Source organism: Lepisosteus oculatus, chromosome 4 (genome assembly GCF_040954835.1).
Source record: "Lepisosteus oculatus isolate fLepOcu1 chromosome 4, fLepOcu1.hap2, whole genome shotgun sequence".
NCBI lineage: Eukaryota > Metazoa > Chordata > Actinopteri > Semionotiformes > Lepisosteidae > Lepisosteus > Lepisosteus oculatus.
Window position 1 is genome coordinate 12,335,850 of NC_090699.1, and position 263,767 is coordinate 12,599,616.

A 263,767-nucleotide genomic window follows, 5' to 3' on the forward strand; every position below is an offset into this window, starting at 1 on the left:
ACAGCCTGAACACAGACACTGGACACAGACAGACCTGGCTGTCCAGAGAGGACAGGCTCAGTGACCACAGCCTGGACACAGAAACTGGACACAGACATAATAATCCTCATCATCATAGAGCTGTGATCACTGTCACAGCCTGAAGAACAGCTCGGTCCAGCTCTGAGTGTGAGTCAGTGAGTGACAACATCAGTCAGAAGGGGCAGGACAGAAGACTTCAGAGGTTGTGGGTTCGAACTGGCGTGGGATGTTTCTGTAGTGCCCTTAAACAATTGTTAACATCGATACATTGTTAACAATGTTTCAGCTAATGTTGTCTTTGTTTCATTAGATTTATAAGAATTCGCAGTTTAGAGCTGGAATATATGATTCTCAAAGATCTCTCTACTGGCCCTGTACAATCTCTTTCATCAGGAATGTGTCTCTTCTCAGACCCCAGCTTGCTCTCCAGGAGACACACAGACAGGGAGAGAAGCTGGGGGTCAGAGCGCAGGGTCAGACATTTATACAGCACCCCTGGAGCAGCTGGGGTTCAGGGCCTCGCTCAGGGGCCCAGCGGAGTAGGATTCCTCTGCCGGCTGCGGGATTCGAACCGGCAACCTCCCAGCCACAGGCAAAGGCACAGCTCCTGAGCCCCAGAGCCACTGCTCCGCCCCAGTGATCTGCTGCACTACAAGTCAGGATCAAGACAGGGAGGAACTGACTGGAAGGTGCAGGACACATGGGAGAGGACAGGGTCCTCGAACCCAGGGGCACTCCACACCGACAGCCTCTCTGACAGCTGACAGAGTCAAGACTCCGCACGCAGGACGCTCCGAATATAAAACAGGGTTTATTTGCTGGGCGGGTGGCTTTGCTGCAATGCCGAGGGGGATACAGCAGAGGGCGCTGTCATGTTCCTCCTCCGTGGCCTCTCTGTGATGATCATGGTGTTGTTGTTCCCAATCTGGACCCCTTGGACATGGGAAGAGTAAATGCTGATCCCACCTACAGAGAGAAAGAGGGGTTCATACAGACACACTGACTGACTGGACACTCCAGTACATTAACACTGCACTGAGAGAGAGGGGTTCATACAGACACACTGACTGACTGGACACTCCAGTACATTAACACTGCACTGAGAGAGAGGGGTTCATACAGACACACTGACTGACTGGACACTCCAGTACATTAACACTGCACTGAGAGAGAGGGGTTCATACAGACACACTGACTGACTGGACACTCCAGTACATGAACACTGCACTGAGAGAGAGGGGTTCATACAGACACACTGACTGACTGGACACTCCAGTACATTAACACTGCACTGAGAGAGAGGGGTTCATACAGACACTGACTGACTGGACACTCCAGTACATTAACACTGCACTGAGAGAGAGGGGTTCATACAGACACACTGACTGGACACTCCAGTACATTAACACTGCACTGAGAGAGAGGGGTTCATACAGACACACTGACTGGACACTCCAGTACATTAACACTGCACTGAGAGAGAGGGGTTCATACAGACACACTGACTGGACACTCCAGTACATTAACACTGCACTGAGAGAGAGGGGTTCATACAGACACACTGACTGACTGGACACTCCAGTACATTAACACTGCACTGAGAGAGAGGGGTTCATACAGACACACTGACTGACTGGACACTCCAGTACATTAACACTGCACTGAGAGAGAGGGGTTCATACAGACACCCTGACTGACTGGACACTCCAGTACATTAACACTGCACTGAGAGAGAGGGGTTCATACAGACACACTGACTGACTGGACACTCCAGTACATTAACACTGCACTGAGAGAGAGGGGTTCATACAGACACACTGACTGGACACTCCAGTACATTAACACTGCACTGAGAGAGAGGGGTTCATACAGACACACTGACTGGACACTCCAGTACATTAACACTGCACTGAGAGAGAGGGGTTCATACAGACACACTGACTGACTGGACACTCCAGTACATGAACACTGCACTGAGAGAGAGGGGTTCATACAGACACACTGACTGACTGGACACTCCAGTACATTAACACTGCACTGAGAGAGAGGGGTTCATACAGACACACTGACTGACTGGACACTCCAGTACATTAACACTGCCCTGAGAGAGAGGGGTTCATACAGACACACTGACTGACTGGACACTCCAGTACATTAACACTGCACTGAGAGAGAGGGGTTCATACAGACACACTGACTGACTGGACACTCCAGTACATTAACACTGCACTGAGAGAGAGGGGTTCATACAGACACACTGACTGACTGGACACTCCAGTACATTAACACTGCACTGAGAGAGAGGGGTTCATACAGACACACTGGGGGGTTCATGAAAGGGGAGAAGTCTAGTTATTACCTGGGGAGAACTGAGGGCCAAGGAAGTTTCCAGGCAGAAACCGCGGAGATCCCCTCCCGCCCTGGAGAAACACACAGGTCAGTTTGAGTTTGTGCACCAGTCTGTTCACAGGAAAGACAATATTAATTATCTTTAATATTAATTCTAATTGTCAGCACCGGACCAGCTGACCCTGGGAAAACAAGAGCTGAACCTTGACCACTGACTACCCAAGTGCCCAGTCCTTGTGATCAGTTGCTGGCACTGTCGTTACTGCATAAGGAATGACTGGACAGTCATCTCACTGCACTCCGAGCCCGTTCCTCACAACCTGGAGGCACAGAAACCTGCCTGTCTGGGAAGCCAGTGCCCCACTTCCTTGCCACCTGAAAACATCCCTCTCAAGCCCCACCTGCTGGTTCCAGTTGGTATAAGGGATATACGCAGGTATCTGATTGGCTGATGGGGAGTGTGCCTCAACAGAGAACGCCCTCATTGGCTGAGGTGGAACACTTCCTGGAAAGGGACACAAATGAAGTAGATTACAGCACTGAGAGATGTCTGGCACACACCCTGACTCTCTCCCTGTCTGTCTCTCTCTCTCACACACCCTGACTCTCTCCCTGTCCGTCTCTCTCTCTCACACACACTGACTCTCTCCCTGTCTGTCTCTCTCACACACACACTGACTCTCTCCCTGTCTGTCTCTCTCACACACACACTGACTCTCTCCCTCTCTGTCTCTCTCTCTCACACACACACTGACTCTCTCCCTGTCTGTCTCTCTCACACACACACTGACTCTCTCCCTGTATGTCTCTCTCACACACACACTGACTCTCTCCCTCTCTGTCTCTCTCTCTCACACACACACTGACTCTCTCCCTCTCTGTCTCTCTCTCACACACACCCTGACTCTCTCCCTCTCTGTCTCTCTCTCACACACACCCTGACTCTCTCCCTGTCTGTCTCTCTCTCACACACACACTGACTCTCTCCCAGTCTCTCTCTCACACACACAGTGTCTCTCTCCCCGTCTGTCTCTCTCTCACACACACAGTGTCTCTCTCCCCGTCTGTCTCTCTCTCACACACACAGTGTCTCTCTCCCCGTCTGTCTCTCTCTCACACACACAGTGTCTCTCTCCCCGTCTGTCTCTCACACACACACACAGTGTCTCTCTCCCCGTCTGTCTCTCTCACACACACACAGTCTCTCTCTCCCCGTCTGTCTCTCTCTCACACACAGTGTCTCTCTCCCCGTCTGTCTCTCTCTCACACAGTGTCTCTCTCCCCGTCTGTCTCTCTCTCACACAGTGTCTCTCTCCCCGTCTGTCTCTCTCAAACACACACACAGTGTCTCTCTCCCCGTCTGTCTCTCTCTCACACACACAGAGTCTCTCTCCCCGTCTGTCTCTCTCACACACACAGTGTCTCTCTCCCCGTCTGTCTCTCTCAAACACACACACAGTGTCTCTCTCCCCGTCTCTCTCTCTCACACACACAGTGTCTCTCTCCCCGACTGTCTCTTTCACACACACACAGTATCTCTCTCCCCGTCTGTCTCTCTCACACACACAGTATCTCTCTCCCCGTCTGTCTCTCTCACACACACAGTATCTCTCTCCCCGTCTGTCTCTCTCCCCGTCTGTCTCTTTCACACACACACAGTATCTCTCTCCCTGTCTGTCTCTCTCTCACACACAGTGTCTCTCTCCCTGTCTGTCTCTCTCACACACAGACTCTCTCCCTGTCTGTCTCTCTCACACACTGACTCTCTCCCAGTCTGTCTCTCTCACACACTGACTCTCTCCCAGTCTGTCTCTCTCTCACACACCGACTCTCTCCCTGTCTGTCTCTCTCTCTCACACACCGACTCTCTCCCTGTCTGTCTCTCTCTCTCACACACCGACTCTCTCCCTGTCTGTCTCTCTCTCTCACACACCGACTCTCTCCCTGTCTGTCTCTCCCTCTCACACACCGACTCTCTCCCTGTCTCTCTCACTGATTCTGTCTTGAGTGTGTGTGCGTCTGTCTCTCATTGTATAGATGGTAAATTATTAATACATTTTTACCTTTATCCGTTCTATTCACAACTGGTTGCTCTGATGTTTTCTAAAAAAAACAACAAAGTTCAGAATTAGCAGTCATTTTCTTCATGTTCAACATTCTTCATTTCACAGAGATTTCACATTTCACAATGAGCTCCGTGGAGCTGCCCTCTACAAGCAGCCCAGCCAAGGAAACGCATCAGAAGCAGCGTCTGAGCTGCTATTGTTCCCGAGATATAGCGCCTTTCTTTCAGGGCCGCAGGTGAGCCTGGGTGCCATTGTAGGGGGGCTGAGAGACGTCACACCCTGAATAAAGGTGGAGCTACCTCTCACCGATGAAGGCAGCTCAGACGCCACTTTCAAGAGAGCAAACCAGCACAGACAGAGCACTATCTAAGGCGCTGGGTTACACTGTCTGTGCTGCGTGCAGGGGGGCCAGCTTCACGGAGCTTCACCATGTCAGTGTGACGAGAAAATCCATCGGTATAGTCGTACAGAGATATAAAAAAAGGCACAGCAGGGGTAGTGCAGCTCAGGCTGGTAATGCTGACATGAGAAACAGCGCCCCCTCTCTCTGTACAGGCACAGCAGGGGAACTGCAGCTCAGCCTGGTAGTGCAGAAAGGAGAAATAGCGCCCCCTCTCTCTGTACAGTCACAGCAGGAGAACTGTAGCTCAGAGTCATCATGCCCACATGAGTAACAGCGCCCCCTCATCCTTGCAGGTCTAATGGAAGAACTGCAGCTCAGAGTCATCATACTGACAACAAACAGCAAGCCCTCCCTCTGTGCAGGCCCAGCTGGGAAACTGCAGCTCTTAAAAATAACAGAAACAATTCCTTTTGCTACCACATACGACAGATGAGAGCTCGTACCTCTCGGGGGGGCGGCCTGGTCTGTATCACTGGTGTTGCTTTGACATGATCCTGAGGTCCAGCTGATGAAGAGACAAACACAGTGACTACGAGCACAGCAGTTATTACACACACTGACTCGCTCCCTGTCTGTCTCTCTCTCACACTGACTCGCTCCCTGTCTGTCTCTCTCACACACACACACTGAGTCTCTCCCTGTCTGTCTCTCTCTCACACACACTGAGTCTCTCCCTGTCTGTCTCTCTCTCTCACACACACTGAGTCTCTCCCTGTCTGTCTCTCTCTCTCACACACACTGATTCTCTCCCTGTCTGTCTCTCTCTCTCACACACACTGATTCTCTCCCTGACTGATTCTGTCTGAGTGTGTCTGCGTCTGTCTCTCATTGTATGGATGGTAAATTATTAATACATTTTTACCTTTATCCGTTCTATTCACAACTGGTTGCTCTGATGTTTTCTAAAAAAAACAACAAAGTTTAGAATTAGCAGTCATTTTCTTCATGTTCAACATTCTTCATTTCACAGAGATTTCACATTTCACAATGAGCTCCGTGGAGCTGCCCTCTACAAGCAGCCCAGCCAAGGAAACGCATCAGTAGCAGCGTCTGAGCTGCTATTGTTCTCGAGATATAGCGCCTTTCTTTCAGGGCCGCAGGTGAGCCTGGGTGCCATTGTAGGGGGGCTGAGAGACGTCACACCCTGAATAAAGGTGGAGCTGCCTCTCACCGATGAAGGCAGCTCAGACGCCACTTTCAAGAGAGCAAACCAGCACAGACAGAGCACTATCAAAGGTGCTGGGTTACACTGTCTGCGCTGCTTGCAGGGGGGACAGCTTCACGGAGCTTCACCATGTCAGTGTGACGAGAAAATCCATCGGTATAGTCGTACAGAGATATAAAAAACTGAGAGAGCGCCCCCTCACAGTGTGCAGGCACAGATGGGGTACTACAGCTTAGGTGGTAATGCTGACATCAGAAACAGCGCCCCCTCTCTGTGTGCAGGCACAGCAGCAGAACTGCAGTTCAGGCTGGTAGTGCTGACATGAGAAACAGCGCCCCCTCTCTCTGTACAGGCACAACAGCAGAACTGCAGTTCAGCCTGGTAGTGTAGAAAGGAGAAATAGCGCCCCCTCTCTCTGTACAGTCACAGCAGGAGAACTGTAGCTCAGAGTCACCATGCCGACATGAGTAACAGCGCCCCCTCATCCTTGCAGGTCCAATGGAGGAACTGCAGCTCAGAGTCATCATACTGACAACAAACAGCAAGCCCTCCCTCTGTGCAGGCCCAGCTGGGAAACTGCAGCTCTTAAAAATAACAGAAACAATTCCTTTTGCTACCACATCCGACAGATGAGAGCTCGTACCTCTCGGGGGGGCGGCCTGGTCTGTATCACTGGTGTTGCTTTGACATGATCCTGAGGTCCAGCTGATGCAGAGAAAAACACAGTGACTGCGAGCACAGCAGTTATTACACACACTGACTCGCTCCCTGTCTGTCTCACACACACACACAGACTCTCTCCCTGTCTGTCTCTCTCACACTGACTCTCTCCCTGTCTGTCTCTCTCACACTGACTCTCTCCCTGTCTGTCTTTCTCTCACACACACACACACTGTCCCCACCTGTCTCTCTCTAACACACACCAACTCTCTCCCTGTCTGTCTCTCTCACACTGACTCGCTCCCTGTCTGTCTCTCTCACACACCAACTCTCTCTCTGTCTGTCTCTCTCACACACACACCGACTCTCTCCCTGTCTGTCTCTCTCTCTCACACACCGACTCTCTCCCTGTCTCTCTCACTGATTCTGTCTGAGTGTGTCTGCGTCTGTCTCTCATTGTATGGATGGTAAATTATTAATACATTTTTACCTTTATCCGTTCTATTCACAACTGGTTGCTCTGATGTTTTCTAAAAAAAACAACAAAGTTCAGAATTAGCAGTCATTTTCTTCATGTTCAACATTCTTCATTTCACAGAGATCTCACATTTCACAATGAGCTCCGTGGAGCTGCCCTCTACAAGCAGCCCAGCCAAGGAAACGCATCAGAAGCAGCGTCTGAGCTGCTATTGTTCCCGAGATATAGCGCCTTTCTTTCAGGGCTGCAGGTGAGCCTGGGTGCCATTGTAGGGGGGCTGAGAGACGTCACACCCTGAATAAAGGTGGAGCTGCCTCTCACCGATGAAGGCAGCTCAGACGCCACTTTCAAGAGAGCAAACCAGCACAGACAGAGCACTATCAAAGGCGCTGGGTTACACTGTCTGCGCTGCTTGCAGGGGGACCAGCTTCACGGAGCTTCACCATGTCAGTGTGACGAGAAAATCCATCGGTATAGTCGTACAGAGATATAAAAAACTGAGAGAGCGCCCCCTCACAGTGTGCAGGCACAGATGGGGTACTACAGCTTAGGGGGTAATGCTGACATCAGAAACAGCGCCCCCTCTCTGTGTGCAGGCACAGCAGCAGAACTGCAGCTCAGAGTCATAGTGCAGAAAGGAGAAACAGCGCCCAAACCCTCTGCCCAAACAGGCACAGCAGGGGTACTGCAGCTCAGGCTAGAAATGCTGACGTGAGAAACAGCGCCCCCTCTCTCTGGGCAGGCACACCAGGGGTACTGCAGCTCAGGCTGGTAGTGCAGAAAGGAGAAATAGCGCCCCCTCTCTCTGTACAGTCACAGCAGGAGAACTGTAGCTCAGAGTCACCATGCCGACATGAGTAACAGCGCCCCCTCATCCTTGCAGGTCCAATGGAGGAACTGCAGCTCAGAGTCATCATACTGACAACAAACAGCAAGCCCTCCCTCTGTGCAGGCCCAGCTGGGAAACTGCAGCTCTTAAAAATAACAGAAACAATTCCTTTTGCTACCACATACGACAGATGAGAGCTCGTACCTCTCGGGGGGGCGGCCTGGTCTGTATCACTGGTGTTGCTTTGACATGATCCTGAGGTCCAGCTGATGCAGAGAAAAACACAGTGACTGCGAGCACAGCAGTGATTACAGTAGCTACACAATCCATCCATCCACATTCTTTCCATTTCTGGACAGGACACACTCTCTCACACACACACACACACACACACACACACACACACACACACACACCCTGGACAGGACACCAGCCCCTCACAGGACACACACACACACCCTGGACAGGACACCAGCCCCTCACAGGACACACACACACACACACACACCCTGGACAGGACACCACCCCCTCACAGGACACACACACACACACCCTGGACAGGACACCAGCCCCTCACAGGACACACTCTCACACACACCCTGGACAGGACAGCAACCCCTCACAGGACACACTCTCACACACACCCTGGACAGGACACCAGCCCATCACAGGACACACACACACACACACTCACACCCTGGACAGGACACCAGCCAATCACAGGACACACTCACACACACACACACACCCTGGACAGGACACCAGCCCATCACAGGACACACTCACACACACACACACACACACACACACACACCCACCCTGGACAGGACACCAGCCCATCACAGGACACACTCACACACACACACACACACACACACACACACACACACACACACACACACACCCTGGACAGGACACCAGCCCATCACAGGACACACACACACACTGGACAGGACACCAGCCCCTCACAGGACACACAGCAGTCCTACCTGACAGAGTGTGTGGAGAGGAGGAGAGGTGCAGAGACGCCACCTGGCTGTGTAGTTTTTCCCCGCTCGGCTCCAAGAGTCGCCGACACTGCAGGGGGACAGGCAGGCAGTGAGGGGCAGGCAGGACCAGGCTATCCAGGAGTGTGGAGCCCAGGTGAGGGGAGAGGGTGAGGGTGTGTGCCAGTGTAGACAGTCAGTGTGCCAGTGCACTGTGTGTGCCAGTGTAGACAGTCAGTGTGCCAGTGTACTGTATGCGCCAGTGTAGACGGTCAGTGTGCCAGTGCACTGTGTGTGCCAGTGTAGACAGTCAGTGTGCCAGTGTACTGTATGCGCCAGTGTAGACAGTCAGTGTGCCAGTGCAGACAGTCAGTGTGCCACTGCAGTGTGTGTGCCAGTGTGCCAGTGCACTGTGTGTGCCAGTGTACAGTCAGTGTGCCAGTGTAGACAGTCAGTGTGCCACTGCAGTGTGTGCCAGTGTAGACAGTCAGTGTGCCAGTGTACTGTGTGTGCCAGTGTAGACAGTCAGTGTACCACTGCAGTGTGCCAGTGTAGACAGTCAGTGTGCCAGTGCACTGTGTGCACCAGTATAGACAGTCAGTGTGCCAGTGCAATGTGTGCCACTTCAGTGAGTCAGTGTGCTTTTGCAGTTGTGCCAGTGCAGTGAGTCAGTGTGCCAGTGCAGTGTGCGCCAGTGTAGACAGTCAGTGTGCCAGTGCAGTGTCTGTGCCAGTATAGACAGTCCGTGTGCCAGTGCAGTGTCTGTGCCAGTATAGACAGTCCGTGTGCCAGTGCAGTGTGTGTGCCAGTGTAGACAGTCAGTGTGCCAGTGTAGTGTGCGCCAGTGTAGACAGTCAGTGTGCCAGTGTAGTGTGTGCCAGTGTAGACAGTCAGTGTGCCAGTGCAGTGTCTGCGCCAGTATAGACAGTCACTGTGCCAGTGCAGTGTGTGCCAGTGTAGACAGTCAGTGTGCCAGTGTAGTGTGTGCCAGTGTAGACAGTCAGTGTGCCAGTGCACTGTGTGTGCCAGTGTAGACAGTCAGTGTGCCAGTGTAGTGTGTGCCAGTGTAGACAGTCAGTGTGCCAGTGTAGTGTGTGTCAGTGTAGACAGTCAGTGTGCCAGTGCACTGTGTGAGCCAGTGTAGACAGTCAGTGTGCCAGTGTAGTGTGTGCCAGTGTAGACAGTCAGTGTGCCAGTGTAGTGTGCCCCAGTATAGACAGTCAGTGTCCCGGTGTAGTGTGTGCCAGTGTAGACAGTCAGTGTGCCAGTGTAGTGTGTGCCAGTGTAGACAGTCAGTGTGCCAGTGCACTGTGTGTGCCAGTGTAGACAGTCAGTGTGCCAGTGTAGTGTGCGCCAGTGTAGACAGTCAGTGTGCCAGTGCAGTGTCTGTGCCAGTATAGACAGTCCGTGTGCCAGTGCAGTGTCTGTGCCAGTGTAGACAGTCAGTGTGCCAGTGTAGTGTGTGCCAGTGTAGACAGTCCGTGTGCCAGTGTAGTGTGTGCCAGTGTAGACAGTCAGTGTGCCAGTGCACTGTGTGTGCCAGTGTAGACAGTCAGTGTGCCAGTGTAGTGTGTGCCAGTGTAGACAGTCAGTGTGCCAGTGCAGTGTGTGCCAGTGTAGACAGTCAGTGTGCCAGTGCAGTGTCTGTGCCAGTATAGACAGTCCGTGTGCCAGTGCAGTGTCTGTGCCAGTGTAGACAGTCAGTGTGCCAGTGTAGTGTGTGCCAGTGTAGACAGTCCGTGTGCCAGTGTAGTGTGTGCCAGTGTAGACAGTCCGTGTGCCAGTGCAGTGTCTGTGCCAGTATAGACAGTCAGTGTGCCAGTGTAGTGTGCGCCAGTGTAGACAGTCAGTGTGCCAGTGTACTGTGTGCCAGTGTAGACAGTCAGTGTGCCAGTGTAGTGTGCGCCAGTGTAGACAGTCAGTGTGCCAGTGCAGTGTGTGCCAGTGTAGACAGTCAGTGTGCCAATGCACACACCATAATGCCACACTGTACTGGCACACTGACAGTGGCGTCTCAGTACCAGTTCAGTCTGCACACGGTGGGTGGCATCTGCTATTGTGGCCTTGTGGAGGTTAAACACTCGTTCCGTCACTGGCAGGCAGTCTGCAACGATGGCAGGGAAAACGAACAGAGAAACGGGTGAGAAACTGCTGCTCAGACAGGGGGCACAGCCAGTCCCCACTACCGCCACCTCACCATGGAAGGAGGGCCTCTCTCTGCTCTCTGGACTCCAGCACCGTGTCATCAGCCCCACCAGCTCCGGCAGACCCTCCGCCTGGCCCTGGTCCACTTTCGACAGGTCGGGCCTGTCTCCCAGCGGGATTCGGAAACGGATGAGACTAGAAATAGCATCTAAAAGACAGAGGGGTTCATACAGACACACTGACTGACTGGACACTCCAGTACATTAACACTGCACTGAGAGAGAGGGGTTCATACAGACACACTGACTGGACACTCCAGTACATTAACACTGCACTGAGAGAGAGGGGTTCATACAGACACACTGACTGACTGGACACTCCAGTACATTAACACTGCACTGAGAGAGTGGGGTTCATACAGACACACTGACTGACTGGACACTCCAGTACATTAACACTGCACTGAGAGAGAGGGGTTCATACAGACACACTGACTGACTGGACACTCCAGTACATTAACACTGCACTGAGAGAGAGGGGTTCATACAGACACACTGACTGACTGGACACTCCAGTACATTAACACTGCACTGAGAGAGAGGGGTTCATACAGACACACTGACTGGACACTCCAGTACATTAACACTACACTGAGAGAGAGGGGTTCATACAGACACACTGACTGACTGGGCACTCCAGTACATTAACACTGCACTGAGAGAGAGGAGTTCATACAGACACACTGACTGGACACTCCAGTACATTAACACTGCACTGAGAGAGAGGGGTTCATACAGACACACTGACTGGACACTCCAGTACATTAACACTGCACTGAGAGAGAGGGGTTCATACAGACACACTGACTGGACACTCCAGTCCATTAACACTGCACTGAGAGAGAGGGGTTCATACAGACACACTGACTGGACACTCCAGTACATTAACACTGCACTGAGAGAGAGGGGTTCATACAGACACACTGACTGACTGGACACTCCAGTACATTAACACTGCACTGAGAGAGAGGGGTTCATACAGACACACTGACTGACTGGACACTCCAGTACATGAACACTGCACTGAGAGAGAGGGGTTCATACAGACACACTGACTGACTGGACACTCCAGTACATTAACACTGCACTGAGAGAGAGTATTTTTATCTCGCACATCTTTCCCTCTTTACCTGAAGATGGTGACTTACTTGGATAGGGCTGCTCCCCAGTAATAATCGACCACAGGAGAACTCCAAAGCTGGAGAGAAAAGGACACCGGTGTCAACACAGTCAGTGTGTCAGTCAGGGGGTGAGGGGGTCAGTCAGTGTGTCAGTCAGGGGGTGAGGGGGTCAGTCAGGGGGTGAGGGGGGGTCAGTCAGTGTGTCAGTCAGGGGATGAGGGTGTCTGTCAGTGTGTCAGTCAGGGGGTGAGGGGGGTCAGTCAGGGGGTGAGGGGGGTCAGTCAGTGTGTCAGTCAGGGTGTCAGTCAGGGGGTGAGGGGGGTCAGTCAGGGGCTCAGTCAGGGGGTGAGGGTGAGGGTCAGGGGGTGAGGGGGGTCAGTCAGTGTGTCAGTCAGGGGGTGAGGGGGGTCAGTCATGGGCTCAGTCAGGGGGTGAGGGGGGTCAGTCAGGGGCTCAGTCAGGGAGTGAGGGGTGTCACTCAGGGGGTCAGTCAGGGGGTCAGTCAGGGGTGAGGGTGTGGGTCAGGGGCTCAGTCAGGAGATGAGGGTGTCAGTCAGGGGGTGAGGGGGGTCAGTCAGGGGGTGAGTCAGGAGGTGAGGGTGTCAGTCAGGGGGTGAGGGGTGTCACTCAGGGTGTCAGTCAGGGGGTGAGGGGGTCAGTCAGTGTGTCAGTCAGGGGGTGAGGGGGGTCAGTCAGTGTGTCAGTCAGGGGGTGAGGGGGGGTCAGTCAGGGGCTCAGTCAGGGGGTGAGGGGCTCAGTCAGGGGGTGAGGGTGAGGGTCAGGGGGTGAGGCTGAGAGAGGGACAGTCACAGTGTCTGACCTGTACACGTCAGAGGCTTTAGTAGGACTGTAGCTCAGTGAGGTGAGGGCCTCAGGAGGCATGTAGGTAATCGTACCCCCAGCCTCCTCGTGGGCGCCTCTGGAAACACTGTGGGCTCGTTTAGACAGACCGAAGTCTGTGATCTACAGGGAAAGAGAGAGGTTAATACAGACACTCTGACTGGAGACTACAGTACATTAACACACAGGCGTTAATGTGTGTCTGTGTGTGTGTTGTGTGTGCGCTTGTGCCTGTGCATGGTGTGTGCGCCTGGTGTGTGCGTGTGCGTGCCTGTGCCTGTGTGTTTGACTGCGCCTGGTGTGTGTGACTGTGCCTGTGCATGCGTCTGTGGGTGGTGTGTGCGCCTGGTATGTGCGCCTGGTATGTGCGCCTGGTATGTGCGTGTGTGTGCGTCTGGTGCGTGTGCCTGTGCCTGTGCCTGTGCGCCTGATGTTTGTGTGTGTGCATCGGTGTGTGTGTGTGTGTGTGTGTGTGTGTGTGTGTGTGTGTGTGTGTGTCCTTGAACCAACAGAGCTGCTGGGAAATGGAAGCAGGGAAGACAGCCCATAGCCTCCTCATGGATGTTGCCCTGACAACACTGTATGTCACCTGTCACGGTAATAAAGATCGCGAATCAGACAGTCGTCCTGCATGAGGCCTAGCGCCCCTTCCCCCAGCTCCCGGGACCAGGGACTCGCCTGCGCGTTGAGGCTGCTGTCCAGCAGCACGTTGCTGGGCTTGAGGTCCAGGTGCAGCAGGGGGGGGCTGTGGCAGTGCAGGAAGTTCATGCCGAGGGCGATCTGGTGGGCCAGCCTGAAGGCCAGCGGCCAGGGCGGGGGGCCGCCCCTGTGCTCCAGGAGGGACGCCAGGGAGCCGTTCTCCATGAACTCCATCACCAGCCCCACGCTGGCCTGGGGCTGGCCGGGAACGTCGCCGCGGTACACCCCCAGCACACGCAGCACGAACGGGCTGCCACCCTCCCTCATCAGGTCGGCCTCCTTCAGGAGGGAGGAGCAGTCACTGAGGGAGAGAGTCACAACAGACAGTGAGCCTGTCCCTCAATAATAATAATACAGTGTGTGATCTCCTGTCACAGCCTGAGGAACAGACAGTGAGCCTGTCTCTCAATAATAATAATATAGTGTGTGATCTCCTGTCACAGCCTGAGGAACAGACAGTGAGCCTGTCTCTCAATAATAATAATATAGTGTGTGATCTCCTGTCACAGCCTGAGGAACAGACAGTGAGTCTGTCTCTCAATAATAATAATATAATGTGTGATCTCCTGTCACAGCCTGAGGAACAGTGAGCCTGTCTCTCAATAATAATAATACAGTGTGTGATCTCCTGTCACAGCCTGAGGAACAGACAATGAGCCCGTCTGTCAATAATAATAATACAGTGTGTGATCTCCTGTCACAGCCTGAGGAACAGACAGTGAGCCTGTCTCTCAATAATAATAATACAGTGTGTGATCTCCTGTCACAGCCTGAGGAACAGACAGTGAGCCTGTCTCTCAATAATAATAATACAGTGTGTGATCTCCTGTCACAGCCTGAGGAACAGACAGTGAGCCTGTCTCTCAATAATAATAATACAGTGTGTGATCTCCTGTCACAGTCTGAGGAACAGACAGTGAGTCTGTCTCTCAATAATAATAATACAGTGTGTGATCTCCTGTCACAGCCTGAGGAACAATGAGCCTGTCTCTCAATAATAATAATAATACAGTTGCATGTTAATGTCCAATAACTTACTATTAACTATTAATGCTGTTTATTGTATCAGCTTTTGCAACATTGTAAATCATCGATCCCACCAATAGTGCTCCTGGATTTTGTGTGGAGAGGAGAGAGGAGCAGCTGAAACACTGACTTACCCGCTGTGTGCGTGGAGAAGCTTGACGGCCACGTCCATCCCCCAGATCTTGTGCCGGGCTCGGTGGATCACCCCAAACCCACCCTGGCCAATCGGGGTCCATGACTCCAAATTGGAGTCGCTGATAATGACTGGCGGGGTGCAGCTGACCAATTCCATCACACCAGTCACCACTCACTGAGAGAGAGGGGTTCATACAGACACACTGACTGACTGGACACTCCAGTACATTAACACTGCACTGAGAGAGAGGGGTTCATACAGACACACTGACTGACTGGACACTCCAGTACATTAACACTGCACTGAGAGAGAGGGGTTCATACAGACACACTGACTGACTTGACACTCCAGTACATGAACACTGCACTGAGAGAGAGGGGTTCATACAGACACACTGACTGACTGGACACTCCAGTACATTAACACTGCACTGAGAGAGAGGGGTTCATACAGACACACTGACTGACTGGACACTCCAGTACATTAACACTGCACTGAGAGAGAGGGGTTCATACAGACACACTGACTGACTGGACACTCCGGTACATTAACACTGCACTGAGAGAGAGGGGTTCATACAGACACACTGACTGACTGGACACTCCAGTACATTAACACTGCACTGAGAGAGAGGGGTTCATACAGACACACTGACTGGACACTCCAGTACATTAACACTGCACTGAGAGAGAGGGGTTCATACAGACACACTGACTGGACACTCCAGTACATTAACACTGCACTGAGAGAGAGGGGTTCATACAGACACACTGACTGGACACTCCAGTACATTAACACTGCACTGAGAGAGAGGGGTTCATACAGACACACTGACTGACTGGACACTCCAGTACATTAACACTGCACTGAGAGAGAGGGGTTCATACAGACACACTGACTGACTGGACACTCCAGTACATGAACACTGCACTGAGAGAGAGGGGTTCATACAGACACACTGACTGACTGGACACTCCAGTACATTAACACTGCACTGAGAGAGAGGGGTTCATACAGACACACTGACTGACTGGACACTCCAGGACATTAACACTGCACTGAGAGAGAGGGGTTCATACAGACACACTGACTGGACACTCCAGGACATTAACACTGCACTGAGAGAGAGGGGTTCATACAGACACACTGACTGACTGGACACTCCAGTCCATTAACACTGCACTGAGAGAGAGGGGTTCATACAGACACCCTGACTGACTGGACACTCCAGTACATTAACACTGCACTAAGAGAGAGGGGTTCATACAGACACACTGACTGGACACTCCAGTACATTAACACTGCACTGAGAGAGAGGGGTTCATACAGACACACTGACTGACTGGACACTCCAGTCCATTAACACTGCACTGAGAGAGAGGGGTTCATACAGACACACTGACTGACTGGACACTCCAGTACATTAACACTGCACTGAGAGAGAGGGGTTCATACAGACACACTGACTGACTGGACACTCCAGTACATTAACACTGCACTGAGAGAGAGGGGTTCATACAGACACACTGACTGACTGGACACTCCAGTCCATTAACACTGCACTGAGAGAGAGGGGTTCATACAGACACACTGACTGACTGGACACTCCAGTCCATTAACACTGCACTGAGAGAGAGGGGTTCATACAGACACCCTGACTGACTGGACACTCCAGTACATTAACACTGCACTGAGAGAGAGGGGTTCATACAGACACACTGACTGACTGGACACTCCAGTACATTAACACTGCGCTGAGAGAGAGGGGTTCATACAGACACACTGACTGACTGGACACTCCAGTACATTAACACTGCACTGAGAGAGAGGGGTTCATACAGACACACTGACTGGACACTCCAGTCCATTAACACTGCACTGAGAGAGAGGGGTTCATACAGACACACTGACTGACTGGACACTCCAGTACATTAACACTGCACTGAGAGAGAGGGGTTCATACAGACACACTGACTGACTGGACACTCCAGTACATGAACACTGCACTGAGAGAGAGGGGTTCATACAGACACACTGACTGACTGGACACTCCAGTACATTAACACTGCACTGAGAGAGAGGGGTCCCTGGCATAAACAGAAATAAGGAACAAGAGAGAATACAGAAGTATAAAACACAGTAATTTCGTTCCGTGTTTCTCTTCTCTGCCCATTCTAGCTTCCTCTCCGCCGTCGGCAGAGAAGCCAGCGAAGTTGTCTTTTAAAAGCGACAGGAAGTTAGATCGCGACTCACCTCTGTCCCCCCCAGCGTCCGAGACAGGAGAAATGTTTTATATTTCCAAGTACCAAGTAGAAGAAAGAAACACGGAAATAAAACTCCGAGAGAGGGGTACTCTCGAGTCTGAGAGACGATCCCTCCCTCTGCCCGTCATATCCGTAGCCTATGCGGGCGCGACTTCCACTTCTCTGAACCCGACGCTCCGGCCGGGAGGAGGAGACTGGGGGAGAGAGAGACACCGCGCCGTGCGCCTCGTGTTTCATTGTGACCGGCTTCGGCAGCTCCGTCTGTCGTCGGCCGTGCTCAGCCACGGCTCTCTTCTTGAGTGTGAACCCGGGGCGGAGAGAGCCCAGGCTCGGAGACGCCAGGGGCGGGGCGGGGCGGGGCACGGCCGGTCTGTCCGCCGAGCTTGGAGACCCCCGTGTCGCCTGGACGCGAGTGACCGGCCCCCCTCAGCGCTTCTGGCGGGCGGAACCGAGCCCCCCCCACCCGTGTTCACGGGTTCAGTCCCCTGCTGAGAAGTGGGTCATCGTTACCGAGAGACACGGTGAAGCCCAGAGGACTTCTCCCCTTTCCGACTTCCTGCTGTTACCCCACTTTAGAATGAATCATTACAACATTAATATCCTCCGCTGGGCTGCTATCTGTGAGTTCAGACATTCTGGAAATACAGACTTCCACTGGAGACACTGGACACACACACACCCCTGTACAGACTCTTACTGGACACACTGGACACACACACACCCCTGTACAGACTCTTACTGGACACACTGTATACACACACACACACCCCTGTACAGACCCTTACTGGACACACTGTATAGACACACACACCTGTACAGACTCTTACTGGACACACTGTACACACACACACACCCCTGTACAGACTCTTACTGGACACACTGTATACACACACACACCCCTGTACAGACTCTTACTGGACACACTGTACACACACACACACACCTGTACAGACTCTTACTGGACACACTGTATACACACACACACACACCTGTACAGACTCTTACTGGACACACTGTACACACACACACACACCTGTACAGACTCTTACTGGACACACTGTATACACACACACACCTGTACAGACTCTTACTGGACACACTGTATACACACACACACACCCCTGTACAGACTCTTACTGGACACACTGTATACACACACACACCCCTGTACAGACTCTTACTGGACACACACACACACCCCTGTACAGACTCTTACTGGACACACTGTATACACACACACACACCCCTGTACAGACTCTTACTGGACACACTGTATACACACACACACACACCTGTACAGACTCTTAGTGGACACACTGTACACACACACACCTGTACAGACTCTTACTGGACACACTGTATACACACACACACCTGTACAGACTCTTAGTGGACACACTGTACACACACACACACACCCCTGTACAGACTCTTACTGGACACACTGTACACACAGTATATATTGTGCATATGGTCAATAGTCAAATGTGAGATAAAAACAAATCAGTTTAAATTCTTTTTAATAAAACATCAGATTTTAAACCCAATTTCAATTAGAAATGAAATCTGTCAATAAATATGTACTTCCACACCAGTGCAATCGGCAATCACTGCTCGACAAAAAAACTGCCCCCCACTTTTAAACACAGGCAGCCTGAACACGCCGATTCACAGAGACGAACCCCGCAAGACAAGGTCAGCCACTACAGCTGTAAGCGTTGGCCCCCATTCTCGATGTCGGCCTGGTTTACAAAATGTATTTGAAATCCTGAATCGGTGGGGAGCAGGACGTGTTCCGAGCGCAGGGCTGGGCTGGAAACGTCAGACATCAGTAAGACCTGAAGAGCAGGTACAGAGGAGAGGGACCATCCTGCCATCCCACCTGTTTGTCCATTATCAATTATGTGATTCCCTGGATTCCATCCAGCTGGGTCTGGAGAGAAGCAACAACTTCATCTTGCTCCCCACCCCCACCACCCTCTGTGTAAAGAGCCTCCTGTCCTGACTGGGGGGGTCTCACCCAGCTGCGTCTGGAGAGAAGCCAGGGTATCGGCTTCAACAACATGGCTGGGCGGCTTGTTCCCCACCCCCACCACCCTCTGTGTAAAGAAGGGCCTCCTGTCCTGACTGGAGGAGCTCACCCAGCTGTGTCTGGAGAGAAGCCAGGGTATCGGCTTCAACAACATGGCTGGGCGGCTTGTTCCCCACCTCCACCACCCTCTGTGTAAAGAAAAGAGTCCTGTTCCCAGTTTTCAAACGCAGCTCCCGATAGATTTCACTTGCTCCCCCGGGTCCACGCCTGCTTTTACATACTCGAATGGCGCCCCCCTGTGGCTCTCCTCTGCGTTAAGACGAAAGAGTTTCGAGGTCCTTTGGCCCGTCAGCGTGGGCCAGGCCTTCCAGCCCACAATGCATCTGGCTGCTGGTGTCTGGACAGCTTCCAGAGCGGAGGTGTCTTCTGTCTGGGGGTGTCTCACGCATAGTGCTTTAACACCCCGACCACCACCCCCTCCCCCCCGCGCGCTACTCCCCCGCCTGCAGGCCGAGGATGACGTACGACAGATCGTTGACGTCTCGCAACGTGGGGTTAAAGTTCAGGGCCAGCTGCACGGCGCTGTCCTGCTCGGGGAAGACCTCCAGCAGCCGGAGCCTCAGCCTGTCGGTCTCCGCCGCGCTCCTGTCCCGGCCCGGCTCGCCGGCGGCCCCCGGGGGCCGCTCCCGGGCCTGCGCGGCGGCGGCAGAGGCGCCCCCTGGGGCTCGGTCGCGGTACTGCAGCACCTCGGACTGGCTGCGCGGCGGGGGGCTGTGGGAGGAGGAGGCTCCTGTCGCCGCCAGTGGGCCTGCGAAGGTGTGGCTGCCGGTGACAGGAGGCCTGAGAGAGACGGGGAGAGAGAGAGGAGCAGGTGACCCCACCAGCACAGGGCCCCAGGGTGCTCATGGGATTGAAGGGGATTCGACATGAACGCGACAGCAGTCGAGTGTGCTGGGGTGTCTCTGTGTGTGTGGTTTGGGGGTGTCTCTGTGTGTTGGGGATTCCCTGTGTGTGTGGTTTGGGGGTGTCTCTGTGTGTGTATGGTATGGGGGTGTCTCTGTACGGGGGATTTTGTTGTGTGTGGTTTGGGGGTGTCTCTGTGTGTGTATGGTATAGGGGTGTCTCTGTACTGGGGATTTTGTTGTGTGTGGTTTGGGAGTGTCTGTGTGTTGGGGATTCCCTGTGTGTGTGGTTTGGGGGTGTCTCTGTGTGTGTGGTTTGGGGGTGTCTGTGTGTGTGTATGGTATGGGGCTGTCTCTGTACTGGGGATTTTGTTGTGTGTAGTTTGGGGGTGTCTCTGTGTGTGTATGGTATAGGGGTGTCTCTGTACTGGGGATTTTGTTGTGTGTGGTTTGGGGGTGTCTGTGTGTGTATGGTATAGGGGTGTCTCTGTACTGGGGATTTTGTTGTGTGTAGTTTGGGGGTGTCTCTGTGTGTGTATGGTATAGGGGTGTCTCTGTACTGGGGATTTTGTTGTGTGTGGTTTGGGGGTGTCTGTGTGTGTATGGTTTGGGCGTGTCTCTGTGTGTGTATGGTTTGGGGGTATTTCTGTACTGGGGATTCCCTATGTGTGTGGTTTGGGGGTGTCTCTGTATTGGGGATTCCCTGTGTGTGTGGTTTGGGGGTGTCTCTGTGTGTGGTTTGGGGGTGTCTCTGTGTGTGTATGGTGTGGGGGTGTCTCTGTACTGGGGATTTTGTTGTGTGTGGTTTGGGGGTGTCTCTGTGTGTTGGGGATTCCCTGTGTGTGTATGGTTTGGGGGTATCTCTGTACTGGGGATTCCCTTTGTGTGTGGTTTGGGGGTGTCTCGGTGTGCTTGGTTTGGGTGTGTCTCTGTCTTTTGGGGATTCTCTGTGTGCTGATTGGAGGTATCTCTGTGTGTTAGTTGGGGGTGTCTCTGTGTGTCGGGAATCGTTGGGGATCCTTGTGTATATTTTAGGGTGTCTGCGTTTGCTACAAAGGTCTTCCATGTGTCTGGGTTACCTGTGCTCAAAGGAGAGGAAGACATCCAAGTGGGGTCCCCCTCGTCCCAAGGGGTCATCAGGAACCATGAAGTGATCCCCAGCAAATGTGTACTGGAGCAACCTGGAGGAGAGGGGTTCATAAGACACACTGACTGACTGGACACTCCAGTACATTAACACTGCACTGAGAGAGAGGGGTTCATACAGACACACTGACTGACTGGACACTCCAGTACATTAACACTGCACTGAGAGAGAGGGGTTCATACAGACACACTGACTGACTGGACACTCCAGTACATTAACACTGCGCTGAGAGAGAGGGGTTCATACAGACACACTGACTGACTGGACACTCCAGTACATTAACACTGCACTGTGAGAGAGGGGTTCATACAGACACACTGGCTGACTGGACACTCCAGTACATTAACACTGCACTGAGAGAGAGGGGTTCATATAGACACACTGACTGACTGGACACTCCAGTACATTAACACTGCACTGTGAGAGAGGGGTTCATACAGACACACTGACTGACTGGACACTCCAGTACATTAACACTGCACTGAGAGAGAGGGGTTCATACAGACACACTGACTGACTGGACACTCCAGTACATGAACACTGTGCTGAGAGAGAGGGGTTCATACAGACACACTGACTGACTGGACACTCCAGTACATGAACACTGCACTGAGAGAGAGGGGTTCATACAGACACACTGACTGACTGGACACTCCAGTACATTAACACTGCGCTGAGAGAGAGGGGTTCATACAGACACACTGACTGACTGGACACTCCAGTACATTAACACTGCACTGAGAGAGAGGGGTTCATACAGACACACTGACTGACTGGACACTCCAGTACATTAACACTGCACTGAGAGAGAGGGGTTCATACAGACACACTGACTGACTGGACACTCCAGTACATTAACACTGCACTGAGAGAGAGGGGTTCATACAGACACACTGACTGACTGGACACTCCAGTACATTAACACTGCCCTGAGAGAGAGGGGTTCATACAGACAAGATGTTGAGTTCTTTTTCACTTTACCTCTTCTTGATTATGTTCCTAAATGCAGGAGACTCATCTACCAGGTCTCTGAGGTTGTCGTTTGTCACAACCACTCCATCAGTCTGCTGGGCCAGCTGGAGCATGAACCTGAGGCACAGAGAGAAGCACAGGGGTTTCGTAATCACCGAACTGTGTCTGGTCATGAGCCCCTCTGGTCAGAGCAGGGCACTACGGTCATTTACACTCAGACCAGACAAGAGGAGTGGTCTCTGATGGGTGGGAGAGACAAGAGGAGTGGTCTCTGATGGGTGGGTGTGACTGAAGAGGAGTGGTCTCTGATGGGTGGGTGTGACAGAAGAGGAGTGGTCTCTGACGGGTGGGAGAGACAGAAGAGGAGTGGTCTCTGATGGGTGGGAGAGACAGAAGAGGAGTGGTCTCTGATGGGTGGGTGTGACAGAAGAGGAGTGGTCTCTGATGGGTGGGTGTGACAGAAGAGGAGTGGTCTCTGACGGGTGGGAGAGACAGAAGAGGAGTGGTCTCTGATGGGTGGGTGTGACAGAAGAGGAGTGGTCTCTGATGGGTGGGTGTGACAGAAGAGGAGGGGTCTCTGATGGGTGGGAGAGACAGAAGAGGAGTGGTCTCTGATGGGTGGGAGAGACAGAAGAGGAGTGGTCTCTGATGGGTGGGTGTGACAGAAGAGGAGTGGTCTCTGATGGGTGGGTGTGACAGAAGAGGAGGGGTCTCTGATGGGTGGGAGAGACAGAAGAGGAGGGGTCTCTGATGGGTGGGAGAGACAGAAGAGGAGTGGTCTCTGATGGGTGGGAGAGACAGAAGAGGAGTGGTCTCTGATGGGTGGGAGAGACAGTAGAGGAGTGGTCTCTGATGGGTGGGTGTGACAGAAGAGGAGTGGTCTCTGATGGGTGGGTGTTACAGAAGACAAGGGGTCTCTGATGGGTGGGAGAGACAGAAGAGGAGTGGTCTCTGACGGGTGGGAGAGACAGAAGAGGAGTGGTCTCTGATGGGTGGGTGTGACAGAAGAGGAGTGGTCTCTGATGGGTGGGAGAGACAGAAGAGGAGGGGTCTCTGATGGGTGGGAGAGACAGAAGAGGAGTGGTCTCTGATGGGTGGGAGAGACAGAAGAGGAGTGGTCTCTGATGGGTGTTTGTGACAGAAGAGGAGTGGTCTCTGATGGGTGGGAGAGACAGAAGAGGAGGGGTCTCTGATGGGTGGGTGTGACAGAAGAGGAGTGGTCTCTGACAGGTGGGAGAGACAGAAGAGGAGTGGTCTCTGATAGGTGGGTGTGACAGAAGAGGAGTGGTCTCTGACGGGTGGGTGTGACAGAAGAGGAGTGGTCTCTGATGGGTGGGAGAGACAGAAGAGGAGTGGTCTCTGATGGGTGGGTGTGACAGAAGAGGAGTGGTCTCTGATGGGTGGGAGAGACAGAAGAGGAGTGGTCTCTGATGGGTGGGAGAGACAGAAGAGGAGTGGTCTCTGATGGGTGGGAGAGACAGAAGAGGAGTGGTCTCTGATGGGTGGGAGAGACAGAAGAGGAGGGGTCTCTGATGGATGGGAGAGACAGAAGAGGAGGGGTCTCTGATGGGTGGGAGAGACAGAAGAGGAGTGGTCTCTGATGGGTGGGTGTGACAGAAGAGGAGTGGTCTCTGATGGGTGGGAGAGACAGAAGAGGAGTGGTCTCTGATGGGTGGGAGAGACAGAAGAGGAGTGGTCTCTGATGGGTGGGAGAGACAGAAGAGGAGTGGTCTCTGATGGGTGGGTGTGACAGAAGAGGAGGGGTCTCTGATGGGTGGGAGAGACAGAAGAGGAGGGGTCTCTGATGGGTGGGAGAGACAGAAGAGGAGTGGTCTCTGATGGGTGGGTGTGACAGAAGAGGAGTGGTCTCTGATGGGTGGGTGTGACAGAAGAGGAGTGGTCTCTGACGGGTGGGAGAGACAGAAGAGGAGTGGTCTCTGATGGGTGGGTGTGACAGAAGAGGAGTGGTCTCTGACGGGTGGGAGAGACAGAAGAGGAGTGGTCTCTGATGGGTGGGAGAGACAGAAGAGGAGTGGTCTCTGATGGGTGGGAGAGACAGAAGAGGAGTGGTCTCTGATGGGTGGGTGTGACAGAAGAGGAGGGGTCTCTGATGGGTGGGAGAGACAGAAGAGGAGTGGTCTCTGATGGGTGTGTGCGTGAGAGGAGGGGCAGACGGAGTCCGGACAGGACTGAGCAGGCCCCCTCTCTCTCCCCAGGCGGAATGGGAAGACCACAGCCATCACGCTGCGCTGATCAACAGCTAGAGAATTACAAATTGGGAACAAGCAGGAAAGAATGTGTCTAAAATAACTGGAGATCCTATATGCAAAAAACAGCAGCCGACCCACCTGTCGTCATAGCTGCTGATCCTCTTCCCCATGATCTCCCGGGAGGGGGTGAGGGACAGCAGGCCCAGGTTCTGCAGCTCCGTCAGGTAGTGTTGCTCTGGACAGGTGGGCAGATGGACAAAGACCACAGGACAGGTTTACAAGCAGCCACAGCAGCTTCCCTGACACTGCAGGATCCCACCCGAGGGCAGCGGTCTGAGACAGCGGGGTGAAACCAAGCGCAAAGACAGGCAGACAGGCAGACAGGCTGAAGAAGGCAGACAGGCAGACAGGCAGACAGGCAGGTTGAAGAAAGCTGACAGGTAGGCAGGCAGACAGGCAGACAGACAGGTTGAAGAAAGCTGACAGGCAGGCAGGCAGACAGGCAGACAGACTGAAGAAGGCAGACAGGCAGACAGGCAGACAGGCAGACAGGCAGGTTGAAGAAAGCTGACAGGCAGGCAGGCAGACAGGCAGACAGGCAGACAGACTGAAGAAGGCAGACAGGCAGGCAGACAGGTTGAAGAAAGCTGACAGGCAGGCAGGCAGACAGGCAGACAGACTGAAGAAGGCAGACAGGCAGACAGACAGGTTGAAGAAAGCTGACAGGCAGGCAGGCAGACAGACTGAAGAAGGCAGACAGGCAGACAGGCAGACAGACTGAAGAAGGCAGACAGACTGAAGAAGGCAGACAGGCAGACAGGCAGGTTGAAGAAAGCTGACAGACAGGCAGACAGACTGACAGACTGACAGACTGAAGAAGGCAGACAGGCAGACAGACAGGTTGAAGAAAGGTGACAGGCAGGCAGGCAGGCAGAGACACGGGGTGGCATGGGACAGCGTGAGTCCAGGGGGACGGCCCCACCCCCCGCCCAACGACACCCTGACTTCACACCGCTCCGGGGCGTCTTACCTTTGACCTTCGGGTCCTTCTTCAGCCTCCACTGCGGGACAAAGGTCGTGATCTTGCGGTGACCCCGGTTCCAGAAGTACTGGACAGCCAGAGCAATCCCCCGGCAGGAGAAGAAATGACCCAGACCATGACTGAGAGAGAGAGAGGGGTTAATACAGACACACTGACTGACTGGACACTCCAGTATATTAACACTGCACTGAGAGAGAGGGGTTCATACAGACACACTGACTGACTGGACACTCCAGTACATTAACACTGCACTGAGAGAGAGGGGTTCATACAGACACACTGACTGACTGGACACTCCAGTACATTAACACTGCACTGAGAGAGAGGGGTTCATACAGACACACTGACTGGACACTCCAGTACATTAACACTGCACTGAGAGAGAGGGGTTCATACAGACACACTGAGTGACTGGACACTCCAGTACATGAACACTGCACTGAGAGAGAGGGGTTCATACAGACACACTGACTGGACACTCCAGTACATTAACACTGCACTGAGAGAGAGGGGTTCATACAGACACACTGAGTGACTGGACACTCCAGTACATTAACACTGCACTGAGAGAGAGGGGTTCATACAGACACAGTGACTGACTGGACACTCCAGTACATTAACACTGCACTGAGAGAGAGGGGTTCATACAGACACACTGACTGACTGGACACTCCAGTACATTAACACTGCACTGAGAGAGAGGGGTTCATACAGACACACTGACTGGACACTCCAGTACATTAACACTGCACTGAGAGAGGGGGGTTCATACAGACACACTGACTGACTGGACACTCCAGTACATTAACACTGCACTGAGAGAGAGGGGTTCATACAGACACACTGACTGACTGGACACTCCAGTACATTAACACTGCACTGAGAGAGGGGGGTTCATACAGACACACTGACTGACTGGACACTCCAGTACATTAACACTGCACTGAGAGAGAGGGGTTCATACAGACACACTGACTGACTGGACACTCCAGTACATTAACACTGCACTGAGAGAGGGGGGTTCATACAGACACACTGACTGACTGGACACTCCAGTACATTAACACTGCACTGAGAGAGAGGGGTTCATACAGACACACTGACTGACTGGACACTCCAGTCCATTAACACTGCACTGAGAGAGAGGGGTTCATACAGACACACTGACTGACTGGACACTCCAGTACATTAACACTGCACTGAGAGAGAGGGGTTCATACAGACACACTGACTGACTGGACACTCCAGTACATTAACACTGCACTGAGAGAGAGGGGTTCATACAGACACACTGACTGGACACTCCAGTACATTAACACTGCACTGAGAGAGAGGGGTTCATACAGACACACTGACTGACTGGACACTCCAGTACATTAACACTGCACTGAGAGAGAGGGGTTCATACAGACACACTGACTGACTGGACACTCCAGTACATTAACACTGCACTGAGAGAGAGGGGTTCATACAGACACACTGACTGACTGGACACTCCAGTACATTAACACTGCACTGAGAGAGAGGGGTTCATACAGACACACTGACTGGACACTCCAGTACATTAACACTGCACTGAGAGAGAGGGGTTCATACAGACACACTGACTGACTGGACACTCCAGTACATTAACACTGCACTGAAAGAGAGGGGTTCATACAGACACACTGACTGACTGGACACTCCAGTACATTAACACTGCCCTGAGAGAGAGGGGTTCATACAGACACACTGACTGACTGGACACTCCAGTACATGAACACTGCACTGAGAGAGAGGGGTTCATACAGACACACTGACTGACTGGACACTCCAGTACATTAACACTGCACTGAGAGAGAGGGGTTCATACAGACACACTGACTGACTGGACACTCCAGTCCATTAACACTGCACTGAGAGAGAGGGGTTCATACAGACACACTGACTGGACACTCCAGTACATTAACACTGCACTGAGAGAGAGGGGTTCATACAGACACACTGACTGACTGGACACTCCAGTACATTAACACTGCACTGAGAGAGAGGGGTTCATACAGACACACTGACTGGACACTCCAGTACATTAACACTGCACTGAGAGAGAGGGGTTCATACAGACACACTGACTGACTGGACACTCCAGTACATTAACACTGCACTGAGAGAGAGGGGTTCATACAGACACACTGACTGACTGGACACTCCAGTACATTAACACTGCACTGAGAGAGAGGGGTTCATACAGACACACTGACTGACTGGACACTCCAGTACATTAACACTGCACTGAGAGAGAGGGGTTCATACAGACACACTGACTGGACACTCCAGTACATTAACACTGCACTGAGAGAGAGGGGTTCATACAGACACACTGACTGACTGGACACTCCAGTACATTAACACTGCACTGAAAGAGAGGGGTTCATACAGACACACTGACTGACTGGACACTCCAGTACATTAACACTGCCCTGAGAGAGAGGGGTTCATACAGACACACTGACTGATTGGACACTCCAGTACATGAACACTGCACTGAGAGAGAGGGGTTCATACAGACACACTGACTGACTGGACACTCCAGTACATTAACACTGCACTGAGAGAGAGGGGTTCATACAGACACACTGACTGACTGGACACTCCAGTACATTAACACTGCACTGAGAGAGAGGGGTTCATACAGACACACTGACTGGACACTCCAGTACATTAACACTGCACTGAGAGAGAGGGGTTCATACAGACACACTGACTGACTGGACACTCCAGTACATTAACACTGCACTGAGAGAGAGGGGTTCATACAGACACACTGACTGACTGGACACTCCAGTACATTAACACTGCACTGAGAGAGAGGGGTTCATACAGACACACTGACTGACTGGACACTCCAGTACATTAACACTGCACTGAGAGAGAGGGGTTCATACAGACACACTGACTGACTGGACACTCCAGTACATTAACACTGCACTGAGAGAGAGGGGTTCATACAGATGCTTTCTCACCTCATGGCCACGTTGCTGCCGTCGATGATGATCTGACGCAGGTTGGGGTTACCGGGGGCATCCGTCAGCCGGAGGTCAAAGGGGGTCTGCAGTACTTCCTGGTAACGCTGGGGCCCCGTGACAGCGGTCTTCATGGCCCCCCCCCGCCTCCTTCCCCTCCCCGCAGGAGCAGCCTGGGTCTCCGGGGGCAGGGGGGCTGGGAGGAGGGGGTCGGGGCTCTGGGCGGGAGAGAGGTCCTGGAGGGATTTGGGGTAGGTGCGCCGTGGGGGGCCCTTCACCGCGGGGGCAGCCGAGCGACTGGCCCTCCTCCTGGGAGACCTCGCGTCTCCCCTGAGGCCGGACCCGCCGGTCCGCAGGCCCGAGTCTGGTGGGGAGACCCCCGGAGGAATCGGGGTCCCGCGCGGTGGCTCCGGGGCCTGGCTGGCCGAGCGTTCAGGCCGGGGGCAGTCCCGGCGGTCAGGAATGTCCGGCGGGTACTCGCGGCCCCCTCCTCCTCCTCCTCCTCCCCACTCCGGCTGTCCCGCGTCAAACCCCGGTCGGCCGCGGCTCGTGGAACCGAAGCCCTCCGGATCAACACCTCTCCTGCGATCTCGCTCTCTCCCCCTCTCCTCGCCCAGCTCCCCGAGCCTCGCCCGCTGCCCCCTCTCCTCGCCCAGCTCCCCGAGCCCCGCCCACTGCCCCCTCTCCTCGCCCAGCCCGGCCCCCGCCCGCCTCTCCCCGCCCACTCCAAGCCCCGCCCACTTCCCCATCTCACCACCCACATTGTTGAGCCCCGCCCACTCCCTCTTCTCCCCGCCCCCCACCTCCTCAAGCCCCGCCCGCTGCCCCCTCTCCTCGCCTGCCTCACCCAGCCCGGCCCCCATCCGCCTCTCCCCGCCCACTTCAAGCCCCGCCCACTTCCCCACCTCGCTGCCCGCATCGCCGAGCCCCGCCCACTCCCTCCTCTCCCCGCCCCCCACCTCCTCGAGCCCCGCCCGCTGCCCCCTCTCCTCACCCAGCCCGGCCCCCGTCCGCCTCTCCCCGCCCACCCCAAGCCCCGCCCACTTCCCCACCTCGCTGCCTGCATCGCCGAGCCCCGCCCACTCCCTCCTCTCCCCGCCCCCCTCCCCGGGCCCCGCCTCTCTCCCGGCCCCTCCCTGCGCCTCGGCCTCGGCCTGGAGCTGCAGCAGGAGCTGCCCGGCGGAGAGCCCGCCGCCCGAGCCCGGCATGGCGCTGCACGCCCGCAGGACGTCCTCCTCCGCGTAGCCGCAGCTGGCCGCCGCCGAGCGCAGGATGCCCATCACGAAGTCGCCCGCCTCCCCGCCCCCGCCCAGCTCCTCCGGGGGGGGGTCCCCGTCCTGCTCCTGCTGGACCAGGTCCAGGATCTGGGAGGCCTCCCGGGGCCCGGTTCTGGCCAGGACCCGCTGCACCACGCCCTCGCCGTAGCCCATGGCGGTGAAGAACGTGAGCAGCAGGCCGAACTCCTCCTGCGAGCCGGACGAGAGGAGGGCGCCCTCCTCCCCAGCGCCCGGCGCCTCCTCCTCCTCCTCGCCCAGCGAGGGGTCCGTCGACTCTTCCGCCACCCGCGCTCCGGGGATCCCCCCTCTCCCGTCCCACCCGGGCCCCGGCCCGGAAGGAGGGGCCCCCTCCAGGCCCGGCCGGGCCCCCCCGGCCCCTCCCGCCGGCCCTGCCGAGCGGCAGGACCCCCCGAGCAGCTCCAGCAGGACCTCCTTGGCCGGCCCCGGCAGCAGGAGGAGGTCCATGGAGTGCCGGTCCTCGTGCGCCTCCACCAGCGCCCGGAAGGCCCTGCGCACGTCCTGGGGGTCGCCGGCCGCGGCCCCCCGGGGGTCGGGGGCCTGGCTCTGGGTGCCCTGGTACTTGTCCACCAGGTCCAGGACCAGCGTGTAGGCCTGCATCACCGGCTCCATCAGCCCCGACACCAGCAGGCACCCCGGGGAACCGACCTGGGGGAGACAGGGAGAGGGGCAGGGAGAGGAGAAGGGAGAGGGGCAGGGAGAGGGAGAGGAGCAGGGAGGGGGGCAGGGAGGGGGGCAGGGAGAGGGGCAGGGAGAGGGGCAGGGAGAGGAGCAGGGAGAGGGAGAGGGGCAGGGAGAGGGAGAGGGGCAGGGAGAGGGGCAGGGAGAGGAGCAGGGAGAGGGAGAGGGGCAGGGAGAGGAGCAGGGAGAGGGGCAGGGAGAGGAGCAGGGAGAGGGAGAGGGGCAGGGAGAGGGAGAGGAGCAGGGAGAGGGAGAGGGGCAGGGAGAGGGGCAGGGAGAGGAGCAGGGAGAGGGAGAGGAGCAGGGAGAGGGGCAGGGAGAGGAGCAGGGAGAGGGGCAGGGAGAGGGAGAGGGAGAGGGGCAGGGAGAGGAGCAGGGAGAGGGGCAGGGAGAGGAGCAGGGAGAGGAGCAGGGAGAGGGGCAGGGAGAGGGGCAGGGAGAGGGGCAGGGAGAGGGAGAGGAGCAGGGAGAGGGAGAGGGGCAGGGAGAGGGAGAGGAGCAGGGAGAGGGAGAGGGGCAGGGAGAGGGGCAGGGAGAGGAGCAGGGAGAGGGAGAGGGGCAGGGAGAGGAGCAGGGAGAGGGGCAGGGAGAGGGGCAGGGAGAGGGAGAGGGGCAGGGAGAGGGAGAGGAGCAGGGAGAGGGAGAGGGGCAGGGAGAGGGGCAGGGAGAGGAGCAGGGAGAGGGAGAGGGGCAGGGAGAGGAGCAGGGAGAGGAGCAGGGAGAGGGGCAGGGAGAGGAGCAGGGAGAGGGGCAGGGAGAGGGAGAGGGAGAGGGAGAGGGAGAGGGGCAGGGAGAGGAGCAGGGAGAGGGGCAGGGAGAGGAGCAGGGAGAGGAGCAGGGAGAGGGGCAGGGAGAGGAGCAGGGAGAGGGGCAGGGAGAGGAGCAGGGAGAGGGGCAGGGAGAGGGGCAGGGAGAGGGAGAGGGAGAGGGGCAGGGAGAGGAGCAGGGAGAGGGGCAGGGAGAGGAGCAGGGAGAGGGGCAGGGAGAGGGGCAGGGAGAGGGGCAGGGAGAGGGGCAGGGAGAGGAGCAGGGAGAGGAGCAGGGAGAGGGGCAGGGAGAGGAGCAGGGAGAGGGGCAGGGAGAGGAGCAGGGAGAGGGGCAGGGAGAGGGGCAGGGAGAGGGGCAGGGAGAGGGAGAGGGAGAGGGGCAGGGAGAGGGAGAGGGACAGGGAGAGGAGCAGGGAGAGGAGGGAAAAAGGAGAAAGGAGAGAGGGAGTCAAGAGGGGAAAAAGATGGAAAGAGACACAGTAAGCCAGGGGAGAGAGGAGAGAAGTAGAAAGGTTAGGGAGACAGATTTATGTAGCTTTAAAGTGTCTACTACATCTCCAACACCTGTCCAGTCCTGGCATGGTCATGTCACTCACCACGACGTAGGCAGAGGTGTTTCTGATCAGGCAGTCCAGGAACAGCCCCCGGGCCCCAACAAACACACAGTGAAGGCCCTGAGGATATGTCACTTCCTGCTGATCTTCCACACTCACCACCCCTTTAATAAACACCTGAGGAAGAACAGGAGGGAGAGAGGGGTTCATACAGACACACTGACTGGACACTCCAGTACATTAACACTGCACTGAGAGAGAGGGGTTCATACAGACACACTGACTGACTGGACACTCCAGTACATTAACACTGCACTGAGAGAGAGGGGTTCATACAGACACACTGACTGACTGGACACTCCAGTACATTAACACTGCACTGAGAGAGAGGGGTTCATACAGACACACTGACTGACTGGACACTCCTTTACATTAACACTGCACTGAGAGAGAGGGGTTCATACAGACTCACTGACTGACTGGACACTCCAGTACATTAACACTGCACTGAGAGAGAGGGGTTCATACAGACACACTGACTGGACACTCCAGTACATTAACACTGCACTGAGAGAGAGGGGTTCATACAGACACACCGACTGACTGGACACTCCAGTACATTAACACTGCACTGAGAGAGAGGGGTTCATACAGACACACTGACTGGACACTCCAGTACATTAACACTGCACTGAGAGAGAGGGGTTCATACAGACACACTGACTGACTGGACACTCCAGTACATTAACACTGCACTGAGAGAGAGGGGTTCATACAGACACACTGACTGACTGGACACTCCAGTACATTAACACTGCACTGAGAGAGAGGGGTTCATACAGACACACTGATTGACTGGACACTCCAGTACATTAACACTGCACTGAGAGAGAGGGGTTCATACAGACACACTGACTGACTGGACACTCCAGTACATTAACACTGCACTGAGAGAGAGGGGTTCATACAGACACACTGACTGACTGGACACTCCAGTACATTAACACTGCACTGAGAGAGAGGGGTTCATACAGACACACTGACTGGACACTCCAGTACATTAACACTGCACTGAGAGAGAGGGGTTCATACAGACACACTGACTGACTGGACACTCCAGTACATTAACACTGCACTGAGAGAGAGGGGTTCATACAGACACACTGACTGGACACTCCAGTACATTAACACTGCACTGAGAGAGAGGGGTTCATACAGACACACTGACTGACTGGACACTCCAGTACATTAACACTGCACTGAGAGAGAGGGGTTCATACAGACACACTGACTGGACACTCCAGTACATTAACACTGCACTGAGAGAGAGGGGTTAATCTAATAAATCACACTTCCTGACCTTGGCTGACCCCACGCCTCTTCTCTGGCCCTGCAGCTGGAGCCACATCTGGGTGTCGCTGCAGGCAGACCCTCCTGCCAGCTCTGCCGGGCCCCCCACCTCATCGAAGCACAGTGACACCCCAAAAACCCGCAGCAGGGTGGGCCTGAGCGAGGTCAGGGTGGCCCGCACGACCGCAGGCACGGTGAACTCGTCCAGCACCTCCTCTTCCTCCTCCTCCTCCTCTTCCTCCATGCCCTCTCCTCTGGCGGGGTGCCTCCCATCTCCCCGAGATCCCCCTTGGGTCACCCCTGCGTTCCGGTCAGCGTCCTGGAGCCCGGGCCCACGGGACAGGAGGAACATCGCCATGTGGTCCGTGTGGGCGTGGCAGGAAGTGCAGTCATAGAGGACGAAGCGGATTGGCTGCAGGGGGAGAGGAGGGCGCAGAAGACAGGAAATAGGTCAAACTCTCTGCTCAGCCCCTCCCACATCCTCTGGAGCTCTGCGGCAAGCACCACTTCAAGTCCGCTGCTGACAAGCCCAGCCCAGGCTCAGACCCTGAACCCAGAGCATCTCACCGCTGAGCACAGGGCAGTCTGACCCCTGAACCCAGAGCGTCTCACCGCTGAGCACAAGAGAGTCTGACCCCTGAACCCAGAGCGTCTCACCGCTGAGCACAGAGCAGTCTGACCCCTGAACCCAGAGCGTCTCACCGCTGAGCACAGGGCAGTCTGACCCCTGAACCCAGAGCGTCTCACCGCTGAGCACAGGGCAGTCTGACCCCTGAACCCAGAGCGTCTCACCGCTGAGCACAGGGCAGTCTGACCCCTGAATCCAGAGCGTCTCACCGCTGAGCACAGGGCAGTCTGACCCCTGAACCCAGAGCGTCTCACCACTGAGCACAGGGCAGTCTGACCCCTGAACCCAGAGCGTCTCACCGCTGAGCACAGGGCAGTCTGACCCCTGAACCCAGAGCGTCTCACCGCTGAGCACAAGGGAGTCTGACCCCTGAACCCAGAGCGTCTCACCGCTGAGCACAAGAGAGTCTGACCCCTGAACCCAGAGCGTCTCACCGCTGAGCACAGAGTAGTCTGACCCCTGAACCCAGAGCGTCTCACCGCTGAGCACGGGGCAGTCTGACCCCTGACCCCAGAGAGTCTCACCGCTGAGCACGGGGCAGTCTGACCCCTGACCCCAGAGAGTCTCACCGCTGAGCACAGGGGAGTCTGACCCCTGAACCCAGAGCGTCTCACCGCTGAGCACAGGGCAGTCTGACCCCTGAACCCAGAGCGTCTCACCGCTGAGCACAGGGCAGTCTGACCCCTGAACCCAGAGCGTCTCACCGCTGAGCACAGGACAGTCTGACCCCTGAACCCAGAGCGTCTCACCGCTGAGCACAGGGCAGTCTGACCCCTGAACCCAGAGCGTCTCACCGCTGAGCACAGGGCAGTCTGACCCCTGAACCCAGAGCGTCTCACCGCTGAGCACAGGGCAGTCTGACCCCTGAACCCAGAGCGTCTCACCGCTGAGCACAAGGGAGTCTGACCCCTGAACCCAGAGCGTCTCACCGCTGAGCACAGGGCAGTCTGACCCCTGAACCCAGAGCGTCTCACCGCTGAGCACAGGGGAGTCTGACCCCTGAACCCAGAGCGTCTCACCGCTGAGCACAGGGGAGTCTGACCCCTGAACCCAGAGCGTCTCACCGCTGAGCACAGGGCAGTCTGACCCCTGAACCCAGAGCGTCTCACCACTGAGCACAGGGCAGTCTGACCCCTGAACCCAGAGCGTCTCACCGCTGAGCACAGGGGAGTCTGACCCCTGAACCCAGAGCGTCTCACCGCTGAGCACAGGGCAGTCTGACCCCTGAACCCAGAGCGTCTCACCGCTGAGCACAGGGCAGTCTGACCCCTGAACCCAGAGCGTCTCACCGCTGAGCACAGGGGAGTCTGACCCCCGAACCCAGAGCGTCTCACCGCTGAGCACAGGGGAGTCTGACCCCTGAACCCAGAGCGTCTCACCTCTGAGCAGTCTCATACCAGCTGGATCAGTGAAGTCACTACTCCAGTGACTCTCATACCAGCTGGATCTACTAGTACAGTAGTACAGTAGTACTACCGCTACTATAGCCTACAGCATGACTGTAGCTGCTGCTACAACACTGTCTCTATGTCGCTACTCTAACAGAGCCGCTGCTACAAGCGCTTCTGCGTGGCGCTCCTGCGCCCTCCCCACGGCTGCCGCCGAACTAGTGAACCTCCCCTTTCAAAAGACTCGCGTGTGGCCCTTAAAAGTCCCCGATCGGGAAACCCAAACCGAAAGCGACGCGCCAGGCACTGCGATCGAGAAAGTCGCAGTTTTCAGATGTGTAGATTTCATGACGAGGCCGTTTCCAGCTCCACGGCTCGCTCTCTGGCTCAAGCCCCCTCACTGCGTCACCAGCCCGACCTGCGTGGGTACAGTACGTGCCCATCGCCCGGCGCTGGTAGAGGCGCCACTCTGTTTTAATCGTCCGGATTAAAAGCCCTCGTCTTCCCTCTCACCTCGCTGTAACGGGTCTGCCGACCCGAGGCTGGTCTCTCGCTTCCTGTCGGGACTTTCGGTTATCGCTCGCTTGCTCGTCTGTCTCTCTCTCTCTCTTCCGCAACTTTCCGAGACAACTCCACGACCCGTCCGTGGCGCCGCCGGCCCCGCAGCGCGCCCGCGCGCGCGCGCTCGCTCGCGTGTCACAGTCCACGCATCCCCTCCTCACCCGGACCCCGAGGTGGACCGCGACGAGACCACCCGCCTGGAAATAGAGACCCCGGTCCGCCGAGCTCGTCGGACGACGGCGGCGGCGGCTGCTGCTACTGCTGCTGTTGTTGTGAAAAACGAAACCTAGGAGAGGGCGTGACTTCGCACTGCTAGTTTGCAGAGTGGGCGCGTCCCGAAGCTCTTATCAACGCGTGTCACAACTTCGCCGTGTGTGTGTGTGTCTGTCTGTCTCTGTCTCTGTCTCTGTCTCACAACTTCACCGTGTGTGTGTGTGTCTGTCTCTGTCTCACAACTTCACCGTGTGTGTGTGTGTGTCTGTCTGTCTGTGTCTCACAACTTCACCGTGTGTGTGTGTCTGTCTGTGTCTCACAACTTCACCGTGTGTGTGTGTCTGTCTGTCTCTGTCTCACAACTTCACTGTCTGTCTGTCTGTCTCTGTCTCACAACTTCACTGTGTGTGTGTGTCTGTCTGTCTCTGTCTCACAACTTCACCGTGTGTGTGTGTCTGTCTCACAACTTCACCGTGTGTCTGTCTGTCTCTGTCTCACAACTTCACTGTCTGTCTGTCTCTGTCTCACAACTTCACCGTGTGTGTGTGTCTGTCTGTCTCTGTCTCACAACTTCACTGTGTGTCTGTCTGTCTCTGTCTCACAACTTCACCGTGTGTGTGTGTCTGTCTGTCTCTGTCTCACAACTTCACCGTGTGTCTGTCTGTCTCTGTCTCACAACTTCACCGTGTGTGTGTCTGTCTGTCTCTGTCTCACAACTTCACTGTGTGTCTGTCTGTCTCTGTCTCACAACTTCACCGTGTGTGTGTGTCTGTCTGTCTCTGTCTCACAACTTCACTGTGTGTCTGTCTCTGTCTCACAACTTCACCGTGTGTGTGTCTGTCTGTCTCTGTCTCACAACTTCACTGTGTGTCTGTCTGTCTCTGTCTCACAACTTCACCGTGTGTGTGTGTCTGTCTGTCTCTGTCTCACAACTTCACCGTGTGTCTGTCTGTCTCTGTCTCACAACTTCACCGTGTGTGTGTCTGTCTGTCTCTGTCTCACAACTTCACTGTGTGTCTGTCTGTCTCTGTCTCACAACTTCACCGTGTGTGTGTGTCTGTCTGTCTCTGTCTCACAACTTCACTGTGTGTCTGTCTCTGTCTCACAACTTCACCGTGTGTGTGTGTCTGACTGTGTCTCACAACTTCACTGTGTGTCTGTCTGTCTCTGTCTCACAACTTCACCGTGTGTGTGTGTCTGTCTGTCTCTGTCTCACAACTTTACTGTGTGTGTGTGTCTGTCTGTGTCTCACAACTTCACTGTGTGTCTGTGTCACAACTTCACTGTGTGTGTCACAGATCAGGGTGTTTGTGTGTGTCACAACGTCACCGTGTGTCTGTGTCACAGCTTCAGTGTGTGTGTGTTTTTGTCACAACTTCACTGTGTGTGTCTGTGTGTCACAACTTCACTGTGTGTGTCACAAATCAGTGTGTTTGTGTCTGTCACAACCTCAGTGTTTTTCTGTCACAGTTTCAGTGTGTGTCTGCGTCACAGCTTCAGTGTGTGTGTCTGTCACAACTTCAGTGTGTATTTCTGTGAACATCAATGTTTGTGTCTCTATGATGCAACATCAGTGTGTCACACTTCAGTGTGTATCACACTTCAGTGTCTTTCTCCTTTACTGTGTTTTTAAGTTCCTGTCTGTGAAATACTGTATACTATTGACACTGTCAATGTCTCTGTGTAACATCAGTGTCTGAGTCTGTGTGTCTGTCAATGTCTCTGTAACATCACTGTGTCTCTTGAGTCTGTATGTCTGTCAGTGTGTCTGTGTAACATCAGTGTGTCTCTGAGTCGTTTTGTGTGTCTGACAGTGTCTCTGTAACGTCACTGTGTCTGAGTCTGTATGTGTGTCTGTCAGTTTGTGTAACATCAGTGTCTGTCTGAGTCTGTGTGTCTGACTGTCTCTGTAGCATCAGTGTGTCTCTGAGCCGTTTTGTGTGTCTGTGTAACATCAGTGTCTGAGTCTGTATGTGTCTGTCAGTGTCTGTAAAATCAGTGTGTCTCTCAGTCTGTATGTGTGTCTGACAGTGTCTCTGAGTCTGTATCTGTCTGTCAGTATTTGTTTCTGAGAGTATTGTTTTCATCAGTGTGTATATCTGTATATCAGTGTGTGAGATTGTGTGTCAGTGTGTATTTGTACATCTGTGCATGTCATTGTTTGTATCTGTACATGAATGTGCAGTTGTGTATATCTGTACATCAGTGTGTGAAGTTGTGTTCTCAGCGTGTGTATCTGTACATCAGTTTGATAGTGTCAACGTGTATATGTACATGTGCAGTGTGTAACAATGTAGTATGTCAGTATTAGTGTAACTGTGTGTCTGTGTACATCAGGGTGTGTCTGTGTACATCAGTGTGTGAAGGTGTATATTAGTGTGTGTAGCTGTGTGTCTGTGTACATCAGTGTGTGAAGGTGTATATTAGTGTGTGAAGCTGTGTGTCTGTGTACATCAGTGTGTGAAGGTGTATATTAGTGTGTGTAGCTGTGTGTCTGTGTACATCAGTGTGTGAAGGTGTATATTAGTGTGTGAAGCTGTGTGTCTGTGTACATCAGTGTGTGAAGGTGTATATTATAATTAATAATAATAATAATAATAATAATAATTGCTTACACTTATATAGCGCTTTTTTCTGGACACTCCACTCAAAGCGCTTTACAGGTAATGGGGATCCCCTCCACCACCACCAGTGTGCAGCCCCACCTGGATGATGCGACGGCAGCCATAGTGGGGAGGAGAGCAGAGTGATGTAGCCAATTCACACCTGCTCTCAGTGGGGAGGAGAGCAGAGTGATGTAGCCAATTCACAGAGGGGGATTGTTAGGAGGCCATGATTGATAACAGCCGATGGGGAAATTTGGCCAGGATGCCGGGGTTACACCCCTACTCTTTTCGAGAAACACCCTGGGATTTTTAATGACCACAGAGAGTCAGGACCTCGGTTTTACGTCTCATCCGAAGGACGGCGCCTGTTTACAGTCTAGTGTCCCCGTCACTATACTGGGGCATTAGGACCCACACAGACCGCAGGGTGAGCGCCCCCTGCTGGCGCCACTAACACCTCTTCCAGCAGCAACCTTAGTTTTTCCCAGGAGTCTCCCATCCAGGTACTGACCAGGCTCACACCTGCTTAGCTTCAGTGGGTTGCCAGTTGTGAGTTGCAGGGTGATATGGTTACTGGCGTAACACACCTTCACACACTGATGTACACAGACACACAGCTACATCAGTGTGTGAAGGTGTATATTAGTGTGTGTAGCTGTGTGTCTGTGTACATCAGTGTGTGAAGGTGTATATTAGTGTGTGTAGCTGTGTGTCTGTGTACATCAGTGTGTGAAGGTGTATATTAGTGTGTGTAGCTGTGTGTCTGTGTACATCAGTGTGTGAAGGTGTATATTAGTGTGTGTAGCTGTGTGTCTGTGTACATCAGTGTGTGAAGGTGTATATTAGTGTGTGAAGCTGTGTGTCTGTGTACATCAGTGTGTGAAGGTGTATATTAGTGTGTGTAGCTGTGTGTCTGTGTCCATCAGTGTGTGAAGGTGTATATTAGTGTGTGTAGCTGTGTGTCTGTGTCCATCAGTGTGTGAAGGTGTATATTAGTGTGTGTAGCTGTGTGTCTGTGTACATCAGTGTGTGAAGGTGTATATTAGTGTGTGAAGCTGTGTGTCTGTGTACATCAGTGTGTGAAGGTGTATATTAGTGTGTGTAGCTGTGTGTCTGTGTACATCAGTGTCTGAAGGTGTATATTAGTGTGTGTAGCTGTGTGTCTGTGTACATCAGTGTGTGAAGGTGTATATTAGTGTGTGTAGCTGTGTGTCTGTGTACATCAGTGTGTGAAGGTGTATATTAGTGTGTGAAGCTGTGTGTCTGTGTACATCAGTGTGTGAAGGTGTATATTAGTGTGTGAAGCTGTGTGTCTGTGTACATCAGTGTGTGAAGGTGTATATTAGTGTGTGTAGCTGTGTGTCTGTGTACATCAGTGTGTGAAGGTGTATATTAGTGTGTGTAGCTGTGTGTCTGTGTACATCAGTGTGTGAAGGTGTATATTAGTGTGTGTAGCTGTGTGTGTGTGTACATCAGTGTGTGAAGGTGTATATTAGTGTGTGTAGCTGTGTGTCTGTGTACATCAGTGTGTGAAGGTGTATATTAGTGTGTGTAGCTGTGTGTCTGTGTACATCAGTGTGTGAAGGTGTATATTAGTGTGTGTAGCTGTGTGTCTGTGTACATCAGTGTGTGAAGGTGTATATTAGTGTGTGAAGCTGTGTGTCTGTGTACATCAGTGTGTGAAGGTGTATATTAGTGTGTGTAGCTGTGTGTCTGTGTACATCAGTGTGTGAAGGTGTATATTAGTGTGTGTAACTGTGTGTCTGTGTACATCAGTGTGTGAAGGTGTATATTAGTGTGTGTAGCTGTGTGTACCTGTACATCAGTGTGTGAAGGTGTATATTAGTGTGTGAAGCTGTGTGTCTGTGTACATCAGTGTGTGAAGGTGTATATTAGTGTGTGAAGCTGTGTGTACCTGTACATCAGTGTGTGAAGGTGTATATTAGTGTGTGAAGCTGTGTGTCTGTGTACATCAGTGTGTGAAGGTGTATATTAGTGTGTGAAGCTGTGTGTGTGTGTACATCAGTGTGTGAAGGTGTATATTAGTGTGTGTAGCTGTGTGTCTGTGTACATCAGTGTGTGAAGGTGTATATTAGTGTGTGTAGCTGTGTGTCTGTGTACATCAGTGTGTGAAGGTGTATATTAGTGTGTGTAGCTGTGTGTGTGTGTACATCAGTGTGTGAAGGTGTATATTAGTGTGTGTAGCTGTGTGTCTGTGTACATCAGTGTGTGAAGGTGTATATTAGTGTGTGTAGCTGTGTGTCTGTGTACATCAGTGTGTGAAGGTGTATATTAGTGTGTGAAGCTGTGTGTCTGTGTACATCAGTGTGTGAAGGTGTATATTAGTGTGTGTAGCTGTGTGTCTGTGTACATCAGTGTGTGAAGGTGTATATTAGTGTGTGTAACTGTGTGTCTGTGTACATCAGTGTGTGAAGGTGTATATTAGTGTGTGTAGCTGTGTGTACCTGTACATCAGTGTGTGAAGGTGTATATTAGTGTGTGAAGCTGTGTGTCTGTGTACATCAGTGTGTGAAGGTGTATATTAGTGTGTGAAGCTGTGTGTACCTGTACATCAGTGTGTGAAGGTGTATATTAGTGTGTGAAGCTGTGTGTCTGTGTACATCAGTGTGTGAAGGTGTATATTAGTGTGTGAAGCTGTGTGTCTGTGTACATCAGTGTGTGAAGGTGTATATTAGTGTGTGTAGCTGTGTGTCTGTGTACATCAGTGTGTGAAGGTGTATATTAGTGTGTGTAGCTGTGTGTCTGTGTACATCAGTGTGTGAAGGTGTATATTAGTGTGTGTAGCTGTGTGTCTGTGTACATCAGTGTGTGAAGGTGTATATTAGTGTGTGTAGCTGTGTGTCTGTGTACATCAGTGTGTGAAGGTGTATATTAGTGTGTGAAGCTGTGTGTCTGTGTACATCAGTGTGTGAAGGTGTATATTAGTGTGTGTAGCTGTGTGTCTGTGTACATCAGTGTGAGAAGGTGTATATTAGTGTGTGTAGCTGTGTGTCTGTGTACATCAGTGTGTGAAGGTGTATATTAGTGTGTGTAGCTGTGTGTCTGTGTACATCAGTGTGTGAAGGTGTGACACGGGCTGGACGCGCTCCCGGGCCGAGGGGAACTCCGATGACGTCACTCTCCGCGACAGGGCCCACCTGCGGGCACGAGCGGCGCTTCACGGCCCCCGAATCCCCCCTCCCGCCTGGCGCGCGTGTCTCTTTCCTTCCGCTCTCCGGCTTCGGCGTCTCTCCCCGCGGCCGCCGCGAGGGGGCGCCCCCCGCCCAGCGAGAGAGAGAGAGAACCAGACCAGCCGGCTTCTGTATCTCCGGGAAGGCCGGGCGATTGTTCTTCCTGCTCTCCGGCTGCGGGGCGCGGCCTCCTCCTCCTCCTCCCCGCCGCCCCCGGGCGCCGCGCTGAAGCACATTCCAGGCGGCCCTGACCTTTGAAACAGCCGCCCCGCCCCGCCCCGGGCGCCGGGGACCGCGTCTGCCTCGTCCCGCCCGTGTCTCCCGGGCCGGTTTCAACAGCCGGGCGCCGGGCGGAGCTGCTCGGTGCCGGTCGGGTCCGGTCCGGTCCGGTCCGGTCCGGTCGGGTTTATTGTCGTGTGCGCGAGGAGCGATGACGTGCCCGGAGACGGGAGCGTTCACCCTGAGCTCGTGTGAGGCACTGTGGGACCCCCCGGAGACGGGAGCGTTCACCCTGAGCTCGTGTGAGGCACTGTGGGACCCCCCGGAGACGGGAGCGTTCACCCTGAGCTCGTGTGAAGCACCCTAGTCGCTCACCGGTGGACTCTGTTCAACAGACAATGTGACTTCTGAAGACAGCTGAACTGACTTTGTGGTTCCAGCGGAGCCTATTTAGGTGCGTCACAATAAAGGGGGTGAATACTTGTGCAATCACTCGTTTTCTCTTTTATATTTATAATTAATATAGGAGGATCTGCAGAATTTATTTCCACTGTGACATGATAAGAGTGTCTGGTGTCGATCGGTCCCATGTACTGTAAATACGTTGTGGTTCTACAGTATATAGTAACACGGTAAGATGTCGGAAAGGTCCAAGGGGGTGAATACTTTTGATAGCCCCTGTATGTTGTGTCTGTTTGTCAAGGGCTTTCTGTTATAATCTGTCTCTCTGTGTCATATATCCCTTCTTTACCCACACAAAGGGAGGCCAGCTGGTCTGGTGGTCAAGGTGCTGACCCTGTTGTACCGGGAGGCCAGCTGGTCTGGCGGTCAAGGTGCTGACCCTGTTGTACCAGGAGGCCAGCTGGTCTGGTGGTCAAGGTGCTGACCCTGTTGTACCGGGAGGCCAGCTGGTCTAGAGGTCAAGGTGCTGACCCTGTTGTACCGGGAGGCCAGCTGGTCTGGTGGTCAAGGTGCTGACCCTGTTGTACCGGGAGAACAGCTGGTCTAGAGGTCAAGGTGCTGACCCTGTTGTACCGGGAGGCCAGCTGGTCTGGTGGTCAAGGTGCTGACCCTGTTGTACCGGGAGGCCAGCTGGTCTGGCGGTCAAGGTGCTGACCCTGTTGTACCGGGAGAACAGCTGGTCTAGAGGTCAAGGTGCTGACCCTGTTGTACCGGGAGGCCAGCTGGTCTGGTGGTCAAGACCCATACCAACACCCACACAGACAGATCCACACACATAAACTCACACGCATACTGTACATACACAAACATACACTTGGACAGATGACACACACTAACAGACACTCTCACACACAGACACATTCAGGCATACTCATGCAGACTCATACACACTCACACAGACAAACTCACACATACCCACACAAACACACACTCACACACACAGACACATTCAGGCATACTCATGCAGACTCATACACACTTCAACACCCACACACATACACACACTCACACAAACACACACAGACAGACCCACACACGTACACAAACCCACACAGTCCTGCTCTGACATTAAGAAAGCAGAGTGGAGGGAGGGGGAGGGGGAGGTGGTCTGTGGTGACGAAGGGCTAAATTATTGATAAATGCTGAGGCAGAAAAGGACACATATCCATCACAATGGACCACCTTTCAATTACTGTGTATAATGTCAAAGACTGGGAGAGAGGGAGAGAGACAGGGGGAGAGGAGAGAGAGAGAGGGAGAGACAGAGAGACAGGAGGAGGGGAGGGGAGAGAGAGACAGGGGGACAGAGACAGGAGGAGAGGGAGGAAAGAGAGGAGATAGAGACAGGAGAGAGAGAGGAAAGAGGAGATAGAGACAGAGAGACAGGAGGAGGGGAGAGAGGGAAGAGAGGAGATAGAGGGAAGAGAGGAGATAGAGCCAGAGGAGGAGGGGAAATAGAGGAGTGAGACAGGATGAGAGTGAGACAGGAGGAGAGAGAGAGAGGAGAGGAGATAGAGACAGAGACAGGAGGAGGGGATGGGAGAGAGACAGGGGCACAGAGAGAGAAGAGGAGAGGGAGAGAAACGGGGACAGAGAGACAGGAGAGCATATGAAATGGATAATGGAAGAGAGAGAGGGGAGAGGACCAAGGGAGAAAGGAGGAGGCAGAGAAAGACCTGGAGAATGGAGAGAGAGACCAGAGAGTGAAGGAGAGGAGAGGGTTTAAGATCATCCTTCCTCTCTTGCCTCCTCTCTCCCGGCGGGAGACTTCTGTTCCATTCCTGGGGCTCTTCAGCTCATCAAGGCATTAATTAACCCCCCACTGCTAACGAGGAAACGGAATTCACCCTCTCAGAGGGATCATGGAGGATTTGGGTGATATTCAATGCACTCGCACAGGACTGTGAAACAGAGAAGGACAGGAGAGGGAGAGGCCCTCTCCCCTCTCCTCCTCTCTCCCTTTCTCCCCTCTCCTCCCCTCCTCCTTGTCCTCTCTCCCCTCTCCTCCTCCCTATCCTCTCTCCTCCCCTCCTCCTTATCCTCTCTCCCCTCTCCTCTCTCCTACTCGCTCTCCTCTCTCCCTCTCTCCCTCACACTCCTCTCCTCTCTCCCTCACTCTCCTCTCTTCCCCTGAGGAAGAGATTGTGTGAGGCTCTGTGGGTTTGTTGTCTGTGTGTGTCTGTGCACTTGTGTATTCCTGTGTGTAAGTCACTGTGTGAGGCTCTGTGGGTTTGTTGTCTGTGTGTGTCTGTGCACTTGTGTATCCCTGTGTGTAAGTCACTGTGTGAGGCTCTGTGGGTTTGTTGTCAGTGTGTGTCTGTGCACTTGTGTATCCCTGTGTGTAAGTCACTGTGTGAGGCTCTGTGGTTTTGTTGTCAGTGTCTGTGCACTTGTGTATTCCTGTGTGTAAGTCACTGTGTGAGGCTCTGTGGGTTTGTTGTCAGTGTGTGTCTGTGCACTTGTGTATCCCTGTGTGTAAGTCACTGTGTGAGGCTCTGTGGGTTTGTTGTCAGTGTGTGTCTGTGCACTTGTGTATCCCTGTGTGTAAGTCACTGTGTGAGGCTCTGTGGTTTTGTTGTCAGTGTCTGTACACTTGTGTATTCCTGTGTGTAAGTCACTGTGTGAGGCTCTGTGGGTTTGTTGTCAGTGTGTGTCTGTGCACTTGTGTATCCCTGCGTGTAAGTCATTGTGTGAGGCTCTGTGTGTTTGGTGTCAGTGTGTATCTTTGTGTGTGTCTGTGTTTGAGTCACTGAGAGGATCTGAGTTTGTCAGTGTGTGTCTGTGTGAGTGTGTCACTGTGTGAGGCTCTGTAGGATTGTCAGTGTGTATCTGTGTGTGTGTGCACTTGTGTCAGTGTGTTTCAATGTGTTTCAGCGTGTCTCTGCGTGGCTCCTCTGTCATCCCTGTGGAAATGAAAGTCGACACTTGTGAATTGTGGGGAAAATAAAGAATCCGGATGAAAAAGCAGCAGCCCGCCCGAGCGTCTGTTACCACCTCCGGAGAGAAACTCTTCTGGAGCATTCCTCCAAAATGTCACCGGTACAACGGGTTTAGCGAGTCCAGCCCTAGAAATCCGAACAATTTCACACAAGGAAACACACCGCGCACAAACACACACAAACACGAGGGGGTTTTAACACCTGGAGGAACGGCACCTCGTCTGCCGCGCACAACACCCAAGACGACAAGCGCTGAGGAGACAACTCTCAGAGCGAGAGTCCTCGGATATTCACGTCCTTAGCCGGGACGGTTTCGAGCACAGACTCCGGAGCCTGAATCCGGACGGGCTCCGAGTCCAGCCGGAGCGCGCGCGCTCACGCGCGAGGAGTCAACGAGCCCCGCGAACCCCCCGCGAGCCGCCCTGACGCCGGGAAGCGGGGCGCGCGAGGACAGGGGGGAGCCCCGAGCGAGAGACTCAGATCTGGGAGGAAAGATGAGGTGCAGGGATGGGGGGGGGACCTGACCCTTGAACCGGCAGTGAAAGAAAACAGGTAAAAACGTAATTATTATTACAAAAAACTACAATAGGAATCTTCTCCGCTCAGAAGAACACAAAACAGCCACGCTTTTCATTTAAATTCAGACTTAAAAAGGTCCACTAGAACACGACTGCTCTACTGTTCTCCTGTACTGGGACTGTAGCTCCTATTGTAACAGACTGTTCTCCTGTACTGGACTGTAGCTCCTATTGTAACAGACTGTTCTCCTGTACTGGACTGTAGCTCCTATTGTAACAGACTGTTCTCCTGTACTGGGACTGTAGCCCCTATTGTAACAGGACTGTTCTCCTGTACTGGACTGTAGCTCCTATTGTAACAGACTGTTCTCCTGTACTGGGACTGTAGCTCCTATTGTAACAGACTGTTCTCCTGTACTGGACTGTAGCTCCTATTGTAATGGACTGTTCTCCTGTACTGGACTGTAGCTCCTATTGTAACAGGACAGTTCTGCTGTACTGGACTGTAGCTCCTATTGTAACTGGACTGTTCTACTGTACTGGACTGTAGCTCCTATTGTAACAGACTGTTCTACTGTACTGGACTGTAGCTCCTATTGTAATGGACTGTTCTCCTGTACTGGACTGTAGCTCCTATTGTAACAGGACAGTTCTGCTGTACTGGGCTGTAGTTCCTATTGTAACTGGACTGTTCTCCTGTACTGGACTGTAGCTCCTATTGTAACAGACTGGTCTACTGTACTGGACTGTAGCTCCTATTGTAATGGACTGTTCTCCTGTACTGGACTGTAGCTCCTATTGTAACAGACTGTTCTACTGTACTGGACTGTAGCTCCTATTGTAATGGACTGTTCTCCTGTACTGGGACTGTAGCTCCTATTGTAACAGGACTGTTCTCCTGTACTGGACTGTAGCCCCTATTGTAACAGGACTGTTCTCCTGTACTGGACTGTAGCTCCTATTGTAACAGGACTGTTCTCCTGTACTGGGACTGTAGCTCCTTGTCACGCCCTCTGCAGCCAGAGGGCGCTCCTTCTCTGTCCTGTCCCTAGTTTCCGGTCTGCTGTCCTTCCTGTCCCTCTCTTTCCCTTGGGCTATATATTTCCGGGTCTTGCACTCTGTCCTCGCTCAGCATTGATGTTCGGATGTCCTGAGACCCGCCTAGCACCAGGGCGCCCCATGTCCGCTCCCTGAGGGCATAGGTTTCTATACGGCATTCCTGAACTCTTTGCACTATGAGCCCGGGCCTTTTTCCCGTCTCGCCGCTACGCATATGGGTCTTTTTCCGCTCTCCTGCTCCCCACGGTTTGTCTCTTTGGACGTCCGTGACACTCCTATTGTAACAGACTGTTCTCCTGTACTGGACTGTAGCTCCTATTGTAACAGACTGTTCTCCTGTACTGGACTGTAGCTCCTATTGTAACAGACTGTTCTCCTGTACTGGGACTGTAGCTCCTATTGTAACTGGACTGTTCTCCTGTACTGGACTGTAGCTCCTATTGTAACTGGACCGTTCTCCTGTACTGGACTGTAGCTCCTATTGTAACAGACTGTTCTCCTGTACTGGACTGTAGCTCCTATTGTAACAGACTGTTCTCCTGTACTGGACTGTAGCTCCTATTGTAACAGGACTGTTCTCCTGTACTGGACTGTAGCTCCTATTGTAACGGGACTGTTCTCCTGTACTGGACTGTAGCCCCTATTGTAACAGACTGGTCTCCTGTACTGGACTGTAGCACCTATTGTAACAGACTGTTCTCCTGTACTGGGACTGTAGCCCCTATTGTAACAGGACTGTTCTCCTGTACTGGGACTGTAGCTCCTATTGTAACAGGACTGTTCTCCTGTACTGGACTGTAGCTCCTATTGTAACGGGACTGTTCTCCTGTACTGGGACTGTAGCCCCTACTCTAACGGGACTGTTCTCCTGTACTGGGACTGTAGCCCCTATTGTAACAGGACTGTTCTCCTGTACTGGACTGTAGCTCCTATTGTAACAGACTGTTCTCCTGTACTGGACTGTAGCTCCTATTGTAACTGGACTGTTCTCCTGTACTGGGACTGTAGCTCCTATTGTAACTGGACTGTTCTCCTGTACTGGACTGTAGCCCCTATTGTAACAGGACTGTTCTCCTGTACTGGACTGTAGCTCCTATTGTAACAGACTGTTCTCCTGTACTGGACTGTAGCTCCTATTGTAACAGACTGTTCTCCTGTACTGGACTGTAGCTCCTATTGTAACTGGACTGTTCTCCTGTACTGGACTGTAGCTCCTATTGTAACTGGACTGTTCTCCTGTACTGGACTGTAGCTCCTATTGTAACAGACTGTTCTCCTGTACTGGACTGTAGCCCCTATTGTAACAGGACTGTTCTCCTGTACTGGGACTGTAGCTCCTATTGTAACAGACTGTTCTCCTGTACTGGACTGTAGCTCCTATTGTAACAGGACTGTTCTCCTGTACTGGGACTGTAGCTCCTATTGTAACAGACTGTTCTACTGTACTGGACTGTAGCTCCTATTGTAACAGACTGTTCTACTGTACTGGACTGTAGCTCCTATTGTAACAGACTGTTCTACTGTACTGGACTGTAGCTCCTATTGTAACAGGACTGTTCTACTGTACTGGACTGTAGCTCCTGTTGTAACAGGACTGTTCTACTGTACTGGACTGTAGCTCCTGTTGTAACAGGACTGTTCTCCTGTACTGGACTGTAGCTCCTATTGTAACAGGACTGTTCTCCTGTACTGGACTGTAGCTCCTATTGTAACAGACTGTTCTCCTGTACTGGACTGTAGCTCCTATTGTAACAGGACTGTTCTCCTGTACTGGACTGTAGCTCCTATTGTAACAGGACTGTTCTCCTGTACTGGACTGTAGCTCCTATTGTAACAGACTGTTCTCCTGTACTGGACTGTAGCTCCTATTGTAACAGACTGTTCTCCTGTACTGGGACTGTAGCTCCTATTGTAACAGACTGTTCTCCTGTACTGGACTGTAGCTCCTATTGTAACAGGACTGTTCTCCTGTACTGGACTGTAGCCCCTATTGTAACAGACTGTTCTCCTGTACTGGGACTGTAGCTCCTATTGTAACAGGACTGTTCTCCTGTACTGGGACTGTAGCTCCTATTGTAACAGGACTGTTCTCCTGTACTGGGACTGTAGCTCCTATTGTAACAGACTGTTCTCCTGTACTGGGACTGTAGCCCCTATTGTAACTGGACTGTTCTCCTGTACTGGACTGTAGCCCCTATTGTAACAGACTGTTCTCCTGTACTGGACTGTAGCTCCTATTGTAACAGGACTGTTCTACTGTACTGGACTGTAGCTCCTGTTGTAACAGGACTGTTCTACTGTACTGGGACTGTAGCTCCTATTGTAACAGGACTGTTCTCCTGTACTGGACTGTAGTTCCTATTGTAACAGGACTGTTCTCCTGTACTGGACTGTAGCTCCTATTGTAACTGGACTGTTCTACTGTACTGGACTGTAGCTCCTATTGTAACTGGACTGTTCTCCTGTACTGGACTGTAGCCCCTATTGTAACAGACTGTTCTCCTGTACTGGACTGTAGCTCCTATTGTAACAGGACTGTTCTCCTGTACTGGACTGTAGCTCCTATTGTAACAGGACTGTTCTCCTGTACTGGGACTGTAGCTCCTATTGTAACAGACTGGTCTACTGTACTGGACTGTAGCTCCTATTGTAACAGGACTGTTCTCCTGTACTGGGACTGTAGCTCCTATTGTAACAGGACTGTTCTCCTGTACTGGACTGTAGCTCCTATTGTAACAGGACTGTTCTCCTGTACTGGGACTGTAGCTCCTATTGTAACAGACTGTTCTCCTGTACTGGACTGTAGCTCCTATTGTAACAGGACTGTTCTCCTGTACTGGACTGTAGCTCCTATTGTAACAGGACTGTTCTCCTGTACTGGGACTGTAGCTCCTATTGTAACAGACTGGTCTACTGTACTGGACTGTAGCTCCTATTGTAACAGACTGGTCTACTGTACTGGACTGTAGCTCCTATTGTAACAGGACTGTTCTCCTGTACTGGGACTGTAGCTCCTATTGTAACAGGACTGTTCTCCTGTACTGGACTGTAGCTCCTATTGTAACAGGACTGTTCTCCTGTACTGGGACTGTAGCTCCTATTGTAACAGACTGTTCTCCTGTACTGGACTGTAGCTCCTATTGTAACAGACTGTTCTCCTGTACTGGACTGTAGCTCCTATTGTAACAGGACTGTTCTCCTGTACTGGACTGTAGCTCCTATTGTAACAGGACTGTTCTCCTGTACTGGGACTGTAGCTCCTATTGTAACAGGACTGTTCTCCTGTACTGGACTGTAGCTCCTATTGTAACAGACTGTTCTACTGTACTGGACTGTAGCTCCTATTGTAACAGGACTGTTCTCCTGTACTGGACTGTAGCCCCTATTGTAACTGGACTGTTCTCCTGTACTGGACTGTAGCTCCTATTGTAACAGGACTGTTCTCCTGTACTGGACTGTAGCTCCTATTGTAACTGGACTGTTCTCCTGTACTGGGACTGTAGCCCCTATTGTAACTGGACTGTTACAGGGAGGGGGTGGCCGGAGGGCCCTGCCCTGTGCTGATTTGCCTATCAGGTTGCGGTCGGAAGGTCTGTTTAGAGGGGAGACAACGGGCTGGGTTGTGAGATCCTCTCTGTATGGAAATCAGCCCCCTGTCAGTAACTGGGCGGCTTCTGTTCTTCTTGTTCACCTGAGGCCAGTGAGCTTCTGTCCTGGAATTCAAGCAGCGAATTCGTTTAACATCTGAAACAACACAGAACAGTACAGCCCAGTGAGATTGTGGAAAAAACGCAGTCCAGCGCAGTACAGCCCAGTGAGATTGTGGACAGAACAAAAGAAAAAGATACAGCAGTGACACTAGTAGTGTCTACTGTACAGTCAGGTGTGACAGTGTGTGTGTGTTGGTGAGTTCAGGGTGAGTGTGAGAGGAGGGACAGCAGTGACACTAGTAGTGTCTACAGTACAGTCAGGTGTGACAGTGTGTGTGTGTGCTGGTGAGTTCAGGGTGAGTGTGAGAGGAGAGGGACAGCAGTGACACTAGTAGTGTCTACTGTACAGTCAGGTGTGACAGTGTGTGTGTGTTGGTGAGTTCAGGGAGAGTGTGAGAGGAGAGGGACAGCAGTGACACTAGTAGTGTCTACTGTACAGTCAGGTGTGACAGTGTGACAGTGTGTGTGTGCTGGAGAGTTCAGGGTGAGTGTGAGAGGAGAGGGACAGCAGTGACACTAGTAGTGTCTACAGTACACTCAGGTGTGACAGTGTGTGTGTGCTGGTGAGTTCAGGGTGAGTGTGAGAGGAGAGGAACAGCAGTGACACTAGTAGTGTCTCCAGCACAGTCAGGTGTGACAGTGTGTGTGCTGGAGAGTTCAGGGTGAGTGTGAGAGGAGAGAGACAGCAGTGACACTAGTGACAGTACATATTGTGCCAGAGTTATAATGGGAGAGGGAGGAGTTAATCTGCCACAGTGCTACTGACTGAGAGGAGGGAGTGAACTGTAGGGAGGAGAGACTTCATCACCTGAAATAGCCTCAGTGCTGCTTGAAATGTCACGAGGACTCTGATCACAGATACAGTGCACTCTGGCACAGGTGAGGGATCTTCTTCACTAATGGACATGTCTCTTACTGGTGTCAGTCATAGATAGTCTTTGTTAAAGGATTTTATAAACTGACGGCAGAAGGATTTGATTGTGAGTATATCTCTTCCTGTTCAATAGCTTTTAATTACAGTTCATAAGCTTTTAATGCACATATTTTATAGTTTTTTTCTGTTACCTAGCGATGAAAATAAAAAGCAAAATAAAGTTTCTCTATTTGTAGATAGTATAATACAGACACACTGACTGGACACTCCAGTACATTAACACTGCACTGAGAGAGAGGGGTTAATACAGACACACTGACTGACTGGACACTCCAGTACATTAACACTGCACTGAGAGAGAGGGGTTCATACAGACAAACTGACTGACTGGACACTCCAGTACATTAACACTGCACTGAGAGAGAGGGGTTCATACAGACACACTGACTGACTGGACACTCCAGTACATTAACACTGCACTGAGAGAGAGGGGTTCATACAGACACACTGACTGGACACTCCAGTACATTAACACTGCACTGAGAGAGAGGGGTTCATACAGACACACTGACTGACTGGACACTCCAGTACATTAACACTGCACTGAGAGAGAGGGGTTCATACAGACACACTGACTGACTGGACACTCCAGTACATTAACACTGCACTGAGAGAGAGGGGTTCATACAGACACACTGACTGAACACTCCAGTACATTAACACTGCACTGAGAGAGAGGGGTTCATACAGACACACTGACTGACTGGACACTCCAGTACATTAACACTGCACTGAGAGAGAGGGGTTCATACAGACACACTGACTGAACACTCCAGTACATTAACACTGCACTGAGAGAGAGGGGTTCATACAGACACACTGACTGACTGGACACTCCAGTACATTAACACTGCACTGAGAGAGAGGGGTTCATACAGACACATTGACTGACTGGACACTCCAGTACATTAACACTGCACTGAGAGAGAGGGGTTCATACAGACACATTGACACTGACATTTTGGTGAAGATATTTGAATGTGTCTTCAAGCTGTAGTGAAGTCATTTCCTGTTTGTTTCCAACAGGCGAATCAGTGTCAGGTTTTGCTGAAGAACCCGTGGACATCCGCCCAGCTGCAGCACGAGTCACAGTCTCCACTGTGACTGCAGCACAGGGCTCCTGATGGTGGCCCCCTCCGCTGTTGCACAGGAAGTGTGGTTTGTGCGTCACTGATTACGGTCCACCCACCCATGTGGCACAGTGGGGAGGTAGGGGGACAGGAGAAGAAGGGGCAAAATTCAGGGGCACTTTGCCCGTCTTTCTGTTTTGCGAGAAGGAGATCGAATGTCAGCTGGTGAAAAAAAACTACAAAACGTTTCCGTCCTGCAACAGTGTCCCCCTGCCTGGTCCGTCCCTGTGTCCTGCCGTTCTTTGGTTCCTCCCCTTTGCCCCCGTCTCCGTCGAGCAGCTTTTCCCTGATGGAAGCAGTTTGCTCCTCATCTTCTGTGTTTGAAGACCTCGTCAGTGTGGAGAACAAGAAGAAGGGTTAGTTCCCAGGCGCTGGTTTTTCCTCAGTAAGAAACACAACTGCACTGCCTTCGCCTCATCTTCAAGAGAACAGGTGGCTGGACTCCACCCAGTATTTTAAGGTTTTACAGAGTGAGGACTAAGGCACACAGATCTGAGGCACACAGATCTGAGGCACACAGGACTGAGGCAGACAGGACTTAGGCAGAGGACTGAGGCACACAGATCTGAGGCAGACAGGACTGAAGTACCCAGATCTGAGACAGACAGGACGGAGGCAGAGGACTGAGACAGACAGGACTAAGGCACACAGCACTGAGACAGACAGATCTGAGACAGACTGAGGCACACAGGACTGAGGCAGAGGACTGAGGCGCACAGATCTGAGGCACACAGGACTGAGGCACACAGATCTGAGGCAGACAGGACTGAGGTCCCCACAGATCTGAGGCAGAGGACTGAGGCAGACAGATCTGAGGCAGACAGATCTGAGGCACACAGATCTGAGGCACACAGGACTGAGGCAGACAAGACTGAGGCACACAGGACTGAGGCACACAGGACTGAGGCACACAGGACTGAGGCACACAGGACTGAAGCACACAGACCTGAGGCAGACAGGACTGAGGCAGGACTGAGGCAGAGCAACTAAACCTACTGACAACGTTGTAATGCCAGCAGAACCCCATGATGGGCAGAGGGAGGGGGCCCCCCAAATTGGGGTAGACCCCAAAACTGTAGAACACAACTCGGATCCCAGAGACAAACCTGGTGGTCACCCCAACACCCCTGGCTCCAACAGCCTGGACCCTCCCGCTGTGCCAGGGGACATCCAAGGGGTGCAGGGTGACAGTGGTGCCCCCCAAAACGAAGACAGTTCTGCAGGTCAAGCAGAGAAAAGGGACCTCGAAATCTCCAGGGTCATGGGGTCACAGGGGGGTCCCGTGGAGCAATTTGAACTCGGGCACCTCAGTAATTCTGAGAATGTTGGGGCGCAGGCACCCCACCACACCGAAAGGACACCCTCCCTATCCCCTGTCCCCCGGAGCAGCAGGGACACGGCGCTGCAGGCCGGGGGGGCACCCCGGGCCTGGGGTCGGGGTCGGGGTGCGGGGGGCCCGGGGGGCAGGGGGTTCTGCGGGCGCTGTGGCGTTTTCAGGGTGCTGTCCCGAGGGTGTCTTCGCTGCGTGGGGGAGACCCCCATGATGGTGTCCGGACTGGTGCTGACCATCGGGTTCTGCATCATCATCATCCTCATCTTCGTCTGCACGCAGAGGGTGAGGCAGAGTGTCGCTGCTGGTCATTGTGTCTGGACTGGTCAGTGTACAGTGTGTGTGTGTGTGTCAGAGTGTCGCTGCTGGTCATTGTGTCTGGACTGGTCAGTGTACAGTGTGTGTGTGTGTCAGAGTGTCGCCGCTGGTCATTGTGTCTGGACTGGTCAGTGTACAGTGTGTGTGTGTGTGTCAGAGCGTCGCCGCTGGTCATTGTGTCTGGACTGGTCAGTGTACAGTGTGTGTGTGTGTGTGTCAGAGCGTTGCCGCTGGTCATTGTGTCTGGACTGGTCAGTGTACAGTGTGTGTGTGTGTCAGAGCGTCGCCGCTGGTCATTGTGTCTGGACTGGTCAGTGTACAGTGTGTGTGTGTGTGTGTGTCAGAGCGTCGCCGCTGGTCATTGTGTCTGGACTGGTCAGTGTACAGTGTGTGTGTGTGTGTGTTTCAGAGCGTCGCCGCTGGTCATTGTGTCTGGACTGGTCAGTGTACAGTGTGTGTGTGTGTGTCAGAGCGTCGCCGCTGGTCATTGTGTCTGGACTGGTCAGTGTACAGTGTGTGTGTGTGTGTGTGTGTCAGAGCGTCACCGCTGGTCATTGTGTCTGGACTGGTCAGTGTACAGTGTGTGTGTGTGTGTGTGTGTGTCAGAGCGTCGCCGCTGGTCATTGTGTCTGGACTGGTCAGTGTACAGTGTGTGTGTGTGTGTGTGTGTGTGTCAGAGCGTCGCCGCTGGTCATTGTGTCTGGACTGGTCAGTGTACAGTGTGTGTGTGTGTCAGAGCGTCGCCGCTGGTCATTGTGTCTGGACTGGTCAGTGTACAGTGTGTGTGTGTGTGTGTGTGTCAGAGCGTCACCGCTGGTCATTGTGTCTGGACTGGTCAGTGTACAGTGTGTGTGTGTGTGTGTGTGTGTGTGTCAGAGCGTCGCCGCTGGTCATTGTGTCTGGACTGGTCAGTGTACAGTGTGTGTGTGTGTGTGTGTGTGTGTGTCAGAGCGTCGCCGCTGGTCATTGTGTCTGGACTGGTCAGTGTACAGTGAGTGTGTGTGTGTGTGTGTGTGTGTGTGTGTGTCAGAGTGTCGCCGCTGGTCATTGTGTCTGGACTGGTCAGTGTACAGTGTGTGTGTGTGTGTCAGAGCGTCGCCGCTGGTCATTGTGTCTGGACTGGTCAGTGTACAGTGTGTGTGTGTGTGTGTGTGTCAGAGCGTCACCGCTGGTCATTGTGTCTGGACTGGTCAGTGTACAGTGTGTGTGTGTGTGTGTGTGTGTGTCAGAGCGTCGCCGCTGGTCATTGTGTCTGGACTGGTCAGTGTACAGTGTGTGTGTGTGTGTCAGAGCGTCGCCGCTGGTCATTGTGTCTGGACTGGTCAGTGTACAGTGTGTGTGTGTGTGTGTGTGTGTGTGTGTGTCAGAGCGTCGCCGCTGGTCATTGTGTCTGGACTGGTCAGTGTACAGTGTGTGTGTGTGTGTGTGTGTGTGTGTCAGAGCGTCGCCGCTGGTCATTGTGTCTGGACTGGTCAGTGTACAGTGTGTGTGTGTGTGGCAGAGTGTCGCTGCTGGTCATTGTGTCTGGACTGGTCAGTGTACAGTGAGTGTGTGTGTGTGTGTGTGTGTGTGTGTGTGTGTCAGAGTGTCGCCGCTGGTCATTGTGTCTGGACTGGTCAGTGTACAGTGTGTGTGTGTGTGTGTCAGAGCGTCGCCGCTGGTCATTGTGTCTGGACTGGTCAGTGTACAGTGTGTGTGTGTGTGTGTCAGAGCGTCGCCGCTGGTCATTGTGTCTGGACTGGTCAGTGTACAGTGTGTGTGTGTGTCAGAGCGTCGTCGCTGGTCATTGTGTCTGGACTGGTCAGTGTACAGTGTGTGTGTGTGTTCTTTTCAGTGTGTGTGTATTCTGGTGAGTGTGTGTGTCTGAGTGTGTCTGATCAGACTGTCAGTCTTCCCTTTGTCTGTATTAACCCCTCTGTCTCTGTGTGTGTGTGTGTGTCAGAGCGTCAGTGACCATGTGGGGGCGCTGGCGGTGGTGTGTGTGTGTCTGTGTCTCAGTGTGGCCCTGCTGCTGGCTCTGCCCTGGCTTCCTGTGGTGCGGCGCTGTGGCGGGGGGCTGGCGCTGTCCGTCTGGATCTGCCTGTACGTCATCGGCATCGTCTTCACCTTCACAGGAGGTCCTGTCTCCGCCTGGGATCAGGTCTGTACAGCTCTCCTGCCTCTCTGTGTGTCTGTCTCTCTGTCTGTTTCTGTCTGTCTGTCTGTCTGTCTGTCTGTCTGTCTGTCTGTCTGTGTCTCTCCCTGTCTCTCTCTTTCTCTTTCCCTGTCCATCTATCTCCTTGCCTCTCTCTCTGTTTCTCTCCCTGTCTCTCTCTTTCAGGTCTTTGTCCCTGTCTCTTTCTCTCTGTCTCTCTCTCCCAGTCTCTGTCTCTCTCCATCTCTCTCCCAGTCTCTCCCCTAGTCTCTCTCCCAGTCAATTCAATTCAATTCAATTTTATTGGCATGAGCGATGCCAAAGCAAAACAATTACAATTAACATCAAACAAAAATCCACAGACATTTACAATATAGTCATTATTGAGAGACAGGCTCACTGTCTGTTCCTCAGGCTGTGACAGGAGATCACACACTGTATTATTATTATTGAGGGACAGGCTCACTGTCTGTTCCTCAGGCTGTGACAGGAGATCACACACTGTATTATTATTATTGAGAGACAGGCTCACTGTCTGTTCCTCAGGCTGTGACAGGAGATCACACACTGTATTATTATTATTGAGAGACAGGCTCACTGTCTGTTCCTCAGGCTGTGACAGGAGATCACACACTGTATTATTATTATTGAGAGACAGGCTCACTGTCTGTTCCTCAGGCTGTGACAGGAGATCACACACTGTATTATTATTATTGAGAGACAGGCTCACTGTTCCTCAGGCTGTGACAGGAGATCACATACTGTATTATTATTATTGAGAGACAGGCTCACTGTCTGTTCCTCAGGCTGTGACAGGAGATCACACACTGTGCTGCCAGTTCAACTGAGTTCCTTCCTTCCCCTCCCAGTAGGATTGAGACTTCTTGTTATTCTGGCAGGTGTGGGAATTCTGGGATTAGATTTCTGAATTAGGGGAAGAATGTTTCTCTAATCCCAGAGTATCAGTCACAGTGCAGTAGGAAGTGCACCTCTGTCTCTATTTCTCCCCGCTGGCAGTGGGAGCACAGCCTGTCCTCTCTGGGCAGCCAGGTCTGCCTGTGTCCAGTTTCTATGGCCAGGCTGTGGTCACTGAGCCTGTACTTCGTCAGGGTCTGTTTCTTTTTGCTGTTATTTATCTTGGTTCTGTAGCGTTCCAGTTGATGTTGTGTGTGTGTGTGTGTGTGTGTGTGTGTGTGTGTGTGTGTGTATCCCAGTGTGTGAGATATGGCTGTGTGATCTGTGATGTGCTTGATTCTAGCAGTGCTGTCCTGAGGCTGGCTGGTGTCGGTGTGGCTCAGGTCAGTGAGCCTCAGGACCAGCTGGCTCAGGGGGCTCTTCTCTGTGTGTTTGTGTGTCCCAGTGGGTGAGGTAGTGTGAGTGTGAGTGGGTCAGGCAGTGCTGTGTGTATGTGTTGTCTGGTGGGTGTCAGTGAGCCTCAGGACCAGCTGGCTCAGGGGGCCCTTCTCTGGGCTCAGCTCTTGGCTCAGCAGGGCCTTGTGGTGGCAGGAATTTTGGTCGCTGTTTTTAGGTGCAGCCAATACTTTAATACTCTCTCTCTCTCTCTCCCTCTGTCTGTCTCTCTGTCTCTCTCCGAGTCTCTGTGACACTTCGGAGGTGCTCTGTGGGTGAGACTCTCATGAGCAGCACCCCCAGTGAAACTCTCCCCCTGTCGCCTGCAGGTGGCGCTCTTCACATTCCTGTCCCTGTCCCTCTACACCGTGCTGCCCCTGTCTCTCTCCTGGGCCCTGCTGTTCGGCGTCGGCACCTCGCTCTCCCACGTGCTCATCATCAGCGTGTTCGTGCCCGTCCGCAGCCCCAAGACTCCGGACCTCGCTGTGCAGGTACTGGGCCCATCCAGCTCCACAGCTCCACAGCCCCACAGCTCCCAGCTCCACAGGTCCACAGCTCCCAGCTCCCCGAATCAGGGGCAATAAGTAAATCATTCACTACCCTGACGAGCAGTCTGAGTGCTGTGAAACATGTCATTAAATGTCATACGTGCCTGTAGCCAATGTGCACCCACACGTCCTAAAACCTTCGATAGACATGGTAAAGTAGAGATTGGTCTGTAGCTCAGGCCAATTAGACTTGTAGGTGTTCGTTATACCCCTGAATGTGCACCACTAGGCCGGATTTTTGTGCTCCAGCTAGTTTCAGATTGCGAAGTTCGGGGGTGTACCATGGAGGGGAGCACTGTTAGTGCATTTACGTCTCGCTGAAGAAAGAGGGACACAGACATCAATGAATACAGCTTTGTGATCAGAAATGTATAGGTCAATGATTTGTACATCTCTGTGTGTCTCAGGGTTTTGACTAGTTATGTCTGTGTTTGTGTCTCTGAGTATTTGACTGGTTATGTCTGTGTGTGCTTCTCAGTTTGGTTGACTTGTTTGACTGGTTATATCTGTGTGCATCTCAGTGTGTTTGATTAGTTATGTCTGTGTTGTGTCTCACTGTGTTTAATTGGTTATGTCTTTGTGTGTGCCAGTGTGTTTGATGGGTTGTATTTGTCTGTGTGTCAGTTTGTTCCACTAGGTATTTCTGTTTGTGTCTCAGTATGTTTGACTGGTTATGTCTATGTGTGTCGGTGTGTTTGACGGGTTATATATGTGTGTGTCTCAGTGTGTTCGACTGGTTACATTTTTGTATGTGTCAGTGTTTGACTAGTTATGTCTACATGTGTAGACAGTAGACTACGTGACAGTATGTCTACGTGTGTATCAGTGTGTTTGGCTAGTTATGTCTGTGTTTGTCTTAGTGTGTTTGATTAGTAACGTCTGTGTTAGTGTCTCACTGTGTTTAATTGGTTATGTCTTTGTGTGTGCCAGTGTGTTTGATGGGTTATATTTGTCTGTGTCTCAGTTTGTTCCACTAGGTATTTCTGTTTGTGTCTCAGTATGTTTGACTGGTTATGTCTATGTGTGTCGGTGTGTTTGACGGGTTATATATGTGTGTGTCTCAGTATGTTTGACTAGTTATGTCTACGTGTGTAGACAGTAGACTACGTGTCAGTATGTCTACGTGTGTATCAGTGTGTTTGGCTAGTTATGTCTGTGTTTGGCTTAGTGTGTTTGTCTGGTTATGTCTGTGTCTGTGTTTGACTTGGCTATATCTGTTTGTGTTAGTGTTTGACTGGTTGTGTTTCTGTCTGTCAGAGTGTGTTTGATTGTGTCTGTATGTGTCAGTGTGCTTGACTAGTTACATCTTTGTGTTACTGCATTTGACTGGTTAGCATCAGTGGTGTGATGGCTTAAGTGATTGACTTATAACCCTGAGGTCAGGTGTTCAAATCCAGCTGTCTCCATGAGTTTTCTTTGGGGCGGAGCGCTGGCTCGCGGGCTCAGGATCTGCGCCTGTGGCTGGGAGGTTGCCGGTTTGAATCCCGCGGCCGGCAGAGGAATCCTACTCCGCTGGGCCCCTGAGCGAGGCCCTGAACCCCAGCTGCTCCAGGGGTGCTGTATAAATGGCTGACCCTGCGCTGTGACCCCCAGCTTCTCTCCCTGTCTGTGTGTCTCATGGAGAGCAAGCTGGGGTCTGTGAAAAGACACATTCCTGATGCAAGAGATTGTAAAGGGACAGTGAAGTGATGTTGTTGTTGTTGTTTATATCTTTCGTTTGTCTCAGTGCATTTTACTTCCCTCTGTATGTTTTGTGATTACTGGAATTTGTAAAACATTGAAAGGTTAAATGCAAATAATCTGCAAATTAGAGAGAAGGATCTTTATGAAATAGACATTGTTCCTGCAGGGAAATGAGCTGTTCCTTTATTTATCTCTGATTATAAAACAAGTAATAATGTAGCTAATGACTACAGTGCTTTGTTTCTCTCAGTGCAGTGTTATTGTACTGAAGTGTCCAGTCAGTGTGTCTGTATGAACCCCTCTCTCTCAGTGCAGTGTTAATGTACTGGAGTGTCCAGTCAGTCAGTGTGTCTGTATGAACCCCTCTCTCTCAGTCCAGTGTTAATGTACTGGAGTGTCCAGTCAGTCAGTGTGTCTGTATGAACCCTCTCTCTCAGTGCAGTGTTAATGTACTGGAGTGTCCAGTCAGTGTGTCTGTATTAACCCCTCTCTCTCAGTGCAGTGTTAATGTACTGGAGTGTCCAGTCAGTGTGTCTGTATGAACCCCTCTCTCTCAGTGCAGTGTTAATGTACTGGAGTGTCCAGTCAGTCAGTGTGTCTGTATGAACCCCTCTCTCTCAGTGCAGTGTTAATGTACTGGAGTGTCCAGTCAGTCAGTGTGTCTGTATGAACCCCTCTCTCTCAGTGCAGTGTTAATGTACTGGAGTGTCCAGTCAGTCTGTCTCTCTGTGTCTCTCAGCTGGTAGCCAATGCAGTGGTATTCCTCTGTGCCAATCTGGTTGGAGGTTTTCACCTGGCACTGACAGAGAAGGCGCGTCGGAAATCGAAGAGGGAAGCAGAGAGGTTTGATGAGGTTCGCCTTCAGCTGGTGTACGAGAAGCGCCAGCAGGTAAAACACATGCAAGTGACACACACACACTGAGTACACACTGACACACTAGTGACACATTCACACTGCGTATACAGTGGCACTCTTGTGATACACAAACTGAGTGCACAGTGAAACACTAGTGACACACACTGAGTACACAGTGACATTATAGTGACACACACACTGTGTACACACTGACACGCTGGTGACACACACACTGAGGACACACTGACACGCTAGTGACACACACACTGAATACACACTGACACACTAGTGACACACACTGAATACACACTGACACGCTAGTGACACACACACTGAGTATACAGAGGCACTCTTGTGATACACACACTGAGTGCATAGTGAAACGCTAGTGAGTACACAGTGACACATTAGTGAGACACACACACTGAGTACACAGTGACGCACTGGTAATGCACACTGAGTATGCAGTGACACGTTAGTGACAAACACACTGAGTACACAGTGACACACTAGTACACAGGTACACAGGGATATTGTAACGACACACAGACATGCTAACATCACATGCGTTCTTATTGTCGTTTTTTTGTTTCCTTGGTGACTCTCCCAGGAACACCTCCTCCTCTCCGTGTTGCCGCGGTATATCGCAATGGAGATGAAGTCGGAGATTATCCGTCGTCTGAGGGAGAGCCAGAATGACAAAGAGAGCCCCAACCACTTCCACAGCCTGTACATCCGGCAGCACAAGGATGTCAGGTACCCTACTGGGGCCCCCTGACACCCCAGAGTCCCAAAGATACCCACTGTCACCCTGATAGCTACAGACACACTGATACCCCTGATTCCCACAGATACCCACAGACACACTGATACCCACAGATGCACTTATACCCACTGACACCCTGATATCTACAGACACACTGATACCCCTGATTCTCACAGATACCCACAGACACACTGATACCCCTAAGTCCCACAAATACCCACAGACACACTGATACCCCTGATTCCCACAGATATCCACTGACACCCTGACACCCCTGATTCCCACAGATACCCACTGATACCCTCATACCCACAGATACCCTGATTCCCACTGACACACTGATACCCACTGAAACCCTAATACCCACAAACACCCTGATACCCCTGATACCCACAGATACACTGATAAACACTGATACCCCCTGGGACACCTTGGGACACCCTGAGAGACCCTGAGACACACTGAGTCATACTGAGTAACAGTGATACACACTGATACACAATGGGACACCCTGAGACACCTTGAGACACCCCGAGACACAGTGTGACACTGATTCAGACTGAGACACTGATTCACATTGATTCACACTGAGACACTGATTCACACTTATGCACACTGATTCACATTTATGCACACTGAGACACACTGATTCACACCAACACACTGAAACACTCTGATTCACAGTGAGACACTAATGCACACTTATGCACGCTGAGACACTGATTCACACTGATGCACACTGAGACACTGATTCACACTTATGCACACCGAGACACTGATTCACACTGGTTCACATTTGTGCACACTGAGACACTGATTCACACTTATGCACACTTAGACACAGATTCACACTGAGACACTGATTCAAACTGATTCACATTTATGCACACTGAGACACTGATTCACACTGAGACACTGATTCACATTTATGAACAATGACACACTGATCTACACTTATGCACACTGAAACACTGATTCACACTTATGCACACTTAGACACAGATTCACACTGAAACACTGATTCACATTTATGCACAACGAGAAACTGCTTCACACTTATGCACACTGAGACACTGATTCACATGTATGCACACTTAGACACAGATTCACACTGAGACACCGATTCACACTCTGCACACTGAGACACTGATTCACACTTATGCACATTTAGACACTGATTCACACTGAGACACTGATTCACACTTATGCACACTTTGACACTGATTCACATTTATGCACAATGAGACACCCATTCACACTGATTCACACTTATGCACCCTGAGACACTGATTCACACTGAGACACCCATTCACACTGATTCACACTGAGACACCCATTCACACTGATTCACACTTATGCATGCTGAGACACTGATTCACACTGAGACACTGATTCACACTTATGCACATTGAGACACCGATTCACACTTATGCACACTGAGACACTGATTCACACAGAGACACATTGAGACACTGATTTACACTGATTTGCACTTATGCACATTGAGACACACTGATTCACACCGAGACACACTGATTCACCCTGAGACACTGTTTCACTTTTATGCACACTGATTCACACTGAAATGCTGTTACACTACACTAATACCACAAAACTGTAGTGCTCCTGTGGGCTTCAGGGTCTGTATTAACCCCTCTCTGTCTCAGTATTCTCTATGCTGACATCGTTGGTTTCACCAGCCTGGCCAGCACCTGTACGCCACAGGAGCTTGTGGCCGTGCTCAACAAGCTGTTTGGGAAATTTGATGACATTGCTAAGGTGAGAACACTTCACTGTTAAAAAATTAAAACATAACTGTCCCCTCTGTCCCCTCTCGCTCTCACCGTGTTTCCTGCTAGGGTGTTTTTATTTGCAATGTCCACTCAGTCAGTGTGTCTGTATGAACCCCTCTCTCTCAGTGCAGTGTTAATGTACTGGAGTGTCCAGTCAGTGTGTCTGTATGAACCCCTCTCTCTCAGTGCAGTGTTAATGTACTGGAGTGTCCAGTCAGTGTGTCTGTATGAACCCCTCTCTCTCAGTGCAGTGTTAATGTACTGGAGTGTCCAGTCAGTCAGTGTGTCTGTATGAACCCCTCTCTCTCAGTGCAGTGTTAATGTACTGGAGTGTCCAGTCAGTCAGTGTGTCTGTATGAACCCCTCTCTCTCAGTGCAGTGTTAATGTACTGGAGTGTCCAGTCAGTGTGTCTGTATGAACCCCTCTCTCTCAGTGCAGTGTTAATGTACTGGAGTGTCCAGTCAGTGTGTCTGTATGAACCCCTCTCTCTCAGTGCAGTGTTAATGTACTGGAGTGTCCAGTCAGTGTGTCTGTATGAACCCCTCTCTCTCAGTGCAGTGTTAATGTACTGGAGTGTCCAGTCAGTCAGTTTGTATTAATGCCGCTCTCTCCTGGCAGAAAAATGAATGTCTGCGAATTAAGATTCTGGGAGATTGTTATTACTGTGTGTCTGGACTGCCGGACCCCATCCCTGGCCATGCCCAGAACTGTGTTCAGATGGGCCTGGACATGTGTACTGCTATCAGGTCAGTGCCCCTGCTGTTCATCCAGTCTCACATACAAGCACACACTGACAGGGTCAAAGATTGTCATACACACCACAATACACACATTTATCCACTGGGAGTCACTGAAACAGTCCGAGGTATCAACATCCTCTCAGTGCTGTCAGTGTGTCTGTATGAACCCCTCTCTCTTAGTGCGGTGTTAATGTACTGAAGTGTCCAGTCAGTGTGTCTGTATGAACCCCTCTCTCTCAGTGCAGTGTTCATGTACTGGAGTGTCCAGTCAGTCAGTGTGTCTGTATGAACCCCTCTCTCTCAGGGCAGTGTTAATGTACTGGAGTGTCCAGTCAGTCAGTGTGTCTGTATGAACCCCTCTCTCTCAGTGCAGTGTTAATGTACTGGAGTGTCCAGTCAGTCAGTGTGTCTGTATGAACCCCTCTCTCTCAGTGCAGTGTTAATGTACTGGAGTGTCCAGTCAGTCAGTGTGTCTGTATGAACCCCTCTCTCTCAGTGCAGTGTTAATGTACTGGAGTGTCCAGTCAGTGTGTCTGTATGAACCCCTCTCTCTCAGTGCAGTGTTAATGTACTGGAGTGTCCAGTCAGTCAGTGTGTCTGTATGAACCCCTCTCTCTCAGTGCAGTGTTAATGTACTGGAGTGTCCAGTCAGTCAGTGTGTCTGTATGAACCCCTCTCTCTCAGTGCAGTGTTAATGTACTGGAGTGTCCAGTCAGTCAGTGTGTCTGTATTGACCCCTCTCTCTCAGTGCAGTGTTAATGTACTGGAGTGTCCAGTCAGTGTGTCTGTATTGTGTCTCTCAGTAAGCTACGTGAGGCCACAGGAGTGGACATCAACATGCGAGTGGGAGTGCACTCAGGCAACGTGCTCTGTGGTGTAATCGGTCTACAAAAGTGGCAGTACGACGTCTGGTCACATGACGTCACCCTGGCCAATCACATGGAGTCTGGGGGCCTGCCTGGGTGAGTGTGCCCTCCTCCTGTGTCTCTGGCGCGCAAGTGCCACACACACGCCACACACAGGGCACGCAAGCGCCACACACGGGCCACACACACGCCACACACAGGGCACGCAAGCGCCACACACGGGCCACACACGGGCCACACATGGGCCACACACATGCCATGCACATCACACACGGAACATACACTGCACACACCACACACCCCATATACACACAACACACACACACACCACCAAACCTGCCCTCCAGCTGCTTTGCCCCGGGGGGGACAGGCACCCCAGAACGAGATATCACAGAGGTGCAGGAAGGGGCACTCCGGCTCTGGGGTGCTAGCTTGAATCACAGTGGATGTCACCCCAACAACAAGTCACCCCTGCGCACCCGTTATCTGCCTAGGGGGACCTGTGGTGTGCTCCTCCTGTCAGCACGTCCCTGGGGAATCACAGTCAGCTCAGTACAGCACGAAGCAGGGGAGTGACATGAATGTCTACTGTATGGGTCTGTGTCCCTTACATGATATTATATCCATCTTCAGTGTACGGATCGTGTGTTTTGTACGTTTCTGTGTGTGTATGTAAACCATAGTCATAATAATAATTGCTTACACTTACAGTATATAGCTCTTTTCTAGACACTCCACTCAAAGCACTTTACAGGTAATGGGGATCCCCTCCACCCACCCCCAGTGTCCAGCCCCACCTGGATGATGCGACGGCAGCCATAGTGCGCCAGAGCGCTCCCCACACACCTGCTCTCAGTGGGGAGGAGAGCAGAGTGATGAGGCCAGTTCAGAGAGGGGGGTGATCAGGAGGCCATGACTGGTAAAGACCAGGGGGAGTCTGTCCAGGACACTGGGGTCACACCCCTACTCTTTCTGAGAGACACCCTGGGGTCTTGACTGACCACAGAGAGTCAGGACCTCAGTTTTACATCTTATCCGAAGGACAGCGCCTGTTTACAGTCTAGTGTCCCCATCACTGTACTGGGGCATTAGGACCCACACAGACCGCAGGGTGAGCGCCCCCTACTGGTCCACTAACACCTCTCCCAGGAGTCTCCCACCCAGGTACTGGCCAGAATAACACTGAGCCCCAGTGGGCTGTTGGTGAGCTGCAGGGTGATATGTGATGTGGCTGCTTGCTAATCACTGCTGCTAAATTACTACACAGCTACTACATATCTGCTGCACACTGACACTGTTACCTCACTGCAGCTCCTGAACACCTGCTCACACTACCCCTGCTAAACACCTGCTCAAACTACCCCTGTTGAACACCTGCTCAAACTACCCCTGCTGAGCACTTGACACCCCAGGAGATGCAGATGTACTGGGCACCTTACTACACAACTACTATACCAGTACTACACAAATACTACACACATACTACATCAGTACCACACAACTTCTTCGCCAGTACTCCCCATTAGTACTCCACAGCTACTACATCAGTACTCCACCACTACTACATTACATCTACACAGCTACTACATCAGTACTGCACAGCTTCCACATCAGTACTCCACAACTACTGGACAACTACTCCAATAAATAACTCTACAGCACTCACTGTCCGAACTCAGCAATACTAACATAAAGAGTTTTCAATTAGCAACTGATTAAGATATAGAAACACTCTTCAAACTTAAGTATGTCTCTCTCCAGGAGGGTGACAGTGTCTGTACTCAGCCTGTCTGTCTGTCTCTCTCTCCAGGAGGGTGACAGTGTCTGTACTCAGCCTGTCTGTCTCTCTCTCCAGGAGGGTGACAGTGTCTGTACTCAGCCTGTCTGTCTCTCTCTCCAGGAGGGTGACAGTGTCTGTACTCAGCCTGTCTGTCTCTCTCTCCAGGAGGGTGACAGTGTCTGTACTCAGCCTGTCTGTCTGTCTCTCTCTCCAGGAGGGTGAGAGTGTCTGTACTCAGCCTGTCTGTCTGTCTCTCTCTCCAGGAGGGTGACAGTGTCTGTACTCAGCCTGTCTGTCTGTCTCTCTCTCCAGGAGGGTGACAGTGTCTGTACTCAGCCTGTCTGTCTCTCTCTCCAGGAGGGTGACAGTGTCTGTACTCAGCCTGCCTGTCTGTCTCTCTCTCCAGGAGGGTGACAGTGTCTGTACTCAGCCTGCCTGTCTGTCTCTCTCCAGGAGGGTGAGAGTGTCTGTACTCAGCCTGTCTGTCTGTCTCTCTCTCCAGGAGGGGACACAGTGTCTGTACTCAGCCTGTCTGTCTGTCTCTCTCTCCAGGAGGGTGACAGTGTCTGTACTCAGCCTGCCTGTCTGTATCTCTCTCCAGGAGGGTGACAGTGTCTGTACTCAGCCTGCCTGTCTCTCTCTCTCTCTCCAGGAGGGTGCACATTACAGAGGAGACTCTCTCTCACCTGCAGGAGAGGTTTGAGGTGGAGGAGGGTCATGGGGCAAGTAGAGACCCCTATCTGCAGGGCAGACACACCTTCCTTGTCATCGATCCCCAGAGAGACAGGGAGTCACTGAAACAGTCCGAGGTATCAACATCCTCTCAGTGCTGTCAGTGTGTCTGTATGAACCCCTCTCTCTCAGTGCAGTGTTAATGTACTGGAGTGTCCAGTCAGTCAGTGCGTCTGTATGAACCCCTCTCTCTCAGTGCAGTGTTAATGTACTGGAGTGTCCAGTCAGTCAGTGTGTCTGTATGAACCCCTCTCTCTCAGTGCAGTGTTAATGTACTGGAGTGTCCAGTCAGTCAGTGTGTCTGTATGAACCCCTCTCTCTCAGTGCAGTGTTAATGTACTGGAGTGTCCAGTCAGTCAGTGTGTCTGTATGAACCCCTCTCTCTCAGTGCAGTGTTAATGTACTGGAGTGTCCAGTCAGTCAGTGTGTCTGTATGAACCCCTCTCTCTCAGTGCAGTGTTAATGTACTGGAGTGTCCAGTCAGTGTGTCTGTATGAACCCCTCTCTCTCAGTGCAGTGTTCATGTACTGGAGTGTCCAGTCAGTCAGTGTGTCTGTATGAACCCCTCTCTCTCAGTGCAGTGTTAATGTACTGGAGTGTCCAGTCAGTGTGTCTGTATGAACCCCTCTCTCTCAGTGCAGTGTTAATGTACTGGAGTGTCCACTCAGTGTGTCTGTATGAACCCCTCTCTCTGAGTGCAGTGTTAATGTACTGGAGTGTCCAGTCAGTCAGTGTGTCTGTATGAACCCCTCTCTCTCAGAGCAGTGTTAATGTACTGGAGTGTCCAGTCAGTCAGTGTGTCTGTATGAACCCCTCTCTCTCAGTGCAGTGTTATTGTACTGGAGTGTCCAGTCAGTGTGTCTGTATGAACCTCTCTCTCTCAGTGCAGTGTTAATGTACTGGAGTGTCCAGTCAGTGTGTCTGTATTAACCCCTCTCTCTCTCTCAGAAGCAGGATCAGAACTCACTGAGAGTCCAAACCGATGGTTTTGCTCACGGTGGGAAGAATCTCAGAGCCTCTTTTCGCATGTCCCAGTACCTGAAGTCCTGGGAGACCATCAAGCCCTTCGAGCACTTCAGCGATTCTCACAGCAGCCCCAGCATGGTCAGTCTGAGACACAGCCTCTTCACTGTCTGTCTGTATCACTGTCTGTGTGTGTTTCACTGCTGACTCACTGCACAGGTGCGTTTCCAACAGTGAAGGAGACACACGAGGTGTGTTTCCAACAGTGAAGAAGACACACGAGGTGCGTTTCCCACACTGAAGGAGACACACCAGGTGTGTTTACCACACTGAAGGAGACACACGAGGTGCGTTTCCAACAGTGAAGGAGACACACGAGGTGCGTTTCCCACACTGAAGGAGACACACGAGGTGCGTTTCTCACAGTGAAGGAGACACACAAGAAGTATTTCCCACAGTGTCCTGAGCTCCATCAGTATCAGTGTCCGGTCTCAGTGTGTCAGTGTCTCATATTACCTGATGTAGTGTCAGTGTCTGGTCTCAGTGTGTCAGTGTCTGATATTACCTGATGTAGTGTCAGTGTCTGGTCTCAGTGTGTCAGTGTCTCATATTACCTGATGTAGTGTCAGTGTCTGGTCTCAGTGTGTCAGTGTCTCATATTACCTGATGTAGTGTCAGTGTCTGGTCTCAGTGTGTCAGTGTCTGATATTACCTGATGTAGTGTCAGTGTCTGGTCTCAGTGTGTCAGTGTCTGGTCTCAGTGTGTCAGTGTCTGATATTACCTGATGTAGTGTCAGTGTCTGGTCTCAGTGTGTCAGTGTCTGATATTACCTGATGTAGTGTCAGTGTCTGGTCTCAGTGTGTCAGTGTCTGATATTACCTGATGTAGTGTCAGTGTCTGGTCTCAGTGTGTCAGTGTCTGATATTACCTGATGTAGTGTCAGTGTCTGGTCTCAGTGTGTCAGTGTCTGATATTACCTGATGTAGTGTCAGTGTCTGGTCTCAGTGTGTCAGTGTCTGATATTACCTGATGTAGTGTCAGTGTCTGGTCTCAGTGTGTCAGTGTCTGATATTACCTGATGTAGTGTCAGTGTCTGGTCTCAGTGTGTCAGTGTCTGGTCTCAGTGTGTCAGTGTCTGATATTACCTGATGTAGTGTCAGTGTCTGGTCTCAGTGTGTCAGTGTCTCATATTACCTGATGTAGTGTCAGTGTCTGGTCTCAGTGTGTCAGTGTCTCATATTACCTGATGTAGTGTCAGTGTCTGGTCTCAGTGTGTCAGTGTCTCATATTACCTGATGTAGTGTCAGTGTCTGGTCTCAGTGTGTCAGTGTCTGATATTACCTACTATAACCTGTTTGTCTTCACTGTCTGATGTCAGTGTGGCCCTGTGTCTCCTACAGGATGCTCTGACTCGGCCCCGAGCTGTGGACAGGTAAGAGGCTCTCCACTCCTGCTTGAGGCAGATGGGAATGTGACTCAGGTGAGAGTGACTGTCTCCCGCGAGCAGGACCGTCCCATCGGCCTTCTGACTCCACCTGTCTGTCTCTGCTGATCCAGTAAGACAGGTGACCACAGGCAGCAGGGTCTCCTCTGGTCGGACACCTGGGCACAGCACAGCAGCATCATGGCCAGTCAGAGACAGGCAAGCCGAGACAGACAGACAGGCAGGTAGAGACAGACAGACAAGCAGAGACAGACAGGCACAGACAGACAGACAAGCAGACACAGACAAGCAGAGACAGACTGGTAGACAGAGAGAAACAGACAGGCATGTGAGCAGATGGAGAAAATAACGAGAGAGACAGGCATAGAGATAGAGACAGAGAAATAAAGAGAGACAGACAGACAGAGCCAGAGAGAAAGAGGGGACAGAGACTGACGGGCAGGCAGACAGATGGAGAATTAATAAGACAGGTAGGCAGCAGGTGTGTTAACTATAGTTTGTTTTGTCCTCTCAGAACTCAGTCCCAGGTCTTGGAGGCTGGAGTGCTGGAACAGGTGGAGAGTCTGGATCCCAAAGAGTGTGTTAATCTTTATAATTCATTAATTATACTGTGTCTGTATGAACCCCTCTCTCTTAGTGCAGTGTTAATGTACTGGAGTGTCCAGTCAGTGTGTCTGTATGAACCCCTCTCTCTCAGTGCAGTGTTAATGTACTGGAGTGTCCAGTCAGTCAGTGTGTCTGTATGAACCCCTCTCTCTCAGTGCAGTGTTAATGTACTGGAGTGTCCAGTCAGTCAGTGTGTCTGTATGAACCCCTCTCTCTCAGTGCAGTGTTAATGTACTGGAGTGTCCAGTCAGTCAGTGTGTCTGTATGAACCCCTCTCTCTCAGTGCAGTGTTAATGTACTGGAGTGTCCAGTCACTCAGTGTGTCTGTATGAACCCCTCTCTCTCAGTGCAGTGTTAATGAACTGGAGTGTCCAGTCAGTGTGTCTGTATGAACCCCTCTCTGTCAGTGCAGTGTTAATGTACTGGAGTGTCCAGTCAGTCAGTGTGTCTGTATGAACCCCTCTCTCTCAGTGCAGTGTTCATGTACTGGAGTGTCCAGTCAGTCAGTGTGTCTGTATGAACCCCTCTCTCTCAGTGCAGTGTTAATGTACTGGAGTGTCCAGTCAGTCAGTGTGTCTGTATGAACCCCTCTCTCTCAGTGCAGTGTTAATGTACTGGAGTGTCCAGTCAGTCAGTGTGTCTGTATGAACCCCTCTCTCTCAGTGCAGTGTTAATGTACTGGAGTGTCCAGTCAGTCAGTGTGTCTGTATGAACCCCTCTCTCTCAGTGCAGTGTTAATGTACTGGAGTGTCCAGTCAGTGTGTCTGTATGAACCCCTCTCTCTCAGTGCAGTGTTAATGTACTGGAGTGTCCAGTCAGTCAGTGTGTCTGTATGAACCCCTCTCTCTCAGTGCAGTGTTAATGTACCAGAGTGTCCAGTCAGTCAGTGTGTCTGTATGAACCCCTCTCTCTCAGTGCAGTGTTATTGTACTGGAGTGTCCAGTCAGTCAGTGTGTCTGTATGAACCCCTCTCTCTCAGTGCAGTGTTAATGTACTGGAGTGTCCAGTCAGTGTGTCTGTATGAACCCCTCTCTCTCAGGGCAGTGTTAATGTACTGGAGTGTCCAGTCAGTCAGTGTGTCTGTATGAACCCCTCTCTCTCAGTGCAGTGTTAATGTACTGGAGTGTCCAGTCAGTCAGTGTGTCTGTATGAACCTCTCTCTCTCAGTGCAGTGTTAATGTACTGGAGTGTCCAGTCAGTCAGTGTGTCTGTATGAACCCCTCTCTCTCAGTGCAGTGTTCATGTACTGGAGTGTCCAGTCAGTCAGTGTGTCTGTATGAACCCCTCTCTCTTTCTCTCTCTCAGGGAAATGGGTCGCTCACAGACAATCAGTGTGGTCACTCTGTTCTTCAATGATCTGAATATGGAGAAGGAGGTGAGAATTCAACTTCCCTCTCAACTGTTGTGTTGTGTAGTGGTTTAGTTCAGCTGCTCAGTGTGTTGTGTAGTTTTGTAGCTGACGAGTTGTCTTGTTCCTGTCTAGTACCGCTTCTCCAAGATGAAGAACCTGTTCGTCTCCTTGATCTGCACCATCCTCATCTTCACAGCCGTCTTCATCATCCAGATGCTGGTGTCCGACAAGTGAGCAGAGACCCCTCTGGAGGGATCAGACAGGGAGAGAGAGGGGGAGAGGGAGAGAGGGATCAGACAGGGAGAGAGGGATCAGAGAGAGAGAGTTGTCAGAGAGGGAGAGTGGGATCAGACAGGGAGAAAGGGATCAGAGAGAGAGAGTTGTCATTGAGGGGGAGAGGGAGAGAGGGATCAGAGAGGGAGAGAAGGAGAGAGGGATCAGAGAGGGAGAGAAGGAGAGAGGGAACAGAGAGGGAGAGAAGGAGAGAGGGGATCGGAGAGAGAGAGGAGACTGGAGGTGGAAAGAAGCAGGAGGATACAGAGGGGCAGGGAGGAGGAATTGTGGGATAGAGGGAGCTGTGTGTCCTCGTCAGCCTGTCTCTCTCTCAGGAATGCGGCTCTGGGTGTGTCGTATGGAGTCACGTTCTTTGTCCTGGCTCTGATACTGCTAGTCTGCTGCACCGGACTGCTGGAGGTAGGTGCTCTTCTTACTGCTGTTATTACTACTGCTCTTATTACTACTGTTATTAATACTGTTATTACCACTGCTCTTATTACTACTGCTCTTATTACTACTGCTCTTATTACTACTGTTATTAATACTGTTATTACTACTGCTCTTATTACTACTGCTCTTATTACTACTGTTATTAATACTGTTATTACTACTGCTCTTATTACTACTGCTCTTATTACTACTGTTATTAATACTGTTATTACTACTGCTCTTATTACTACTGCTCTTATTACTACTGCTCTTATTACTGTTATTACCACTGCTCTTATTACCACTGCTCTTATTACCACTGCTCTTATTACTACTGTTATTACTACTGTTATTACCACTGCTCTTATTACTACTGCTCTTATTACTACTGTTATTACTACTGTTATTACCACTGCTCTTATTACCACTGCTCTTATTACTACTGTTATTACTACTGTTATTACCACTGCTCTTATTACTACTGCAGTTATTATTGCTCTTGTTACTGCCGCAGGTATAATTGTTGTGATTACTACTGTTATTAATACTGCTGTTATCACTACTGTTATAACTTCTGCTCATATTTTTACTGACTGACTACAGTCAGTCAGTGTGTCTGTATTAAGTCTGTGTGCTCTGATGGCATGCTCTGACAGTGTGCTCAGGAGGTGTGATCTGATAGTGTGCTCAGGAGGTGTGCTCTGACAGTGTGCTCTGATGGCCTGCTCTCATAGTGTGCTCAGGAGGTGTGATCTGACAGTGTGCTCTGATGGCCTGCTCTCATAGTGTGCTCAGGAGGTGTGATCTGACAGTGTGCTCTGATGGCCTGCTCTCATAGTGTGCTCAGGAGGTGTGATCTGACAGTGTGCTCAGGAGGTGTGCTCTGATGGCCTGCTCAGGAGGTGTGCTCAGGAGGTGTGCTCTGACGCCATGCTCTGATGGTGTGCTCAGGAGGGGTGCTCAGGAGGCGTGATCTGATGGCGTGCTCAGGAGGGGTGCTCAGGAGGCGTGATCTGATGGCGTGCTCAGGAGGGGTGCTCTGATGGTGTGCTCAGGAGGCGTGCTCTGATGATGTGCTCAGGAGGCGTGCTCAGGAGGCATGATCTGATGGCGTGCTCAGGAGCTGTGCTCTGATGGTGTGCTCTGATGGTGTGCTGTGTGTCTGTGTCTCAGCGCTGGCGCTACAAGCTGCCTCTGTCCCTGCGGTGGGTGTCCTCAGTGTCCCAGGCTGTGGCCAGGCACCCTGCCCTGCGCCTGCCCCTCATCACCTTGTGCCTGCTGATCGTGCTGCTCATGGGCATCCTCAACTTTGTGAGTCTGATTGACACTGTGCTGCGTCACTGCGATGGGTCTGTCTCCCTGTGACTGTGCTGTCTCACTCTCCCTGTCATTGTGCTGTCCCTCTGTGCTGTCTCACTCTCCCTGTCACTGTGCTGTCTCACTCTCCCTGTCACTGTGCTGTCCCTCTGTGCTGTCTCACTCTCACTGTCACTGTGCTGTCCCTCTGTGCTGTCTCACTCTCCCTGTCACTGTGCTGTCTCACTCTCTCTGTCACTGTGCTGTCCCTCTGTGCTGTCTCACTCTCCCTGTCACTGTGCTGTCTCACTCTCCCTGTCACTGTGCTGTCCCTCTGTGCTGTCTCACTCTCACTGTCACTGTGCTGTCTCACTCTCTCTGTCACTGTGCTGTCCCTCTGTGCTGTCTCACTCTCACTGTCACTGTGCTGTCCCTCTGTGCTGTCTCACTCTCCCTGTCACTGTGATGTCCCTCTGTGCTGTCTCACTCTCACTGTCACTGTGCTGTCTCACTCTCTCTGTCACTGTGCTGTCCCTCTGTGCTGTCTCACTCTCCCTGTCACTGTGCTGTCTCACTCTCCCTGTCACTGTGCTGTCCCTCTGTGCTGTCTCACTCTCACTGTCACTGTGCTGTCTCACTCTCTCTGTCACTGTGCTGTCCCTCTGTGCTGTCTCACTCTCCCTGTCACTGTGCTGTCTCACTCTCCCTGTCATTGTGCTGTCCCTCTGTGCTGTCTCACTCTCCCTGTCACTGTGCTGTCCCTCTGTGCTGTCTCACTCTCACTGTCACTGTGCTGTCTCACTCTCCCTGTCACTGTGGTGTCCCTCTGTGCTGTCTCACTCTCCCTGTCACTGTGATGTCCCTCTGTGCTGTCTCACTCTCCCTGTCACTGTGCTGTCTCACTCTCCCTGTCACTGTGATGTCCCTCTGTGCTGTCTCACTCTCCCTGTCACTGTGCTGTCCCTCTGTGCTGTCTCACTCTCCCTGTCACTGTGCTGTCTCACTCTCCCTGTCACTGTGATGTCCCTCTGTGCTGTCTCACTCTCCCTGTCACTGTGCTGTCCCTCTGTGCTGTCTCACTCTCACTGTCACTGTGCTGTCTCACTCTCCCTGTCACTGTGCTGTCTCACTCTCCCTGTCACTGTGATGCCCCTCTGTGCTGTCTCACTCTGTGACTGCTCTTTCCTCAGATACTGTTTAATTGTGTTCAATTTTTTTTCCAACAGGTCTTTCTGCAAGAACCCTCCTGCAGTTTTGCATCTCCCAATGCAACATTGTTGGAGCCCTACAGACTGTACACTGTCCCTGTAAGAGCCTCACACACTGACACACAGTACACTGTCCCTGTAAGAGCCTCACACACTGACACACAGTACACTGTCCCTGTAAGAGCCTCACACACTGACACACAGTACACTGTCCCTGTAAGAGCCTCACACACTGACACACAGTACACTGTCCCTGTAAGAGCCTCACACACTGACACACAGTACACTGTCCCTGTAAGAGCCTCACACACTGACACACAGTACACTGTCCCTGTAAGAGCCTCACACACTGACACACAGTACACTGTCCCTGTAAGAGCCTCACACACTGACACACAGTACGCTGTCCCTGTAAGAGCCTCACACACTGACACACAGTACACTGTCCCTGTAAGAGCCTCACACACTGACACACAGTACACTGTCCCTGTAAGAGCCTCACACACTGACACACAGTACACTGTCCCTGTAAGAGGCTCACACACTGACACACAGTACGCTGTCCCTGTAAGAGCCTCACACACTGACACACAGTACACTGTCCCTGTAAGAGCCTCACACACTGACACACAGTACGCTGTCCCTGTAAGAGGCACACACACTGACACACAGTACACTGTCCCTGTAAGAGCCTCACACACTGACACACAGTACACTGTCCCTGTAAGAGCCTCACACACTGACACACAGTACACTGTCCCTGTAAGAGCCTCACACACTGACACACAGTACACTGTCCCTGTAAGAGCCTCACACACTGACACACAGTACACTGTCCCTGTAAGAGCCTCACACACTGACACACAGTACGCTGTCCCTGTAAGAGCCTCACACACTGACACACAGTACACTGTCCCTGTAAGAGCCTCACACACTGACACACAGTACACTGTCCCTGTAAGAGCCTCACACACTGACACACAGTACACTGTCCCTGTAAGAGCCTCACACACTGACACACAGTACACTGTCCCTGTAAGAGCCTCACACACTGACACACAGTACACTGTCCCTGTAAGAGCCTCACACACTGACACACAGTACACTGTCCCTGTAAGAGCCTCACACACTGACACACAGTACACTGTCCCTGTAAGAGGCGCACTGTGTCTTTCACACATTGAAACAAAATCTCAGACATCTTCCTTTATGTCGTCATCTCTCTCCTCTCTCAGTACTACCTGTATTGCTGTTTACTGAGCATGCTCTCCTGCGTGGTGTTCTTGCGAGTCAACTTGGAACTCAGGCTGCTCCTGCTGACCCTGGCCCTGGTGGTGTATGAGGTCATCTTCCTGCACGTCTTCGCCAACCGCTCAGACTGTTATGTCATACAGCTCTATGGCAACCACAGCAGGTCAGAAAGCACCACACGTATGGCGCAGGTTGAGCACTGTGGTCCACTGCAGGTTTGAGCCTGGAACTAGCAGACTGGGACTGGGATTTCCCAAGTTAGAGCACCACAGGTGTCCGTAGTGGGATTAATTGCCCTGCTAGTGCAGGTTCCAGTCTGGACCATGCCACTAATAGACTGGGACTGGGATGTCCCAATGTATGGTGCCACAGGTGACAAAGTGGTACCAATTGCTCAGATGGCATAGGTTCAAACCTGGATCGTATCGCTAACAGATTGGGGGAGGTGGGATTAATTTCCGGGGGTCCCCCTCTCCCACCTCGCCTAAAACCGTCACGCCAGCGACCTCCCTGAAGCCGGCGGGTTTGCGGCGTGGTAGGATGCAGACGCTCACCCAAGACTGCACTGCACGCGCTCTGTAAGGAGATTTACTGTATACTTTCTCACAAATCGCGCTCACCCTGGGTGTAGGTGTTTGCCGTACAGCACTGTGTAGAAACACTGAAGGAGCCCCACGCTTGGCGATTGTAGATCTTTCTACGAAACAAGCCTTTTGATTTTTTCTCCTGAGCGCTTATGAGATCCCATCACTGTCATTTGCTCATGTTTCTGAACAAACCCATGGTAACTCATGTATCTCTGCCCTGTCTGTGTGCCTGTGTGTGTTTGACTCTGTGTGCATGTCTGTGTGTCCCCCTGTGTTTGATGTGTCTGTGTGTCTGCACGTCTATGTGTGTGTGCATGCGTTTTGTGTGTACATCTATGTGTGTCTACATGTCTGTGTGTACATGTGTTTTGTGTGTGCGTGTGTGTTTGTGTGTGCATGTCTGTGTGTGTGCATGTCTGTGTGTGTACTTGTCTATGTGTGTGTACATGTGTGTGCATTTATATGTGTGTACATGTGTGCATGTCTATGTGCGTGTACGTGTATGTGCATGTCTATTGTGCGTGTGTCTATTTCTGTGTATGTGTGCATGTCTATGTGTGTGTGCATGTGTTTTGTGTGTATGTCGGTGTGTCTACATCTGTGTGTATGTGTGTTTTGTGTGTGCATGTCTATGTGTGTGTACATGTGTGTACATGTCTATGTGTACATGTGATGTGTGTGCATGTCTATGTGTGTGCATGTGTGTGCATGTCTATGTTTGTGTATGTGTGTGCATGTCTATGTGTGTATGTCTCTGTGTACATGTGTGTGTGCATGTCTATGTCTGTGTACATGTGTGCATTTCTATGTGTGTATGTCTCTGTGTACATGTGTGTGTGCATGTCTATGTTTGTGTATGTGTGTGCATTTCTATGTGTGTATGTCTCTGTGTACATGTGTGTGTGCATGTCTATGTCTGTGTACATGTGTGTGAATTTCTATATGTGTGTGTGTACATGTGTGTGCAGACCTGGGGTGCTGAAGGAGCCCAAGATCATGGCTGGAGTCTGGCTCTTCATCTTCTACTTCCTGGCGCTGATCCTGGCAAGACAGGTATCACTTCTCTTATTGTACTGATTATATCACCCCTCTCTCAGTGTTCATGTACTGGAGTGTCCAGTCAGTGTGTCTGTATGAACCCCTCTCTCTCAGTGCAGTGTTAATGTACTGGAGTGTCCAGTCAGTCAGTGTGTCTGTATGAACCCCTCTCTCTCAGTGCAGTGTTAATGTACTGGAGTGTCCAGTCAGTCAGTGTGTCTGTATGAACCCCTCTCTCTCAGTGCAGTGTTAATGTACTGGAGTGTCCAGTCAGTCAGTGTGTCTGTATGAACCCCTCTCTCTCAGTGCAGTGTTAATGTACTGGAGTGTCCAGTCAGTCAGTGTGTCTGTATGAACCCCTCTCTCTCAGTGCAGTGTTAATGTACTGGAGTGTCCAGTCAGTCAGTGTGTCTGTATGAACCCCTCTCTCTCAGTGCAGTGTTAATGTACTGGAGTGTCCAGTCAGTGTGTCTGTATGAACCCCTCTCTCCCAGTGCAGTGTTAATGTACTGGAGTGTCCAGTCAGTCAGTGTGTCTGTATGAACCCCTCTCTCTCAGTGCAGTGTTAATGTACTGGAGTGTCCAGTCAGTCAGTGTGTCTGTATGAACCCCTCTCTCTCAGTGCAGTGTTAATGTACTGGAGTGTCCAGTCAGTCAGTGTGTCTGTATGAACCCCTCTCTCTCAGTGCAGTGTTAATGTACTGGAGTGTCCAGTCAGTGTGTCTGTATGAACCCCTCTCTCTCAGTGCAGTGTTAATGTACTGGAGTGTCCAGTCAGTCAGTGTGTCTGTATGAACCCCTCTCTCTCAGTGCAGTGTTAATGTACTGGAGTGTCCAGTCAGTGTGTCTGTATGAACCCCTCTCTCTCAGTGCAGTGTTAATGTACTGGAGTGTCCAGTCAGTCAGTGTGTCTGTATGAACCCCTCTCTCTCAGTGCAGTGTTAATGTACTGGAGTGTCCAGTCAGTGTGTCTGTATGAACCCCTCTCTCTCTGTGCAGTGTTAATGTACTGGAGTGTCCAGTCAGTCAGTGTGTCTGTATGAACCCCTCTCTCTCAGTGCAGTGTTCATGTACTGGAGTGTCCAGTCAGTCAGTGTGTCTGTATTAACCCCTCTCTCTCAGTGCAGTGTTAATGTACTGGAGTGTCCAGTCAGTGTGTCTGTATGAACCCCTCTCTCTCAGTGCAGTGTTAATGTACTGGAGTGTCCAGTCAGTGTGTCTGTATGAACCCCTCTCTCCCAGTGCAGTGTTAATGTACTGGAGTGTCCAGTCAGTCAGTGTGTCTGTATGAACCCCTCTCTCTCAGTGCAGTGTTAATGTACTGGAGTGTCCAGTCAGTCAGTGTGTCTGTATGAACCCCTCTCTCTCAGTGCAGTGTTAATGTACTGGAGTGTCCAGTCAGTCAGTGTGTCTGTATGAACCCCTCTCTCTCAGTGCAGTGTTAATGTACTGGAGTGTCCAGTCAGTGTGTCTGTATGAACCCCTCTCTCTCAGTGCAGTGTTAATGTACTGGAGTGTCCAGTCAGTCAGTGTGTCTGTATGAACCCCTCTCTCTCAGTGCAGTGTTAATGTACTGGAGTGTCCAGTCAGTCAGTGTGTCTGTATGAACCCCTCTCTCTCAGGGCAGTGTTAATGTACTGGAGTGTCCAGTCAGTGTGTCTGTATGAACCCCTCTCTCTCAGTGCAGTGTTAATGTACTGGAGTGTCCAGTCAGTGTGTCTGTATGAACCCCTCTCTCTCAGTGCAGTGTTAATGTACTGGAGTGTCCAGTCAGTCAGTGTGTCTGTATGAACCCCTCTCTCTCAGTGCAGTGTTAATGTACTGGAGTGTCCAGTCAGTCAGTGTGTCTGTATGAACCCCTCTCTCTCAGTGCAGTGTTAATGTACTGGAGTGTCCAGTCAGTCAGTGTGTCTGTATGAACCTCTCTCTCTCAGTGCAGTGTTAATGTACTGGAGTGTCCAGTCAGTCAGTGTGTCTGTATGAACCCCTCTCTCTCAGTGCAGTGTTAATGTACTGGAGTGTCCAGTCAGTCAGTGTGTCTGTATGAACCCCTCTCTCTCAGTGCAGTGTTAATGTACTGGAGTGTCCAGTCAGTGTGTCTGTATGAACCCCTCTCTCTCAGTGCAGTGTTAATGTACTGGAGTGTCCAGTCAGTCAGTGTGTCTGTATGAACCCCTCTCTCTCAGGGCAGTGTTAATGTACTGGAGTGTCCAGTCAGTGTGTCTGTATGAACCCCTCTCTCTCAGTGCAGTGTTAATGTACTGGAGTGTCCAGTCAGTCAGTGTGTCTGTATGAACCCCTCTCTCTCAGTGCAGTGTTAATGTACTGGAGTGTCCAGTCAGTCAGTGTGTCTGTATGAACCCCTCTCTCTCAGTGCAGTGTTAATGTACTGGAGTGTCCAGTCAGTCAGTGTGTCTGTATGAACCCCTCTCTCTCAGTGCAGTGTTAATGTACTGGAGTGTCCAGTCAGTCAGTGTGTCTGTATGAACCCCTCTCTCTCAGTGCAGTGTTAATGTACTGGAGTGTCCAGTCAGTCAGTGTGTGTATGAACCCCTCTCTCTCAGTGCAGTGTTAATGTACTGGAGTGTCCAGTCAGTCAGTGTGTCTGTATGAACCCCTCTCTCTCAGTGCAGTGTTAATGTACTGGAGTGTCCAGTCAGTCAGTGTGTCTGTATGAACCCCTCTCTCTCAGTGCAGTGTTAATGTACTGGAGTGTCCAGTCAGTCAGTGTGTGTATGAACCCCTCTCTCTCAGTGCAGTGTTAATGTACTGGAGTGTCCAGTCAGTCAGTGTGTCTGTATGAACCCCTCTCTCTCAGTGCAGTGTTAATGTACTGGAGTGTCCAGTCAGTCAGTGTGTCTGTATGAACCCCTCTCTCTCAGTGCAGTGTTAATGTACTGGAGTGTCCAGTCAGTCAGTGTGTCTGTATGAACCCCTCTCTCTCAGTGCAGTGTTAATGTACTGGAGTGTCCAGTCAGTCAGTGTGTCTGTATGAACCCCTCTCTCTCAGTGCAGTGTTAATGTACTGGAGTGTCCAGTCAGTCAGTGTGTCTGTATGAACCCCTCTCTCTCAGTGCAGTGTTAATGTACTGGAGTGTCCAGTCAGTGTGTCTGTATGAACCCCTCTCTCTCAGTGCAGTGTTAATATACTGGAGTGTCCAGTCAGTCAGTGTGTCTGTATGAACCCCTCTCTCTCAGTGCAGTGTTAATGTACTGGAGTGTCCAGTCAGTCAGTGTGTCTGTATGAACCCCTCTCTCTCAGTGCAGTGTTAATGTACTGGAGTGTCCAGTCAGTCAGTGTGTCTGTATGAACCCCTCTCTCTCAGTGCAGTGTTAATGTACTGGAGTGTCCAGTCAGTGTGTCTGTATGAACCCCTCTCTCTCAGTGCAGTGTTAATGTACTGGAGTGTCCAGTCAGTCAGTGTGTCTGTATGAACCCCTCTCTCTCAGTGCAGTGTTAATGTACTGGAGTGTCCAGTCAGTGTGTCTGTATGAACCCCTCTCTCTCAGTGCAGTGTTAATGTACTGGAGTGTCCAGTCAGTCAGTGTGTCTGTATGAACCCTCTCTCTCAGGACGAGCTGTCAGGCCGTGTACAGTTCCAGCTGAAACAGTGTTTTCTGCGGGAGCGAGAGCAGATATTGACCATGGAGAATCTGAACAAGCTGCTTCTGGAGAACGTGCTGCCGACACACGTCGCCACAGAGTTCATGGGCAAGAGGCACTGCAACCAGGTCTGATCCCGCTGACTCACGACTCCCTGACACCCTGACACCCTGACTGACCGACACACTGACACCCTCACACCCTGACTGACCAACCCCCTGACACCCTGACACCCTGACTGACCGACCCCCTGACTCACGACTCTCTGACACCCTGACACCCTGACTGACCGACCCCCTGACTCACGACTCTCTGACACCCTGACACCCTGACTGACCGACCCCCTGACTCACCGACTCCCTGACACCCTGACTGACCGACCCCCTGACTCACGACTCCCTGACACCCTGACTGACCGACACACTGACACCCTCACACCCTGACTGACCGACCCCCTGACTCACCGTCTCCCTGACACCCTGACTGACCGACCCCCTGACTCACCGACTCCCTGACACCCTGACTGACCGACCCCCTGACTCACGACTCCCTGACACCCTGACTGACCGACACACTGACACCCTCACACCCTGACTGACCGACCCCCTGACTCACCGACTCCCTGACACCCTGACTGACCGACACACTGACACCCTGACACCCTGACACCCTGACACCCTGACACCCTGACTGACCGACCCCCTGACTCACCGACTCCCTGACACCCTGACACCCTGACTAACCGACCCCCTGACTCACCGACTCCCTGACACCCTGACTGACCGACCCCCTGACTGACCGACCCCCTGACTCACCGACTCCCTGACACCCTGACTGATCCCCCTGACTCACGACTCCCTGACACCCTGACACCCTGACTGACCGACCCCCTGACTCACGACTCCCTGACACCCTGACACCCTGACTGACCGACACACTGACACCCTGACTGACCGACCCCCTGACACCCTCACACCCTGACTGACCGACTCCCTGACACCCTGACTGACCGACCCCCTGACTCACGACTCCCTGACACCCTGACACCCTGACTGACCGACACACTGACACCCTCACACCCTGACTGACCGACACCCTGACACCCTGACTGACCGACCCCCTGACTCACCGACACCCTGACACCCTGACTGACCGACCCCCTGACACCCTCACACCCTGACTGACCGACACCCTGACACCCTGACTGACCGACCCCCTGACACCCTCACACCCTGACTGACCGACTACTTGACACCGATACACCGACACCCTGTTCCTGCAGGAGCTGTGCCAACACACCTTTGTGTGTGAGTGCTGTGTGTCACTGTGTTGTGTTCTCTCAGGACCTGTACAGCCTGTCCTACTCCTGTGTGTGCGAGTGCTGTGTGTCACTGTGCTGTGTTGTGTTGTGTTGTCTCAGGACCTGTACAGCCAGTCCTACTCCTGTGTGTGCGAGTGCTGTGTGTCACTGTGCTGTGTTGTGTTGTGTTGTCTCGGGACTTGTACAGCCTGTCCTACTCCTGTGTGTGCGAGTGCTGTGTGTCACTGTGCTGTGTTGTGTTGTGTTGTCTCAGGACCTCTACAGCCAGTCCTACTCCTGTGTGTGCGAGTGCTGTGTGTCACTGTGCTGTGTTGTGTTGTGTTGTGTTGTGTTGTCTCAGGACCTGTACAGCCAGTCCTACTCCTGTGTGTGCGAGTGCTTTGTGTCACTGTGTTGTGTTGTCTCAGGACCTGTACAGCCTGTCCTACTCCTGTGTGTGCGAGTACTGTTTGTCACTGTGCTGTGTTGTGTTGTGTTGTGTTGTCTCAGGACCTGTACAGCCTGTCCTACTCCTGTGTGTGAGAGTGCTGTGTGTCACTGTGCTGTGTTGTGTTGTGTTGTGTTGTCTCAGGACCTGTATAGCCAGTCCTACTCCTGTGTGTGCGAGTGCTGTGTGTCACTGTGTTGTGTTGTGTTGTGTTGTGTTGTCTCAGGACCTGTACAGCCAGTCCTACTCCTGTGTGTGCGTCATGTTCGCCTCCATCCCTGAGTTCAAGGAGTTCTACTCGGAGAGCAGTGTGAACCGAGATGGGCTGGAGTGTCTCCGGCTGCTCAACGAGATCATCGCGGACTTCGACGAGGTGAGGCGACCTGCCCGCCTCTCGCCCGCGCCGGTGTCGCCGAGCCGCGGGAACTGCTGCCTGGGGCTGCACCCCTCTGCCGTTCGGGGCTCTGGGCTGGGTCACACTGTGGAGGGGTGGGTGTCACAGGGGTTCCTTCTGAAGGCACAGAAAGCCTCATCCTTCAGCGCCGTCACTGCCAGGTCGAACCTCCCGGATATACTGATAGTCGGGCCAAGGTAGGTGTCGTTGGTTGTGTGTTCCAGTGTGTTGTTGTTGTTGTTGCTCGGTGTGGATTTGTACCTGTTTCCCTGAGGTCTGGCTTTCTTCTGGAAAACCATAACTCTGGTCTTGTCCAGATTGACTGTCAGTGCCCTGGTGTGACAGTCCTGCTCCAGCAGTGCCCAGGTGTGACAGTCCTGCTCCAGCAGTGCCCTGGTGTGACAGTCCTGCTCCAGCAGTGCCCAGGTCTGACATCACTGCTCCAGCAGTGCCCAGGTGTGACAGTCCTGCTCCAGCAGTGCCCAGGTCTGACATCACTGCTCCAGCAGTGCCCAGGTCTGACAGTCCTGCTCCAGCAGTGCCCAGGTCTGACATCACTGCTCCAGCAGTGCCCAGGTGTGACAGTCCTGCTCCAGCAGTGCCCAGGTGTGACATCACTGCTCCAGCAGTGCCCAGGTGTGACAGTCCTGCTCCATCAGTGCCCAGGTCTGACATCACTGCTCCAGCAGTGCCCTGGTGTGACATCACTGCTCCAGCAGTGCCCAGGTGTGACAGTCCTGCTCCAGCAGTGCCCAGGTGTGACATCACTGCTCCTGCAGTGCCCAGGTGTGACAGTCCTGCTCCTGCAGTGCCCAGGTCTGACATCACTGCTCCTGCAGTGCCCAGGTGTGACAGTCCTGCTCCAGCAGTGCCCAGGTGTGACAGTCCTGCTCCTGCAGTGCCCAGGTGTGACAGTCTTGTTCCAGCAGTGCCCAGGTGTGACAGTCCTGCTCCATCAGTGCCAGGTTCTGCTTCAGCCCCTGTTCTGGGTCCAGATGGGCTTGATCAGTGTTGGGCCAGGAGCGCATTGATAGAGATATTGATCAGTGTTGGACCAGAGGCTCATTGATAGAGATATTGATCAGTGTTGGGCCAGGAGCGCATTGATAGAGATATTGATCAGTGTTGGGCCAGGAGCTCATTGATAGAGATATTGATCAGTATTGGACCAGAGGCTCATTGATAGAGATATTGATCAGTGTTGGGCCAGGAGCTCGTTGATGGAGATATTGATCAGTGTTGGACCAGAGGCTCGTTGATAGAGATATTGATCAGTGTTGGACCAGAGGCTCATTGATGGAGATATTGATCACTGTTGGGCCAGGAGCTCTTTGATAGAGATATTGATCAGTGTTGGGCCAGAGGCTCGTTGATGGAGATATTGATCAGTGTTGGGCCAGGAGCGCATTGATAGAGATATTGATCAGTGTTATAATAATAATAATAATTGCTTACACTTATATAGCGCTTTTTCTGGATACTCCACTCAAAGCGCTTTACAGGTAATGGGGTCTCCCCTCCACCACCACCAATGTGCAGCATCCACCTGGATGATGCGACGGCAGCCATAGTGCGCCAGAACGCTCCCCACACATCAGCTCTCAGTGGGGAGGAGAGCAGAGTAATGTAGCCAATTCATAGAGGGGGATTATTAGGAGGCCATGATGGGGTAAAGGCCAGGGGGGAAATTTGGCCAGGACACCGGGGTTACACCCCTACTCTTTTCGAGAAGCGCCCTGGGATTTTTAATGACCACAGAGAGTCAGGACCTCGGTTTTACGTCTCATCCGAAGGACGGCGCCTGTTTACAGTATAGTGTCCCCGTCACTATACTGGGGCATTAGGACCCACACAGACCGCCGGGTGAGCGCCCCCTGCTGGCCCCACTAACACCTCTTCCAGCAGCAACCTTAGTTTTTCCCAGGAGGTCTCCCATCCAGGTACTGACCAGGCTCACACCTGCTTAGCTTCAGTGGGTTGCCAGTTGTGAGTTGCAGGGTGATATGGCTGCTGGTCAGTGTTGGGCCGGGAACTCAGGCTGCTGTCCCTCTGCCCCTCTCAGCTCCTCTCCAAGCCTAAGTTCAGCGGAGTGGAGAAGATTAAGACCATCTGCAGCACCTACATGGCAGCAAGCGGACTGACCACCATCACCGAGGCTGAGGACAAGAAGGTGAGTTCGCAGAGGGCAGGAGTGAGAGAGGCATGAGTTCTGGGTGGGTGGAGGAGTGAGTTCAGAAAGCAGTGAGAGAGGAGAGAGAGAAATGGGTTTGTAGACATGGTTAGCAATTTTTAATGTGGTTTACATTTTGCAGAAACCACAGAGCACTGGTGAGAGAATTAGACAGACAGAGAGGAGACACGTGTTTAGGTGTCTCAGCTGTGTGCTGTGTGCCCTGGGCACTATGTTGTGGGTTGTGTGCCGTGCACTGTGTGTGCTGTATGCTGTGAGCTATGTGCTTTGTGCTGTGAGTTTGGGTTTGTGTTGCTTGCTGTACTGTATGTGTGCTCTGTGTGCTATAGGTTGTGCTCTCTGCACTGTAAGCTATGTGCTGTGTACTGTATGTGTGCTCTGTGTGCTGTAGATTGTGCTGTGGGTGCTGTAAGCTAAACTTTACTGTATGTGTGCTGTAGATTGGGGGCGGAGCGGTGGCTCTGTGGCTAAGGATCTGTGCCTGTGACTGGAAGGTTGCCGGTTCAAATCCCGCGGCCGGCAGAGAAATCCTACTCCGTTGGGCCCCTAAGCAAGGCCCTTAACCCCAGCTGCTCCAGGGGCGCCGTACAATGGCAGACCCTGCGCTCTGACCCCAAGCTTCTCTCCCTGTCTGTGTCTCCATGGAGAAAAGCTGGGGTATGCAAAAAGACAAATTCCTAATGCAAGAAATTGTATAGGGCTAATAAAGAAACATTATATTATTATATTACATTAGATTGTGCTCTCTGCACTGTAAGCTATGTGCTGTGTACTGTAGGTGTGCTCTTTGTGCTGTAGATTGTGCTCTCTGCACTGTAAGCTATGTGCTGTGTGCTGTAGATTGTGCTCTCTGCACTGTAAGCTATGTGCTGTGTGCTGTAGGTGTGCCCTGTGTGGTGTGTACTGTGTGTATTCTATGTGCTGTATGTGTGCTCTGCATGTTGTATGTGTGCTCTGTGTGCTGTATGCACTACCCTGTGTGCACCACTTTCCTGGCCCAGGATGCTGCCTCAGGGCTGCTCTCTTCTGCCCCCGCAGGAGAGCCCTGGTAACTACAGCCACATGCGCTGCATGGTGGAGTTCGCCATGGCTCTGATGGGGAAGCTGGACTGCATCAACACCCACTCCTTCAACGACTTCAAGCTGAGGATCGGTCAGTGTCTCTCAGGGCCCTGTGACACTGTGTGCTGGCAAGGCACTGAAGGAGAACTGCTCACCCTGTGTATATACAGACACTTCTACCCTGATATTCACAGACTCCTTACTCCTCTCTCTCAGTGCAGTGTTAATGTACTGGAGTGTCCAGTCAGTCAGTGTGTCTGTATGAACCCCTCTCTCTCAGTGCAGTGTTAATGTACTGGAGTGTCCAGTCAGTCAGTGTGTCTGTATGAACCCCTCTCTCTCAGTGCAGTGTTAATGTACTGGAGTGTCCAGTCAGTCAGTGTGTCTGTATGAACCCCTCTCTCTCAGTGCAGTGTTAATGTACTGGAGTGTCCAGTCAGTCAGTGTGTCTGTATGAACCCCTCTCTCTCAGTGCAGTGTTAATGTACTGGAGTGTCCAGTCAGTCAGTGTGTCTGTATGAACCCCTCTCTCTCAGTGCAGTGTTAATGTACTGGAGTGTCCAGTCAGTCAGTGTGTCTGTATGAACCCCTCTCTCTCAGTGCAGTGTTAATGTACTGGAGTGTCCAGTCAGTCAGTGTGTCTGTATTAACCCCCTCTCTCAGTGCAGTGTTAATGTACTGGAGTGTCCAGTCAGTCAGTGTGTCTGTATGAACCCCTCTCTCTCAGTGCAGTGTTAATGTACTGGAGTGTCCAGTCAGTGTGTCTGTATTAACCCCTCTCTCTGTCAGGTATAAACCATGGTCCAGTGATCGCAGGGGTGATTGGTGCCCACAAGCCGCAGTACGATATCTGGGGAAATACCGTCAATGTGGCCAGTCGCATGGACAGTACCGGTGTCCTGGGCAAGATACAGGTGTGTCTGTCCGTCTCTCTCTTGATGTGTGGGCACAGAGTGGCTGGGCACTTCGTCCAGCAGGTTGTCAAACAGAGGACTTGTTTGAGACAGCATGGAGTCAACCAGGAGCTGCCCATGGTCAGCTGGAGCAGATCCCACCAGAGGGCCCACCAGGGGGCGATCCAATCCGCATCTGCTTGCAGACCAGTCCACCAGTTCTGGTGTCCACTGCTATCAACACGTGGCTGTTTAATCAAGGGAACTGTCTTTAAAGTGTGCAGTACTGTAGAGTCCACTTAATGCAAAGTTAACGTACTGTACTGGAGTGTCCAGTCAGTGTGTCTGTATGAACCCCTCTCTCTCAGTGCAGTGTTAATGTACTGGAGTGTCCAGTCAGTCAGTGTGTCTGTATGAACCCCTTTCTCTCAGTGCAGTGTTAATGTACTGGAGTGTCCAGTCAGTGTGTCTGTATGAACCCCTCTCTCTCAGTGCAGTGTTAATGTACTGGAGTGTCCAGTCAGTCAGTGTGTCTGTATGAACCCCTCTCTCTCAGTGCAGTGTTAATGTACTGGAGTGTCCAGTCAGTCAGTGTGTCTGTATGAACCCCTCTCTCTCAGTGCAGTGTTAATGTACTGGAGTGTCCAGTCAGTCAGTGTGTCTGTATGAACCCCTCTCTCTCAGTGCAGTGTTAATGTACTGGAGTGTCCAGTCAGTCAGTGTGTCTGTATGAACCCCTCTCTCTCAGTGCAGTGTTAATGTACTGGAGTGTCCAGTCAGTCAGTGTGTCTGTATGAACCCCTCTCTCTCAGTGCAGTGTTAATGTACTGGAGTGTCCAGTCAGTGTGTCTGTATGAACCCCTCTCTCTCAGTGCAGTGTTAATGTACTGGAGTGTCCAGTCAGTCAGTGTGTCTGTATGAACCCCTCTCTCTCAGTGCAGTGTTAATGTACTGGAGTGTCCAGTCAGTCAGTGTGTCTGTATGAACCCCTCTCTCTCAGTGCAGTGTTAATGTACTGGAGTGTCCAGTCAGTCAGTGTGTCTGTATGAACCCCTCTCTCTCAGTGCAGTGTTAATGTACTGGAGTGTCCAGTCAGTCAGTGTGTCTGTATGAACCCCTCTCTCTCAGTGCAGTGTTAATGTACTGGAGTGTCCAGTCAGTCAGTGTGTCTGTATGAACCCCTCTCTCTCAGTGCAGTGTTCATGTACTGGAGTGTCCAGTCAGTCAGTGTGTCTGTATGAACCCCTCTCTCTCAGTGCTGTGTTAATGTACTGGAGTGTCCAGTCAGTCAGTGTGTCTGTATGAACCCCTCTCTCTCAGTGCAGTGTAAATGTACTGGAGTGTCCAGTCAGTCAGTGTGTCTGTATGAACCCCTCTCTCTCAGTGCAGTGTTAATGTACTGGAGTGTCCAGTCAGTCAGTGTGTCTGTATGAACCCCTCTCTCTCAGTGCAGTGTTAATGTACTGGAGTGTCCAGTCAGTCAGTGTGTCTGTATGAACCCCTCTCTCTCAGTGTAGTGTTAATGTACTGGAGTGTCCAGTCAGTCAGTGTGTCTGTATGAACCCCTCTCTCTCAGTGCAGTGTTAATGTACTGGAGTGTCCAGTCAGTGTGTCTGTATGAACCCCTCTCTCTCAGTGCAGTGTTAATGTACTGGAGTGTCCAGTCAGTCAGTGTGTCTGTATGAACCCCTCTCTCTCAGTGCAGTGTTAATGTACTGGAGTGTCCAGTCAGTCAGTGTGTCTGTATGAACCCCTCTCTCTCAGTGCAGTGTTAATATACTGGAGTGTCCAGTCAGTCAGTGTGTCTGTATGAACCCCTCTCTCTCAGTGCAGTGTAAATGTACTGGAGTGTCCAGTCAGTCAGTGTGTCTGTATGAACCCCTCTCTCTCAGTGCAGTGTTAATGTACTGGAGTGTCCAGTCAGTCAGTGTGTCTGTATGAACCCCTCTCTCTCAGTGTAGTGTTAATGTACTGGAGTGTCCAGTCAGTCAGTGTGTCTGTATGAACCCCTCTCTCTCAGTGCAGTGTAAATGTACTGGAGTGTCCAGTCAGTCAGTGTGTCTGTATGAACCCCTCTCTCTCAGTGCAGTGTTAATGTACTGGAGTGTCCAGTCAGTCAGTGTGTCTGTATGAACCCCTCTCTCTCAGTGCAGTGTTCATGTACTGGAGTGTCCAGTCAGTCAGTGTGTCTGTATTAACCTCTCTTTCAGGTGACAGAGGAGACAGCGCTAGTGGTGGAGTCTGTGGGGTTCAGTGTGACTCTGCGTGGGCTGATCTCAGTGAAAGGAAAGGGGGAGCTCAGAACCTACTTCATCAACACTGACAGGGAGTGAGGGAGTGAGACCCAAACAACAACACGCTCTGAGCACCAGCTGACACTTGTCAGTGATCAGTACTGACTGACATAAACAACCCAGCAGCAATTTTCTCATCCAGGACAGCAGCCTATCACTGATTGATACTACTACTAATAATAAATCCTCACACCTCTACAGCTCTTTCCACTCCACTCCTCTCCCAGTGCTGTCCAGTGTTGGGGATCCCCTCCACCCCCCCAGTGTGATGATGCTCCAGTCCGCTCACACTCTCCAGCTCTCAGTGGGGAGGAGAGCAGAGTGATGAGGCCAGTTCAGAGAGGGGGGTGATCAGGAGGCCATGACTGGTAAAGACCAGGGGGAGTCTGTCCAGGACACTGGGGTCACACCCCTACTCTTTCTGAGAGACACCCTGGGGTCTTGACTGACCACAGAGAGGTAGGACCTCAGTTTCACGTCTCATCTGAAGGACGGCACCTTGTTTACAGTCTAGTGTCCCCGTCACTGTCCTGGGGCATTAGGACCCACACAGACCACAGGGTGAGCGCCCCCTGCTGGCCCCACGAACACCTCTCCCAGCAGCAGCCTCAGCTTTCCCAGGAGTCTCCCATCCAGGTACTGACCAGGCTCACACCTGCTGAGCTCCAGTGGGCAGCCAGGTATGACTTGCACTGTGATAGAGCTGCTGGCAATACTGCTTCATCAGAGAAACCCCAGTAATTAATACCCATCCAGGACACCTGCCTGCCACTGATCAATACTGCCTCATCACAGCAGCCCAGCAGTGATTAATACTCAAGTCAGGATCGTGTGTGTCTGTTAGTCAGTGTGTCAGTCAGGCAGTGTGTCTGTCAGTGTGTCAGGTAGTGTGTCAGTCAGGCAGTGTGTCAGTGTGTCAGTCAGGTAGTCTGTCTGTCAGTGTGTCAGTCAGGTAGTGTGTCAGTGTGTCAGTCAGGCAGTGTGTCTGTCAGTGTATCAGGTGCTGTGTCCTTCACTGTGTCACTTAGGAAGTTAATTCCGTTAATTGAAAAGCCAGCAAGATCTGTGTTCAAGTGCGACAGACAGGGACAGACAGCGATACTAGTGCAATAGAAAAAATTCAATTCTGCCACAGCAGTCTCGTCTAACGGGTAGATTAATCATGACTGATGTGATAATTGCAGATATTTTTGTAACTTTTTGTCATTTTTACTCCTGTCTGTAAGTGCAATTAAAACTTAAGTCAATTAATGTAATATTATCTCTTATGGAATCTCATTAAAGAGAATTTAGTTCAATATAAACAGTGGTTCTGTCATTTCTTGTTCTTCCGGATATCCATGAGTCCGTGTTGTTTGTGTAGGTACAGAGCCTGCTGTCAGAGTTCGCACATGTCCCGAATCGATCACTCAATGGCACGCGTGGGTTTATTTGCCCAGGCTATTTTGTGTCGGCTCAACCCTCGCACTGCGCCCTCTAAGAAGGGTCTTCCCCCTCGAGTTCCTCGCGGAGCCGAGGAAATTCCCGCACGGGGCTGGCACGGCCTATCGGCCGCCCTCTGATTGGGCGCGGGCGTCACATGACCTGGCGCCGGGCGCCCATTGGTCGGCCGCCGTGTCGGTTTCCGCATTCCGGGCGGCGAGGGGCGTCCGGAGCGCCGAGTCCGGAGCAGCGTTAAAGGCGGCTGGGAGAGTCGGGCCGAGCCTGAGGTGAGTTTCTCTCGCACGGACGGGTGACACCTGCCCGCCTGGCGGAGAAAAGCGACTTTCTGCTCGTGTTGCTCGAGCCGTAGCGAGGGGCTTTTAATCTCTCTCGTCTCCTGACAGTCTTGGTCTGAGAGCGCAGCCCCGCGGGAGAAGTTTGCGGTTCAGAACTTGGGTCGGTCCCGTCCTCCCCTCCCGGAGCTCGTGTCGCTCACAGCTGGCTCGCCGGACGGGCTGGGGTGTCTGTCTGAAAGGAAAGAGGCGCGTCTCTGTTTCCTGCTCATCTCCCTCTTCACGACCACTTCCGCGGACACGGCTGCTGAACTTTCTCTCTCCACGCAGAGAGAGGGACACGGGCAAGACAGACAGGTACAGAGAGAGAGAGACAGGCAAGACAGACCATTACAGAGAGAGAGAGACAGGCAAGACAGACCATTAGAGAGAGAGAGACAGGCAAGACAGACAGGTACAGAGAGAGAGAGACAGGCGAGACAGACAGGTACAGAGAGAGACAGGCAGGACAGACAGGTACAGAGAGAGAGAGAAAAGAGTATTAAAACATACAGAAAAGAGTATTAAAGTATTGGCTACACCAAAAAAACAGCGACCAAAATTCCTACCACCACAAAGCCCTGCTGAGCCAAGAGCTGAGCCCAAAACAGAGCCCCCTGAGCCAGCTGGTCCTGAGGCTCACCGACCTGAGCCACACCGACACTAACCAGCCTCAGGACAGCACTGCTAGAGCACCACAACCCAGACTCAGCCACATCACAGCACAGATCAAACAGCAATATCTCACACACTGGGACACACACACACAAACACAACATAAACTGGAATGCTACAGAACCCTAAACAGACAATACACACTAGCTGAATATTTGACCAAAATAAAAAATAACAAACAGAAACAGACCCTGACAAAGTACAGGCTCAGTGACCACAGCCTGGTCTCAGACACTGGACACAGGCAGACCTGGCTGTCCAGAGAGGAGAGGCTCAGTGACCACAGCCTGGACACAGAAACTGGGCGACACAGGCAGACCTGGCTGCCCAGAGAGGACAGGCTGTCCTCCCACTGCCAGCGAGGAGAAATAGAGACAGAGGTGCACTTCCTACTGCACTGTGACAGATACTCTGGGATTAGAGAAACATTCTTCCCGAAATTCAGAAATCTAATCCCAGAGTTCCCACACCTGCCAGAGTCACAACAGGTCCCAATCCTACTGGGAGAGGGAGGAGGGAACTCAGTGGATTTGGCAGCCCAGTATGTGATCTCCTGTCACAGCCTGAGGAACAGTGAGTCTGTCTCCCTATAATGGTCCTTCTGTCTATAGTAGATGTCAATATTTTATGACTTCTCTGTTGTAAATGTCTGTAATATGTCTTTAGATGTTATTTTACTTCTATTTTTTGTTTTGTTTCGTGTTAATTTTATTATTTTATGTGCTTTGGCAACACTGATTGTACCCATCGGTCATGCTAATAAAGCACCTTGAATTGAATTGAATTGAGAGAGAGAGACCATTACAGAGAGAGAGAGACAGGCAAGACAGATAGGTACAGAGAGATATAGACAGGCAAGACAGACAGGTACAGAGAGAGAGAGAGACAGGCAAGACAGACCATTACAGAGAGAGAGACAGGCCATTACTCTCTGCCATTACAGAGAGAGAGAGACAGGCAAGACAGACAGGTACAGAGAGAGAGACAGGCAAGACAGACAGGTACAGAGAGAGAGAGACAGGCAAGACAGACCATTACAGAGAGAGAGAGAGAGACAGGCCATTACTCTCTGACATTACAGAGAGAAAGAGGCAAGACAGACAGGTACAGACAGAGAGAGAGAGGCTCACTGCTGGATAGGTACAGAAAGACAGGTACAGAGAGAGAGACAGGCTCACTTCAGGACAGGTACAGACAGAGAGAGAGACAGGCTCACTGCTGGACAGGTACAGACAGACAGGTACAGAGAGAGAGACAGGCTCACTGCTGGACAGGTACAGACAGGCAGGTACAGAGAGAGAGACAGGCTCACTGCTGGACAGGTTCAGACAGACAGGTAAAGAGAGAGAGACAGGCTCACTGCTAGACAGGTACAGAGAGAGAGACAGGCTCACTGGAGGACAGGTACAGACTGAGAGAGAGACAGGCTCATTGCTGGACAGGTTCAGACAGACAGATACAGAGAGAGAGACAGGCTCACTGCTGGACAGGTACAGACAGACAGGTACAGAGAGAGAGACAGGCTCACTGCTGGACAGGTTCAGACAGACAGGTACAGAGAGAGAGACAGGCTCACTGCAGGACAGGTACAGACAGAGAGAGAGACAGGCTCACTGCTGGACAGGTTCAGACAGACAGGTACAGAGAGTCAGACAAGTCTGGTTACTGAAAGGCACCGGCTCTGTTCTGACTAGACCGCGGTGATGACCAGCACCAAGCAGTACTCCGATCGGACCCGGCACCGGCGGCTGAAGATGTACGTTGTGGACTCGGACTACAAGGTGAACGACCAGCTGGAAGGCGCCGTCCACGTGCCTCGAGGCAGCCTCTGCCAAGCACAGGAGGGAGGGAGAGGGGAGCAGCTGTGGGTCAAGGTAAGAGCATCTGTATGAACCCTCTCTCTCAGTGCAGTGTTAATGTACTGGAGTGTCCAGTCAGTCAGGGTGTCTGTATGAACCCCTCTCTCTCAGTGCAGTGTTAATGTACTGGAGTGTCCAGTCAGTCAGTGTGTCTGTATGAACCCTCTCTCTCAGTGCAGTGTTAATGTACTGGAGTGTCCAGTCAGTGTGTCTGTATGAACCCCTCTCTCTCAGTGCAGTGTTAATGTACTGGAGTGTCCAGTCAGTCAGTGTGTCTGTATGAACCCCTCTCTCTCAGTGCAGTGTTAATGTACTGGAGTGTCCAGTCAGTCAGTGTGTCTGTATGAACCCCTCTCTCTCAGTGCAGTGTTAATGTACTGGAGTGTCCAGTCAGTGTGTCTGTATGAACCCCTCTCTCTCAGTGCAGTGTTAATGTACTGGAGTGTCCAGTCAGTCAGTGTGTCTGTATGAACCCCTCTCTCTCAGTGCAGTGTTAATGTACTGGAGTGTCCAGTCAGTCAGTGTGTCTGTATGAACCCCTCTCTCTCAGTGCAGTGTTAATGTACTGGAGTGTCCAGTCAGTGTGTCTCTATGAACCCCTCTCTCTCAGTGCAGTGTTAATGTACTGGAGTGTCCAGTCAGTCAGTGTGTCTGTATGAACCCCTCTCTCTCAGTGCAGTGTTAATGTACTGGAGTGTCCAGTCAGTCAGTGTGTCTGTATGAACCCCTCTCTCTCAGGGCAGTGTTAATGTACTGGAGTGTCCAGTCAGTGTGTCTGTATGAACCCTTCTCTCTCAGTGCAGTGTTAATGTACTGGAGTGTCCAGTCAGTGTGTGTATGAACCCCTCTCTCTCAGTGCAGTGTTAATGTACTGGAGTGTCCAGTCAGTGTGTCTGTATGAACCCCTCTCTCTCTGTGCAGTGTTAATGTACTGGAGTGTCCAGTCAGTCAGTGTGTCTGTATGAACCCCTCTCTCTCAGTGCAGTGTTAATGTACTGGAGTGTCCAGTCAGTCAGTGTGTCTGTATGAACCCCTCTCTCTCAGTGCAGTGTTAATGTACTGGAGTGTCCAGTCAGTCAGTGTGTCTGTATGAACCCCTCTCTCTCAGGGCAGTGTTAATGTACTGGAGTGTCCAGTCAGTGTGTCTGTATGAACCCTTCTCTCTCAGTGCAGTGTTAATGTACTGGAGTGTCCAGTCAGTGTGTGTATGAACCCCTCTCTCTCAGTGCAGTGTTAATGTACTGGAGTGTCCAGTCAGTGTGTCTGTATGAACCCCTCTCTCTCTGTGCAGTGTTAATGTACTGGAGTGTCCAGTCAGTCAGTGTGTCTGTATGAACCCCTCTCTCTCAGTGCAGTGTTAATGTACTGGAGTGTCCAGTCAGTCAGTGTGTCTGTATGAACCCCTCTCTCTCAGTGCTGTGTTAATGTACTGGAGTGTCCAGTCAGTCAGTGTGTCTGTATGAACCCCTCTCTCTCAGTGCAGTGTTAATGTACTGGAGTGTCCAGTCAGTGTGTCTGTATGAACCCCTCTCTCTCTGTGCAGTGTTAATGTACTGGAGTGTCCAGTCAGTCAGTGTGTCTGTATGAACCCCTCTCTCTCAGTGCAGTGTTAATGTACTGGAGTGTCCAGTCAGTCAGTGTGTCTGTATGAACCCCTCTCTCTCAGTGCTGTGTTAATGTACTGGAGTGTCCAGTCAGTCAGTGTGTCTGTATGAACCCCTCTCTCTCAGTGCAGTGTTAATGTACTGGAGTGTCCAGTCAGTGTGTCTGTATGAACCCCTCTCTCTCAGTGCAGTGTTAATGTACTGGAGTGTCCAGTCAGTGTGTCTGTATGAACCCCTCTCTCTCTGTGCAGTGTTAATGTACTGGAGTGTCCAGTCAGTCAGTGTGTCTGTATGAACCCCTCTCTCTCTGTGCAGTGTTAATGTACTGGAGTGTCCAGTCAGTCAGTGTGTCTGTATGAACCCCTCTCTCTCAGTGCAGTGTTAATGTACTGGAGTGTCCAGTCAGTGTGTCTGTATGAACCCCTCTCTCTCAGTGCAGTGTTAATGTACTGGAGTGTCCAGTCAGTCAGTGTGTCTGTATGAACCCCTCTCTCTCAGTGCAGTGTTAATGTACTGGAGTGTCCAGTCAGTCAGTGTGTCTGTATGAACCCCTCTCTCTCAGTGCAGTGTTAATGTACTGGAGTGTCCAGTCAGTGTGTCTGTATGAACCCCTCTCTGTCAGTGCAGTGTTAATGTACTGGAGTGTCCAGTCAGTCAGTGTGTCTGTATGAACCCCTCTCTCTCAGTGCAGTGTTAATGTACTGGAGTGTCCAGTCAGTCAGTGTGTCTGTATGAACCCCTCTCTCTCAGTGCAGTGTTAATGTACTGGAGTGTCCAGTCAGTCAGTGTGTCTGTATGAACCCCTCTCTCTCAGTGCAGTGTTAATGTACTGGAGTGTTCAGTCAGTGTGTCTGTATGAACCCCTCTCTCTCAGTGCAGTGTTAATGTACTGTAGTGTCCAGTCAGTGTCTGTATTGTCCCAGATGCTGGACACTGGCTCTGTCCTGAAGATAGACAAGGAGGTCCTGAGGGAGGTCTCAGCAGAAGTGGCCCATCTCCTGCAGCCCGTCTCTGACCTGGAGTACCGCCTCTCTCTGTCCATGAAGCCCCACAAGCTCCTCCGATTGGCCGCCCTGGAGCCGGGGGCGGGGCTGCAGGTCCAGCTGGCCCAATCGGGGAGCTGGGCAGAGGGGGTGCTGCAGTACCGAGGCCCGCTGACAGGGGGCAGTGGAGTGTACTTCGGAGTGCAGCTTCAGGTTCGTCTCTGTGCTTTATAGCTGAGGTTTAAGAGTCCACAGCCCCCCTCTCTCTCTCATTGTTCCCTTTCTCCTCTCTGTCCTTCTCTTTTTCACTTTTTCTTTGCCGTCCTTCAGATGAGACATAATACTGAGGTCCTGCCTCTCTGTGGTCAGTCAAGACCCCAGGGTGTCTCTCAGAAAGAGGAGGGGTGTGACCCCAGTGTCCTGGACAGACTCCCCCTGGTCTTTACCAGTCATGGCCTCCTGATCACCCCCCTCTCTGAACTGGCCTCATCACTCTGCTCTCCTCCCCACTGAGAGCTGGAGCATCATCACACTGGGGGGGTGGAGGGGGTCCCCAGTACTGGACGGCGCTGGGAGGGGAGTGGAGGGTCCAGAAAGGCGCTATATCAGTCTAGGGATATTATTGTTATACTTGTTTCTCTCTCCTCTCTCTCGGTCTGTCCCAGGGCTGGGCACTGGGACTGGGCACCAGTAACGGCAGCCACAAGGGCCACCAGTTCTTCCACTGCCCCGAGGGCTGCGCTGTCTTCGTGCCTGTCAGCCACATCGCCGTGGCGACGCCCGCCGCGCCGGCGCGGAGAGACCGAGGAGGAAGCGGCGCAGCGAGGGGGATGGTCTCCCGGACCACCGATGTGTCCCCGCCCCCCGGCCGGGACCCCCCCGCCCCGCCCCCGCCGCCGGCGGTGGGACAGAGGGTCTCCTTCACCGTGGAGTCCGCCGTCCAGAGGGGGGAGGTCCGGTTCTGCGGCCCGCTGAGGGGCGAGCAGGGCGTCTTCGTGGGCATCCTGGCGGTGAGGCGGGACGGGAGCCGAGCCGCGCCGCGCCCGCCGGGTCCCGCTCTCCGGCTCCGCCCGGGTCGCCGGCCCCCTTTCCTCCTGGTGAGGGCGCTGTTTTCCTCTCCCCGGCAGGATCATCCCGTGGGCTCCTGGGACGGCGTTTTTAAGGGACAGCAGGTGTGCTCCTTCCCCTCCCCCAAGTACGGGCTTCTGCTGCCGCTGAGCAAGGTGCAGCCAGGTACGCCCCACCTGATCACCAGCATCGCCAGCCATGATTATCACCAGCTGCAGTTCCCCTCTGTGCCTGGACAGGCAGAGGGGGCGCTGTTTCTCCTGTCAGCACTGTGACACTGAGCTGCAGTTCCCCTCTGTGCCTGGACAGACAGAGGGGGCGCTGTTTCTCCTGTCAGCACTGTGACACTGAGCTGCAGTTCTCTGTGCCTGTACAGACAGAGGGGGCGCTGTTTCTCCTGTCAGCACTGTGACACTGAGCTGCAGTTCTCTGTGCCTGTACAGACAGAGGGGGCGCTGTTTCTCCTGTCAGCACTGTGACACTGAGCTGCAGTTCTCCTTTGTGCCTGTACAGACAGAGGGGGCGCTGTTTCTCCTGTCAGCACTGTGACACTGAGCTGCAGTTCTCTGTGCCTGTACAGACAGAGGGGGCGCTGTTTCTCCTGTCAGCACTGTGACACTGAGCTGCAGTTCTCTGTGCCTGTACAGACAGAGGGGGTGCTGTTTCTCCTGTCAGCACTGTGACACTGAGCTGCAGTTCTCTGTGCCTGTACAGACAGAGGGGGCGCTGTTTCTCCTGTCAGCACTGTGACACTGAGCTGCAGTTCCCCTGTTGTGCCTGTACAGACAGAGGGGGCGCTATTTCTCCCATCAGCGCTGTGACACTGAGCTGCAGTTCCCCTCTGTGCCTGTACAGACAGAGGGGGTGCTGTTTCTCCTGTCAGCACTATGACACTGAGCTGCAGTTCCCCCGCTGTGCCTGTACAGACAGAGGGGGCGCTGTTTCTCCTGTCAGCACTTACACTGAGTTGCAGTTCTCTGTGCCTGTACAGACAGAGGGGGCGCTGTTTCTCCTGTCAGCACTGTGACACTGAGCTCGGTTCTCCTTTGTGCCTGTACAGACAGAGGGGGCGCTGTTTCTCCTGTCAGCACTGTGACACTGAGCTGCAGTTCCCCTCTGTGCCTGTACAGACAGAGGGGGCGCTGTTTCTCCTGTCAGCACTGTGACACTGAACTGCAGTTCCCCTCTGTGCCTGTACAGACAGAGGGGGCGCTGTTTCTCCTGTCAGCACTGTGACACTGAGCTGCAGTTCCCCTGTTGTGCCTGTACAGACAGAGGGGGCGCTATTTCTCCCATCAGCGCTGTGACACTGAGCTGCAGTTCCCCTCTGTGCCTGTACAGACAGAGGGGGCGCTGTTTCTCCTGTCAGCACTGACACTGAGTTGCAGCTCCCCTCTGTGCCTGTACAGACAGAGGGGGCGCTGTTGCTCTTTTCTGCACTATGACACTGAGTTGCAGCTCCCCTCTGTGCCTGTATAGACAGAGGGGGCGCTGTTTCTCCTGTCAGCACTATGACACAAACACACACAGTGTGTCACAGTGTCGCAGTGCCGTGCCGCCCTGTACCTAACTTCCTGCTCCTGTCTCTGCAGCCCAGACTGCGCAGTTCGACCACAGGAGAGGGAGGTCCCCGCCCTCTCCCTCCAGCCACTCTTGCCCCCCGCCATTGGACGAGAAGGCCGTGGCCCCGCCCTCTCCCACCAAGCCCAGCCAATCACGGCGCTCGGCGTCCACAGCAGCTACCCAACAGCGGCGGGACCCGCCCCCTCCCGCGGGGCCCCGCCCAGATCGCCCCGGCGACCAGCCGAGGGCCGCTCCGGGGGAGGCGGAGCCCGAACCGCCGCCGCCGCCGCTGGAGCCGGGGTCGATGGTGGAGGTCAACGACCCGCCCATGTACGGCGTGATCCGCTGGATCGGAGAGATCAGTGGCATCTCGGACACCGTGGCCGGGCTCGAGCTGGTGACCGCCGGGAGAGGGGGGTGGGGGGGTGTCCGGCGAGGGTCCTGGGGGCTGGGGGGGGGGTGCGGAGACCACTGGTCTGTGTCCCAGACGAGCCCTGCAGCTCTTCTGATTGATCGGTTGGTTGGCTGACAGCAGGTCCAGCTGGGCTTGAAGGAGTTTCACAGGGAGCTGTATGTAGGAGAGGTCCCAGGCGAGAGGAGCCATTGGCCCATCGAGAAAGAGGCCAGGGTACCGGGTTCAACAACAGGGCTGGGCAGCTTGTTCCCCACCCCCACCACCCTCTGCGTACAGAAGAACCTCCTGTCCTGACTGGAGGAGCTCACCCAGCTGTGTCTGGAAAGAGGCCAGGGTACCGGCTTCAACAACAGGGCTGGGCAGCTTGTTCCCCGCCCCCACCACCCTCTGTGTAAAGAAGAGCCTCCTGTCCTGACTGGAGGAGCTCACCCAGCTGTGTCCTGAGAGAAGCCAGGGTACCGACTTCAACAACAGGGCTGGGCAGCTTGTTCTACACCCCCACCACCCTCTGTGTACAGAAGATGTTCCTTTTTAATGCCCTGGAGTAATTCTGCTGAACGTACTCTACTTTTACTGAAGTAAATTATTTCAGTAATTGACTGTCATGGATCTCAAGAAACTTCCTTTATGCGTCTAATTAGGATCACAATCAGGATAACTGTCTAATTGACTGCTCAGGTTGGGCCATAAACCAGACTGTCCCAGGACCTCCAGGACTGGAGGCTGATACACTCCTGCCCTTTCAACTCTGAAACATTTTGACTGACTTGCTATGCTACTACCTTATCAATCAGTCTCTTTCTGTCTCTCTCTGTACCTTTCTGTCTCTCTCCTCACTGTCTCTTATTCCTGCCTCACCTCTGTCTCTCCTCGCTGTCTCTCCCTCTGATTCCTGTCTCCCTCACCTCACCGTCTCCCTCTCATTCCTGTCTCTCTGTCAGTCCTTACTCTCTAAGTTTCTCTCTTATTCCCCTCTCTCTCACTTCACCGTCTCTCTGTCTCATTCCTGTCTGTCTCTCCTCACTGTCTCTCTGTCTCATTCCGTCTCCCTCTCCTCACTGTCTCTCTGTCTCATTCCGTCTCCCTCTCCTCACTGTCTCTCTGTCTCATTCCGTCTCTCTCTCCTCACTGTCTCTCTGTCTCATTCCTTCTCTCTCTCCTCACTGTGTCTCTGTCTCATTCCGTCTCTCTCTCCTCACTGTCTCTCTGTCTCATTCCGTCTCTCTCTCTTCACCGTCTCTCTGTCTCATTCCTGTCTCTCTCTCCTCACTGTCTCTCTGTCTCATTCCGTCTCTCTCTCCTCACTGTCTCTCTGTCTCATTCCGTCTCTCTCTCTTCACTGTCTCTCTGTCTCATTCCGTCTCTCTCTCCTCACTGTGTCTCTGTCTCATTCCGTCTCTCTCTCTTCACTGTCTCTCTGTCTCATTCCGTCTCCCTCTCCTCACTGTCTCTCTGTCTCATTCCGTCTCTCTCTCTTCACCGTCTCTCTGTCTCATTCCTGTCTCTCTCTCCTCACTGTCTCTCTGTCTCATTCCGTCTCTCTCTCCTCACTGTCTCTCTGTCTCATTCCGTCTCTCTCCCTTCACTCTCTCTCTGTCTCATTCCGTCTCTCTCCCTTCACTGTCTCTCTGTCTCATTCCTGTCTGTCTCTCCTCACTGTCTCTCCGTCTCATTCCGTCTCTCTCTCTCACCTCACTGTCTCTCTGTCTCATTCCTGTCTGTCTCTCCTCACTGTCTCTCTGTCTCATCCCCCTCTCTCTCTCACCTCACTGTCTCTCTGTCTCATTCCGTCTCTCTCTCTTCACTGTCTCTCTGTCTCATTCCGTCTCTCTCTCTTCACTGTCTCTCTGTCTCATTCCGTCTCTCTCTCCTCACTGTGTCTCTGTCTCATTCCGTCTCTCTCTCCTCACTGTCTCTCTGTCTCATTCCGTCTCTCTCCCTTCACTCTCTCTCTGTCTCATTCCGTCTCTCTCTCTTCACTGTCTCTCTGTCTCATTCCTGTCTGTCTCTCCTCACTGTCTCTCTGTCTCATTCCGTCTCTCTCTCCTCACTGTCTCTCTGTCTCATTCCGTCTCTCTCTCCTCACTGTCTCTCTGTCTCATTCCGTCTCTCTCTCTTCACTGTCTCTCTGTCTCATTCCGTCTCTCTCTCTTCACTGTCTCTCTGTCTCATTCCGTCTCTCTCTCCTCACTGTGTCTCTGTCTCATTCCGTCTCTCTCTCTTCACTGTCTCTCTGTCTCATTCCGTCTCTCTCCCTTCACTCTCTCTCTGTCTCATTCCGTCTCTCTCTCTTCACTGTCTCTCTGTCTCATTCCTGTCTGTCTCTCCTCACTGTCTCTCTGTCTCATTCCGTCTCTCTCTCCTCACTGTCTCTCTGTCTCATTCCGTCTCTCTCTCCTCACTGTCTCTCTGTCTCATTCCGTCTCTCTCTCCTCACTGTCTCTCTGTCTCATTCCGTCTCCCTCTCCTCACTGTCTCTCTGTCTCATTCCGTCTCCCTCTCCTCACTGTCTCTCTGTCTCATTCCGTCTCTCTCTCCTCACTGTGTCTCTGTCTCATTCCGTCTCTCTCTCTTCACTGTCTCTCTGTCTCATTCCGTCTCCCTCTCCTCACTGTCTCTCTGTCTCATTCCGTCTCTCTCTCCTCACTGTGTCTCTGTCTCATTCCGTCTCTCTCTCTTCACTGTCTCTCTGTCTCATTCCGTCTCTCTCCCTTCACTCTCTCTCTGTCTCATTCCGTCTCTCTCTCTTCACTGTCTCTCTGTCTCATTCCTGTCTGTCTCTCCTCACTGTCTCTCTGTCTCATTCCGTCTCTCTCTCCTCACTGTCTCTCTGTCTCATTCCGTCTCTCTCTCCTCACTGTCTCTCTGTCTCATTCCGTCTCTCTCTCCTCACTGTCTCTCTGTCTCATTCCGTCTCCCTCTCCTCACTGTCTCTCTGTCTCATTCCGTCTCCCTCTCCTCACTGTCTCTCTGTCTCATTCCGTCTCTCTCTCCTCACTGTGTCTCTGTCTCATTCCGTCTCTCTCTCTTCACTGTCTCTCTGTCTCATTCCGTCTCCCTCTCCTCACTGTCTCTCTGTCTCATTCCGTCTCTCTCTCCTCACTGTCTCTCTGTCTCATTCCGTCTCTCTCTCCTCACTGTCTCTCTGTCTCATTCCGTCTCTCTCTCCTCACTGTCTCTCTGTCTCATCCCCCTCTCTCTCTCACCTCACTGTCTCTCTGTCTCATTCCGTCTCCCTCTCCTCACTGTCTCTCTGTCTCATTCCGTCTCTCTCTCTTCACTGTCTCTCTGTCTCATTCCGTCTCTCTCTCCTCACTGTCTCTCTGTCTCATTCCGTCTCTCTCTCTTCACTGTCTCTCTGTCTCATTCCGTCTCTCTCTCCTCACTGTCTCTCTGTCTCATTCCGTCTCCCTCTCCTCACTGTCTCTCTGTCTCATCCCCCTCTCTCTCTCACCTCACTGTCTCTCTGTCTCATTCCGTCTCTCTCTCTTCACTGTCTCTCTGTCTCATTCCGTCTCTCTCTCTTCACTGTCTCTCTGTCTCATTCTGTCTCTCTCTCCTCACTGTCTCTCTGTCTCATTCCGTCTCTCTCTCCTCACTGTCTCTCTGTCTCATTCCGTCTCTCTCTCCTCACTGTCTCTCTGTCTCATTCCGTCTCTCTCTCTTCACTGTCTCTCTGTCTCATTCCGTCTCTCTCTCCTCACTGTCTCTCTGTCTCATTCCGTCTCTCTCTCTCACCTCACTGTCTCTCTGTCTCATTCCTGTCTGTCTCTCCTCACTGTCTCTCTGTCTCATCCCCCTCTCTCTCTCCTCACTGTCTCTCTGTCTCATTCCGTCTCTCTCTCTTCACTGTCTCTCTCTCTCATTCCGTCTCTCTCTCCTCACTGTCTCTCTGTCTCATTCCGTCTCTCTCTCCTCACTGTCTCTCTGTCTCATTCCGTCTCTCTCTCCTCACTGTCTCTCTGTCTCATTCCGTCTCTCTCTCTTCACTGTCTCTCTGTCTCATTCCGTCTCTCTCTCTTCACTGTCTCTCTGTCTCATTCCGTCTCTCTCTCTTCACTGTCTCTCTGTCTCATTCCGTCTCTCTCTCCTCACTGTCTCTCTCTCTCATTCCGTCTCTCTCTCTTCACTGTCTCTCTCTCTCATTCCTGTCTCGCAGGACGAGGAGGTGACCGCAGGCACTGACGGCAGCTATCTGGGCGAGCGGTACTTCCGCTGCGCCGCCAACAGGGGGCTGTTCGTGAAGCTGAAGAACTGTCGCCCTGACTCCCGATTCCCCGCCCACCAGGCGCAGGCCAATCCGGTCGAGCGCTGCAATTCCATAGGTGCGCCATTGGCCGCTCGGGGGGGAGGGCGGGAGCTTGGGAGGTTGGGGGGGGGGGTTGTGCATTGTGATTGGCCGGTAACTCCTGCCACCCCGGATTCTGTCCCCTGACGCGCAATTTTTTTGTCAAGAGATGTTTCTGTGCGTTTGGCCCATCTGCGCCGTTGTGTCCCCCCCTCTCTCCGCGCAGCGTTCGCGGACTGGGCCAGCGAGAGGGTGGAGGAGAACACCCCCCCGCTCCTGGGCACGGAGGCGAGGGAGAGGTTCAGTGGCTGGAAGAGAGGGATCCAGGGCAACTGTAACTCCTGCTACCTGGACGCCTCCCTCTTCTGGTGAGAGAACTGGCACGTAATCTGGACCTACGAACCCCTCTCTCAGTGCAGTGTTAATGTACTGGAGTGTCCAGTCAGTCAGTGTGTCTGTATGAACCCCTCTCTCTCAGTGCAGTGTTAATGTACTGGAGTGTCCAGTCAGTGTGTCTGTATGAAGCCCTCTCTCTCAGTGCAGTGTTAATGTACTGGAGTGTCCAGTCAGTCAGTGTGTCTGTATGAACCCCTCTCTCTCAGTGCAGTGTTAATGTACTGGAGTGTCCAGTCAGTGTGTCTGTATGAACCCCTCTCTCTCAGTGCAGTGTTAATGTACTGGAGTGTCCAGTCAGTCAGTGTGTCTGTATGAACCCCTCTCTTAGTGCAGTGTTAATGTACTGGAGTGTCCAGTCAGTCAGTGTGTCTGTATGAACCCCTCTCTCTCAGTGCAGTGTTAATGTACTGGAGTGTCCAGTCAGTCAGTGTGTCTGTATGAACCCCTCTCTCTCAGTGCAGTGTTAATGTACTGGAGTGTCCAGTCAGTCAATGTGTCTGTATGAACCCCACTCTCTCAGTGCAGTGTTAATGTACTGGAGTGTCCAGTCAGTCAGTGTGTCTGTATGAACCCCTCTCTCTCAGTGCAGTGTTAATGTACTGGAGTGTCCAGTCAGTCAGTGTGTCTGTATGAACCCCTCTCTCTCAGTGCAGTGTTAATGGACTGGAGTGTCCAGTCAGTCAGTGTGTCTGTATGAACCCCTCTCTCTCAGTGCAGTGTCAATGTACTGGAGTGTCCAGTCAGTGTGTCTGTATGAACCCCTCTCTCTCAGTGCAGTGTTAATGTACTGGAGTGTCCAGTCAGTCAGTGTGTCTGTATGAACCCCTCTCTCTCAGTGCAGTGTTAATGTACTGGAGTGTCCAGTCAGTGTGTCTGTATGAACCCCTCTCTCTCAGTGCAGTGTTAATGTACTGGAGTGTCCAGTCAGTCAGTGTGTCTGTATGAACCCCTCTCTCTCAGTGCAGTGTTAATGTACTGGAGTGTCCAGTCAGTCAGTGTGTCTGTATTAACCCCCCTCTCTCTCTCAGTCTGTTCTCCTTCAGCAGTGCAGTGGACTCAGTGTTGCTGAGGCCTCCAGGTCCTCAGGATGACACCCTGTATCTTCACACACAGGATCTGTTGAGGAATGAGATCGTCAATCCACTCAGGAGGTATAAAATACTCACTGACCACTGCTGATCCACATCTGCTGCTGCACTGAGATACTGCAGTTATTATCCCTCTGATCTCCCCTGCCTGGTTACTGCACTGTTACTGCAGAGATACTGCACTTCCTACAGCTCTGATCTCCCCTGCCTGGTTACTGCACTGTTACTGCAGAGATACTGCACTTCCTACAGCTCTGATCTCCCCTGCCTGGTTACTGCACTGTTACTGCAGAGATACTGCACTTCCTACAGCTCTGACCTCCCTGCCTGGTTACTGCACTGCTGCTGGCCTGTGGCTGCAGTCGGAGACCCGGGTGCAGTCGATCACACTGGCTGTGGTCGAGTGGCTCTTCACTCCTGCAGCAGTGGAAATGTGGGACGGATCTGTGTGCCTGTCTGTGGTCAGTGGCCTGGGTGTCACGAGTGATGCTGTATCCCTTTGTCGTCTCTCTCTCTCTCTCGCTTCCTCCTTCTCCCTCTGTCTGTCTCTGTCGCCTTCTCTCCCTCTGTCTCTCTCTCTCACACTCTCTCACCACCTCCCTCTCTCTCTCAGGTACGGGTATGTCTGTGCCACCAAGGTGATGGCCCTGAGGAAGGTCCTGGAGACTCCTGGCGGTTCCTCCGGCTTCATCTGCGAGGAGAAAGGTACCCCTTCTTCACCCTCCTCTCCCTCGTCCTTCCTCACCTTCTCTGTCCCTTCCCTTTCTGACCTTCACGCTCTCTGATCTCTCTATCACTCTCTCACTCTCTCCCTGATCACTGCCTGATCTCACTCTCTCCCTGATCACTGCCTGATCTCACTCTCTCCTTGACCTCTCCCTGATCACTGCCTGATCTCATTCCCTCCTTGATCACTCTCCCTCTGATGACTCTCTTTCTCTCTGCAGATCTCTCCCTGATTACACTGTGATCACACTCTCTTCCCTGAGCTCTCCCTTTCTCCACAGATCCGGAGGAATTCCTGAACAAACTCTTCCAGCTCCTGAGAGTGGAGCCGCTCCTAAAGATCAGGTACAACAAGAGGGTTTCCTGTCCGGGTGTCCGCGGGTCAGGGGGAACAGAGGGTCAGCGGGTCGGTAGGCCAGTGGAACACTGACTCTTTGTGCTGTATGGGTCAGCGATCACTATGTGACGGGCTCAGCAGGTCGATAGGTCAGCAGGTGGGTGTCTCAGCAGGGTCAGTGTCTCAGTGGGTCGGTTCAGCTGTGTCGTTGTCTCAGTGGGTCGGTTCAGCTGTGTCGCTGTCTCAGCGGTTCAGTGACTCAACAGGCTGGTTCAGATGTGTTGCTGTTCAGCAGTGTCACTGTCTCAGTAGGATGGTTCAGTGTTTCAGTGGGTCGGTTCAGCTGTGTCGCTGTCTCAGTGGTTCAGTGACTCAACAGGCTGGTTCAGTTGTGTTGCTGTCTCAGTGATTCGGTGTCTCAGGAGGCTGGTTCAGTTGTGTTGCTGTTCAGCAGTGTCACTGTCTCAGCCGGTCAGTTCAGCCGTGTCGCTGTCTCAGCGGTTCAGTGTCTCTGCAGGCTGGTTCAATTGTGTTGCTGTTTAGCAGTGTCACTGTCTCAGTGGGTCGGTTCAGCCGTGTCGCTGTCTCGGTGGTTCAGTGTCTCAGCAGGTTGGTTCAGCCGTGTCGCTTTCTCAGCGATTCAGTGTCTCAGTAGGTTGGTTCAGCCGTGTCACTGTCTCAGTGGTTCAGTGTCTCAGCAGGTTGGTTCAGCCATGTTGCTGTCTCAGCGGTTCAGTGTCTCAGCGGGTCGGTTCAGCTGTGTCGCTTTCTCAGAGGTTCAGTGTCTCAGCAGGCTGGTTCAATTGTGTTGCTGTTCAGCAGTGTCACTGTCTCAGTAGGATGGTTCAGTGTTTCAGTGGGTCGGTTCAGCTGTGTCGCTGTCTCAGTGGTTCAGTGACTCAACAGGCTGGTTCAGTTGTGTTGCTGCCTCAGTGATTCGGTGTCTCAGGAGGCTGGTTCAGTTGTGTTGCTGTTCAGCAGTGTCACTGTCTCAGCCGGTCAGTTCAGCCGTGTCGCTGTCTCAGCGGTTCAGTGTCTCTGCAGGCTGGTTCAATTGTGTTGCTGTTTAGCAGTGTCACTGTCTCAGTGGGTCGGTTCAGCCGTGTCGCTGTCTCGGTGGTTCAGTGTCTCAGCAGGTTGGTTCAGCCGTGTCGCTTTCTCAGCGATTCAGTGTCTCAGTAGGTTGGTTCAGCCGTGTCACTGTCTCAGTGGTTCAGTGTCTCAGCAGGTTGGTTCAGCCATGTTGCTGTCTCAGCGGTTCAGTGTCTCAGCGGGTCGGTTCAGCAGTGTCACTGTCTCAGCGGGTCAGGTCAGCTGTGTCGCTGTCTCAGTGGTTCAGTGTCTCAGCAGGTTGGTTCAGCTGTGTCGCTGTCTCAGTGGTTCAGTGTCTCAGCATGTTGGTTCAGCCGTGTCGCTGTCTCAGTGGTTCAGTGTCTCAGCGGGTCAGGTCAGTTGTGTCGCTGTCTCAGTGGTTCAGTGTCTCAGCAGGGCGGTTCAGCTGTGTCGCTGTCTCAGCGGTTCAGTGACTCAGCAGGGCGGTTCAGCTGTGTCGCTGTCTGGCCTCTCTCTCAGGTCATCCACTCAGAAGCCGCAGGACTGTTTCCTGTACCAGCTCTTCCCCCAGCAGAGGGCCAGTGTCCGCGTGCCCACTGTCCAGCGGCTGCTGGAGTGGTCCTTCGTCCAGGCCGACCTCAAATTCAATGAGGTCAGCGACCGTTCCTTAAGTGTTTTAAGGGTAAAGCTCCTGTTACTGGTGACCAGATGTGTTACACAGCAGAGGTCAGCTGTCTGCTTCTGTGTGTGCGTGACAGGCTCCTTCCTGCCTCATGGTCCTGATGCCGCGGTTTGGGAAGGACTATAAGATGTTTGATGCCATCATGCCCTCTCTGAGCCTGGACATCACTGACCTGCTGGACGACAGTAAGACACTTTTACACTGTCTCTCTCTCTCAGTGCAGTGTTAATGTACTGGAGTGTCCAGTCAGTCAGTGTGTCTGTATGAACCCCTCTCTCTCAGTGCAGTGTTAATGTACTGGAGTGTCCAGTCAGTGTGTCTGTATGAACCCCTCTCTCTCAGTGCAGTGTTAATGTACTGGAGTGTCCAGTCAGTCAGTGTGTCTGTATGAACCCCTCTCTCTCAGTGCAGTGTTAATGTACTGGAGTGTCCAGTCAGTCAGTGTGTCTGTATGAACCCCTCTCTCTCAGTGCAGTGTTAATGTACTGGAGTGTCCAGTCAGTGTGTCTGTATGAACCCCTCTCTCTCAGTGCAGTGTTAATGTACTGGAGTGTCCAGTCAGTCAGTGTGTCTGTATGAACCCCTCTCTCTCAGTGCAGTGTTAATGTACTGGAGTGTCCAGTCAGTCAGTGTGTCTGTATGAACCCCTCTCTCTCAGTGCAGTGTTAATGGACTGGAGTGTCCAGTCAGTCAGTGTGTCTGTATGAACCCCTCTCTCTCAGTGCAGTGTTAATGTACTGGAGTGTCCAGTCAGTCAGTGTGTCTGTATGAACCCCTCTCTCTCAGTGCAGTGTTAATGTACTGGAGTGTCCAGTCAGTCAGTGTGTCTGTATGAACCCCTCTCTCTCAGTGCAGTGTTAATGTACTGTAGTGTCCAGTCAATCAGTGAGTCTGTATGAACCCCTCTCTCTCAGTGCAGTGTTAATGTACTGGAGTGTCCAGTCAGTCAGTGTGTCTGTATGAACCCCTCTCTCTCAGTGCAATGTTAATGTCCTGGAGTGTCCAGTCAGTCAGTGTGTCTGTATGAACCCCTCTCCCTCAGTGCAGTGTTAATGTACTGGAGTGTCCAGTCAGTCAGTGTGTCTGTATGAACCCCTCTCTCTCAGTGCAGTGTTAATGTACTGGAGTGTCCAGTCAGTGTGTCTGTATGAACCCCTCTCTCTCAGTGCAGTGTTAATGTACTGGAGTGTCCAGTCAGTCAGTGTGTCTGTATGAACCCCTCTCTCTCAGTGCAGTGTTAATGTACTGGAGTGTCCAGTCAGTCAGTGTGTCTGTATGAACCCCTCTCTCTCAGTGCAGTGTTAATGTACTGGAGTGTCCAGTCAGTCAGTGTGTCTGTATGAACCCCTCTCTCTCAGTGCAGTGTTAATGTACTGGAGTGTCCAGTCAGTCAGTGTGTCTGTATGAACCCCTCTCTCTCAGTGCAGTGTTAATGTCCTGGAGTGTCCAGTCAGTCAGTGTGTCTTTATGAACCCCTCTGTCTCTCAGCCCTTCGACAGTGCAGTGTCTGTCAGGCAGTAGCAGTTCTGGAGTGTGTCCAGTGCTATGAGGATCCTGATATCACTCCTGGCTGCATCAAACAGTTCTGCGCCACCTGCTGCCAACAGGTAGCTCTCTCCCTGAGTGCACAGCACGCACACACACACACGCACGCACGCACGCACACACTCATGCACGCACGCAGGCATGCACACACCCCCAGTAACCGTGCCTCGTGGTTTGACTGGCAGGTCCACAGCCACCGGAGGCGCCTGTCCCACAGTCCCCGGCGGGTGGGCGTGCCCGAGGGCTGGTGGGCGGGGCCGGGGGCGGGGTCAGGCCCCCGGGCCCGCGAGCGGCTGGAGCTCTTCGCCGTGCTGTGCATCGAGACCAGCCACTACGTGAGCTTCGTCCGGCATGGCCCCGGGGACGAGGACTGGCTCTTCTTCGACAGCATGGCGGACAGAGAGGGTGAGCGCCCCTGCCGCCCGGTCGCTGCGCCCCACCCCCCCCCGCCGCCGCCGCCGCCCCTCTCTAACGCTCTCTCTCTGCTGTCACCCCCCTCGCAGGCGGGCAGAATGGCTTCAACATCCCGCAGGTCAGCCCCTGCCCCGAGGTCGCCCCCTACCTGCGGCTGCCGGAGGCGCAGCTGCGTGAGCTGGACCCTGCGTCGCTGCAGGGGCGCCCCCGGAGGCTGCTGTGTGACGCCTACATGTGCCTGTACCACAGCCCCGAGCTCAGCCTCTACAAGTAGGACACCAGGCCATACCACAGCCCCGAGCTCAGCCTCTACAAGTAGGACACCTGCCCGTACTGTGGCCCCGAGCTCAGCCTCTACAAGTAGGACACCTGCCCGTACTGTGGCCCCGAGCTCAGCCTCTACAAGTAGGACACCCGCCTGTACCACAGCCCCGAGCTCAGCCTCTACAAGTAGGACACCTGCCCGTACTGTGGCCCCGAGCTCGGCCTCTACAAGTAGGACACCTGCCTGTACCACAGCCCCGAGCTCAGCCTCTACAAGTAAGACACCTGCCTGTACCACAGCCCCGAGCTCGGCCTCTACAAGTAGGACACCAGGCCATACCACAGCCCCGCGCTTGGCCTCTACAAGTAGGACACCTGCCCGTACCACAGCCCCGAGCTCAGCCTCTACAAGTAGGACACCTGCCTGTACCACAGCCCCGAGCTCAGCCTCTACAAGTAGGACACCTGCCCGTACTGTGGCCCCGAGCTCAGCCTCTACAAGTAGGACACCTGCCCGTACCACAGCCCCGCGCTCAGCCTCTACAAGTAGGACACCTGCCCGTACTGTGGCCCCGAGCTCAGCCTCTACAAGTAGGACACCTGCCTGTACCACAGCCCCGAGCTCGGCCTCTACAAGTAGGACACCTGCCTGTACCACAGCCCCGAGCTCGGCCTCTACAAGTAGGACACCTGCCCGTACCACAGCCCCGCGCTCAGCCTCTAGAAGTAGGACACCTGCCCGTACCACAGCCCCGAGCTCAGCCTCTACAAGTAGGACACCTGCCTGTACCACAGCCCCGAGCTCAGCCTCTACAAGTAGGACACCTGCCCGTACCACAGCCCCGAGCTCAGCCTCTACAAGTAGGACACCAGACCATACCACAGCCCCGAGCTCAGCCTCTACAAGTAGGACACCAGACCGTACCACAGCCCCGAGCTCAGCCTCTACAAGTAGGACACCTGCCCGTACCACAGCCCCGCGCTCAGCCTCTAGAAGTAGGACACCTGCCCGTACTGTGGCCCCGAGCTCAGCCTCTACAAGTAGGACACCTGCCCGTACTGTGGCCCCGAGCTCAGCCTCTACAAGTAGGACACCCGCCTGTACCACAGCCCCGAGCTCAGCCTCTACAAGTAGGACACCTGCCCGTACTGTGGCCCCAAGCTCAGCCTCTACAAGTAGGACACCTGCCCGTACTGTGGCCCGTACTGTGGCCCCGAGCTCAGCCTCTACAAGTAGGACACCTGCCTGTACCACAGCCCCGAGCTCAGCCTCTACAAGTAGGACACCTGCCCGTACCACAGCCCCGAGCTCAGCCTCTACAAGTAGGACACCCGCCTGTACCACAGCCCCGAGCTCAGCCTCTACAAGTAGGACACCTGCCCGTACTGTGGCCCCGAGCTCAGCCTCTACAAGTAGGACACCCGCCTGTACCACAGCCCCGAGCTCGGCCTCTACAAGTAGGACACCTGCCTGTACCACAGCCCCGAGCTCAGCCTCTACAAGTAGGACACCTGCCTGTACCACAGCCCCGAGCTCAGCCTCTACAAGTAGGACACCTGCCTGTACCACAGCCCCGAGCTCAGCCTCTACAAGTAGGACACCTGCCTGTACTGTGGCCCCGAGCTCAGCCTCTACAAGTAGGACACCTGCCCGTACCACAGCCCCGAGCTCAGCCTCTACAAGTAGGACACCAGACCATACCACAGCTCCATGCTCGGCCTCTACAAGTAGGACACCAGACCGTACCACAGCCCCGAGCTCGGCCTCTACAAGTAGGACACCTGCCCGTACTGTGGCCCCGAGCTCGGCCTCTACAAGTAGGACACCTGCCTGTACCACAGCCCCGAGCTCAGCCTCTACAAGTAGGACACCTGCCTGTACCATAGCCCCGAGCTCAGCCTCTACAAGTAGGACACCTGCCCGTACCACAGCCCCGAGCTCGGCCTCTACAAGTAGGACACCTGCCCGTACCACAGCCCCGAGCTCGGCCTCTACAAGTAGGACACCTGCCCGTACCACAGCCCCGAGCTCGGCCTCTACAAGTAGGACACCAGGCCATACCACAGCCCCGAGCTCAGCCTCTACAAGTAGGACACCTGCCCGTACCACAGCCCCGCGCTCAGCCTCTAGAAGTAGGACACCTGCCCGTACCACAGCCCCGAGCTCAGCCTCTACAAGTAGGACACCTGCCCGTACTGTGGCCCCGAGCTCAGCCTCTACAAGTAGGACACCCGCCTGTACCACAGCCCCGAGCTCGGCCTCTACAAGTAGGACACCTGCCTGTACCACAGCCCCGAGCTCAGCCTCTACAAGTAGGACACCTGCCTGTACCACAGCCCCGAGCTCGGCCTCTACAAGTAGGACACCAGGCCATACCACAGCCCCGCGCTTGGCCTCTACAAGTAGGACACCTGCCCGTACTGTGGCCCCGAGCTCAGCCTCTACAAGTAGGACACCTGCCTGTACCACAGCCCCGAGCTCAGCCTCTACAAGTAGGACACCTGCCCGTACTGTGGCCCCGAGCTCAGCCTCTACAAGTAGGACACCTGCCCGTACCACAGCCCCGAGCTCAGCCTCTACAAGTAGGACACCTGCCCGTACCACAGCCCCGAGCTCAGCCTCTACAAGTAGGACACCTGCCCGTACCACAGCCCCGAGCTCGGCCTCTACAAGTAGGACACCAGGCCATACCACAGCCCCGAGCTCAGCCTCTACAAGTAGGACACCTGCCCGTACCACAGCCCCGCGCTCAGCCTCTAGAAGTAGGACACCTGCCCGTACCACAGCCCCGAGCTCAGCCTCTACAAGTAGGACACCTGCCTGTACCACAGCCCCGAGCTCAGCCTCTACAAGTAGGACACCTGCCCGTACTGTGGCCCCGAGCTCAGCCTCTACAAGTAGGACACCTGCCTGTACCACAGCCCCGAGCTCAGCCTCTACAAGTAGGACACCTGCCCGTACCACAGCCCCGCGCTCAGCCTCTACAAGTAGGACACCTGCCTGTACCACAGCCCCGAGCTCAGCCTCTAGAAGTAGGACACCTGCCCGTACTGTGGCCCCGAGCTCAGCCTCTACAAGTAGGACACCTGCCCGTACCACAGCCCCGCGCTCAGCCTCTAGAAGTAGGACACCTGCCCGTACCACAGCCCCGAGCTCAGCCTCTACAAGTAGGACACCTTCCCCTACCACAGCCCCGAGCTCGGCCTCTACAAGTAGGACACCTGCCTGTACCACAGCCCCGAGCTCAGCCTCTACAAGTAGGACACCTGCCCGTACTGTGGCCCCGAGCTCAGCCTCTACAAGTAGGACACCTGCCTGTACCACAGCCCCGAGCTCAGCCTCTACAAGTAGGACACCTGCCCGTACTGTGGCCCCGAGCTCAGCCTCTACAAGTAGGACACCTGCCTGTACCACAGCCCCGCGCTCAGCCTCTACAAGTAGGACACCTGCCTGTACCACAGCCCCGAGCTCAGCCTCTACAAGTAGGACACCTGCCTGTACTGTGGCCCCGAGCTCAGCCTCTACAAGTAGGACACCTGCCCGTACCACAGCCCCGAGCTCAGCCTCTACAAGTAGGACACCAGACCATACCACAGCTCCATGGTCGGCCTCTACATGTAGGACACCTACCAGTACTGCGACCCCGAGCTCGGCCTCTACAAGTAGGACACCTGCCCGTACCTCAGCCCCGAGCTCAGCCTCTACAAGTAGGACACCTGCCCGTACTGTGGCCCGTACTGTGGCCCCGAACTCAGCCTCTACAAGTAGGACACCTGCCCGTACCACAGCCCCGAGCTCAGCCTCTACAAGTAGGACACCTGCCCGTACCACAGCCCCGCACTTGGCCTCTACAAGTAGGACACCTGCCCGTACCACAGCCCCGAGCTCAGCCTCTACAAGTAGGACACCTGCCTGTACCACAGCCCCGAGCTCAGCCTCTACAAGTAGGACACCTGCCTGTACCACAGCCCCGAGCTCAGCCTCTACAAGTAGGACACCTGCCTGTACCACAGCCCCGCGCTCGGCCTCTACAAGTAGGACACCTGCCTGTACCACAGCCCCGAGCTCGGCCTCTACAAGTAGGACACCTGCCCGTACCACAGCCCCGAGCTCGGCCTCTACAAGTAGGACACCAGGCCATACCACAGCCCCGAGCTCAGCCTCTACAAGTAGGACACCTGCCCGTACCACAGCCCCGCGCTCAGCCTCTAGAAGTAGGACACCTGCCCGTACCACAGCCCCGAGCTCAGCCTCTACAAGTAGGACACCTGCCCGTACTGTGGCCCCGAGCTCAGCCTCTACAAGTAGGACGCCTGCCTGTACCACAGCCCCGAGCTCAGCCTCTACAAGTAGGACACCTGCCCGTACTGTGGCCCCGAGCTCAGCCTCTACAAGTAGGACACCTGCCCGTACTGTGGCCCGTACTGTGGCCCCGAACTCAGCCTCTAGAAGTAGGACACCTGCCTGTACCGCGGCCCCGAGCTCAGCCTCTACAAGTAGGACACGGGCCGGACATATGGGCCCGATGCTGGACACTTGCTGGACGTGCTGGACACGGGCCTGATGCACGTTGGACACAGGGCCCGGACACATGGGCCCGATGCTGGACACTTGCTGGACACGGGCCTGATGCATGTTGGACACAGGGGCTGGACATGGACTGGACACGGGCCTGATGCACGTTGGACACAGGGCCCGGACACATGCTTGACACTGGGGCCAGAATGGCCCCTCCGCTCAGGGGTGGGGGTGGGGCTGGGGGCACAGGTCTCAGGAGAGGGGCTCCCTCCAGGCGGGGAAAAGGAAGTTGTTATTAATTCAGTGTATCATCGTTAGTTTCGGGCAGGCCGCAGGAAACACGGCCCTATGGTTCACGTAACAGCGCTCTTGTATTGGCAGTTAAACTCCAGTAAACAAAAGCCACGTCTCTGCCCCCCCACCTGCGCTTCTGGCAACATCATCTGTAAACAGTCTGGCAGCCACGCCGCTCACTGGCACCAGAAACCACCGGTGGTCCTTTCAGAAACTCGGCCTCTGCAAACCTCCACCTGCTCGTCCAGCAGCCTCTTCCTCGATCTCTTCCCTCTCTGGCGCCGTGCGTAGCGTGAGCCTCTGCTCTCTTCCTGGACAGCAGAGGTTGACAGCCCAGCAGAGCCCTCCTCTTCCTGCTTTTAGCTGCCTGCCCGACCAATTGTCTTCCACCGGTTGGTCAGGTGAGTGAGGAGGGCGGGTCCTTCCCTGCCCCGTTGCGTTCTGGGGGATGTAGTCTCCGATGGGGACCTCCACCTTGTCCCCCTCTTCCCTTTTGCACAGTATATAATACAGTATTTAACACTGTACCGGAAACATATGCCAGCAGCCATATCACCCTGCAACTCACAACTGGCAACCCACTGAAGCTCAGCAGGTGTGAGCCTGGTCAGTACCTGGATGGGAGACCTCCTGGGAAAAACTAAGGTTGCTGCTGGAAGAGGTGTTAGTGGGGCCACCAGGGGGCGCTCACCCTGCGGCTCATGTGGGTCCTAATGCCCCAGTACAGTGACGGGGACACTATACTGTAAACAGGCGCCGTCCTTTGGATGAGACGTAAAACCGAGGTCCTGACTCTCTGTGGTCATTAAAAATCCCAGGGCGCTTCTCGAAAAGAGTAGGGGTGTAACCCCGGTGTCCTGGCCAAATTTCCAATTGGCCCTTACTAATCATGGCCTCCTAATTATCCCCCTCTCTGAATTGGCTACATTACTCTGCTCTCCTCCCCACTGAGAGCTGGTGTGTGGGGAGTGTTCTGGCGCACTATGGCTGCTGTCGCATCATCCAGGTGGATGCTGCACACTGGGGGGGTGGAGGGGAGTCCCCATTACCTGTAAAGCGCTTTGAGTGGAGTGTCCAGAAAAGCGCTATATAAGTGTAAGCAATTATTATTATTATTATTATTATTATTATTATTATTTGACTCCTTAAGGTTTCTGGGGCAGAGAAGAACAAAGGACAGGTTGAGTGTCACTCATTCAGCTTGGCAGACTCTCTGGGGGCACTTGGGTGTTACTGCAGTCAGCCATTCACCCTGGGGCTGCTGGGAGGGTGCTGTGCAGTACCGTAGTAGTTCTGACTGATCGATCGATTGGATCAATCAGGGACAGCTGTGTCCTGAACCTGGTTCTGTATGAACATGAACTACATGTATTACCACCACTTTGTACAGGGTGGGAGTGTGAGTTTATTTCTTTCATTCAAATACTAGGAGAAGCCAAGGAGAAATTATACTTTTGTATAATTCTTTTTAATTTTTTAGCAGGTATATTTTTCGTTTTGTACCCTTTGTTCGAGATCTGTCTCTTCTCAAGTGTTTAATACGAAATACCAGAGGTTTATATGGAATTGTATTTTATTAACAGAAAGAAGTAAACTCCTATTTTTTGTGCGCTCTGTGTGTGTGTGTGATGTATGATAAGCAATAACTTTATTTTCCATCCAAAAAGGTGGACATTGGGCTCAAAACAAAAAGCCTCAACTCAACATGAAATAAATACAACATATAAACAAACGATAGTCCTAGACATGCAACATCACACACACTCCGATAGCTCTGTATAGGAACCAGTCTCTCAGCTGGTTTAATATACCGATTACACAGGGAACAGGTGATCTCCCTTCTCTCTCTGTCGATATGACACTACACTTTCACACCACACACTCCGATAGCTCCGTACGGGGACCAGTCTCTCAGCTGGTTTAATATACCGATTGCACAGGGAACAGGTGATCTCCCTTCTCTCTCTGTCGATATGACACTACACTTTCACACCACACACTCCGATAGCTCCGTACGGGGACCAGTCTCTCAGCTGGTTTAATATACCGATTGCACAGGGAACAGGGGGTTTCTGTAGATATTTTCCTTGCCCACGCCTCCCTGCAGGTGCAGTAGCAGCTGGAAATGGGAAAGCAGATGGCGGGAGGGGATGTCGAGGGTAAGAGGAGCTTTCCTTTGATCTGCGGCACAATCCAGCTCTTTAAGTCGTATCCGTGGTCGAGCAATTATCTTTCTCGCAGAATTAACCCTTCTGGCCAATTAGCCTGTACTCTTCAGGCTCAGGCTGCCCCAACACAGCGCGATACCAGAAGTGAGGACGCCCCCTGCTGGCAGTCTGCGAAACCTCTCCAGAACGCTTTGACTCACCTTAAATTCTTTCGGCTTCCTTGAGCACAAATACGCGCTAACTAGCCTTAAAAATGCAGCAGGTGCTCTCCGCCAAGTTGAAATGGTAATCTAATACTGGCCCTAGCTATCTGAAAGACTGGATCACCTCCGCAAGCTGGTCAGTAAGGGAGAGGGGAAGGGAATCTGACGTATGACTGTCACGGGTAGCCAGTTCTCGGCATTAATATTGTAACGCTTACGGCCGACAAGCACTGTGTGTAAGAGCCGGCGTACCAGAGCGGGTGACGTCACCGCCCTTCCCTGTGATAGCAGGACCACAGCTACTGGGCTGTGGAGAGATCCCGGGAGATCTCCACAGCCCAGTAGCTGTGGTCCTGCTATCACAAGGAAGGGCGGTGACGTCACCTGCTCTGGTACGCCGGCTCTTACACACACTGCTTGTCGGCCATAAGCGTTACACTCTCCCCCGCTTAAATCGCCGTCCCCGGCGAAGGGCTATCCCGCCCCGCTTCTGACACCAATGTAACGCAACGGGGGCTCAGGCGGGCGCCCTTGCCGCATCTGGTCGGCCCCATCCCGACTGGAGGCTCGAACCCGGGACTCCCGCGTCTCTCTGCAGCGACCTAGCCCCGTGAGCTAAAGAGAGATCTCTCTTTGGCTCACGGGGCTAGGTCGCTGCAGAGAGACGCGGAAGTCCCGGGTTCGAGCCCCGGACGGTGCAGGGGCCGACCTAATGCGGCAAGGGCGCCCACCTGAGCCCCCGTTGCGTTACAATATGGAGGATGCTCAACTGACACCCCCCTTCTCTTCAAAGTCATTCCGCATGATCCTCGGTCGACAGTCCTGCTGGGGCCACGTCATCAGTGTGCTTTAATGGACTAACAGACGTTCCCTGCATTTTCATCTCACTCGCTCAGACGGGAAATAGGAAAGGTGATAGAACAGTATCTAAAACAGTGAACAGTGTTTCATTTGAAAACAGTTTGTTGTTCATAAGAATCCGCTGTGGGCGCTCTGTTGGACAATCTTTAATTCACATGACAAGCCTCCCATTAACATCTGAACCCAGACTCCAACCGTATATGGATCTGGATCGTACTGGATCGTATTAAATGCTGAGCTAAAATCAATAAATGAAATATGGGCATAGAACTTTGCCTGTTGCTGATGGCTACCTTCTGCATTCATTAAATTAAATCGAATTTTTAAAGGGATTTAAAAAATACGTTGATTACAAAAATCGGAAACTGAGAGGAAGTAGTCATGACGGCGGATATCCTTGGCACGGCACGGAATTCTCAGCACGTTGGGGATGAACTTTTGAGATTCGGGGAGACTGACGGGTAAGGAGGCGGAGATATACAACCCAAACAGCTATTTTCCCCTCACTCAAATGGCCGCCGTGATGACGTCTAATGTCTGCGCCAACGCACTCGCAAGCTCTATATGTTCGTCATGGGGGTCGGAATCTGCACATGCGCAGACGGAGAGCGAGTCATCTTCCCAGGTCGACGACGAAGCGGCGGAAAGGCGACTCGGGAGGTTGAGAAGTTGGGCTTTCTTGTCGTCGTGCAAGGTAACCTTGTCCCTTTCTCCGCGGTTTGTTGCTTACCCGTGTCGTTCGGGAGACAGGCGAAGGCGCAGCGGGGTGTGGTAAGGAACTGCTCCGTCTCGGTCGTTTAAAACGCGTAGAAACGCCGCTGGCGGCTATTTTTGTCATCAGTCGCGTTAACGCTGGCAGGTGCTCCGCTGGCGCTGAGATCACTGTTCTCACAAGTCAGCGAGACGTCCGTCTTCACGTAATCCGATCCTCTATCTCTGCATGTGCTGTACAAGTGTGGCCTCTAGACTCACGCTGGTCTGTAGTTTCGGCACAGCTCGGGTTAAATTCGGGCTGTTGTGCGGCTGTGCGGCGCACTCGGTACATTTCCCGCGACACCGTCTGCTTCTGCCCCGGGGGTCTGGCGTCGTGACCTGCTGTCGGACTCATGAGCGGAGTGTATCTGACACAGGGCAGTGAAACCGGGAGCGGATCGGACTGCGGTGCAGTGGGGGTGTATCTGACACAGGGCAGTGAAACCGGGAGCGGATCGGACTGCGGTGCAGCGGGGGTGTATCTGACACAGGGCAGTGAAACCGGGAGCGGATCGGACTGCGGTGCAGCGGGGGTGTATCTGACACAGGGCAGTGAAACCGGGAGCGGATCGGACTGCGGTGCAGCGGGGGTGTATCTGACACAGGACAGTGAAACCGGGAGCGGATCGGACTGCGGTGCAGCGGGGGTGTATCTGACACAGGGCAGTGAAACCGGGAGCGGATCGGACTGCGGTGCAGCGGGGGTGTATCTGACACAGGGCAGTGAAACCGGGAGCGGATCGGACTGCGGTGCAGCGGGGGTGTATCTGACACAGGGCGGTGAAACCGGGAGCGGATCGGACTGCGGTGCAGTGGGGGTGTATCTGACGCAGGACAGTGAAACCGGGAGCGGATCGGACTGCGGTGCAGTGGGGGTGTATCTGACACAGGGCAGTGAAACCGGGAGCGGATCGGACTGCGGTGCACTGGGAGTGTATCTGACGCAGGGCAGTGAAACCGGGAGCGGATCGGACTGCGGTGCAGCGGGGGTGTATCTGACGCAGGGCGGTGAAACCGGGAGCGGATCGGACTGCGGTGCAGCGGGGGTGTATCTGACGCAGGGCGGTGAAACCGGGAGCGGGTCGGACTGCGGTGCAGCGGGGGTGTATCTGACACAGGGCAGTGAAACCGGGAGCGGATCGGACTGCGGTGCACTGGGAGTGTATCTGACGCAGGGCAGTGAAACCGGGAGCGGATCGGACTGCGGTGCAGCGGGGGTGTATCTGACGCAGGGCGGTGAAACCGGGAGCGGATCGGACTGCGGTGCAGCGGGGGTGTATCTGACACAGGGCGGTGAAACCGGGAGCGGATCGCGCTGCGGTGCAGCGGGGGTGTATCTGACACAGGGCGGTGAAACCGGGAGCGGATCGGACTGCGGTGCAGCGGGGGTGTATCTGACACAGGGCAGTGAAACCGGGAGCGGATCGGACTGCGGTGCAGCGGGGGTGTATCTGACACAGGGCAGTGAAACCGGGAGCGGATCGGACTGCGGTGCAGCGGGGGTGTATCTGACACAGGGCAGTGAAACCGGGAGCGGATCGGACTGCGGTGCAGCGGGGGTGTATCTGACACAGGGCGGTGAAACCGGGAGCGGATCGGACTGCGGTGCAGCGGGGGTGTATCGGACACAGGGCAGTGAAACCGGGAGCGGATCGGACTGCGGTGCAGCGGGGGTGTATCTGACACAGGGCAGTGAAACCGGGAGCGGATCGGACTGCGGTGCAGCGGGGGTGTATCTGACACAGGGCAGTGAAACCGGGAGCGGATCGGACTGCGGTGCAGCGGGGGTGTATCTGACACAGGGCGGTGAAACCGGGAGCGGATCGGACTGCGGTGCAGCGGGGGTGTATCTGACACAGGGCAGTGAAACCGGGAGCGGATCGGACTGCGGTGCAGCGGGGGTGTATCTGACACAGGGCAGTGAAACCGGGAGCGGATCGGACTGCGGTGCAGTGGGGGTGTATCTGACACAGGGCAGTGAAACCGGGAGCGGGTCGGACTGCGGTGCAGCGGGGGTGTATCTGACACAGGGCAGTGAAACCGGGAGCGGATCGGACTGCGGTGCAGTGGGGGTGTATCTGACACAGGGCAGTGAAACCGGGAGCGGATCGCACTGCGGTGCAGCGGGGGTGTATCTGACACAGGGCAGTGAAACCGGGAGTTGCTTGTCTTTGTTAACTAACCCCCCCTCTTTGCAGGTCTGAGCCTCCTGTGCTCGGTGATTGGACAGAGGTTGCTGGTTGCCATGGCATCTCCAGGGAACATGGGTGCGGGGGCCATGTCAATGCGGGGAGGGGGCGGAGCCAGGAGACTGAAGTGGGCTCTGGAGCTCAGTCTGGGCAACACAAGGTACACTGGAGTACTGATACCTGTCTGTCTCTCTCTCTCTCCCCCTGAGTCTGGGCAACACAAGGTACACTGATACACTGATACCTGTCTGTCTCTCTCTCTCCCCCTGAGTCTGGGCAACACAAGGTACACTGGAGTACTGATACCTGTCTGTCTCTCTCTCTCTCCCCCTGAGTCTGGGCAACACAAGGTACACTGGAGCACTGATACCTGTCTGTCTCTCTCTCCCCCTGAGTCTGGGCAACACAAGGTACACTGGAGCACTGATACCTGTCTGTCTCTCTCTCTCTCTCCCCCTGAGTCTGGGCAACACAAGGTACACTGGAGCACTGATACCTGTCTGTCTCTCTCTCTCTCTCCCCCTGAGTCTGGGCAACACAAGGTACACTGGAGCACTGATACCTGTCTGTCTCTCTCTCTCTCTCCCCCTGAGTCTGGGCAACACAAGGTACACTGGAGCACTGATACCTGTCTGTCTCTCTCTCTCTCCCCCTGAGTCTGGGCAACACAAGGTACACTGGAGCACTGATACCTGTCTGTCTCTCTCTCTCTCTCCCCCTGAGTCTGGGCAACACAAGGTACACTGGAGCACTGATACCTGTCTGTCTCTCTCTCTCTCTCCCCCTGAGTCTGGGCAACCACAAGGTACACTAGAGCACTGATACCTGTCTGTCTGTCTCTCTCTCCCCCTGAGTCTGGGCAACACAAGGTACACTGGAGCACTGATACCTGTCTGTCTCTCTCTCTCTCCCCCTGAGTCTGGGCAACACAAGGTACACTGGAGCACTGATACCTGTCTGTCTCTCTCTCTCTCCCCCTGAGTCTGGGCAACACAAGGTACACTGGAGCACTGATACCTGTCTGTCTCTCTCTCTCCCCCTGAGTCTGGGCAACACAAGGTACACTGGAGCACTGATACCTGTCTGTCTCTCTCTCTCCCCTGAGTCTGGGCAACACAAGGTACACTGGAGTACTGATACACTGATACCTGTCTGTCTCTCTCTCCCTCCCCCTGAGTCTGGGCAACACAAGGTACACTGGAGCACTGATACCTGTCTCTCTCTCTCTCTCTCTCTCTCTCTCTCTCTCTCTCTCTCTCTCTCTCTCTCTCTCCCCCTGAGTCTGGGCAACACAAGGTACACTGGAGTACTGATACACTGATACCTGTCTGTCTCTCTCCCCCTGAGTCTGGGCAACACAAGGTACACTGGAGTACTGATACACTGATACCTGTCTGTCTCTCTCCCCCTGAGTCTGGGCAACACAAGGTACACTGGAGTACTGATACACTGATACCTGTCTGTCTCTCTCTCTCCCCCTGAGTCTGGGCAACACAAGGTACACTGGAGCACTGATACCTGTCTGTCTCTCTCTCTCTCTCCCCCTGAGTCTGGGCAACACAAGGTACACTGGAGCACTGATACCTGTCTGTCTCTCTCTCTCTCTCCCCCTGAGTCTGGGCAACACAAGGTACACTGGAGCACTGATACCTGTCTGTCTCTCTCTCTCTCTCCCCCTGAGTCTGGGCAACACAAGGTACACTGGAGCACTGATACCTGTCTGTCTCTCTCTCTCTCTCCCCCTGAGTCTGGGCAACACAAGGTACACTGGAGCACTGATACCTGTCTGTCTCTCTCTCTCTCTCCCCCTGAGTCTGGCAACACAAGGTACACTGGAGCACTGATACCTGTCTGTCTGTCTCTCTCTCTCTCTCCCCCTGAGTCTGGGCAACACAAGGTACACTGGAGCACTGATACCTGTCTGTCTGTCTCTCTCTCTCTCTCCCCCTGAGTCTGGGCAACACAAGGTACACTGGAGCACTGATACCTGTCTGTCTGTCTCTCTCTCTCTCTCCCCCTGAGTCTGGGCAACACAAGGTACACTGGAGCACTGATACCTGTCTATCTGTATCTCTCTCTCTCTCCCCCTGAGTCTGGGCAACACAAGGTACACTGTAGCACTGATACCTGTCTGTCTGTCTCTCTCTCTCTCTCTCCCCCTGAGTCTGGGCAACACAAGGTACACTGGAGCACTGATACCTGTCTGTCTGTCTCTCTCTCTCTCTCCCCCTGAGTCTGGGCAACACAAGGTACACTGGAGCACTGATACCTGTCTGTCTCTCTCTCTCTCTCCCCCTGAGTCTGGGCAACACAAGGTACACTGGAGCACTGATACCTGTCTGTCTGTCTCTCTCTCTCTCTCTCCCCCTGAGTCTGGGCAACACAAGGTACACTGGAGCACTGATACCTGTCTGTCTCTCTCTCTCTCTCCCCCTGAGTCTGGGCAACACAAGGTACACTGGAGCACTGATACCTGTCTGTCTCTCTCTCTCTCTCCCCCTGAGTCTGGGCAACACAAGGTACACTGGAGCACTGATACCTGTCTGTCTCTCTCTCTCTCTCCCCCTGAGTCTGGGCAACACAAGGTACACTGGAGCACTGATACCTGTCTGTCTCTCTCTCTCTCTCCCCCTGAGTCTGGGCAACACAAGGTACACTGGAGCACTGATACCTGTCTGTCTCTCTCTCTCTCTCCCCCTGAGTCTGGGCAACACAAGGTACACTGGAGCACTGATACCTGTCTGTCTCTCTCTCTCTCTCTCTCTCCCCTGAGTCTGGGCAACACAAGGTACACTGGAGCACTGATACCTGTCTGTCTCTCTCTCTCTCTCTCTCTCCCCCTGAGTCTGGGCAACACAAGGTACACTGGAGCACTGATACCTGTCTGTCTCTCTCTCTCCCCCTGAGTCTGGGCAACACAAGGTACACTGGAGCACTGATACCTGTCTGTCTCTCTCTCTCTCTCCCCCTGAGTCTGGGCAACACAAGGTACACTGGAGCACTGATACCTGTCTGTCTCTCTCTCTCCCCCTGAGTCTGGGCAACACAAGGTACACTGGAGCACTGATACCTGTCTGTCTCTCTCTCTCTCTCCCCCTGAGTCTGGGCAACACAAGGTACACTGGAGCACTGATACCTGTCTGTCTCTCTCTCTCTCTCTCTCCCCCTGAGTCTGGGCAACACAAGGTACACTGGAGCACTGATACCTGTCTGTCTCTCTCTCTCTCTCTCTCCCCCTGAGTCTGGGCAACACAAGGTACACTGGAGCACTGATACCTGTCTGTCTCTCTCTCTCTCTCTCTCTCCCTGAGTCTGGGCAACACAAGGTACACTGGAGCACTGATACCTGTCTGTCTCTCTCTCTCTCTCTCCCCCTGAGTCTGGGCAACACAAGGTACACTGGAGCACTGATACCTGTCTGTCTCTCTCTCTCTCTCTCCCCCTGAGTCTGGGCAACACAAGGTACACTGGAGCACTGATACCTGTCTGTCTCTCTCTCTCTCCCCCTGAGTCTGGGCAACACAAGGTACACTGGAGCACTGATACCTGTCTGTCTCTCTCTCTCTCTCTTCCCCTGAGTCTGGGCAACACAAGGTACACTGGAGCACTGATACCTGTCTGTCTCTCTCTCTCCCCCTGAGTCTGGGCAACACAAGGTACACTGGAGTACTGATACACTGATACCTGTCTGTCTCTCTCCCCCTGAGTCTGGGCAACACAAGGTACACTGGAGTACTGATACACTGATACCTGTCTGTCTCTCTCCCCCTGAGTCTGGGCAACACAAGGTACACTGGAGCACTGATACCTGTCTGTCTCTCTCTCTCTCTCTTCCCCTGAGTCTGGGCAACACAAGGTACACTGGAGTACTGATACACTGATACCTGTCTGTCTCTCTCTCCCTCCCTCTCCCCGAGTCTGGGCAACACAAGATACACTGGAGTTCTGATGTCTGTCTGTCTCTCTCTCTCTCCCCCTGAGTCTGGGCAACACAAGGTACACTGGAGCACTGATACCTGTCTGTCTCTCTCTCTCTCTCCCCTGAGTCTGGGCAACACAAGGTACACTGGAGCACTGATACCTGTCTGTCTCTCTCTCTCTCTCCCCCTGAGTCTGGGCAACACAAGGTACACTGGAGCACTGATACCTGTCTGTCTCTCTCTCTCTCCCCCTGAGTCTGGGCAACACAAGTACACTGGAGCACTGATACCTGTCTGTCTCTCTCTCTCTCCCCCTGAGTCTGGGCAACACAAGGTACACTGGAGCACTGATACCTGTCTGTCTCTCTCTCTCTCTCTTCCCCTGAGTCTGGGCAACACAAGGTACACTGGAGCACTGATACCTGTCTGTCTCTCTCTCTCCCCCTGAGTCTGGGCAACACAAGGTACACTGGAGTACTGATACACTGATACCTGTCTGTCTCTCTCCCCCTGAGTCTGGGCAACACAAGGTACACTGGAGTACTGATACACTGATACCTGTCTGTCTCTCTCCCCCTGAGTCTGGGCAACACAAGGTACACTGGAGCACTGATACCTGTCTGTCTCTCTCTCTCTCTCTTCCCCTGAGTCTGGGCAACACAAGGTACACTGGAGTACTGATACACTGATACCTGTCTGTCTCTCTCTCCCTCCCTCTCCCCGAGTCTGGGCAACACAAGATACACTGGAGTTCTGATGTCTGTCTGTCTCTCTGACCCCTCTGTCTCTGTCCATCGTGCCCTCGCTGACTGCCTGTCTGCATGGTTGTTTTTGTTGCAGGGGCCGTGGGGACAGACAGAGTAATCAAGGTGACGCGCTCTATCCAATAGGATACTCAGACAAGCCCGTCCCAGACACCAGCGTGCAGGAGACCGACAGGAACCTCGTGAACCCCTCTCTCTCAGTGCAGTGTTAATGTACTGGAGTGTCCAGTCAGTCAGGGTGTCTGTATGAACCCCTCTCTCTCAGTGCAGTGTTAATGTACTGGAGTGTCCAGTCAGTCAGGGTGTCTGTATGAACCCCTCTCTCTCAGTGCAGTGTTAATGTACTGGAGTGTCCAGTCAGTCAGGGTGTCTGTATGAACCCCTCTCTCTCAGTGCAGTGTTAATGTACTAGAGTGTCCAGTCAGTCAGGGTGTCTGTATGAACCCCTCTCTCTCAGTGCAGTGTTAATGTACTGGAGTGTCCAGTCAGTCAGGGTGTCTGTATGAACCCCTCTCTCTCAGTGCACTGTTAATGTACTGGAGTGTCCAGTCAGTCAGGGTGTCTGTATGAACCCCTCTCTCTCAGTGCAGTGTTGATGTACTGGAGTGTCCAGTCAGTCAGTGTGTCTGTATGAACCCCTCTCTCTCAGTGCAGTGTTAATGTACTGGAGTGTCCAGTCAGTCAGGGTGTCTGTATGAACCCCTCTCTCTCAGTGCAGTGTTAATGTACTGGAGTGTCCAGTCAGTCAGGGTGTCTGTATGAACCCCTCTCTCTCAGTGCAGTGTTAATGTACTGGAGTGTCCAGTCAGTCAGGGTGTCTGTATGAACCCCTCTCTCTCAGTGCAGTGTTAATGTACTGGAGTGTCCAGTCAGTCAGTGTGTCTGTATGAACCCCCCTCTCTCAGTGCAGTGTTAATGTACTGGAGTGTCCAGTCAGTCAGGGTGTCTGTATGAACCCCTCTCTCTGTACTGGAGTGTAGAGGTACTAACCTCTCTCTCTGTCTCTCTCAGAGGTGTTGGGATGTGGCTCTGGGTCCTCTGAAGCAGATTCCCATGAACCTCTTCATCATGTACATGTCTGGAAACACCATCTCCATCTTCCCCATCATGATGGTCTGCATGATGGCTTGGAGACCCATCCAGGCCCTCATGTCCATGTCAGCCAGTGAGTGTGGACACTGCCGACACCCTGCACACACCCAACACACACTCCTGCACCACAGGGCACACACATCTACACACCTGGCCACAAACACACTCCCAGTCACGGACACTCAGCAATACATACACACACTGCCTGCTGCACACACACCTGGCCACAAACAAACACGCACTCAGCAACACACACACACACAACCATAACCACACTATCCCTGCCACGCAAACACCCAGCCACACACATCTACACACCTGGCCACAAACAAACACACACACCTACGCGTATACACACACTCCGAGCCACACACACCTACGTGTATACACACACTCCGAGCCACACACACCTACACACATCCAGACACACCCACACGTATACACACATTCCCAGCCAGATGTAGAACTGCACACTCAGTCTCGCGGTCTCTCTACCTGTCTGTATCTCTCTCTACCTGTCTGTCTCTGTCTTCCTTTTAGCCTTCAAGCTGTTAGAGAGCTCCAGTCAGCAGTGGCTGCAGGGGCTGGTCTATCTCATTGGTAACCTCCTGGGCCTGGCATTGGCTGTCTACAAGTGTCAATCAATGGGGCTTCTTCCCACCCACTCGTCCGATTGGCTGGCGTTCATCGAACCGCCTCAGGTAAGAGTCTGTACAGGTGTGTGTGTGTCTGTGTCCGGTAAGAGTCTGTACAGGGGTGTGTGTGTGTCCAGTAAGAGTCTGTACAGGGGTGTGTGTGTGTGTGTACAGTGTGTCCAGTAAGGGTCTGTACAGGGGTGTGTGTGTGTATACAGTGTGTCCAGTAAGAGTCTGTACAGGTGTGTGTGTACAGTGTGTCCAGTAAGAGTCTGTACAGGGGTGTGTGTGTGTGTATACAGTGTGTACAGTAAGAGTCTGTACAGGTGTGTGTGTACAGTGTGTACAGTAAGAGTCTGTACAGGGGTGTGAGAGTGTGTATACAGTGTGTCCAGTAAGAGTCTGTACAGGTGTGTGTGTATACAGTGTGTCCAGTAAGAGTCTGTACAGGGGTGTGTGTGTGTATACAGTGTGTCCAGTAAGAGTCTGTACAGGGGGGTGGGTGTGTGTGTGTGTGTGTACAGTAAGAGTCTGTACAGGGGTGTGTGTGTGTACAGTAAGAGTGTGTGTGTGTGTATACAGTAAGAGTCTGTACAGGGGTGTGTGTGTGTGTACAGTGTGTCCAGTAAGAGTCTGTACAGGTGTGTGTGTGTGTACAGTAAGAGTCTGTACAGGTGTGTGTGTGTGTACAGTAAGAGTCTGTACAGGGGTGTGTGTGTGTATACAGTGTGTCCAGTAAGAGTCTGTACAGGGGTGTGTGTGTGTATACAGTGTGTCCAGTAAGAGTCTCTACAGGGGTGTGTGTGTGTGTGTGTGTCCAGTAAGGGTCTGTACAGGGGTGTAATAATGTAAATCTGTCTCTTACAGCGGATGGAGATTATGGGTGGAGGGATGGTGTTGTGACCTACAGACAGACAGCAGGACAAACAGAACAGACAGACTCTTCCTGTCCTGAAATTCCACAGCTCCTCCTGGATTTCTACACTGTCTTGTTCTGATAAAGTCCTCTTATTGATTAGTTGCTGTACAGTGTGGGTCATCCCTGGTACTGGTCAAGGGAAGACTGAGTGAACCAGTGCTAGAAACTTCCTGGTAAGGTGAGGCACCTTGACCACTAGACCAGCTGGCCTCCCGGTACAACAGGGTCAGCACCTTGACCACCAGACCAACTGGACTCCTGGTACAACAGGGTCAGCACCTTGACCACCAGACCAGCTGGCCTCCTGGTACAACAGGGTCAGCACCTTGACCACCAGACCAACTGGACTCCTGGTACAACAGGGTCAGCACCTTGACCACCAGACCAGCTGGCCTCCTGGTACAACAGGGTCAGCACCTTGACCACCAGACCAGCTGGCCTCCCGGTACAGTACAATGTTTGTTACTGGGAACAGGTTCCAGGGTTTGACTGGAGAAACAGACTATGGGGTGTAATGTACAGGAGAGATATTCCAGAGCAAGAATGAAGCCTTTTTTCTTTATATGAATAAAAACTGCCTTTTAAAAAAAAAAACAAGCCTGAGACCCTTGACTCCTCTGTATTCCACCTCTGTACTGGGACTCTGTCTCGGAGAGGCTGGTTTCATGTAGATTAGTGTGGTCTGTCCATCACAGCACTGTTCACTCCTTCTCTACAGCTCTTCAAATACTGACTGACTGGACACTCCAGTACATGAACACTGCACTGAGAGAGAGGGGTTCATACAGACACACTGACTGACTGGACACTCCAGTACATTAACACTGCACTGAGAGAGAGGGGTTCATACAGACACACTGACTAGACACTCCAGTACATTAACACTGCACTGAGAGAGAGGGGTTCATACAGACACACTGACTGAACACTCCAGTACATTAACACTGCACTGAGAGAGAGGGGTTCATACAGACACACTGACTGGACACTCCAGTACATGAACACTGCACTGAGAGAGAGGGGTTCATACAGACACACTGACTGACTGGACACTCCAGTACATTAACACTGCACTGAGAGAGAGGGGTTCATACAGACACACTGACTGGACACTCCAGTACATTAACACTGCACTGAGAGAGAGGGGTTCATACAGACACACTGACTGGACACTCCAGTACATTAACACTGCACTGAGAGAGAGGGGTTCATACAGACACACTGACTGAACACTCCAGTACATTAACACTGCACTGAGAGAGAGGGGTTCATACAGACACACTGACTGAACACTCCAGTACATTAACACTGCACTGAGAGAGAGGGGTTCATACAGACACACTGACCGACTGGACACTCCAGTACATTAACACTGCACTGAGAGAGAGGGGTTCATACAGACACACTGACCGACTGGACACTCCAGTACATTAACACTGCACTGAGAGAGAGGGGTTCATACAGACACACTGACTGACTGGACACTCCAGTACATTAACACTGCACTGAGAGAGAGGGGTTCATACAGACACACTGACTGACTGGACACTCCAGTACATTAACACTGCACTGAGAGAGAGGGGTTCATACAGACACACTGACTGACTGGACACTCCAGTACATTAACACTGCACTGAGAGAGAGGGGTTCATAAAGACACACTGACTGACTGGACACTCCAGTACATTAACACTGCACTGAGAGAGAGGGGTTCATACAGACACACTGACTGACTGGACACTCCAGTACATTAACACTGCACTGAGAGAGAGGGGTTCATACAGACACACTGACTGACTGGACACTCCAGTACATTAACACTGCACTGAGAGAGAGGGGTTCATACAGACACACTGACCGACTGGACACTCCAGTACATTAACACTGCACTGAGATTAACACTCACACTAAGGACAGTTCAACACACGACCACACATACCAGGGCCAGTTTTCCCACCTGCATTTGTTTGGCTTGTGGAGCGAAACCGGAGCACTGGGAGGAATCCCACATGAACCCGGGGAGAACATGCAGACTCCACACAGACAGCAGCCCAGGACCCCTGTGCCGCCGTGCTGCGGCGGTTCTGACTCACTGCCCACACAGCAGCTGAGCAGTGTGTCCGAATTTCAGCCTTTAAGAACTGACAACTCCTGTGGTTCCTCACGTCAAGGGTTTTACTGGAAAATGTTGGACAGTTAGTGCCGAGAGTCTAATACAAACTGCCCCAGCTCCTGCTGTGGGTTCCTGAGGAGTGACTGTCCATCAGTCCAGATCCCAGGACACTGTCAGTAAGAGTAGGGGTGTCCTGACTGCTGGTCAGTACAGATCCCAGGACACTGTCAGTAAGAGTAGGGGTGTCCTGACTGGTCAGTACAGATCCCAGGACACTGTCAGTAAGAGTAGGGGTGTCCTGACTGCCGGTCAGTACAGATCCCAGGACACTGTCAGAAAGAGTAGGGGTGTCCTGACTGCAGGTCAGTTCAGATCCCAGGACACTGTCAGTAAGAGTAGGGGTGTCCTGACTGGTCAGTCCAGATCCCAGGACACTGTCAGTAAGAGTAGGGGTGTCCTGACTGGTCAGTCCAGATCCCAGGACACTGTCAGTAAGAGTAGGGGTGTCCTGACTGGTCAGTACAGATCCCAGGACACTGTCAGTAAGAGTAGGGGTGTCCTGACTGCCGGTCAGTTCAGATCCCAGGACACTGTCAGTAAGAGTAGGGGTGTCCTGACTGGTCAGTCCAGATCCCAGGACACTGTCAGTAAGAGTAGGGGTGTCCTGACTGCTGGTCAGTACAGATCCCAGGACACTGTCAGTAAGAGTAGGGGTGTCCTGACTGGTCAGTACAGATCCCAGGACACTGTCAGTAAGAGTAGGGGTGTCCTGACTGCTGGTCAGTACAGACCCCAGGACACTGTCAGTAAGAGTAGGGGTGTCCTGACTGGTCAGTCCAGATCCCAGGACACTGTCAGTAAGAGTAGGGGTGTCCTGACTGCTGGTCAGTTCAGATCCCAGGACACTGTCAGTAAGAGTAGGGCTGTCCTGACTGGTCAGTACAGACCCCAGGACACTGTCAGTAAGAGTAGGGGTGTCCTGACTGCTGGTCAGTACAGATCCCAGGACACTGTCAGTAAGAGTAGGGGTGTCCTGACTGGTCAGTACAGATCCCAGGACACTGTCAGTAAGAGTAGGGGTGTCCTGACTGCTGGTCAGTTCAGATCCCAGGACACTGTCAGTAAGAGTAGGGCTGTCCTGACTGGTCAGTTCAGATCCCAGGACACTGTCAGTAAGAGTAGGGGTGTCCTGACTGCTGGTCAGTACAGATCCCAGGACACTGTCAGTAAGAGTAGGGGTGTCCTGACTGGTCAGTACAGATCCCAGGACACTGTCAGTAAGAGTAGGGGTGTCCTGACTGGTCAGTACAGATCCCAGGACACTGTCAGTAAGAGTAGGGGTGTCCTGACTGGTCAGTACAGATCCCAGGACACTGTCAGTAAGAGTAGGGGTGTCCTGGAGTACAGTTTCTCTCTGTGTTTGTGCAGGCTGGGGTACAGTCTGGGGTACAGTTTCTCTCTCTGCTTGTGCAGTCTGGGGTATAGTTTCTCTCTCTGATGGTGCAGTATGGGGTACAGTTTCTCTCTATCCTGGTGCAGGCTGGGGTACAGTTTCTCTCTCTGCTGGTGCAGTCTGGGGTACACTTTCTCTCTCTGTTGTTAAAGTCTGGGGTACAGTTTCTCTCGCTGCTGGTACAGTATGGGGTACAGTTTCTCTCTCTGCTGGTGCAGGCTGGGGTACAGTCTGGGGTACAGTTTTTCTCTCCTGGTACAGTCTGGGGTACAGTTTCTCTCTCTGATGGTGCAGTCTGGGGTACAGTTTCTCTCTCTCCTGGTGCAGGCTGGGGTACAGTCTGGGGTACAGTTTCTCTCTCTCCTGGTGCAGGCTGGGGTACAGTCTGGGGTACAGTGGCTGTATTCTCTCTGCTAGTCTTTGTAATGCTGTACTTTACCAGGGTTAACAATCTACCAGCTACCAAATGATCTGGTCTGCAGAGGCAGCTGCCTCAGTCTTGTTCTCCTTTTCATACAGTTCAGCCTTAGTTTGACATCGTATCGTGAAAGCGTGCTTTGTTCCTGCCATTGCTTTTAACGTTTTCTTATACAAGTGTGTTTCCACAGTTTTTTTTATGTTTTCCTGACTTGGAACAATTGATCTGCACGATACTGTAACACAGAACTCAATGCCAAATGGCCCCAGATACGCATCAGCGATCTTCCGTTGCGTGAAATAAACTCCATCACCTGGCTTTTAACCCCAAACAAACAATATGGATCTCAGTTTAATAGTGGGGTTGTTTTTTTTTCCCGGTCCTAAAACGCGAAAGTTGCTCTCACGCAGTCTCGGTCCTCGCCCGACTGTTTCTCCGGCCTGGCGGGTCGTGGTGTGACAGGTTTTGTGTTTTTTTTTATTTTCGGAAGGGATGAGGGAGAGAGAGAGGTGGGGGAGCTGTGACGCCGCGCACAAGCGAAGGGATCTCAGGCTCCAAACCTGCCTAGAAACGCACCAGGCCGCACTCTCCCGCTGCGCTCTCAACCGAACTACCCCCTCGCTGCCTTGTCGCACTCCCTCCTCCTCCCCCCCTCCACAAGATAACACCGTGATCGACAGCGTCTTCCAGCCAATTGAGTTCCGGTAGCCGTCAGCGCCCATGCGGACTGGGCCAATCGCAGCCCGACGTCTCTTGCGTAGCCCCGGACGGGGCGGGGCATAGAGGGGGAGGGGAGGAGGTATAGGGAAGGCTGCGGCGAGGCCCTGCGTCGCTTAGGAAAGTTAGTTCCTGCTCTGGCTCCGGCCGTTTCCTGTAGCGTACAGTGTTGCGAGAGAGAGAGACGCTGAAAGCCATGTGTGTCGCGGTAAAGGTAAATTTTTACACCCCGAAAGGAGCGCGGAGGGCCGGAGTCGGCGGGGGGGCGGGGGAGGGAGCCGGGTTTTGCCGGGAGGCGGCCTCCGACGGCGGCCCGCGGGGGCCCCGGCCGCGTCCCCTCGCCCGGCGCCCAGGCGCGGCGCGGCCTGTCGCGGGAGCGGGTTCGGAGCGGAGCCGCACGCTGCTCCGGTCGGCTCGCTGAGGGAGAGGGGAGAGGGAGGAGGAAGAGGAGGAGGGAGGTGGTGGTTGTTGTTGTTGTGCGGGGGGCGAGAGACCGCTGGCTACCCCGCTCCTCGGTGTTTCTGTGCCCGTGTCTGCGGCAGGCAGCCCCCGGGAAATCGCGTCTCCTGTCTGACTCCCGCACCGGAGTTTGTGACTTTCAGTTTCCCCTCTCTCTCCCTCTCTCCTGCGGGCGCATCTCCTCTCCGGCGGCCGGCGGCCGGCAGCGGCTCGCTCGCCCGGGGCCGCCGAGTCCGTGTGGCCGTCTTTCGGCTCTGTGGTGTTGTGTTGTGGTGTGTCGCTGGCTCGGCTCGGCTCGAAGGAGAATTTCACCCTGCTGTAACATCGTGATGGTGTGTTTGGAAGTGAGGGGGGTTGGGGTGAAGACTGCTGTCGGGGAGGCAGGCTGACTCCTCTTCCATCGCGGTCCGATCCAGCCCGGGTCTTCCCGGCGGCGGCGGGCGGTGAGGCTGGGAGCCGGGCAGGACGGCAGACTTTCCCCTCTGCCGCCGCCGAAGCCCCGATTTCACTCCTCTCGCCGGCAGCCGACACGCCGCGTCTCTTTCCTTCGCTCTCCAGCCCGGGATACACCTTCATTTGTCCCGTATTCGCGTCTCCTTCCCTGCGTGTCTCGCTCACGCGTGGTGTTGTGGCTGCTGCCTCACGCTGCCTGGCTGCGATGAGCCCCCCCCCTCCCCGCAGCCCCCGGGTGGAAAGGCGCTGTATGGGATGAAAGTGTGCTGGTGCTGGACGGGCTGTATTCCCGTGTGAATTCCCGCAGGATCCGAGTCCCAGCTTTTCCTCTCGAGCTTCCCGAGGGTCCTGCCACTGTGAATACCTGGAGCGGATAGCGCCGCTGAGCGCCCTGAGTGTGTGTGTGGGGTTATTGCTGGACTGTATCGGCGCGCCTCTCTGTTAGCGTCTGTTCTTGGGGGACAGGGGCAGTGTGGGGGCACCTGGGGGTGTCCTCTGAGCTCTGCTTGAGTCGCTGACCTGCTGCCTGAGACACTGAACTGCTGCACCTGCTGCCCATGACACTGACCTGCTGCCTGTGACACTGATGCTTTGCCCAGTACACTGACCTGCTGCCCAAGACACTGCCCATGACAGTGATGCTCTGCCCAGTCCACTGACCTACTGCAAGAGGCACTGCCCGTGACACTGACCCTCTGCCCGTGACACTGCCTGGTACACTGACCCTCTGCCCGAGGCACTGCCCGGCTGCCTGAGGCACTGACCCTCTGCCCGCGACACTGAGCTGCTGCCCGGTGCACTGACCCTCTGCCCATGAGACTGACGTGCTGCACTGACCCTCTGCCCGCGACACTGACTTGCTGCCTGAGGCACGTCCCGTGACACTGACCTGCTGCCTGACCCTCTGCCCGCGACACTGACCTGCTGCCCGAGGCACGTCCCGTGACACTGACCCTCTGCCCGTGACACTGACCTGCTGCCCGAGGCACGTCCCGTGACACTGACCTGCTGCCTGACCCTCTGCCCGCGACACTGACCTGCTGCCCGAGGCACGTCCCGTGACACTGACCCTCTGCCCGCGACACTGACCTGCTGCCCGAGGCACGTCCCGTGACACTGACCCTCTGCCCGCGACACTGACCTGCTGCCCGAGGCACGTCCCGTGACACTGACCTGCTGCCCGAGGCACGTCCCGTGACACTGACCTGCTGCCTGACCCTCTGCTCATGACACTGACCTGCTGCCCGAGGCATGTCCCGTGACACTGATCCTCTGCTTGCAACACTGACCTGCTGCTCGAGGCACTGCCCGGTGCACTGACCCTCTGACCATGAAACTGCCCGGTGCACTGACCCTCTGCCCATGACACTGACCTGCTGCTCAGTGCACTGACCCTCTGCCTGCGACACTGAGCTGCTGCTCGGTGCACTGACCCTCTGCCCGCGACACTGAGCTGCTGCACGAGGAACTGCCCGGTGCACTGACCCTCTGCCCATGACACTGCCCGGTGCACTGACCCTCTGCCCATGACACTGCCCGGTGCACTGACCCTCTGCCCGGTGCACGAGATACTGTCCGATGCATTGACCTGCTGCCCGAGGCACTGTCCATGACACTGACCTGATGCCCGAGATACTGTCCGATGAACTGACCTGCTGCCCGAGGCACGGACCTGCTGCCCGAGGCATGTCCCGCGACACTGACCCTCTGCCCGCGACACTGACCTGCTGCACGAGATACTGTCCGATGAACTGACCTGCTGCCCGAGGCACGGACCTGCTGCCCGAGGCATGTCCCGCGACACTGACCCTCTGCCCGCGACACTGACCTGCTGCACGAGGCACTGCCCAATGCATGGACCCGCTGCCCGTGACACTGACCTGCTGCCCGAGGCACTGCCCGTGACACTGACCCTCTGCCCATGACACTGACCTGCTGCCCGAGACACTGCTAGTCTTCATTCCAGCCTGTGTTACTTATGTAATTGATGTGTTAGTCGAGCTCAGAAGTTGTTTGGTTGGAGTTCTTGCAGATGGTACTCAAATGTTTTGGGTTTTCTATGCACATTTGTGAAGCTCGGGAGGTTGCAGAGATGCTGTGTTGGGGCGTTCTCTGTCTTGTGCTTGGTGTTGTATCACAGTGTGTGTCAGTCCTACAGGTGCTGTCTCTGGCTCGAGTGTGACTGTGTGTGTGTGGGGGGGGTCAGTCCTACAGGCGCTGTCTCTGGCTCGAGTGTGACTGTGTGTGTGTGTGTGTGTGGGGTCAGTCCTACAGGCGCTGTCTCTGGCTCGAGTGTGACTGTGTGTGTGTGTGTGTGGGGTCAGTCCTACAGGCGCTGTCTCTGGCTCGAGTGTGACTGTGTGTGTGTGTGTGGGGTCAGTCCTACAGGCGCTGTCTCTGGCTTGAGTGTGACTGTGTGTGTGTGTGGGGTCAGTCCTACAGGCGCTGTCTCTGGCTCGAGTGTGACTGTGTGTGTGTGGTGTCAGTCCTACAGGCGCTGTCTCTGGCTCGAGTGTGACTGTGTGTGTGTTGGGGGGGGTCAGTCCTACAGGCGCTGTCTCTGGCTCGAGTGTGACTGTGTGTGTGTGTGGGGTCAGTCCTACAGGCGCTGTCTCTGGCTCGACTGTGACTGTGTGTGTGTGTGGGGTCAGTCCTACAGGCGCTGTCTCTGGCTCGAGTGTGACTGTGTGTGTGTGGGGTCAGTCCTACAGGTGCTGTCTCTGGCTCGAGTGTGACTGTGTGTGTGTGTGGGGTCAGTCCTACAGGCGCTGTCTCTGGCTCGAGTGTGACTGTGTGTGTGTGGGGTCAGTCCTACAGGCGCTGTCTCTGGCTCGAGTGTGACTGTGTGTGTGTGGGGTCAGTCCTACAGGCGCTGTCTCTGGCTCGAGTGTGACTGTGTGTGTGTGGGGTCAGTCCTACAGGCGCTGTCTCTGGCTCGAGTGTGACTGTGTGTGTGTGTGTGTGGGGTCAGTCCTACAGGCGCTGTCTCTGGCTCGAGTGTGACTGTGTGTGTGTGTGTGTGGGGTCAGTCCTACAGGCGCTGTCTCTGGCTCGAGTGTGACTGTGTGTGTGTGGGGTCAGTCCTACAGGCGCTGTCTCTGGCTCGAGTGTGACTGTGTGTGTGTGTGTGGGGTCAGTCCTACAGGCGCTGTCTCTGGCTCGAGTGTGACTGTGTGTGTGTGGGGGGGGGTCAGTCCTACAGGCGCTGTCTCTGGCTCGAGTGTGACTGTGTGTGTGTGGGGTCAGTCCTACAGGCGCTGTCTCTGGCTCGAGTGTGACTGTGTGTGTGTGTGTGTGGGGTCAGTCCTACAGGCGCTGTCTCTGGCTCGAGTGTGACTGTGTGTGTGTGTGTGTGTGGGGTCAGTCCTACAGGCGCTGTCTCTGGCTCGAGTGTGACTGTGTGTGTGTGGGGTCAGTCCTACAGGCGCTGTCTCTGGCTCGAGTGTGACTGTGTGTGTGTGTTGGGGGGGGTCAGTCCTACAGGCGCTGTCTCTGGCTCGAGTGTGACTGTGTGTGTGGGGTCAGTCCTACAGGTGCTGTCTCTGGCTCGAGTGTGACTGTGTGTGTGTGTGTGGGGTCAGTCCTACAGGCGCTGTCTCTGGCTCGAGTGTGACTGTGTGTGACTGTGTGTGTGTGTGGGGTCAGTCCTACAGGTGCTGTCTCTGGCTCGAGTGTGACTGTGTGTGTGTGTGGGGTCAGTCCTACAGGTGCTGTCTCTGGCTCGACTGTGACTGTGTGTGTGTGTGGGGTCAGTCCTACAGGCGCTGTCTCTGGCTCGAGTGTGACTGTGTGTGTGTGTGGGGTCAGTCCTACAGGCGCTGTCTCTGGCTCGACTGTGACTGTGTGTGTGTGTGGGGTCAGTCCTACAGGCGCTGTCTCTGGCTCGAGTGTGACTGTGTGTGTGTGTGTGTGGGGTCAGTCCTACAGGCGCTGTCTCTGGCTCGAGTGTGACTGTGTGTGTGTGGGGTCAGTCCTACAGGCGCTGTCTCTGGCTCGAGTGTGACTGTGTGTGTGTGGGGTCAGTCCTACAGGCGCTGTCTCTGGCTCGAGTGTGACTGTGTGTGTGTGCGGGGTCAGTCCTACAGGCGCTGTCTCTGGCTCGAGTGTGACTGTGTGTGTGTGCGGGGTCAGTCCTACAGGCGCTGTCTCTGGCTCGAGTGTGACTGTGTGTGTGTGGGGGGGGTCAGTCCTACAGGCGCTGTCTCTGGCTCGAGTGTGACTGTGTGTGTGTGGGGTCAGTCCTACAGGCGCTGTCTCTGGCTCGAGTGTGACTGTGTGTGTGTGTGTGTGTGTGGGGTCAGTCCTACAGGCGCTGTCTCTGGCTCGAGTGTGACTGTGTGTGTGTGTGTGGGGTCAGTCCTACAGGCGCTGTCTCTGGCTCGAGTGTGACTGTGTGTGTGTTGGGGGGGGTCAGTCCTACAGGCGCTGTCTCTGGCTCGAGTGTGACTGTGTGTGTGTGTGTGTGTGTGTGGGGTCAGTCCTACAGGCGCTGTCTCTGGCTCGAGTGTGACTGTGTGTGTGTGGGGTCAGTCCTACAGGCGCTGTCTCTGGCTCGAGTGTGACTGTGTGTGTGTGGGGTCAGTCCTACAGGCGCTGTCTCTGGCTCGAGTGTGACTGTGTGTGTGTGTGTGTGTGTGTGTGTGGGGTCAGTCCTACAGGCGCTGTCTCTGGCTCGAGTGTGACTGTGTGTGTGTGTGGGGTCAGTCCTACAGGCGCTGTCTCTGGCTCGAGTGTGACTGTGTGTGTGTGTGTGTGTGTGGGGTCAGTCCTACAGGCGCTGTCTCTGGCTCGAGTGTGACTGTGTGTGTGTGGTGTCAGTCCTACAGGCGCTGTCTCTGGCTCGAGTGTGACTGTGTGTGTGTGTGGGGTCAGTCCTACAGGCGCTGTCTCTGGCTCGAGTGTGACTGTGTGTGTGTGGTGTCAGTCCTACAGGCGCTGTCTCTGGCTCGAGTGTGACTGTGTGTGTGTGTGGGGGGTCAGTCCTACAGGCGCTGTCTCTGGCTCGAGTGTGACTGTGTGTGTGGGGTCAGTCCTACAGGCGCTGTCTCTGGCTCGAGTGTGACTGTGTGTGTGTGGGGTCAGTCCTACAGGCGCTGTCTCTGGCTCGAGTGTGACTGTGTGTGTGTGTGGGGTCAGTCCCTGTCTCTGGCTCGAGTGTGACTGTGTGTGTGTGTGTGGGGTCAGTCCTACAGGCGCTGTCTCGGGCTCGAGTGTGACTGTGTGTGTGTGGGGTCAGTCCTACAGGCGCTGTCTCTGGCTCGAGTGTGACTGTGTGTGTGTGTGGGGTCAGTCCTACAGGCGCTGTCTCTGGCTCGAGTGTGACTGTGTGTGTGTGTGTGGGGTCAGTCCTACAGGCGCTGTCTCTGGCTCGAGTGTGACTGTGTGTGTGTGTGGGGGGGTCCGTCCTGGTCTCAGTGCTGGTTTCTCATCCCTGTGTTCGGAGGTGACATCTCTCCCTCTCCCTGGCAGGACGGGTCCCGCGATCACTGAGAGAGCTGCGCCCCCCTATCCCGCACAGGAAGCCCCCCAACGCGCAGAGCCACCTCTCTCCCTACCCCCAGAGCATCCGGATCAACGGTTCCCGGCGCCAGCGCCCCTCTCCTGCTTCGTCCCTGCTGTGCTCCATGGCGCCCCCCTGTGGCCGCGCGCCGCAGCTGCGGGCGTAGGCCTGTGTCCGAGGAGCGGCGGAGGGCGGGACTGCTGCACCCTGCTGAAGAGGAAGACTACGACGATGATGCTGACGGTGGCGAGGAAGAGGAGACTCTGAGGGGCCCCGAGAGCCGTCTAGCGGGCAGCGAGCCCCTCCAGGTCCCCGGTTCGAGGCGGGGGGCAGCCAGGGGGCTGGTCTCCAGAGACTCGAGGGCTCAGACGGGGCGTCCCGGGTGCGAGGAGCCCACACAGACAGAGGCTTCGGCTGGGGTCACTGCCCGGTACCCTGATATTTCGGCGGTGTCGTTTGTTGGTTGTCTTGACCCCCGCCTGACCCCTCCCCGCACCCCCTCGGCCCGCGGCGGGCGGGGCAGCCCCACTCGGGCAGGAGGCGGAGTCCCGGGCCGCCCGGGGGGGCAGCTATGGCTGACCCCATCATGGACCTGTTCGACGACCCCAGCCTGTTCAGCCTGGACCCGCTGCCCGAGGAGACGTTCGGCCAGGGCGGCGCCGACCCCATCGAGGAGGCCCTGCAGCTGGCCCTGGACCAGGTGAGCCCGGCCGGCGCCGCCGCGGCCCACAAGCAGGCGCCGCCGCCGCCGCCCCAGGCCGCCGGGCCCTCGGGCCCCAAGGACCCCGACAAGGCCCCGCCCCCGGCCGGCGCGGTGATGCTGGGGTCGCCCCTGGCCGTGCCCGTCTCGGCGGGGGCCCCGGCCACCGGGCAGGCGGCCCCCAAGATCGTCATCCTGAAGGCCCCCTCGGGCCTGACCGGGCCTTCCCAGGCTCCTCTGCAGGGGCAGCAGGTGCTCCAGGCCGTCTCCCAGGCCGGCGGCACGCCGGGCAAGGTCACCATCGCCAAGGTCCTGACGGGCACGCCGCTGCGGCCCGGCGTGTCCATCGTGTCCGGGGGGGCGCTGCTGAGCGCGGCGCCGGCGGCCCAGGCCCCCGCGCAGGTGCAGGTCCAGCCCAAGCCGGGCTCCGGGGTCCAGCGACTGGTCCAGACCACCAACGGGCCGCTGAAGCAGGTGCTGCTCACCTCCATCCCGGCCCAGCAGGGCCAGAACCAGGCCCAGGCGCAGGGGGGCGGAGCTGGTGCCGCCCGGCCTCAAGGCATCACCCTCGCCACCGCGCCGCAGCAGGTAAGAGCGCTGTCCTCCTGTCCTCCCGCCGCCTCGCTGTCCGCTGGTGCCCGGCAGGTGAACTGTGTGTGTGGGTGTGTGGGTGTGTGGGTGTGTGGGTGTGTGGGTGTGTGGGTGTGTGGGTGTGTGTGTGTCCCCTGCTGGGCTCGAGGAGACGCCCCTGTCTCGGGGAGCCCTGTACCTCTGTGTGTGTGTGTGTGTCCTGCTGGGCTCGAGGAGACGCCCCTGTCTCGTGGAGCCCTGTACCTCTGTGTGTGTGTGTGTGTCCTGCTGGGCTCGAGGAGACGCCCCTGTCTCGGGGAGCCCTGTACCTCTCTGTGTGTGTGTGTGTGTGTGTGTGTGTGTGTGTGTCCTGCTGGGCTCGAGGAGACGCCCCTGTCTCGTGGAGCCCTGTACCTCTGTGTGTGTGTGTGTCCTGCTGGGCTCGAGGAGATGCCCCTGTCTCGGGGAGCCCTGTACCTCTGTGTGTGTGTGTGTCATGCTGGGCTCGAGGAGACGCCCCTGTCTCGGGGAGCCCTGTACCTCTGTGTGTGTGTGTGTGTCCTTCTCGCTCGGCCCCGAGGTGTGAGGACCGGGGTTCGAGGGTGTCTGTTCCCCCGATTCAGCTCTCTCCTCTCCCCCAGGGAGAAGCGAAGCGCATCACTCTGGTCCTGCAGCAGCCGCCCCAGGCTGGGGGGGCCGTGAGTTTGGCCGGGGGCACGGGGGCGGCCGGGGGGGGCCAGCAGCCCCGGCTGGTCCTGGGGTCTCTGCCCGGCAAGCTGGTGCTGCAGGGGGGCCAGCTGGCGGCTCTCACGCAGGCGCGGGGCGGGCAGCCCGGCGGGCAGCCCAAGGTCCTCACCATCCAGCTGCAGGTCCAGCAGCAGCCCAACGCGCAGGGCGCCAAGGTGAGGGGGGGCAGGAGGAGAGGGGGTGGAGGGGCAGGTGGAGAGGGGTGGGGCAGGAGGCAGTGGGGGTGGAGGGGCAGGTGGAGAGGGGGGGGGCAGGAGGCAGTGGGGGTGGGGGGGCAGGTGGAGAGAAAGAGAGTGGGCGTGGTGGGCAGGAGGCAGTGGGGGTGCTATCCCAGGAATGAAGTGGTGGGCAGGTGGGGCAGTGTGGGGGCAGGTGGGGCAGGAGGCAGTGGGGGTGCTATCCCAGGAATGAAGTGGTGGGCAGGTGGGGCGGTGTGGGGCAGGTGGGGCAGGTGGGGCAGGTGGAAGTGTTGACGTTTGCCGCGTGTCGCCCGCAGCTGCAGCTGGTGTCGCAGGGGCCCTGCGCTGGGGGTCAGCAGGTGCTCCAGATCGCCCAGGGCCAGGGCCAGAGGCTGGCCGTGCCGCTGAAACTGCTGCTGCAGCCCCAGGTACGACACCCCGCGTTCGGACAGAGCCCATCTCTCCCGCGCCCCCTGTTCAGACACACACCCCTCACACCCCCTGTTGAGACAGAGCCCCGTCTCTCCTGTGCCCCCTGTTCGGACACACACCCCTCTCTCCCTGTGTTGGGACAGAGCCCCGTCTCTCCCGCGCCCCCTGTTCGGACACACACCCCTCCCACCCCCTGTTGGGACAGAGCCCCGTCTCTCCTGCGCCCCCTGTTCGGACACACACCCCTCCCACCCCCTGTTGAGACAGAGCCCCGTCTCTCCTGTGCCCCCTGTTCGGACACACACCCCTCCCACCCCCTGTTGAGACAGAGCCCCGTCTCTCCTGCGCCCCCTGTTCGGACACACACCCCTCCCTCCCCCTGTTGGGACAGAGCCCCGTCTCTCCTGCGCCCCCTGTTCGGACACACACCCCTCCCTCCCTGTGTTGGGACAGAGCCCCGTCTCTCCTGCGCCCCCTGTTCGGACACACACCCCTCCCTCCCTGTGTTGGGACAGAGCCCCGTCTCTCCCGCGCCCCCTGTTCAGACACACACCCCTCCCACCCCCTGTTGATACAGAGCCCCGTCTCTCCCGCGCCCCCTGTTCAGACACACACCCCTCCCTCCCTGTGTTGGGACAGAGCCCCGTCTCTCCTGCGCCCCCTGTTCGGACACACACCCCTCCCTCCCTGTGTTGGGACAGAGCCCCGTCTCTCCCGCGCCCCCTGTTCGGACACACACCCCTCCCTCCCTGTGTTGGGACAGAGCCCCGTCTCTCCCGCGCCCCCTGTTCGGACACACACCCCTCCCACCCCCTGTTGGGACAGAGCCCCGTCTCTCCCGCGCCCCCTGTTCGGACACACACCCCTCCCTCCCTGTGTTGGGACAGAGCCCCGTCTCTCCCGCGCCCCCTGTTCGGACACACACCCCTCCCTCCCTGTGTTGGGACAGAGCCCCGTCTCTCCTGCGCCCCCTGTTCGGACACACACCCCTCCCTCCCTGTGTTGGGACAGAGCCCCGTCTCTCCTGCGCCCCCTGTTCGGACACACACCCCTCCCTCCCTGTGTTGGGACAGAGCCCCGTCTCTCCCGCGCCCCCTGTTCAGACACACACCCCTCACACCCCCTGTTGGGACAGAGCCCCGTCTCTCCCGCGCCCCCTGTTCAGACACACACCCCTCCCTCCCTGTGTTGGGACAGAGCCCCCCTCTCTCTCAATTCAATTCAATTCAAGGTGCTTTATTAGCATGACCGATAGGTACAATCAGTGTTGTCAAAGCACGTAAAATAATAAAATTCACATGGAACAAAACAAAAAATAGAAGTAAAATAAAATCTACAGACATATTACAGACATTTACAACAAAGACATAACTCTCGCCCCTCTCTCTCTCTCTCTTTCTCAGAGCGGCTCCTCCCAGAGTGGGGGCTCCCCGGGCAGCGTCTCCGTGGTCAAGGTCATCAACGCCACCGCGGCCGTCGCCTCCTCCTCCTCCTCCTCGGCCGCCGCCGCCCCCTCCCCCGCGCCGGGGGGCTCGGAGTCCACGCGCCGCCTGGAGCACCTCCGCAAGCAGGAGAAGGCCAACCGCATCGTGGCGGAGGCCATCGCGCGGGCCAAGGCCCGGGGCGAGCGCAACATCCCGCGCGTGCTCAACCTGGACGAGCTGCCCGCCGTCGCCCCCGGCGGCCAGGCGGACGCGGGCGGGGCCGCCGCCGGCTCCGCCTCCTCCTCCTGCTCCTCCTCCTCCTCCCTGGCCCCTGGCCGGAAGCGGCCGGCCGGCGGGGGGGCGGCCGGCGGGAAGAAGAAGGCCGGCGGCCCCGGCGGGAGCGCGGGCAAGGCGGCGGCGAAGAAGGGCAAGGGGGGCGTGGCCGGCGGCGGCGGGGCCGCGGGGGGCGGGGCCGGGGGAGGGAGCAAGAGCAAGAGCAAGAGCAAGACCAAGTGAGTGTGTGTGTGTGTGTGGCCCCCGTCTCTCCCTTCCTCACCTCGTGCTCCTTTTCTCTGTCTCCCTCTGCGCCTCCCCCCGTCTGTCTGTCTGTCTCCCTCTGCGCCTCCCCCCCGTCTGTCTGTATCTGTCTCCCTCTGCGCCTCCCCCCGTCTGTCTGTCTGTCTCCCTCTGCGCCTCCCCCCGTCTGTCTGTCTGTCTCCCTCTGCGCCTCCCCCCCGTCTGTCTGTATCTGTCTCCCTCTGCGCCTCCCCCCGTCTGTCTGTCTGTCTCCCTCTGCGCCTCCCCCCGTCTGTCTGTCTGTCTCCCTCTGCGCCTCCCCCCGTCTGTCTGTATCTGTCTCCCTCTGCGCCTCCCCCCCGTCTGTCTGTATCTGTCTCCCTCTGCGCCTCCCCCCGTCTGTCTGTCTGTCTCCCTCTGCGCCTCCCCCCGTCTGTCTGTCTGTCTCCCTCTGCGCCTCCCCCCGTCTGTCTGTCTGTCTCCCTCTGCGCCTCCCCCCGTCTGTCTGTCTGTCTCCCTCTGCGCCTCCCTCTGTCTGTCTGTCTGTCTGTCTGTCTGTCTGTCTGTCTGTCTGTCTGTCTGTCTGTCTGTCTGTCTGTCTGTCTGTCTGTCTCCCTCTGCGCCTCCCCCCGTCTGTCTGTCTGTCTGTCTCCCTCTGCGCCTCCCCCCGTCTGTCTGTCTGTCTGTCTCCCTCTGCGCCTCCCCCCGTCTGTCTGTCTGTCTGTCTCCCTCTGCGCCTCCCCCCGTCTGTCTGTCTGTCTGTCTGTCTGTCTGTCTGTCTGTCTGTCTGTCTGTCTGTCTGTCTGTCTGTCTCCCTCTGCGCCTCCCCCCCGTCTGTCTGTCTGTCTGTCTCCCTCTGCGCCTCCCGCTGCACCTCCCCCCGTCTGTCTGTCTCTCTCTGTCTCACCTTAGTCTGACCTGTGTCTCTCTGTCTCACCTTAGTCTGACCTGTGTCTCTCTGTCTCACCTTAGTCTGACCTGTGTCTCTCCCTGTCTCCCAGCACCATCACTCCGGTGGTTGGGAAGAAGCGGAAGCGGACGGGCTCCTCGGAGAACTCCGAAGGGGAGCTGAGCCCCCCGGCGTCTCCCCGGGCGGAGGAGGAGGAGAGCGGCCTGCAGGTGGGTCTCGGCCGTCTCCCCCTCCCGGTCCCCTCTGCTGCCCTCCCCTCGGCCGCCCTGACCCTCTCCCCCCCCCCCGCAGAAGCGGCGCTCCAACCGGCAGGTCAAGAGGAAGAAGTACACCGAGGACCTGGACATCAAGATCACGGACGACGAGGACGAGCAGGAGGAGGAGGTGGACGTCACCACCATGAGCAGGGAGCTGCCCATCCCAGAGCAGCTGGGGGAGGGGGATGGACTGCCGGCCATGCAGTTCTTCGTGGTGAGATAATCCACCCTGGACACTCCAGTACATTAACACTGCACTGAGAGAGAGGGGTTCATACAGACACACTGACTGACTGGACACTCCAGTACATTAACACTGCACTGAGAGAGAGGGGTTCATACAGACACACTGACTGACTGGACACTCCAGTACATTAACACTGCACTGAGAGAGAGGGGTTCATACAGACACACTGACTGACTGGACACTCCAGTACATTAACACTGCACTGAGAGAGAGGGGTTCATACAGACACACTGACTGGACACTACAGTACATTAACACTGCACTGAGAGAGAGGGGTTCATACAGACACACTGACTGACTGGACACTCCAGTACATTAACACTGCACTGAGAGAGAGGGGTTCATACAGACACACTGACTGACTGGACACTCCAGTACATTAACACTGCACTGAGAGAGAGGGGTTCATACAGACACACTGACTGAACACTGCTGGGAGTTAGGAGTTTACAGAGATGGAGACATGGGTCGAGGAATGAGTTGAGGGTTCTTGGATCACTCAGTAGAATTGTAGGTGAAGTGTGGGGGAGAGCTGGAGAGCTCAGCTGATGATGATGTTAATGGTCTTGCAGGAGAACCCCAGCGAGGAGGATGCTGCCATCGTGGATAAAGTGCTTTCCATGCGGGTCAGCAGGAAAGAGGTGGGTCAGAGGGAGTGTCAGTGTGGGCGTGGGGTAGTTCACACCTTGGGCAGCTACTATACCTCAGTGTGGGTGTGGGGGACTGTGGGTGGTTGAAGACAGTGGGGTGTCACTGTGGGTGTGGGGGACTGTGGGTGGTTGAAGACAGTGGGGTGTCACTGTGGGTGTGGGGGACTGTGGGTGGTTGAAGACGGTGGGGTGTTGCTGTGGGGGACTGTGGGTGGTTGAAGACGGTGGGGTGTTGCTGTGGGGGACTGTGGGTGGTTGAAGACAGTGGGGTGTCACTGTGGGTGTGGGGGACTGTGGGTGGTTGAAGACAGTGGGGTGTCACTGTGGGTGTGGGGGACTGTGGGTGGTTGAAGACGGTGGGGTGTTGCTGTGGGGGACTGTGGGTGGTTGAAGACAGTGGGGTGTCACTGTGGGTGTGGGGGACTGTGGGTGGTTGAAGACAGTGGGGTGTCACTGTGGGTGTGGGGGACTGTGGGTGGTTGAAGACAGTGGGGTGTCACTGTGGGTGTGGGGGACTGTGGGTGGTTGAAGACAGTGGGGTGTCACTGTGGGTGTGGGTGGTTGAAGACAGTGGGGTGTCACTGTGGGTGTGGGTGGTTGAAGACAGTGGGGTGTCGCTGTGACTGTGGGTGGTTGAAGACAGTGGGGTGTCGCTGTGGGTGTGGGTGGTTGAAGACAGTGGGGTGTCGCTGTGACTGTGGGTGGTTGAAGACAGTGGGGTGTCGCTGTGGGTGTGGGGGACTGTGGGTGGTTGAAGACAGTGGGGTGTCACTGTGGGTGTGGGGGACTGTGGGTGGTTGAAGACAGTGGGGTGTTGCTGGGGGTGTGGGTGACTGTGGGTGGTTGAAGACAGTGGGGTGTCACTGTGAGTGTGGGTGACTGTGGGGGGTTGAAGACGGTGGGGTGTCACTGTGAGTGTGGGTGACTGTGGGGGGTTGAAGACGGTGGGGTGTCACTGTGAGTGTGGGTGACTGTGGGGGGTTGAAGACGGTGGGGTGTCACTGTGAGTGTGGGTGACTGTGGGGGGTTGAAGACAGTGGGGTGTCACTGTGGGGGGTTGAAGACAGTGGGGTGTCACTGTGGGCGTGGTTGACTGTGGGGGGTTGAAGACAGTGGGGTGTCACTGTGGGTGTGGGTGACTGTGGGTGGTTGAAGACAGTGGGGTGTCACTGTGGGCGTGGTTGACTGTGGGGGGTTGAAGACAGTGGGGTGTCACTGTGGGCGTGGTTGACTGTGGGTGGTTGAAGACAGTGGGGGGGGACTGTGGGTGGTTGAAGACAGTGGGGGTGGTTCTGTGGGTGGTTGAAGACAGTGGGGTGGTGCTGTGGGGGACTGTGGGTGGTTGAAGACCGCTGTGAGAGTTGTTGAATGGACACGGGCTGTGTGCTGAGTAGCTGTCGGGTCTTAATCTGTGTGCTCAAGCTCCCTGCCTCTCTGTTTTGCAGATCTCCCCTGGTCAGTACGTCAATGTGGAGGAGTTCTTTGTGAAATACAAGAACTAGTAAGTATGAGCAGGACTAAGCATCATATGATGGAGCACGTGTTAATCTGGAGATTAGCATACACTTTAGTAACACAGAGATTAATATAGACCCTAGAGACACTCCTTACACAGAGATTAATACAGACCCTAATACAGACCCTAGAGACACTCCTCACACAGAGATTAATACAGACCCTAATACAGACCCCAGAGACACCCCACACACAGAGAGATTAATACAGGCCCTAATTCAGACCCCAGAGACACCCCACACACAGATTAATACAGACCCCAGAGACGCTTCTCACACAGAGACACTAATGGAAACCTGCCTCTGGACCTCAGCTCGTACCTGCACTGTGAGTGGGCCACCATGGAGCAGCTGGAGAGGGACAAGCGGATCCACCAGAAGCTCAAGAGGTTCAAGACCAAGATGGCTCAGATGCGGCACCTGTTCCAGGAGGTCAGTGAGGGCGGGAGTGAGCTGCCTCGGGCTCCCCGTCACGCCCCCGTGGCAAGTTCGTTTCAGATCGGGTTTTTATTTTTCCCCTCCGTGTTCCAAACCGCGTGGTGGTCAAGCATCTCAAATCCCGACAACGTCACAAAGTGTGCAGCTGTGCTTGCTTTCAAATGTGTGTGTCCATCCCTGGAGAAGACGTCCCTTCCCTAGGGCGGCGCGGTGTCCTTTGTGTTAGTGGTAATGCACTCCTGATCCTGGAGGGGGCGCTGTCTCGTTTGTTTGTGTTTGACCCTGCCCCTGTCACAGCTCGATTCGAGCCCCGTTGCTCTCTGAAGTGGGATTTATCGTCACCTGCCTTCTCGGTCTTTGCTGATTGAGGATCAGACGTAGACCTATGAAACCGGGGGTTGCGCGGGGGGGTTGGCGCGATTTATTTTGGATGTCTCTTCTCTTCCTGCGCCCGAAGGTCCAGGCGTCTCAGTCGGTTCTTCCCGGCTGGTTTATCTCACCTCCCTCTCGTCCCTCTCTCCCCCCGTCCTTCTGTCCTCTGTCCTGGTCTCTCCTCTCCCTCCGTGTGCAGGACGAGGAGCCCTTCAACCCCGACTATGTGGAGGTGGACAGGATCCTGGACGAGTCCCACAGTGTGGACAAGGACAACGGAGAGGTGAGGGGGCCCGGTTCCACCGGCTTTGCCTTTCACAGCGTGAGGCGCTGTTGTTGCCTGGTGAAGTCGGGTGTTGCACTGTGTGTTGCGGTGTTGTACTTGGCAGTGTGCTAACTGGTGAAGTGGTGTGTGACGCTGACTGTGTTGTGTTGTTGTTGTAGCCGGTGGTGTGTGACGCTGACTGTGTGCTGGTGTTGTGTTGTTGTTGTTGTATACGGTGGTGGACTACCTGGTGAAGTGGTGTGTGACGCTGACTGTGTGCTGGTGTTGTGTTGTTGTTGTTGTAGCCAGTGGTGGACTACCTGGTGAAGTGGTGTGTGACGCTGACTGTGTTGTGTTGTTGTTGTTGTAGCCGGTGGTGTACTACCTGGTGAAGTGGTGTGTGACGCTGACTGTTGTGTTGTTGTTGTAGCCGGTGGTGTACTACCTGGTGAAGTGGTGTGTGACGCTGACTGTTGTGTTGTTGTTGTAGCCGGTGGTGTACTACCTGGTGAAGTGGTGTGTGACGCTGACTGTTGTGTTGTTGTTGTAGCCGGTGGTGTACTACCTGGTGACGTGGTGTGTGACGCTGACTGTTGTGTTGTTGTTGTAGCCGGTGGTGTACTACCTGGTGACGTGGTGTGTGACGCTGACTGTTGTGTTGTTGTTGTAGCCGGTGGTGTACTACCTGGTGACGTGGTGTGTGACGCTGACTGTGTTGTGTTGTTGTTGTAGCCGGTGGTGGACTACCTGGTGACGTGGTGTGTGACGCTGACTGTGTTGTGTTGTTGTTGTAGCTGGTGGTGGACTACCTGGTGACGTGGTGTGTGACGCTGACTGTGTTGTGTTGTTGTTGTAGCTGGTGGTGGACTACCTGGTGACGTGGTGTGTGACGCTGACTGTGTTGTGTTGTTGTTGTAGCTGGTGGTGGACTACCTGGTGACGTGGTGTGTGACGCTGACTGTGTTGTGTTGTTGTTGTAGCTGGTGGTGGACTACCTGGTGACGTGGTGTGTGACGCTGACTGTGTTGTGTTGTTGTTGTAGCTGGTGGTGGACTACCTGGTGACGTGGTGTGTGACGCTGACTGTGTTGTGTTGTTGTTGTAGCTGGTGGTGGACTACCTGGTGACGTGGTGTGTGACGCTGACTGTGTTGTGTTGTTGTTGTAGCCGGTGGTGGACTACCTGGTGAAGTGGTGTGTGACGCTGACTGTGTTGTGTTGTTGTTGTAGCCGGTGGTGGACTACCTGGTGAAGTGGTGTGTGACGCTGACTGTTGTGCTGTTGTAGCCGGTGGTGTGTGACGCTGACTGTGTTGTGTTGTTGTAGCCGGTGGTGTACTACCTGGTGAAGTGGTGTGTGACGCTGACTGTGTTGTGTTGTTGTAGCCGGTGGTGTGTGACGCTGACTGTGTTGTTGTAGCCGGTGGTGTACTACCTGGTGAAGTGGTGTGTGACGCCGACTGTGTTGTGTTGTTGTAGCCGGTGGTGTACTACCTGGTGAAGTGGTGTGTGACGCTGACTGTGTTGTGTTGTTGTAGCCGGTGGTGTGTGACGCTGACTGTGTTGTTGTAGCCGGTGGTGTACTACCTGGTGAAGTGGTGTGTGACGCTGACTGTGTTGTGTTGTTGTAGCCGGTGGTGTGTGACGCTGACTGTGTTGTGTTGTTGTAGCCGGTGGTGTACTACCTGGTGAAGTGGTGCTCTCTGCCCTATGAAGACTCCACCTGGGAGCTGAAGGAGGATGTGGATGAGGGAAAGGTCCTGGAGTTCAAGAAGATACAGAGCAGACAGTCCTGCCTCAAGAGAGTGGTCAGTACTGTCCCCTCACTGTCCTCTGTGTCCATGTGCTCACTGTCCAGTGTCTGTCTCTAGAGTGGTCAGTACTGTCCTCTTGTTGTCCGCACAGTGTCTTCAGGCAGCAGTCAGTGCTGTGTCCATTCTGTCTGGGATATCAACACGAATCCTTTGTCTCCGTGTAATTAACCCACTTGTCTCCTCCAGCCTCGTCCACCAGCCAGCGCCTGGAAAAAGCTGGATCTTTCCCGGGAATACAAGAACGGGAATACTCTCCGGGAATACCAGCTGGAGGGAGTGAACTGGCTGCTCTTCAACTGGTACAACAGGTCAGTGTCCACCTGCTGTACGATCTCACCTCCCTCCCTCTCTGTCTCTGTCTCTGTCTCTGTCTCTGTCTCTGTCTCTGTCTCTGTCTCTGTCTCTGTCTCTGTCTCTGTCTCTGTCTCTGTCTCTGTCTCTGTCTCTGTCTCTGTCTCTGTCTCTGTCTCTGTCTCTGTCTCTGTCTCTGTCTCTGTCTCTGTCTCTGTCTCTGTCTCTGTCTCTGTCGTACGATCCCTCCTCCCTCTCCCTCTCTGTCGTACGATCCCTCCTCCCTCTCCCTCTCTGTCGTACGATCCCTCCTCCCTCTCCCTCTCTGTCGTACGATCCCTCCTCCCTCTCCCTCTCTGTCGTACGATCCCTCCTCCCTCTCCCTCTCTGTCGTACGATCCCTCCTCCCTCTCCCTCTCTGTCGTACGATCCCTCCTCCGTCTCCCTCCTCCGTCTCCCTCCTCCGTCTCCCTCCTCCGTCTCCCTCCTCCGTCTCCCTCCTCCGTCTCCGTCTCCGTCGTACGATCCCTCCTCCGTCTCCCTCTCTGTCTCCGTCTCCGTCGTACGATCCCTCCTCCGTCTCCCTCTCTGTCTCTCTGCTGTACGATCTCTCTTCCCTGTCTGCCTCCCTCCTGCAGGCAGAACTGTATCCTTGCGGATGAGATGGGTCTCGGGAAGACGATCCAGTCGATCACCCTGCTGTCGGAGATCCACAGCGTGGGGATCCGCGGCCCCTTCCTCGTCATCGCGCCCCTGTCCACCATCGCCAACTGGGAGCGCGAGTTCGCCAGCTGGACTGAGATGAACGCCATTGTCTACCATGGCAGCCTGGCCAGCCGGCAGATGATACAGCAGTATGAGATGTACTGCAGGGATGATAAGGTGAGAGACAGTCCAGTAACACTGCACTGAGAGAGAGGGGTTCATAAAGACACACTGACTGACTGGACACTCCAGTACATTAACACTGCACTGAGAGAGAGGGGTTCATACAGACACACTGACTGACTGGACACTCCAGTACATTAACACTGCACTGAGAGAGAGGGGTTCATACAGACACACTGACTGACTGGACACTCCAGTACATTAACACTGCACTGAGAGAGAGGGGTTCATACAGACACACTGACTGACTGGACACTCCAGTACATTAACACTGCACTGAGAGAGAGGGGTTCATACAGACACACTGATTGACTGGACACTCCAGTACATTAACACTGCACTGAGAGAGAGGGGTTCATACAGACACACTGATTGACTGGACACTCCAGTACATTAACACTGCACTGAGAGAGAGGGGTTCATACAGACACACTGACTGACTGGACACTCCAGTACATGAACACTGCACTGAGAGAGAGGGGTTCATACAGACACACTGACTGACTGGACACTCCAGTACATGAACACTGCACTGAGAGGGAGGGGTTCATACAGACACACTGACTGACTGGACACTCCAGTACATGAACACTGCACTGAGAGAGAGGGGTTCATACAGACACACTGACTGACTGGACACTCCAGTACATTAACACTGCCCTGAGAGAGAGGGGTTCATACAGACACTGACTGACTGACTGACTGGACACTTTTGGGGTAGAGGCAGTCTTACGCAGCTCTGTTTTTCTGTTGGTGCTGCAGTATAAAAATCAGAAAGCAGATCCCACTCCGCCAGACGTACAGGCTGCTGGTCCTGCTGTTGGCTGGGAGACGTCAAGGAATGCTCTCTCACACCCCTCTCTCTCTCAGGGACACCTGATCCCGGGGGCCTACAAGTTCGACGCCCTGATCACCACGTTCGAGATGGTGCTGTCCGACTGCCCCGAGCTGCGGGAGATCGCCTGGCGCTGCGTGGTCATCGACGAGGCCCACCGCCTCAAGAACCGCAACTGCAAGCTGCTGGACAGCCTCAAAATGCTGGACCTGGTGAGAGGAGGGATGGAGGAAGGGGTGGGCGGGGCTGTGGAGAAGTGGGTGGGGCGGGCCAGAGGCAGGGCTGTGGAGAAGTGGGTGGGGCTGGCCAGAGGCAGGGCTGTGGAGAAGTGGGTGGGGCAGGGCTGTGGAGAAGTGGGTGGGGCTGGCCAGAGGCAGGGCTGTGGAGAAGTGGGTGGGGCAGGGCTGTGGAGAAGTGGGTGGGGCAGGGCTGTGGAGAAGTGGGTGGGGCGGGGCTGTGGAGAAGTGGGTGGGGCGGGGCTGTGGAGAAGTGGGTGGGGCGGGGCTGTGGAGAAGTGGGTGAGGCGGGGCTGTGGAGAAGTGGGTGGGGCTGGCCAGAGGCAGGGCTGTGGAGAAGTGGGTGGGGCGGGGCTGTGGAGATGTGGGTGGGGCTGGCCAGGGGCGGGGCTGTGGAGAAGTGGGTGGGGCGGGGCTGTGGAGATGTGGGTGGGGCTGGCCAGAGGCAGGGCTGTGGAGAAGTGGGTGGGGCTGGCCAGAGGCAGGGCTGTGGAGAAGTGGGTGGGGCGGGGCTGTGGAGAAGTGGGTGGGGCTGGCCAGAGGCGGGGCTGGCCAGAAGTGGGTGGGGCTGTGCAGAGTCCCAGTTGGAAAAGGACCTCCAGGGTGATCCTGGTCCGTTTTGGCCCTGGGGTGTTTTGGGAGATCGCTGCCTCCTCCTTTGATGACACTGACCGGCTCCGTTCCCTCTTCCCAGGAGCACAAGGTCCTGCTGACAGGCACGCCCCTGCAGAACACCGTGGAGGAGCTGTTCAGCCTGCTGCACTTCCTGGAGCCCACGCAGTTCCCCTCGGAGACCGAGTTCCTCAAGGACTTCGGGGACCTCAAGACCGAGGAGCAGGTACGGAGCCCGAGAGGGGCTGGGGTGCGCAGATGATGGGCCAGCGAGGATGACACTGAAAGGGTTCGAATGAAGAGTTGGGGGGGGCGGGTAGTGGTGTGTGTTGGGGCACACGGACAGTGTGGGTGGAGTGTGGGGACAGGAGAGCTGTGGGCGGCCCCTGGGGTGCCTGGGTAGTGTGGGCACTTTCGGAGACCCTGGGGGCAGGGAGGCAGGCAGTATCGAGGTGGGGTGTCAGGGTGCGGGGGGGGCGGGGCCAGTTTCGGGGACCCTGGGGGCAGGGAGGCAGGCAGTATCTGGTGGGCTGTCGGGGTGCAGGGGGGGGGCGGGGCTGGTTTCGGGGACCCAGGGAGCACGGGGGCACGCGGTGTCTTGCCCGCATCAGCGCCCCCTCTCACCCCGCCCCTCAGGTGCAGAAGCTGCAGGCCATCCTGAAGCCCATGATGCTGCGGCGCCTGAAGGAGGACGTGGAGAAGAACCTGGCGCCCAAGCAGGAGACCATCATCGAGGTGGAGCTGACCGCCGTGCAGAAGAGATACTACCGCGCCATCCTGGAGCGCAACTTCACCTTCCTCAGCCAGGGGGCGGCGCAGAGCAGCAACGTGCCCAACCTGCTCAACGCCATGATGGAGCTGCGCAAGTGCTGCAACCACCCCTACCTCATCACCGGTAATTAACACTCATTAACGCTCGTTAGTGCCCACCTGCTGCTGCAGACACCCCTACCTCATCACCGGTAATTAACACTCGTTAGTGCCCACCTGTCTGCTGCAGCCACCCCTACCTCATCACGGTAATTAACACTCATTAACGCTCATTAGTGCCCACCTCCTGCTGCAGCCACCCCTACCTCATCACGGTAATTAACACTCATTAACGCTCGTTAGTGCTCACCTCCTGCTCCAGCCACCCCTACCTCATCACGGTAATTAACACTCATTAACACTCGTTAGTGCCCACCTGCTGCTGCAACCACCCCTACCTCATCACGGTAATTAACACTCGTTAGTGCCCACCTGCTGCTGCATCCACCCCTACCTCATCACCGGTAATTAACACTCATTAACGCTCGTTAGTGCCCACCTCCTGCTGCAGCCACCCCTACCTCATCACGGTAATTAACACTCATTAACGCTCGTTAGTGCCCACCTCCTCCTGCTCCAGCCACACCTACCTCATCACGGTAATTAACACTCATTAACGCTCGTTAGTGCTCACCACCTGCTGCAGCCACCCCTACCTCATCACCGGTAATTAACACTCATTAACGCTCGTTAGTGCACACCTGTCTGCTGCTGCAGCCACCCCTACCTCATCACCGGTAATTAACACTCATTAACGCTCGTTAGTGCCCACCTCCTGCTGCAGCCACCCCTACCTCATCACCGGTAATTAACACTCATTAACGCTCGTTAGTGCTCACCTCCTGCTGCTGCAGCCACCCCTACCTCATCACCGGTAATTAACACTCATTAACACTCGTTAGTGCTCACCTGCTGCTGCAGCCACCCCTACCTCATCACGGTAATTAACACTCATTAATGCTCGTTAGTGCCCACCTCCTGCTGCAGCCACCCCTACCTCATCACCGGTAATTAACACTCATTAACGCTCGTTAGTGCACACCTCCTCCTGCTCCAGCCACCCCTACCTCATCACGGTAATTAACACTCATTGACGCTCGTTAGTGCCCACCTGCTGCTCCAGCCACCCCTACCTCATCACGGTAATTAACACTCATTAACGCTCGTTAGTGCTCACCACCTGCTGCAGCAACCACCCCTACCTCATCACGGTAATTAACACTCATTAACGCTCGTTAGTGCCCACCTCCTGCTGCAGCCACCCCTACCTCATCACCGGTAATTAACACTCATTAACGCTCGTTAGTGCTCACCTGCTGCTGCAGCCACCCCTACCTCATCACGGTAATTAACACTCATTAACGCTCGTTAGTGCCCACCTGCTGCTGTAGCCACCCCTACCTCATCACCGGTAATTAACACTCATTAACGCTCGTTAGTGCTCACCTCCTGCTGCTGCAGACACCCCTACCTCATCACCAGTAATTAACACTCATTAACGCTCGTTAGTGCTCACCTGCTGCTGCAGCCACCCCTACCTCATCACGGTAATTAACACTCATTAATGCTCGTTAGTGCCCACCTGCTGCTGTAGCCACCCCTACCTCATCACCGGTAATTAACACTCATTAACGCTCGTTAGTGCTCACCTGTCTGCTGCTGCAGCCACCCCTACCTCATCACCGGTAATTAACACTCATTAACGCTCGTTAGTGCTCACCTCCTGCTGCTGCAGCCACCCCTACCTCATCACGGTAATTAACACTCATTAACGCTCGTTAGTGCACACCTCCTGCTGCAGCCACCCCTACCTCATCACCGGTAATTAACACTCATTAACGCTCGTTAGTGCTCACCTCCTGCTGCTGCAGCCACCCCTACCTCATCACCGGTAATTAACACTCATTAACGCTCGTTAGTGCTCACCTCCTGCTGCTGCAGCCACCCCTACCTCATCACGGTAATTAACACTCATTAACACTCGTTAGTGCCCACCTCCTGCTGCAGCCACCCCTACCTCATCACCGGTAATTAACACTCATTAACGCTCGTTAGTGCACACCTCCTGCTGCAGCCACCCCTACCTCATCACCGGTAATTAACACTCATTAACGCTCGTTAGTGCTCACCTCCTGCTGCTGCAGCCACCCCTACCTCATCACCGGTAATTAACACTCATTAACGCTCGTTAGTGCTCACCTCCTGCTGCTGCAGCCACCCCTACCTCATCACCGGTAATTAACACTCATTAACACTCGTTAGTGCCCACCTCCTCCTGCTGCAGCCACCCCTACCTCATCACCAGTAATTAACACTCATTAACGCTCGTTAGTGCCCACCTGCTGCTGCAGCCACCCCTACCTCATCACGGGTAATTAACACTCATTAATGCTCGTTAGTGCCCACCTGCTGCTGCAGCCACCCCTACCTCATCACCGGTAATTAACACTCATTAATGCTCGTTAGTGCTCACCTGCTGCTGCAGCCACCCCTACCTCATCACGGGTAATTAACACTCATTAATGCTCGTTAGTGCCCACCTGCTGCTGTAGCCACCCCTACCTCATCACCGGTAATTAACACTCATTAACGCTCGTTAGTGCTCACCTGTCTGCTGCTGCAGCCACCCCTACCTCATCACGGTAATTAACACTCATTGACGCTCGTTAGTGCACACCTCCTGCTGCAGCCACCCCTACCTCATCACGGTAATTAACACTCATTAATGCTCGTTAGTGCCCACCTGCTGCTGCTGCAGCCACCCCTACCTCATCACGGTAATTAACACTCATTAACGCTCGTTAGTGCTCACCTGTCTGCTGCTGCAGCCACCCCTACCTCATCACCGGTAATTAACACTCATTAACGCTCGTTAGTGCTCACCTCCTGCTGCTGCAGCCACCCCTACCTCATCACCGGTAATTAACACTCATTAACGCTCGTTAGTGCTCACCTCCTGCTGCTGCAGCCACCCCTACCTCATCACGGTAATTAACACTCATTAACGCTCGTTAGTGCCCACCTCCTCCTGCTCCAGCCACCCCTACCTCATCACGGTAATTAACACTCATTAACGCTCGTTAGTGCTCACCTCCTGCTGCAGCCACCCCTACCTCATCACCGGTAATTAACACTCATTAACGCTCGTTAGTGCCCACCTCCTCCTGCTGCAGCCACCCCTACCTCATCACGGTAATTAACACTCATTAACACTCGTTAGTGCCCACCTGCTGCTGTAGCCACCCCTACCTCATCACGGTAATTAACACTCATTAACGCTCGTTAGTGCCCACCTCCTGCTGCAGCCACCCCTACCTCATCACCGGTAATTAACACTCATTAACGCTCGTTAGTGCCCACCTGCTGCTGCTGCAGCCACCCCTACCTCATCACCAGTAATTAACACTCATTAACACTCGTTAGTGCTCACCTGTCTGCTGCTGCAGCCACCCCTACCTCATCACCGGTAATTAACACTCATTAACGCTCGTTAGTGCCCACCTGCTGCTGCTGCAGCCACCCCTACCTCATCACCATTAATTAATATTCATTAACGCTCGTTAGTGCCCACCTGCTGCAGCCACCCCTACCTCATCACCGGTAATTAACGCTCGTTAGTGCTCACCTGCTGCTGCAGACACCCCTACCTCATCACCGGTAATTAACACTCATTAACGCTCGTTAGTGCTGCTCCACCTGCTGCTGCAGCCACCCTTACCTCATCACCGGTAATTAACACTCATTAACGCTTGTTAGTGCTCACCACCTGCTGCAGCCACCCCTACCTCATCACCGGTAATTAACACTCATTAACGCTCGTTAGTGCTCACCACCTGCTGCAGCCACCCACCCATCTGTTAATATCTCTCCTCCCGCCTCTTTCTCTCTCTCTCTCTGCCTCAGGGGCGGAGGAGAAGATCCTGTGTGAGCTCAGGGAGGTCTACGACCCCATGGCCCCCGACTTCCACCTGCAGGCCCTGGTGCGCTCCGCCGGCAAGCTGGTGCTGATCGACAAGCTGCTGCCCAAGCTGAAGGCCGGCGGCCACAAGGTGCTCATCTTCTCCCAGATGGTGCGCTGCCTGGACATCCTGGAGGACTACCTCATCCACAAGAGGTCAGTGGGGGTGCAGCGCCGGAGCTGTGGGTGGGTTTCACTGGCACGAGGAGCAGCGTTTTCCTGTAATGGGTGTGATCAGCATCCCATTGCGGGGGGCCGCACACTGGTGGGTGTGGAGGGGATCCCCATGACCTGTAAAGCACTTTGAGTGGAGTGTCCAGAAAAGAGCTATATCAGTGTAAGCAATTATTATTATTATTATTATAATTCTAATGAGTGTTTCCTGCGGCTGAGTCGTGGGTCGCGGCGCCCAGCTGCAGTGATTCTCGCCGCGCCGGGCATGCGGTGGTTTAGATCGTGAGGGGGCGCGTCATCGCGTCCGTCTCGCGCCCGGGCCCGCGCGTGTCCCCGTCCGCCGCTCTGAGCTGGGCGTGTCCCGTGCCTCCCCGGCAGGTACCTGTACGAGCGCATCGACGGGCGCGTGCGCGGGAACCTGCGGCAGGCCGCCATCGACCGCTTCAGCCGCCCGGACTCGGACCGCTTCGTCTTCCTGCTGTGCACGCGGGCGGGGGGGCTGGGCATCAACCTGACGGCCGCCGACACCTGCATCATCTTCGACTCGGACTGGAACCCCCAGAACGACCTGCAGGTGAGCCGCGCCGCCCCTCCGGGCTCCTGCCGGTCCGGATTCCCGTCATCAGACCGGACTGGGGAAGGAGCCGCCATCGGTACTGCCGTTGGCCAGTTCCTCGCAGCTAATCTCCCAGTCTCTCCACCCCCCCACAGGCCCAGGCGCGGTGCCACCGCATCGGCCAGTCCAAGGCGGTGAAGGTGTACCGGCTCATCACGCGCAACTCCTACGAGAGGGAGATGTTCGACAAGGCCAGCCTGAAGCTGGGGCTGGACAAGGCCGTGCTGCAGAGCATGAGCGGCAAGGAGAGCAACGTCAACGGGGTCAGTGCGTCCCGCCCGGCCCCCTGCCTCTCTCCGGGAGACCGCCTCCCCGCTTGGCGGTTTTCCCTGCTTCCGTTTGCAAATCGGCCGTCCTTCAGTCTGGCGAAGGAGAGTGGGTAAAGGTTTGTTAAACGCTGAAATGAAAACGGAAGAAACGCAGCGTCCCAGCTGTGCGGCCTGCTTCTGGTGTGGTTTCACGGCGGAGAAGTTCTTCCAGCCTGAAGTAAACCTTCATCTGTTCCTTTGCAACATACGCATGCTGACGCAGCCCCCTGCTTGAGCTGTCCTCCGCTCTTGTCTGCTGCGTCTTTCTTCGCTCTCCCTCCTTCCCGCTCGGCCACGGTGCTTGACGACGCGCTCCTCCGTCTCCCCCCTCCCGCAGATCCAGCAGTTCTCGAAGAAGGAGATCGAGGACCTGCTGCGGAAGGGGGCGTACGCGGCCATCATGGACGAGGGGGACGAGGGGAACAAGTTCTGCGAGGAGGACATCGACCAGATCCTGCAGCGCCGAGCCACCACCATCACCATCGAGAGCGAGGGCAAGGGCTCCACCTTCTCCAAGGTCAGATGCCGCTCCTGTCCAGTGCTTTCAGGCGGCGTGTGAGTGTAGGACGCCTGCTGTTTCGCCTTTGGGCATGAGCTCATGAGTGTGGGAAGCCTGCCAGATTGATCTATGAGCATGAGTTTGCGGGTGTAGGAAATTGATCTTTGAGCGTGAGCTTGCGACTGTGGGACGCCTGTCAAATTGATCTACGAGCGTGAGCTTGCGACTGTGGGACGGCTGTCAAATTGATCTTTGAGCGTGAGCTCGCGACTGGGACGCCTGTCAAATTGATCTTTGAGCGTGAGCTTGCGACTGTGGGACGCCTGTCAAATTGATCTTTGAGCGTGAGCTTGCGACTGTGGGACGCCTGTCAAATTGATCTGCGAGCGTGAGCTTGCGACTGTGGGACGCCTGTCAAATTGATCTGCGAGCGTGAGCTTGCGACTGTGGGACGCCTGTCAAATTGATCTACGAGCGTGAGCTCGCGACTGGGACGCCTGTCAAATTGATCTTTGAGCGTGAGCTCGGGACTGTGGGACGCCTGTCAAATTGATCTGCGAGCGTGAGCTTGCGACTGTGGGACGCCTGTCAAATTGATCTTTGAGCGTGAGCTCGCGACTGTGGGACGCCTGTCAAATTGATCTGCGAGCGTGAGCTTGCGACTGTGGGACGCCTGTCAAATTGATCTACGAGCGTGAGCTCCTGACTGGGACGCCTGTCAAATTGATCTGCGAGCGTGAGCTTGCGACTGTGGGACGCCTGTCAAATTGATCTACGAGCGTGAGCTTGCGACTGTGGGACGCCTGTCAAATTGATCTACGAGCGTGAGCTCGCGACTGGGACGCCTGTCAAATTGATCTACGAGCGTGAGCTTGCAAGAGTGGAACGCCTGTCAAATTGATCTTTGAGTGTGAGCTTGGGACTGTAGAGCATGTGTTTGCGGGTGTAGGACGCCTGGTGTTTTACCTTTGGGAGCGAGTTTGCGAGTGTGGGACGCCTGTCTTTTCTCTGGCTGGTTTCTATAACATAAGTCACCAGGTGTTTTTCATTGGCCTGAGTTAGGGAGTGCGAGTGTGGGACACCTGCCATGTTGCAGGTGGGTGTGAGTGTGTGTTTGACCTTTGCACTTGCTTGTGTAACTCTGGTCTGTCCATCCAGGCTAGTTTTGTTGCGTCAGAAAACCGGACTGACATTGCCCTGGACGACCCGAACTTCTGGCAGAAGTGGGCTAAGAAGGCCGACATCGACCTGGATTCAATCAACAGGAAGGTACAGTGGCATCTCTCTCAGTGCAGTGTTAATGTACTGGAGTGTCCAGTCAGTCAGTGTGTCTGTATGAACCCCTCTCTCTCAGTGCAGTGTTAATGTACTGGAGTGTCCGGTCAGTCAGTGTGTCTGTATGAACCCCTCTCTCTCAGTGCAGTGTTAATGTACTGGAGTGTCCAGTCAGTCAGTGTGTCTGTATGAACCCCTCTCTCTCAGTGCAGTGTTAATGTACTGGAGTGTCCAGTCAGTCAGTGTGTCTGTATGAACCCCTCTCTCTCAGTGCAGTGTTAATGTACTGGAGTGTCCAGTCAGTCAGTGTGTCTGTATGAACCCCTCTCTCTCAGTGCAGTGTTAATGTACTGGAGTGTCCAGTCAGTCAGTGTGTCTGTATGAACCCCTCTCTCTCAGTGCAGTGTTAATGTACTGGAGTGTCCAGTCAGTCAGTGTGTCTGTATGAACCCCTCTCTCTCAGTGCAGTGTTAATGTACTGGAGTGTCCAGTCAAGCAGTGTGTCTGTATGAACCCCTCTCTCTCAGTGCAGTGTTAATGTACTGGAGTGTCCAGTCAAGCAGTGTGTCTGTATGAACCCCTCTCTCTCAGTGCAGTGTTAATGTACTGGAGTGTCCAGTCAAGCAGTGTGTCTGTATGAACCCCTCTCTCTCAGTGCAGTGTTAATGTACTGGAGTGTCCAGTCAGTCAGTGTGTCTGTATGAACCCCTCTCTCTCAGTGCAGTGTTCATGTACTGGAGTGTCCAGTCAAGCAGTGTGTCTGTATGAACCCCTCTCTCTCAGTGCAGTGTTAATGTACTGGAGTGTCCAGTCAGTCAGTGTGTCTGTATGAACCCCTCTCTCTCAGTGCAGTGTTAATGTACTGGAGTGTCCAGTCAGTCAGTGTGTCTGTATGAACCCCTCTCTCTCAGTGCAGTGTTAATGTACTGGAGTGTCCAGTCAGTCAGTGTGTCTGTATGAACCCCTCTCTCTCAGAATACCCTGGTGATAGACACGCCTCGTGTCAGGAAGCAGACTCGACAGTTCAGCTCTCTGCGGGAGGACGACATCGTGGAGTTCTCCGACCTGGACAGCGAGGAAGAGGAGCGCCCGCGGTCTCGGCGTTCCGACCGGCACCACGGCTACGGGCGCACGGACTGCTTCCGGGTCGAGAAGCACCTGCTGGTCTACGGGTGGGTCTCGCCGCTGTCCTCTGTTCGGGGGGAGGGGGTTCGGGGGTCAGGCTAGGGCGTATGTGACGATCAGCCTCGCTCGGTGCCCCTCGGACCCGTGTCTGGCCCCCCGGGAGCCTGTGAGGTTGTGACCGGCGGCGCTCTCCCCTCCGCGCGTCTCCAGGTGGGGGCGCTGGCGGGACATCCTGTCCCACGCGCGGTTCAAGCGCCGGCTGTCGGAGCGCGACGTGGAGACCATCTGCCGCGTGATCCTGGTGTACTGCCTGCTGCACTACCGCGGCGACGAGAACATCAAGAGCTTCATCTGGGAGCTCATCACGCCCCCGGAGAACGGGCGGACACGCGCCCTGCACAACCACTCCGGTCAGTCCGCCCCTCTGTCTCTCCCTCCCTCTCCGGTCAGTCTCTCTCCCTCTCCCTCTCCGGTCAGTCTGCCCCCCTGTCTCCCTCTCTCTCTCCCTCTCCGGTCAGTCTCTCTCCCTCTCCCTCTCCGGTCAGTCTCTCTCCCTCTCCCTCTCCGGTCAGTCTCTCTCCCTCTCCCTCTCCGGTCAGTCTGCCCCCCTGTCTCCCTCTCCCTCTCCCTCTCCGGTCAGTCTCTCTCCCTCTCCCTCTCCGGTCAGTCTCTCTCCCTCTCCCTCTCCGGTCAGTCTCTCTCCCTCTCCCTCTCCGGTCAGTCTCTCTCCCTCTCCCTCTCCGGTCAGTCTCTCTCCCTCTCCCTCTCCGGTCAGTCTCTCTCCCTCTCCCTCTCCGGTCAGTCTGCCCCCCTGTCTCTCTCTCCCTCTCCGGTCAGTCTGCCCCCCTGTCTCTCTCTCCCTCTCCGGTCAGTCCCTCTCCCTGTCTCTCTCCCTCTCCGGTCAGTCCCTCTCCCTGTCTCTCTCCCTCTCCGGTCAGTCCCTCTCCCTGTCTCTCTCCCTCTCCGGTCAGTCTCTCCCTCCCTCTCCGGTCAGTCTCTCCCTCCCTCTCCGGTCAGTCTCTCCCTCCCTCTCCGGTCAGTCTCTCCCTCCCTCTCCGGTCAGTCTCTCCCTCCCTCTCCGGTCAGTCTCTCCCTCCCTCTCCGGTCAGTCTCTCCCTCCCTCTCCGGTCAGTCCCTCTCCCTGTCTCCATCTCTCTCTCTCTCTCCCTCTCTGGTCAGTCCCTCTCCCTCTCTCTCTCCCTCTCCGGTCAGTCTGCCCCCCTGTCTCTCTCTCAATTTCATCTGGTCTCGCTCTCGCTCCCCTGCAGGCCTCTCGATCCCGGTGCCGCGGGGCAGGAAGGGGAAGCGGGTGAAGGCCCAGAGCTCCTTCGATATCCAGAAGGTGGAGTGGATCCGCAAGTACAACCCGGACACACTGCTGCTGGACGACAGCTACCGCAAGCACCTCAAGCACCAGTGCAACAAGTAGGGCCCGTCTCTCTCTGTGTCTCTCTGTGTCTCAAGCACCAGTGCAACAAGTAGGGCCCGTCTCTCTCTGTGTCTCAAGCACCAGTGCAACAAGTAGGGCCCGTCTCTCTCTGTGTCTCTCTGTGTCTCAAGCACCAGTGCAACAAGTAGGGCCCGTCTCTCTGTGTCTCTCTGTGTCTCTCTGTGTCTCTCTGTGTCTCTCTGTGTCTCTCTGTGTCTCTCTGTGTCTCTCTGTGTCTCTCTGTGTCTCTCTGTGCAGCACCAGTGCAGCAAGTGCGACCTGTCTCTCTGTCTCTCTCTGTGTCTCAAGCTCCAGTGTAAGATGTAGGGCCTGTCTCTGTCTCTCTCTGTGTCTCAAGTACCAGTTCAACAAGTAGGGCCCGTCTCTCTCCGTCTGTGTCTCTGTCTCTCTCTGTGTCTCAAGTACCAGTGCAGCAAGTATGACCTGTCTCTCTCTCTCTGTGTCTCTGTCTCTCAAGCTCCAGTGTAAGACGTAGGGCCTGTCTCTGTCTCTCTCTGTGTCTCAAGCTCCAGTGTAAGACGTAGGGCCTGTCTCTGTCTCTCTCTGTGTCTCAAGTACCAGTTCAACAAGTAGGGCCCGTCTCTCTCCGTCTGTGTCTCTGTCTCTCTCTGTGTCTCAAGTACCAGTGCAGCAAGTATGACCTGTCTCTCTCTCTCTGTGTCTCTGTCTCTCAAGCTCCAGTGTAAGACGTAGGGCCTGTCTCTGTCTCTCTCTGTGTCTCAAGCTCCAGTGTAAGACGTAGGGCCTGTCTCTGTCTCTCTCTGTGTCTCAAGTACCAGTTCAACAAGTAGGGCCCGTCTCTCTGTGTCTCTCTGTGTAGCACCAGTGCAGCAAGTACAGCCTGTCTCTCTCTCTCTCTGTGTCTCTGTCTCTCTCTGTGTCTCAAGCACCAGTGCAAGACGTAGGGCCTGTCTCTCTCTGCCTCATTGTTTTGTCGTGCCAGCGACTGGCTCTGTGGTCTTCAGGCTGTGACGGATGATCACACACCGGGCTGCGGCTCTCCAGAGTGTCCTCCCCTGTAGGACTGGAGGCTCTTCTGATCTGGGCTGGTCATTGCTGAAGCACTGAGCATCACTGCAGGGCTGACCTGTCTCTGTTCTCTCTCTGTCCCAGGGTACTGTTGAGGGTGCGGATGCTGTACTACCTCAGACAGGAGGTGATTGGGGACCAGGCTGACAGGGTCCTGAGAGGGGCAGACGCCAGGTAACCCCCCTCTATCTCTGTGCAGTGTTGATGTACTGGAGTGTCCAGTCAGTCAGTGTGTCTGTATGAACCCCTCTCTCTCAGTGCAGTGTTAATGGACTGGAGTGTCCAGTCAGTCAGTGTGTCTGTATGAACCCCTCTCTCTCAGTGCAGTGTTAATGTACTGGAGTGTCCAGTCAGTCAGGGTGTCTGTATGAACCCCTCTCTCTCAGTGCAGTGTTAATGTACTGGAGTGTCCAGTCAGTGTGTCTGTATGAACCCCTCTCTCTCAGTGCAGTGTTGATGTACTGGAGTGTCCAGTCAGTCAGTGTGTCTGTATGAACCCCTCTCTCTCAGTGCAGTGTTAATGGACTGGAGTGTCCAGTCAGTCAGTGTGTCTGTATGAACCCCTCTCTCTCAGTGCAGTGTTAATGGACTGGAGTGTCCAGTCAGTCAGTGTGTCTGTATGAACCCCTCTCTCTCAGTGCAGTGTTAATGGACTGGAGTGTCCAGTCAGTCAGTGTGTCTGTATGAACCCCTCTCTCTCAGTGCAGTGTTAATGGACTGGAGTGTCCAGTCAGTCAGTGTGTCTGTATGAACCCCTCTCTCTCAGTGCAGTGTTAATGGACTGGAGTGTCCAGTCAGTCAGTGTGTCTGTATGAACCCCTCTCTCTCAGTGCAGTGTTAATGGACTGGAGTGTCCAGTCAGTCAGTGTGTCTGTATGAACCCCTCTCTCTCAGTGCAGTGTTAATGTACTGGAGTGTCCAGTCAGTCAGGGTGTCTGTATGAACCCCTCTCTCTCTCTCAGGGAGATTGATATCTGGATGCCAGAGATGGACCAGCTGGAGGTCCCGGCTCGCTGGTGGGACTCGGAGGCCGACAAGTCCCTGCTGATCGGCGTCTTCAAACACGGTGAGGAGTCTCCGCTGCGCCGCCGCACCCCTCCGAGCGGACCGGCGTCCTGCCCTGTGCTCCGCTCACCCGTCTCTCCCCCCCTCTCTCCTCGTCTCAGGGTACGAGAAGTACACGACCATGCGCGCCGACCCCTGCCTGTGCTTCCTGGAGAGAGTGGGCCGCCCCGACGACCAGGCCATCGACGCGGAGCAGCGCGGCGCGGACGCCGAGCTCGGCGAGGGGTGAGGGCCGGCTCGCGACCTCGGCAGGGGACAGGGGCGCTGGCGCGAGAGCAGGGTGCCGACTCGCGAGCTCTACACGGGTGTCTCGGGAGAGCAGGGCCTGTCGGGCCCGTCTGGGCGTTAGTTGCTAATCGATCCCGGGACCTCAGCCAGCTGTCTGTTCCACACCCCCACCACCCTCTGTGTAAAGAAGAGCCTTGTGTCTAATACTGTCTGCTGGTAATACTTTGTATCTGGCCATACAGTTTTTGGTGATGTTTTCAGGCTGGTAATAAGAGCTTTATAATGGTTTACTTACTGCAGTGACACTTTCCTCATTGGTAATTACACCGTAATAACACTTCAGCATTTTGACAGTGTGCTTGCTGGCAGTGATGCTTTCCTGCAGGTAATAACAGTGTAATAACACTTCAGGGTAGCATTTTGACAGTGGGCTTGCTGGCAGTGATGCTTTCCTGCAGGTAATAACACTTCAGGGTAGCATTTTGACAGTGTGCTTGCTGGCAGTGACGCTTCCCTGCCAGCTATAACAGTGTAATAACACTTCAGGGTAGCATTTTGACAGTGTGCTTGCTGGCAGTGACGCTTTCCTGCCAGTTATAACAGTGTAATAACACTTCAGGGTAGCATTTTGACAGTGTGCTTGCTGGCAGTGACGCTTCCCTGCAGGTAATAACAGTGTAATAACACTTGCTTGCCGTCCGCCCGTGTGTGTGTTTCAGGGCAGAGTTTGAGAAGGAGGGTGAGGACCCCGAGTTCAAGCCTGGCCTGACCAAGGAGCCGGAGGAGGAGGTGAGGGGGCGTATCGGGGTTCAGTGGGGGGGTGAGGGGGTGCGTGCGGACATCTGGCGGGGGCTGCTCTCGGCTGCGGCGCTGTGCCTGCCCTGTCTCGTACGCAGAGCCGTCTTCGACGGAGGCAGGGGCTCTCTCTCCCTTTCTCCTGGCCTTCACCTCTCCCCTCTCCCCTCTCCCCCAGAGCGACTCCCTCATGATGGACGAGGAGATCTGCGTGGTGGACGGGGAGGAAGGTCAGTACCCTGAGCCCCGGCCGTGTGCCACCGGTGGGGGGGGGGGGCGGGGAGGTGTTTTTCGTGTGTGTGTGTGGCCCCAGGGGGTCCCGCCCGCAGCCCTGAAGTCCCAGACAGTTCAGGTCCCGAGAAGAGTTCAGGGCGGCGGGAGCCCTGGCTGGACAGGAGAGGCCCCGGGTGCGAGAGGCGGCCCCCCGCTCCCTGTAGCTCGCGGGGTCGCCGTTGGGTCAGGGGCCTCATCCGGCCCGTCTCTCGATCGCAGAATCAAGTCGCTTCTGCGGCCTGTGGCCCCGCGGCCCCGCGTCACGGTCGCTGTGTTCCCCCTCCCTGCAGGCCAGGTGACCCAGACGGGGGCGTCCTACTGGCCGACCGGCTCGTCGCTCACGGCCCGGCTGCGGCGCCTGATCACGGCCTACCAGCGCAGCTACCGCCGCGAGCAGCTCAAGATGGAGGCGGCGGAGAAGGGCGACCGGCGGCGGCGGCGCTGCGAGGCCGCGTACAAGCTGAAGGAGATCGCCCGGCGCGAGCGGCAGCAGAGGTGGACGCGGAGGGAGGAGTGCGACTTCTACCGCGTGGTGTCGACGTTCGGCGTGGAGGTGGCCCCGGGCGGCGGGGGGCTGGACTGGCGGCGGTTCCGCTCGTTCGCCCGGCTGGACAAGAAGACGGACGAGAGCCTGACCCGCTACTTCAGCAACTTCACCGCCATGTGCCGCCGGGTCTGCCACCTGCCCGGAGAGGGTGAGAAGGGGCGGGGCGAGGCGAGGGTGAGGGGCAGGAGGAGAAGGGGCGGGGTGAGGCGAGGGTGGGGGGCAGGAGAGGAAGGGGCGGGGCGACGGTAGACGTGGGAGAGGAAGGGGCGGGGCTAGCCCGGGGGGGGTGGGAGTGGAAGTTCGGGGTGAGGGTAGGCGCGGGAGAGGAAGGGGCAAGCGGGAGAGGAAGGGGCGGGGTGGGGGGAGAGGAAGGGGCGGGGCGAGGGTAGGCGCCGGAGAGGAAGGGGCGGGGCGAGGGTAGGCGCCGGAGAGGAAGGGGCGGGGCGAGGGGAGAGGAAGGGGCGGGGCGAGGGTAGGCGCGGGAGAGGAAGGGGCGGGGAGAGGGGAGAGGAAGGGGCGGGACGAGCGTAGGCGCGGGAGAGGAAGGGGCGGGGCGAGGGGAGAGGAAGGGGCGGGATGAGCGTAGGCGCGGGAGAGGAAGGGGCGGGGTGAGGGGAGAGGAAGGGGCGGGACAAGGGTAGGCACAGGAGAGGAAGGGGCGGGGAGAGTGTAGGCACGGGAGAGGAGGGGGCGGGACAAGAGGAAGGGGCGGGGCGAGTGTAGGCACGGGAGAGGAAGGGGTGGGGCAAGGGGAGAGGAAGGGGCGGGACAAGAGGAAGGGGTGCAGGGGGTGGGGCAGGACAGAAGTGGGTGAAAGACGGAGCGTGTTGGCACCCTCTATCTGGAGTGAATCCAGAGGCCTGTCAGCGTGGCAGGCGCAGGCGGGGAAGGAGGGAGAGCAGGAAGTCCAGGAGCGCCGACCTCTGTCCCTGCAGAGAGTAACCCCCCCCCTCCCCCTCCACAGAGCCGGCCGACCCCTCCCTGTCCATCGCCCCGATCACCGAGGAGCGGGCCTCGCGGACGCTGTACCGCATCGGCCTGCTGCGCCGCGTCCGGGAGCAGGTCCTCCCCCACCCGGCGCTGGAGGAGCGCCTGGCGCTGGTCCAGCCGGGCCCCGAGCTGCCGCTGTGGTGGAGGACGCCGCAGCACGACCGCGAGCTGCTGCTGGGCGCGGCCCGGCACGGGGTGAGCCGCACCGAGCACTCCCTCTTCCCCGACCCGGGCCTCAGCTTCCAGCAGGCCCGGCGGGCCTTCCTGCAGCAGAACCCGGCCCGCTGCGCCTCCCAGGCCCAGTCCCGCAGCTCCACGCCCTCGCTGACCGGCCCGCACCCGCCGGCGCCGCTCTCGGCCGACCCCGCCTCCCCGCCCCGGGACACGCCCCCCAGCGGGTGGGGCCGGGGGCCGGGGGGGTCCCCCGGGGGGGCGGGGCCCAGCGTCGCGGGGGGGGGCGGGGACAGTGGCCAGGACGAGAGGGAGGCGCGGCTGGGCGGGGGCGGCGCACTGGACGCCCCCGCGGCCGGCGGCGGGTTCGAGGGCCGGGGCCCGCGCCCGGGCTGGGGCTGGAGGAAGAGGAGGGCGGCGGGGGCAGGCGAGGACGGCGAGGGCGACGGGCTCGGGGAGGGGGCCTCGGACTGGGACTCGGAGTCGGAGTCCGACTCCTCCACCTCCACCAACCGCTCGGGGCTCTCGGACGACAGCGACAGCGAGGCGGAGGGCAAGAGGGCGGTGGAGAGAGGTGAGGGGCAGGGGACAGGTGGTGGGCAGGAGGGGCAGGGGACAGGTGGTGGGCAGGAGGGGCAAGCGGGGAGGTGGTGGGCAGAGGGGGGCAGGTGAGGGGCAAGGGGGGCAGGGGAGAGGTGGTGGGTGGGTGAGGGGCAGGGGGGGCAGAGTAGAGGTGGTGGGTGGGTGAGGGGCAGGGGGGGCAGAGTAGAGGTGGTGGGTGGGTGAGGGGCAGGGGGGCAGGGGAGAGGTGGTGGGCAGGAGGGGGAGGGGCAAGCGGGGAGGTGGTGGGCAGGAGGGGGGAGGGGGAGGGGCAAGCGGGGAGAGGTGGTGGGTGGGTGAGGGGCAGGGGAGAGGTGGTGGGCAGGAGGGGGAGGGGCAAGCGGGGAGGTGGTGGGCAGGAGGGGGGCAGGGGGGCAGGGGAGAGGTGGTGGGCAGAGGGGGGCAGGGGGGCAGGGGAGAGGTGGTGGGCAGAGGGGGGCAGGGGAGGGGCAAGGGGGGCAGGAGGGTGGGGTGGGGCAAGGGGGCAAGAGACAGGTGAGGGGCAGGTGGGCAGAAGGGGGGAGGGGGTAAAGAGGGAGGATAGCTGGGTGGAAACGGGAGTCAGGGGGAGAGAAGGGCAGCGCAGGGCGAGAAACTTTCTTCCCTGCCGTGTTAACCTTCTTCCTCGCTGTCCCCTCCTGCCCTTCGTCCTCCTCCCTCTCCTTGTGTGCGATTCCACCTCCGCTCCAGTGGGGGCGCCGAAGCTCTGTGACCTGGACGAGGAGAACAGTATGCTGTCCCTCACGCCCTCCCAGGACGGCTGTCCCAGCGAGATGGCAGCACCGGACACACAGACAGAGAGGCAGAGAGTGGACTGGCCTAAGGTGAGAGACTGGACACTCCAGGACATTAACACTGCACTGAGAGAGAGGGGTTCATACAGACACACTGACTGGACACTCCAGGACATTAACACTGCACTGAGAGAGAGGGGTTCATACAGACACACTGACTGGACACTCCAGTACATGAACACTGCACTGAGAGAGAGGGGTTCATACAGACACACTGACTGACTGGACACTCCAGTACATTAACACTGCACTGAGAGAGAGGGGTTCATACAGACAAACTGACTGACTGGACACTCCAGTACATTAACACTGCACTGAGAGAGAGGGGTTCATACAGACACACTGACTGACTGGACACTCCAGTACATGAACACTGCACTGAGAGAGAGGGGTTCATACAGACACACTGACTGACTGGACACTCCAGTACATTAACACTGCACTGAGAGAGAGGGGTTCATACAGACACACTGACTGACTGGACACTCCAGTACATTAACACTGCACTGAGAGAGAGGGGTTCATACAGACACACTGACTGACTGGACACTCCAGTACATTAACACTGCACTGAGAGAGAGGGGTTCATACAGACACACTGACTGACTGGACACTCCAGTACACTAATTCTTGCCCTGTCCTTTAGGACCGCGTGTTGATAAACCGCCTGGACAGCATCTGTGTGGCTGTGCTGACGGGTCGCTGGGTCGGGGGTCGGAGGATGACCACTGAGCCATACGTCTCCCAAGGGGGCACCCCTGAAGAGCAGGGGGACTCCGAGGGTCAGGGAATGCCGATGCCTGGCTATACCCGTGTCCTGCCAAGGAAGAACACTGATGCTGTGGACACACAGGATGCCGAGTTCACTGTCAGACTGCTGAGGGTGAGAGGAGCTCAGGGGTCACTGTCAGACTGCTGAGGGGGAGAGAGGAGCTCGGGGGTCACTGTCACACTGCCAGTCAGAGGGGGTGAGAGGAGCTCAGGGGTCACTGTCACACTGCTGAGGGAGAGAGGAGCTCAGGGGTCACTGTCACACTGCTGAGGGGGAGAGAGGAGCTCAGGGGTCACTGTCACACTGCTAAGGGGGAGAGAGGAGCTCAGGGGTCACTGTCAGACTGCTGAGGGGGAGAGAGGAGCTCAGGGGTCACTGTCAGACTGCTGAGGAGGAGAGAGGAGCTCAGGGGTCACTGTCAGACTGCTGAGGAGGAGAGAGGAGCTCAGGGGTCACTGTCAGACTGCTGAGGGGGAGAGAGGAGCTTGGGGGTCACTGTCACACTGCTGAGGGAGAGAGAGGAGCTCGGGGGTCACTGTCTCACTGCTGAGGGGGAGAGAGGAGCTCGGGGGTCACTGTCAGACTGCTGAGGGGGAGAGAGGAGCTCGGGGGTCACTGTCACACTGCCAGTCAGAGGGGGTGAGAGGAGCTCGGGGGTCACTGTCAGACTGCTGAGGGGGAGAGAGGAGCTCGGGGGTCACTGTCAGACTGCTGAGGGGGAGAGGAGCTCGGGGGTCACTGTCAGACTGCTGAGGGGGAGAGAGGAGCTCGGGGGTCACTGTCTCACTGCTGAGGGGGAGAGAGGAGCTCGGGGGTCATTGTCACACTGCTGAGGGGGAGAGAGGAGCTCGGGGGTCACTGTCAGACTGCTGAGGGGGAGAGGAGCTCAGGGGTCACTGTCACACTGCTGAGGGGGAGAGAGGAGCTCAGGGGTCACTGTCACACTGCCAGTCAGAGGGGGTGAGAGGAGCTCAGGGGTCACTGTCAGACTGCTGAGGGGGAGAGAGGAGCTCAGGGGTCACTGTCACACTGCTGAGGGGGAGAGAGGAGCTCGGGGGTCACTGTCACACTGCTGAGGGGGAGAGAGGAGCTCGGGGGTCACTGTCTCACTGCTGAGGGGGAGAGAGGAGCTCAGGGGTCACTGTCACACTGCTGAGGGGGAGAGAGGAGCTCAGGGGTTACTGTCACACTGCCAGTCAGAGGGGGTGAGAGGAGCTCAGGGGTCACTGTCAGACTGCTGAGGGGGAGAGAGGAGCTCAGGGGTCACTGTCAGACTGCTGAGGGGGAGAGGAGCTCAGGGGTCACTGTCACACTGCTGAGGGGGAGAGAGGAGCTCAGGGGTTACTGTCACACTGCCAGTCAGAGGGGGTGAGAGGAGCTCAGGGGTCACTGTCAGACTGCTGAGGGGGAGAGAGGAGCTCAGGGGTCACTGTCAGACTGCTGAGGGGGAGAGAGGAGCTTGGGGGTCACTGTCACACTGCCAGTCAGAGGTCTCCCAGTGAAAGTGTCCGAATGTCAGTCTGGCATGGTCATGAGGCCACACTGTTCTCACTCGTCCTCAGGAGGAGGGACTGAAGCTGACGTTTCAGAAGCAGACTCTCCTGCCCAACGGCTCCGGGACCGAGGGGGCAGCCAGGAGGGGCCGCCGCAGAGACTATGCAGTAAGACACCGCTGCCTTTCTGCTGCCAGCTCCGGTGTGGGAGTCGCTGAAGGAGAGAGGGGAGGTCGGGGGGGTCGTGGTGCTGGGGGGGCGGGTCGAACTGCTGCCTGTTTCTCAGAATGCCTCAGACCACCACCAGTCTTATTCCCTGTCCTTGGCGTTCCAGTATCACCCGTTCTCCGACCCGGAGAGCCGCGTGCCGGTCATCCACACCCTGACGCGCTCCGTCCTGACGGGGGACGACGCCCCCAAGCGGGAGGAGCTCAGTGATTGGCTGAAGCTGAACCAGGAGTACGAGGTGGAGCCCAGTGTGCTGCCGGTGAGTCTCTCTGCGCCGGGCCTGACCGGGCGCCGGGCCCGACTGGGGACTGGGGACTGGGGTCTGGGGACCTGGCTGGGCCGGTCTGGGGTCTGGGCGCCGGGACTGGGCCTGTCTGGGACCGGGGACCGGCCTCCGGACCGGGCGGGGCCTGTCCTGCCCCAGTGTCGGGGTGCTGGCTTTCTCGGGGAGCTCTGCGCGGTGTGTCATCTCTCCCCCTGTTCCCACGCTGCTCAGCTGCTGTTGGACAGCCACTCGCGCAGGAAGAGGGGCAGCAAGAAGAAGACCGCGGAGCGGGAGAGGAGGAGGGAGCCGGGAGACATGACCGGCGCCGAGAGGGTCCAGCTCATCAACCTCCGGACCGGCCGCAAGGTGGGGCCCGCGGGAGACGGGCCGTCCAGCCCCTTCGGCTCAGGACTGGGCGGGAGAGGGCGGGGGAGGGCAGGGGAGGCTTGGTGACGGGAGAGGGCAGAAGAGGGCGGGGGACAGGAGGTGACGGGAGAGCTGGACTCTGCCTTAACATCACACCTCCCTTCTCCTGGGGCTCGGGGCTCAGTCAGAGAGCGAGAGAGAGTCTTGAATACCCCCGAGGGGCAGTTAGTGTACACAGCGGCAGACCGTATGCCGAACGCCCCCAGCGGTGCACGCGTGTGTGTGGTCGCAGTGGGGTCAGCTGTACCGCTGAGAGCTTGGTTCTGGGCGTGATGGGGGGGGCTGCTTCCCGCCGGCCTGGAAAGAGACCGAGCTGGGAGACGGGTCAGCACCAGTGGCTGGGAGGGTGGCGCTGGTGCGACTCAGGGGGGACCAACCGGCGGTGTTCGGACCCGGGGTCTCGTACCGTTCCCCGTTCGGACCCCCGGCTCATCGCTGCTCCCCCTCTCTGTCTCTGTCGTGCAGCTGGGGGGTGCGTTTGCGCCGTCTCTGCGGGGGCTCAGGCAGTGTCTGGAGGAGAACCCCGACTACGCCGTCACAGCGGACTGGGCCCAGATCGTCAGGGGATCGGTGAGTCCTCCGCATCAGAACCCGCCCGGGCCGGGTCACAGCGACAGGGGGCTGTTCACTGCCCTTCAGACTGAAGAGACTCAGTTCCTCCAGCCTGTCAGTGTGGGGACACTCCCTTCCAGTGCAGTGTTAATGTCCTGGAGTGTCCAGTCAGTCAGTGTGTCTGTATGAACCCCTCTCTCTCAGTGCAGTGTTAATGTACTGGAGTGTCCAGTCAGTCAGTGTGTCTGTATGAACCCCTCTCTCTCAGTGCAGTGTTAATGGACTGGAGTGTCCAGTCAGTCAGTGTGTCTGTATGAACCCCTCTCTCTCAGTGCAGTGTTAATGTACTGGAGTGTCCAGTCAGTGTGTCTGTATGAACCCCTCTCTCTCAGTGCAGTGTTCATGTACTGCAGTGTCCAGTCAGTCAGTGTGTCTGTATGAACCCCTCTCTCTCAGTGCAGTGTTAATGTACTGGAGTGTCCAGTCAGTCAGTGTGTCTGTATGAACCCCTCTCTCTCAGTGCAGTGTTAATGGACTGGAGTGTCCAGTCAGTCAGTGTGTCTGTATGAACCCCTCTCTCTCAGTGCAGTGTTAATGGACTGGAGTGTCCAGTCAGTCAGTGTGTCTGTATGAACCCCTCTCTCTCAGTGCAGTGTTAATGTACTGGAGTGTCCAGTCAGTCAGTGTGTCTGTATGAACCCCTCTCTCTCAGTGCAGTGTTAATGTACTGGAGTGTCCAGTCTGTCAGTGTGTCTGTATTAACCCCCCTCTCTCTCTCTCTCAGGGGTATCTCCCAGTGTCCATGTTTGACAGGATTCTCACCGAGGACATTAAGAAACCGGGGCGCCGCCCCCGGCACTCCCAGCAGGGCTTGGCCGAATCCGCAGCCTCGATTAAACTGGAGCCTCAGGTGGGGAGCCCCCTCCTCGGCGGCGTGGCGCTGTCCGGGGAGCCCCTGGTCCCGGGGGTGGGCCGGGGGGAGGAGGGCGGGGACTCGTTTGGCGACCTCACTTCCCCCCACTTCCCCACGCACTTCCTGCAGCCCGCCTTCGAGGTGAAGCTGGAGGCGGAGCTGGGGGAGGGCGGGACCCTGGAGATTGACGGCGGGGACAGCCTCTCGCAGGGCTACGACAGCTCGGACAGGGAGGCCGCCCTGCTGGAGGACCCCATGATGCCCAAAAACACAGACACCTCCTCCAGCGCCGAGGATTGACCAAAACCCTCCCTTCCGCTATCCGGGGCGTCATCGCTGTTTGTCTTTCGTTTTGTATGGACCGATCAATTACGGCCGGGTCGCGCCTCACGTTTTCAGTTGAAGTTTCTCGTCGTTTTATATCTTAACGGGTTTTTTTTTTTGTTTTTTTTTGTCAATTGGTTTTTGTTTTTGTCGGTGGGAGAGGGGTGTGGCGGGGTGCCTCCGGCGCCGTCTGTCCGGCCGCTGCCCTCTTCCCTGGGGTCGGTCCGGTCCGGTTCCGGGCGGGGAGCTCCCCCGGGCATTCCTCTCAAACAGGACTTGAAGCAACAATAGAGAACCGAGCTCCCCGCGCGGGCCGGGCCGGGCCGGAGGGAGGGGCGCGGGCCCAGCCGCAGAGCCGTCTCCTCTCTGTCCCTGCGGGGGTTGTTTTGGAAATAAAAGTAGTTTTGGGGATCAGTGCTGCCGTAGTTACTGCCGTCTGCTCTGTCTGGGGGGCGGGGGGGGGTGGGGAGGGGGGCTTGTTGCTCTCTCACCGAGCGGGGTGGAGTTTTGGGGGCCCGGCTCTCGTGGGGGGGGGGCTCCCTCAGGGAAGTCTGTGTGAGAGGGCCCCCCCGCTGGGTCCTGGGACCGGAGCGGACTCTCGCGCCCCTGGGTGGGGGGGCAGGTCGGCCAGGCTGCTGGAAGGTGGTCAGATTGGGGGGGGCGGGGGGAGTCGGGGGGGCCTGTATGTATTATATTCTGTAGAGATGCGAAACTGCCTGCGAATTGTCTCTCCACGTGTGTGACTCCCGACCACAGAAACCTATAAACACGATCTGCAGAGACGCCTCCTGTTCTTCTTGTCCGACCGGCTGTGGGCACAGGAGCTGCAGTGAGGGGCTGCTGTCCTGTCCAGGGTGTGTGTGTGTGTGTGTGTGTCCTGTGAGGGGCTGCTGTCCTGTTCAGGGTGTGTGTGTGTCCTGTGAGGGGCTGCTGTCCTGTCCAGGGTGTGTGTGTGTCCTGTGAGGGGCTGCTGTCCTGTCCAGGGTGTGTGTGTGTCTGTGTGTGTGTGTGTCCTGTGAGGGGCTGCTGTCCTGTCCAGGGTGTGTGTGTGTGTCCTGTGAGGGGCTGCTGTCCTGTCCAGGGTGTGTGTGTCGTGTCCTGTCCAGTCCCGGAGGGGCTCAGGATCTGTGCCTGTGGCTGGGAGGTTGCCGGTTCGAATCCTACGGCCGGCAGAGGAATCCTACTCCGCTGGGCCCCTGAGCGAGGCCCTGAACCCCAGCTGCTCCAGGGGTGCTGTATCAATGTCTGACCCTGCGCTCTGACCCCCAGCTTCTCTCCCTGTCTGTGTGTCTCCTGGAGAGCAAGCTGGGGTCTGAGAAAAGACACATTCCTGATGAAAGAGACTGTACAGGGACAGGAAAGTGATGTTATGGGCCAGGGTCCTGTCCAAGCTCTACCCTGCCTGGTGCTTGATGGGATCGGGGACGCTGGTCTGGGTGAACAGGAGTATCAGCCCGTTGCCTCAGCAGTGTGAGACGCTGGGACTGGGCTCCTGGCCCGTTCTCCCAGTTTCCCTGCCATGCGGTCGGACGGGTTTCTCCAGCAGGACGAGTCGGGTCAGCTCGCTGTGGGGGCGGGGCTCAGAACAGACTCTCAGCCCCTCTCCCCCAGTGGGGAGGGTGTCTTCCTGCCCTTCCTGCAGAGCCCAGCTGTGGGATCTGTCACAGGTGCAGGTGGGGAGTGAGTGTTGGACCGATGGCTCCCCCGGAGTAGCACTGAGCGTCCTGCTTCAGGGGGTGTCCAGTCCTCGTCCTGCAGGGGGCGCTGTTTCTGCATGCAGGTTTCCCAGGACTGGGACTGGACAGCCCTGCTGCAGACACACTGACCCCTCCAGTACCGTGACTGGACAGCCCTTCAGCAGACACACACTGACCCCTCCAGGACCGGGACTGGACAGCCCTTCAGCAGACACACACACACTGACCCCTCCACGACCAGGACTGGACAGCCCTGCAGCAGACACACACTGACTGACCCCTCCAGGACTGGGACTGGACAGCCCTGCAGCAGACACACTGACTGACCCCTCCAGGACTGGGACTGGACAGCCCTGCAGCAGACACACTGACTGACCCCTCCGGGACCGGGACTGGACAGCCCTGCTGCAGACACACACACACACTGACCCCTCCGGGACCGGGACTGGACAGCCCTGCTGCAGACACACACACACTGACTGACCCCTTCAGGACCAGGACTGGACAGCCCTGCAGCAGAAACACTGACTGACCCCTCCAGGACCGGGACTGGACAGCCCTGCTGCAGACACACTGACTGACTGACCCCTCCAGGACTGGGACTGGACAGCCCTGCAGCAGACACACACACACACTGACCCCTCCAGGACTGGGACTGGACAGCCCTGCAGCAGAAACACTGACTGACCCCTCCAGGACTGGGACTGGACAGCCCTGCTGCAGACACACACACTGACCCCTCCAGGACCTGGACTGGACAGCCCTGCTGCAGACACACTGACTGACTGACCCCTCCAGGACTGGGACTGGACAGCCCTGCAGCAGACACACACACTGACCCCTCTGTGACTGGATATCTCTGTCCCATGTTAGCTCAGACCAGAGTTGGCTTTTCTTGTCTCTTCCATCACAGGCTGTTACAGGTCTTTGTCCCTGCTGGTGAACTAGTCCCCGAGTTGATGCTTAATTGTTAAATAGGCCCGGGGGCTTAATCTCGTAGTGATAAATTGGCATCAGCTGGAGCAAAGACCTGGCCTGGATCCCTTCCTGGCCCGGACTCACTTGGTGTTCTGCTGCTCTACAGCGGCGTTGTGTGGCTCCAGTCCAGGAGCGAGAAACCTCCTTCGGGTTTTCCTGCTGACTCCGTTACCTTCTTGATCTCATTAATTGCTTAATTGGAGGAGCTGAGGTCTCATGTGCTCATGACAGCAGGCCTGGGGTGCTGTCCGTGTGGAGTCTGCACGTTCCCCAGGGTCTGCGGGGGTTCCCTGCAGGTGCCCCAGTTTCCTCCCGCAGTCCAAACCCCTGCTGGTGCGTTAATTGTCTTCTGGGAAAACTGGCCCTGGTGTGATTTTATTTTCCATTTTTATGAACTTTTTCTTTTCACAAATAAATACCGATGATCACAACACACCCTGCTTGACATTAATATATATACTTAAAACGGTCTATATGAACACCTCTCATTAAGTTTAGACAAGGTAACAGTTACATCATAATTTATCTTGTTCAGGTGCTTTCCGCCCCCAAGTCATTTCTCATCACTTCCAAATCAGGACAAATCCCAATGTCTTACCTGCCTGTGTGTGTGTGTCCTGTCCTGTCCAGGGTGTGTGTGTCCTGTGAGGGGCTGGTGTCCTGTCCAGGGTGTGTGTGTCCTGTGATGGGCTGGTGTCCTGTCCAGGGTGTGTGTGTGTGTCCTGTGATGGGCTGTTGTCCTGTCCAGGGTGTGTGTGTGTCCTGTGAGGGGCTGGTGTCCTGTCCAGGGTGTGTGTGTGTGTGTCCTGTGAGGGGCTGGCGTCCTGTCCAGGGTGTGTGTGTGTGTGTGTGTCCTGTGATGGGCTGGTGTCCTGTCCAGGGTGTGTGTGTGTGTCCTGTGAGGGGCTGGTGTCCTGTCCAGGGTGTGTGTGTGTGTGTGACCTGTCCAGGGGTAGACTGAACTGGGTAAGATGGTCAGTGAGCGGAGGGACGGGAGAACTGCGGTCACCCCTCGCTCCAGCTGGAAACACGAGGACACGATGACGCTCACCCGCGCTGACCCCCCCCCACTCCCGCGGGGCACCTGCTCGCGACGCGGGTGGTGCCGCATCTGTTGCCCCGGTGACTCAGCGAGACTGTGACGTCGCTCCGGCACGCGATAACCGCCACTTGCTGCGCGCACCGGCTGGCCGGGGGAGCGGGTCCGAGCCGGAGCCGGGGGCGGGCGGGTGTGAGCCGGGGTGTGTCGGGCTGACTCAGACACGGAAAGACCGTGTGTGGAAGGACGGGGCGGCCGGAAGAGCCGGTCGGCGCACAGAAGGAATCTCGGCGTCTTCGAAACAAGTGCTGCTGTTTTAATACCAGTCATCCCGGTGAGTCCAGCCCCAAAGGGACAGGACAGCCCCAGAGACAGACCTGCACTGCTGACAGGAGAGGGACACTGAGGGACAGTCCAACCCCAGAGACAGACCTGCATTCCGGACAGGAGAGGGACACTGAGGGACAGTCCAACCCCAGAGACAGACCTGCACTCCGGACAGGAGAGGGACACCGAGGGACAGACCTGTCCCAGAGACACACCGGACAGGAGAGGGGAAACTGAGGGACAGTCCAGCCCCAGAGACACACCGGACAGGAGAGGGACACTGAGGGACAGACCAGCCCCAGAGACACACCGGACAGGAGAGGGACACTAAGGGACAGTCCAGCCCCAGAGACAGACCTGCACTCCTGACAGGAGAGGGACACTGAGGGACAGTCCAACCCCAGAGACAGACCTGCATTCCGGACAGGAGAGGGACACTGAGGGACAGTCCAACCCCAGAGACAGACCTGCATTCCGGACAGGAGAGGGACACTGAGGGACAGTCCAACCCCAGAGACAGACCTGCACTCCGGACAGGAGAGGGACACCGAGGGACAGACCTGTCCCAGAGACACACCGGACAGGAGAGGGACACTGAGGGACAGACCAGCCCCAGAGACACACCGGACAGGAGAGGGACACTAAGGGACAGTCCAGCCCCAGAGACAGACCTGCACTCCTGACAGGAGAGGGACACTGAGGGACAGTCCAGGGTCTGTCCACACACCGGACAGGAGAGGGTCACCGAGGGACGGACCTGCACTGCGGACAGGAGAGGGACACCGAGGGACAGTCCAGCCCCAGAGACAGACCTGCACTGCGGACAGGAGAGGGACACCGAGGGACAGTCCAGCCCCAGAGACACACCTGTGCCTCTCGCCGGTGGTTTGAGTTTCTCTCTCGGCTCGGGGGGGCAGGCGGGTCTCGGTTACTGTTTACAAACTAGAAACTTTCTGCCCGGCCGGCCGGCGTCGCCATGGAGACGGGGAACGCCGGCGCCGCGGCCAGAGCAGAGGCGAGGAAGAGGAGGAGGAGCGGGCAGGAGGAAGAAGACGGCCCGCGGGGGGAGACGGACACGGACGCGCCACGCAGGACGGCCAGCCCGTTCGCACACGAGCTCCGGCTGACGCCGGCGCGGCGGCTGCAGGTAACGCCTCTCTCTCGCCTCCGCCGCGTCTCCGCTCCGGCCCGCCGGCCGTAACGCTGCGCCTCCGCCCACAGGTGGCGCTGCTGGGCGCCGTGCTGGTGCCCCTGCGTGTGGCGGCGGCGGCCCTGGTCCTCCTGCTGCTCTGGCCGGTCGCCTGGCTGAGAGTCGCTGGACTGTCCCCCCGGCAGCGGGAGCAGCGCATCACGGGCTGGAGGAGGTAGAGTCAGCTCCTGGACTGTATAACCTCTCAGTGCAGTGTTAATGTACTGGAGTGTCCAGTCAGTCAGTGTGTCTGTATGAACCCCTCTCTCTCAGTGCAGTGTTGATGTACTGGAGTGTCCAGTCAGTCAGTGTGTCTGTATGAACCCCTCTCTCTCAGTGCAGTGTTAATGTACTGGAGTGTCCAGTCAGTCAGTGTGTCTGTATGAACCCCTCTCTCTCAGTGCAGTGTTAATGTACTGGAGTGTCCAGTCAGTCAGTGTGTCTGTATGAACCCCTCTCTCTCAGTGCAGTGTTAATGTACTGGAGTGTCCAGTCAGTCAGTGTGTCTGTATGAACCCCTCTCTCTCAGTGCAGTGTTAATGTACTGGAGTGTCCAGTCAGTCAGTGTGTCTGTATGAACCCCTCTCTCTCAGTGCAGTGTTAATGGACTGGAGTGTCCAGTCGGTCAGTGTGTCTGTATGAACCCCTCTCTCTCAGTGCAGTGTTAATGGACTGGAGTGTCCAGTCGGTCAGTGTGTCTGTATGAACCCCTCTCTCTCAGTGCAGTGTTAATGGACTGGAGTGTCCAGTCGGTCAGTGTGTCTGTATGAACCCCTCTCTCTCAGTGCAGTGTTAATGTACTGGAGTGTCCAGTCGGTCAGTGTGTCTGTATGAACCCCTCTCTCTCAGTGCAGTGTTAATGTACTGGAGTGTCCAGTCAGTGTGTCTGTATGAACCCCTCTCTCTCAGTGCAGTGTTAATGTACTGGAGTGTCCAGTCAGTCAGTGTGTCTGTATGAACCCCTCTCTCTCAGTGCAGTGTTAATGTACTGGAGTGTCCAGTCAGTCAGTGTGTCTGTATGAACCCCTCTCTCTCAGTGCAGTGTTAATGGACTGGAGTGTCCAGTCGGTCAGTGTGTCTGTATGAACCCCTCTCTCTCAGTGCAGTGTTAATGTACTGGAGTGTCCAGTCGGTCAGTGTGTCTGTATGAACCCCTCTCTCTCAGTGCAGTGTTAATGTACTGGAGTGTCCAGTCAGTGTGTCTGTATGAACCCCTCTCTCTCAGTGCAGTGTTAATGTACTGGAGTGTCCAGTCAGTCAGTGTGTCTGTATGAACCCCTCTCTCTCAGTGCAGTGTTAATGTACTGGAGTGTCCAGTCAGTCAGTGTGTCTGTATGAACCCCTCTCTCTCAGTGCAGTGTTAATGTACTGGAGTGTCCAGTCAGTCAGTGTGTCTGTATGAACCCCTCTCTCTCAGTGCAGTGTTAATGTACTGGAGTGTCCAGTCAGTCAGTGTGTCTGTATGAACCCCTCTCTCTCAGTGCAGTGTTCATGTACTGGAGTGTCCAGTCAGTCAGTGTGTCTGTATGAACCTCTCTCTCTCTCTCTCTCTCTCTCTCTCTCTCTCTCTCTCTCTCTCTCTCTCTCTCTCTGTCTAGTTGGCTGCTCCACCACATTGTACTTTTCCTGAGCCGTGCTGTCTTCTTCACCCTGGGCTTCCTGTGGATCAGGGTCAAAGGTCAGAGGGCACGACCCCAGGATGCTCCTCTGTTAGCTGTCGCCCCTCACAGCAGCTTCCTGGACACCTTGGTCCTGGTGGCCACTGACCTGCCCACAGTGGTGTCTCGGTCAGAGAACCTCAGCCTGCCAGTGATAGGAGGTGAGACAGGAGGAGGGGGCAGGGAAAGGAGACAGGAGAGTCGGAGTGGGTGTGTCTGCAGACAGAGTCCACACCTTCCTCCTTCTTGAGCTTGAGTGCACTTTATTGGAGCTACGAGTTAAACAACTTTCAGCATCATTCCATAGAGGTCAAACTCGCTAAACAGCATGGTGAGGAGCACCTACAGTACCTGTCAGTCTGGGCTTTCAGAGTGTCCATCTTCTGATCACTCCCAGTGCAGTGTTAATGTACTGGTGTGTCCAGTCAGTCAGTGTCTCTGTATGAACCCCTCTCTCCCTCTCTCTCTCTCTCTCTCTCTCTCTCTCTCTCTCTCAGCTCTGTTGCAGTTTAATCAGTCTCTCCTTGTTTCCCGCCACGATCCGTCGTCCCGTCGGAGGTGTGTGGAGCAGCTGACCCACAGGCTGACCTCCCAGGGCGCCTGGCCACAGGTGTGTGTGTGTGTGTGTGTGTGTGTGTGTGTGTGTGTAAGCCCTCAAACTGTTCGCTCGCAGTGTCTCCCGACGCGCAGGGCCGCAGGCGGGAGTCTTACCCTCTCCCCCCTCCTGCCCCGTCTGTCTGCCAGGTGTTGATCTTCCCCGAGGGCACCACCACCAGCGGCAGGGCTCTGCTCCGGTTCAAGCCCGGTGAGTGTCCGCGCTCCTCTCAGCACAGCGGAGGGCCTGGGGGCGAGGGACTGGGCTCCCGGGCGAGACTGGAGACTGGAGCTCCTTCTGGGCGGAGCTTGCGTGTTCCTTCTGTGCTCCTTGCAGCTCTGGGGTCCTGGGTTTTCTGCTGCGATAGGGCATCACCTGTGCGGAGTTTGCATGCTCTTCCCCCACCTGTCCTCCACCTGTCCTCCAGGTGCTTTCCTCTTGTCCTCCCAGCTGCTGGCGGGATCTGGCTGGGGTAGCTAGTGTCTCTGAAGCCTGCCTGCCTGCCTGCCTGCCTGCTGTGGTGTGGTGTGTTGTACTGTACTGTGGTGAACTGTGGTGTAATGTACTGTACTGTGGTGTACTGTACTGTGGTGTGTTGTACTGTCCTGTACTGTACTGTGGTGTAATGTACTGTACTGTGGTGTGGTGTGTTGTACTGTTGTGTGGTGTGTTGTACTGTACTGTGGTGTACTGTGGTGTACTGTACTGTGGTGTACTGTGGTGTACTGTACTGTGGTGTACTGTACTGTGGTGTGTTGTACTGTCCTGTACTGTGGTGTAATGTACTGTACTGTGGTGTGGTGTGTTGTACTGTACTGTGGTGTGCTGTGGTGTACTGTACTGTGGTGTGTTGTACTGTGTTTTATTTTATTGTGGTGTGGTGTGCTGTGGTGTATTGTGTTGTACTTTATTGTGGTGTGGTGTGTTGTGCTGTGTTGATGTTGATTTCCTCTGTGTGTTTTAGGGGCGTTTGTTGCTGGTGTCCCTGTCCAGCCAGTTCTGCTACACTACCCCAATCAACTGGTGAGGCCCTTTCAGGGGAATCATGGGACAGCTGGCTGAGGAGGATGATGATGATGAAGGAGTGTTGGTCTGACGTGCTGGCTGAGTGACACTGAGAGATGATGATGATGATGATGATGATGAAGGAGTGTCAGTCTGACGTGCTAGCTGAGTGACACTGAGAGATGATGATGATGATGATGAAGGAGTGTCAGTCTGACGTGCTAGCTGAGTGACACTGAGAGATGATGATGATGATGATGAAAGGGTTTCAGTCTGACGTGCTGGCTGAGTGACACTGAGAGATGATGATGATGATGATGATGAAGGAGTGAGTGACGTGCTGGCTGAGTGACACTGATCGATGATGATGATGATGATGATGATGATGAAGGAGTGTCAGTCTGACGTGCTGGCTGAGTGACACTGAGAGATGATGATGATGATGAAGGAGTGTCAGTCTGACGTGCTGGCTGAGTGTTTCCAGGCGGTCAGCCTGCAGACCAGCTTGCCCTGTCAGTGTCCAGCCCCTGCATGACCTGTCCTGGACTGACCCCTGTGTTGTCTTGCCTGCAGGACACAGTGAGGTGGACGTGGAAGGGGCTGAGTTGGTGAGTGCTGGGAGAGCTCCTGTGGTCTGTGGTCTCCTGTGGGCTCTTGTAGACTCCAGTGGGCTCCTGCGGGCTCCTGCGGGCTCCTGCGGGCTCCAGTGGGCTCCTGCGGGCTCCTGTAGACTCCATTGGGCTCCTGTAGGCTCCTGCGGGCTCCTGTAGGCTCCTGTAGACTCCAGTGGGCTCCTGTAGACTCCTGTAGCACACGCCCTCTGTCATGTTAACTGCTGTGCTCTCCTTGCAGGACCCAGGTCATGTGGTACACGGCCTCTCAGCTCTACACCAACGTCACAGTGGAGGTAAACCCCCCCTTCACTTGGTCTTCCTCCCTCCCGCCTAGCCCCGCCCCCCTCAACACACCTCCTCTCTCCCTGTTGGCTGCAGTTCCTGCCTGTCTACACCCCCTCGCAGGAAGAGCGGGAGAGCCCCGCCCTCTTCGCGGACAACGTGCGGAAGGTCATGGCCAGGTGAGTGGCCGCGGGGCGCGTGGGCTGACCTGGGATTGAAGCGTCTTGGGCTCGGTCTGCGTCCGGAGCTCTTAACAGAGCCTCTGAGCCTCACTATCGCTCTGGTGCAGGACCCGCAGGCCCGGGGCTTCACGCTAAATTTAAGAACGTAAAGCAATACCCAAACATCCTCCTTCCTAGTTGCCAATTGATCAAGGAGCTCACTAATCCAGGGTATCGGCTTCAACAACATGGCCGGGGAGCTTGTTCCCCACCCCCACCACTCTCTGTGTAAAGAGCCTCCTGTCCTGACTGGAGGAGCTCACCCAGCTGTGTCCTGAGAGAAGCCAGGGTATCGGCTTCAACAACAGGGCTGGGCAGCTTGTTCCCCACCCCCGCCACTCTCTGTGTAAAGAGTCTCCTGTCCTGACTGGAGGATCTCATCCAGCTGTGTCTGGAGAGAAGCCAGGGTATTGGCTTCAACAATATGGCCGGGCAGCTTGTTCCCCACCCCCACCACTCTCTGTGTAAAGAGTCTCCTGCCCTAACTGGAGGATCTCGCCCAGCTGTGTCTGGAGAGAAGCCGGAGAGTGGGAGAAGGAGCTGTACCAGCAGTGGGGACGAGTGGGCGAACCCAGACCTCTCCAGTGGTGTTTGATACTGTGTGAAGGGGTGACCACAAGACCTTCACTCTCACCCCTGTGTTACTTGCTGTGCTCCCTCTCTGCACAGAGCGCTTGGGGTTCCTGCCACGGAGTTCGTGATTGAGGGGAGCACGCCGGTGACCCGAGTAGGGTATCTCAGCCTGCCCTTCGAACCTCCAGCCAGAGAAGCACTTGACATTCTGGCACAGAGATGGTGAGTATTGAGAGCTGAACTATACTGTCTGTATGAACCCCTCTCTCTCAGTGCAGTGTTAATGTACTGGAGTGTCCAGTCAGTCAGTGTGTCTGTATGAACCCCTCTCTCTCAGTGCAGTGTTAATGTACTGGAGTGTCCAGTCAGTCAGTGTGTCTGTATGAACCCCTCTCTCTCAGTGCAGTGTTAATGTACTGGAGTGTCCAGTCAGTCAGTGTGTCTGTATGAACCCCTCTCTCTCAGTGCAGTGTTAATGTACTGGAGTGTCCAGTCAGTCAGTGTGTCTGTATGAACCCCTCTCTCTCAGTGCAGTGTTAATGTACTGGAGTGTCCAGTCAGTCAGTGTGTCTGTATGAACCCCTCTCTCTCAGTGCAGTGTTCATGTACTGGAGTGTCCAGTCAGTCAGTGTGTCTGTATGAACCCCTCTCTCTCAGTGCAGTGTTAATGGACTGGAGTGTCCAGTCAGTCAGTGTGTCTGTATTAACCCCTCTCTCTCAGTGCAGTGTTAATGGACTGGAGTGTCCAGTCAGTCAGTGTGTCTGTATTAACCCCTCTCTCTCTGATGGTCAGTGATGAAGGTGCTCAGGCTGTTTTTGAGGACTTGATTGAGAGATGCCAATCAGAGGATGAGAGGATGGTCAATGTGGATCAGCTGACCTCTCTTCTCAGAGTGATGGACAGACAAGCAGCTCAGCATATTTTCACATTGTACACACAGGTACTCTGTGTGTCAGAACCACACTGTGTGTGTGTGTGCTGGTCTGTAGTAGCTAGGATCTGTGTCTGTGCCCGTGCTCTGTGCTATGTGTGTGCTGTACCCGTGCTGTCTGTGTTCTGTGTGTGTGAGTGCTGTGCTTGTGCTCTGTGTCTGTGTGTGTGTGCTGTGCCTGTGCTCTGTGTCTGTGTGTGAGTGCTGTGCCTGTGCTCTGTGTCTGTGTGTGTGTGCTGTGCCTGTGCTCTGTGTCTGTGTGTGAGTGCTGTGCTTGTGCTCTGTGTCTGTGTGTGTGTGCTGTGCCTGTGCTCTGTGTCTGTGTGTGTGTGCTGTGCCTGTGCTCTGTGTCTGTGTGTGAGTGCTGTGCCTGTGCTCTGTGTCTGTGTGTGAGTGCTGTGCCTGTGCTCTGTGTCTGTGTGTGTGTGCTGTGCCTGTGCTCTGTGTCTGTGTGTGAGTGCTGTGCCTGTGCTGTGTCTGTGTGTGTGTGCTGTTCTCTGTGTATGTGTGCTGTGCCTGTGCTCTGTGTCTATGTGTGAGTGCTGTGCCTGTGCTCTGTGTCTATGTGTGAGTGCTGTGCCTGTGCTCTGTGTCTGTGTTTGAGTGCTGTGCCTGTGCTCTGTGTCTGTGTGTGTGTGCTGGGCCTGTGCTCTGTGTCTGTGTGTGAGTGCTGTGCCTGTGCTCTGTGTCTGTGTGTGTGTGCTGTTCTCTGTGTATGTGTGCTGTGCCTGTGCTCTGTGTCTGTGTGTGAGTGCTGTGCCTGTGCTCTGTGTGTGTGTGCTGTGCCTGTGCTCTGTCTGTGTGTGTGAGTGCTGTGCCTGTGCTCTGTGTCTGCGTGTGTGAGTGCTGTGCCTGTGCTCTGTGTCTGTGTGTGTGTGCTGTGCCTGTGCTCTGTGTCTGTGTCTGTGCTCTGTGTCTGTGCGTGTGTGCTGTGCCTGTGCTCTGTGACTGTGTGTGTGTCCTCCTCACTGTCTTCACTCTGAGTCCTGCTGCTCGTGTGTGTTTTCAGTTGTGTAGGAACAGGTTTCTCTGACAGTGCTGTGTGTTCCAGGGGAAAGACAGTCTGCTGGACCTGAGGCAGCTGGCTGTGAGTCTGGCTGCAGTCACTGACCTCTGGCCCAGAGAGAGACTCATCCACACTGCCTTCACTGTGAGTCCTGCTGTGTGTGTGTGTGTGTGTGTGTGTGTGTGTGTGTGTGTGTGTGTGTGTGAGAGAGAGAGAGTCAGGACACAGTCACTGACCTCTGTCCCAGAGAGCGACTCATCCACACTGCCTTCACTGTGAGTCCTGCTGTGTGTGTGTGTGTGTGTCCCACGCTCAGTATTGGAGTCACTAGCCCGTTAGCTCAGCCTTTCTCTCTTGTGTGTGTTCGACCTAGCGCAGTGCTTCAGATGTAGTCTCCAGCCTTTGTGTCTATGGGACAGTTCTGTCTCCAGCTAGCGGCTGGCACCCCATGACCGCTGTGTGTCTGTGTGTTGCAGCTGTACGACAGCGGGGGAAAGGGCTGGGTGAGCGAGCAGGAGTTTTCTGGCCTGCTGGGGGCGCTGGTGGGCTGGCCCCAGCTCCACGCTGCCCGTCTGTACGCTGAGAGCTGCTCGGGGAGCCCTGGACAGCTGACCCTGCGTGAGTCTCGCGCCCCGGTTCCTGCTGCTGGCCTTGGAACAGGAGAGCAGCCGAGCATGATGGGAGGCCATTCAGCCTGAATGAGTTACTGGCTAATTGATCCCAGGGTCTCACCTTAAGAGGAGCCAGGGTATCGGCTTCAACTGCATGGCTGGGCGGCTTGTTCCCCACCTCCACCCCCTTCTGTGTAAAGAAGAGTCTCCTGTCCTGACTGGAGGGTCTCACCCAGCTGTGTCTGGAGAGAAGCCAGGGTATCGGCTTCAACAGCATGGCTGGGCGGCTTGTTCCCCACCCCCACCCCCCTCTGTGTAAAGAAGAGCCTCCTGTCCTGACTGGAGGAGCTCACCCAGCTGTGTCTGGAGAGGAGCCAAGGTATCGGCTTCAACAGCATGGCTGGGCAGCTTGTTCCCCACCCCCACCCCCCTCTGTGTAAAGAAGAAGCTTGTTCCCCACCCCCACCCCCACCCCCCTCTGTGTAAAGAAGAAGCTTGTTCCCCACCCCCACCCCCCTCTGTGTAAAGAAGAGCCTCCTGTCCTGACTGGAGGATCTCACCCAGCTGTGTCTGGAGAGGAGCCAGGGTATCGGCTTCAACAGCATGGCTGGGCGGCTTGTTCCCCACCCCCACCACCCTCTGTGTACAGAAGAGCCTCCTGTCCTGACTGGAGGGTCTCACCCAGCTGTGTCTGGAGAGGAGCCAGGGTATCGGCTTCAACAACATGGCTGGGCAGCTTGTTCCCCACCCCCACCCCCCTCTGTGTAACGAAGGGCCTCCTGTCCTGACTGGAGGATTTATCTAGCTGCTCATCTGATTTCAGAGCCGCAGTATTTTTTTATAACATGGTGAGCAGAACTGTAAGCTCTCTTATCCTTATCCTCTTATCCTGTTCTGACATGCTTTGATTTCAGTTCTGCGCTCACCACGCAGCCCGTCAGTTGCAGGGGGTGGAGGGGTGTTGCGCTGTATTAATTCCAAGCTTTATCCTCTGTCTGTACAGGCGACCTGCAGCGGTTATTGACATCCCACCCAGCCTATCGGAGACTGTTTCCTGAATACCTCAGGCCAGGAGAGGTGGGGCGAAAGGAGACCACGCCCCTGACCAGTGGGGGGCCGCCACGCCCCAGAAAGGGCGGGGCTACTCACCAGCACCACGCCCAGTGGAACCCTCTCATCCAATGAGAAGGCAGACTAAGCCCGAGGGTGCCCTTATTTGGGCAGGGGGCGGGGCAAAGGGCAGCGCTGTGAGGAATCAGCACTGGCTCCTTGGCCGCTGCACAGGCAGTCCTGCGGCAGAGCCGGCGAGTTCGGACCCGGGTGAGCGGAGGGGCTGCAGCGGGACTCTGGGTGGGGGTGGGGGTTAATAAAACTCTGCCAAGAGAAACGGCTGTGTCCTTCCAGACGGTTTATTGCTCTGCTCCTCGGCGGCGTCTCCCCGTCTTCTGACTCCCCCTCTTCCCTGCCGCTGCCCGCCGGGCGCCCCCCCCTCTGCCCGAGGCCCCGCGACCCCTGACCTTCTCGCCCCCTCGCTCCCTGCGTCTCAGGGGTGGGGGCGCCCCCGGACTGCGCCTCTCCACCCGGCCGGCTGGTGCCCCCCCTGTCCCCCCCGCCCGCCGGGCCCGTCTGTGGCCCCCGGAGAGCCGCGTCCGCTTGGCGGGAACTAGGGGGCTGCCCCCCTCGCGCCCCTGCGTCCGCTTCCCTGCCCCCCCGCGGGCCCCCTGCCCCCGGCCCCTGGCCCCCCCTGTCTCTCTCCCCCGGCTCACCCCTGCCCCCTCACACAGCGCCCGCCTCCTCTCCCTGCTCCCGCCTCCTCTCGGCGCCTCCTGCCCCCCTCTCCCACCCTGCTCCTGCCCCCCTCTCCCGCCCTGCTCCTGTCCCCCTCTCTCACCCTGCTCCTGTCCCCCTCTCCCGCCCTGTCCCCCTCTCTCACCCTGCTCCTGTCCCCCTCTCTCCCTGTCCCCCTCTCCCGCCCTGTCCCCTCTCTCCCCTCTCCCGCTCCCTCCCCCCGCTCCTGCCCCTCCCTCTCTCTCTCCCTTCTCTCCCCCCCCCTCTCTCACCCTGCTCCCGTCTCCCTCTCCCACCCTGCTCCTGCCCCCCTTTCTCACCCTGCTCCCGTCTCCCTCTCCCACCCTGCTCCTGCCCCCCTCTCCCACCCTGCTCCTGTCTCCCTCTCTCACCCTGCCCCCCTCTCTCACCCTGCTCCCGTCTCCCTCTCTCACCCTGCCCCCCTCTCTCACCCTGCTCCTGTCTCCCTCTCTCACCCTGCCCCCCTCTCCCACCCTGCTCCCGTCTCCCTCTCCCACCCTGCTCCTGCCCCCCTCTCCCACCCTGCTCCTGTCTCCCTCTCTCACCCTGCCCCCCTCTCCCACCCTGCTCCCGTCTCCCTCTCCCACCCTGCTCCTGCCCCCCTCTCCCACCCTGCTCCTGTCTCCCTCTCTCACCCTGCCCCCCTCTCCCACCCTGCTCCTGTCTCCCTCTCTCACCCTGCCCCCCTCTCCCACCCTGCTCCTGCCCCCCTCTCCCACCCTGCTCCTGTCTCCCTCTCTCACCCTGCCCCCCTCTCTCACCCTGCTCCTGTCTCCCTCTCTCACCCTGCCCCCCTCTCCCGCCCTGCTCCCGTCTCCCTCTCCCACCCTGCTCCTGCCCCACTCTCTCACCCTGCCCCCCTCTCCCACCCTGCTCCTGTCCCCCTCTCCCACCCTGCTCCTGCCCCCCTCTCCCGCCCTGCTCTGGCCCTCCCGCTCCCAGACCAGAATTCCACCTCATCCCGCCATTCTTCCTGTGCCCTCTCCCGATCCTGCGCCTCCTCCCCCTGGATTCCGGAGTCCTGGGCCGCCCGCCCCTCTCAGGACCCGGGATGGACAAACGACCCGGAACCCGGACCCCCTCTTCCTTCTCCTGCCCTGAGCCTGCTGCTCCCCTGGAGACTCCCGCCTGGTGCCGCGTCCGCCCTCTCCTCCCGTCCCTTCGCTCCCTCTCTGCCTCCCCCTCCTGCGCTGACTGCAGTCTTGCCGTCTGCGCAATCTGGGGATCAGCGGGGATCTGTCTGGGGGCCCGCAGGGCTGGGATCCTGGTCCGGAGCCCGGGATACAGTCTCCGAGGGAGGGCTTGGGGAGGCATCTCCTGCTCTGCCTGACCCTGGATCATAGTCTGGATGGGAATGGGCGCATTCGGACCCGGCCGGCTCCTCCTGGCGCTGCGGAGTTCCCCCGGGAGAGTCCTCTGTGGGGCCGGGTGGGAGAGGGGGCTGCTCCCCAGGCTCACGGGAAGCGGGGATCTCCGAGCTCCGGGGGCCGGGTACCTGCTGCTGATCCGGGGCTGAGCGGTTCGCCTGGAGGCAGCTCTGTGTCTGGGAGTTGTAGTCCAGTCTGGTGCTCCCCTGGTGGTCCCGGACTGCAGGTGGATGCTGGGAGTTGTAGTCCAGTCTGGTGCTCCCCTGGGGGTCCTGGACTGCAGGTGGATGCTGGGAGTTGTAGTCCTGCCTGGTGCTCCCCTGGGGGTCCTGGACTGCAGGTGGATGCTGGGAGTTGTAGTCCTGCCTGGTGCTCCCCTGGGGGTCCTGGGCTGGGGGTGGATGCTGGGAGTTGTAGTCCTGCCTGGTGCTCCCCTGGGGGTCCTGGGGCTGGGGGTGGATGCTGAGAGTTGTAGTCCTGCCTGGTGCTCTCCTGCGGGTCCTGGACTGCAGGTGGATGCTGGGAGTTGTAGTCCTGCCTGGTGCTCCCCTGGGGGTCCTGGGCTTGGGGTGGATGCTGAGAGTTGTAGTCCTGCCTGGTGCTATCCTGCGGGTCCTGGACTGCAGGTGGATGCTGGGAGTTGTAGTCCTGCCTGGTGCTCCCCTGGGGGTCCTGGGCTGTGGGTGGATGCTGGGAGTTGTAGTCCTGCCTGGTGCTCCCCTGCGGGTCCTGGACTGCAGGTGGATGCTGGGAGTTGTAGTCCTGCCTGGTGCTCCCCTGGGGGTCCTGGGCTGGGGGTGGATGCTGGGAGTTGTAGTCCTGCCTGGAACTCCCCTGGTGGTCCTGGACAGCAGGTGGATGCTGGGAGTTGTAGTCCTGCCTGGTACTCCCCTGGGGGTTCTGGACTGATGGTGGATGCTGGGAGTTGTAGTCCTGCCTGATGTTCACCTGTGGATCCTGGGCTGCAGGTGGATGCTGGGAGTTGTAGTCCTGCCTGCTGTTCCCCTGTGGATCCTGGGCTCCAGGTGGATGCTGGGAGATGTAGTCCTGCCTGGTGCTCCCCTGCGGGTCTGGACTGCAGGTGGATGTTGGGAGTTGTAGTCCTGCCCAGTGCTCCCCTGCAGGTCCTGTGACGTGCCGTTTGTTTTGGGGATTTGGTTGCAGTCTGTGGAAGGTCGACATCGCCTCTTGGCTGAAAGGTGCTTGCTGGGGTGGGCTTTCCCCAGGACCACAGGAATTGCATTCTGGAAGCTGTAATTTTCAATAAGGATCCATGCGTTTTCGCTGGAAGGAAGCGCCTGGGCTGGACTGACAGGGCTGTAGTGGGGGTTGTAGCTCAGCAGGCAGCTGGATGGGTCCGCGCTGGGAAACATAGGCCCCCGGCCCAGCCAGGGGCTGAGGGGATCCCGGTGCACCCTGGGAGCTGCGCTGATGCATTGACGAGACCAGCTGCTGAGCTTCAGCTGAACTGTGGCTCCCCTGAAACACAAGCCGTACAGCCTGAGGTCTGCAGACGTGTTGGTTGCCGAGAGGGACGCTGTGGGGACTGCCGTTCCCAAAGTGGACGGAACAGTTCATGGTCAAAACCGGAGCTTCCCTCCACAGTGCAGAGGCCGTCACCAGGCACAGAAACCTGCAGGCGGTCAGGAGGTGCACCCTGGGAATTGTAGTTCTCTGGCATGTATGAGAAGGAATTATGGGAGGCGTAGTTCCCTGCCTAGACACCCGGGTAGGTGCTGTAAGTCTGCAGCAGAGGGGGCAGACGACAACGTGGGGTGAAGCCAGGCTGCCGAAGACAAACGCCTGTGTGGGCGGTCTCATAAGTCAGCAGGCCACTCGCAGGTGCATGCTGGGAGCTGTAGTCGTCTTGTACGCACAGGGGTCCAGGCGCCCCTGGGAAGGAATTCTGTGCACTGCAGTCTCTTGTGGGACGTGAGCCAGTTCCGAACCTGTCTGTGTCCCACAAGACTGCAGATGTGGATGGGGGGACGTGGTCTTCCTTCTGAAACATGATGGGGGCCTTCTGGGAAGTGGACGTCCTTGGCCATACATCTGCCTGTGGTGCTGAAGCTTGTGACTGGGCAGGGCAAGGTGCATGCTGGATACTGTAGTTCTCACGCAAAGGGAAGGTTTCTAGGGAGCTGCTGGGCGTGGCCTGAAAACAGGGGTGTGTCTTCTGGGAGCTCAGATTGTCCCGCAGGGCAGGAAGTTCCCCCTGGAGAACTGTCTGAGGAGGGGTGGGCAGCAGGAAGCTGGGAACTGCACGATGGGGCCCGCAGCTGTCCGGGGAGTCTGGAGGGGCCTCCTGGGAGCAGAAGTCCAAGCTCAGAGGTGCAATACCTGAGCAGACACTAGGGGGAGCACAGCACCCATGTGGGCCTTCCTGTTGATTCAGGGAGAGAAAACAAATCTTTCTCAGTCGGTACACTGTTGTCCGCACGATCATCTTCATTCATTGTGATGAGCAAGATGAGAGCGTTACCAGCTGGTACCTCAGTCACACTCCTATCTGCTATGTATGGCTCCTGAAGTGAGGGAGAGACAGCTCTTTCGTCCAGACAGGCACCAGACAACATGTACTGAGGGTCTATGACTGTCTCCACCTGAGTGAGAGAGAGGGGTCAACACAGACACCCTGACTGGACACACTGGTGGTGAACGGTTCTGTGAGGAAGAGTCATGTACCTTCTTGACAAAGTCTCTGTCTCCACACAACTGGTTCAGGTACTCCATGAACTGCCCCTCTTGCTCTCCCGTGACCTCTGACCTCTGTGGCTCTGGTGGCGCTGGGGAGTCCAGCGAGTGCATGATCTCTGTGTACTCCTGCAGCGCCCCCGGTGGTAGGCCTGGGAAGCGCGCCTCGCTCTCTGGGGCTGTCCTGTTGTTCCTATGGGTCTTCTTGCGGCCTTTACTTCTGACACTGCCTGCTCGTCCCTGGGTCCTCTTCTTCAGCATGTAACCTGCTCACAGTCCAGGAGGAGACATGAGAGAAACAGGAGAACAGTCGCAGCTGGAAATGAAGAGAGACACTGCACTAGAGACCCACACTAAAATAATTGGACTAGTACATTAACACTGCACTGAGAGAGAGGGGTTCATACAGACACACTGACTGGACACTCCAGTACATTAACACTGCACTGAGAGAGAGGGGTTCATACAGACACACTGACTGACTGGACACTCCAGTACATTAACACTGCACTGAGAGAGAGGGGTTCATACAGACACACTGACTGACTGGACACTCCAGTACATTAACACTGCATTGAGAGAGAGGGGTTCATACAGACACACTGACTGACTGGACACTCCAGTACATTAACACTGCACTGAGAGAGAGAGGGGTTCATACAGACACACTGACTGACTGGACACTCCAGTACATTAACACTGCACTGAGAGAGAGGGGTTCATACAGACACACTGACTGGACACTCCAGTACATTAACACTGCACTGAGAGAGAGGGGTTCATACAGACACACTGACTGACTGGACACTCCAGTACATTAACACTGCACTGAGAGAGAGGGGTTCATACAGACACACTGACTGGACACTCCAGTACATTAACACTGCACTGAGAGAGAGGGGTTCATACAGACACACTGACTGGACACTCCAGTACATTAACACTGCACTGAGAGAGAGGGGTTCATACAGACACACTGACTGACTGGACACTCCAGTACATTAACACTGCACTGAGATGTCTACAGTGAGCAACACTTTGCCTCTCCAGCCTGTATATCCTGAGTTATCTCCTGACAGCCCTCTTGTGTCCTGAGCTCCAGACCTGTACTGACCGTTGCTGCTGGTCTTGCTGGGCGGGGCTGCTTGTGTGTTGCTCGACCTCTGGGTGACCTTGCCCCTCTTCAGCTCCTCCTGCTCGAACTCCATGAACCTGCAGACAGAGCCGCGGCTGCTACATCCAGCCCTCAGAGTCGGGACCCGAGCTCGGAGCCCCCAGCTCCCAGGGGTCTGCTGTCGTCACTGGACAGAGGAGCCAGCTCCCAGACACAGTGAGGGGTCTCCTCACACACACCCTCTCACACTGTCACACACAAATTCACATATACAATCATGCTGTCTCACACACTCACACACTCACACTCAAGCTCTCACCCACAATCACACTTACACACACACTCAGACACTCACAGTCACTTACAAACTCATACTCACACACTCTCATGCTTCACGCACATTCACACACTTATACACAGATACAATCACGCTGTAATATACACACTCTTACACTCACACAGTTGCGCACTCACACACTGGGATCAGGGAGGACAGAGCACAGACACACTCACACACACTTACATTCACAGCCTCAAACACTTACACTCATTTACACACCATCACACTGTCTCACACACACGTACAATCATATGCACACACTTATATTCACAGCCTCTCACACTCATTTACACACTTAGATTCACACCCTCTCTCACTGTCACAAAGATTTACATTTACTCTCACACTCATATACACACACGCTCTCACACTGTCACACACACATGCACGCACACGCACACGCACACAGGGACGATGTACAGAGACCAGGCTAGTCCACATGTTTCTGGGAGGAGGGATGGAGCTGGAGAGCTTGGACAGGGGAGAACAGACAATCTCTAGACAGAAGGAGCTCCCGTCCAGAGCTGACCCCAGGACCCCGAGATGTGATGTCTAACATTAGCAATAATAACGTTAACATTAGTAATAATGACGAGGGTGCAGTTTCCTGTTAAATTCTGATCTAAATTCTGCATCTGTGCGCTGGAGCCCCTCTGGGTGTGTCTGTGTGCTCACTTCCAGGCCATGTCATAGTAGATCATGCGATCGTAGTTGGACAGTCTCCCCCACTCGCCGACAGCCACTGTGACGCCAACAGAGAGAGACATCCGGGGAGACAGCGAAGAGAGGGAGCGCAGCACTGGACTGAGAGAGAGAGACAGGTTAATACAGACACACTGACTGGACACTCCAGTACATTAACACTGCACTGAGAGAGAGGGGTTCATACAGACACACTGACTGGACACTCCAGTACATTAACACTGCACTGAGAGAGAGGGGTTCATACAGACACACTGACTGACTGGACACTCCAGTACATTAACACTGCACTGAGAGAGAGGGGTTCATACAGACACACTGACTGACTGGACACTCCAGTACATTAACACTGCACTGAGAGAGAGGGGTTCATACAGACACACTGACTGATTGGACACTCCAGTACATTAACACTGCACTGAGAGAGAGGGGTTCATACAGACACACTGACTGACTGGACACTCCAGTACATTAACACTGCACTGAGAGAGAGGGGTTCATACAGACACACTGACTGACTGGACACTCCAGTACATGAACACTGCACTGAGAGAGAGGGGTTCATACAGACACACTGACTGACTGGACACTCCAGTACATGAACACTGCACTGAGAGAGAGGGGTTCATACAGACACACTGACTGACTGGACACTCCAGTACATGAACACTGCACTGAGAGAGAGGGGTTCATACAGACACACTGACTGACTGGACACTCCAGTACATGAACACCGCACTGAGAGAGAGGGGTTCATACAGACACACTGACTGACTGGACACTCCAGTACATGAACACCGCACTGAGAGAGAGGGGTTCATACAGACACACTGACTGACTGGACACTCCAGTCCATTAACACCGCACTGAGAGAGAGGGGTTCATACAGACACACTGACTGACTGGACACTCCAGTACATTAACACCGCACTGAGAGAGAGGGGTTCATACAGACACACTGACTGACTGGACACTCCAGTACATTAACACTGCACTGAGAGAGAGGGGTTCATACAGACACACTGACTGACTGGACACTCCAGTACATTAACACTGCACTGAGAGAGAGGGGTTCATACAGACACACTGACTGACTGGACACTCCAGTACATTAACACTGCACTGAGAGAGAGGGGTTCATACAGACACACTGACTGACTGGACACTCCAGTACATTAACACTGCACTGAGAGAGAGGGGTTCATACAGACACACTGACTGACTGGACACTCCAGTACATTAACACTGCACTGAGAGAGAGGGGTTCATACAGACACACTGACTGACTGGACACTCCAGTACATTAACACTGCACTGAGAGAGAGGGGTTCATACAGACACACTGACTGACTGGACACTCCAGTACATTAACACTGCACTGAGAGAGAGGGGTTCATACAGACACACTGACTGACTGGACACTCCAGTACATTAACACTGCACTGAGAGAGAGGGGTTCATACAGACACACTGACTGACTGGACACTCCAGTACATTAACACTGCACTGAGAGAGAGGGGTTCATACAGACACACTGACTGACTGGACACTCCAGTACATTAACACTGCACTGAGAGAGAGGGGTTCATACAGACACACTGACTGACTGGACACTCCAGTACATTAACACTGCACTGAGAGAGAGGGGTTCATACAGACACACTGACTGGACACTCCAGTACATGAACACTGCCCTGAGAGAGAGGGGTTCATACAGACACACTGACTCACATGAAGAAGCAGGACAGGGCCTCAGTGTCGGGGGGTTGTGGACAGTACTGCTGGGCCAGGCTCTTGTAGTGCTGCCACCTCCTGTAGTTCTCATACACCCCCTGGGAGAAGCCCTCCCTGGGACGGCCTGCAGCCCGCTGGGGCCAGATGGGCTCCGAGGGCAGTCCTGGTTCTGAACCTGACGCTGGATCCATGTCTGACACAGGCACCAGCACTGACACTGCCGCTGGTTCTGGTACTGTGACTGGGCCTGACACCAGTACTGGTTCTGGTACTGTCACTGGGTCTGATACCAATGTTTGTTCTGGAACTGCTGCTGGTTCTGATACTAACACTGGCCCTGACCCCAGTGCAGTGTCAAACAGAGCCACTGGGTTTGATACCAGTGTTTGGTTTGGTATTGAACCCGTTACCCAGTGAAAGCAGTGTTTATCCTCCGAGAACAGTACTGGGTCTGGTGTTGACACTGGTTCTGACACTGTCACAGTCTCTGGCACTGGGGCTGACACTGAGCCTGGTTCTGACGCTGTTGACAATGACAGTGGTTCTGATACCAGTAATGGGTCTGATACTGACAGTGAGTCTGGTACCAGCACTGTCTGTGTCACTGATGCAGTTTCTGAAGCCAGTACTGTGTCCAATACCATGAATTGTTCTGATGCCGATAGTGGGTCTGAAACCAGCACCAGATCTGACCCTGGTACGATTAGTTCTGACACAGGGTCTAGTACAAACACACATTTTGCTACTGGCACTGGGTCAGATGTTAATATTGCCTGGTCTGATGACAGTCCTGGTTCTGATGGTGACATTGTGTCTGATAGGAGACCTGGATCGGACTGTGCTGGTTCAGGCACTAACAGTAATATAGAGTCTGGGTCTGAATCTGATGGCGATGCTAATTCTGATAGTGGCTCAGAATTGGACACTGGTTCTGGTTCAGAAATGGCTACTGAGATCAAATCTGATGCAAATTCTGTGTCTGATGGCATGACTGGGTCAGACAATAATACTGATACTGAATCTGATACCACACCAGCATCTGACACTGAATCTGATACCACACCTACATCTGACACTGATTCTGACACCACAGGTACATCTGATACCACACCTGAATCTGATACCACACCTGCAGCAGATACTGAATCTGACACCACACCTACATCTGACACTGATTCTGACACCACAGGTACATCTGATACCACACCTGAATCTGATACCACACCTGCAGCAGATACTGAATCTGACACCACACCTACATCTGACACTGATTCTGATACCACACCTACATCTGACACTGATTCTGATACCACACCTACATCTGACACTGATTCTGATACCACACCTGCAGCAGATACTGAATCTGACACCACAGGTACATCTGACACTGATACTGAATCTGATACCACACCTACATCTGACACTGATTCTGACACCACAGGTACATCTGATACTGATCCTGATACCATACTTACATCTGAATCTGATACTGAATCTGATACCACACCTGAATCTGATACCACACCTACATCTGACACTGATTCTGATACCACACCTGCATCTGATACTGATCCTGATACCACACCTGAATCTGATACCACACCTGCATCTGACACTGATACCACACCTGAATCTGATACCACACCTGCATCTGACACTGATACCGCACCTGAATCTGATAGTACACCTGCAGCAGATACTGAATCTGACACCACAGGTACCTCTGATACTGACACTGAATCTGACACCACAGGTACATCTGACAGTGAATCTGACACCACAGGTACATCTGATGCTGAGACTGATGCTGTCTGTGTGTCTGATGCTGTATCGGATACTGACACCAGGGGGCAGCAGTGTTGCTCTTGGGCATCACGTGGAAGGAGGCAGGTGCAGGGCTCGCCCTCCAAGCCAGGGTTTGAGTCAGCGCTGGCTGCCCCCTGGGGCGGGGGCTGGGCGGGGGCCCAGTAGGGTGTATACCGTGCCAATAGGGGGAGCCAGTGAGGGATTCTGCTGGGTCGTGGAGGCACAGGGGCAGGAAGGGGGCGCTGGGCAGAGGTGAGGGCACTGGGGTTACTGCTTTCCTTCATTTTGGAGGCACGTGCTGAAGTCTAGGATGGAAGTGTGGGTCAGCTGGGACAGGCTGGGGCAACAACGATGTGGGGTGACCTCAGAATGCCTTCCTCCTTTCGGGGATGCCCTCCTGCAGTTGTGGGGTGTCTCCTGGCTGGCTCCTTCGAGGAAGCCGAGGGCGTGTCTCAGGTGCAGCCTGTGCCCCCCCTGTCCGAGCAAAGAAATTTCTGCCTGCTCTCTTTCGTGGACTGGAGTGAAATTTCCAGACGCTGATGTTGAGGTTTGTGCAGTTGCTAAGGAAGAGGAGGCTGCTCTTTGGGTTGCTAAGGAAGTTGACCTGTTTTTCCACCAATGGAGACAGTCCATGGCCTTAGAAGGGTGGGACCAGGGCCTCCATTCTGCCCTCTGATTGGCTGATGCAACTCTGATGTTCTTTCTCTCCTGGAAATAGAAGGCATTGACGTATAATGAAGTTAGAAAACCAACAGAAAATAATGGTACAACAGTGAGAATAAACAACCCTTCAACTTCTATCAGTACAAAAGGAGATCCATCCATTCATTCTTCTTCATCCGGGGTTGCAGGGGAGCTGCAGTCTATCCCAGCAAGCTATGGGCACAAAGCAGGGTGCATCCTGGACAGGACACCAGCCCCTCACAGGACACACACACACACACACCCTGGACAGGACACCAGCCCCTCACAGGACACACACACACACACACCCTGGACAGGACACCAGCCCCTCACAGGACACACACACACACACACCCTGGACAGGACACCAGCCCCTCGGAGGACACAAACACACACACACCCTGGACAGGACACCAGCCCCTCACAGGACACACACACACACACACACACACACACACACACACACACACACACACACACCCTGGACAGGACATCAGCCCCTCACAGGACACACACACACACACACAAACCCTGGACAGGACAGCAGCCCCTCACAGGACACACACAGACACACACACCCTGGACAGGACACCAGCCCCTCGGAGGACACAAACACACACACACCCTGGACAGGACACCAGCCCCTCGGAGGACACACACACACACACACACCCTGGACAGGACACCAGCCCCTCACAGGACACACACACACACACACACACACACACCTGGACAGGACATCAGCCCCTCACAGGACACACACACACACACACACACCCTGGACAGGACACCAGCCCCTCACAGGACACACACTCCCTGGACAGGACACCAGCCCATCATAGGACACACACACAGAGAGATACACACACTCACACCAAGGCCAGTTTTCCCAGAAGCCTCTTAACCCACCAGCATGTCTTCGGACTGTGGGAGGAAACCGGAGCGCCCAGAGGAAACTGACATAAACACGAGGAGAACATGCAGACTCCAGACAGACAGCACCCCAAGACTGGAATTTAACCCAAGGAGCCAGCACTGAGAGGCAGCAATGCTGGCCACTGTGCCAAAAAATAGGAAACGAGCTTCACAAATAGCAATTAAAAACAAAATGAATAGTTGTGATCTTCTGTTCATGCACCGACTGCTAGTAGTGTTGCAAGTGGAAAAAACTGCAGTGGTAGTATTACATCAACTATTAATATCAAAGTATATTTTATATTTGGATACTGGACACATCCAGAGCATGTTTGTACAGTACTGCTACTCCTCCTAATAGTACTGGGCTGTTTCTCTAATGTCACCAATGCCTCTGCTATTAACACTGTTACTGCTGTCAGACACAGGGAGAGCAGATACTGCGCAGACACGCCGCTGAGAGAAAATCCCGGACACGAACTGCTACCTCCGAGCACCAGGGGGCGGAGTTCCTCAGAAGGCGAGGAGGTCAACAACGCGCCCGACCGGAAATGACGCCGTAAACTGTGCGCCCGGGGGTTGGGAGCGGAAGTGAGCTCATATTGCAGACGCGCGAGGGAGAGGAGGAAGGAGTTGAGAGCACGTGTTGGTGTGTTTAGTCCTGCCGTCCGCTGTGAGAAAGTAGCAGCCGGTACCACCTTCATATCCACAGTTTGTACGGTTTGTGGACGTCTGCTGTGCGGCCGCCGCCATGTTTCTGCAGTTTTACCTGAACGAGAAGGGGGAGAGAATGTACACGCTGAAGGTGAGCGGTATTTCGGTGTTCAGTGAGACGTAGTATTTGTGTTTTTCAGTCCGGCTTTCAGCATTCGCACATAAAGCCGTAGCTGTAAACGTATAGCAACCGACCGGCGGTAGTGAACTGTAAACGAGGGACTACGGCCTTAACATCGCCTCCTGAAGCTGCAGTAGCAACATGATACTGTCCTGTTGTGTGTGTGCGTGCGCGCCACTGGTACTGACACAGCCAACATGGCAGCAGCAGGAGCAGATCCAACAGTGCCCACAATATTAATGTCCTGGAGTGTCCAGTCAGTGTGTCTGTATGAACCCCTCTCTCAGTGCAGTGTTAATGTACTGGAGTGTCCAATCAGTCAGTGTGTCTGTATGAACCCCTCTCTCTCAGTGCAGTGTTAATGTACTGGAGTGTCCAGTCAGTGTGTCTGTATGAACCCCTCTCTCTCAGTGCAGTGTTAATGTACTGGAGTGTCCAGTCAGTTAGTGTGTCTGTATGAACCCCTCTCTCTCAGTCCAGTGTTAATGTACTGGAGTGTCCAGTCAGTGTGTCTGTATGAACCCCTCTCTCTCAGTGCAGTGTTAATGTACTGGAGTGTCCAGTCAGTCAGTGTGTCTGTATGAACCCCTCTCTCTCAGTGCAGTGTTAATGTACTGGAGTGTCCAGTCAGTCAGTGTGTCTGTATGAACCCCTCTCTCTCAGTGCAGTGTTAATGTACTGGAGTGTCCAGTCAGTGTGTCTGTATGAACCTCTCTCTCAGTGCAGTGTTAATGTACTGGAGTGTCCAGTCAGTCAGTGTGTCTGTATGAACCCCTCTCTCTCAGTGCAGTGTTAATGTACTGGAGTGTCCAGTCAGTCAGTGTGTCTGTATGAACCCCTCTCTCTCAGTGCAGTGTTAATGTACTGGAGTGTCCAGTCAGTCAGTGTGTCTGTATGAACCCCTCTCTCTCAGTGCAGTGTTCATGTACTGGAGTGTCCAGTCAGTCAGTGTGTCTGTATGAACCCCTCTCTCTCAGTGCAGTGTTAATGTACTGGAGTGTCCAGTCAGTCAGTGTGTCTGTATGAACCCCTCTCTCTCAGTGCAGTGTTCATGTACTGGAGTGTCCAGTCAGTGTGTCTGTATGAACCCCTCTCTCTCAGTGCAGTGTTAATGTACTGGAGTGTCCAGTCAGTCAGTGTGTCTGTATGAACCCCTCTCTCTCAGTGCAGTGTTAATGTACTGGAGTGTCCAGTCAGTCAGTGTGTCTGTATGAACCCCTCTCTCTCAGTGCAGTGTTAATGTACTGGAGTGTCCAGTCAGTCAGTGTGTCTATATGAACCCCTCTCTCTCAGTGCAGTGTTAATGTACTGGAGTGTCCAGTCAGTCAGTGTGTCTATATGAACCCCTCTCTCTCAGTGCAGTGTTAATGTACTGGAGTGTCCAGTCAGTGTGTCTGTATGAACCCCTCTCTCTCAGTGCAGTGTTAATGTACTGGAGTGTCCAGTCAGTCAGTGTGTCTGTATGAACCCCTCTCTCTCAGTGCAGTGTTAATGTACTGGAGTGTCCAGTCAGTCAGTGTGTCTGTATGAACCCCTCTCTCTCAGTGCAGTGTTAATGTACTGGAGTGTCCAGTCAGTGTGTCTGTATGAACCCCTCTCTCTCAGTGCAGTGTTAATGTACTGGAGTGTCCAGTCAGTGTGTCTGTATGAACCCCTCTCTCTCAGTGCAGTGTTAATGTACTGGAGTGTCCAGTCAGTCAGTGTGTCTGTATGAACCCCTCTCTCTGTGTTTCTCTCTATCAGAAGGTGGATCCTTCAGGTCGGCCCACCAGCTCAGCCCACCCGGCCCGGTTCTCCCCGGATGATAAATACTCCCGCCACCGCGTCACCATCAAGAAGCGCTTCAGCCTCCTGCTCACTCAGCAGCCCCGGCCAGTGCTGTAACCGAGCAACGCCCGGACACACTGGCCGCGCCGCAGAAGCCCTGACCTGCACTGGACTGTGACCACGCACGCCAGCGCGGAGGAGGGGAGGCGAGCGCGGAGCAGCGAGACGTGACACCCGAGTGAACCCCACCCTCTGAGCCCCGAATCCTGGAAGAACATCCTTCTGAACTGACCTGGACTTGAGTGCCCTTGGGATGGGTGGGAAGGGGGGTAACCTTGTGACTCAACCTCCAGTTCCCTCTCGCACCTGGGAGTGAAGTGAGGAGGCGGAGTGCTGGTGCTGATTAACCACACTGGGCTCTGCTCCTCCCCTCTCCTCCCTCCTCTCCTGCTGGTGCTGATTAACAACACTGGGCTCTGCTCTGTTCTTCCCCTCCCCTCTCCTCCCTCCTCTCCTGCTGGTGCTGATTAACCACACTGGGCTCTGCTCTGTTCTTCCCCTCTCCTGCTGGTGCTGATTAACCACACTGGGCTCTGCTCCTCCCCTCTCCTCCCTCCTCTCCTGCTGGTGCTGATTAACCACACTGGGCTCTGCTCCTCCCCTCTCCTCCCTCTTCCCCTCTCCTGCTGGTGCTGATTAACCACACTGGGCTCTGCTCCTCCCCTCTCCTCCCTCCTCTCCTGCTGGTGCTGATTAACCACACTGGGCTCTGCTCTGTTCTTCCCCTCTCCTGCTGGTGCTGATTAACCACACTGGGCTCTGCTCTTCTCCCTCCTCTCCTCTCCTGCTGGTGCTGATTAACCACACTGGGCTCTGCTCTGCTCTTCCCCTCTCCTCCCTCTTCCCCTCTCCTGCTGGTGCTGATTAACCACACTGGGCTCTGCTCTGTTCTTCCCCTCTCCTGCTGGTGCTGATTAACCACACTAAGCTCTGCTCTGCTCTTCCCCTCTCCTCCCTCCTCTCCTGCTGGTGCTGATTAACCACACTGGGCTCTGCTCTGCTCTTCCCCTCTCCTCCCTCTTCCCCTCTCCTGCTGGTGCTGATTAACCACACTGGGCTCTGCTCTTCTCCTCTTGTCTGCCCTGTTACCCAGGAGCTGGTTCATTGCTACAGTGCCCTGTGTTGATTTCTCAGTCGAAGTCTTGGCAGTATTGTGATGCAGCTCGATGCCCTTCAGCCTGTATCTTCCTTTTATTTACCATTGTGTCTGGAGCTGGGAGACTGCTCTTCACGAGACGATGACACACTCGGTGGTCCAACAATAAAGTCTGGTATTGACAGAGGAGCTGTGTGTTGCGTTTCTGTGACCCATGGCGCGGGTGTTGAGATCGGCGGGTCCCCTCGTCTGTGTTGGGGTTTTGTCCCAGCTGGACTCTCGGTTACAGGGCAGAACCCTCACATCTCTTGAAATGGGAAACTTTGAAGCCTTATGAATAGACAATATTACAAAGGAGGGGTCAACCAGGCAGTTTGGTTGTTAGTAGCTGATTGACCTCAGGAGCTCACCCAGCTGTGTCTGGAGAGAAGCCAGGGTATCGGCTTCAACAACAGGGCTGGGCAGCTTGTTCCCCACCCCCACCACCCTCTGTGTAAAGAAGAGCCTCCTGTCCTGACTGACAGAGACCAGGCTGTGCACAGCTGTGGCAGGAAGCTCCTGGCTGGCGTCCACGTGGTGAACCAGCCGGTCAGACGGATCAGGGAGCCCAGGTTCGACTGTGGGCACCTTGGCAGCCGCGCTCAAGCGTTCAGTCCCCACTCGCGTAAAACTGAGGTCCTGCCTCTCTGTGGTCAGTCAAGACCCCAGGGTGTCTCTCAGAAAGAGTAGGGGTGTGACCCCAGTGTCCTGGACAGACTCCCCCTGGTCTTTACCAGTCATGGCCTCCTGATCACCCCCCTCTCTGAACTGGCCTCATCACTCTGCTCTCCTCCCCACTGAGAGCTGGAGTGTGTGAGCGGACTGGAGCATCATCACACTGGGGGGGTGGAGGGGGTCCCCAGTACTGGACAGCACTGGGAGAGGAGGGTCCAGGAAGGAGCTGTAGAGGGGTCAGGATATTATAATTATCATTATCCGTGTTTCTCTCTGGGTGTCTCCCGGACACACGCAGGAGCTCCTGAATCTGGGGTTCGAGCCCAGGGGGTCGTGAGAGATTGACATCACAGCCCCCCCCCCCAGTGTCTGTGAAGGCCTCACAAACTGGCAGTTTTCCACAACTGTGCTTTTGCCACACCAGTCAGACCCGTTCAGGCAGGGAGCCGGGTCAGCGGGCGCGGGTTTCTCCCAGGCTGACACCCGAGGAAGCTCCACAGCCGAAAACGGTCTGTTTCTTTTGCTCTCTTTCCGGCGGGAGTAAACCCTCACTCGCTCCTTAACACGCAGACGCAGTATACAGGCCACCAGGGGTCCGTACCACCGTCACGCCTGACAGAAGACCGTTTCACAGCGGGCGGTACAGGTAAGGTACGCACAGCTTCCACCTGCTCCTGTCTCTGTCAACGTGAAATTGTTCCACAGCCAGTCTGTACCCAGGCCGTGTCACTCGTGTCTATAATAACGACGAACGGTGATGATTCACTCGATGACAGATGATATTTTTGCATTGGGATCAAAAAGGAACCTCTGTTTCTCTGTTTATGTAATTTGGCAGATCAATCTAGAACATTTTAACTAACCAAAATAAACGTCGTAGCTTTCCTGGGCTGCTTTCACCCAGAGGGGACAGTTGTCATCTCGATTAATGACTGATCTCCATGTACAACACGGGGGCCCTTGCCGGGATCATAGCAACGAAGAACTACAACTCCCGCCATGCACCGGCTTCCGGCCCAGCGGCTGCGCGGGCGGGGGCGCGCAGTGCAGACAGGGAAGCGGCTTTGCGCTGATGGGTAGGATGTTATGGGAGCCAACCAGCCAGCCGAGGAATAATCGCTAACCGAGCCGAGCCGGGAGCCGCGGAGATCCGAGGACTTTCCCACGCCACGGCACAGCGGGATATTACCTGTCTCGTCTCTGGACTTTTTTTTTTGAAAACTTAAAAACAAGGAGAACAGCTACACACCTGCGTGTGTACGTGCTGGCGTCTCTGCTGCAGTTTTTTAATAGCCGTGGGCTCCTCTCTTGCGTGACCGCGGAGGGGAACGGATGCGGGTCGGTGCACGCGTGATCTCCAGGAGCAGAGGAGGCGCAGGGCTTCGCGGGGGGACCCAGGAAGAAAAGAGGGGGGAACCTGCCGGCTTTCGAACCCCCCCCCCCAGCCCGAGACAACCCGGCGGCGGCGAGGACCGGTCTGCGCTCCTCCGCAGACACACGCGTGTCCGTGTCCCCTCCGTGGGCCGGGGAGAAGCCGGGATCGCGGCGGCGGTCAGTATCTCTCTCTCTCTGTCCGAGACAGACGGTTTCATCGTGTTATTTTCTAGAAGGAAAAGCGGGCTCGCTGTCGGCTGCCGGGCTGGCCGGGCTGGCCGGGCTGGGGGACGGCGTCTCCGCCGGTCCCGGCGATCTGTCACTCGGTGAATCCGCGGAGGGGTTCTGCCCGAACCGCAGCCGGGTCCGGCTCTCCCTGCCCGGCCCGGGACGGCAGCTGTAGTCGCAAACAAACCCACACCCAACCCGCAGAGCTCGTCCGGACCTGTCCCCTCACTCTCTCTCTCACACACACACACACTGAGCCCGAACCGGTTCCGCCCGCCCGGCCGGGGTGAGAGGCTCGGGTCCGACCCGGACACGCAGCCCGAGAACTCGGGTGTCGCGGCGGGAGAGCTGACGCAGGAACAAATCGGCGTGAATAACTCGGGCCTGTCCCAGTTTTTTTTTGATATTATTATAATAATGATTATTATTATTTATTATTATTTTCCCCCTGGAAAATACATCAATCCGTAAAACCCCCTCCCTCGCCCGGGGCCGGGGGAACGCACGCCCGGCTGAGCCCGAGGTCCGACCCGTGACAGGCCGGTACCGAAGACAAACCCCAGCCCAGTCCGAACCGAAACCCCGAGAGGAGAAGTTGGTGTTGTTTTTCCCCCCCAAAAAAAAGTCAAACGTCATGAAAAGCTGCCGTGTCACTGTGGTGGAAAACAACCCGACGGGATGAGCTTGCGGCCGGTGACTTCAGCGCGGTGAATCGTGTCTCTTTATTTTTATTAATATTATGATTTAAGAGGGCTGATCATTGTGAAGTCATGAGGTCTCCCTGACGCACAGCCAGCACGAGTTTCGCTTTTTCTGACTTATATGTCCAAAATCCTGCAAAACTTTACCTTCTCCTCGATTCCTTCAGAAGTGGACATTTGTCGTCGCTTCATTAATTTTTCTTGTTTGTTTTTTTTTTGCAGTGGTTCATATTCGCGGCCATCCCTGATTAAGGTCTTGGGAGTATTTGTTTTGGGGGAAAAAAAAAACAAACAAGTCAGTTGACGACCCCAGAGGAACCGCCGATAGAAGTACTGAAATATAGCGCCGCGTACCTGTGGGAAAACAGCGGTTTCACAGACGCGCCGCGCCGGAGTGCTGTCGGCGTGGGACCGGCTCTCGCCTGAGTCAGTAACGGTTCTATTGAGACGGCCCGGCTTTGTCACACCGTCTGAATCGGCCGGAGCTGCCATTCCTACCGATGAACTGCTGTTTTGACAACTATTCATCTCAATCACTCGGAAGTTGGGCACAACAATCGACAGAAAGTCGTCTTTAAAAAACCGTCGAAAATTGATTTTCTGGGCGGGGGGGTGTTTTTAATTTTCCGTCACGATATTCGAGTTTGTCAACCAGGCTTACGGCGCCCGGACGTCTTTTCCGTTAAATGCTATTTTTTGGGAGGAGGGAGGGGGGGGGAGGTTATTCAGTATTTTGTCTCAAAAGTATTTTGTGATTTTACCCTCATTTTAAAAAAAAAATACCCCGGGGAAATCGTACCTTTTCCAGGCTGGTCCCTCAAAACCGTTTTTCTCGCCTGAAGTCACTTCTGGCGGCCAACGGCTCTGAGCGTTGACGTTGCCGGGTATCGACGCGCCGAAGGACAAACGTACTTCCTGCGTGTCGGATAGTTTTCATTTAATTTTTTAAATATTTTTGTTTAAAATTCAAACCGTGGAAGAACTCACTCGAGGCGACCGAAGCGCCGTTGTGCTTTTCCACGGGCCCACGGGGACGTGGGCGAGTGAAGACCCCGGGCCTCTTCCCGCCTCGCCGCCCGGCCGTTTTTATATTTTATTTCTTCTTACGTGTTTAATCATCCAGAAAGAGGGAGGGAGACGCCCGGATAGGCGGTTTGTTAAAACAAGCACACATTTGGTGGTGAGGAGGAATGCAGCGAACCCCGAAACGCTTCGTTTTTTCGAAACGGTTGGACAGAAGATTGAGTTCGGTTCGGCTGGGTTGCGGGGGCTCGTTGTCCTCTTTCTCCGACAAGCGTGCGATTCCAGTGTACACACACAGACACATGTGAGTTCAACGCCACAAAACAACAACAGAAAAACGAACAAGGTCTGCGAAGAAAAGAAAAAAAAGAGGCTCCACGTCGGGACCCGTCCGGGGCGCCATGTCCAGCTCGGTCCGGTTCACCGTGACGCCGACCAAGGCGGAGGACCTGCCCGGCGCGTCCGACACCTCGCCGGACCCCAGCTCCCGGGTCCGGTTCAGCTCCCAGGAGAGCGTCAGCCGCAGCGAGCCGCTCAGCGAGGCCTCGGGGGCGCTGACCACCTCGGCCGCCGACACCGGGGCGGACACGCCGGACCGCAGCGCGGCCACCGAGCACGGTAAGGGCACGGCCCGTCTCCCGCCCGCCCCGCTCCTCCCTTCCCCTTCCGCCGGTTCTGGCGCCAGCGGGGAGCGGCGGTCTGGGGGCGCTCACACCTCTTGCTGGCCCGGTGGGACCGGACCGGGTTCGTGGTACTCGGGGCGCTGGACTCTCCCAAGGCCCCGAGCGGAGTGGACTTGCTGGGCCTGACCGCTCCTGGCCAAGGCCACCTGTTGGGGGCGAAACACCCCTCCTCCCCACCCGTGGGGCACCTGTGCCACGCAGCTGCCCACCGCCCCATCCGCGGGGCCGACACCAGTGTCCCGGACCAGGCCCCGGGGGGCTGTGGGAGACTGGAGCCAGTTGTCCGTTCCTCGCACCGCCTCGGTTTGCCGTGGGGCACCAGGAGTACCTGCCCCGGGTTTCTGTCCCCAGCCGAGGGGCTCTTGTGTGCCCACGGGGGCCCCGAGGCGGCTGGCCAGCTCCGGCGGCGCTGGTGCCGGCTCCGTCTGCGGGGCGTGGACCCGCGCTCGGGAAAACCCGGAACGGCTCGGAGCGCTACGGGGCGGGAGCCCGGCCGGCCTGCCTCCGTCCCGCCCGGCCCCGCGGGCGTAATCAAGGCCCCCCCGAACTTATCACCAGACGGCGGGTTCCACGGCAGAGTGGCGCTGGCCGTGGCCCTCCAGCAGGGGTCAGTGTGACGCGGCGCCGGCGACACGCACAGCCCAGGGAAAACAAGTCCTTCAGTGTGATCGTTCTCAAGGCCCCGCGGGAGAGAGGAGAGAGGTCCCCCTCTCGCTCGTGTGAGTGGCATGTGGTTTCCTCGCCCCGCTGTTTCTCTCCGCCTGTTGCCCCCTGGGGGGCCCAGCTGACGGGTCAGGCCTCAGCGGGATGGCGGGGGACTTCCTCGTTGCGCTGGGGGGGTCAGCGGGCTCGTGTGCTGTGAGCCCCCTCCCCCCACCACTGCACGAACCCCACGTCCTCCTGCCTCCTGCTGTCAGTATCGCTGGGAAACGCTCTGGCAAAGCACTGCTGACGGCCACTCGTGCTGCAGGCCGACCCTCGTACAGCAGGAGCTTGTTGTGCAGCGTGGGGACGTGTTGTACATCAGGAGGTTGTGAGGAGGTTGTCGTACAGAGGGAGGTTGTGAGGAGCTTGTTGTGCAGTGTGGGGACGTGTTGTACACCAGGAGGTTGTGAGGAGGTTGTCGTACAGTGGGAGGTTGTGAGGAGCTTGTTGTGCAGTGTGGGTACAGTGTTGTACGCCAGGAGGTTGTGAGGAGGTTGTCGTACAGAGGGAGGTTGTGAGGAGCTTGTTGTGCAGTGTGGGTACAGTGTTGTACGCCAGGAGGTTGTGAGGAGGTTGTCGTACAGAGGGAGGTTGTGAGGAGCTTGTTGTGCAGTGTGGGTACAGTGTTGTACGCCAGGAGGTTGTGAGGAGGTTGTCGTACAGAGGGAGGTTGTGAGGAGCTTGTTGTGCAGTGTGGGTACAGTGTTGTACGCCAGGAGGTTGTGAGGAGGTTGTCGTACAGAGGGAGGTTGTGAGGAGGGTGTCGTACAGCGGGAGGTTGTTGTGCAGTGTGGGTACAGTCGTACAGAGGGGGGTTGTTGTGCAGTGTGGGGACGGTGTCGTACAGAGGGGGGTTGTTGTGCAGTGTGGGGACGGTGTCGTACAGAGGGGGGTTGTTGTGCAGTGTGGGGACGGTGTCGTACAGAGGGAGGTTGTCGCTGTGCGGTGTGGGGACGGTGTCGTACAGCGGGGGGTTGTCGTTGTGCAGTGTGGGGACGGTGTCGTACGGCGGGGGGTTGTTGTGCGGTGTGGGGACGGTGTCGTACGGCGGGGGGTTGTTGTGCGGTGTGGGGACGGTGTCGTACAGAGGGAGGTTGTCGTTGTGCGGTGTGGGGACGGTGTCGTACAGAGGGAGGTTGTCGTTGTGCGGTGTGGGGACGGTGTCGTACAGCGGGGGGTTGTTGTGCAGTGTGGGGACGGTGTCGTACAGAGGGAGGTTGTCGTTGTGCAGTGTGGGGACGGTGTCGTACAGCGGGGGGTTGTTGTGCAGTGTGGGGACGGTGTCGTACAGCGGGGGGTTGTTGTGCAGTGTGGGGACGGTGTCGTACAGCGGGGGGTTGTTGTTGTGCGGTGTGGGGACGGTGTCGTACAGCGGGAGGTTGTTGTTGTGCAGTGTGGGGACGGTGTCGTACAGAGGGAGGTTGTTGTGCAGTGTGGGGACGGTGTCGTACAGCGGGGGGTTGTTGTGCGGTGTGGGGACGGTGTCGTACAGCGGGAGGTTGTTGTTGTGCAGTGTGGGGACGGTGTCGTACAGCGGGAGGTTGTTGTTGTGCAGTGTGGGGACGGTGTCGTACAGCGGGAGGTTGTTGTTGTGCAGTGTGGGGACGGTGTTGTACAGCGGGAGGTTGTTGTGCAGTGTGGGGACGGTGTCGTACAGAGGGAGGTTGTTGTGCAGTGTGGGGACGGTGTCGTACAGAGGGAGGTTGTTGTGCAGTGTGGGGACGGTGTCGTACAGAGGGAGGTTGTTGTGCGGTGTGGGGACGGTGTCGTACAGCGGGAGGTTGTTGTGCGGTGTGGGGACGGTGTCGTACAGCGGGAGGTTGTTGTGCGGTGTGGGGACGGTGTCGTACAGCGGGAGGTTGTTGTGCAGTGTGGGGACGGTGTCGTACAGAGGGGGGTTGTTGTTGTGCAGTGTGGGGACGGTGTCGTACAGCGGGGGGTTGTTGTGCAGTGTGGGGACGGTGTCGTACAGCGGGGGGTTGTTGTGCAGTGTGGGTACGGTGTCGTACAGCGGGAGGTTGTTGTTGTGCGGTGTGGGGACGGTGTCGTACAGCGGGAGGTGGTTGTTGTGCAGTGTGGGGACGGTGTCGTACAGAGGGGGGTTGTTGTTGTGCAGTGTGGGGACGGTGTCGTACAGCGGGGGGTTGTTGTGCAGTGTGGGGACGGTGTCGTACAGCGGGAGGTTGTTGTGCAGTGTGGGGACGGTGTCGTACAGCGGGAGGTTGTTGTGCAGTGTGGGGACGGTGTCGTACAGAGGGAGGTTGTTGTTGTGCGGTGTGGGGACGGTGTCGTACAGCGGGAGGTGGTTGTTGTGCAGTGTGGGGACGGTGTCGTACAGAGGGAGGTTGTTGTGCAGTGTGGGGACGGTGTCGTACAGCAGGGGGTTGTTGTGCAGTGTGGGGACGGTGTCGTACAGCGGGAGGTGGTTGTTGTGCAGTGTGGGTACGGTGTCGTACAGCGGGGGGTTGTTGTGCAGTGTGGGGACGGTGTCGTACAGAGGGGGGTTGTTGTGCAGTGTGGGGACGGTGTCGTACAGCGGGGGGTTGTTGTGCAGTGTGGGTACGGTGTCGTACAGCGGGAGGTGGTTGTTGTGCAGTGTGGGGACGGTGTCGTACAGCGGGAGGTGGTTGTTGTGCAGTGTGGGGACGGTGTCGTACGGAGGGAGGTTGTTGTGCAGTGTGGGTACGGTGTCGTACAGCGGGGGGTTGTTGTGCAGTGTGGGGACGGTGTCGTACAGAGGGAGGTTGTTGTTGTGCAGTGTGGGGACGGTGTCGTACAGAGGGAGGTTGTTGTTGTGCAGTGTGGGGACGGTGTCGTACAGAGGGAGGTTGTTGTTGTGCAGTGTGGGGACGGTGTCGTACAGAGGGAGGTTGTTGTTGTGCAGTGTGGGGACGGTGTCGTACAGAGGGAGGTTGTTGTTGTGCAGTGTGGGGACGGTGTCGTACAGAGGGAGGTTGTTGTTGTGCAGTGTGGGGACGGTGTCGTACAGCGGGGGGTTGTTGTGCAGTGTGGGGACGGTGTCGTACAGCGGGGGGTTGTTGTGCAGTGTGGGGACGGTGTCGTACAGCGGGAGGTGGTTGTTGTGCAGTGTGGGGACGGTGTCGTACAGCGGGAGGTGGTTGTTGTGCAGTGTGGGGACGGTGTCGTACAGCAGGGGGTTGTTGTGCAGTGTGGGGACGGTGTCGTACAGCGGGGGGTTGTTGTGCAGTGTGGGGACGGTGTCGTACAGCGGGAGGTTGTCGTTGTGCGGTGTGGGGACGGTGTCGTACAGCGGGGGGTTGTTGTGCAGTGTGGGGACGGTGTCGTACAGCGAGGGGTTGTTGTGCAGTGTGGGTACGGTGTCGTACAGCGGGGGGTTGTTGTGCAGTGTGGGGACGGTGTCGTACAGAGGGGGGTTGTTGTTGTGCAGTGTGGGGACGGTGTCGTACAGAGGGAGGTTGCCGTTGTGCAGTGTGGGGACTGTGTCGTACAGAGGGAGGTTGTCGTTGTGCAGTGTGGGACGAGAGGGGAGACAGGCTCTCCTCCCACTGGAGGTGGAGAGAGCTGTGAGTCTCCACTGCGTGTGTGTCTCTGTGCGTGGAGAGAGGCGGGGGGGTGTGCCAACACTTCTGCCCAACACAGGCAGGCACCTGAAGCTCTTCCCTGTGGGCGAGCCCTGAGCTGTGCGGGTGACAGCTGAGGCCGTCAGGGGTGCAGCGCCCCCCTCCTTCCACACCGTCCGCCAGAGCCACCCTGGGCCTCTTTCCCACAGCCACGGGACTGCGGAACCCCTCCTAACCCCCACTGAACACTGAGCGTCCTGCCGGGCTCGAGTCCTGCACGAAGCGCACAGCTGCTGCGAGACGGGGTGATGTCATGGGCTCTCGCGTTCTGTGTCACGGTGATGTCATCTTTTACGTCCTCGCTTGCGGCCTTTGTTATGTGAGGCAACACCCAAGTCAGCATTTCGTTGTCCTCTGGGGCGCGTGCGACGCTGAACCCGCGCGCGATCTCGCCCGGAGGGCACGCTGGGACTGCGGGGCTCAGTTTGTCACGTGCGCGAGTGTGAATACCTGCCTGTTAGCTCCTGGGCTCCCATACAGAGACGTCAAAGGGGTCGCCGAGAACTTGGAGGTAGAACAGCAGCAGCAGCAACAGGTTCAATAACATGCGTCTTCAAAGGAAAGGTCAGACACCTAGTGTGAGGAAAACACATCCGCGTGAGCCAGCGCCGGGGGCAGAGCTCAGTCATCTGATCGCTCGTGGGATAAAACTGTCTCCGAGTCTGGACGTCCGTGCCTTTATGCTCCTGTAACACTTACTGTACTGTATGAACCCCTCTCTCTCAGTGCAGTGTTAATGTACTGGAGTGTCCAGTCAGTGTGTCTGTATGAACCCCTCTCTCTCAGTGCAGTGTTAATGTACTGGAGTGTCCAGTCAGTGTGTCTGTATGAACCCCTCTCTCTCAGTGCAGTGTTAATGTACTGGAGTGTCCAGTCAGTCAGTGTGTCTGTATGAACCCCTCTCTCTCAGTGCAGTGTTAATGGACTGGAGTGTCCAGTCAGTCAGTGTGTCTGTATGAACCCCTCTCTCTCAGTGCAGTGTTAATGGACTGGAGTGTCCAGTCAGTCAGTGTGTCTGTATGAACCCCTCTCTCTCAGTGCAGTGTTAATGTACTGGAGTGTCCAGTCAGTCAGTGTGTCTGTATGAACCCCTCTCTCTCAGTGCAGTGTTAATGGACTGGAGTGTCCAGTCAGTCAGTGTGTCTGTATGAACCCCTCTCTCTCAGTGCAGTGTTAATGGACTGGAGTGTCCAGTCAGTCAGTGTGTCTGTATGAACCCCTCTCTCTCAGTGCAGTGTTAATGGACTGGAGTGTCCAGTCAGTCAGTGTGTCTGTATGAACCCCTCTCTCTCAGTGCAGTGTTAATGGACTGGAGTGTCCAGTCAGTCAGTGTGTCTGTATGAACCCCTCTCTCTCAGTGCAGTGTTAATGGACTGGAGTGTCCAGTCAGTCAGTGTGTCTGTATGAACCCCTCTCTCTCAGTGCAGTGTTAATGGACTGGAGTGTCCAGTCAGTCAGTGTGTCTGTATGAACCCCTCTCTCTCAGTGCAGTGTTAATGTACTGGAGTGTCCAGTCAGTCGGTGTGTCTGTATGAACCCCTCTCTCTCAGTGCAGTGTTAATGTACTGGAGTGTCCAGTCAGTCGGTGTGTCTGTATGAACCCCTCTCTCTCAGTGCAGTGTTAATGTACTGGAGTGTCCAGTCAGTCAGTGTGTCTGTATGAACCCCTCTCTCTCAGTGCAGTGTTAATGTACTGGAGTGTCCAGTCAGTGTGTCTGTATGAACCCCTCTCTCTCAGTGCAGTGTTAATGTACTGGAGTGTCCAGTCAGTCAGTGTGTCTGTATGAACCCCTCTCTCTCAGTGCAGTGTTAATGTACTGGAGTGTCCAGTCAGTCAGTGTGTCTGTATGAACCCCTCTCTCTCAGTGCAGTGTTAATGTACTGGAGTGTCCAGTCAGTCAGTGTGTCTCTATGAACCCCTCTCTCTCAGTGCAGTGTTCATGTACTGGAGTGTCCAGTCAGTCAGGGTGTCTGTATGAACCCCTCTCTCTCAGTGCAGTGTTAATGTACTGGAGTGTCCAGTCAGTCAGTGTGTCTGTATGAACCCCCCTCTCTCAGTGCAGTGTTCATGTACTGGAGTGTCCAGTCAGTGTGTCTGTATGAACCCCTCTCTCTCAGTGCAGTGTTCATGTACTGGAGTGTCCAGTCAGTGTGTCTGTATGAACCCCTCTCTCTCAGTGCAGTGTTAATGTACTGGAGTGTCCAGTCAGTCAGGGTGTCTGTATGAACCCCTCTCTCTCAGTGCAGTGTTAATGTACTGGAGTGTCCAGTCAGTCAGTGTGTCTGTATGAACCCCTCTCTCTCAGTGCAGTGTTAATGTACTGGAGTGTCCAGTCAGTCAGTGTGTCTGTATGAACCCCTCTCTCTCAGTGCAGTGTTAATGTACTGGAGTGTCCAGTCAGTCAGTGTGTCTGTATGAACCCCTCTCTCTCAGTGCAGTGTTAATGTACTGGAGTGTCCAGTCAGTCAGGGTGTCTGTATTAACCCCTCTCTCTCTCGGCAGATGGCAGTGTTAAGATATCCAGTGTTTACATCAATAATTGCCATGGTGTTGACGATGATGACTTCTACGATCGGAACTTGGCTCTATTTGAGGTCAGTCTGTTAACATGTTTGTCATTACAAATACCTGTTGTGCCTGCCTGAAAAGCCTGTCTGCTCATCTTTCTGTGTTAGTGCTTCCAAGTAATAAAAATTAATAATTGTAATAATTGCTAACACTTATATAGCGCTTTTCTGGACACTCCACTCAAAGCGTTTTACAGGTAATGGGGATCCCCTCCACCCCCCCAGTGTGATGATGCTCCAGCTCTCAGTGGGGAGGAGAGCAGAGTGATGAGGCCAGTTCAGAGAGGGGGGTGATCAGGAGGCCATGACTGGTAAAGACCAGGGGGAGTCTGTCCAGGACACTGGGGTCACACCCCTACTCTTTCTGAGAGACACCCTGGGGTCTTGACTGACCACAGAGAGGCAGGACCTCCGTTTCACGTCTCATCTGAAGGACAACGCCTTGTTTTCAGTCAAGTGTCCCCATCACTGTACTGGGGCATTAGGACCCCCACAGACCGCAGGGTGAGCGCCCCCTGCTGGCCCCACTAACACCTCTCCCAGCAGCAGCCTCAGCTTTCCCAGGAGTCTCCCATCCAGGTACTGGCCAGGCTCACTCCTGCTGAGCTCCAGTGGGCTGTCAGCTGTGAGCTGCAGAGTGATATGGCTGCAAGTGTAGTGTTTCTGTCCTGCAGTGTCCAGTCAGCGAGTCTTTCTTGACCCCTCTCTGTCTGCCCGTGTAGGAGGAGATGGACACTCGGCCAAAGGTCTCCTCCCTCCTCAACCGATTGGCCAATTACACCAACTTGACCCAGGGCGCCAAGGAGCACGAGGAAGCAGAGAGCATCGGGGAGAAGAGGAAACCGAGCAAGGTACCGAGCCCCACTGTCGCTGCACACTGCCACACGCTGGCCGGAGCAGGGAACTGCACTGGGCTGCTGGTGCTGTTCTGGGTGCCTGAAGGTTGAATTGGCATCAAACTGGTAACCTTCTGGTATACCAAGTACCAGAGCCTACAGCTTGACCACCAGACCAGCTGGCCTCCTGGTACAACAGGGTCAGCACCTTGACCACCAGACCAGCTGGCCTCCTGGTACAACAGGGTCAGCACCTTGACCACCAGACCAGCTGGCCTCCCGGTACAACAGGGTCAGCACCTTGACCACCAGACCAGCTGGCCTCCCGGTACAACAGGGTCAGCACCTTGACCACCAGACCAGCTGGCCTCCCGGTACAACAGGGTCAGCACCTTGACCACCAGACCAGCTGGCCTCCCAGTACAACAGGGTCAGCACCTTGACCACCAGACCAGCTGGCCTCCCGGTACAACAGGGTCAGCACCTTGACCACCAGACCAGCTGGCCTCCTGGTAGAACTGGTGTCCTGCTCCTTGCTCCTGGTCCTTCCTTGCCTGTATCAGGCTGAGGGCTCTGTGCTGCTCTTGAGTTAAACTCTTGTCCTGTCTCTCTCTCTCTCTCTCAGTCTCCCCAGTTGGGCACCTTCATGGGGGTCTACCTGCCGTGCCTGCAGAACATTTTCGGGGTGATCCTGTTCCTGCGTCTGCCCTGGGTGGTCGGGACGGCCGGCATCCTGCAGGCCCTGTGCATCGTCTTCGTCTGCTGCTGCTGTGTCAGTGTGACCGGCCCGCCGCCAGAGCGACCCACACACACCCGATCTGTCCGCCGCACAGAGTGACCAGGCTTCTCCTTTCTCTTTGCCTTCGCAGACCATGCTGACGGCTATTTCAATGAGTGCCATCGCCACGAATGGAGTTGTGCCAGGTGTGTCTCTCTCTCAGTGCAGTGTTAATGTACTGGAGTGTCCAGTCAGTCAGTGTGTCTGTATGAACCCCTCTCTCTCAGTGCAGTGTTAATGTACTGGAGTGTCCAGTCAGTCAGTGTGTCTGTATGAACCCCTCTCTCTCAGTGCAGTGTTAATGTAGTGGAGTGTCCAGTCAGTCAGTGTGTCTGTATGAACCCCTCTCTCTCAGTGCAGTGTTAATGTACTGGAGTGTCCAGTCAGTGTGTCTGTATGAACCCCTCTCTATCAGTGCAGTGTTAATGTACTGGAGTGTCCAGTCAGTCAGTGTGTCTGTATGAACCCCTCTCTCTCAGTGCAGTGTTAATGTACTGGAGTGTCCAGTCAGTCAGTGTGTCTGTATGAACCCCTCTCTCTCAGTGCAGTGTTAATGTACTGGAGTGTCCAGTCAGTCAGTGTGTCTGTATGAACCCCTCTCTCTCAGTGCAGTGTTAATGTACTGGAGTGTCCAGTCAGTCAGTGTGTCTGTATTTACCTCTCTAGCTGGAGGGTCCTACTTCATGATCTCTCGTTCTCTGGGTCCGGAGTTTGGGGGAGCTGTGGGACTGTGCTTCTACCTGGGGACGACCTTTGCTGGTGCCATGTATATCCTGGGAGCCATTGAGATCTTCCTGGTAGGTGCCTGCTCTCGTCACTGCTGTCCGTGCGACCGAAGGGGGGATTCTGGGATGGGACTGGATCGTGTGTTGACAGTTCTTGTCTGTCTCAGCAGAGTTTACTACAGTGACGTACAGTCACGTCGCTGTCCGCTTTTCCTTTAGCAGGCTGTGTATAACCTGTTCTTGTGGGCGGGGAGGCCCGGCTGTCTACCTCTCCTGATTGGCCGGGCTGCGCCCCTCGAGCCCCCTCTCCTGATTGGCCGGTGGCTGGGCTGCGCCCCTCGAGCCCCCTCTCCTGATTGGCCGGTGGCCGGGCCGCACTCCTCGAGCCCCCTCTCCTGATTGGCCGGGCCGCACTCCTCGAGCCTCATCTCCTGATTGGCCGGGCCGCGCCCCTCGAGCCTGTTCTTCGTTAGAGAGACCCATCCTGTGCTGCGTGGTGAAGAGGGTTCCCTCTGTCTCCCAGCGTCCCCATTAACCCCCTCTGTGTCTCTCAGATGTACATCTCGCCCTCGGCAGCCATATTCCAGGGGCAGGACGAGGCCAGCCAGGGCGTGGCCATGCTGAACAACATGCGTGTGTACGGCTCCATCTTCCTGCTGCTCATGTCCCTGCTGGTCTTCGTGGGCGTCAAGTACGTCAACAAGCTGGCCTCCGTGTTCCTGGCCTGCGTCATCCTGTCGGTCCTGTCCATCTACACCGGCGCCTTCGTTTCCGCCTTCCAGCCTCCCAGCTTCCCGTAAGCCCTCGGCCCGTCTCGCTGCCTGTCTCACTGTCTGCCTGTCTATCTCTCTCTGAGTCTCTGAGTGTGTGTGTGTATTAACCTCTCTCTCAGGGTGTGTGTATTAACCCCTCTCTCTCTCAGGGTGGGTGTGTATTAACCTCTCTCTCTCTCAGGGTGTGTGGGTGTATTAACCCCCCTCTATCTCTCTCAGGGTGGGTGTGTATTAACCTCTCTCTCTCTCAGGATGTGTGTGGGTGTATTAACCCCTCTCTCTCTCAGGGTGGGTGTATATTAACCTCTCTCTCTCTCAGGGTGGGTGTATATTAACCCCTCTCTCTCTCAGGGTGGGTGTATATTAACCTCTCTCTCTCTCAGGGTGGGTGTATATTAACCTCTCTCTCTCTCAGGGTGGGTGTATATTAACCCCTCTCTCTCTCAGGGTGGGTGTATATTAACCTCTCTCTCTCTCAGGGTGGGTGTATATTAACCTCTCTCTCTCTCAGGGTGTGTGGGTGTATATTAACCCCCCTCTCTCTCTCTCAGGGTGTGTGGGTGTATATTAACCCCCCTCTCTCTCTCTCAGGGTGGGTGGGTGTATTAACCCCTCTCTCTCTCTCAGGGTGTGTGGGTGTATTAACCCCTCTCTCTCTCTCAGGGTGTGTGGGTGTATTAACCCCTCTCTCTCTCTCAGGATGTGTGTGTGTGTGTGGGTGTATTAACCCCTCTCTCTCTCTCAGGGTGTGTGTGTGTGTATTAACCCCTCTCTCTCTCAGGATGTGTGTGTATTAACCCCTCTCTCTCTCTCAGGGTGTGCGGGTGGGTGTATTAATGCCCGTCTCTCTCTCTCTCAGGGTGTGCATGCTGGGTAACCGCACGCTGTTGCGCCAGAGGTTCGACGAGTGCAGCAAGACGGCGGTGCGCGAGAACGTGACCGTGCCCACGCGCCTCTGGGGGCTGTTCTGCAGCGCCGAGGAGCTCAACGCCACCTGTGACGAGTACTTCAGGCTCAGCAACGTCACCGAGATCCAGGGCATCCCGGGCCTGAGCAGCGGCGTCATCGCCGGTACGCCGCCGAGGGGGCGCGGGGTCACGCTGAGATCCGGGGTGGCGGGGACTGTGGCGCCCGGCTGGGACGTGGCCCGGACCCGCCCTGCAGGGGGCAGTGTCTTGTCAGAGCGCCTCTGAGCAGGTAGGTCCCGTCGGAGGTCGGGTGTCATGGAGACAGCCACCGTGACGTGGACCTTTGTGGACACCAGATGGGTCACAAGAAGACAAAGCCATTCTGTCCACCTGACTGGCTGGTTGATATGATGATCTATGACGTCGAACAACGTGGCTGGGCAGCTTGTTCCCCACCCCCACTACCCTCTGTGTAAAGAAGAGCCTCCTGTCCTGACTGGAGGGTCTCACCCAGCTGTGTCTGGAGAGGAGCCAGGGTACCGGCTTCAACAACAGGGCTGGGCAGCTTGTTCCCCACCCCCACCACCCTCTGTGTACAGAAGAGCCTCCTGTCCTGACTGGAGGAGCTCACCCAGCTGTGTCTGGAGAGAATCCAGGGTATCGGCTTCAACAACAGGGCTGGGCAGCTTGTTCCCCACCTCCACCGCCCTCTGTGTACAGAAGAGCCTCCTGTCCTGACTGGAGGAGCTCACCCAGCTCTGTCTGGAGAGGAGCCAGGGTATTGGCTTCAACAACATGGCTGGGCAGCTTGTTCCCCACCCCCACCACCCTCTGTGTACAGAAGAGCCTCCGGCTCTCAGTTCTAACCACACTTCTGTGGTTTGCCCCTGTGTGCTCTGGGTGGTGTTTAGCTCTTTACCGTGGCTGCCAGTGGGGTTGCATTGTCAGGCCACAGGAGGTGATGGGGAGAGGACACTGCCCCCTGCTGGGCCCCGCTGTCCGCCATGGGGCTCCTGGGAACGCTATGGAAAAAGACATTTCGTTTTCCCAACCTGGGAAAGTTTTGGGGAAAAAATGCTAAACTATCCATTAAGGTTTGGAAACGTCGTGCAGTTCTTTCTGAACGGACCCAGAGTGATCATGGCTCTGTCCTGTGGTGTTGTGCGTCCGTCAGCAAGCGCTTAAGAAGAGGCTGCGGCGTTGGCGTCGCTCACAGGACGCGCTGCGGTGGCGCGTACACAGTCCCGCGGGAGCTCTCCGGTGAGCCCTGTGCTAGCCTAGCGCCGGGCGAGTGTCTTCCCAGTGACCCTGAGCGAGGCCCTGAACCCCAGCTGCTCCAGGGGTGCTGTATAAATGTCTGACCCTGCGCTCTGACCCCCAGCTTCTCTCCCTGTCTGTGTGTCTCCTGGAGAGCAAGCTGGGGTCTGGGAAGAGACACATTCCTGATGAAAGAGACTGTATAGGGACAGTGAAGCAACATGATCATTACGTTATTAGAACGGCTTGTCGCCTCTACGGCCCCTCAGGTGAGCCCGCAGGGGCAGGGGCAGGGCCAGGGGCAGGGCCAGGGGCAGGGCCAGGGCCAGGGGCAGGGCCAGGGGCAGAACCAGGGGCAGGGCCAGGGGCAGAACCAGGGCCGGGGCCAGGGGCAGAGCCAGGGCCGGGGGCAGGGGCAGAACCAGGGGCAGGGGCGGGGGCGGGGGCAGGGGCGGGGGCAGGGGCAGGCCAGGGCCAGGGGCAGGGCCAGGGGCAGGGGCCAGGGGCAGGGCAGGGGCTGCTGTGGCGGCTGTCAGGCCAGCGTGCTCCTGACAGGGCAGGAGTACACCCGGGGAAGAGATCTGGAATTGTGTTGGTAGAAATGAGTGGGAGCCCTGCCGGTCGCTCTCCCTGAACACCTCCTCTGCTCCTCTCTCCAGAGAACGTGTGGAGCGCCTATCTCGGCAAGGGCGAGGTCATCGAGAAGCCCTCGCTCCCCTCTCCCGACGTCCTGGCACAGCCGTCCAGCCGGATGTCCTACATCTTCGCTGACATCACTACTTCCTTCACCTTGTTGGTGGGGATCTTCTTCCCCTCTGTGACAGGTAGTGTCTCTCAGATAGTGTCCAGTCAGTCAGTGTGTCTGTATGAACCCCTCTCTCTCAGTGCAGTGTTAATGTACTGGAGTGTCCAGTCAGTCAGTGTGTCTGTATGAACCCCTCTCTCTCAGTGCAGTGTTAATGTACTGGAGTGTCCAGTCAGTCAGTGTGTCTGTATGAACCCCTCTCTCTCAGTGCAGTGTTAATGTACTGGAGTGTCCAGTCAGTCAGTGTGTCTGTATGAACCCCTCTCTCTCAGTGCAGTGTTAATGTACTGGAGTGTCCAGTCAGTCAGTGTCTCTCTCTTGGACTCAGGGATCATGGCTGGCTCCAATCGCTCAGGTGACCTGAAGGACGCTCAGAGATCCATTCCGATCGGGACCATCCTGGCCATCCTCACCACGTCCCTCGTCTGTATCCTTCCTGGCTCGGCGCCAGTCCCTCCGTGCTTGTCCAGTGGGGTCCTGGCGTGACCGCAGTCAGTGTGTGTGCGGTCCGCAGTGCCCGTGGAGTGTGTGAGGCGCGTGCTGGTGCAGGGGGGCGCTGTGCTCAGGGCAAAGCTGTGCTCAAGTTCTGTGTTCGAGCGGCGATGTGTTTAGGCACTGTGTTCAGGAGCTATGTTCTGGGGAGGCGCTGTGTTCAGGGAGAAGCTGTGCTCAAGTGCTGTGTTCAGGGGGCACGCTGTGTTTAAGTACTTTGTTTAGGGGGGGCGCTGTGTTCGGGGGAGATGCTCTGTTTAGGTGCTGTGTTCAGGGGGGGCGCTGTGTTTAGACGCTGTGCTGTTGTTGTCCTGAGCCCTGCTGTCAGACCTCAGTAACGTGGTCCTGTTCGGCGCCTGCATCGAGGGCGTTGTGCTGAGAGACAAGTGAGTCTGTCTCTGTTCTCACCGGTCTCTCTCTCTCCCCCTGTCTCTGTGTTCTCACCTGCCTGTCTCTGTCTCTCTCTCTCCCCCTGTCTCTGTGTTCTCACCTGCCTGTCTCTGTCTCTCTCTCTCCCCCTGTCTCTGTGTTCTCACCTGCCTGTCTCTGTCTCTCTCTCTCCCCCTGTCTCTGTGTTCTCACCTGCCTGTCTCTGTCTCTCTCTCTCCCCCTGTCTGTGTGTTCTCACCTGCCTGTCTCTGTCTCTCTCTCTCCCCCGTCTCTGTGTTCTCACCTGCCTGTCTCTGTCTCTCTCTCTCCCCCTGTCTCTGTGTTCTCACCTGCCTGTCTCTGTCTCTCTCTCTCCCCCTGTCTCTGTGTTCTCACCTGCCTGTCTCTGTCTCTCTCTCTCCCCCGTCTCTGTGTTCTCACCTGCCTGTCTCTCTCTCTCCCCCTGTCTCTGTGTTCTCACCTGCCTGTCTCTGTCTCTCTCTCTCCCCCTGTCTCTGTGTTCTCACCTGCTTGTCTCTCTGTCTTTCTCTCCCCCTGTCTCTGTGTTCTCACCTGCCTGTCTCTGTCTCTCTCTCTCCCCCTGTCTCTGTGTTCTCACCTGCCTGTCTCTCTTGTCTTTCTCACCTGCCTGTCTCTCTCTCTCTCTCCCCCTCCCTGTCTCTGTGTTCTCACCTACCGGTCTGTCTATCTGTCTGTCTCTCCCCCTCCCTGTCTCTGTGTTCTCACCTACCGGTCTGTCTATCTGTCTGTCTGTCTCTGTGTTCTCACCTACCTGTCTGTCTATCTGTCTGTCTGTCTCTCTCTCCCCCTGTCTCTGTGTTCTCACCGGTCTGTCTGTCTCTAAGGCCCTCTGCTTCACTGCCCCTGCTGTCTTGCTGTCTCGCTGTCGTTACTATTGTTGACCCTCTCCCCTGTCTCCTGTGGGCCTCTCTGACTCTGTTGCCCGTGTCAACCCTCAGGTTCGGCGACTCTGTCCAGGGGAACCTGGTTGTGGGGACCCTGTCCTGGCCGTCCCCTTGGGTGATCGTGATCGGCTCCTTCTTCTCCACCTGCGGCGCTGGGCTGCAGTCCCTGACCGGGGCTCCCCGCCTGCTGCAGGCCATCGCCAAGGACAACATCATCCCCTTCCTGCGGGTGCGTGTCTGTCTCACTCCTGCAGTCGACATCATCCATCACTGTCACTCCCACACTCCACACCATCCCCTCCCCGAGAGCGTCTCCCCATCACTCCCACACTCCACACCATCCCCTCCCCGGGAGCGTCTCCCCCTCACTGTCACTCCCACACTCCACACCATCCCCTCCCCGAGAGCGTCTCCCCATCACTGTCACTCCCACACTCCACACCATCCCCTCCCCGAGAGCGTCTCCCCATCACTGTCACTCCCACACTCCACACCATCCCCTCCCCGGGAGCGTCTCCCCCTCACTGTCACTCCCACACTCCACACCATCCCCTCCCTGAGTGTCTCCCTCACTGTCACGCCCACACTCCACACCATCCCCTCCCCGAGAGCGTCTCCCTCACTGTCACTCCCACACTCCACACATCCCCTCCCCGAGAGCGTCTCCCCATCACTGTCACTCCCACACTCCACACCATCCCCTCCCCGAGAGCGTCTCCCCATCACTGTCACTCCCACACTCCACACCATCCCCTCCCCGAGAGCGTCTCCCCATCACTGTCACTCCCACACTCAACACCATCCCCTCCCCGAGAGCGTCTCCCATCACTGTCACTCCCACACTCCACACCATCCCCTCCCCGAGAGCGTCTCCCCATCACTGTCACTCCCACACTCCACACCATCCCCTCCCCGAGAGCGTCTCCCCATCACTGTCACTCCCACACTCCACACCATCCCCTCCCCGAGAGCGTCTCCCTCACTGTCACTCCCACACTCCACACATCCCCTCCCCGAGAGCGTCTCCCTCACTGTCACGCCCACACTCCACACCATCCCCTCCCCGAGAGCGTCTCCCCATCACTGTCACTCCCACACTCCACACCATCCCCTCCCCGAGAGCGTCTCCCCATCACTGTCACTCCCACACTCCACACCATCCCCTCCCCGAGAGCGTCTCCCCATCACTGTCACTCCCACACTCCACACCACCCCCTCCCCGAGAGTGTCTCCCTCACTGTCACTCCCACACTCCACACCATCCCCTCCCCGAGAGCGTCTCCCATCACTGTCACTCCCACACTCCACACCATCCCCTCCCCGAGAGCGTCTCCCATCACTGTCACTCCCACACTCCACACCATCCCCTCCCCGAGAGCGTCTCCCCATCACTGTCACTCCCACACTCCACACCATCCCCTCCCTGGGAGTGTCTCCCCATCACTGTCACTCCCACACTCCACACCATCCCCTCCCCGGGAGTGTCTCCCTCACTGTCACTCCCACACTCCACACCATCCCCTCCCTGGGAGTGTCTCCCCATCACTGTCACTCCCACACTCCACACCATCCCCTCCCCGAGAGCGTCTCCCTCACTGTCACTCCCACACTCCACACCATCCCCTCCCCGAGAGCGTCTCCCCATCACTGTCACTCCCACACTCCACACCATCCCCTCCCCGAGAGCGTCTCCCCATCACTGTCACTCCCACACTCCACACCATCCCCTCCCCGAGAGCGTCTCCCCATCACTGTCACTCCCACACTCCACACCATCCCCTCCCCGAGAGCGTCTCCCTCACTGTCACTCCCACACTCCACACCATCCCCTCCCCGAGAGCGTCTCCCCATCACTGTCACTCCCACACTCCACACCATCCCCTCCCCGAGAGCGTCTCCCATCACTGTCACTCCCACACTCCACACCATCCCCTCCCCGAGAGCGTCTCCCATCACTGTCACTCCCACACTCCACACCATCCCCTCCCCGAGAGCGTCTCCCTCACTGTCACTCCCACACTCCACACCATCCCCTCCCTGAGAGCGTCTCCCCATCACTGTCACTCCCACACTCCACACCATCCCCTCCCCGAGAGCGTCTCCCATCACTGTCACTCCCACACTCCACACCATCCCCTCCCCGAGAGCGTCTCCCATCACTGTCACTCCCACACTCCACACCATCCCCTCCCCCAGAGCGTCTCCCATCACTGTCACTCCCACACTCCACACCATCCCCTCCCCGAGAGCGTCTCCCTCACTGTCACTCCCACACTCCACACCACCCCCTCCCCGAGAGTGTCTCCCTCACTGTCACTCCCACACTCCACACCATCCCCTCCCCGAGAGCGTCTCCCATCACTGTCACTCCCACACTCCACACCATCCCCTCCCCGAGAGCGTCTCCCATCACTGTCACTCCCACACTCCACACCATCCCCTCCCCGAGAGCGTCTCCCCATCACTGTCACTCCCACACTCCACACCATCCCCTCCCTGGGAGTGTCTCCCCATCACTGTCACTCCCACACTCCACACCATCCCCTCCCCGGGAGTGTCTCCCTCACTGTCACTCCCACACTCCACACCATCCCCTCCCTGGGAGTGTCTCCCCATCACTGTCACTCCCACACTCCACACCATCCCCTCCCCGAGAGCGTCTCCCTCACTGTCACTCCCACACTCCACACCATCCCCTCCCCGAGAGCGTCTCCCCATCACTGTCACTCCCACACTCCACACCATCCCCTCCCCGAGAGCGTCTCCCATCACTGTCACTCCCACACTCCACACCATCCCCTCCCTGGGAGTGTCTCCCCATCACTGTCACTCCCACACTCCACACCATCCCCTCCCTGAGAGCGTCTCCCCATCACTGTCGCTCCCACACTCCACACCATCCCCTCCCCGAGAGCGTCTCCCTCACTGTCACTCCCACACTCCACACCATCCCCTCCCCGAGAGCGTCTCCCTCACTGTCACTCCCACACTCCACACCATCCCCTCCCCGAGAGCGTCTCCCCATCACTGTCACTCCCACACTCCACACCATCCCCTCCCTGGGAGTGTCTCCCCATCACTGTCACTCCCACACTCCACACCATCCCCTCCCTGAGAGCGTCTCCCCATCACTGTCGCTCCCACACTCCACACCATCCCCTCCCCGAGAGCGTCTCCCTCACTGTCACTCCCACACTCCACACCATCCCCTCCCCGAGAGCGTCTCCCAATCACTGTCACTCCCACACTCCACACCATCCCCTCCCTGAGAGTGTCTCCCTCACTGTCGCTCCCACACTCCACACCATCCCCTCCCTGAGAGCGTCTCCCTCACTGTCACTCCCACACTCCACACCATCCCCTCCCCGAGAGCGTCTCCCTCACTGTCACTCCCACACTCCACACCATCCCCTCCCTGAGAGCGTCTCCCCATCACTGTCACTCCCACACTCCACACCATCCCCTCCCCGGGAGTGTCTCCCTCACTGTCACTCCCACACTCCACACCATCCCCTCCCTGGGAGTGTCTCCCCATCACTGTCACTCCCACACTCCACACCATCCCCTCCCCGAGAGCGTCTCCCTCACTGTCACTCCCACACTCCACACCATCCCCTCCCCGAGAGCGTCTCCCCATCACTGTCACTCCCACACTCCACACCATCCCCTCCCCGAGAGCGTCTCCCCATCACTGTCACTCCCACACTCCACACCATCCCCTCCCCGAGAGCGTCTCCCCATCACTGTCACTCCCACACTCCACACCATCCCCTCCCCGAGAGCGTCTCCCTCACTGTCACTCCCACACTCCACACCATCCCCTCCCCGAGAGCGTCTCCCCATCACTGTCACTCCCACACTCCACACCATCCCCTCCCCGAGAGCGTCTCCCATCACTGTCACTCCCACACTCCACACCATCCCCTCCCCGAGAGCGTCTCCCATCACTGTCACTCCCACACTCCACACCATCCCCTCCCCGAGAGCGTCTCCCTCACTGTCACTCCCACACTCCACACCATCCCCTCCCTGAGAGCGTCTCCCCATCACTGTCACTCCCACACTCCACACCATCCCCTCCCCGAGAGCGTCTCCCATCACTGTCACTCCCACACTCCACACCATCCCCTCCCCGAGAGCGTCTCCCATCACTGTCACTCCCACACTCCACACCATCCCCTCCCCCAGAGCGTCTCCCATCACTGTCACTCCCACACTCCACACCATCCCCTCCCCGAGAGCGTCTCCCTCACTGTCACTCCCACACTCCACACCACCCCCTCCCCGAGAGTGTCTCCCTCACTGTCACTCCCACACTCCACACCATCCCCTCCCCGAGAGCGTCTCCCATCACTGTCACTCCCACACTCCACACCATCCCCTCCCCGAGAGCGTCTCCCATCACTGTCACTCCCACACTCCACACCATCCCCTCCCCGAGAGCGTCTCCCCATCACTGTCACTCCCACACTCCACACCATCCCCTCCCTGGGAGTGTCTCCCCATCACTGTCACTCCCACACTCCACACCATCCCCTCCCCGGGAGTGTCTCCCTCACTGTCACTCCCACACTCCACACCATCCCCTCCCTGGGAGTGTCTCCCCATCACTGTCACTCCCACACTCCACACCATCCCCTCCCCGAGAGCGTCTCCCTCACTGTCACTCCCACACTCCACACCATCCCCTCCCCGAGAGCGTCTCCCCATCACTGTCACTCCCACACTCCACACCATCCCCTCCCCGAGAGCGTCTCCCATCACTGTCACTCCCACACTCCACACCATCCCCTCCCTGGGAGTGTCTCCCCATCACTGTCACTCCCACACTCCACACCATCCCCTCCCTGAGAGCGTCTCCCCATCACTGTCGCTCCCACACTCCACACCATCCCCTCCCCGAGAGCGTCTCCCTCACTGTCACTCCCACACTCCACACCATCCCCTCCCCGAGAGCGTCTCCCTCACTGTCACTCCCACACTCCACACCATCCCCTCCCCGAGAGCGTCTCCCCATCACTGTCACTCCCACACTCCACACCATCCCCTCCCTGGGAGTGTCTCCCCATCACTGTCACTCCCACACTCCACACCATCCCCTCCCTGAGAGCGTCTCCCCATCACTGTCGCTCCCACACTCCACACCATCCCCTCCCCGAGAGCGTCTCCCTCACTGTCACTCCCACACTCCACACCATCCCCTCCCCGAGAGCGTCTCCCAATCACTGTCACTCCCACACTCCACACCATCCCCTCCCTGAGAGTGTCTCCCTCACTGTCGCTCCCACACTCCACACCATCCCCTCCCTGAGAGCGTCTCCCTCACTGTCACTCCCACACTCCACACCATCCCCTCCCCGAGAGCGTCTCCCTCACTGTCACTCCCACACTCCACACCATCCCCTCCCTGAGAGCGTCTCCCCATCACTGTCACTCCCACACTCCACACCATCCCCTCCCCGAGAGTGTCTCCCTCACTGTCACTCCCACACTCCACACCATCCCCTCCCCGAGAGCGTCTCCCCATCACTGTCACTCCCACACTCCACACCATCCCCTCCCCGAGAGCGTCTCCCATCACTGTCACTCCCACACTCCACACCATCCCCTCCCCGAGAGCGTCTCCCCATCACTGTCACTCCCACACTCCACACCATCCCCTCCCCGAGAGCGTCTCCCCATCACTGTCACTCCCACACTCCACACCATCCCCTCCCCGAGAGCGTCTCCCATCACTGTCACTCCCACACTCCACACCATCCCCTCCCCGAGAGCGTCTCCCCATCACTGTCACTCCCACACTCCACACCATCCCCTCCCCGAGAGCGTCTCCCATCACTGTCACTCCCACACTCCACACCATCCCCTCCCCGAGAGCGTCTCCCATCACTGTCACTCCCACACTCCACACCATCCCCTCCCCGAGAGCGTCTCCCCATCACTGTCACTCCCACACTCCACACCATCCCCTCCCCGGGAGTGTCTCCCTCACTGTCACTCCCACACTCCACACCATCCCCTCCCTGGGAGTGTCTCCCCATCACTGTCACTCCCACACTCCACACCATCCCCTCCCCGAGAGCGTCTCCCTCACTGTCACTCCCACACTCCACACCATCCCCTCCCCGAGAGCGTCTCCCCATCACTGTCACTCCCACACTCCACACCATCCCCTCCCCGAGAGTGTCTCCCTCACTGTCACTCCCACACTCCACACCATCCCCTCCCCGAGAGCGTCTCCCATCACTGTCACTCCCACACTCCACACCATCCCCTCCCCGAGAGCGTCTCCCCATCACTGTCACTCCCACACTCCACACCATCCCCTCCCCGAGAGCGTCTCCCCATCACTGTCACTCCCACACTCCACACCATCCCCTCCCCGAGAGCGTCTCCCTCACTGTCACTCCCACACTCCACACCATCCCCTCCCCGAGAGCGTCTCCCCATCACTCCCACGCTCCACACCACCCCCTCCCCGAGAGCGTCTCCCCATCACTCCCACACTCCACACCATCCCCTCCCCGAGAGCGTCTCCCCATCACTGTCACTCCCAGACTCCACACCATCCCCTCCCCGAGAGCGTCTCCCTCACTGTCACTCCCACACTCCACACCATCCCCTCCCTGAGAGCGTCTCCCCATCACTCCCACACTCCACACCATCCCCTCCCCGGGAGTGTCTCCCTCACTGTCACTCCCACACTCCACACCATCCCCTCCCCGAGAGCGTCTCCCCATCACTGTCACTCCCACACTCCACACCATCCCCTCCCCGAGAGTGTCTCCCTCACTGTCACTCCCACACTCCACACCATCCCCTCCCTGAGAGCGTCTCCCCATCACTCCCACACTCCACACCATCCCCTCCCCGAGAGCGTCTCCCCATCACTGTCACTCCCACACTCCACACCATCCCCTCCCTGAGAGTGTCTCCCTCACTGTCGCTCCCACACTCCACACCATCCCCTCCCTGAGAGCGTCTCCCCATCACTCCCACACTCCACACCATCCCCTCCCCGAGAGCGTCTCCCCATCACTGTCGCTCCCACACTCCACACCATCCCCTCCCTGAGAGTGTCTCCCTCACTGTCGCTCCCACACTCCACACCATCCCCTCCCTGAGAGCGTCTCCCAATCACTCCCACACTCCACACCATCCCCTCCCCGAGAGTGTCTCCCCATCACTGTTGCTGCCACAGTCAGACCAGTGCAGTGGTCACTGCCCCCGGTGACGGGCTCTGACTCTCTGCTGCCTGTGTGTCCGGCTCACAGGTGTTCGGCCACGGGAAGGCCAACGGGGAGCCCACCTGGGCCCTGCTGCTGACCGCCCTGATCGCAGAGCTGGGCATCCTGATCGCCTCGCTGGACCTGGTGGCCCCCATCCTGTCCATGTGAGTCACTGAGGACTGTGTGTACTCTGTCCATATTAACCCCTCTCTCTCAGTGCAGTGTTAATGTACTGGAGTGTCCAGTCAGTCAGTGTGTCTGTATGAACCCCTCTCTCTCAGTGCAGTGTTACTGTACTGGAGTGTCCAGTCAGTCAGTGTGTCTGTATGAACCCCTCTCTCTCAGTGCAGTGTTAATGTACTGGAGTGTCCAGTCAGTCAGTGTGTCTGTATGAACCCCTCTCTCTCAGTGCAGTGTTAATGTACTGGAGTGTCCAGTCAGTGTGTCTGTATGAACCCCTCTCTCTCAGTGCAGTGTTAATGTACTGGAGTGTCCAGTCAGTCAGTGTGTCTGTATGAACCCCTCTCTCTCAGTGCAGTGTTAATGTACTGGAGTGTCCAGTCAGTCAGTGTGTCTGTATGAACCCCTCTCTCTCAGTGCAGTGTTAATGTACTGGAGTGTCCAGTCAGTCAGTGTGTCTGTATGAACCCCTCTCTCTCAGTGCAGTGTTAATGTACTGGAGTGTCCAGTCAGTCAGTGTGTCTGTATGAACCCCTCTCTCTCAGTGCAGTGTTAATGTACTGGAGTGTCCAGTCAGTCAGTGTGTCTGTATGAACCCCTCTCTCTCAGTGCAGTGTTAATGTACTGGAGTGTCCAGTCAGTCAGTGTGTCTGTATGAACCCCTCTCTCTCAGTGCAGTGTTAATGTACTGGAGTGTCCAGTCAGTCAGTGTGTCTGTATGAACCCCTCTCTCTCAGTGCAGTGTTAATGTACTGGAGTGTCCAGTCAGTCAGTGTGTCTGTATGAACCCCTCTCTCTCAGTGCAGTGTTAATGTACTGGAGTGTCCAGTCAGTCAGTGTGTCTGTATGAACCCCTCTCTCTCAGTGCAGTGTTAATGTACTGGAGTGTCCAGTCAGTCAGTGTGTCTGTATGAACCCCTCTCTCTCAGTGCAGTGTTAATGTACTGGAGTGTCCAGTCAGTCAGTGTGTCTGTATGAACCCCTCTCTCTCAGTGCAGTGTTGATGTACTGGAGTGTCCAGTCAGTCAGTGTGTCTGTATGAACCCCTCTCTCTCAGTGCAGTGTTAATGTACTGGAGTGTCCAGTCAGTCAGTGTGTCTGTATGAACCCCTCTCTCTCTCTGCAGGTTCTTCCTCATGTGTTATCTCTTTGTCAATCTGGCCTGTGCTGTTCAGACTCTGTTGAGGACGCCGAACTGGAGGCCCAGATTCTCCTACTATCACTGGTACGCCACCCGCATGCTACACACCCTCTCACACTCTCACCTTCTCTGACACTCTCTTACACACTCACACTCCTTCACACAGCCTCAGTCTCTCTGACACACCCTCTCACACTCTCACTTTCTCTGACACTCTTACACACTCACACTCCTTCACACAGCCTCAGTCTCTCTGACACTCCCTCTCTCACGCCGTCATGAAGTGTCGCTCGTGTGTCTCACCAGAGGAGTGCTACTCTCAGTGTGCAGCAGGTCGTGCAGCAGGCTGGGATCTGCCTGCCTGTCTGCCGCTGTGCGGCCCCCTGCCTCTCCGTACTGCCTGTCTGTCTCACCTGTCTGTCCCAGGACCTTGTCCTTCCTGGGGATGAGCATCTGTCTGGCCCTGATGTTCATCTCCTCCTGGTACTACGCCATCTTCGCCATGGTGATCGCCGGCATGATCTACAAGTACATCGAGTACCACGGGTAGGTAACCGCGGCAACCGACTGGCCCTCCAGGACAGCCCTGCTGCAGACACACTGACCCCACCAGGACCGGGACTGGACAGCCCTGCTGCAGACACACACACACTGACCCCTCCAGGACCGGGACTGGACAGCCCTGCTGCAGACACACACACACTGACTGACCCCTCCAGGACCGGGACTGGACAGCCCTGCAGCAGACACACACACTGACCCCTCCAGGACCGGGACTGGACAGCCCTGCTGCAGACACACACACTGACCCCTCCAGGACCAGGACTGGACAGCCCTGCAGCAGACACACACACTGACCCCTCCAGGACCGGGACTGGACAGCCCTGCTGCAGACACACACACTGACTGACCCCACCAGGACCGGGACTGGACAGCCCTGCAGCAGACACACACACACTGACTGACCCCTCCAGGACCGGGACTGGACAGCCCTGCTGCAGACACACACACACTGACTGACCCCTCCAGGACCGGGACTGGACAGCCCTGCTGCAGACACACACACACTGACTGACCCCTCCAGGACCGGGACTGGACAGCCCTGCTGCAGACACACACACACTGACCCCTCCAGGACTGGGGCTGGACAGCCCTGCTGCAGACACACTGACTGACCCCTCCAGGACTGGACAGCCCTGCAGCAGACACACACACTGACCCCTCCAGGACCGGGACTGGACAGCCCTGCTGCAGACACACACACTGACTGACCCCTCCAGGACCGGGACTGGACAGCCCTGCAGCAGACACACACACTGACCCCTCCAGGACCGGGACTGGACAGCCCTGCAGCAGACACACACACTGACCCCTCCAGGACCAGGACTGGACAGCCCTGCAGCAGACACACACACTGACTGACCCCTCCAGGACCAGGACTGGACAGCCCTGCAGCAGACACACACACTGACCCCTCCAGGACCGGGACTGGACAGCCCTGCTGCAGACACACACACACTGACCCCTCCAGGACCGGGACTGGACAGCCCTGCTGCAGACACACACACTGACCCCTCCAGGACCGGGACTGGACAGCCCTGCTGCAGACACACACACACTGACTGACCCCTCCAGGACCGGGACTGGACAGCCCTGCAGCAGACACACACACTGACCCCTCCAGGACCGGGACTGGACAGCCCTGCTGCAGACACACACACTGACTGACCCCACCAGGACCGGGACTGGACAGCCCTGCAGCAGACACACACACACTGACTGACCCCTCCAGGACCGGGACTGGACAGCCCTGCTGCAGACACACACACACTGACTGACCCCTCCAGGACCGGGACTGGACAGCCCTGCTGCAGACACACACACACTGACTGACCCCTCCAGGACCGGGACTGGACAGCCCTGCTGCAGACACACACACACTGACTGACCCCTCCAGGACCGGGACTGGACAGCCCTGCTGCAGACACACACACACTGACCCCTCCAGGACTGGGGCTGGACAGCCCTGCTGCAGACACACTGACTGACCCCTCCAGGACTGGACAGCCCTGCAGCAGACACACACACTGACCCCTCCAGGACCGGGACTGGACAGCCCTGCTGCAGACACACACACTGACTGACCCCTCCAGGACCGGGACTGGACAGCCCTGCAGCAGACACACACACTGACCCCTCCAGGACCGGGACTGGACAGCCCTGCTGCAGACACACACACTGACTGACCCCTCCAGGACCAGGACTGGACAGCCCTGCAGCAGACACACACACTGACTGACCCCACCAGGACCGGGACTGGACAGCCCTGCTGCAGACACACACACTGACCCCTCCAGGACTGGGACTGGACAGCCCTGCTGCAGACACACTGACTGACCCCTCCAGGACTGGACAGCCCTGCTGCAGACACACACACTGACCCCTCCAGGACCGGGCTTGGACAGCCCTGCTGCAGACACACACACTGACTGACCCCTCCAGGACCAGGACTGGACAGCCCTGCTGCAGACACACACACACTGACTGACCCCTCCAGGACCAGGACTGGACAGCCCTGCTGCAGACACACACACACTGACTGACCCCACCAGGACCGGGACTGGACAGCCCTGCTGCAGACACACACACTGACCCTCCAGGACCGGGACTGGACAGCCCTGCTGCAGACACACACACTGACTGACCCCTCCAGGACCGGGACTGGACAGCCCTGCTGCAGACACACACACTGACTGACCCCTCCAGGACCGGGACTGGACAGCCCTGCTGCAGACACACACACTGACTGACCCCACCAGGACCGGGACTGGACAGCCCTGCTGCAGACACACACACACTGACCCCTCCAGGACCGGGACTGGACAGCCCTGCTGCAGACACACACACTGACTGACCCCACCAGGACCGGGACTGGACAGCCCTGCTGCAGACACACACACACTGACCCCTCCAGGACTGGGACTGGACAGCCCTGCTGCAGACACACACACTGACCCCTCCAGGACCGGGACTGGACAGCCCTGCTGCAGACACACACACTGACTGACCCCACCAGGACCGGGACTGGACAGCCCTGCAGCAGACACACACACACTGACTGACCCCTCCAGGACCGGGACTGGACAGCCCTGCAGCAGACACACACACACTGACTGACCCCTCCAGGACTGGGACTGGACAGCCCTGCTGCAGACACACACACACTGACTGACCCCACCAGGACCGGGACTGGACAGCCCTGCTGCAGACACACACACTGACCCCTACAGGACCGGGACTGGACAGCCCTGCTGCAGACACACACACTGACTGACCCCACCAGGACCGGGACTGGACAGCCCTGCTGCAGACACACACACACTGACTGACCCCTCCAGGACCGGGACTGGACAGCCCTGCAGCAGACACACACACACTGACTGACCCCTCCAGGACCGGGACTGGACAGCCCTGCTGCAGACACACACACTGACTGACCCCTCCAGGACCGGGACTGGACAGCCCTGCTGCAGACACACACACACTGACTGACCCCTCCAGGACCGGGACTGGACAGCCCTGCTGCAGACACACACACTGACCCCTCCAGGACCAGGACTGGACAGCCCTGTTGCAGACACACACACTGACTGACCCCTCCAGGACCGGGACTGGACAGCCCTGCTGCAGACACACACACTGACCCCTCCAGGACCAGGACTGGACAGCCCTGTTGCAGACACACACACTGACTGACCCCTCCAGGACCAGGACTGGACAGCCCTGTTGCAGACACACACACTGACTGACCCCTCCAGGACCAGGACTGGACAGCCCTGTTGCAGACACACACACACACTGACCCCTCCAGGACTGGGACTGGACAGCCCTGCTGCAGACACACACACACTGACTGACCCCACCAGGACCGGGACTGGACAGCCCTGCAGCAGACACACACACTGACCCCTCCAGGACTGGGACTGGACAGCCCTGCTGCAGACACACACACTGACTGACCCCTCCAGGACCGGGACTGGACAGCCCTGCTGCAGACACACACACACTGACTGACCCCTCCAGGACCGGGACTGGACAGCCCTGCTGCAGACACACACACACTGACTGACCCCTCCAGGACCAGGACTGGACAGCCCTGCAGCAGACACACACACTGACTGACCCCACCAGGACCGGGACTGGACAGCCCTGCAGCAGACACACACACTGACTGACCCCTCCAGGACCGGGACTGGACAGCCCTGCTGCAGACACACACACTGACCCCTCCAGGAGCGTGTGACTGTCTGTACTGGGGCTCCCCAGCTGCAGGATTGGGGACCCCTGGGCTCCATGAGGTGCTGTGCTTTGTGTTGCAGGGCAGAGAAGGAGTGGGGTGACGGGATCAGGGGGCTCTCTCTCAGCGCGGCCCGCTACGCCCTGCTCAGGCTAGAGGAGGGGTTGCCCCACACCAAGAACTGGAGGTACAGTGTGGACCTGTCTCTCTCAGCATGGACACTGCTGCTGTCTCACTGCTGCTCTCACTGACCTGCTGACTGATCTCTCTCGCTCTCTGTCTTGACTCTCTCTCAGACCCCAGCTGCTCGTGCTCCTGAAGCTGGATGAGGACCTGCACGTGAAGTCCCCTCGTCTGCTCACCCTGGCCTCTCAGCTCAAGGCCGGCAAGGGCCTGACCATCGTGGCCACCGTCGTCTCGGGCAACTTCCTGGACAGCTACGGCGAGGCGCTGGCGGCGGAGCAGGTCAGAGGTCACTCGCCGCCCGCGCCTGGTTCTTCCTGGGCCTCACTTTCCCTTGCTCTGGGTGTCACCCTACGCTCTGTTAGAGTTTGTACAACCCCCCTCTCTGTCTGTCTCTCTGAGCCTGTGTCAGCTGATGGGGAAGGAGTACTCACCCCCCTCTCTGTCTGTCTGTCTGTCTGTCTCTCAGAGCCTGTGTCAGCTGATGGGGAAGGAGTACTCATCTCTCTCTGTCTGTCTCTCTGAGCCTGTGTCAGCTGATGGGGAAGGAGTACTCACCCCTCTCTGTCTGTCTGTCTCTCTGAGCCTGTGTCAGCTGATGGGGAAGGAGTACTCATCTCTCTCTCTCTGTCTGTCTGTCTCTCTGAGCCTGTGTCAGCTGATGGGGAAGGAGTACTCACCCCTCTCTGTCTGTCTGTCTGTCTCTCTGAGCCTGTGTCAGCTGATGGGGAAGGAGTACTCATCTCTCTCTCTCTGTCTGTCTGTCTCTCTGAGCCTGTGTCAGCTGATGGGGAAGGAGTACTCACCCCTCTCTGTCTGTCTGTCTGTCTCTCTGAGCCTGTGTCAGCTGATGGGGAAGGAGTACTCACCCCTGTCTGTCTCTGTCTGTCTGTCTCTCTGAGCCTGTGTCAGCTGATGGGGAAGGAGTACTCACCCCTCTCTGTCTGTCTGTCTGTCTGTCTGTCTGTCTGTCTGTCTGTCTGTCTGTCTGTCTGTCTGTCTGTCTGTCTGTCTGTCTGTCTGTCTGTCTGTCTGTCTGTCTGTCTGTCTCTCAGAGCCTGTGTCAGCTGATGGGGAAGGAGTACTCACCCCTGTCTGTCTGTCTGTCTGTCTGTCTGTCTGTCTGTCTGTCTGTCTGTCTGTCTGTCTGTCTCTCAGAGCCTGTGTCAGCTGATGGGGAAGGAGTACTCACCCCTGTCTGTCTGTCTGTCTGTCTGTCTGTCTGTCTCTCAGAGCCTGTGTCAGCTGATGGGGAAGGAGTACTCACCCCTGTCTGTCTGTCTGTCTGTCTGTCTGTCTGTCTGTCTGTCTGTCTGTCTGTCTGTCTGTCTGTCTGTCTGTCTGTCTGTCTGTCTGAGCCTGTGTCAGCTGATGGGGAAGGAGTACTCATCTCTCTCTCTGTCTGTCTGTCTCTCTGAGCCTGTGTCAGCTGATGGGGAAGGAGTACTCATCTCTCTCTCTGTCTGTCTGTCTCTCAGAGCCTGTGTCAGCTGATGGGGAAGGAGTACTCATCTCTCTCTCTGTCTGTCTGTCTCTCTGAGCCTGTGTCAGCTGATGGGGAAGGAGTACTCATCTCTCTCTCTGTCTGTCTGTCTCTCTGAGCCTGTGTCAGCTGATGGGGAAGGAGTACTCATCTCTCTCTCTGTCTGTCTGTCTCTCTGAGCCTGTGTCAGCTGATGGGGAAGGAGTACTCACCCCTCTCTGTCTGTCTGTCTGTCTCTCTGAGCCTGTGTCAGCTGATGGGGAAGGAGTACTCACCCCTGTCTGTCTCTGTCTGTCTGTCTCTCTGAGCCTGTGTCAGCTGATGGGGAAGGAGTACTCACCCCTGTCTGTCTCTGTCTGTCTGTCTCTCTGAGCCTGTGTCAGCTGATGGGGAAGGAGTACTCACCCCTCTCTGTCTGTCTGTCTGTCTGTCTGTCTGTCTGTCTGTCTGTCTGTCTGTCTGTCTGTCTGTCTGTCTGTCTGTCTGTCTGTCTGTCTGTCTGTCTGTCTGTCTGTCTGTCTCTCAGAGCCTGTGTCAGCTGATGGGGAAGGAGTACTCATCTCTCTCTCTCTCTCTGTCTGTCTGTCTCTCAGAGCCTGTGTCAGCTGATGGGGAAGGAGTACTCACCCCTGTCTGTCTCTCTGAGCCTGTGTCAGCTGATGGGGAAGGAGTACTCACCCCTCTCTGTCTGTCTCTGTCTGTCTCTCAGAGCCTGTGTCAGCTGATGGGGAAGGAGTACTCATCTCTCTCTCTGTCTGTCTGTCTCTCAGAGCCTGTGTCAGCTGATGGGGAAGGAGTACTCATCTCTCTCTCTGTCTGTCTGTCTCTCTGAGCCTGTGTCAGCTGATGGGGAAGGAGTACTCACCCCTCTCTGTCTGTCTGTCTGAGCCTGTGTCAGCTGATGGGGAAGGAGTACTCACCCCTCTCTGTCTGTCTGTCTGTCTCTCAGAGCCTGTGTCAGCTGATGGGGAAGGAGTACTCACCCCTCTCTGTCTGTCTCTCTGAGCCTGTGTCAGCTGATGGGGAAGGAGTACTCACCCCTCTCTCTCGCTCTCTCTCAGACGCTGCGTCAGCTGATGGATAAGGAGCGGGTGAAGGGGTTCTGCCAGTGCGTTGTGGCTCAGAAGGCCCGGGAGGGGATCTGCCACCTGATCCAGTCGTGCGGGCTGGGCGGGATGCGGCACAACACGGTGGTGATGGGCTGGCCCAGCGCCTGGAGGCAGAGCGAGGACCCGCGCTCCTGGAAGACCTTCATCCGTGAGTCTGGGGGCGGCAGGCGAGGAGAGGGGCCTGGGTTTCATCTTTCCAGTGTGCGACTCACTGGAGTCTGTATTACTGACTAATAATCTCTTTTAGGATTTAATCACCTGTGTTAGTGAGTCTTAATCTCTCTGTGTGAGGAGTGTCTCTGGGGTCTGTATTAGGGTCTGTATTAATCTCGCTGTGTGAGGAGTGTCTCTGGGTTCTCTATTAGGGCCTGTATTAATCTCTGTGTGAGGAGTGTCTCTGGGGTCTATATTAGGGCCTGTATTAATCACTGTGTGAGGAGTGTCTCTGGGGTCTGTATTAATCTCTCTGTATGAGGAGTGTCTCTGGGGTCTATATTAGGGCCTGTATTAATCACTGTGTGAGGAGTGTCTCTGGGGTCTATATTAGGGCCTGTATTAATCTCTCTGTATGAGGAGTGTCTCTGGGGTCTATATTAGGGTCTGTATTAATCTCTCTGTCTGTGGGGTGTCTCTGGGGTCTGTATTAATCTCTCTGTGTGTGGGGTGTCTCTGGGGTCTGTATTAGGGTCTGTATTAATCTCTCTGTATGAGGAGTGTCTCTGGGGTCTATATTAGCGTCTGTATTAATCTCTCTGTGTGTGGGGTGTCTCTGGGGTCTGTATTAGGGTCTGTATTAATCTCTCTGTGTGAGGAGTGTCTCTGGGTTCTGTATTAGGGTCTGTATTAATCTCTCTGTGTGAGGAGTGTCTCTGGGGTCTATATTAGGGTCTGTATTAATCTGAGTGAGGAGTGTCTCTGGGGTCTATATTAGGGTCTGTATTAATCTCTGTGTGAGGAGTGTCTCTGGGGTCTATATTAGGGTCTGTATTAATCTCTGTGTGAGGAGTGTCTCTGGGGTCTGTATTAGGATCCCTGTGTGTTAGTCTTTAGCTTGTCTGCAGTGATCTCGCCTGCTGTCCTCTCACGGCCCTCAGAGCTGTAGAAACGGACTCACCCGGCTCCCCCGTCTCTCCCAGACACCGTCAGGGTGACCACGGCCGCCCACCTGGCCCTGCTGGTGCCCAAGAACATCTCCCTGTTCCCCAGCAACAGTGAGCCGTGCACCGAGGGCTCCATCGACGTGTGGTGGATCGTGCACGACGGGGGCATGCTCATGCTGCTGCCCTTCCTGCTGCGCCAGCACAAGGTCAGCGCCGCGCCCCCGCCCCCGCCCGCCGCAGCTGTGCAGCTCCGCCAGGGGCCCAGTCACCTTCCTCATGTCCGGGACTGCTCCCGTCTTCCTCTCTCTCTCCCTCCTGCTCTCCGCCCCCTGTCTCTCTCTCCCCCCCCTGACTCCAGGTGTGGAGGAAGTGCCGGATGCGGATCTTCACGGTGGCCCAGCTGGAGGACAACTCCATCCAGATGAAGAAGGACCTGGCCACCTTCCTGTACCACCTGCGCATCGAGGCCGAGGTGGAGGTGGTGGAGATGGTGAGGACCCTGGGAGAGGGGGATGAGCAACATCCTCCGTGTGCAGAGAAAAACACCTCACAGCGGGTGCAGGGCCGAATTAGGCCAGTACCCTCTACTGATCAACATACAGAAGAGAGACATCTAATGAGGGTTATTCCGTGCTGAAACATAGTGTTTTCTTTCTTCTCTTTTCAGCATGGAATAAACATATTACTCGTTCCTTTGCAGCCTACGCATTGGCTACACCTAAAAAACAGCGACCAAAAGTCCTGCCACCACAAGGCCCTGCTGAGCCAAGAGCTGAGCCCAGAGAACAGCCCCCTGAGCCAGCTGGTCCTGAGGCTCACTGACCTGAGCCACACCGACACCAGCCAGCCTCAGGACAGCACTGCTAGAATCAAGCACATCACTGCACAGATCGACAGGAATATCTCACACACTGGGACACACACACACACAACACTACCTCACCCACTGGGACACACACACAAACACGGCATAAATGCTACAGAACCCTAAACAGACAATACACACTAGCCGAATATTTGACCAAGATAAGAAACAACAAAAAGAAACAGACCCTGAAGAAGTACAGGCTCAGTGACCACAGCCTGGCCATAGAAACTGGACACAGACAAACTTGGCTGGTCAGAGAGGATAAACGCGCTTCCCTAAATTTACAAATCTAATCCTAGAATTCCCACACCTGCCAGAATCACAACGGGTCCCAATCCTCCTGGGAGAGGGAGGAGGGAACTCAGTTGAATTGGCAGCCCAGTATGTGATCTCCTGTCACAGCCTGAGGAACAGACAGTGAGCCTGTCTCTCAATAATAATAATACAGTGTGTGATCTCCTGTCACAGCCTGAGGAACAGACAGTGAGCCTGTCTCTCAATAATAATAATACAGTGTGATCTCCTGTCACAGCCTGAGGAACAGACAGTGAGCCTGTCTCTCAGTAATAATAATACAGTGTGTGATCTCCTGTCACAGCCTGAGGAACAGACAGTGAGCCTGTCTCTCAGTAATAATAATACAGTGTGTGATCTCCTGTCACAGCCTGAGGAACAGACAGTGAGCCTGTCTCTCAATAATAATAATACAGTGTGTGATCTCCTGTCACAGCCTGAGGAACAGACAGTGAGCCTGTCTCTCAATAATAATAATACAGTGTGTGATCTCCTGTCACAGCCTGAGGAACAGACAGTGAGCCTGTCTCTCAATAATAATAATACAGTGTGTGATCTCCTGTCACAGCCTGAGGAACAGACAGTGAGCCTGTCTCTCAATAATAATAATACAGTGTGTGATCTCCTGTCACAGCCTGAGGAACAGACAGTGAGCCTGTCTCTCAATAATAATAATACAGTGTGTGATCTCCTGTCCCAGCCTGAGGAACAGACAGTGAGCCTGTCTCTCAATAATAATAATAATAATAATAATAATAATAATAATAATAATACAGTGTGTGATCTCCTGTCACAGCCTGAGGAACAGACAGTGAGCCTGTCTCTCAATAATAATAATACAGTGTGTGATCTCCTGTCCCAGCCTGAGGAACAGACAGTGAGCCTGTCTCTCAATAATAATACAGTGTGTGATCTCCTGTCACAGCCTGAGGAACAAACAATGAGCCTGTCTCTCAATAATAATAATACAGTGTGTGATCTCCTGTCACAGCCTGAGGAACAGACAGTGAGCCTGTCTCTCAATAATAATAATACAGTGTGTGATCTCCTGTCACAGCCTGAGGAACAGACAGTGAGCCTGTCTCTCAATAATAATAATACAGTGTGTGATCTCCTGTCACAGCCTGAGGAACAATGAGCCTGTCTCTCAATAGTAATAAAACAGTGTGTGATCTCCTGTCCCAGCCTGAGGAACAGACAGTGAGCCTGTCTCTCAATAATAATAATACAGTGTGTGATCTCCTGTCACAGCCTGAGGAACAAACAATGAGCCTGTCTCTCAATAATGCTCCATATGTCTATAGGTAAATATCTTATGATTGTGGCTTTATTGTAAATGTCTGTAGGTTTTTGTTTTATGTTAGTTGTGTTTTGCTTTGGAAACACTGATCATTTTCTAATCGGTCATGCCAGTAAAGCACCTTGAATTGAGTTGACTGGGAGGGAGAATGAGAGACTGGGAGAGATAGAAAGAGTGGGGGGGTGGGGCACGCTCTCATTCTCCCCCTCCCATCCCTCCCAGCATGACAGCGACATCAGTGCGTACACCTACGAGCGGACCCTGATGATGGAGCAGCGGTGTCAGATGCTGCGCCAGATGCGGCTGTCGAAGTCCGACCGCGAGCGGGAGGTCTGTCTGCGTGTCCGCCCGGCGTCTGTGCGTCGGCCAGTACACCTCTCTTTGGGCCCGATTGGGGGTCTGTCTGTCTGTCTGTCTGTCTGTCTGTCTGTCTGTCTGTCTGTCTGTCTGTCTGTCTGTCTGTCTGTCTCAAGAACTGTCAATATCACCCGTCTGTCTCTCTGTGTGCCTCTCGGTGGGTGTCGGCTCTGTTCACTATCGCCCGTCTGTCTCTCTGTGTGCCTCTCGGTGGGTGTCGGCTCTGTTCACTATCGCCCGTCTGTCTCTCTGTGTGCCTCTCGGTGGGTGTCGGCTCTGTTCACTATCACCCGTCTGTCTCTCTGTGTGCCTGTGTGTCTCTCGGTGGGTGTCGGCTCTGTACAATATCACCCGTCTGTCTCTCTGTGTGTCTCTCGGTGGGTGTCGGCTCTGTACAATATCACCCGTCTGTCTCTCTGTGTGTCGGCTCTGTACAATATCACCTATCTGTGTTTATGCAGCGGGTTCGCTGGAGTTTCGATGATGTAAGTCTGTCTGTAGAGAGGAGCTGCAGTTTAGTGAGCAGTGAGCTGTGCTTGGTTAGAGCTTGAGCTAGCTGGTAGTACAGCCTACTCAGCTCTGCTGCACACTTGAGCTGGTGGCAGTTGAGTGAGGCTGTGCGCTTTGTAGCTCTGTGTGGACAGGGAGGAGCGAGAGGTGAGAGAACGGGGGGAGAGAGAGAGAGAGAGAGGGAGGAGCGGACAGCGAGGAGCGAGAGAGAGAGAGGACGGGGGGAGAGAGAGAGAGAGAGAGGACGGGGGGAGAGGAGAGAGAGTGGACAGGGGGGGGAGAGAGTGGACAGGGGGGGAGAGGAGAGAGAGAGTGGACAGGGGGGGGAGAGAGTGGACAGGGGGGGAGAGGAGAGAGAGAGTGGACAGGGGGGGGAGAGAGTGGACAGGGGGGGAGAGGAGAGAGAGAGTGGACAGGGGGGGGAGAGAGTGGACAGGGGGGGAGAGGAGAGAGAGAGTGGACAGGGGGGGGAGAGAGTGGACAGGGGGGGAGAGGAGAGAGAGAGTGGACAGGGGGGGGAGAGAGTGGACAGGGGGGGAGAGAGTGGACAGGGGGGGAGAGGAGAGAGAGAGTGGACGGGGGGAGAGAGGGGAGAGAGAGTGGACTCGGGGGGAGAGAGGGGAGAGAGAGTGGACTGGGGGGGAGAGAGTGGATGGGGGGGGGAGATGGGAGAGAGAGTGGACGGGGGCGGGGAGATGAGAGAGTGGACAGGGGGAGAGAGAGGAGAGAGAGGTGACAGCAGTGCTCGGCTCAGTGTCCTGGCCCTGCTGAAGCTCCTCTCTCCCCCCCACAGGCCCAGTTAGTGAAGGACAGGAACTCCATGCTGAGACTGACCAGCATCGGCTCCGACGAGGAAGAGGACACGGACGGGGGCGCGGCTCTCGGCTCCGCGGCCTCGGAGCAGCGCATCCACATGACCTGGACCAAGGAGAAGGTGCAGAGCATGGCCCAGAGGAAGGGGCAGCCGGCCTGCGGCACGCCGGAGGGCTTCAGGGACATGCTGAGCATCAGGCCGTGAGTGGCTCATTACTGTCTCGTTAGAGCTGACCTGTCATTAATTACCGTCTCGTTAGAGCTGCATCTGAGCGCTGTAACTGTTATTAAATTATTACCATGACATTACAGCTACATTATAGTGCTGTAACTGTTATTAAATTGTTATTACTGTGACGTTACAGCTACATCATAGTGCTGTAACTGTTATTATATTGTGTAATTACCATGTTGCTACAGCTACTTACATGTGCAGCAACTATTAAATAGTGTGATTATCATGTCATTACACTACATCTGAATGCTGTAACCGTTATATTGTCATTACCGTGTTGTTACAGCTCCATCTGTGTGCTGTAACCGCCCTTGTATATTGTAATTACTGTTTCATTACAGCTCCATCTGTGTGCTGTAACCACCATTGTATAGTGTAATTACTGTGTCGTTACAGCTCCATCTGTGTGCTGTAACCGCCATCGTATAGTGTAATTACCATGTCATTACAGCTACACCTGCGAGTTGCAGCTGCTTTTGTATTGTGTAATTACCGCTGTACAGCCACATCTAAGTGCGGTAACAGTTATTGTATTGTGCAGTTGCCATGCAACTAGAGCTATCTTTGCGCGTGTGTTATATTGTGCAGTTGTCATGTCGTTACACAGCGATCACTCCAACGTGCGGCGGATGCACACAGCAGTGAAGCTGAACGAGGTGATCGTGAACAAGTCCCACGATGCTCGGCTGGTGCTGCTGAACATGCCAGGGCCACCCAGGAACCCGGCAGGCGACGAGAACTGTATCCTTGAATTCAAAACAGTACAAATATAGCAGATATGCGGATATACAGATACAGTGGTGTACAGTATGGTGCAGTACACAGTGTGGTATAGTACAGATACAGCAGAGTACAGTGCATTACAGTGTAGATAGTTGTGTACAGTATAGTGCACTATATTACTTTAGATACAGTAGTGCAGATATTTTAGTGTACAGTATAGTGCTATATAGTACAGATACAGTAGTGTACAGTACAGATGGCATGGTATGTGCTGATAGTGTAGTACAGTACAGCTAGTGAAGCATAGTCTTAACACAATGAAGTACAGTGCAGTGTAGTATCCTACAGCACAGATAGTCTAGTGCAGTGCAGATGCAGTGTGGTATCAGTGTGGTGTGTAGTGTAGTGTGTATGGTCAGCATAGTAAAGTACAGTGTTTAACAGTGTAGTATATTATAGTACAAATGTAGTACAGTATTTGTGTAGTACAAATATAGTGTTTAACAGCATAGTATAGTAAGATGAGATCAGATCACTTTACTGGCCCTGTACAGTCTCTTTCATCAGGAATGTGTCTTTTCTCAGACCCCAGCTTGCTCTCCAGGAGACACACAGACAGGGTGAGAAGCTGGGGGTCAGAGCTCAGGGTCAGACATTTATACAGCACCCCTGGAGCAGCTGGGGTTCAGGGCCTCGCTCAGGGGCCCAGCGGAGTAGGATTCCTCTGCCGGCCGTGGGATTCGAACCGGCAACCTTAAAGTACAGAGATAGTTTTTGACAGTGTAGTATAGTATGATCAGTGTAGTAAAGTACAGATACAGTCTACTATCTTACCCTGCAGCTCACAAACAGCAGCCCAGTGGAGCTCAGCAGGAGTGAGCCTGGCCAGTACCTGGATGGGAGACTCCTGGGAAAGCTGAGGCTGCTGCTGGGAGAGGTGTGAGTGGACCAGTAGGGGGCGCTCACCCTGTGGTCTGTGGGGGTCCTAACGCCCCAGGACAGTGACGGGGACACTAGACTGTAAACAAGGTGCCGTCCTTCAGATGAGACGTGAAACTGAGGTCCTGCCTCTCTGTGGTCAGTCAAGACCCCAGGGTGTCTCTCAGAAAGAGTAGGGGTGTGACCCCAGTGTCCTGGACAGACTCCCCCTGGTCTTTACCAGTCATGGCCTCCTGATCACCCCCCTCTCTGAACTGGCCTCATCACTCTGCTCTCCTCCCCACGGAGAGCTGGAGTGTGTGAGCGGACTGGAGCATCATCACACTGGGGGGGTGGAGGGGATCCCCAGTACTGGACAGCGCTGGGAGTGGAGGGTCCAGTATAGAGCTGTAGAAGTGTCAGGATATTTTAGTGTAGTGCAGTTCCAGATATGGGGGCTGTGCGTGCTCCTTATCTACTCTATTCCCAGACATGGAGTTCCTGGAGGTCCTCACGGAGGGCCTGGAGCGTGTTCTGCTGGTCAGAGGCGGGGGCAGCGAGGTCATCACCATCTACTCGTGACCGTTTCCACGGCAACTCAGGAAGCAGCCAATCGCAGTCCGAATGGGGGGGGGCGGGGGGGAGATGGGATGGGGAAGGGCAGGGACAGTCGGGGGTGTGGCCCCATAAACCACACCCCAACAGGAAATGATGTGGCGGACTCTAATTGGCTGTCTCGGATAGACCCCATCTTCTCCCAGGCGTCCACGTTTCCAGGGCTGTGCGCCCCAGTCTACAGAGAGCAGCGTGTGTGTGTGTGTCTCCTCACAGCAGGAATGTGTCAAAAACACACAGCTCTGTCTGTGAATCCCACATCCACACGCACACACCCCCCAGATCAGGTGACGTCTCCAGTTTTGTGGGGGGGGGGTGGGGGGTCCTTGGAGTCTCGGGACAGGAGCAGCCCCCTGGACAAGTGACCCGGGACATGATGGTGCTGGGAGATTCCGCGCGGATCTCCATGTCCCTGGGAGCGAACGCACATAGCGCAGGTCCGGTAACGGCCCGGCCCCGTCGGCCCTCGGGAACACCCCCTTGTGCGGACTGCAGTACAGATAATGATCTCTATAAGGGAACAGGTGCCTGTTCTATAGGTGTCTGAGGGGTACAGGAGTGTGTAGTATAGGAGACCAGATCAGAGGATGTATATACTGTACTGTGGACTGCAGTACAGATAATGTTCTCTATAAGGGAACAGGTGCCTGTTCTATAGGTGTCTGAGGGGTACAGGAGTGTGTAGTATAGGAGACCAGATCAGAGGATGTATATACTGTACTGTGGACTGCAGTACAGATAATGTTCTCTGTAAGGGAACAGGTGCCTGTTCTATAGGTGTCTGAGGGGTACAGGAGTGTGTAGTATAGGGGACCAGATCAGAGGATGTGTATACTGTACTGTGGTCTGCAGTACAGATAATGATCTCTATAAGGGAACAGGTGCCTGTTCTATAGGTGTCTGAGGGGTACAGGAGTGTGTAGTATAGGGGACCAGATCAGAGGATGTTTATACTGTACTGTGGACTGCAGTACAGATAATGTTCTCTATAAGGGAACAGGTGCCTGTTCTATAGCTGTCTGTGATGTGCAGGTGACTAAGGAGTACAGGGGTGTTTAGTATAGGGGTCCAGGGCGGAGTTGTACACATTCCACGACGGACAGTGTTCCTGATGGATATACGGTCGGATGGGTGTGGGGCACAGGAGACGAGGGGGGTGTGTATAGAGATCTGCCTCCGTCTCTGGACGGGGCGACCCCGCAGGGTGGGGGTCCCCCGCGGGAGGCGAGGCAAGGGGCTCGTGTGTGGGCCTGGGCAGGGGCGCACAGAGCCCAGAAACGTACACCGTGGGCGCCCCCGAAACTCACCTGATTATCGTTTTATTTTGCCAAAATAACCAGCAGTTCTAGATGTGAGAGTAACTTGTCCTTCCCTACAGCCTCTCTGCGCCTAGGGCTCCCCACGGCCTCCCGGGCAGAGGTCCTGAGGCGCGGGGGTCGGGTGGAGAGACCGCCACCGAGCCGCTGGACGAGGGCCAATCGCTGTGGCCGTTGCTGCAGAGTCTTTGCCGCAGATATTCTTGTCGGATGTAGTTTTCCTGAGTGGGTGGTCCCTGTGCACGTGTGTCCGTCGGTCTCCCTGGGGTGGGTGCGGAGGAGGGCGGGGCCGACGATGCTGAGGATGAGGAGGGTGCTGTGTGCTTGTGAAACGTGCGGTCTGTCTGTGTGAGGCTCCGAGTGGGGAATTTAAAAACAAAGTGGAATGAATAAATCTGGTTTTAAAAGAGCGTGTGTCCTGGCTGTGAATCTGGGGTCCGCCACGTGTTGCGATTGTGCGTTCTTACAGCCACCCGGCGGTTTCGGACCGCTGGCCCTGCTCCTCGGAAACGCTGCGTATCCATGGCGATCGGTCGGGTGTTTCTGGGAGTGGGCTTCCACTGGGACGAGCCGCAGCGGCACCAGGGAGATTTCCACTCTCGTCTGCCCGTGCTGGTGAAGAACCTGCCGTGTGGCGGAGCGACGGACTGTCTCCAGTTCGCCCAGGGCCCAGGGCCCCGGCCTGCAACGACCACATCAGGCCTCCTGCCCCCTCAGTCAACTTACTGCAGACCTGGCAGGCAGGCAGGCAGGCAGGCAGGGAGGGAGGCAGGCAGACAGGGAGGGAGGGAGGGAGGGAGGCAGAGAGGCAGACGGACAGGGAGGGAGGGAGGCAGGCAGGCAGACAGACAGGGAGGGAGGCAGGCACGCAGACAAACAGGGAGGGAGGGAGGGAGGGAGGGAGGCAGGCAGGCAGACAGAGAGGGAGGGAGGGAGGGAGGGAGGGAGGGAGGGAGGCAGGCAGACAGACAGACAGACAGACAGGGAGGGAGGCAGGCAGGCACGCAGGCAGACAGACAGACAGACAGGGAGGGAGGCAGGCAGGCAGGCACGCAGGCAGACAGACAGACAGACAGTGAGGCAGGCAGGCACGCAGGCAGACAGACAGACAGACAGACAGGGAGGCAGGCAGACAGACAGGGAGGGAGGCAGGCAGGCACGCAGGCAGACAGACAGGGAGGGAGGCAGGCAGACAGACAGGGAGGGAGGGAGGGAGGGAGGCAGACAGACAGACAGACAGGGAGGGAGGCAGGCAGGCAGGCACGCAGGCAGACAGACAGGGAGGGAGGCAGGCAGACAGACAGGGAGGGAGGGAGGCAGGCAGGCAGACAGACGGGGAGGGAGGCAGACAGGCAGGCGGGTAGAGACAGGCAGACGAGTCCTGCTGTACACGAGTCCTGCACACAGCTCCTGTCTGCCCACGGCGGCTCAGCAGGCAGCACAGCTGTGCCTCTGGAGCCGTGGGATGAGCTGCAGGCGCTGGTCCTCAGCCAGTCCCCGGCCAGCGGATCCCTGGTCTTCTGTCTGACAGGAAGCGGGCGGTGAAGACGGATCAGCTGCTCTCCGACTGCCCCCAGACTGCCACTCCCACCGCCACCCTCCTGTTCTCTGCTCCCAGTCTGTCTGTAGTCGACATCATCATAATAATAATAATAATAATCGCTGTGAAGAGACAGGATGCTGGTTTAGTAAGAGAAGGGGTAAGTAGCCCAGGGAGGAAGAGGAGGAACGACGAAGAGGTCTAGAAAAAGATTAGGAGGTAGGCACAGAGGGTGGCAGCTCAGGTGGGGAGCTGTGTCGGCAGGCGCAGGCTGCAAAGGAACAAGTTCAAGGTTTATTCCTGCTGAAAACACAACGTCTCGGCCGTGGAGCTTCTTCAGGTGTGAAGAGCCGCTACAGGAGAGGACACAGCCGGGGAGAGTTGGAGCAGCAGCACCCAAGGGGGCCGGTCCCACTCGCGCCCACTGCAGCGTCGTTCCCACCAGCCGGGCCACGCAGACCCCTCCCACCGCCAGCTGCTCTTCCACAGCCCTCCCCCCCGGAGCACGCGGAGACGCGGTCCGGCCCGGGTCCCGGTCGGGCTCGGCTCGGGGGTCTGGGAGGCCGGGCCGGCTGAGGGGCCAGACGCGGAGACGCGGTCCGGCTCGGGTCCCGGTCGGGCTCGGCTCGGGGGTCTGGGAGGCCGGGCCGGCTGAGGGGCCAGACGCGGAGACGCGGTCCGGCTCGGGTCCGGGCTCGGCTCGGGGGTCTGGGAGGCCGGGCTGGCTGAGGGGCCAGACGCGGAGACGCGGTCCGGCCCGGGTCCCGGTCGGGCTCGGCTCGGGGGTCGGCTGAGGGGCTGACTGAAGAGCATCACACTGGAGGATAAGAGGTCAAGCCGTCCCTTGGCTGTGGGACCAATCCACCCCCAGGAACAGCCAGGCCAGCTGGTCTCCGCAGCGGCAGGCCAGTCGCTCTCCCAGTGACGATCCTGCAGAGAATCCTGAGGCGATACAGCAGGAGGAACACGCAGGACTGCAGGACCGGCCCCTGCAGCTTGCATACAGAGCAAGGAGGGGGTAGACAATGCAATAATAAGAATAAATAATACCCTTCCACCTCTATAGCGCCTTTCTGGACCCTCCTCTCCCAGCGCTGTCCAGAACTGGGGACCCCCTCCACCCCCCCAGTGTGATGATGCTCCAGTCCGCTCACACACTCCAGCTCTCAGTGGGGAGGAGAGCAGAGTGATGAGGCCAGTTCAGAGAGGGGGGTGATCAGGAGGCCATGACTGGTAAAGACCAGGGGGAGTCTGTCCAGGACACTGGGGTCACACCCCTACTCTTTCTGAGAGACACCCTGGGGTCTTGACTGACCACAGAGAGGCAGGACCTCCGTTTCACGTCTCATCTGAAGGACAACGCCTTGTTTACAGTCTAGTGTCCCCCTCACTGTCCTGGGGCGTTAGGACCCCCACAGACCGCAGGGTGAGCGCCCCCTGCTGGCCCCACTCACACCTCTCCCAGGTACTGGCCCGGCTCACCCTGAGCCCCAGTGGGCTGTCTGTGAGCTGCAGGGGGATACAGCTGCATATTCTCACATTGTTAAATTTGCGCAGCATCTTGATCAAGCAAGGTCATTTGGAAGAATTGTATTTGTTGACTTTTCCTCGGCTTTTGCCACAATGCACCATTTTTGCTTGCACAGAAACTCTCCGAGAGAGCGGGACTCAGCAGGTCACATTGTGGAGCTGGTTGCTGTTCTCCCACTGGATCGCCACAGGGCTGTGTTTTGTGCCTTTTGTACACTAACGATGGTAAAAGCAAACACACAAATAGCCATCTGATGACGTTTGCTGATGACACAGCCCTGCTCAGCTGATTCAGGGACCCCTTCTAGACAACTTTACTAAAAGGAGTGACGCGTTCCCGTTGCGGTTTAATGTATTAAAAAACGGAGCTGGTCACTGATTTTAGGAACAATGCAACACCCCTCCAACCTACTGTATTTCATGGTCATAAGATAGCCTTTTATAGCACTCTTTTTCTCAGGAAACTGTACTATTTCAATAATAATAATAATTGCTTACACTTATATAGCACTTTTCTGGACACTCCACTCAAAGCGCTTTACAGGTAATGGGGATCCCCTCCACCCCCCCAGTGTGCAGCCCCACCTGGATGATGCGACGGCAGCCATAGTGTGCCAGAACGCTCCCCACACACCTGCTCTCAGTGGGGAGGAGAGCAGAGTGATGAGGCCAGTTCAGAGAGGGGGATTATTAGGAGGCCTCGGTTTTACGTCTCATCTGAAAACACTGCCTTGTTTACAGTCTAGTGTCCCCGTCACTATACTGGGGCATTAGGACCCACGTGGACCACAGGGTGAGCGCCCCCTGCTGGCCCCACTAACACCTCTTCCAGCAGCAACCTTAGTTTTTCCCAGGAGGTCTCCCATCCAGGTATTTCAAGGCAGTAAGAACCATCCTGACACTTTTCTACAAGTCTTTCATTGAAAGTGCCCTAACATACTGTCTGGTTCGCTAACACCAGTACCATTGATGGTAACAGGCTGGGAAAAACAGTGTAATAAAAGGAGGCAATCAACTAGGGTAAATCTACTTGCGCCAGTTAAATATCCGCTATAAGCAGAGTGCACTCTGGATTGTGTCTCTCTCCCTCTCCGCTGCCAGTCCACACTCCTCCTGTGTCCCCGGGTGTGAAACTAACAGACACAGGACATATTTCAGCCCGGCTCCAAAGATCTTTCAAACAGTGTGTCGGCACTGCCTTCTCCCTTATCGTGCGGTGACACTGTTTCACAGACGTTTTTGTTGGTGAATTGTCGTCTGTCGTCGTGTTGTTAAGTTGGGAGTGTGCTGCAAAACAGATTTCCCCAAGTGGAGCTGACAATCAGGCTTGAATTGAACATGCATTATGTACGCGTAAGTGTAACATGACGGCGCTGCTCTCTGCAAGACGGGAGCCTGTTCCCACGGCAACCAGCCGGGAGCAGGAACGCACATGCGCGCTGCTGGGGGAATGCGCCGTGACGTCACTTCCCGGACACCCGGGGGAACCCGGAAGTGCCGGTGCCATGTTGTTGTGATTCTGTAGATTGAGGGAGCTGCAAGGACTCGGCCGGATCGCGGGTGGCGATGGAGGTAAGAAAATGGTCGCTGCGGACACAGTGCCTGTCCCCTGCCGACATCGCACGGCCAGGCGCCCGTTTCACCCGGTGTGACCGGATCCCCGAGACCAGGCGCGCTAGATGAGCCGGAATTAACCACCATCTCTTCGAGCTCTTTTCTCACCCCGTCTCTCTCTCTAACCCCCCGGCCCCTCCAGCAGGACTACATGTTCTTCCAAACAGACCTTGTCGTCTTTTCTTTTGTGGAGACAGGGGTTAAGAGTCTTGTTTCGTATCCGGCGTGTTTGACACGACCCCGGAGCTGGGGTTGGGGGGTGGTGACGTCATCGAGCGCTGCTGGTTTCGGGGCGCTGGTTTCCTTCACCCCGACTTTCTCGCCTCAGGTGACCACGCTGGGGCTTTGTAAAGCGATCCGGAACGCGTGGGCGCTGACCGGTCCGTGTGTGCTTCGTCTCTTTAACGTGCTTGGCCACGGTCCACTGTCGCCCTGATGACTCGAGTCGATGGGTCCGTCCCGGGACCCGTGCGTGTCTTCCATATTGAACAGGGGTCATTTCTTTACACAGAGGGTGGTGGAGGTGTGGAACAAGCTGCCCAGCCATGTTGTTGAAGCCGATACCCTGGGTTCTTTCAGGAAGTGCCAGCAGCTCTATCACAGTGCAAGTCATACCTGACAGCCCAGTGGAGCTCAGCAGGAGTGAGCCTGGCCAGTACCTGGATGGGAGACTCCTGGGAAAGCTGAGGCTGCTGCTGGAAGAGGTGTTAGTGGGCCAGCAGGGGGCGCTCACCCTGTGGTCTGTGTGGGTCCTAACGCCCCAGTACAGTGATGGGGACACTAGACTGTAAACAGGCACCGTCTTTCAGATGAGACGTGAAACTGAGGTCCTGCCTCTCTGTGGTCAGTCAAGACCCCAGGGTGTCTCTCAGAAAGAGTAGGGGTGTGACCCCAGTGTCCTGGACAGACTCCCCCTGGTCTTTACCAGTCATGGCCTCCTGATCACCCCCCTCTCTGAACTGGCCTCATCACTCTGCTCTCCTCCCCACTGAGAGCTGGAGTGTGTGAGCGGACTGGAGCATCATCACACTGGGGGGGGTGGAGGGGATCCCCAGTACTGGACAGAGCTGGGAGAGGAGGGTCCAGGAAAGAGCTATAGAAGTGTAAGGAATTATTATTAAACAGCTGGGTGAGATCCTCCAGTCAGGACAGGAGACTTTACACAGAGGGTGGTGGGGGTGGGGAACAAGCTGCCCAGCCCTGTTGTTGAAGCCGATACCCTGGCTTCTCTCCAGACACAGCTGGGTGAGCTCCTCCAGTCAGGACAGGAGGCTGTTCTTTACACAGAGGGGGGTGGGGGTGGGGAACAAGCTGCCCAGCCCTGTTGTTGAAGCCGATACCCTGGCTCCTCTCCAGACACAGCTGGGTGAGATTCCGGACCATTTAGCGTCTAGGAGCCCACCAGACTAGACGAGTGGAATCCTCTCGTTTGTGACCTGTGTTTTGTAAAACCTCTCGCTGTCCGTGAGTTTAGAAAAAGACCAGAGAGCCAGAAGTTTATTCTAGTTTTATAGCTTGGTCTCCACTCCTCCGCTTCCCTCTCGGTTTCGTGTTTTTCTTTCTGCAGTCCGGTTTGCGGCGTGTCCTCTCACACGCCTTGTTAGCTCCGTAGGCAGTCCACAGTTTTGTTTTTTCCCCACACGAGCAGTAAAGTCGTGTCGAAGACCGCGGATGAACCGGGCGACGAGACCGGCGTGAAACACTCGGCTGGGCCGGACCATCGACACGAGTACGGAGGGGGAAAGGGGGAAGTTTTGTGCCTGTTTTTGTTCTCCAAAAAAACTTCAACCGTCGGCACTTCGCGTGTCGGGTCGGTAGGAAAACATCCTGAAACACCTTTTCTTTCCTTATATCGAAATACATTGCGCACGACACCGTCACTTCTCTCACCAACCCCCCCCCCCGGACCTGGGCAATTGTGGACTCGTCCTCGCTGGCAGCCCAGCAGTTCCGGCTTGAGCCAGAGGACAGGGCTCACGAGTCTCCGCAGCGCGTGGGTTGGCTCCCAGAAGGCCGAGCAGGTGCCGCGAGGACCTCCCGGCTTCGCGTTTCCGGGGAGACGCGACGTGTCGTCGTTGTTTGTGTTGACTGACCGCCCTGCTCACGGCGTCCACACAAGCCCGCTGCTCTTTCTCGCACCGAGAGACACAACTTGCTTCCAGCGGGACAGGGGGCAGAGGCGAGCGGCCCTGACGCAGGAGACCGGCCCCGGCTCTCGGAGGGATGGACCTGCCCTTCTTCCCGGGGCTGCCGGAGGGTCCGGCCGGTGAGCGGCTCCTAGACCCCCCGCTCCACTACAGCGGCTACGACGCCCTCGTCAAGGTCGGGCAGCGCTGGGGGGGGAGAGACGGGGGGTTGAGTTCGCGTCCCGCTCTCTTTGGGGTTTTTCACTTGGTCTTTCCCTGACACTTTCTTTCAGCACGCCTGTACATGTTTGATTGTTTTTTTCTGTGTCCAGACTGTGGACACAGAGCCTGTCCTCTCTGGACAGCCAGGTCTGTCTGTGTCCAGTTTCTGTTTCCAGGCTGTGGTCACTGAGCCTGTCCTCTCTGGACAGTCAGGTCTGTCTGTGTCCAGTGTCTGTGTCCAGGCTATGGTCATTGAGCCTGTACTCTCTGGGCAGACAGATCTATATCTGTCCAGGCTGTGGTCACTGAGCCTGTCCTCTCTGGGCAGACAGATCTATATCTGTCCAGGCTGTGGTCACTGAGCCTGTCCTCTCTGGGCAGACAGATCTATATCTGTCCAGGCTGTGGTCACTGAGCCTGTCCTCTCTGGACAGTCAGGTCTGTCTGTGTCCAGGCTGTGGGCACGGAGACGGTTCTTCATCAGGGTCTGTTCCTCTGTGCTGTGGTGAGACCCTCGGCCCGGGTGTGGGGACTCTCTGTGTGTGTCCCAGTGGGTGAGGCAGTGGGTGGTCTGCGCTGTGATCGGGTGATTTTATGAGCCTGGTCCGTGAGTTTCGGGACAGAGCGGGCGGAGCTGGAGCGCTTGTCCTGTGAGGAGTTTCGGTGGTTTAATCAACGTGGGGTTTGTTGAGGCCCCAGAAGTTGGTGACGGTTTTCCCGTCCGGCGCCCGATGTCCGATATCGCCATGGCGACGGGGGTCTCGCAGCCCCTGTGGCTGGGTGCCCAGGGCCCTGATCAGGAACACAGCTGTCCTGCTTCGAGCGGCTCTGCATGGTAACGGGCAGGTGTAGAAGCAGCCTGTGAGCTGCAGTGTCTCCATGGGCACATATCTATACAGACCTTTGCTGGGATATATCTCCTGAGAAATGACCTATCCCAACATTCCTAATCCTAATGACGTATCCTGACAATCCCAATCCCAGTCCCAGTCCTAATCCTAATGATGTATCCTAACACTCCCAGTCCCAGTCCTAATCCTAATCCTAATGATGTATCCTGACAATCCCAGTCCCAGTCCTAATCCTAATGACGTATCCTGACAATCCCAGTCCTAATCCTAATGACACATCCTGACAATCCCAGTCCTAATCCTAATGATGTATCCTAACAGTCCCAGTCCTAATCCTTATGACGTATCCTGACAATCCCAGTCCCAGTCCTAATCCTAATGACGTATCCTGACAATCCCAGTCCCAGTCCTAATCCTAATGACGTATCCTGACAATCCCAGTCCTAATCCTAATGACGTATCCTGACAATCCCAGTCCCAGTCCTAATCCTAATGACGTATCCTGACAATCCCAGTCCCAGTCCTAATCCTAATGACGTATCCTGACAATCCCAGTCCTAATCCTAATGACACATCCTGACAATCCTAGTCCTAATCCTAATGACGTATCCTGACAATCCCAGTCCTAATCCTAATGATGTATCCTAACAGTTCCAGTCCTAATCCTTATGACGTATCCTGACAATCCCAGTCCCAGTCCTAATCCTAATGACGTATCCTGACAATCCCAGTCCCAGTCCTAATCCTAATGACGTATCCTGACAATCCCAGTCCTAATCCTTATGACGTATCCTGACAATCCCAGTCCCAGTCCTAATCCTAATGACGTATCCTGACAATCCCAGTCCTAATCCTTATGACGTATCCTGACAATCCCAGTCCCAGTCCTAATCCTAATGACGTATCCTGACAATCCCAGTCCCAGTCCTAATCCTTATGACATATCCTGACAGTCCTAGTCCTAGTTCTAATGACATATGCCATCAGTCATTAGGGAACTCAGTCTCTTCGGTCCGCCCCGAAGGTGACCGTGAGGAGTTGTGGGGAGTAACGGGGGTCCAGGCAGGCTGTGGGGTGTGTGGCTGTGGTCCCCCTGTATTGACCGGTCACTCAAAGCCTGCTGCCCCTAACCGGACCTCTTTTTCCTGTTGCAGTTCCCTGGAGGAAATGACAGCTACCTGACCATCACGGGGGCTGGACACCCCTTCCTGTCCTCCTCTGAGGTATGGGGACTGCTGGCACGCTGGGAGAGAACACTGTTCTCACTCTACACGGCTGGACACTGACACTGCTCACACTGTGCACTGCTGGACACTCATACTGTTCACACTGTGCACTGTTGGACACTGACACTCCTGGACACTCATACTGTTCACACTGTGCACTGCTGGACACTGACACTCCTGGACACTCATACTGTTCACACTGTGCACTGCTGGACACTGACACTGCTCACACTGTGCACTGTTGGACACTGACACTCCTGGACACTCATACTGCTCACACTGTGCACTGCTGGACACTGACACTCCTGGACACTCATACTGTTCACACTGTGCACTGCTGGACACTGACACTGCTCACACTGTGCACTGCTGGACACTCACTGTGCACTGCTGGACACTGACACTCCTGGACACTCATACTGTTCACACTGTGCACTGCTGGACACTGACACTGCTCACACTGTGCACTGCTGGACACTGTGCACTCCTGGACACTGACACTCCTGGACACTGACACTGCTGGACACTGACACTGTTCACACTGTGCACTGCTGGACACTGACACTGTTCACACTGTGCACTGCTGGACAGTCATACTGTTCACACTGTGCACTGCTGGACACTCATACTGTTCACACTGTGCACTGTTGGACACTGACACTCCTGGACACTGACACTGCTCACACTGTGCACTGCTGGACACTCATACTGCTCACACTGTGCACTGCTGGACAGTCATACTGCTCACACTGTGCACTGCTGGACACTGACACTGTTCACACTGTGCACTGCTGGACAGTCATACTGTTCACACTGTGCACTGCTGGACACTCACACTGTTCACACTGTGCACTGCTGGACACTGACACTGTTCACACTGTGCGCTGTTGGACACTGACACTGTTCACACTGTGCACTGCTGGACACTCATACTGTTCACACTGTGCACTGCTGGACACTGACACTATTCAAACTGTACACTGGTGGACACTGACACTGCTCACACTGTGCACTGCTGGACACTGACACTGGTCACACTGTGCACTGCTGGACACTCACTGTGCACTGCTGGACACTGACACTCCTGGACACTCATACTGTTCACACTGTGCACTGCTGGACACTGACACTGCTCACACTGTGCACTGCTGGACACTCACTGTGCACTGCTGGACACTGACACTCCTGGACACTCATACTGTTCACACTGTGCGCTGTTGGACACTGACACTGTTCACACTGTGCACTGCTGGACACTCATACTGTTCACACTGTGCACTGTTGGACACTGACACTCCTGGACACTGACACTGTTGGACACTGACACTGCTGGACACTGACACTGTTCACACTGTGCACTGCTGGACAGTCATACTGTTCACACTGTGCACTGCTGGACACTCACACTGTTCACACTGTGCACTGTTGGACACTGACACTGCTCACACTGTGCACTGCTGGACACTGACACTGCTCACACTGTGCACTGCTGGACACTCACACTGTTCACACTGTGCACTGCTGGACACTCATACTGCTCACACTGTGCACTGCTGGACACTGACACTGTTCAAACTGTACACTGCTGGACACTGACACTGCTCACACTGTGCACTGTTGAACACTGACACTCCTGGACACTCATACTGCTCACACTGTGCACTGCTGGACACTGACACTATTCAAACTGTACACTGGTGGACACTGACACTGCTCACACTGTGCACTGCTGGACACTGACACTGCTCACACTGTGCACTGCTGGACACTCACTGTGCACTGCTGGACACTGACACTCCTGGACACTCATACTGTTCACACTGTGCGCTGTTGGACACTGACACTGTTCACACTGTGCACTGCTGGACACTCATACTGTTCACACTGTGCACTGTTGGACACTGACACTCCTGGACACTGACACTGCTCACACTGTGCACTGCTGGACACTGACACTCCTGGACACTCATACTGTTCACACTGTGCACTGCTGGACACTGACACTCCTGGACACTCATACTGTTCACACTGTGCACTGCTGGACACTGACACTGCTCACACTGTGCACTGTTGGACACTGACACTCCTGGACACTCATACTGCTCACACTGTGCACTGCTGGACACTGACACTCCTGGACACTCATACTGTTCACACTGTGCACTGCTGGACACTGACACTGCTCACACTGTGCACTGCTGGACACTCACTGTGCACTGCTGGACACTGACACTCCTGGACACTCATACTGTTCACACTGTGCGCTGTTGGACACTGACACTGTTCACACTGTGCACTGCTGGACACTCATACTGTTCACACTGTGCACTGCTGGACACTGACACTCCTGGACACTGACACTGTTGGACACTGACACTGCTGGACACTGACACTGTTCACACTGTGCACTGCTGGACACTCACACTGTTCACACTGTGCACTGCTGGACACTCATACTGTTCACACTGTGCACTCCTGGACACTGACACTCCTGGACACTGACACTCCTGGACACTGACACTGTTCACACTGTGCACTGCTGGACACTGACACTGTTCACACTGTGCACTGCTGGACAGTCATTCTGTTCACACTGTGCACTGCTGGACACTCATACTGTTCACACTGTGCACTGTTGGACACTGACACTGTTCACACTGTGCGCTGTTGGACACTGACACTGTTCACACTGTGCACTGCTGGACACTGACACTCCTGGACACTCATACTGTTCACACTGTGCACTGCTGGACACTGACACTGCTCACACTGTGCACTGTTGGACACTGACACTCCTGGACACTCATACTGCTCACACTGTGCACTGCTGGACACTGACACTCCTGGACACTCATACTGTTCACACTGTGCACTGCTGGACACTGACACTGCTCACACTGTGCACTGCTGGACACTCACTGTGCACTGCTGGACACTGACACTCCTGGACACTCATACTGTTCACACTGTGCGCTGTTGGACACTGACACTGTTCACACTGTGCACTGCTGGACACTCATACTGTTCACACTGTGCGCTGTTGGACACTGACACTGTTCACACTGTGCACTGCTGGACACTCATACTGTTCACACTGTGCACTGTTGGACACTGACACTCCTGGACACTGACACTGCTCACACTGTGCACTGCTGGACACTGACACTCCTGGACACTCATACTGTTCACACTGTGCACTGCTGGACACTGACACTCCTGGACACTCATACTGTTCACACTGTGCACTGCTGGACACTGACACTGCTCACACTGTGCACTGTTGGACACTGACACTCCTGGACACTCATACTGCTCACACTGTGCACTGCTGGACACTGACACTCCTGGACACTCACACTGTTCACACTGTGCACTGCTGGACACTCATACTGTTCACACTGTGCACTGCTGGACACTGACACTGTTCACACTGTGCACTGCTGGACACTGACACTGTTCACACCGTGCACTGCTGGACACTCATACTGTTCACACTGTGCACTCCTGGACACTGACACTCCTGGACACTGACACTCCTGGACACTGACACTCCTGGACACTGACACTGTTCACACTGTGCACTGCTGGACACTGACACTGTTCACACTGTGCACTGCTGGACAGTCATACTGTTCACACTGTGCACTGCTGGACACTCATACTGTTCACACTGTGCACTGTTGGACACTGACACTCCTGGACACTGACACTCCTCACACTGTGCACTGCTGGACACTCATACTGCTCACACTGTGCACTGCTGGACAGTCATACTGCTCACACTGTGCACTGCTGGACACTGACACTGTTCACACTGTGCACTGCTGGACAGTCATACTGTTCACACTGTGCACTGCTGGACAGTCACACTGTTCACACTGTGCACTGCTGGACACTCACACTGTTCACACTGTGCACTGCTGGACACTGACACTGTTCACACTGTGCGCTGTTGGACACTGACACTGTTCACACTGTGCACTGCTGGACACTCACTGTGCACTGCTGGACACTGACACTCCTGGACACTCATACTGTTCACACTGTGCACTGCTGGACACTGACACTGCTCACACTGTGCACTGCTGGACACTCACTGTGCACTGCTGGACACTGACACTCCTGGACACTCATACTGTTCACACTGTGCGCTGTTGGACACTGACACTGTTCACACTGTGCACTGCTGGACACTCATACTGTTCACACTGTGCACTCCTGGACACTGACACTCCTGGACACTGACACTCCTGGACACTGACACTGCTGGACACTGACACTGTTCACACTGTGCACTGCTGGACACTGACACTGTTCACACTGTGCACTGCTGGACAGTCATACTGTTCACACTGTGCACTGCTGGACACTCACACTGCTCACACTGTGCACTGTTGAACACTGACACTCCTGGACACTCATACTGCTCACACTGTGCACTGCTGGACAATGACACTATTCAAACTGTACACTGGTGGACACTGACACTGCTCACACTGTGCACTGCTGGACACTGACACTGCTCACACTGTGCACTGCTGGACACTGACACTCCTGGACACTCATACTGCTCACACTGTGCACTGCTGGACACTCACTGTGCACTGCTGGACACTGACACTCCTGGACACTCATACTGTTCACACTGTGCGCTGTTGGACACTGACACTGTTCACACTGTGCACTGCTGGACACTCATACTGTTCACACTGTGCACTGTTGGACACTGACACTCCTGGACACTGACACTGCTCACACTGTGCACTGCTGGACACTGACACTCCTGGACACTCATACTGTTCACACTGTGCACTGCTGGACACTGACACTCCTGGACACTCATACTGTTCACACTGTGCA

At 55.5% G+C, this 263,767-nt stretch overlaps 10 protein-coding genes across 19 annotated transcripts; 7 read left to right on the forward strand and 3 right to left on the reverse strand.

Moving 5' to 3' along the window:
• Positions 1-813: 813 nt before the first annotated feature.
• On the reverse strand, positions 814-17,552 carry ripk3 (receptor-interacting serine-threonine kinase 3). Its single transcript, XM_069188660.1, has 17 exons — positions 17,237-17,552; positions 14,982-15,157; positions 13,801-14,122; positions 13,103-13,245; positions 12,310-12,359; positions 11,155-11,310; positions 10,979-11,061; positions 8,961-9,048; positions 8,176-8,237; positions 7,155-7,194; positions 6,648-6,709; positions 5,702-5,741; positions 5,283-5,344; positions 4,434-4,473; positions 2,772-2,875; positions 2,381-2,441; positions 814-987 (listed from the first exon to the last, which is right to left on the reverse strand). The coding sequence occupies exons 2-17, from the start codon at positions 15,137-15,139 to the stop codon at positions 833-835; spliced, it is 1,626 nt and encodes a 541-aa protein (XP_069044761.1). The 5' UTR covers positions 15,140-15,157; positions 17,237-17,552; the 3' UTR covers positions 814-832.
• A 1,198-nt stretch (positions 17,553-18,750) lies between these two features.
• khnyn (KH and NYN domain containing) lies at positions 18,751-36,077 on the reverse strand. 2 transcript variants are annotated; one of them, XM_069188662.1, is made up of 9 exons: positions 35,940-36,077; positions 33,212-33,613; positions 31,894-32,028; positions 28,555-30,497; positions 25,541-25,671; positions 24,649-24,745; positions 22,310-22,417; positions 21,261-21,362; positions 18,751-20,119 (listed from the first exon to the last, which is right to left on the reverse strand). In XM_069188662.1, exons 2-9 carry the CDS (start codon positions 33,557-33,559, stop codon positions 19,771-19,773), a joined length of 3,213 nt encoding a protein of 1,070 aa, XP_069044763.1. In that variant the 5' UTR covers positions 33,560-33,613; positions 35,940-36,077; the 3' UTR covers positions 18,751-19,770. The 2 variants fall into 2 exon arrangements, with proteins under 2 accessions (XP_069044763.1, XP_069044762.1); XM_069188661.1 differs by having other exon boundaries at positions 35,731-36,077.
• A 9,463-nt stretch (positions 36,078-45,540) lies between these two features.
• Positions 45,541-91,596, forward strand: LOC102684695 (adenylate cyclase type 2-like). Of its 5 annotated transcripts, none has more exons than XR_011189389.1 (27): positions 45,546-45,960; positions 52,656-54,374; positions 56,350-56,547; positions 58,221-58,382; positions 60,862-61,011; positions 61,589-61,734; positions 63,412-63,523; positions 64,157-64,284; positions 65,082-65,240; positions 67,577-67,733; positions 68,605-68,760; positions 70,021-70,052; positions 70,579-70,641; positions 71,976-72,045; positions 72,154-72,251; positions 72,630-72,714; positions 73,900-74,037; positions 75,249-75,329; positions 76,466-76,644; positions 78,037-78,121; positions 81,680-81,838; positions 83,685-83,831; positions 85,915-86,022; positions 87,082-87,196; positions 87,895-88,019; positions 90,209-91,176; positions 91,217-91,596. XR_011189389.1 is itself a non-coding variant. In XM_069188663.1 (26 exons), exons 2-26 carry the CDS (start codon positions 53,769-53,771, stop codon positions 90,329-90,331), a joined length of 3,582 nt encoding a protein of 1,193 aa, XP_069044764.1. In that variant the 5' UTR covers positions 45,546-45,960; positions 52,656-53,768; the 3' UTR covers positions 90,332-91,596. The 5 variants fall into 5 exon arrangements, 3 of the variants coding, with proteins under 3 accessions (XP_069044766.1, XP_069044764.1, XP_069044765.1); XR_011189390.1 differs by having other exon boundaries at positions 91,293-91,596; XM_069188663.1 differs by having other exon boundaries at positions 90,209-91,596.
• Positions 91,597-91,751: 155 nt separating this feature from the next.
• Positions 91,752-111,087, forward strand: cyld3 (cylindromatosis (turban tumor syndrome) 3). Of its 3 annotated transcripts, XM_069188666.1 has the most exons (17): positions 91,753-92,001; positions 92,119-92,364; positions 94,416-94,595; positions 97,108-97,380; positions 97,833-98,177; positions 98,295-98,400; positions 99,828-100,195; positions 104,373-104,538; positions 104,728-104,869; positions 105,926-106,048; positions 106,599-106,690; positions 106,993-107,056; positions 108,621-108,753; positions 108,860-108,968; positions 110,272-110,390; positions 110,514-110,733; positions 110,832-111,087. In XM_069188666.1, exons 3-17 carry the CDS (start codon positions 94,425-94,427, stop codon positions 111,014-111,016), a joined length of 2,616 nt encoding a protein of 871 aa, XP_069044767.1. In that variant the 5' UTR covers positions 91,753-92,001; positions 92,119-92,364; positions 94,416-94,424; the 3' UTR covers positions 111,017-111,087. The 3 variants fall into 3 exon arrangements, with proteins under 3 accessions (XP_069044769.1, XP_069044767.1, XP_069044768.1); XM_069188668.1 differs by lacking the exon at positions 92,119-92,364 and having other exon boundaries at positions 91,752-92,001; XM_069188667.1 differs by lacking the exons at positions 91,753-92,001; positions 92,119-92,364 and adding an exon at positions 93,817-93,825.
• Positions 111,088-112,717: 1,630 nt separating this feature from the next.
• LOC138238213 (putative uncharacterized protein ENSP00000383309) lies at positions 112,718-117,429 on the forward strand. Its single transcript, XM_069188264.1, has 3 exons — positions 112,718-112,734; positions 113,909-115,567; positions 115,634-117,429. Exons 1-3 carry the CDS (start codon positions 112,718-112,720, stop codon positions 115,635-115,637), a joined length of 1,680 nt encoding a protein of 559 aa, XP_069044365.1. The 3' UTR covers positions 115,638-117,429.
• Positions 117,430-119,609: 2,180 nt separating this feature from the next.
• Positions 119,610-129,920, forward strand: emc4 (ER membrane protein complex subunit 4). Its single transcript, XM_069188721.1, has 6 exons — positions 119,610-119,745; positions 122,003-122,153; positions 126,754-126,877; positions 127,689-127,842; positions 128,310-128,470; positions 129,272-129,920. Exons 1-6 carry the CDS (start codon positions 119,616-119,618, stop codon positions 129,305-129,307), a joined length of 756 nt encoding a protein of 251 aa, XP_069044822.1. The 5' UTR covers positions 119,610-119,615; the 3' UTR covers positions 129,308-129,920.
• Positions 129,921-134,085: 4,165 nt separating this feature from the next.
• On the forward strand, positions 134,086-176,792 carry chd8 (chromodomain helicase DNA binding protein 8). The gene is made up of 39 exons (XM_069188690.1): positions 134,086-134,238; positions 140,406-141,724; positions 142,348-142,608; positions 142,950-143,060; positions 144,468-145,000; positions 146,006-146,123; positions 146,206-146,385; positions 146,991-147,059; positions 148,514-148,569; positions 148,897-149,014; positions 149,592-149,675; positions 151,325-151,462; positions 151,655-151,776; positions 152,398-152,641; positions 153,518-153,694; positions 154,413-154,556; positions 154,967-155,225; positions 159,044-159,254; positions 159,651-159,846; positions 159,984-160,151; positions 160,534-160,713; positions 161,854-161,964; positions 162,946-163,142; positions 163,306-163,505; positions 164,364-164,520; positions 165,659-165,748; positions 166,537-166,640; positions 166,741-166,864; positions 167,587-167,656; positions 167,841-167,892; positions 168,226-168,630; positions 169,447-170,217; positions 170,934-171,067; positions 171,684-171,920; positions 173,372-173,470; positions 173,637-173,789; positions 174,027-174,161; positions 174,687-174,791; positions 175,558-176,792. Exons 2-39 carry the CDS (start codon positions 141,008-141,010, stop codon positions 175,984-175,986), a joined length of 7,659 nt encoding a protein of 2,552 aa, XP_069044791.1. The 5' UTR covers positions 134,086-134,238; positions 140,406-141,007; the 3' UTR covers positions 175,987-176,792.
• A 3,041-nt stretch (positions 176,793-179,833) lies between these two features.
• On the forward strand, positions 179,834-190,124 carry lpcat4 (lysophosphatidylcholine acyltransferase 4). Of its 2 annotated transcripts, none has more exons than XR_011189391.1 (14): positions 179,834-181,198; positions 181,273-181,415; positions 182,839-183,059; positions 183,396-183,508; positions 183,643-183,703; positions 184,458-184,516; positions 185,072-185,106; positions 185,351-185,405; positions 185,491-185,573; positions 186,285-186,410; positions 186,982-187,129; positions 188,172-188,270; positions 188,603-189,116; positions 189,741-189,829. XR_011189391.1 is itself a non-coding variant. In XM_069188712.1 (14 exons), the coding sequence occupies exons 1-14, from the start codon at positions 181,028-181,030 to the stop codon at positions 189,920-189,922; spliced, it is 1,638 nt and encodes a 545-aa protein (XP_069044813.1). In that variant the 5' UTR covers positions 179,839-181,027; the 3' UTR covers positions 189,923-190,124. The 2 variants fall into 2 exon arrangements, 1 of the variants encoding a protein (XP_069044813.1); XM_069188712.1 differs by having other exon boundaries at positions 179,839-181,198; positions 188,603-188,744; positions 189,741-190,124.
• Positions 190,125-193,630: 3,506 nt separating this feature from the next.
• LOC138238214 (uncharacterized) lies at positions 193,631-209,560 on the reverse strand. The gene is made up of 8 exons (XM_069188265.1): positions 209,477-209,560; positions 199,909-201,011; positions 198,495-199,812; positions 196,737-196,865; positions 195,722-195,819; positions 194,599-194,873; positions 194,406-194,516; positions 193,631-194,296 (listed from the first exon to the last, which is right to left on the reverse strand). The coding sequence occupies exons 2-8, from the start codon at positions 200,585-200,587 to the stop codon at positions 193,631-193,633; spliced, it is 3,276 nt and encodes a 1,091-aa protein (XP_069044366.1). The 5' UTR covers positions 200,588-201,011; positions 209,477-209,560.
• On the forward strand, positions 207,400-248,872 carry LOC107076291 (solute carrier family 12 member 6-like). 2 transcript variants are annotated; one of them, XM_069188701.1, is made up of 25 exons: positions 207,400-207,925; positions 208,900-210,318; positions 217,194-217,285; positions 217,981-218,109; positions 218,720-218,866; positions 218,964-219,018; positions 219,539-219,669; positions 220,152-220,393; positions 221,230-221,441; positions 223,195-223,359; positions 223,669-223,767; positions 224,161-224,218; positions 225,182-225,356; positions 232,402-232,520; positions 233,663-233,761; positions 234,104-234,223; positions 238,057-238,161; positions 238,271-238,439; positions 240,702-240,897; positions 241,886-242,055; positions 242,208-242,339; positions 244,534-244,668; positions 245,972-246,192; positions 246,834-246,967; positions 248,358-248,872. In XM_069188701.1, exons 2-25 carry the CDS (start codon positions 210,102-210,104, stop codon positions 248,447-248,449), a joined length of 3,414 nt encoding a protein of 1,137 aa, XP_069044802.1. In that variant the 5' UTR covers positions 207,400-207,925; positions 208,900-210,101; the 3' UTR covers positions 248,450-248,872. The 2 variants fall into 2 exon arrangements, with proteins under 2 accessions (XP_069044802.1, XP_069044803.1); XM_069188702.1 differs by having other exon boundaries at positions 244,534-244,641.
• Positions 248,873-263,767: the final 14,895 nt, after the last annotated feature.

What these genes read in the sequence shown, in the direction of transcription:
- ripk3 (XM_069188660.1), bottom strand. Translation starts at nt 15,139, where the DNA reads ATGGAATTGGTCAGCTGCACCCCGCCAGTCATTATCAGCGACTCCAAT. An exon ending in CCAGGCCGCCCCCCCGAGAG is followed by an intron (nt 7,195 to 8,175) that starts GTACGAGCTCTC and finishes TGTTTTTTTTAG; the next exon opens with AAAACATCAGAGCAACCAGT. An exon ending in CCAGGCCGCCCCCCCGAGAG is followed by an intron (nt 4,474 to 5,282) that starts GTACGAGCTCTC and finishes TGTTTTTTTTAG; the next exon opens with AAAACATCAGAGCAACCAGT.
- khnyn (XM_069188662.1), bottom strand. Translation starts at nt 33,559, where the DNA reads ATGGCGATGTTCCTCCTGTCCCGTGGGCCCGGGCTCCAGGACGCTGAC. An exon ending in AGGAACATAATCAAGAAGAG is followed by an intron (nt 21,363 to 22,309) that starts GTAAAGTGAAAA and finishes CCTCTCCTCCAG; the next exon opens with GTTGCTCCAGTACACATTTG. An exon ending in TTCCTCTCCTTTGAGCACAG is followed by an intron (nt 20,120 to 21,260) that starts GTAACCCAGACA and finishes CGTCTCTCTCAG; the next exon opens with GCCTCCTGTCACCGGCAGCC.
- LOC102684695 (XM_069188663.1), top strand. Translation starts at nt 53,769, where the DNA reads ATGCCAGCAGAACCCCATGATGGGCAGAGGGAGGGGGCCCCCCAAATT. An exon ending in GAGAGTCTGGATCCCAAAGA is followed by an intron (nt 70,642 to 71,975) that starts GTGTGTTAATCT and finishes TCTCTCTCTCAG; the next exon opens with GGAAATGGGTCGCTCACAGA. An exon ending in TCATCGCGGACTTCGACGAG is followed by an intron (nt 83,832 to 85,914) that starts GTGAGGCGACCT and finishes TGCCCCTCTCAG; the next exon opens with CTCCTCTCCAAGCCTAAGTT.
- cyld3 (XM_069188668.1), top strand. Translation starts at nt 94,425, where the DNA reads ATGACCAGCACCAAGCAGTACTCCGATCGGACCCGGCACCGGCGGCTG. An exon ending in ACTTCGGAGTGCAGCTTCAG is followed by an intron (nt 97,381 to 97,832) that starts GTTCGTCTCTGT and finishes GGTCTGTCCCAG; the next exon opens with GGCTGGGCACTGGGACTGGG. An exon ending in GAGCCGCTCCTAAAGATCAG is followed by an intron (nt 107,057 to 108,620) that starts GTACAACAAGAG and finishes CCTCTCTCTCAG; the next exon opens with GTCATCCACTCAGAAGCCGC.
- emc4 (XM_069188721.1), top strand. Translation starts at nt 119,616, where the DNA reads ATGTTCGTCATGGGGGTCGGAATCTGCACATGCGCAGACGGAGAGCGA. An exon ending in CTCAGTCTGGGCAACACAAG is followed by an intron (nt 122,154 to 126,753) that starts GTACACTGGAGT and finishes TTTTTGTTGCAG; the next exon opens with GGGCCGTGGGGACAGACAGA. An exon ending in CGTTCATCGAACCGCCTCAG is followed by an intron (nt 128,471 to 129,271) that starts GTAAGAGTCTGT and finishes TGTCTCTTACAG; the next exon opens with CGGATGGAGATTATGGGTGG.
- chd8 (XM_069188690.1), top strand. Translation starts at nt 141,008, where the DNA reads ATGGCTGACCCCATCATGGACCTGTTCGACGACCCCAGCCTGTTCAGC. An exon ending in CGGCCATGCAGTTCTTCGTG is followed by an intron (nt 146,386 to 146,990) that starts GTGAGATAATCC and finishes ATGGTCTTGCAG; the next exon opens with GAGAACCCCAGCGAGGAGGA. An exon ending in ACCTCAAGACCGAGGAGCAG is followed by an intron (nt 154,557 to 154,966) that starts GTACGGAGCCCG and finishes CCCGCCCCTCAG; the next exon opens with GTGCAGAAGCTGCAGGCCAT.
- lpcat4 (XM_069188712.1), top strand. Translation starts at nt 181,028, where the DNA reads ATGGAGACGGGGAACGCCGGCGCCGCGGCCAGAGCAGAGGCGAGGAAG. An exon ending in CAGCCTGCCAGTGATAGGAG is followed by an intron (nt 183,060 to 183,395) that starts GTGAGACAGGAG and finishes TCTCTCTCTCAG; the next exon opens with CTCTGTTGCAGTTTAATCAG. An exon ending in ACACCAACGTCACAGTGGAG is followed by an intron (nt 185,406 to 185,490) that starts GTAAACCCCCCC and finishes TGTTGGCTGCAG; the next exon opens with TTCCTGCCTGTCTACACCCC.
- LOC138238214 (XM_069188265.1), bottom strand. Translation starts at nt 200,587, where the DNA reads ATGAAGGAAAGCAGTAACCCCAGTGCCCTCACCTCTGCCCAGCGCCCC. An exon ending in GCCCTGTCCTGCTTCTTCAT is followed by an intron (nt 196,866 to 198,494) that starts GTGAGTCAGTGT and finishes TCTCTCTCTCAG; the next exon opens with TCCAGTGCTGCGCTCCCTCT. An exon ending in ACAGAGACTTTGTCAAGAAG is followed by an intron (nt 194,517 to 194,598) that starts GTACATGACTCT and finishes TCTCTCACTCAG; the next exon opens with GTGGAGACAGTCATAGACCC.
- LOC107076291 (XM_069188701.1), top strand. Translation starts at nt 210,102, where the DNA reads ATGTCCAGCTCGGTCCGGTTCACCGTGACGCCGACCAAGGCGGAGGAC. An exon ending in CCTCACCACGTCCCTCGTCT is followed by an intron (nt 223,768 to 224,160) that starts GTATCCTTCCTG and finishes CCCTGCTGTCAG; the next exon opens with ACCTCAGTAACGTGGTCCTG. An exon ending in CTCCTGGAAGACCTTCATCC is followed by an intron (nt 240,898 to 241,885) that starts GTGAGTCTGGGG and finishes CGTCTCTCCCAG; the next exon opens with ACACCGTCAGGGTGACCACG.